Raw genomic sequence first — 231,739 nt, 5'->3', positions numbered from 1 at the left:
CACTCATTGATTACACCTTACTTGAATAGTATTATCCATAATGCTTTGTTTGTGTCTTTAGGTGTATGTGAATTTGTATAGTCTTGTTCTAACCTGTGCTTTTGTGCCCGCGAAGTACATAGGCCTGCAGGCTGCAGTAGCATACTGTAATAGCCTAGCCTATATGTGTGTTCAGATTGTTTTTTTTATATCAATAGAATAACAGCAAGCGTGGTATCCTGGGGTTTTCCTCTAAACTCCATCTCACTTTGAACTTTATTTTGATCTTCAGGCAATCAAGTTGAAACATCTAAGGATCCTATTGACAGAACTCTGTAATGACGAATTGAAGTTGAGTAAGATAGTCATTTCTCACCTTAACTGTAGGTATATGTTATAAGTAGGTTACTAGGGCCATGCTATTTGGAGCAGAAATTGTGCTTTTATCGTTATTTCTAGAATTATCCACTAGTGTTTCTGTCACGCCTGCTCCCGCTCCCCCTCCCTAGCGCTCGAGGGCGCCAGGATGCCCATCATTACGTGCAACTGTCACCTTCGTTACGCGCATCAGCACTTCATTGTCCTTACCTGTACTCCTTCACATTTTGATTGCCTTCCCTATATCGGTCTGTTCCTCTGTTTCATCCCTGTGTTAGCATTAATGTCATTATGTTTTTCATGTCCAGACGCTGTCCTGTCTTGTTACATGACAGTTTATTCATTAAAATGTTCACTCCCTGTACTCGCTTTTCGTCTCCAAGCATCTGTCCTCACAGTTTCTAAAGGTAGAAATCCTTAAAAATGTTCTATAATTGACACAAGCTGTATCCAACCAAACAATCAAATAATATTTTATTTGTCACACGCTTCGTAAAAATAACAGGTGTAGACCCACAGTGAAATGCTTACTTGCGGCCCCTTCCCAACAATGCAAGAAAAAAATATTGAACAAATTATAAACACAACAAATAAGTAAAAAGTACATTATTTTCTTTAGGAATATAGTGAAGTAAAAGTTAGTTGTTAAAAATATAAATTCTAAAGTACAGATAACCCCAAAATGACTTGAGTAAAAACACTTTAAAGCACTACTTAAGTACTTTACACCACTGCATACACAGGGTAGCAGTATCAAGTCGATGTGCAGCGGTACAAGGTAATTGAGGTAGATACTGTATGTACAATACATACAATTTAGGTAGGGTTAGGCAACAAGATAGATAATAAACAGTAGCAGCAGCATATGTGATGAGTCAAAAGAGTTAGTGCAAAGAGGGTCAACGCAGATAGTCCAGGTAGCTATTTGGTTAACTATTTAGTAGTGTTATGGCTTGGGGGTAGAAGCCGTTCAGGGTCCTGTCAGTTCCAAACTTAGTGCATCGTTACCGCTTGTCGTGTGGTAGCAGAGAAACAGTTAGTGACCTGGGTGGCTGGAGTCTTTGACAATATTTAGGGCCTTCCTCTGATACTGCCTGGTATAAGGTCCTGGATGGCAGGGAGTTTGGCCCCAGTGACGTACTGGGTCATATGCACTACCCTCTGAGTGTCTTGCAGTTGGATTCCAAGCAGTTGCCATACCAGGCCGTGATGCAGCCAGTCAAGATGCTCTCAATGGCGCAGCTGTAGAACTTTTTGTGGATTTGAGGGCCCACACCAAATCTTTTAAGCCTCCTGAGGGGGAAGAGACGTTGTCATGCTTTCTTCACAAATGTGTTGGTGTGTGTGGTCCATGTTAATTCCTTACTGAAGTGGACACAGAGGAACTTGAAGCTCTCAACCCGCTCCACTACATCCCTGTCGATGTGGAGGGCGTGCTCGGCCCTCCATTTCCTGTAGTCTGTGATCAGCTCCTTTGTCTTGCTGGTTGTGTGTGTGTGTTTGACAGAGGTATTGCCTGAGCCAGGGGAAGCGTAGCTCTGCGAATCTTAAATAGCACGAAACCTATCATTTGTCAAGAAATACTATTTGTAGATCAGTGATTCTACACCTCACTTTGCTCAAACTAGCAGTTAAAGGAAAAGGTCAATGAAACCAACCATGGAAGTATATTGTAGAACATTTGTGGGGAGCCCCAACCGGGACTCGAACTCAGGACGGTGATGGTCAAGCCAACACCTAATATAATATACAGTGCATTCGGATAGTATTCAGACCCCTTGACTTTTTCCACAATTTGTTATGTTAGACATATTCTAAAATGTATTAAATATAAACATTTCCTCATCAATCTACACATAATACCCCATAATGACAATGTATAACATTTTAAAACAGAAATACTTTATTTACGTAAGTATTCAGACTCTTTGCTATGAGACTCGAAATTGAGCTGAGGTGCATCCTGTTTCCATTGATCATCCTTGCGATGATTCTACAACTTGATTGGAGTCCCCTGTGGTAAATTCAATTGATTGGACATGATTTGGAAAGGCCAACACAGTTGACAGTGCATGTCAGAGCAAAAACCAAGTCATGAGGTTGATCGAATTGTCCGTAGAGCGCCAAGACCGAAGTATGTCAAGGCACAGATCTGGGGAAGGGAACCAAAACATTTCTGCAGCATTGAAGGTCCCCAAGAACACAGTGGCCTCCATCATTCTTAAATGGAAGAAGTTTGGAACCACCAAGACTCTTAATAGAGATGACCGGCCGGCCAAACTGAGCAATCAGGGGAGAAGGGCCTTGGTCAGGGAGGTGACAAAGAGCCCGATGGTCACTCTGACAGAGCTCCAGAGTTCCTCTGTGGAGATGGGAGAAACATCCAGAAGGACAACCATCTCTGCAGAACTCCATCAACCAGGCCTTTATGGTAGAGTGGCCAGATGGAAGCCACTCCTCAGTTAAAAGGCATGACAGCCCACTTGGCAGGTTGCCAAAAGGCCCCTAAAGGACTCAGACCATGAGAAACAAAATTAAGCTCTTTAGCCTGAATGCCGAGGGTCACGTCTGGAGGAAACCTGGCACCATCCCTACGGTGAAGCATTGTGGTGGCAGCATCATGCTGTGGGGATGTTTTTCAGCGGTAGGGACTGGAAGACTAGTCAGAATCGAGGGAAAGATGAACGGAGTAAAGTACAGAGCGATCTTTGATGAAAACCTGCTCCAGAGCGCTCTGGACCTCGGACTGGGGCAAAGGTTCACCTTCCAACAGGGCAACGACCCAAACACACAGCCAAGACAACGCAGGAGTGGCTTCGGGACAAGTCTCTGAATGTCTTTGAGTGGCCCAGCCAGAGCCCCTACTTGAACCCGATCGAACATCCATGGAGAGACCTGAAAATAGCTCTGCAGCGACTCTCCCCATCCAAACTGACAGAGCTTGAGAGGATCTGCAGAGAATAATGGGAGAAACCTCCCAAATACAGGACTGCCAAGCTTGTAGCGTTTGCAAACATTTCTAAAAACCTGTTTTTGCTTTGTCATTATGGGGTATTGTGTATAGATTGGTGAGGGAGAAAAAAACAATCTAATTGATTTTAGAATAAGGCTGTAACATAACAACAGGTGCAAAAAGTCAAGGGGTCGGAATAGTTTAATGCACTGTATGCCATTTAGCAGACATTTCTATCCAAAGAGACTTACATTTTAAGTACGGGTGTTCCTAGGAATCAAAACCACTATACTGGCATTGCAAGAGCCATGCACTACCAACTGAGCTACAGATTACCACCTTAACCATTACGCCTAGAGGTCCGACCATCGCTAGGGTATGTCATCCCGGTAACCTACCCCAACTTTGAGAGTGGGCGTGTCATGGAACTCCACTGCATCTGGAGCTGAGAGACAGGGAGACAAAGAAACACACAACAACAAAAAGATAGAAACAAGAACAGGCCAACCTCATTCTATCACCCACACCACTCCAACACACTCCTCACCCAATTGTCCACCACAACATCCTGACCCAGAGTGGAGAGCAGAACAGCTAGTTACTCTTGAACATTCTCCTGCTTAGCTTTGTTCCTCTTCTTCAAGCATTAGTAGATGACAATTATCAGGACCAGGACCCAAACTAGGACCCCTCCAATGGTAGCTATGGTTGCGGTAGACAAGTTCATCATGAAGAGGGAATAGGTAGAGTGATAGAATGAGGAGAAGAAGAGAGGGATAAGAAAATAAGTTTGATGGCAAGACTGAGTCTTGTTAATAAATGGGACTTGGTGCCTGAGTTGCAGATGCCTTGATTCAGTCATCACGATACCAATCCTAACCTAAAACTGCATCCAACCCCCCTCTCCCATTACACCTCCAAACAAATAGCAACTGCAATACTCACAGAAGCAATTTAACTTCCTTTTTATCCGTTCTGCTTTGGATGCTTATGGAGTCCCTTGGGTGCAAGAATGGTCTATCCTTCCTATCCACAAATGATTTATGCATAGTAGTACACAGGGACTGGTCTCTAAATTACATTCTCTGCTACGTAAAATTACTCATAATCCAATCCCTTCCCACTCATCATGGAAGAAAGACATTTCCGTATGTAGTACTGTAACTAATTGAACCAGAGTTTGGTCCAACATATCAATTTCATCAAGAAACCCCAACCACCAAATGATACATTTCAATTTGGCCCATAGAACTTACTGCACAACATACAAACTATTTCAAATGAAAGCTAGACAATCCCCAAATTGCTCACTGTGCCCTCAGGGGCCTCCTGGGGCATTTTTTTCATATGGTTTGAGGGGTTTTACGTTTCTGGAGTTGTGTTTCATCCTGTCTTTCTGTCATAATGGGTAGAAATGTACCATGTTCACGTTTACTTGTTAAATGATTACACTATTTTATATCTGTCAAACAGCAAGGTATTTGGCTTGCTGGATTAACAGCAGCCCAAAAAATGATAGCCTCATATTGGCAGGCTCCTCGTTCTTTAAGCAGACAGCAGTGGCTGCTATCATTCAAGGACATTATAAACATGGACATATCTGTAAGACACACACATGTGGCGAGTGAAAGAGACATATTTGCTCTTTCATCAACAAATTGCTGATGACACAACAGTGGTAGGCCTGATCACCGACAACGATGAGACAGCCTATAGGGAGGAGGTCAGAGACCTGACCGTGTGGTGCAAGGACAACAATCTCTTCCTCAACGTGATCAAGACGAAGATGATTGTAGACTACAGGAAAAGGAGGGCCGAGCACGCCCCCATTCTCATCGACAGGACTGTAGTGGAGCAGAGCTTCAAGTTGCTTGGCGTCCACATCACCAACAAACTAACATGGTCCAAGCACACCAAGACAGTCATGAAGTGGGCACCACCAAACCTATTCCCCCTCAGGAGACTGAAAAGATTTGACATGGTTCCTCAGATCCTCAAAAGGTTTTACTGTTGCACCATCGAGAACATCCTGACGGGTTGCATCACTGCCTGGTTGCATCACTAATCATTTGTTTTTCTTATCTCATACTTTTGGGGGGGGGGGGTGTTTTCTTATAACTGCATTGTTGGTTAAGGGCTTGTAAGTAGGCATTTCACTGTAAGGCGTATGTGACAAATAACATTTGATTTGATTTGAATGACTGTAAAAAGACTGCTATTGTGAACCACTAATCTACATTTGGGTTGGGGAAGTCCTGTAGGTGGGGCATGGGACAGGAACTGTTTGTCTTCTCTCGGTCTTATCACTTCTTTCTGTCCATGTGTACCTGTTTTGTGTACCTTATTAAAAATAATACAAACATTTGATTTTAAAAAATATTTTAAAAAAGAGTGTACTGAATACTCATGGGGCATGACAGTAAAGTTTGAGCTGGCAGAGTGGATCTGATTGGTTGCCATGCAGATGTAGAAACCAGAAGTCGTCATAGAGATATTGAAAAGAGAACTGCATGGAAACCTCTGAAAGAACAACAAGGAAATTAGGAAGTAAAAATTCAGAGAGGATAGCTGCACGTCAGTGGAGACTGCTGAGGGGAGGACAACTCATAATGGCTGGAATGGAGTAAATGGAATGGTGTCAAACATGTTTGATTTCATTCACTCCATTCCAGCCATTACACTCAATTCCAGCCATTACACTCCATTCCAGCCATTACACTCCATTCCAGCCATTATTATGAGCCATTCTCCCCTCAGCAGCCTCCACTGCTGCAAGTACACACTGATAAACAAATGGATGTTTTACATACAAAACTCTGCCATTATTCTATTGCTTGTTAAAAGTAAATCTGAACACACACAGTACATACTCTCAGTGGTCCTAGGTGGGATTGCTCTGGTGGTGTTGTTGGTCCAGTACTCTGCTTCACCATACACTGTCCTACATTTACAGAGGGAGCCACTGGGAAGGGAAGGAAACGTCACATCATATAATTTAATTTGATAAGTAGTCCAGTAGAGGGCAGTGGAGTCCTATTGAATATCCTATTAGAACCATTTTGCTTAAGTAAACTTTGAGAACAGCTAAACCAGCGTTTCCCAAATTCGGTCCTGGGGACCCCAAGGAGTGCACATTTAGGTTTTTACGCAAGCACTACACAGCTGATTCAAGTAATCAAAGCTTGATGATTGTTTCATAATTTGAATCAGCTGTGTAGTCCATGGCAAAAATCCAAATGTGCACCGCTTGTGGTCCCCAGGACCGAGTTTGGGAAACTCTGACCTAACCAGTGGCAGGTATTTTACTCCTCCCTTTACATGACAAGACCGAATTGAAGTATCTATTCCATCTTTAAACAGATTTAACCTTTTCACCCAAAATTCATATATCATACTATTTCCCTACATGGCTACTGTTCTCACCCAGGACCACCAGTTGGATATGGCGGACAGCTTCCCCTTGTGGTCTCCAGGGATCTGGACCCTGCACTGCCACAGCTGGTTCTCATGTATGGTCACCTGCACATGCTCTGCCCTCCAGGGACGTCATGGTTCAACTCTGCTCTGCCCTCCAGGGACGTCATGGTTCAACTCTGCTCAGCCCTCATAGGAGGGCTTGATGTCCAGTTGACCGTTGTTAAAGTACAACGAGGCAATCATGATCTGAAGGAACCAGGGAGACAAAATAATACACATTCTGCCTATACACACACTACAGTGCACACACTCAGTGGTGAAATAAGTACACTGCATCTAGTGCTCTTAGTAATTAAGCCTTAGCATTTCTCCAACTGGGAGAAAAAAAATCAATCTACGTAATTAAGAGAAATTATCTTCACTTGATCCAACTGTACTCCTTCTATTGATCTTAATTTCCATTTTGACATTAAGCAAATGGTGCAATCCCTTCTCTCGTCTTCTGACTGACCTTTGGATCAACATCAGAGTAATCAGCCTCCATGGACCATGAGGTGATGACCAATTGAGTTGTCTGGCAGGTATGAAACTACATGTCAGGGTGACATCATTGCCAGTGGTGTATAGTACTTAAGTAAAACTACTTTGAAGTACTACTTAAGTAGTCTTTTGGGGTATCTGTACTTTACAATTTATATTTCTGACAACTTTTACTCCACTACATTCCTCAAGAAAGTATGTACTTTTTACTCCATTACATTTTCCCATGATTCCCGAGTGTTGGAGTGTGCCCGTCTGTCCGTATATATTTTTTTAATAAGAAAATTGTGCCTTCTGGTTTGCTTAATGCAAGGAATTTGATGTACAACATATACAGTGCCTTGCGAAAGTATTCGGCCCACTTGAACTTTGCGACCTTTTGCCACATTTCAGGCTTCAAACATAAAGATAGAAAACTGTATTTTTTTGTGAAGAATCAACAACAAGTGGGACACAATCATGAAGTCGAACGACATTTATTGGATATTTCAAACTTTTTTAACAAATCAAAAACTGAAAAATTGGGCGTGCAAAATTATTCAGCCCCTTTACTTTCAGTGCAGCAAACTCTCTCCAGAAGTTCAGTGAGGATCTCTGAATGATCCAATGTTGACCTAAATGACTAATGATGATAAATACAATCCACCTGTGTGTAATCAAGTCTCTGTATAAATGCACCTGCACTGTGATAGTCTCAGAGGTCCGTTAAAAGCGCAGAGAGCATCATGAAGAACAAGGAACACACCAGGCAGGTCCGAGATACTGTTGTGAAGAAGTTTAAAGCCGGATTTGGATACAAAAAGATTTCCCAAGCTTTAAACATCCCAAGGAGCACTGTGCAAGCGATAATATTGAAATGGAAGGAGTATCAGACCACTGCAAATCTACCAAGACCTGGCCGTCCCTCTAAACTTTCAGCTCATACAAGGAGAAGACTGATCAGAGATGCAGCCAAGAGGCCCATGATCACTCTGGATGAACTGCAGAGATCTACAGCTGAGGTGGGAGACTCTGTCCATAGGACAACAATCAGTCGTATATTGCACAAATCTGGCCTTTATGGAAGAGTGGCAAGAAGAAAGCCATTTCTTAAAGATATCCATAAAAAGTGTCGGTTAAAGTTTGCCACAAGCCACCTGGGAGACACACCAAACATGTGCAAGAAGGTGCTCTGGTCAGATGAAACCAAAATTGAACTTTTTGGCAACAATGCAAAACGTTATGTTTGGCGTAAAAGCAACACACCATCCCCACTGTCAAACATGGTGGTGGCAGCATCATGGTTTGGGCCTGCTTTTCTTCAGCAGGGACAGGGAAGATGGTTAAAATTGATGGGAAGATGGATGGAGCCAAATACAGGACCATTCTGGAAGAAAACCTGATGGAGTCTGCAAAAGACCTGAGACTGGGACGGAGATTTGTCTTCCAACAAGACAATGATCCAAAACATAAAGCAAAATCTACAATGGAATGGTTCAAAAATAAACATATCCAGGTGTTAGAATGGCCAAGTCAAAGTCCAGACCTGAATCCAATCGAGAATCTGTGGAAAGAACTGAAAACTGCTGTTCACAAATGCTTTCCATCCAACCTCACTGAGCTCGAGCTGTTTTGCAAGGAGGAATGGGGAAAAAATTCAGTCTCTCGATGTGCAAAACTGATAGAGACATACCCCAAGCGACTTACAGCTGTAATCGCAGCAAAAGGTGGCGCTACAAAGTATTAACTTAAGGGGGCTGAATAATTTTGCACGCCCAATTTTTCAGTTTTTGATTTGTTAAAAAAGTTTGAAATATCCAATAAATGTCGTTCCACTTCATGATTGTGTCCCACTTGTTGTTGATTCTTTACAAAAAAATACAGTTTTCTATCTTTATGTTTGAAGCCTGAAATGTGGCAAAAGGTCGCAAAGTTCAAGGGGGCCGAATACTTTCGCAAGGCATTGTACTTTTACTCAATTATGACAATTGATTATTTTTTCTACCACTGCACTTAAGTTCCTTTTAAACCAGATACTTTTAGACTTTTACTCAGTTTTACTTGAGTCATTTTCAATTAAGGTATCTTTACTTTTACTCAATTTTGACAATTAAGTACTTTCTCCACCACTGATCATCGCCTCACACAGCTTCGTATTTACACCCAACAAAAATAGAAACACAACATGTAAAGTGTTGGTCCCATGTTTCATGAGCTGAAATAAAAGATCCCAGACATTTTTCATACACACAAAAAGCTTATTTCTCTATTTCTGTTTACATCCCTGTCCCATGGTGGCGGTGTGGTTATGGCATGGGCAGGCATAAGCTGCGCACAACGAACACAATTGCATTTTATCAATGGCAATTTGATTGCACAGAGATACCGTGACGAGATCCTGAGGCCCATTTTTGTGCCATTCATCTGCCGCCATCACCTCATGTTTCATGATAATGCACAGCCCCATGTCGCAAGGATCTGTACACAATTCCTGGAAGCTGAAAATGTCCCAGTTCTTCCATGGCCTGCATACTCACCAGCCATGTCACCCATTGATCATGTTTGGAATGCTCTGGATTGACGTGTATGACAGTGTGTTCTAGTTCCTGCCAATATCCAGCCACTTCGCACAGCCATGGAAGAGTAGTGGGACAACGTTCCACAGGCGAAAATCAACAGCCGGATCAACTTTATGCGAAGGATAGAGGATGAGAATGTGTCGCGCTGCATGAGGCAAATGGTGGTCACACCAGGTACTGACAGGTTTTCTAAATCACGCCCCTACATTTTTTTTTAGGTATCTGTGACCAACAGATGCATGTCTGTATTCCCAGTCATGTGAAATCCAATGATTAGGGCCTTGTGAATTTCTCTCAGTTGACTGATATCCTCATATGAACTGTAACCTCTTTGAAATTGTCGCGTTTATATTTTTGTTCAGGTTGTGGAATTGTCACCTGTAGGTCCCAAGCAGATGATAATGCTGAAATGGAAATGAGTCATTCTCTTCATCACAAATCACTTTCAAATGTGTTGCCTGGTTCTGTGTGGTTTGGTTGGTAGAGCATGGTGCTTGCAACGCCAGAGCTGTGGGATCGATTCCCATGGAGGACCAGTACAAAAATCTATGCACCGGAACCCTGGCCCCTTGGTGGTTTCAAACAGTTTATCATGTCATATTTCGTGAGTTCAGTATATCCTTGTTTAATTCATTATTTATGCCAAAATGTCATATTTAAAAAACAAATAGGCCTATACAACGATATACATTTTGCAGACGCTCTCTTATCCAGGGCAACTTGATTGATTGTTTTTATAAGATAAGTTTAATGCTAGCTAGCAACTTACCTTGGCTCCTTGCAGCCACAAGGTTATTTTGACACTGCACTTGCGTAACAGGTGGTCAACTTGCCACAGTTTCCTCGTGGATTGCAATGTAATCGGCCATAATCGGTGTCCAAAAAGGCTGATTACCGATTGCTATGAAAACTTGAAATCGGCCCTAATTAAATCGGCCATCAGATGGGAGCCCTTACCACTGAGAGGTCAGAGGTTGCCACGATAATTTCCTTGCTGACCGGAGAGGCATTGGAGTGGGTCACGGCCATCTGGGAGAGAAGAGATGAGGAGCTGGGTTCCTATGAGAGGTTGAGGGCTCTGTTCAGGGCGGTCTTTGATCAGCTACCGGAGGGCAGAGAGGGAGGTGAGCACCTACTCTGACTCTTGCAGGGTGCCCAGACTGCTGCTAAATGTGCCCTCACCTTCCGGACCGTAGCAGCCTCCAGCAGATGGAATGAGCCGGCGCTCTGTGTAACAGTATAGCTTCCGTCCCTCTCCTCGCCCCTACCTGGGCTCGAACCAGGGACCCTCTGCACACATCTACAACTGCCTCCCACGAAGCATCGTTACCCATCGCTCCACAAAAGTCGTGGGGAACAACCACTTCAAGGTCTCAGAGTGAGTGACATCACATCACATCACGCTATTAGCGCTCACCCTACTAACCACTTCACATCGGTTACATCCGCACCCTATTCAGAAGAGGACTGTACGAAGAGGTCCAGACGAAGCTGGCGTTCTGAGACAACAATCTCTCCTTGGACACACTCATTGCGATGGCCATCCGTCTGGGTAACCTTCTTCAGGAGCATCGGCACCTCCATCGCCTCTCGCCCTCCTCCTTTGGCCATCCTGAGACAGAGCCTGAACCAACTGAGATAGGGTCCACACACCTCACCGCGGCGGAGCGACGCCATCGGCGACAGCTGAGGCTCTATCCCGATTGTGGTCAGGAGGGGCACCAGATTCAACAGTGTCTGGTGCGTCCTAACCAGGGATCCACGAGGGCAGAAATGAGAGGATTTGGCGGAAAGAGATGATGAAATACTCACGCCAACCCCGGGAGACGGATGAGAACAGGAGTATTTCATCATCTCTTTCCGCCAAATCCTCTCATTTCAATTTCACTGACTTGCTGTCCCTCGTGTTGTCTCTCCAGCTCGTGGACTTCGGTGCCGTGGGGAATTTCATTGACAAGGCCCTTGCCTCCTCCCTGAACATTCCCTCATACATTCTCTCCTATACTTTTCCGGTCCAAGCCCTGGATAAGCAACCATTGGGATCCAGCACAATCAAGCACATTACAGCACCCTTCACCCTCACCGTGGAACCCATACACCAGGAAAGCCTTCCCTTCCTCATACACAAAGTAATCCTGAAAATCATTGCCTGGGTACCAGGATGCCGGAGGACCTGCTTTTATTGTCCCCTGCACAAGGTGTGCCTATGTAATGATGCTGTTTAATCAGCTTCTTAATATGCCACAACTGTCAGATGGATAGATTATTTTGGCAAAGGAGAAATGCTCACTAACAGGGATGTAAACAAATGTGTGCACAACATTTGATCGAAATAAGCTTTTTGTGAGTGACACATTTCTGGGATCTTTTATTTCAGCTCACGATACCAACACTTTTACATGTTGTGTTTATATTTTTGTTCAGTATAGTTAATGTGAGCTAACCAAAATGCATTGCTTCTGACCTGCCATGATCCTGTTTTACATCTGACAAATCTTTTCGCTACCTAGATAATGGTTTAGTTCATTATCTAGCTAGCTAGCTTTAAGTGGAAAAACTGAGTCTTGCTGTAAAATGCAGCTAGCTAGCAAACTCGACTTTATCAATTTTAGCCACGCTAACTAGCTTGATACTCAGTAACGTTAGCTTACCATACTGTCTGGACAACTTGGCATTCCTCTCGCCCCTCTCGTTCGACTCCTTGCCTACTCTCGTCTCTTGGTATTCTAGGTTCAAAACTATGGCTGCAGTCTGATGCCTTATTGCCAAAGCAACTGACTCATAACACAGCCACCTGGTGCAGTCAACGGCTCAGTGTTCCATAACTATTCACCGGTTTCTACGTCAAGCAAGGAACATTTTATTTGTGTGTGTTATTATGGTGCACGTTATGTGTTATGAGCATATAATATATTTTATTTCCAATTTCCCCCAAAAAGTGACTGTTTTATGGACGAAAATGTGAAACATGGCCTTTAAACTTCTGGTCTTAACGCAGACCAGACAAATACAATCGATCATCGCGCCGTGGCATTGATCAACCAATGGTGAGTTAGATACCACCCACATACGTTTTTTTGACACCCCCTCATTATCATATTGGAGGAAGAAATACAGAAATAAAATGAAAAGGTGGGATTCATTATTTATGCGTGCAATAATTAATCCATGTATTTATCTATTTGTTTGCATTCACATAATTCTAAATCTGGCAGCTTTGGTTCTCCATACATGTTGACTCCAATGCTTCCTTCCCACAAATTGGATGTCCTTTGGGTGGTGGACCATTCTTGATAAACACAGGAAACTTTTGAGCATGAAAAACCCAGCAGTGTTACAGTTCTTGACACACTCAAACCAGTGTGTGTGCCTGTCACCTACTATCATACCCCTTCAAAGGCACTTCAATCTTTTGTCTTGCCCATTCACCCTCCGAATGGCACACATACACAATCCATGTCTCAAGGCTTACAAATCCTTCTTTAACGTGTCTCCTCCCCTAAATCTACACTGATTTAAGTGGATTTAACAGGTGGCATCAATAAGGGATCATACTGTAGCTTTCACCTGGATAGTCTATGTCATGGAAAGAGTAGGTGCTCCTAATGTTTTGTACACTCAGTGTATATATGTGTCTTTCTATAAACTAGGGTACCAGTGAGGATTTCCTATGCTGGACAACTTGTCACAGCTGTTGATAAATCATTGATACTAATCTGCATAAAATGTTTATGGCATTACATTAAGATATAAGGGGGGAACACACAGTTGAGGTCGGAAGTTTACATACACCTTAGCCAAATACATTTAAACTCAGTTTTCCACAATTCCTGACATTTAATCCTAGTAAACATTCCCTGTCTTAGGTCAGTTAGGATCAATACTTTATTTGAAGAATGTGAAATGTCAGAATAATAGTAGAGAATGATTTATTTCAGCTTTTCTTTCTTTCATCCCGTTCCAGTGGGTCAGAAGTTTACATAAACTCAATTAGTATTTGGTAGCATTGCCTTTAAAATGGTTTAACTTGGGTCAAATGTTTGGTGTAGCCTTTCACAAGCTTCCCACAATAAGTTGGGTGAATTTTGGCCCATTCCTCCTGACAGAGCTGGTGTAACTGAGTCAGGTACGTAGGCCTCCTTGCTCGCACATGCTTTTTCAGTTCTGCACACAAATCTTCTATGAGATTGAGGTTAGGGCTTTGTGATGGCCACTCCAATACCTTGACTTTGTTGTCCTTAAGCCATTTTGCCACTACTTTGGAAGTATGCTTGGGGTCATTGTCCATTTGCAAGACCCTTTTTGCGACCAAGCTTTAACTTCCTGACTGATGTCTTGAGATGTTGCTTCAATATATCCACATAATATATTCCATCTATTTTGTGAAGTGCACCAGTCCCTCCTGCAGCAAAGCACCCCCACAACATGATGCTGCCACCCCCATGCTTCACGGTTGGGATAGTGTTCTTTGGCTTGCAAGCTTCCCCCCTTTTTCCTCCAAACATAATGATGGTCATTATGGCCAAACAGTTCTATTTTTATTTCATCAGACCAGAGGACATTTCTCCAAAAATTACGATCGTTGTCCCCATGTGCAGTTGCAAACCGTAGTTCGGCTTTTTTTATGGCAGTTTTGGAGCAGTGGCTTCTTCCTTGCTGAGCAGCCCTTCAGGTTATGTCGATATAGGTCTCGTTTTACTGTGGATATAGATACTTTTGTATCCGTTTTCTCCAGCATCTTCACAAGGTCCTTTGCTGTTGTTCTGGGAATGATTTGCACTTTTCGCATCAAAGTACGTAGCAGTATGACGGCTGCGTGGTCCCATGGTGTTTATATTTGCGTACTATTGTTTGTACAGATAAACGTGGTACCTTCAGGCATTTCGAAATTGCTCCCAAGGACGAACCAGAGTTGTGGAGGTCTACAAAACTAGTTTTAATGACTCCAACCTAAGTGTATGTAAACTTCCGACTCCAATTGTACCCTAGTGGTTAGAGTGTTGGGCCAGTAACTGAAAGGTTGCCAGATCGAATCCCTGAGCTGACCAGCTACATATCTGTCGTTCTGCCCCCGAACAAGGCAGTTAACCCACTGTTTCAAATAAGAATTTGTTCTTAACTGACTTGCTTGGTTAAATAAAAAAAAGAAAATCAGCAGTTGAAGCAATAAAGCTGCTCTTTTTCACTTAAAAGCTGAGGGATGGGGCTGGAGAAATGTAACCACTCAAATTCATAGACAGGGCTATGGATGCAAGGACTGGCTGTCCATGATATCAAAATCATAGTTGGTGCGGCTGGCTTCCGGGTTGGTTGCGCACTGTGTTAAGAAGCAGTGCGGCTTGGTTGGGTTGTGTTTCGGAGGACACATAACTTTCGACCTTCGTCTCTCCCGAGCCCGTACGGGAGTTGTAGCGATGAGACAAAAACTACTAACAATTGGATACTACGAAATTGTGGAGAAAAGGGAGTAAAATATATGTATATTTTTTAAACTGACTATCCTACCGATCCTCGACTTCGGCGATGTCATTTACAAAATAGCCTCCAACACTCTACTCAACAAATTGGATGCAGTCTATCACAGTGCCATCCGTTTTGTCACCAAAGCCCCATATACTACCCACCACTGCAACCTATATTCTCTCGTTGGCTGGCCCTTGCTTCATACTCGTCGCCAAATCCACTGGCTCCAGGTCATCTACAAGTCTTTGCTAGGTAAAGCCACATCTTCTCAGCACCCACCCGTAGCACGTGCTCCAGCAGGTGTATCTCACTGGTCACCCCGGAAGCCAATTCTTCCTTTGGCCGCCTCTCCTTCCAGTTCTCTGGAACAAACTGCAAAAATCTCTGAAGCTGGAGACTCTTACCTCCCTCACTAGCTTTAAGCACCAGCTCTCAGAGCAGCTCACAGATCACTGCACCTGTACATAGCCCACCTATAATTTAGCCCAAACAACTACCTCTTTCCCTACTGTATTTATTTTATTTATTTATTTATTTATTTTGCTCCTTTGCACCCCATTATTTTTATTTCTACTTTGCACATTCTTCCACTGCAAATCCACCATTCCAATGTTTTACTTGCTATATTGTATTTACTGTACATAGCTCATCTGTAAATAGCCCATCCAATCTACCTCATCTCCATACTGTATTTATTGATCTTGCTCCTTTGCACCCCAGTATCGCAACTTGCACATTCAACCATTCCAGTGTTTAATTGCTATATTGTAAATAATTTGCCACCATAGCCTATTTATTGCCTTACCTCTCTTATCCTACCTCATTTGCACATGCTGTATATAGATTTTGCTACAAACTGCTTTGCTTTATCTTGGCCAGGTGGCAGTTGCAAATGAGAACTTGTTCTCAACTAGCTTACCTGGTTAAATAAAGGTGAAATGAGGCATTTATACTTTATATTCTTTAAGAATCAAATATCAGGATCACACCGGAGTTAGTATGACCTGATTTAATATAAAAATAAAATATTTTCAATTGTCGTTTTTGGAGACCAGTTTAGATGTAATGTTTTTAATCACAAATCTATTTAAAAACACGTGCTTGTACGATTATTCTTGGTGAAAGGGTGGTAAAACATTTTAAAACATTTATTTGTTGGAGTGCAGTTGGAACTCACCCGCTGGTGAAGTGGTACACTCCCCCTGGTCTCGGATTGACACTTCGGCTCTCCCGGTTTATTCTTGTGCGCACTCAACGGACCAAAGAATGAGGCGAACAATGGGCAGGACGAACATTTGGATTAATTATATCTGAATGCGAAACTTTTTTTTTCGAAAAATGAGCTGGCTGTTAGGTCGATGGATTATTTTTTGCATAACAGGTAAATGTTTTTTTCTTTACTCACTCAGCATGTTGTTTTGTCATCTGATTGCGAAAGCCGTGGATGCAGCCAGCAACAGTTTGACCCCTTCACTTTATTCCAGCAACGGGTCTACTTTTACAGTAGGCTACGACCTCAAAAGTCAACATGACTTTTGGATTCCCTTCATTTTTATAAACATACTTTTGTTTGCCCGCTTGTTGTGTTGGGGGATTAGTCTGATTTGCTTTATTTTTGAACCTGTGCAGTGATAGGCCTTAGGTAGTCTACTCTTGTTTTTCCTCTATTGTTTTTTGTCCTACATTACAGGAGGAATGTGTGGAATGAGGACGCTAGTGAAAACAAGTTTATTCTTAATATATTTTGTAATTGTGGGTTGGTTTGTATGCGGGGCTTATCTGTAAACAATACTCTAGTCTCAGTATGAGTTCCCCGTCAAAATAAAGGTGAAATAGAAAATAGAAGGTCCCGTTATGCCTGCACCCCAATGACTCACATACACATTTAATAGGCAGAGATATGCTGGTCCTCTATTATAAGACACATAGAACTCTCATTCTGAGAGCCCAATTTCCCACCTTTTGATTTTGTAAATTAATATAAATGTAACCATTATTTAATTCTGTATTTTGAAGAGGTTTTTCTGTAGACCTATACAAGAACAAAAAAAGTCCTCTAGGGAGTCAAATCAGTGTGTTGGAATGCCTGGCAAGAAAACGTGTCAGTTGTTTGCAAGGAAAGGGCCTGATGTGGTCAGGAAGCATGGTGGGACTCAGAACTTTGACCAAGAAGAGCCTAGTAGACTGGTTAAACTATAACCAGTTTGTGGTGTCTACTCTTCAAGAAAAGATAACATTATTTGATTGTGTAAAAAAATAACACTATTTGATGGTGAATGGTACAGTGGCTTACGAAAGTATTCACCCCCTTGGCATTTTTCCTATTTTGTTGGGGGGGGGTTTGTATCATTTGATTTACACAACATGCCTACCACTGAAGATACAAACAAATATTTTGTGAAACAAACAAGAAATAAGACCAAAAAACAGAACTTGAGCGTGCATAACTATTCCATCCCTCTTCAATGGCTGTGTGAAGTTGCTGGATATTGGCGGAAACTGAAACACGCTGTCGTACACGTCGATCCAGAGCATCCCAAACATGCTCAATGGGTGACATGTCTGATGAGTATGCAGGTCATGGATGAACTGGGATTGTTTCAGCTTCCAGGAATTGTGAACAGATCTTTGCGAAATGGAGCTGTGCATTATCATGCTGAAACATGGCGTGATGGCGGCGGATGAATGGCACAACAATGGGCCTCACTATCTTGTCAAGGTATTGCTGCATTCAAAATGCCATTGATAAAATGCAATTGTGTTTGTTGTCCGTAGCTTATGCCTGCCCAAACTATAACCCCACCGTCACCATGGGTCACTCTGTTCTCAACATTGACATCAGCAAAGCGTTTGCCCACGTGACGCCATACACACTGTCTGCCATCTGCCCGGTACAGTTGAAACCGGGATTCATCCGTTTAGATCACACTTCTCCAGCGTGCCAGTGGCCATCGAAGGTGAGAATTTGCCCACTGAAGTTGGTTACGACGGCAAACTGCAGTCAGGTCAAGACCCTGGTGAGGATGACGAGCACGCAGATGAGCTTCCATGAGACAATTTATGCATAAACTGTCAGAAACAATCTGGTTGTGCAAACCCACAGTTTCAACAGCTGTCCGGGTGGCTGGTCACAGACAGTCACACAGGTGAAGAAGCCAGATGTGGAGGTCCTGGGCTGGTGTGGTCTGCGTATTGTGAGGCCGGTTGGACAAACTGGCCAAGTTGTCGAAAACAACATTGGAGGTAGCTTATGGTAGGGAAATTAACATTAAATTCTCTGGCAATAGCTCTGGTGGACAATCCCTCAAGTCAGCATGGCAAATGCACAAGCTCTCAACTTGAGACATCTGTGTCATTGTGTTGTGTGACAAAACTGCACATTTTAGAGTTGACTTTTATTGTCCCAAGCACAAGGTCCACCTGTGCAATGATCATGCTGTTTAATCAGCTTTCTGATATGCCACACCTGTCAGGTGAATGGATTATCTTGGCAAAGGTGAAAAGATCACTAACGGGGATATAAACAAATTTGTGCACAACAGTTTAGATAAATACGTTTTTTGTGCTTATGGAACATTTTATTTCTGCTCATGAAACATGGGACCAACACTTTGCATGTTGCATTTATATTTTTGTTCAGTATAGTTAAGTGTTTCTGGTAATTTGTTGTGAATATGGATTAGGAAATGTATGTTTTGAGTTGAATCAGGATCATACAGTACATTCAGTAAGTATTCAGACCCTTGACTTTCTCCACATTGTTAAGTTACAGCCTTGTTCTAAAATTGATTCAAATGTTGTTTTTTTCGGTAATCAATCTACACAATACCTCATAATGAAAAAGCAAAAACAGGTCGGTATTTTTTTGCAAATTATTAAAAAAAAAAAAAAAAAAAAAAAATGACCATACAATGTGATTTTCTCTCACAGTTGAAGTGTACCTATGTTAGAAAATACAGACCTCTACATGCTTTGTAAGTAGGAAACACTGCCGATTTTGCAGGTTATCAAATACTTGTTCTCCCCACTGTATATATAAAAAAAATACCTTTGGCAGCAATTACAGCCTCGAGATTCTTCACCGTAGGGATGGTGCCAGGTTTTCTCCAGACAGCTTGGCATTCAGGCCAAAGAGCTCAAACTTGGTTTCATCAGACCAGATCATCTTGTTTCTCATGGTCTGAGAGTCCTTTAGGTGCCTTTTGTCAAACTCAAAGTGGGCTGTCATGTGCCTTTTACTGAAGAAAGGCTTCTGTCTGGCCACTCTACCATAAAGGCCTGTAACAACATGCTGGTTAAGTGTGCCTTGAATTGTAAATAAATTACAGACAGTGTCACCAGCAAAGCACCCCCACACCATCACACCTCCATGCTTCACGATGGGAACCACACATTTGGAGATCATGCGTTCACCTACTCTGCATCTCACAAAGACACGGCGGTTGGAACCAAAAATCTCAAATTTGGACTCATCAGACCAAAGGACAGATTTCCACCGGTCTAATGTCCATTGCTCGTGTTTCTTGGCCCAAGCAAGTCTCTTCTTCTTATTAGTGTCCTTTAGTAGTGGTTTCTTTGCAGCAATTCGACCATGAAGGCCTGATTCACACAGTCTCCTCTGAATAGTTGATGTTGAGATGTGTCTGTTACTTGAACTCTGTGAAGCATGTATTTGGGCTGTAATTTCTGAGGCTGGTAACTCTAATGAACTTATCCTCTGCAGCAGAGGTAACTCTGGGTCTTCCAGTCATATGGCGGTCATCATGAGAGCCAGTTTCATCATAGCGCTTGAGGGTTTTTGCGACTGCACTTGAAGAAACTTTCAAAGTTCTTGAAATGTTCCACATTGACTGACCTTCATGTCTTAAAGTAATGATGGACTGTCATTTCCCTTTGCTTATTTTAGCTGTTCTTGCCATAATATAGACTTGGTCTTTTATCAAATAGTGCTATCTTCTGTATACCACCCCTACCTTGACACAACGCAACTTATTGGCTCAAATGCATTAAGAAGGAAAGAAATTCCACAAATTAAGTTTTAACAAGGCCCACCTGTTAATTGAAATGCTTTCTACATTATTCCATATGTGTTATTTCATAGTTTTGATAGTTATTGTACAATGTAGAAAATAGTAAAAAACTAAGAAAAAGCCTTGAATGAGTAGGTTTGTCCAATCTTTTGACTGGTACTGTAAGTATTCACACCCCTTTGCTTTGACTCTCCAAATTGAGCTCAGGTGCATCCAATTTCTACAACTTGATTGGAGTCCTTTTGCCAATTAAAACATTTTGGGACATGATTTAGAAAGAAACACCCGTCTATACAGTATAAGATCCCACAGTTGACAATTCAGAATGTCAGAGCAGAAACTATACCATAAAGTCCAAGGAACCGTCCGTAGATTTCCAAGATAGAATTGTGATGAGGCATATATCTGTGGAAGGGTATAAAACTACTTCTAGTGTGGTGAAAGTTTCCAAGAGCACAGTTTCTATCATTGGGAAATGGAACAAATATGAAACTACCCAGACTCTGCCTAGAGCTGAACGTTCGACCAAACTGAGCAACCGGGCAAGAAGAACCTTGGTCAGGGAGGGGACCAGAACCCAATGACCACTCTGACAGAACTACAGAGTTCCTTGGCTGAGATAGGAGAACATGTCAGAAGGACAACAGTCTCTACAGCACTTCACCAATCTGGGCTTTATGGGAGAGTAGCCAGACGGAAGCCCTTCCTGAGAAAAAGGCACATGATAGCACTCCTGGAGTTTGCAAAAAGGCACATGAAAGACAGATTATTAGGCAAAAGAATCTGTGGTCTGATGAGACAAAAATGTAACTCTTTGGCCTGAATGCAAAGCGCTATGTCTGGAGAAACCAGACACAGCTCCTCATCCGTCTAACAACATCCCTACTGTGAAGCATGGTGATGTCAGCTTCATGCTATGGGGTGCTTTTCAGCAGCAGGGACGGGGAAACTGGTAAGGATAGAAGGAAACAATAAATGGAGCCAAATACAGGCAAATCCTTGATGAGAACCTGTTCAGAGTACAAATTAGCTTTGAGGGGGGCGAAGATGTACATTCCAACAGGACAATGACCCCAAGCATACAGCTAAAACTGTATGGCTTCAGAAAAAGAGTGTGAAAGTCCTTGAGTGGCACAGCCAAAGCCTAGACTTGAATCCCATTGAAAATCTGTGGAAAGACTTGAAGATTGCTGTTCACCGTCGCTCCCAATCTAACTTAACAAGGAAGAATGGGAGAGAATCCCCAAATCCAGATGTGCAAAGCTGATACAGTAATACCTACGATGACTCAAAGCTGTAATCACAGCCAAAGGTGCTTCTACAATGTATTGACTCATTTGTGAATACTTATGTAAATGCATTTTTTCTGTCTTTCATTTTCAATACATTTGCAAAAAATTCTAGTAACATCCTTTCACTTTGTTATTATAGGGTATTGTGTGTAGATTAGACAGGTGAGAAAAAAAATATTGAATTCATTTTGAATTCCGGCTGTAACACAACAACATTTGGAATAAGTCAAGGGGTATGAATACTCACTGAAGGCACTGTAGGATTATACTAATTCCAAACAATGCGCTGGACCATGAACAAAAAGACTAAGGGAGGGACACATTTACCCCACGGGAGGAATTTAGAAGCACGGCCCCTTTCTCCTCCATCTTTCTTTTTCTCCAACCCTCTCATATTTAAAATTAAAATATATATATATAAAGAACAGAACTGCCACTTTTCTCTCTCTCTCATTTGTTTTGCACTGACCAGAGGTAACTGACATCTACCTCTGACTCTGTAGGAGGAGTTGGTGAACCGTTGGTGCAGGGTCAGATATTTATTAAGCTTGAGCCTAGATCTGTTGTTAGCCGCAACTTCTAATTGGAGCTCTGTAGGAAATTTGAATGCCATAATCATGAATCGCCCTGGCTCCTCTTTAGTACAAAGTGTGAATCTCAATCTGTGTAAAACTGCATCCCCTCCTTGTCTCATTCCCTTCATCTGCACTAAACTGAAAACTTGGGAAAGTGCTGCTAAGGAGAGGGCCACTGTGTAGAACCGTTTGCTGTGATTTCCTCTTTTCTTGGAAATGTTTGGAGTGAGTTCCTGCTGCATGCCCCACCTAGACCTAACAAGACTGGCTGCAGAGTATACTGCTCTGGCCACAACCCCCTCACTGTTCCCATTTATCATGACAACCCCCTACCTTCCTACTACAGTCCTGCCCCTGCCCCCCACACACGGCGGAATGTAACCTCTGTAACCTCCCGTGTACTGGAGAGAGGAGCCCCCCATCTAGATACTGTGCAAGTCACCACTTGGCAATCTCCCAGTTGGGGATTGAGTTTTTTTTTTTTTTTTTTTTAACTAGGGAAGTCAGTTAAGAACAAATTCTTATTTACAATGACGGCCTACCCCGGCAAACCCAGACGACGCTGGGCCAATTGTGCGCCGCCCTATGGAATTCCCAATCACAGCCAGATGTGATTCAACCTGGATTTGAACCAGGGACTGTAGTGTCACCCCTTGCTTTGAGATGCAGTGCCTTAGACACCTGCGCCACTCAAGAGCCCAGTTGGAGTCATCATTACGCATACACACACACCCACAAACGGTTCTCAGTGGAGTCAGACGAGATGTTTTTAGGCGTTGGTGAAATCAGGTCATCACTTCCACAACAGATACAGACCCGCTCCTGAGTTTTGTGGTTTAGTTAACTGAGAGGATCCTTCTGGAATCCCCCTTAACCTGTTGGATGTGCATGAAAGGGAGAGTTGGACTGCTGTGGGCTCTACTATGGGTAGAGGCTAAGTGGTGTTGGACTGGGTGCTTCTCAAAGCTGGTGTTGGAGAGCGTTCAACTGTAAAGTCTAATCTCCTTACCATTTGCATGTTTCTCTGGCTATTCAAAAGATACAATACATGGCCAAAACTATGTGGACACCTCTTCAAATGAGCGGATTAAGCAACTTCAGCCACACCCATTGCTGACAGGTGTATAAACTCGAGCACACAGCCATGCAATCTCCATAGACAAACATTGGCAGTAGAATGGCCTTACTGAAAAGCTCAGTGACATTCAGTGTGGCACACTCATAGGATGCCACCTTTCCAACAAGTCAGTTTGTCAAATTTCTGCCCTGCTAGAGCTGCCCCGGTCAACTGTAAGTACTGTTATTGTGAAGTTGAAACATCTCAGAGCAACAACGGCTCAGCCGCGAAGTGGTAGGCCACAGAAGCTCACAGAACTGTGCTGAAGCGTGTAAAAATTGTACTCGGTTGCAACACTAACTACTGAGTTCCAAACTGCCTCTGGAAGCAAAGTCAGCACGAGAACTGTTCGTCGGTAGCTCCATGAAATGGGTTTCCATGGTCGAGCAGCCGCACACAATAAAATCACCATGCGCAATGCCAAGCGTCGGTTGGAGTAGTGTAAAGCTCACCGCCATTGAACTCTGGAGCAGTGAAAACGTGTTCTCTGGAGTGATGATTCACGCTTCACCATCTGGCAGTCCGACGGACGAATCTGGGTTTGGCGGATGGCAGGAGAACACTACCTGCACCAATGCATAGTGCCAACTGTAAAGTTTGATGGAGGAACAATGGTCTGGGGTTGTTTGTCATGGTTCTTGCAAGGCCCCTTAGTTCCAGTGAAGAACTGGAACGCTACAGCATACAATGACATTCTAGACGATTCTGGGCTTCCAACTTTGTGGCAACCGTTTGGGGAAGGCCCTTTCCTGTTTCAGCATGACAATGTCCCCAGGCACAAAGAGAGTCAATACAGAAGAAATGGTTTGTCGGGATCGGTGTGGAAGAACTTGACTGGCCTGCACAGAGCCCTGACCTCAACCCCATCGAACACCTTTGGGGTGAATTGGAATGCCGACTGCGAGCCAGGCCTAATCACCCAACATCAGTGCCCGACCTCACTAATGCTCTTGTGGCTAAATGGAAGCAAGCATCGAAGAAATGTTCCAACATCTAGTGGCAAGCCTTCCCAGAAGAGTGGAGGCTGCTACAGCAGCAAAGTGGGGACCAACTCCATATTAATGGCCATGATTTTGGGATAAGATGTTTGATGAGGTGTCCATATACTTTTGGTAATGTAGTGTATGTTAAAGGCCTTATATGCAGACTGCCGTTAGATATTTAAAATGTGACACCTACTTCTCTATTCATAGGACTGTGTTAACTTTATATCGTCATAATATAACATTAAATATTGTTTTGATTATTGTATTATTAAATAACCGCTTCCTCTCTATTTTCTCCCTCATTTTCTCATACCTTGTCTGTGTGTATCAGTCTGTGTGTGTGCGGGGGTGCAGGTGACGGTTCGGGAGAAGAGGCGTTTCGCCATGCTCTTCCAGTCGGTGGTGCTCGAGTGCCAGTACCATACGCCTTCCTCCCAGACCCCTGTGGTGCAATGGTGGTACAAATCCTACTGCCACGACCGCACACGAGACTCCTTCACTTTTCCCGAAAGCTTTGGGGTCCAGGGGCCCGAGTTGGGTGCCGCAGGCCACCTGGAGTGCTCCGACAGCAGCCGCACCGTCCGCATCGTAGCGTCCGGCCAGGGAACCTCCATGACGCTGGCTGAGCACTACAAGGGCCGAGACATCGCCATCGTCAACAGTACTGTGGAGATTGGTTAATGAGTAGATTTGTGTTGTGATTGGAAGTTGTGTGTGGAGGTGTTTTGTAGTTTTATGAGCTTCAATGACTAGAAAGGTTGTGCTTGTGGAAATGTTGTCAGGGAAGACATACGACATGTGCAGACACGTTTAAATGCTGTTTACTGTATGTCAGCGCTTCTGTGTTATAGGCGGTGGTCTTGTCCGTCATAGCCTGTCTATTATCCCAGTCTACTGTTTATGATCCATCTCCCAACAGGAAACATGGCTGCTTGTGCTCTGCTTTTCCTGCTCCTGAAATAGTCGTTCACTGTCTCTGCTTAACAATAGGCCAGGCTACACACACACACACACACACACATTGTTAACGACACTGACCCCTGTTCACAATGGATTGGTCTTCTTCACACACTGCACTCTCTTATCCTAGTCACAATAAACCACCCCCATTGAGTTTCTTATCCAAATTAAATACCCACTTTTTTCTGCCTTTCAATAGAGAGCACCCACCTACCTTTGTGTCTCTTTTTTAACAAAACACCCTCCTGTTGTCATAATTCTTATATAGAAAGCTGTTGGATGTATGAATGAGTCAAATGTCAATGGAATGTATTTTTGAGGTTTGTTCAGAGTATTGTTTGACCAATGCCGGGTGTACACTACACGACTTTCAAAATCTTAACATCACTGAGCCTCTCACATTAAACAACCAACTTTCCTGTAGATTTGTAGGTTTGGCACAGACGGGGTGTCACACACAACAAGATTCTTCACTTGGTCTTGAGGATTCTCAATACCACCAATTTGTCTCTCGAAAACAATGACGCAATGATGTGATTAGATTGTTAACGTAGCTACTGTAGAACGAGCTGTGGTTCAAAACAACCTCAAACGTTTTCAGTCAGACATTCACGCTTGCCATACAGAGTTGAAATATCTAGCCAACATTTTGAATTTAGTAACATTGCCTGTGAGCTTTAGAGGTGTAACGATTTGACACTTTGGCTGTGGTTAAAGGCAAGTACCAACACACATTCTGTGTGATGCGAAACAACGTCATCATTTCACTGGCTTCTTTTCTGCCGAGCTCTCATTGGCTATTGCTGATCACTTAGAAGTTGTCGTTGCACATCGCACACTACAAGAGCATTGCAGATTTTGTGCTGATGAAATCAAACATGTTTGAAAATATCTGGACGTCTGGGACTGCTCAAAGATGGGATCGGTAGCCCTGAGATTGTGTCTCTGACCCACTCACATTAAACGAGTGCCAGTGACTGCCGCACGCCCTGAGTAGGCAACGACATGGGGATTTTGTCTCCGACTTCAAAAACTAAATCGGGGCCAAAAATCATGAAGTGTACACCTGGCTTAGCAGTATATCATTTTGTTACAGTATGCAGTTGTTGATTATTTGTTAAGTGTGTTTCATATGTATCATTTTTTTAGAGGTTTTATAGGTTCCTAGTTTTTTCATAGGATATACTGACCATGCTCTCATATCATTTGACCTCTCACCTATGACCCTTGTCCTGACCTCTGACCCTGTGTCCTGTCCCTGTCCAGAGGCGGACCTGCGGATCGGGAAGCTGCAGTGGGGCGACAGCGGAGTGTACTTCTGTAAGATCGTCATCGCCGACGACCTGGAGGGGAAGAACGAGGGCCAGGTGGAGGTACTGGTGCTGGGTGAGTGAGTGACCACAGGAAGGGAACCCTCCACACAGGAAGTAAACATTAAACACAGGATTTCAACAACCTCAACATCAAAGAGGAAGGGATAGAGCAGAAATTAACAGGAATCTGAACATTCTGTTGGGGCTTTCTTATTTCGAGGTCCTCTCTGGTTTAAAAGGATTTGGGAGTTAAGGAAGTAGGAAACAAGTATACTCTTATGTATTGTTTTGTGTCTCACCTTCTGAACCTTACCACAGCAGTAAAACCAATGCACACCCTAAAACCAATGGATTTGTGCCGTTGCACCAGTCTCATATGCTGACTGTGGTGTGTGCGTTCACTTTTGTGTGTGTGTCAGTGTGTAGGGTAAGTGTATTTGTTTGTTTGGTATGGTTCATAATGGAGTGCTTAATATAAACATCCTTGCTCTAGAGGGCGTCTGCATTCCAAAGTGTACTTACAAGTGCTGCCATGACGACGGGCAGAATGGCGTGCGCTGCCCTACACACGGTTCTGATCCTCTCTGAGAGGATCCATTGTTTGGCTGAGCTTACCCTTGTAGACCAGCTGACATAACCCTGACATAGCCATACATAAACCCTTATAACCGCAGATGTGGCCAGGTAGACTTTTGTGCCACAGCATTGAACATAGACTACATAATAGAGAGTTTACAACATATATTACAGAGAGTAGTTCTAGGTTATTATTGTGAGCTATGTAATCCAATTCTTAAGCTGTTGCCATGGCAACATTCCTTTATTTGGGGAGGATGAGACTAAAGCGTGTTAAGGGTCAGTGATGTAGATGTAAAAGGAGAGAGAGAAAGAGAGCGTTATGTTGTGACACAGGAGAGGAGCTGTAATTCCTTCAGAGTTAGTCGTCTCCCTGTGTTTTCATAATTTTCCATAGGTTCGCAAGTGGCTTAATCTCATCAAAAGGAAACGATGCCCCTCCGTCTCAGTACACAGTTGAAGTTGGAAGTTTACATACACCTTAGCCAAATACATTTAAACTCAGTTTTTCACAATTCCTGACATTTAATCCCAGTAAAAAAAATCGCTGTTTTAGGTCAGTTAGGATCACTACTTTATTTTAAGAATGTGAAATGTCAGAATAATAGTAGAGAGAATGATTTCAGCTTTTATTTCTTTCATCTCATTCCCAGTGGGTCAGAAGTTTACATACACTCAATTAGTATTTGGTAGCATTGCCTTTAAATTGTTTAACTTGGGTCAAACGTTTCGGGTAGCCTTCCACAAGCTTCCCACAATACATTGGGTGAATTTTGGCACATTCCTCCTGACAGAGCTGGTGTAACTTATTCAGGTTTGTAGGCCTCCTTGCTTGCACATGCTTTTTCAGTTCTGCCCACAAATTTTCATTGAGGTCAGGGCTTTGTGATGGCCACTTCAATACCTTGACTTTGTTGTCCTTAAGCCATTTTTCCACAACTTTGGAAGTATGCTTGGGGTCGTTGTCCATTTAGAAGACCCATTTGCGACCAAGCTTTAACTTTCTGACTGATATCTTGAGATGTTGCTCCAATATATCGACATAATTTTCCAGCCTCATGAAGCCATCTATTTTGTGAAGTGCACCAATCCCTCCTGCAGTAAAGCACCCCCACAACATGATGCTGCCACCCCCATGCTTCACGGTTGAGATGGTGTTCTTCGGCTTGCAAGACTCCCCCTTTTTCCTCCAAACATAATGATTGTCATTATGGCCATACAGTTCTATTTTTATTTCATCAGACCAGAGGACATTTCTCAAAAAAGTTAGATCTTTGTCCCCATGTGCAGTTGCAAACCGTAGTCTGGCATTTTTATGATGGTTTTGGAGCAGTGGCTTCTTCCTTGCTGAGCGGCCTTTCAGATTATGTCGATATAGGACTCGTTTTACTGTGGATATAGATACTTTTGTACCTGTTTTCTTCTCTAGGAGACAGAACGCCTCTCCGTCCTGAGCGTTATGACGGCTGCGTGGTCCCATGGTGTTTATACTTGCATACTATTGTTTGTACAGATGAACGTGGTACCTTCAGGCATTTGGAAATTGCTCCCAAGGATGAACCAGACTTGTGGAGGTCTACAATTTTTTTTCTGATGTCTTGGCTGATTTCTTTTGATTTTCCCATGATGTCAAGCAAAGAGGCACTGAGTTTGAAGGTAGGCCTTGAACTACATCCACAGGTACACCTCCAATTGATTCAAATGATGTCAATTACCCTATTAGAAGCTTCTAAAGCCATGACATCATTTTGTGGAATTTTCCAAGCTGTTTAAAGGCACAGTCAACTTCGTGTATGTAAACTTCTGACCCACTGGAATTGTGATACAGTGAATTATAAGTGAAATAATCTGTCTGTAAACAATAGTTGGAAAAATTACTTGTGTCATGTACAAAGTAGATGTCCTAACCGACTTGCCAAGACTATAGTTTGTTAACAAGAAATTTGTGGAGTGGTTGAAAAACTAGTTTTAATGACTCCAACCTAAGTGTATGTAAACTTCCGACTTCAACTGTATGTAGCCCATATATCTGATGCTGTCTGGAACAAATGTTGCCGCCGTATCATTTGATTGATTGATGCCAGCAAGCATTTGGTTTCCCTTGATAAAAAAATTAAATAATTATTAGCCAATCAGCGTTGAGCTGAGCTCAACTGTGGGTTGTCCTGGCGCAGCAAAACGCCTCCCAAGGGAGGCCAGTTTGGATTTGCCTTCCCACCAATCAAATCTCATCTTCGGCAAAACGTCATCATTGTTGGTAAACACTTGTCTGTTCCTGGTTTGCTTGTGTTGATGTCCTGCAGTAGCGAGCTTGCTAAACCGGCCCTTTCCTCAGCCATGGATGGAGAGGAGGATCTGGACTTGTGGTTTTAACTTAATCCTATGTACAGGCTAAATGATTATGATGGCGATTCTGATGTAAACAGAAATTAATATATTGTGCCACTGGCCTTTGAGGCTGCTGCCTACATACAGACGTGAAATCATTGGCCACTTTAATAAATGGATCACCTGTCACTTTAATAATGCCACTTTAATAACATTTACATATCTTGCATTACTCATCTCATATGTATATACTGTATTTTATACCATCTATTGCATCTTGCCTATGTCGCTCGGTCATTGCTCATCCATATATTTATATGTACATATTCTTATTCCATTCCTTTACTTAGATTTGTGTGTATTAGGTAGTTGTTGTGGAATTGTTAGATTATATGTTAGATATGAATTGATAGATATTGCTACTCTGTCGGAACGAGAAGCACAAGCATTTCGCTACACTCGCAATAACATCTGCTAACCATGTGTATGTGACCAATAAAATCATACGATTTGATTTGATTGAAGTTCAATGTGTAGGCTAGTATAGGCTCACATTAACTAGCTTGCTAACTTAGCTGGTTCATTGTTGCCCATGTGAGGAAGTTAGGTTAGCATGCATTTTAGCTAGGTAGCCTATGAAAACAAAAACTAAAAGTGTACTGTATGACAGAGCCATGGACCATTTTGCCAACATGAACGAGAGGAGGATGGCATTGGTGTTCAACTAGTCTACAAGTAGGATGAGTCAACTTAAAAAAATTATTGCACACACACACACACACACACACACACACACAAATAAGTACCATGGACAGCCACATGATATTTAGCAACATTAAGTTTGTTTTCAGTGTATTAAACTAAGCATGTTTATAGCCTTGTTGATTTGATTATGTTTAAATGTTTAAGTTATATGGTGCTGGAATAGCGGAGGCAGTGCTCCTGTTGTCTCTGTGCTGACTTGCGGTAACTCTGTGGTTCTAAATCAGTAGTTGTTTAGTAAACTGTCAAACGTGAACTTGTTTGACCACACTGCAGGCCATATACTGTAGCTGTTTGTAACATGCAATATTTGCTTTGTGGGATTGGCCGGACAGATGTTGCTCTCTGGTTTTGTGATGAAACAAACGTATGTGTAGTTGAATTAATTCCGCCACTGTGTGATTGTTTTCTTTTTGTTGTCACAGCCTTATTGTGTGTCACAGTGGCATTTAAAGGAATGTGTTATAGAGAAAACAAGGCAAATATCACAACAGGTTGTAATATGGCTCTTTTACTGGCTTGGCTTCCTCAGTGATTTAACCTACACACCACTACTGCTCTCACTGCTGTTTATTTTCCTCCCCTGGAGGGCCTCATCTTCCTCTGCCCCTTATTACCCCTGTCTTCTTATCATTGTTCCCTCCCCTCTGAGGCACATCGTTTCTCCCCTCTTTCAGGTTACTGAGCTCAGCTGGGTTTATACGACTCAGTGCCAGAGCAGGTTGGTAGGATCTGTGTGTGTGTTCGTGTTTTTTTTATCAGAGGAGAGGAGTGTGCTTATCTCCATGACTACTGCCAACTGGAGCCTGTCTGGCTGTGGGAGTTCAGTCTACCCTGACAGCTAGCAGGCCTGTTGAATCAAATAACCCTTAGACACTATTTTAGGGATTGATATGTAGAGACACACGCACATGCACGCACACTTAATGAGTGTAAACCAGGTATTTTAGCAACCCTGTTGAACCGATCTAGAGGGTTAAACACAGAGATTAGAATTAGCTTATTTTGACGTTTGGGTGAGGCCACGGACTGGTCCCACTATTATTTTTCTCTGTATCTCCATTGCCCTTTATCCTTCTCTCACTCTGTCTCTATCTCCATGAACTTTTCCCTCCCTTCCTCTGTCTCTCTCACGTTTAGCAAAGACAAAGCCACCATTGTTACCATGGCGATAGTGTTCGTCTGACCCTCTTTCCCTGAGGAGCTCTAATAGTTAATTGGTGACCCAGAATGCTTCAGAAGTGTCTGTCCCCTAACACTCCCTCCCCCACACACACCCCTCCTACCCCCTCCACTCTGGCCTTACCTCAATATCCCGTAGAGCATTTTATTGGGTACAGGACCTGTTGACAGGGCTGAATATACCTTTGAGTTCAGTTATGGGTCAGGTTGTAAATCTCTCACACTGATTACAGATCTTTTAGCTTGCCTTGTAGTATCATGTGACGTGTGGAGCATGTTGGATGTGTATTTGTGTGTGTTGCGGGTTTGTACAGTAACATCACAGAAATATCGCACCCTGCTAAAATTAGGTTCAGTGTGAGATGAGAGTTTGATCCTTGATCTCAGAACTCGTGGTCTTTAAGACTGGGTTAGTGTGTGTGGAGATCAATAACCCTAAAGAAGACGCTGCGTGCCGAAATGTTGGTTAGGTGCACCCATTGAATTGTTTGGAGCATATTTAGAGTGTGTGACTTTCTTTCTTTTTATACAGTTTACCCTCTGTTAGCCAGCACCTCAACAAAAAATGTTGGGTTTGCGTCAGCTCATGGTTTTTTACTACATAATGATCATTAAGCGACACACTTTGAACTTTGTTTTCAGCCCCATTAACATGTTCTCTCAAATCCATTTTTAATAGTGGGAAATTATTTATGATGATTATCACTTTGGCTTCAGCATCAGGTGTTAACAAATTGTACTGTTTTCCCCTAGTGTCTGTCGATTAATCTCTGCCAGTCTCAATGCATGATCCTCAGTCAATAACTCCATCTGATTGGCTGATTTGCCTCACCTTTGACGTCTGCCCTCTGCTACTTCCTGTCTGCTGCGCCTCACCTCTGGTCTCCCTCTCTCTGCAGGTAGGACAGGTGTGCTGGACGATCTCCTGCCAGAGTTTGATGTGGAGATTATACCAGGTACGGCTGCTTACCTCCTCATTTGCTGGCCACGGTCTGTCACTGTCTGTCTGTCTGTGTGTGTTTATGCCAAAAATGGCTGCCTTTTCACCTCACCTGTCCCTTCCTTACCTGTTCCCCTCGGTGACATCCCCTGCTCTGTCTCTGTCATCGCAACCCCCCCATGCTGCTCTCTCACTGTCCAATCATCTTCTGGGAATCTTGATTGCTTTAACAACTGCAGAGGAAAGAACCAATGTGGCCTCATCTTATATTCTGCCTCTGCGCAGTCATGCATTAACTCACTCTCACTAGCTAGGTTTCTGTCCAATTTGCGAACATATTTTCATGCGAATCTTCAAAAATCTGCATAAAATATTTATTTATTTATAAAGCCCTTTTTACATCAGCAGATGTCACAAAGTGCTTATACAGAAACCCAGCCGAAAACCCCAAACAGCAAGCAATGCAGATGTAAAAGCACAGTGGCTAGGAAAAACGCCCTAGAAAGGCTTGAGCCTAAGAAGAAACCTAGAGAGGAACCAGGCTCTGAGGGGTGGCCAGTCCCCTTCTGGCTGTGCCGGGTGGAGATTATAAGAGTACATGGCCATTAAGGCCAGATCGTTCTTCAAGACGTTCAAACATTCATAGATGACCAGCAGAACCAAATAATAATCACAGTGGTTGTAGAGGGTGCAACAGGTCAATGCAATACCTATGGAGTAAATGTCAGTTGGCTTTTCATAGTCGAGCATTCAGAGGTCGAGAGGTCGATCGAGAGACAGCAGGCAGGTCCAAACAGCAGGCAGGTTTGAGACAAGGTGGCACGTCAGGGTTCCATAGCCGCAGGCAGAACAGTTGAAACTGGAGCAGCAGCACGACCAGGTGGACTGAGGCATGGTCCTAGGGCTTAGGTCCTCCGGGAGGGAGAGAGAGAGAGATGTGTTTCCATCAAACGTACTTAAATTCCCATGTCACAAAACCTGTTGCATCTGGTCATGGCACGTGCGCTATAGCCAACATCCCGCAGTCATAGTAGCTACCTACATTATGTGATTATTATTGATAAGAACAACATGATTTTATTTGTCAAACTACAGCCAAGCATCGATCATGTCACCAGAATAAGACCCTCGATATTTATTGGAAAGGAGCATCAAGCTCATCACGTGCACTATCAACAGCCTGTGAAGTTAATCGTAACTTATTTCATCTGTAGCCTAATAAACTGCATGGTTTCCCGAGTTGTAGTGGAGGACCACACAACATATCTTGTGACTCCATGTTACTTCAATACAGTTGAAGTCGGAAGTTTACATACATTTTACATACAGTTTACATTTTTCAACCACTCCACAAATTTCTTGTTAACAAACTATAGTTTTGGCAAGTCGGTTAGGACATCTACTTTGCGCATGACACAAGTAATTTTTCCAACACTTGTTTACAGACAGATTATTTTACTTATAATTCACTGTATCACAATTCCAGTGGGTCAGAAGTTTACATACACTAAGTTGTGCCTTTAAACAGCTTGGAAAATTCCAGAAAATTATGTCATGGCTTTAGAAGCTTCTGATAGGCTAATTGACATCATTTGAGTCAATTGGAGGTGTACCTGTGGATGTATTTCAAGGCCTACCTTCAAACTCAGTGCCTCTTTGCTTGACATTATGGGAAATCAAAAGAAATCAGCCAAGACTACAGAAATAAAATTGTAGACCACCAGTCTGGTTCATCCTTGGGAGCAATTTCCAAACGCCTGAAGGTACCACGTTCATCTGTACAAACAATAGTATGCAAGTATAAACACCATGGGACCACGCAGCCACCATACCACTGAGGAAGGAGATGCGTTCTGTCTCCTAGAGATGAACGTACTTTGGTGCGAAAGTGCAAATCAATCCCAGAACAACAGCAAAGGACCTTGTGAAGATGCTGGACATAACCTGAAAGGTCGCTCAGCAAGGAAGAAGCCACTGCTCCAAAACCACAATTAAAAAGCCAGACTATGGTTTGCAACTGCATATGTGGACAAAGCTCGTGCATATGGGGACAAAGATAGAACTGTTTGGCCATAATGACCATCATTACGTTTGGAGGAAAAAGGGGGAGGCATGCAAGCCGAAGAACACCATCTCAACCGTGAAGCATGGGGGTGGCAGCATCATGTTGTGGGGGTGCTTTGCTGCAGGAGGAACTGGTGCACTTCACAAAATAGATGGCATCACGAGGAAGGAAATTTATGTGGATATATTAAAGCAACATCTCAAGACATCAGTTAAAGATTGGTCGCAAATGGGTCTTCCAAATGGACAATGACCCCAAGCATACTTTCAAAGTTATGGCAAAATGGCTTAAGGACAACAAAGTCAAGGTATTAGAGTGGCCATTACAAAGCCCTGACCTCAATCCTAAAGAACATTTGTGGGCAGAACTGAAAACGTGTGGCGAGCAAGGAGGCCTACAAACCTGACTCAGTTACACCAGCTCTGTAAGGAGGAATGGCCCAAAATGTAGTGGGAAGCTTGTGGAAGGCTACACCTGTAAGGGTTTTCCTGTGGTGAAGGAGAGGCGGACCAAAATGCAGCGTGGTGGTTATTCATGTTCTTTAATAAAGGAACTATACATGAAATAACTACCGGAACTATACATGAAATAACTACCAAACCAATAAATGTGCGAAAACCTAAACAGTCCCATCTGGTGCAAACACAGAGACAGGAACAATCACCCACAAAACCCAACACAAAACAGGCTACCTAAATATGGTTCCCAATCAGAGACAATGACTAACACCTGCCTCTGATTGAGAACCATATCAGGCCAAACATAGAAATAGACAAACCAGACACACAACATAGAATGCCCACCCAGCTCACGTCCTGACCAACACTAAAACAAGGAAAACACACACGAGCGATGGTCAGAACGTGACAACACCAAACATTTGACCCAAGTTAAACAATTTAAAGGCAATGCTACCAAATACTAATTGAGTGTATGTAAACTTCTGACCCACTGGGAATGTGATGAAAGAAATAAAAGCTGAAATAAATCATTCTCTCTACTATTATTCTGACATTTCACATTCTTAAAATAAAGTGGTGATCCTAACTGGCCTAAGACAGGAAATGTTTACTAGGATTAAATGTCAGGAAGTGTGAAAAACTGACTTCAAATGTACATGATTATTATATCAATATTTGCACATAAAGGAGTTTCCACTGCCATTGCTCGCAATAATTAATTTTACCGGCACAAAAAGATCCCACCATGTCGAGCAAACAAATTATCTGTCGGCATTTATAAAATGGAAGCCTTACTGTCCCAATCATATTCTTACTACAGTACTAAATGCATGGTGTGTATTTAACACCTCTCCTCAATGGAGCAGAATTATTCACAAGAAACCCTACCCCCCCCCCCCCCCATCTCTTTTGAAAATGAGATGTCTCTCTGAAGAGGTCTACTTGGGATGTGTTTTTTCACAAGGGGCTCACTGAAGTATTGACATTTTCATTTCTGTTTACGCCCTGACGAATTCATCATTAGTGTTGAGAGCCTTGTCGTGCAGCCAGCAACCCTTGCCTCTCTACACCCAGAGTGTTGGGGGGTTAATATGACCTTTTATGTCAATGGTTATTATAGACAGAAATGCAGAAGATGTAACTTGAGTGAGTCACATGTAGTTACTAACTCAAGTAACAAGATGTGTATCTCTACTGTTTGTGGGATCTGTAGTCTTATTCATCTCTGTGTTTGTGTTCCAGAGTGGACGTTTGTGGGATCTGTAGTCCTGGGCAGTATCTTGTTCCTTTTGTTGATGGGGATCTGCTGGTGTCAGTGCTGCCCTCACTCCTGCTGCTGCTACCTCCGCTGCTGCTGCTGCCCCGACACCTGCTGCTGCCCACGTCACCGTGAGTAACACAAACACGCCCACAAACACATAACTACAAACACACACAGTCTTACATTCACTTGCTTACCTTTTAAAAAGTTTAGGATTTTAATATTATTTGTCATTGTTTTCCAGTCTATGAGGCAGGGAAGATGGCAAAGAGTGGCCAGCCCCCCCAGATTGCTGTGTACCCCCCCTACTATATCCCTGGGGTCCCCACCATGGTCCCCTTTGCCCCTCTGTCCCTCGCAGACCCTAAGATGCTCTCCTTCCCCTCAGTGGAGAAGAACCTAGCTGGGGGTGAGTGATCCGACCCACACCTGCGCTCGTCCTTTCAGTCTGCAGGACCTGGATAAGCCATTCTGCATTGTGGGAAATAGTAGTTTTGCATGATATATCACAGTAACATTAACTACCATTTGTAGAGGGTCACATGAGTTAACTAACCCTCTTCTTATGTCACTCTTCATTTTCTGTCTCTAAACTGGGTGGAGTTGTCTATGACCAGACGTGTGTGTGGGTGGGTGACTGGGTGTGTGTGCATGGGTGCATTCATACGCTCATGTGGGGGTGTGTGTTTTTATGTGTTTTTGTTTGTGTAATTGGGTTTTTACTGTGCCCATAGTGGCTTTTATCCTTGATATAAGTGTGTGTGGGTGTGTGCGTCTGTGTCTACAGTACGCAGTGGCTATCGCCTCCAGCCCAGTCACAGTCAGAACTCTATGAAGGTTCTGTACTACGTGGAGAAGGAGCTGGGACAGTTTCCCTCTGCCAAGATGGCTCCTCCACAATGTAAGCCTGAATGGAGTCAGTAGTTTCTATATAATCGCCACACGTACATGTCTGTGTATTTGTCTCGGTCTGTGTTTAATGTGTGTGTTTGTATGTAAGTGTCTTGGTTAGTGCTTGTGTAAAGGTTTGTGTCCTCTTCATCAGAAACCCTCCGTTACATTCTCCATTAACTATTGATTTCGCCATTAATAACAAACTAACCCTAAATACACTGAATGTCATTAATTCCATCTACTGAGAGAATCCATTTGTGTTGAATCAGTCAAATGTTGTTTGGTAACCATTTTAAGGACTACTTATAAACCATTATTAAATGATTTATCATCCATTTGTAAACTTATCAACATTAGTAAGTACAGCACATTTTTGGGACGATGTTATCTGTATTATCATAATGTTTATAAGAAGGTTTTTAAGTAGATAATCAAATAGTAATACCATCAGTATACACAGACCATTGGGGTGGGATGATGTCACTCAAACACATTTGACCATGGATGGCGATTTGACTCTAGATGAAAGACATCAGTGCTCTGTATTGATTGGACTGTTGCATTTTTGATCTGATACTATTAGATGGCATGGTTCTCTATTTCACATGAAAGTTCATTTCCATACCAGTAATGTAAGAAGGTTTAGTAATTGTTTGTAAACACACATTTATTTATGAATTGCCGTGGAAAGCATCTTGTCATTGGGATTTCCAATAAGGCGGAGGAACACAGCCCTTTTTGGCTGGTGTGTTCCATGGAACGCATACCCATTCTATGTATTCTGTTTCTATGGGTGGCATGTTGTAATTTCATAATTGGCTCAGATTCCTTCTATAATGTCTCTCCCAAGATGTAAACTAAGAGCAACATACCATGAGAGCCATCAGCAAAAGCAGTTGCTTTGAAAATTGGCAGTCTGTATTTACACTATGTCTATCAGATGTTATTTGCATTAGTTTTGGTGAAATTTGATGATGTGTCTGTGACTCGATTAGGAGTCTTGATGCATAGTGATGATGGTGGTGTACTGTCGATGCCGTAGATTAGTTCAGATTCAAAATACTATTGTAAAAACTTTTCTTGAAATCAGTAAAAGTCTCTATAGTGATGTGTTGTCCCAGCAGCCAGTAGCCTATCAGAGCTCAGCTCTCTGCATGAGGGAGGGGACACGGATTTCCGGCAAACCTATCGGACAGTCCAGATGAAAGCTCTCCCGCCCATCGCCGACCTAGATGACCAATCAGAACTCATGGCAGCTCCCGTGCAAAACAGTCGTCGACCCAGGCATTACCGTGGCAAAGACACGGATGACGAACAAAACAGCAGGTACCACTGAGTGTAACTCTATGACTGTGTGAGGACTGTCTCTACAGTACTCAAGATACGTTGTGTGTGTGTGTGAGAGAAAGAGAAGAGGATGTTGTATATGTATTGTATATTGTATTCCTGATTATCTTGTATTTAGTGTAGGACTAAAATTTGAGTTAGCACTGTGCATCTGTTATGTACTCTGATCCCCTGTCTTCCCTGTGTTTCAGGTGGAACCCTCGCTCTGTGCACCTGGAGAGGAAGACATTGGGCACCAGGGGGCGTACCGGCTCTCTGGATGAGTTGGAGGAGTTTTCTATGTCCTACGGCCCCCGTGTCTGGAGGGGCGAGCCCCGAGACCAGGACACGGACTACGACCTGGCGCTACGTGTGCGAGAGCACTACCCTCCCTACTGGGACCACAGACCCCCTCGCCGTTTTAATGGAGACCGGGACAACAACAGGCACCCCCGCCGCAGCCCCCCTTCCTCGCCGCAGAAGAAGAGGAGGGACACGTGGGATGGCGATCGCGATCGCCCCCACCAGCACACCCATGGGGAGAGGGGTTACGATGACACTTTTCTCAATGACCTATTGGAGCATAAAGCGAGGGGGAGGGCAGGGGAGAGGGGCGAGAGAGGAAAGGGGCGGGCTGACGAGGATAGTGACACTCCTTCCAAGGCCAGTTCGAAGGGCAAGGGCAGTAATGGTTTCTACAGACAGTTGTCTAGCAACCGGCCCGAGGATGAGGACTCTTTACCTCCGTACTCAGAGCAGAAGGTGGAAAGTTATCAGACGATCAACCCAACCGCTGAACGTAACCGCACGGTCGAACCGCCCTCAGAACGGTACCAGTCCACTGACCCGTCCATGCAACCGTTCTCCTACACCCGTCCCCCTAAAGGACTAGCACACACCGTACAGGGGTACCGAGAGGATAGGGACAAGAACCGAAATATGGTGAGTTACCTGTAGGAGGATCAAGTTGAAGAACCCCCCCCTCTCAGGTTGTCACAGATAGAAGAGCTCAGACGTAGTAAGCCTAGCAACTCTAACAGTCTGTATACTCATCCCAGTGTCTTAGTATTACACCAACTGGCCATGGTTAGCGTCTTTATTTTATATCAGTGGGTGTTGTACATAATTTTCTTAAAAGTATTTCATGTTGATTGATTGTTATGTGAAAAAAAGAGTCAAAGCACTATTTTGATGTCATTTTGATCTATTTTGTAAATAGTGTAATGTTTAATGCTTTATTTTAGAGAAAAAAGGTCAAATCTTAATGCCAACAAGAATGTATGTTACTTTGTGTGATTGTATCGTTCTTGTGGAACTCAGACATTACTAACAAACCATGACCTGCATGATTGGTGTGGATCCCCTCACTGACCAGGCCTGACTAATCGAGCATGAGCAACATGATTGCAGGGTATCTAACGTGTGGCTCTTGGTGTATTTCTTTAACAGACCCCTGCTCTGAGCAGAGACTCTCTCGTAGTTTGATACACCAGAGAGAACCCAAGCCCGTGCCTGCAGAGCACTGCACTGCCAATATTGAGAATCACACGTCACTCACTTAAAACATCATGCATCACTTAAAATATCATGCATCACTTAAAACATCATGCATCACTTAAAATATCATGCATCACTTAAAACATCATGCATCACTTAAAATATCATGCATCATCTTGGTTAGAGACTAACTGCACATCAGGCATCAACCACATGGAGAGAGGCGTACCCAATAGAAGGCTTCTTTCCACAGAAGGAGTGGAAGGCACCTTGCAGGGATCATGAAAAGACAATGGAATGTGCATTGTTTATGCATGAATTGAGGAACATTTGGAAAATATGATTGTATGTGTGTTTAGCGTGCACGCATATTTACCATTTAAATGGGTATGTATGGATGCAGCGTGTGTGTATGTGCACCGTTTGCCCATATTCAGGTTAATCTGTCATCCCAAACCAAGCATTCTACAGAGCAGTCCCCCTCTCTCACCTACACAACATGGTTACAGTTCCCATAAAGTTACCCTGACAACAATGATGCAATTAGGGGTATTTGTATGTTTCGATGGGTATTATTAGGTGTGGGGGAGAGTTGGGACAAGGGGTTAGAAAAAAGGTAGGTAAAGAAGTAATCAAAGAAACTTAATAGGATCATTATGTGTGTAAAGGTGCTGGATTGTTTCAGAAATGATCTATATTCACCAATTGGTCATTATAATTATACCTCCAATACCCCATGCCAACAATGTTATCACGCTATAGGAAACACAAAATAGATGTCAATTGGGCCTATAAAATGGCAACTCAGGTTCACCTGTCTTCATTGTGTGTGTGTGTGTCATATACTGTACCTACTGAGCTTGAATTTGTATTACAGATTTGCAACTGAACTGTAATGCTATTCTGTATTAGCCCACAGTATTGAACTGTGGTTTGAAACTGCCATTCAGCCAGAGCAGACGTTTGTATTTCACTTGTTTGATATTGATGATTTTGATAAACACCTGTTGCCTATCTTAGATTGTGCCATTGTGTGAGATTATTACATCATGTTATGTGTGTGCACATTGGATATGGAGTGTGTGTATCTTATCGCTTATCTATGTTAACTGCTCAATACACACACAGCGCTTGCTAACAACTTTCTTCACACACACACAAGCACAACATATTCACAACTCTTAACACCCTTCTCTGACAATGACCATTCATTTTCACACATACACAGGTGAAACAACGAACAATTTATACCATATCTCTTATTCCCCAAGACACATACTGTATCTGTGGCTGAAAGACAGTGAGCTCCAAAAGTATTGGGACAGTGACATTTTTCTTTGTTTTTTGCTCTGTACTTCAGCAATTTGGATTTGAAAAGATACTGTGACTGAGGTTAAAATGCAGACTGGCAGTTTTAATTTGAGGGCATTTTGATTCATATGGTGTGAACTGTTTAGAAATTATAGCACTTTTTGTACATGTTCCCCCCCCCCATTTTAGGGGACAAGAAGTATTGGGACAAATTCACTTGTGTGTATTAAAGTAGTTAAGTTTAGTATTTGGTCCCATATTCAAAGCACACAATGACTACATCAAGCTTGTGACTCTACACATTTGTTGGATGCATTTGCTTGTTTATTTGGGTTTTTTCTCAAATTATTTTGTGCCCAATAGAAATGAATGGTAAATGTTGGAGTCACTTTCATTGGAAATAAGAATAGAATATGTTCCTAAACACTTCTACATTAATGTGGACACTACCATTATTTATTGTCCTGAATGAATTGTGAATAATGATGAAAGTTAGATGCACAAATACCACCAAGACATGCTAACTCCCCACCATTACAATAACAGGTGAGATTAACATTTTTGGGCGGCTATGATATCTGTGGGTCTGTACTTTTCTCACTCATCATTATTCACAATATATTCAGGATAATAATAATAATAATAATTTGATTATAATAGATAGGAATATGGGACCAAATACTAAACTTTTGACTACTTTAATTAATAGACATAAGTAAATTTGTTCCTTTACTTTTGGTGGGGATCATGTATAAAAAGCTCAGTAATTTCTAAACAGTTTACCTGCAAATACACTCAAATTAAAGCTGCCAGTCTGCACTTTAACCTAATAGTCATTGTATCATTTCAAATCCAAAATGCTGGAGTACAGAGCCAAATCAACAACCAAAAATGTAACTGTCTCAATACTTTGGAGCTCACTGTATCTGTCCCTTCTGAATGTGGGACAACACTGAACATTGATCAATATGCTGACCATGACAAGGGGAAATAGAGTGTAGCAGGAAATATGACAGGATTCTAGATTCCACAAGTCAGACCAAGATGCATCCTTTCCAGGATGACATCACAATACCAGGAAGGAAGCTTTTGCTTCACTATCTGGTCTTCACAGATGCAGAATCCCTCTTCAATGTAAAATTGAGTGCTCTGCATTTATAAAACATTTTTTCACAGGGTCTCAAAGTGCTTTACTTTGAGTCCAGAAGAGCTCTTGAGAGTGGAACTAAAGTTGGCATGTTGTTGTGTTGAGTGAATTGCTTACATGTTGGAAAACTATTAACACAAAAGCACTCCCACCCTTGTTTAACGTTACCATCCTTCAATGCTGGGGCTTGGCCAAACTTCATAGAGTGACTGTCTACCGGTATGAATAGAGCCTTACAAATAATACCACCCACCAACAACCTTCCTTCCTTCCTTTCAGAGCAACATAACCGTGACCTCTCCACAGTGCTGTGGCCTGGGCCCTTTTCTCCCTGCCTTTTTTGTGTGTCGAAGGACTGTTGACATGGAATTCCCACCCTGCCGAGAGTACAAACAAGCTTGGCATTAAGACACAAACCCAGGGCAGGACAGACACTGAAGAGGAGATAGCTGGGGCCCCTTTATAGTACATCATATTGCTGAGTTGAATAGGCTAGCTGACAGTCCACGACTACTGCACACTATGCTGATACATCCATCTAATGTAAATTAAGTTATGGTCACGTCAGGGGTTGCATTGTACTGGAGCCTACCCAACATATCTTTCTATATAAATTGATATATAGAAAGATCTCCACTTTTACTATAGGCCTATAGAAAAATATATCTGATTTTCTCAAGGCACTATGTAAAAGGAATTTCCAGAGGGGTTATCTTGTTAAGATAATACATTTTAAAGTCCTAGATCTATTTCCCCAAACTGTTTGATACATTTAGTCCTCCATGTATTTCAAAACTATTGTCCATGTGCACGAGTCTTCCATACGCACCTGCATTGTGTTGCACCTGTTACGGCTCGAGGCGGGTTCAACGATGTCACCTGACGCTGGGGTTGGGATTGGGCACGCGCCGACTGATTTTGCCTGGTAAAGTTGCCTTGGCACCTGGTGTGTATTCATTACGTCTTGCAACATAAATCGTTTACCGTTTAAGAACCAAACAGAGCCAACGGAACGAAACGGAGAGGGACCGAGTAGAATTTGTCCAATACAAACTCTGGTTTTCGTTTCAAAAACGTGTTCCATTTCGTGTAAATGGTTTGATTCATTTAGCAACAGAATCGGCGTAATGAATACACCCCCTGTGTTTTGGGTAATCGTTTCACCACAAAATAAATTTATTTGAAGGACTATTTACATAAAATGAAGTGCGCTTATGAAGCCTTGCGTCGACTAATGTCATGGTTTTATCAAATTGTTAGTTTATTTCTGTATCGATTGACTAAAAGTTAGTCGTCTTTTATAGGGTTCGGTTCTGGAATTATAGAAGAGCTCAGACGTAGTAAGCAAGCCTTATAATGGGGCTGTGGAGATTGATGTCATATTGTAATAGAGCAGTGAAGATTATTAAGTAATAATGAAACTGTAGCTTGTGATGTAATAAGGGGCTGTGGCAATTGTAATATCATGATATGGAAATTGTGCTGTCATAATGGGAATATGACAATTGTGACCATAATGGAACAGCAGAGGTGGAATGTGATGTCATAATTGTATATGGATGCCATAATAAGGCTTTGAGGATTGTATGATGTCATAGTGGTTCTGTGGAGATTGTGATGTCATAGTGTTGCTGTGGCGGTTGTGATGTCATAATGGTGCTGTGGCGATTGTGATGTCATTGAGGTGCTGTGGAGATTGGGACAACAATATTATAAGGGAGCTATGTGTGTCTAGTGATAATAATGCTCCCATTATCCTCCTGCTGTGGCCTATCAGGCTGCTCTGCAGCTGGGCCAGGACCCAGCCAATGACTGTCCAGACCGCCAGCGCACTGTTCGCACTGTCATCCAGAAGAGGGTACCTGTACCCCCTCTATATAGCCTCGTTATTGTTATGTTATTGTGTTAATTTTTATTATATTATATTTTACTTTAGTTTATTTGGTAAATATTTTCTTAACTCTTCTTGAACTGCACTGTTGGTTAAGGGCTTGTAAGTAAGCATTTCACTGTAAGGTCTGCACTTGTATTTGGCGCATGTGAAAAAGTTTGATTTGATTTTGTATGTCTCAAACTGTCTGTCTGTCTTTGGAAGAGAAGTGAAGATACAGGATTCGTAAACCAAAATTATTAAAAGGATATGCTGTAATTAGGTGACTCATCTAATTGACTGTGTGATATTAGATTGCTTCTTGTGTAAATATTTTCTGTCTGGATTTGAATGATTTGTATGTATACCTGTACAGACTTAAAATTATGGTAGCATCCAACTTAATGTGGAAGTTCATATTTGTTCTTTACTACACCGGACGACGCTGGGCCAATTGTGCACCGCCCTATGGGACTCCCGATCACGGCCTGGTTGTGATACAGCCTGGATTCCAACCAGGGTGTCTGTAGTGACGCCTCTAGCACTGAGATACACTGCCTTAGACCGCTGCTCCACTCGGGAGCCCCCAAGGGCAAGGTAGAGGGCAAGGTAGAGAAGACAGAGGGAGGGTGGCTAGAGGAAGTTAGGGAAAGGGGGGTACCTAGTCAACTGAATGTATTCAACTGAAATGTGTCACGCATTTAACCTAAATCCGCTTTGATTCATGATTTAGAATACCGAAACTGGAAGGCACATATTTTACCTGTTGAAATCATGTACATTTCTTTTTATAAAAAAACAAAACAATTTACCCACATTTACCTGTAGGACAATGAAGAACTTATAGCACGTTTATCATCAGTTGAAGGAATATATATTTTTTTATTGTACATTTTGTCAAGTGTGTTTCTCTCTTTTCTTACTTTATAGTTTTGTATAGAGTATTTTGTTTCTTGTTCAGGTTTGCCCAAGTAGGCCTATCTCTCTCTGTCTGTTGTTTATACAGTTGTCTGTTGTATGGTGAAAGTGAAGTGAAATCATCATTGGCCATGCTTTGTGTGGCATGTTCCAGTGTACAGTGACAATTGTTATACGTCCATTACATTTTTACATGTCAAACCTGTCTGAAGTTTTTATCAAATATATTAGATGGAGATGCTTTAGTTAAACAAAGTGCTGTGTGTACGTGTGTGTCTGTTTACTTCTGCCTGTGTACAGTATATGTAGGTTTTGCAATCAATTAAGTTAGAAAAATATTTTGTATTGGGAATATACTATAAATGTAACACTTTTTAAATAAATAGGTAAAGAGAACTGATGTGTGCCTTTTAATTCTTAATACCAACGTTTTCATCTACACTGGTTCTCATATGTTATTAACTAACAATAGCTTGAGACATGCATTAGATTAAAATGCTGGTAGTGTTGTTATATTCGTCCAGCAGAGGGAGACATTGACTTAAAGCTGCAGTACAGTACAGAACAGAATGTAGTACAGTAGTACAGAGTCCCATAGGGCAGCGCACGATTGGCCCAGCGTCGTCCAGGTTAGGGGAGGGTTTGGCCACGGTAGGCCGTCATTGTAAAATAAGAATGTGTTCTTAACTGACTTGCCTAGTTAAATAAAGGTTCAAATAAATACTTATCTGCATGGTGACGCACACGTCTGAACATCTGCACTTTTTCTCAATGTCTCTGTGGGTATACAGTGCATCTGAATCTGGAGGTTGACTCAGCACTGCAGACCGGACAGAGCATCTGTTTAATTCAGTTACGTGTATATGATCAAAGACTCCAACACGAGTACCACAAATAGTTAAATCTATGGCGTTTACAGTGGGCGCAAATTAAGCATAGCGTGTTGAACAAGCAAGGAGGTGGGCAAAGCCAAGCACAAGCTAGCGAGATCCTATTGTATCATATATTTATTTTAGGGAACGCCTCTCTGGAGTGCACAAACAACGCATTTTTTTTTCTACTTAGGCAAAGCGTCAAGTCTATAAAACTTACTGCACTGTGTTCGTAACAGATTTGACTTTTGCGAACAGAAAATGTATTGAGATCAGATGTTTCATCAATAAGAAAATTAGCAGACCCGGACCAGTTTCTCCTCGTTCCATTTCCCACTACCCGCGACTAGACTTCCTCTCACTACCATATTTGGTGGTGAGAAACCGTTGTAAAACGGATGCTTCAGCTTTATAGCCCCTGTGATGTGTCTGGGTTATCCCTACTGCCTGTGCGAGTACTCTCTTTGATATCAAACAGGAAGAGCTATAAATTATAACAATGGAAAATACAGTACACAGAAACAGAAAGGAGGAGCGTAGGGACATGAACCACATTTCGCTTTATCTGATTGGACGGTCTTGACGAAAAGGGCGGTTCTTCTGCAGATTCATTGGGAAGTGAAAGCCTCAATGTCAAAGAAGCTTGTATCAGCTGTTTCAGACTATTCATCTCAACATCAGCGACGGAGAAAAACAGTCGTCTGCCACCAAACCCTATGAAGATTGAAGGCTTTTACGGATAGGAACTCAAGGGCAGCGCCAAACGGTTTTCAGGTAGCGAGCTAAAGGTACTTAGTTTGTTTTGTAAATAACCCAATGTGTGTGCTGCTGCCTATATTTGGAGACAATATATAGCTCACAGTTGCACAACAAGATGCAAAATTAACTTGTCGATTAGGATGGATACTGAAAACACCGTATTTACAATGCCATCATCATCGTGGCACCTGTTGTTTACCTACTGCGAGTGTTGAATTAACTTCCTTATTGAATTAAATGCTTAGCCATACGTGAGATTCAGGGCCTAGCGTTGTTTAGGCTACTGTATGTGTATGTGGAGGCCAACTGTATGCTGACATTGGATGGTATGCAGGTTGCGTGCATGAAATTCTAGGTCTTCTGTATTTTTTATTAAAAATAAAATAGTATGTAACTGCAGGCCGCAATTCGGGGCATTCCTGCAGTAACCCCATTGGTTACTGCATGAACGCCACCGCCCCCCCTGTCGTGTACAGGAGTCCCTCCTGGACTAGCTAGCTAAACTAGCACACAGTGTCATCGTTCCCGCTTACCAAACAAACCCCATCCGTCATTGTATGAACTGCAGGATAACAGTGCCCATATGGATAGCTATATAGCTATGCTTTCTCTCTTGTTGTGATGTGCGTTTTGTCCTATATTTATATTGTATTTATAAAAATAAAAAAATCCCAAGCCCCGTCACCGCAGGAGGTATTTTGCCTTTTGGTAGTGTTAGTGTTTAAATACTGGAGAGTTGAGACCCAATCACGGACGCTGGACAGAGTGGATTTCAGTTGTAACAAAAGACAGTTTTAATGAGTCAAAGATATCTTGTCCCGCAGTTTTACGTGCACGGACCTAGTTCACATAACTCCGCAAGGAGTCAGGTGAAAAAGAGGCCTTATACAACTGTTACATTCATTTTTATACATAGAATAAAGTAGGTGGAGTCTTGTCGTTTCGGTCTTCTTGACTGGTCGGAGGGTTGGAGGCGGGCCTTGCTCTAGCCAGAGCAGAAGCCCCATTGGTGCACAGCAGAGCCTTATCCTGAGCATCCGACCAATAGAGGGGGTCAGTCTTGTGGCTGGGTGTATGTGTTCTTACGACGGAATGTCTTTGTTTATATGAGCTATGTGTATGAATACTTATAACAAATCCCCCTCTTCACATCTATTAGACGTGAAAACTATAGCAGAAAGGTGGCGGTTGCAATCGTGGGTATACATAAGGTGGTGCTCCTAACCTTGTCTGGTTTGCATGGTGGGTCTGTAGGTGTAGTGCTACGTTTGGGACGGGAGTGATTGGAGGGAGTGATATCAGGAAAGGAGTTAGGGACATGTGTAGGGGTTGGTGTACGTGATGTGGCAGGGTGAAATAGTTGTTCAATTAACCATGTGAAAGTCCTAGGGTTACTCCAAATATCAGTAGGAATATCACAAATAAGGGACCAGATATCCCCCAGCCTCACCCAGAGAGGGAGAAATTTCCCTCTAACTGGGCGAGGTTCCCTTCTCAGGGGAGGCAGAGTTTGATGCCGCATCACCTGAGGAAGGAGTGTCTTCATTTGGAATCGAATTTAGGCCGCTCAAATCAGCTCTGACTTCAGTCAGTGTTCTAGAAGGAATTGGGGCTGGGGTGAAATGTGTAAGGCGGTGCCAAGGTGCGCCTGATTTACCTTTGACCTGGACTGAGTGTGAAGTAACCTCCTTCACTTCGTACGGTCCAGTCCACCTGGGTTCCAGCCACTTTCTCTTGTGGACTTTAACCCTCACCCAGTCACCAACCTTTACCTTCAGTAGTGGCGTGTCCCCCGGCAGCTCCCCCTCCTGGACCTTGTGAACCTGGGTAGAGAGTGCTGCAGAGAGAACCGTCAGTTTTTTCACATAATTAGACATTACAATTTGTTGTACATCAAGGGCGGGCATATGACCTCCCTCCCTTGGTGGACCATGCATGACTCTACCAGTCATTATCCCATGAGGCACATACTTTAGCTATCTTAGCTTTTGCTTTTGGTTTGACGTTCCACCAGATTTTGGGATTGGGGCCTGTACACAGATCCAAATCTGTGGGTTATGCCAAATCTTTCTTCCACCTGTCTCAGGTGTTTGTTAAATGTGAGCCATTTGTCAAATTTGATTTGTCTTGGGATGCCATACCTGGGTATTAGTTTGGTTTGTAGCCACTCAAAGACTGACCTAGCATCCTCCCCTTTTGTTAGTATTGCCTCTACCCATTTGGATAACCTATCTACTATAACTAGGAGATAGCGTTTGCCTTTAGATAAATTGTCGGGGCCCGTGTCGGTGTAGTCTATACTAATGTCCTGAAAACATGCATTAGGTACTAAGTATGAGCCCATTGGTGTTCGATGTGGTTTCTTTGGGTTGTGTCTGTCACAAACATTGCATTTGTCACAAAATAAATCATCGTCATAAAATAAGTCAGTCATATTTTTTATGTGAGGGTGCCACCAGATGTGCGAGGCCTTTTTGGAGGGTCTTTTGTTTGCCTTCGTGTGTGGGGCCATGTGTTTCTCATAAAAGTTCTGGGTCCATCAGTGTGGACTGCTTCATGGGCATGGGCTGAGTCTGTATAGATATTCAGTCTTTCCTTTTCCTCTGATGAGGACCTGCGTCAATCCGATGATTTCAGCTAATTGGGCCGATGCTGGTTAAGGGATGATGGCTGATTCAAGGGTGACATGTGAACCGTCTGGGAGTTGCTGTTTCCTTCTTCTGCCGTGGGTGGTGGGCATTTTCATGGCCAGGGCAAGGTGTTCCCTGCCATTCCCAGGAACTGCGGTTGGTTGTATCCTCCCTGCTGCTGTTGCATGTGAGTAGGTCCGGGGTGGTTGTATGCAGGTGCTGACTGCTGCTGGGAACTGGGTCCTGGTTGATGGTGTTGCAGAGGTGGGTTTCCCCCACTTCCTCTTGCTCTCCATTGCTGTTGCTGCGGGGAGAGTGGTTTCATGCAATCTCTGGCAAAATGACCGGGAATTCCGCAGTTAAAACACTGGTAGTTTCCCCCTCTGTGTTGTCCAGTGTAGGGACCCCGTCGAGCCCATACTGGGTGTTGTTGTTGCAGGATATACTGCTGTGGGGGAGGGTATTGGGGTGGTTGGGCCCCCCTAGTGGCAGTGAGTGAGGCTGCCTGCTGTTGGATCATCTGAGAGACAGTCTGGGCCACTATTTGGGAGATGTCTGTTTTGGTGCCTGACTCCTTCGTTTCTTCCTCCACCATCTGTTTCTTAGGTTTTTCTCCTTGTTGTGCTTCCTTCAATTGGAGTTTCAGGAGTTGTACCTGGAGGGACTGCACCTGGCTCTCAGCACCCCCTCTTTCCTTGTTGTGCTGGGTCACATGGTGGTGCACATGCGTATTGAATTGGGTCAGAGGAAGTGCAATCAACCCTACCGTTCCTCTGAGTTTGGTTTTAACATCTCCAGGACACCCGTTGACCACCATTTCCTTCCACATGCTGAGTGTGGTATCAGTGTGATCGAATGGTTCTTCGTGGACCGATCTCCATGTGGTCTTAGCCCTGTCCAGGTATGCTGCAGGTTGCTCACCTGGGTTGATTGTAAAGGAGGATAAGGTGGCATGGTTTCTTTCTGTAGGGTATGCTCTCCGTAGAACTTCCCATAATCTGGTACGGAAGTGGTCTATGGGCAGTGTTGGGGCCCGCAATCCAAGGTCAGCTGCTGTCATGAGGGCCTCCATGGTTCCGTGGTCGGTGGCTCTTGCTAGAAGTGCTTTCATGTCTCCTAGGCAGAGTTGCAGGCCTGACGTAAGTGTCTGCAGTTGAAGTAGCCACGCTGAAGCTCCTCCATGTAGGCTAGGCATCTGTCCCATCAGTGTTGTTAAATCAGTCATTTTCCAGGGCTGGTACTCCACAGTGTGTGCATCACCTGGTGTCGGTCGCAGGGGGTACTGTCCTGCCATCTCCTGCTCTCGCTCTCTTCTATCAGCAATTCTGGAGGACCGACGGAGTGTTTCGGACCCCATTGATTCGGTAACTTCGGTTACTGTTCCTCTCATTATGCCTTGCACACGGTAGGCTCCCTCTCTGTTGTTATCTTGGTTAGCTATTAGCTCCCTGAGTTCCTTAGCTCGAGCTATTGATGATTTCAGCAGCTCCTGCATCTTAGTCACGTTTGGAGCTCCCATCGGAGCTGGGGTGAGCACCATGTCAATTTCTTCTTTGTTTTCGATATCCATGTTCTGATGACAGTCCTCCCTATCCGTCTGATAGAAGTGGTTTGAATCTAATCTTGTTTGTAGGTGTCCTCTGGTTTCAGAGGTGAGAGAGTTCACAGAGGAGCATTGCGGCCTCCGTTCCTGGGGGAGGTCTCCTGCTCCTGGAATCCCAGTTTCGAACTGTTCACATACCATATGGCCAGCCGTTATCCCCAGTGTAATTTCCCCTTTTAACTCCCCTTGGTCTATTCTCAGAACTGGAGCCTGTATTGTGGGAGGTGCCCTGGGCAGGAATGGGTTGTGTGACGGGCTCCGGTGATTTTGTCCCTTTGAGTATGGCGGGGGCTGAACTGCCTCCATTGTCAATTGTGGATATAGTGAGGGAGAAACGGCCACAGGGGGAGCCGTGGGCAAGTTCTCAGGCGGAGCTTTAACATCCCCCGACGCCACAATAGCCACGCACATCATGTCTGGTGTGTTTTTGGGTAGCACCCTCCTACTCTCCTGTATGGCCCATGTCCCTATCTTGAGCTCCACCTCCGCTCTCTCTTTCTCTCTTGTACCTACTTTTTTGAACCTGTGTATCTTGTTTCTCTCCGCCTCACTCGCTTTTGCATGCTCTACTGCGTCCTCTAATTCTGTCTGCATATCTTGGAGTTTCCCCCCTATAGGGGGTCCTCCGCTAAAATAACCTGCTTGTGTCCATTTTATCCGTAATCCTTTCCACACTTTCTCCACTTTCCCATACTGTTCTTTACCTCCCGCTCTATCAATCATACTCTGATCTAAATGTTCATTGAATTTTAGTTTGGGCGTGGTGGCTGCAGACATTTTATCTAGTTCGTCTGATAATGTGTATAATGCGTTATTTAGGTATATTCAACCCTTACTATGTGGTGTTTATTTCTATCGTTGTATGCTTAGCCCGTCCCTGGTCGAGACCAGGGATGTACTGCTGTACTGGCTATGGCTTATCTCTTCCACCCCCACCCTCGCATACAAAGAGGGTTATCAGTATGTGACGCCCGCCACGTGTGTGTTTCTCCGGTATTTTATTTGAATTTGTTCAGCGATTCGTTTAGGTATTTTCTAGAAATGATTCGGCGATTTCCTTTTGGAACAATATATCCGTGAATATATGCGGTTCTATAACAATTTTCAGAGTAATTCTAGCTCTGTAGGAAATATAGATAGAATTTCTAGACAACTAAGAGTTGTTCAGTGAATTATTTAAATACTTTCTCTAAACAATTCAGTAACTTCCTTTATGAACTTATATCAGTAAATGTGAGTGATTCTATAGCAATTGTCAGAATAATTTTAAACTTTAGGCAATATCAACAGGAATGAAAAAAAGCGAAAATCAGTATTCCAGCCCGGCTGCTGTCAATCAAAGTTGCACGGCCATTCGATACTAAGGTAGCTTGGTCTATCAGCACGTGTGCCTAATAGCCCAGTTACGTATCCCAACCTAGCGGTTTACTCCGCGACAAACGTTTCTTTCAATTTAATTTCCCCGGTCTCAGAATCATGGAACGTCAACTTTGGTTCATATGTTTTGTTTGATGTGCAATAGCCACCTCATTCCCGATCTCTGTCTAGTGGAACGCCAAACTTACATATCCTGTATCTACTCGACTACACCTCTTACATAACCTATTAAATAATACACAGCTTTTTTAATAGGGCATTTTTCATGCAGATTCATTCAATCCAACCACACCTCCACAAGACCTATTCGATATTATATGTATCAACAGGAGATTTTACTTGCAGATTCGGTTCATCTATCATTCAACTATAACCACACCTCCACAAGACCTTATTCGATAGTACAGAACGTATCAAAATAGGACATTTTTACTTGCAGATTCGGTTCATCTATCATTTATTCATTCGTATGAAATTCTCATTGAATTTCCAACATCCATAATTGTGTCCTTTACGTGTTAAAACACAGCCACTATTTAACGTCACCTCTATACACAACCCAATACATATATAATTAGGACAGTTTTCTATGCAGATTTCAGAACAAAAGGGTCCCTGGAGGAATTTAACACATTGGTCAATCACAATTCACACATTCCTATTAAAATAACTGAGTATAGGCCAATTAATAAGAATATATATTTATTATTTTTTTTTTCTTCCACAAAACAAGATATCTTTAATCAATGTCTTAGGTTCTTATGTAAACAATTTTGGGCACCGATTCATACTCACACCGAGTACTTTCTGATCAAAATTTGGTTTAGGCTATAATACAATATGCAGATTTCGATATAACCTTATATAGAGCGCTCCGATCAGATTTCCTGAGGCAAGATGAATGGCTGGGGAAGTCACTCTTCCGTCTGATTTTTTAGCCGTGATCAGTCTCGTCCTCTCACACTAACTTATCATAGATCGAATTCAAGAATAACCATCCTACGCTACCAAGTTCTGTTAGTGTTTAAATACTGGAGAGTTGAGACCCAATCACGGACGCTGGACAGAGTGGATTTCAGTTGTAACAAAAGACAGTTTTAATGAGTCAAAGATATCTTGTCCCGCAGTTTTACGTGCACGGACCTAGTTCACATAACTCGGCAAGGAGTCAGGTGAAAAAGAGGCCTTATACAACGGTTACATTCATTTTTATACATAGAATAAAGTAGGTGGAGTCTTGTCGTTTCGGTCTTCTTGACTGGTCGGAGGGTTGAAGGCGGGCCTTGCTCTAGCCAGAGCAGAAGCCCCATTGGTGCACAGCAGAGCCTTATCCTGAGCATCCGACCAATAGAGGGGGTCAGTCTTGTGGCTGGGTGTATGTGTTCTTACGACGGAATGTCTTTGTTTATATGAGCTATGTGTATGAATACTTATATAACAGTAGGCCATCATTGTAAATCATATTTTGTTCTTAACTGACTTGCCTAGTTTAAATAAATAAAAGCTAGCAACTATTGTTGCCCCCGCGTTTTCTTCTGTGGGGTTTATAAGCAGTTGGCATCCAACTTTATGGTGCATTACCGCCACCTACTGTACTGAAATGCCCCTGCCTCCCGCCTATATACCAGAGTCATAGCTTAAAAATGGACCAATAGAAGTATTTAGAGGGTGTCCACATGCAGGAACGCCCCGAATTTCAGGCTGCAGTTGCACCCTTCTCTTTTTAAACTGAGGTGATTTAGGAAAAGTCAACACCTCTCCCGCCCTCTCTCTTCACAGGAAATATGAACTCCCTACCAGGCAGGAGTGTGTCGCTGTGCAGACGCATGACAGCGGGCTCTATGAGGGTCCTCGCTGGCACAACGGGCCATCCTGATACCGTGGCCCGTGCGACCTGCCTCGAGGCTGTCAGAGTGTGCCACTCGGGTTCGAGCCGCAAGGGCAGCGTCGGCACCAAGAAGCGTGGCTATGACATCACCAGAAACCCCCACCTGAACAAGGTAAATCCCTAGACCACCACAGACAGTGCAGTGCCATCAGATGAAAAGCCACTGCACTCATTTAGACAATTGAGATTATATGTTGCGACGTTAAACAGTGTGTGTGGCTAGATACTTTAGGATTTTGTAAATTAGGCCCTTTCTGTACTCCCCCAGTGTCAGATGAACTCGTGGATACAATTTTTATGTCTCTGTCTCCAGTATGAAGGAAGTTGGAGGTATTCTTGCGAACCAATGCTAACAAGCGTTCGTGCAATGACTGGATGTCTATGGGTACAGTCATTGCGCAAACGCTAGTTAGCATTGGCTCGCAAAACTACCTGTAAGTATCAGGTCAGTCAAAGTTCCCGTTGATAAGAGAGCTTTAGGTAAAGGGGGTGTGACTGTCTGGTTTGGAACATTATAGTAACATAGATATAAAGGGTGAAGAGTGAAATGCAAGTATGGTTCTGTTTCTGATACTGATATTGTTTGCCCCTGCAGATGTAGGTTCAATTGGGCCTTGGGATCTCTATAGCCTCTCTATAGCCCGATTCAAAACGAGCCATGTTACACCCCTCTTCAGGTTATTCTAGGTCATCGTGTTGATGCCAATGAGACTGGACAGGAATTGTCCATTGTTATAACTGCTGTTCTGCACTTTCTATGTGAGGAAACATGATTCAAAAACACTGATGGCCTTTTTTGTACACCAGACATTTTCATATTATAGGGTATATGTGTTTTTAGTCTGCTCTTTGCATTACCCAACTCTCTCTATCTATGAAAGTGTAATTGCCGTGGCTAAGTCAGCTGTGCTTCCTTGATGGTGTTACTTTCGGGCTTCTAACTGCTGCTCTATCTCACAGGTGTGTGTGTCAGATTATCTATGTGTGCGAATAATGTATTTCCATCTTGTGGTTGAATTACTTATGTATTTGTTGCACTTAATTTAAATGTTTGTGAATGTTTTTAAATTTTATTTAACCTTTATTTAACAAGTTCTCATTTACAACTGCGACCTGGCCAAGATAAAGCAAAGCAGTGTGACAAACAACAACACAGAGTTACACATGGAATAAACAAACATAGTCAATAATACAATAGAAAAAGTCTATATACAGTGTGCAAATGAGGTACGGCAATAAATAGACCATAGTGGCGAAATAATTACAATATAGCAATTAAACACTGGAGTGATAGATGTGCAGAAGATGAGTGTGCAAGTAGAGATACTGGGGTGCAAAGGAGCAAAATAAATAACAGTATGGGGATGAGGTAGTTGGATGGGCTATTTACAGATGGGCTATGTGCAGTGATCTGTGAGCTGCTCTGACAGCTGGTGCTTGAAGTTAGTGAGGGAGATATGAGTCTCCAGCTTCAGTGATTTTTTTCAGTTCATTCCAGTCATTGGCAGCAGAGAACTGGAAGGAAAGGCGGCCAAAGGAGCAATTGGCTTTGGGGGTGACCAGTGAAATATACCTGCTGGAGAGCGTGCTACGGGTGGGTGCTGCTATGGTGACCAGTGAGCTGAGATAAGGCGGGGGCTTTACTTAGCAAAGACTTGTAAGTTGTAGAAACGGACCAATACATGACCTTTCATCCTCCAGACTACTGTTCCAAAGTCTGCTCTCAATTATGACCATTAATCTCTAACACCGTCCCATTCACCGCTCAGCATATTGAAGGACATTTTATATCACCAGTTATTAAAGCGTTTTAACAATCACACCATCAAACGGTTCTTAGGTTCTCACGAGTTCATCTGACTCGGGAAAAATCCCCATTAACATCACATAGCATGAGAAAGCAGTGATTTTTCTGCCATTAAAATCCTTGGCCTGGCACCCTAAGCAATTTTTGGGGACGCCTAAATCCAAACAGTGTAAAAAAAACACATATGATGAATGTATAAAAGATAATGGACCTACAGTGCCTTCAGAAAGTATTCACACCCCTTGACTTTTTTCACATTTTGCTGTGATACAGTCTGAATTTAAAATGGAGTAAATTTATATTTTATGTAATTGGCCTACACACAATACCCCATAATATCAAAGTGGAATTATGTTTTTCAAGCCTAAATAAGTTCAGGAGAAAAAATATGCTTATGAAGTTGCATGGAGTCACTCTGTGCAATAAGTGTTTAACATGATTTTTGAATGACTACCTCATCTCTGTACCCCACACATACAATTATCTGTAAATTCCCTCAGTCGAGCAGTAAATTTCAAACACAGATTCAACCACAAAGACCAGAGAGGTTTTCCAATGCCTTGCAAAGAAGGACACCTATTAGTAAAAAAAAATCAGACATAGAATATCCCTTTGAGCAAGGTGAAGTTATTCATTATACTTTGGTTAGTGTATCAATACACCCATTCACTACAAAGATACAGGTGTCCTTCCTAACTCAGTTGCTGGTAAATTAGGAGACCTCAGGGATTTCAGCATGAGGCCAATGGTGACTTTAAAACATAATCAATCAATCAAATGTATTTATAAAGCCCTTCGTACATCAGCTGATATCTCAAAGTGCTGTACAGAAACCCAGCCTAAAACCCCAAACGGCAATCAATGCAGGTGTAGAAGCACGTTGGCTAGGAAAAACTCCCTAGAAAGGCCAGAACATAGGAAGAAACCTAGAGAGGAACCAGGCTATGAGGGGTGGCCAGTCCTCTTCTGGCTGTGCCGGGTGGAGATTAAAACAGAACATGGCCAAGATGTTAAAATGTTCATAGATGACCATAATAATCTCAGTGGTTGTAGAGAGTGCAACAGATCAGCACCTCAGGAGTAAATGTCAGTTGGCTTTTAATAGCCGATCATTCAGAGTATCTCTTCCGCTCCTGCTGTCTCTAGAGAGTTGAAAACAGCAGGTCTGGGACAGGTAGCACGTCCGGTGAACAGGTCAGGGTTCCATAGCCGCAGGCAGAACAGTTGAAACTGGAGCAGCAGCACGACCAGGTGGACTGGGGACAGCAAGGAGTCATCAGGCCAGGTAGTCCTGAGGCATGGTCCTAGGGATCAGGTCCTCTGAGAGACAGAAAGAAGGAGAGAGAGAGAATTAGAGAGCATACTTTAATTCACACAGGACACCAGATAAGACAGGAGAAATACTCCAGATATAAGGCTGATCCTAGCCCCCCCAACACAAACTATTGCAGCATAAATACTGGAGGCTGAGACAGGAGGGGTCGGGAGACACTGTGGCCCCGTCCGACGATAACCCCGGACAGGGCCAAACAGGCAGGATATAACTCCACCAACTTGGACATAGCACAGGTCCCACACCACTAGACGGATATCTTCAACCACCAACTTACCATCCTGAGACAAGGCCGAGTATAATACGCCCACAAAGATCTCCCCCACGGCACAAACCCAAGGGGGGGCGCCAGCTTGGACAGGAAGATCACGTCAGTCACTCAACCCACTCAAGTGACACACCCCTCCTAGGGACAGCATGGAAGTGCACCAGTAAGGCAGTGACTCAGCCCCTGTAATAGGGTTTGAGGCAGAGAATCCAAGTGGAGAGAGGGGAACCAGCCAGGCAGAGACAGCAAGGGCTCCAGTGCCTTTCCGTTCACCTTCACACTCCTGGGCCAGACTACACTCAATCCTAGGACCTACTGAAGAGATGAGTCTTCAATAAAACACTTAAAGGTCGAGACCTAGTCTGCGTCTCTCACATGGATAGGCAGACCATTCCATTAAAATGGAGCTCTATAGGAGAAAGCCCTGCCTCCAGCTGTTTGCTTAGAAGTAAAACCTTGAAATCAGCCCTAGCCTTAACATGAAGCCCGTGTAGCGAGGCTAGCATTGGAGTAATATGCTAATTTTTTGGGGTTCTAGTCAAGATTGTAGCAGCCGTGTTTTAGCACTAACTGAAGTTTATTTAGTGCTTTATCCGGGTAGCTGGAAAGTAGGGCGTTGCAGTAGTCTAACCTAGAAGTGACAAAAGCATGGACACATTTTTTTGCATCCTTTTTGGACAAAGTTTCTGATTTTTGCAATGTTACGTAGATGGAAAAAAGCTGTCATTGAAACAGTCTTGATAAAAGAGAGATCAGGGTCCAGAGTAATGCAGAGGTCCTTCACAGTTTTATTTGAGACAACTGTACAACCATCAAGATTAATTGTCAGATTCAACATAAGATCTTTTTTTCTTGGGACCTAGAGCTGGCATTCTGTTTTGTCTGAGTTTAAAAATAGAACATTTGCCGCCATCCACTACCTTACGTCTGAAACACAGGCTTCCAGGGAGGGCAATTTTGGGGCTTCACCACGTTTCATCGAAATGTACAGCTGTGTGTTGTCCGCATAGCAGTGAAAGTTAACATTATGTTTCTGAATGACATCACCAAGAGGTAAATTAAAACAATAGTGGTCCTAAAACAAAGCCTTGAGGAACACCGACATTTACAGTTGATTTGCCAGAGGACAAACCAGCCACAGAGACAAACATATTTTCGATAATGGCTGTGATAGGATAAAACTGAGGATTGTTCAACAACATTGTACTGTAGTTACTCCACAATACTAACCTAACTGGCAGAGTGAAAAGATGGAAGCTTGAACAGAATACAAATATTCAAAACCATGCATCCTGTTTCCTAAAAGGCACTAAAGTAATACTGCAAAACATGTGGCAAAGCACAGGTAGCCTAGTGAGTGATGGTACAGAACGGCATAGGCAAGATGCAGTAGATGGTGTCGAGTACAGTATATACATATGAGATAAGTAATGTAGGGAATGTAAACAAAGTGGCATAGTTAAAGTGGCTAGTGATACATGTATTACATAAATATGCAGTAGATGATATAGAGTACAGGATATACATATGAGATGAGTAATATAGGGTATGTAAACATTTATATTAAGTGGCATTGTTTAAAGTGGCTAGTGATTTTTTTTTTACATTAATTCCCATCAATTTCCATTATTAAAGTGGCTGGAGTTGAGTCAGTATGTTGGAAGCAGCCACTCAATGTTAGTGGTGGCTGTTTTACAGTCTGATGGCCTTGAGATAGAAGCTGTTTTTCAGTCTTTCGGTCCCTGCTTTGATGCACCTGTACTGACCTCACCTTCTGGATGATAGCGGGGTGAACAGGCAGTGGCTCGGGTGGTTGTTGTCCTTGATGATCTTTATGGCCTTCCTGTGACATCGGGGGGGTGTAGGTGTCCTGGAGGGCAGGTAGTTTTCCCCCGGTGATGCGTTGTGCAGACCTCACTACCCTCTGGAGAGCCTTACGGTTGTGGGCGGAGGAGTTGCCGTACCAGGTGGTGATACAGCCCGACAGGATGCTCTCGATTGTGCATCTGTAGAAGTTTGCTTTTTGCTTTTGGTGACAAGCCAAATTTCTTCAGCCTCCTGAGGTTGAAGAGGCGCTGCTGCGCCTTCTTCACAACGCTGTCTCTGTGGGTGGACCAATTCAATTTGTCCGTGATGTGTACGCCGAGGAACTTAACTTACTACCCTCTCCACTACTGTCCCGTCGATGTGGATAGGGGGGTGCTCCCTCTGCTGTTTCCTGAAGTCCACAATCATCTCCTTTGTTTTTTTGACGTTGAGTGTGAGGTTATTTTCCTGACACCACACTCCGAGGGCACTCACCTCCTCCCTGTAGGCAGTCTCATCGTTGTTGGTAATCAAGCCTACCACTGTAGTGTCGTCTGCAAACTTGATGTCAGGTGAACAGAAGGACTTGAGTTCCTGTATGTTTTTATGATCACACCACGTCTCGTTAATCATAAGGCATACCCCCCTGCCCCTCTTCTTACCAGAAAGATGCTTGTTTCTGTCGGCGTGATGCATGAAGAAACCAGCTGACTGCACCGACTCCGATAGTCTCTCGAGTGAGCCATGTTTCCGTGAAGCAAAGAACGTTACAGTCTCTGATGTCTCTCTGGAATGCTACCCTTGCTCGGATTTCATCAACCTTGTTGTCAAGAGACTGGACATTGGCGAGTAGTATGCTAGGGAGTGGTGCGCGATGTGCCCATCTCCGGAGCCTGACCAGAAGACCGCTTCGTTTGCCCCTTTTACGGCGTCGTTGCTTTGTGTCGCCGGCTGGGATCCGATCCATTGTCCTGGGTGGAAGGCAGAACACAGGATCCGCTTCGGGAAAGTCATATTCCTGGTCGTAATGATGGTGAGTTGACTTTGCTCTTATATTCAGTAGTTCCTCCCGACTGTATGTAATAAAACCTAAGATTACCTGGGGTACCAATGTAAGAAATAACACGTAAAAAAACTAAATACTGCATAGTTTCCTAGGAACGCGAAGCGAGGCGGCCATCTTTGTCGGCGCCGGGGTTGTGCTTTCACCAGACACTGGGAGATGAATTCACCTTTCAGCAGGACATTAACCAAAAACACATGGCCAAATCTACACTGGAGTTGCTTACCAATAAGACAGTGAATGTTCCTGAGTGGTAGACTTAAATCTATTTGAAAATCTATAGTAAGACCTGACAATGGTTGTCTTGCAATGATCGACAACCAATTTGACAGAGCTTGAAGAATTTTGACAAGAATAATGTGCCAATGTTACACAATCCAGGTGTGGAAAGCAGTTAGAGACTTACCCAGAAAGACTCAGCTGTAATCGCTTCCGGGGGGGTTTCTACAAAGTATTGACTTGGGGGTGTGAATACTTATGCAAATGAAATATTTCACAATTTTCAATAAATTAACAAAAAACATCTTTTCACTTTGTCATTATGGGGTATTGTGTGTAGATGGGTGAGAAAATATATTTAATAAATTTTGAATTAATGCTGTAACATAACAAAATGACGAATAAGTCAAGGGGTATGAATACTTTCTTAAGGCACAGTATATCTTTTTTCATAATATAATCTTTGAGTACTAACAATCACCAAAATAAAAGCTAGACAGTCAGGGTGATTTGAAAATTCCAAAAAGAACACGGCATTAGCCATGGCAAAATGCATGGAATTGCAGGAAATTAACCTTAGAACTACAACATTTTATCTCCGCTCCATGGCAGAATATGTAGACTAGCAGGACATTTGTTTTAAAATTGCAACATTTTCTTTCAGCTCCATGTCAAAATGTACAGAATTGCAGCAAATCTGCTTTAAAACTGCAAAAAATTATCTGAACTTTATGGATAAATTAGTACAATGCACAAAATTGGCTTAAAAAGTCAAAGATTTCTCTACACCGCCAAGATGGGGGGGCCTCTAAAATGTTCTCTTAAATTCAGCTGCACCGATGGGCTGACGACGCAGATTGCAACGCCCCCTGCCACGCCCACCAACTAAGCCCCTTTTTGATCCAGAAACCCGTGTGTCACTGTGATTGACATATTAACAGCTGTTTATTATTAATGGACCAAACCCCAGGTGCGAGTGTTACATTAGGCTATCATAACTTTACATATTGACACTACAATAGTAGCACATTTACAGTAGCAAGTTCCTGAACATTTGATTTATTTCCATGACGAGCCTCTTGCTTTCTGAAGAATTCTTTCCATTTGAAGAAAGAAAGAAGAGCTAGAGCGAACGAGTGTGTGAGAAAGAGGGAACGCCAGAATACTGACATGACAGAGTAGTGGCACTAAGCACAACCAGACCACAAAGTTGGGGGCCGGTCAGCCCTCTGAGCAACTATATGAATTTCCCTACATGCAATAGGCCTAAAAAAAAAAGGAATGCTCAAGACATGATCAGAACCACAACACAGCTAAAGCTCTAAAGCTTCTCTATTGAAGACAATAATTGTAAAGGCCTGATAACTGGGTGTTTATGTGAACAATATCTAGCTAGATCAATGCTAGCTATACCAATGCTACAACATTGGATGGTGTCTGTTACACAGCGCTATCGTTGACCCTTTATGTTGGATGTGTGCGTCTCCACCCCCCTGCAGGGCATGGCCTTCACCCTACAGGAGCGCCTGCAGCTGGGCATCCACGGCCTGCTGCCCCCCGTCTACCTTTCCCAGGACGTCCAGGTGCTCCGTATCATGAAGAGCTATGAGGGCCGCAACCCCCTCGACAAGTGAGCGCGTACACACACTCACTCAGATGCAAATAAAACACACACAACACACATACTGTATGATGGCTAAAAATACACAAATACAGTAGCTTTAATCTCCCTCATCACTTACTGGTCTTTGTTTCACCTTGTTCTGCTTTCTTTCTCTCCCCCCATTTTTTTCTCTCTCCCCACTTCTCTCTCTGTCTCTATTTCTCCCCCCATTTTCTTTCTCCATTTCTCTCTCTTTCTGTCTCTTTCTCTCTCTTTCTCTCTGTTCCTTTGTCTCTCTCTGTCTGTCTCTCTTTCTGTCTCTGTCCCTCTCTCTCTTTCTTTCTCTCTTTTTCTTTCTCTCTCTTTCTTTCTCTCCCTCTCTCTCTCTCTGAATCTTTCTCTGTCTCTGTCTTTCTCTCTCTGTCTCTCTCTCTCCCCCCATTTTCTCTCCATTTCTCTCTCTTAGGTACATCTTGCTGATGACTCTGCAGGACAGGAATGAGAAGTTGTTTTACCGCCTGCTGACGTCTGATGTAGAGGAGTTCATGCCCATTGTCTATACCCCCACTGTAGGGCTGGCCTGCCAACAGTACGGACTGGCCTTCAGGAGACCACGGTAGACATGAAACACACACACACATACATGCACACACACCCACGCACGCACGCACACACACCCAGTGAATTGTTGTGTGATGATCGATGATAGTGGTGCTGAAGTGTTAGCATGTATCCCACAGAGGTCTCTTCATCACCATCCATGATAAAGGCCACATCGCCACCATGCTCAACTCCTGGCCTGAGGAGAACATCAAGGTAAGGAGTGCCTAACACACACACTTTACTCCATGGTACAGGATATGGACATAAGGGTGTAAACAATTTTCACCATGTGAACCAAACCGTGTGTGTGTGTATCCCCAGGCCATTGTGGTGACAGACGGAGAGCGTATCCTGGGTCTGGGCGACCTGGGCAGTTACGGCATGGGCATCCCAGTGGGTAAACTGGCCCTGTACACGGCCTGCGGAGGAGTGCCACCCCAGCAGTGTCTACCAGTCCTGCTGGACGTAGGCACCGACAACCAGGTACTTCTACCGGGAGTTTTTCAGGACCCTGTCTTTCAAAGATAATTTGTAAAAATCCAAATTACTTCACAGATCTTCATTGTAAAGGGTTTAAACACGGTTTCCCATGCTTGTTCAATGAACCATAAACAATTAATGAATATGCACCTGTGGAACGGTCGTTAAGACACTAATAGCTTACAGACGGTAGGCAATTAAGGTTACAGCTATGAAAACCCAGGACACTAAAGAGGCCTTTCTACCGACTCTGAAAAACACCAAAATAAAAATGCCCAGGGTCCCTGCTCATCTGTGGGAACGTGCCTTAGGCATGCTGCAAGGAGGCATGAGGACTGCAGATGTGGCCAGGGCAATAAATTGCAATGTCCGTATTGTGAGATGCCTAAGACAGCGCTGCAGGGAGACAGGAAAGACAGCTGATCGTCCTCACAGTGGCAGACCACGTGTAACAACACCTGCACAGGATCGGTACATCCAAACATCACACCAGCGGTACAGGATGACAACAACTGTCCGAGTTACACCAGGAACGCACAATCACTCCATCAGTGCTCAGGCTGTCCTGAGGCCTGTTGTAAGGCAGGTCCTCACCAGACATCACTGGCAACAATGTCGCCTATGGGCACAAACCCACCATCACTGGACCAGACAGAACAGGCAAAAAGTGCTCTTCACTGACAAGTCGCAGTTTTGCCTCACCAGGGGTGATGGTCAGATCGAGGGAATTAACTTTACACTGAGGCCTGTACTCTGGAGCGGGATTGATTTGGAGGTGGGGAGGGTCCGTCATGGTCTGAGGCGGTGTGTCACAGCATCATCGGACTGAGCTTGTTGTCATTGCAAGCAATCTCAACGCTGTGCATTACAGGGAAGCCATCCTCCTCACTCATGTGGTACCCTTCCTGCAGGCTCATCCTGACATGACCCTCCAGCATGACAATGCCACCAGCCATACTGCTCGTTCTGTGCGTGAGTTCCTGCAAGACAGGAATGTCAGTGTTCTGCCATGGCCAGCAAAGAGCCCGGATCTCAATCCAATTGAGCATGTCTGGGACCTGTTGGATCAGAGGGTGAGGGCTAGGGCCATTCCCCCCCAGAAATGTCCAGGAACTTACAGGTGCCTTGGTGGAAGAGTGGGGTAACATCTCACAGCAAGAACGGGCAAATCTGGTGCAGTCCGTGAGGAGGAGATGCACTGCAGTACTTAATGCAGCTGGTGGCCACACCAGATACTGAAAGTAACTTTTCACTCCCCCCCCTTTGTTCAGGGACACATTATTCAATTTCTGTTAGTCACATGTCTGTGGAACTTGTTCAGTTTATGTCTCAGTTATTGAATCTTACGTTCTTACAAATATTAACACATGTTAAGTTTGCTGAGTTTATATCTTACCTAGTGAACTAAATATGCTGCTGGTAGTTGTATGGCAGTGAGATCTAAGTAGGGTTAAGGTAAGAATACAATAATTTTAGGACTCACCAAGATTGCATAACAGTGTTGTTCAATTCCAAATGGACCCCTAGCCCCTCCCCCCTCCTGTAGATCTGAAGGAGTTGGACAGGTGCTAGATGATGATTTTGGAATTCAGGGCTCCATTATCACTTAGTTACTTCCCTTATTTCCTGGAGGCTCTCGTCATAGAGCTTGAGGGTGAAATGTTATTTTTGATCAGGCACTCCTGGAAGACCCCCTGTACATCGGCCTGAAGCACAAGAGGATCAGAGGAAAGGAGTACGATGACCTCATCGATGAGTTCATGCAGGCAGTTACTGACAAGTAGGTAGTGTGTGTCAAATCAAATCAAATCAAATTTTATTTGTGTGTGTGTAATTTGACTGACTGTTCACTGCTCCACGGAATGCAGGTATGGAATGAACTGCCTGATCCAGTTTGAGGACTTTGCCAACTCCAACGCCTTCCGCCTCCTCAACAAATACCGCAACCGTTACTGCACCTTCAACGACGACATCCAAGGTAACTTGTTCTCTTTTTCCCTGTCAAATCTACTCGCACTCCATACGCCTTATTTGCTGTATGGATGACTGATGCCCTCCTGTTTGTATGGATGACTGAAGCCCTCCTGTGGTCTTAGTCAGAGACGCATAATATAGTTTTGTGTACTGTTGAAAGATGGATGTGCAAAACCATTCTGACTTCTGAGAACAACTGTATAACCCATCTCTTGTGTTTCTCACCCTCTCTCTTATTTCTCCTGTGCTTGTCTCTTTCTCTCCCTGTCTCACTCACTCTCTCCCAGGCACAGCCTCAGTAGCAGTAGCTGGGGTCTTGGCTGCTCTGAAGATCACCAAGAACAAACTGTCAGACCACACCTTTGTGTTCCAGGGGGCTGGGGAGGTAAGAGGACAAACGCGCTGATCTGTGTTCATTATAAACACGAAAATATGTTGATTTTTTTTTTTCCGGAAACCTCACTCTCTTGAATCAAGCCTTGAAAGATAACACAAGCATGCAGATGAAATGGCTTGAAAATCATCATGTTGCATGGCAGTGATTGGGTAGATTGCTTAGTAGCAGGATTCATCATGGAACTGTCTTTTTTACAATGATGTCATACTTGAGTAATAGTAAAGATACCTTAATAGAAAATGACTCGAAAGTAAATGTACAGTGCCTTGCGAAAGTATTCGGCCCACTTGAACTTTGCGACCTTTTGCCGCAGTTCAGGCTTCAAACATAAAGATATAAAACTGTATTTTTTTGTGAAGAATCAACAACAAGTGGGACACAATCATGAAGTGGAACGACATTTATTGGATATTTCAAACTTTTTTAACAAATCAAAAACTGAAAAATTGGGCGTGCAAAATTATTCAGCCCCTTTAAGTTAATACTTTGTAGCGCCACCTTTTGCTGCGATTACAGCTGTAAGTCGCTTGGGGTATGTCTCTATCAGTTTTGCACATCGAGAGACTGACATTTTTTCCCATTCCTCCTTGCAAAACAGCTCGAGCTCAGTGAGGTTGGATGGAGAGCATTTGTGAACAGCAGTTTTCAGTTCTTTCCACAGATTCTCGATTGGATTCAGGTCTGGACTTTGACTTGGCCATTCTAACACCTGGATATGTTTATTTTTGAACCATTCCATTGTAGATTTTGCTTTATGTTTTGGATCTTTGTCTTGTTGGAAGACAAATCTCCGTCCCAGTCTCAGGTCTTTTGCAGACTCCATCAGGTTTTCTTCCAGAATGGTCCTGTATTTGGCTCCATCCATCTTCCCATCAATTTTAACCATCTTCCCTGTCCCTGCTGAAGAAAAGCAGGCCCAAACCATGATGCTGCCACCACCATGTTTGACAGTGGGGATGGTGTGTTCAGCTGTGTTGCTTTTACGCCAAACATAACGTTTTGCATTGTTGCCAAAAAGTTCAATTTTGGTTTCATCTGACCAGAGCACCTTCTTCCACATGTTTGGTGTGTCTCCCAGGTGGCTTGTGGCAAACTTTAAACAACACTTTTTATGGATATCTTTAAGAAATGGCTTTCTTCTTGCCACTCTTCCATAAAGGCCAGATTTGTGCAATATACGACTGATTGTTGTCCTATGGACAGAGTCTCCCACCTCAGCTGTAGATCTCTACAGTTCATCCAGAGTGATCATGGGCCTCTTGGCTGCATCTCTGATCAGTCTTCTCCTTGTATGAGCTGAAAGTTTAGAGGGACGGCCAGGTCTTGGTAGATTTGCAGTGGTCTGATACTCCTTCCATTTCAATATTATCGCTTGCACAGTGCTCCTTGGGATGTTTAAAGCTTGGGAAATCTTTTTGTATCCAAATCCGGCTTTAAACTTCTTCACAACAGTATCTCGGACCCGCCTGGTGTGTTCCTTGTTCTTCATGATGCTCTCTGCGCTTTTAATGGACCTCTGAGACTATCACAGTGCAGGTGCATTTATACGGAGACTTGATTACACACAGGTGGATTGTATTTATCATCATTAGTCATTTAGGTCAACATTGGATCATTCAGAGATCCTCACTGAACTTCTGGAGAGAGTTTGCTGCACTGAAAGTAAAGGGGCTGAATAATTTTGCACAGCCAATTTTTCAGTTTTTGATTTGTTAAAAAAGTTTGAAATATCCAATAAATGTCGTTCCACTTCATGATTGTGTCCCACTTGTTGTTGATTCTTCACAAAAAAATACAGTTTTATATCTTTATGTTTGAAGCCTGAAATGTGGCAAAAGGTCGCAAAGTTCAAGGGGGCCGAATACTTTCGCAAGGCACTGTAATTGCAAAAATATTTTGGGAAGTATCAAAAGTATGTTATTTCAAATTCCTTATGTTAAGCAGACCAGATGGCATCGTTTTTACAAAAACATTATTTTTTACTGATAGCCAGGGGCACTAACACTCAGACATAATTTACAAACGAAGCATGTGAGTCCGCAAGATCAGAGGCTGACCAGGGATTTCTCTTGATAAGTCTCTGAATTTGACCGTTTTCATGTCCTGCTAAGTAATAAAAACGTAATAAGTACTTTTGGGTATCAGGGAAATGTGTGGAGTTAAAAGAACATTATTTTCTTTCGGAATGTAGTGAAGTAAGTCGTCAAAAATATAAATACCCCCCAAAACGACATAAGGAGAACTTTTAAGTATTTTCATTTAAGGACTTTTATTTACTGCTTTTTTTTATTACCCAGGCTGCACTGGGCATTGCCCACTTGCTAATCATGGCCATGGCGAAGGAGGGGGTGTCGGCCACGGAAGCTGCAAAGAAGATCTGGATGGTCGACTCCAGGGGCCTCATCGTCAAGGTAACAGAAATACCATATTATCATAGCTAACCTCCTAATACACTTGAATAGCTTCAAAACGTTGATCTAATCAGCCTTCTCCTGAGCTGTCCACCAAGACATTGGTCGTGTTCAGCAGGATGCAATGTTACAGAATTTTCAGATAGAAAGATCATGTAGATCAGTTATGCTGCACTGTCATGTAGAATAGGGAATAATGTCAGTCAGTTCTATGGGTAACGTTCAGAACGTTACAGCCTCCTGAACGGGATCCAGTTGTATGTCAGACTGACTGATATTACCATTGTGTACCACAGGGCAGAGGAAACCTGAACCATGAGAAGGAGGAGTTTGCCCATGACCACGCCCACATCAAGACCTTGGAGGAGGTGGTGCACACCATCAAGCCCACCGCCCTCATCGGTCAGTTGCCATGATCACATATTGTCTCACCAGTGTAACTAAGGCTCATCTGTCATGTACAGAATGTTTCTTTAGAAACAGACCAATAATGGACACTGGACAGAAACTCAACATTGCAGAGCATCTCAGGAAGATATGCATGTTTTGTTCTCACAGTCAGTACTCTTTTCTTCTCCTGTGTGCAGGAGTGGCGGCCATTGGAGGGGCGTTTACTGAGAAGATCATCAAGGACATGGCGTCCTTCAACGAGAGGCCCATCATCTTCGCCCTGAGTAACCCCACCAGCAAGGCAGAGTGCACCGCCGAGCAGTGCTACCAACTCACCGAGGTACTGAAACTCTGATCCTAACCTAGAGAATAGACATTCACTCACTGTTCCCTTGTTTGAGTGCCAATCAATGTACGCTTACTAAATATCCTTGCTGTCATAGAAATAGAATAATCTGAAATAGAATTAAGGCTCTCTTTTTTTACTCTCTCTCTCTCACTTTGTTGCTCGCTCTCTTTCTCATTTTCTTCCTCTGTCCCAGGGGCGGGGCATCTTTGCCAGTGGCAGCCCCTTTAATAAGGTGACCCTGGCTGACGGGCGCTCCTTCATCCCCGGTCAGGGGAACAACGCCTACGTGTTCCCTGGCGTGGCATTGGGGGTCATCGCCTGTGGGGTGCGCCAAATCTCGGACGACATCTTCCTCACCACAGCCGAGGTAACTGTTTGCCTTAATTTTACATTTTCATTTTCAAAGAAAGACATACAAACATTCCCAAACAGCAGAGGTAAAGAGTGTATGTAATGCTTATCAATCCAATGATCTAATACTATTGTTCAAGTTGAATAATATAATATTAGTTTCAATTTCAACATTTTTCTATCCACTCGTAAAATATAATTTTAACTGTTTCAATTTCTAATTTTTCTACCATGTATTTTAATATTATTTTTCCAATTTACCTTGTATTGTTTGAAAAATGAAAGCAGAAATATTGGTGTGGTTAGGAAAACTGGGCGATTTCTAAATATGTGGTTAAAGTGCACTATTACAGTGTGCAGGGAGACACATCCAAAATGCTAAGTGAATGAGAAATCTCTTACACACACCACTGCAGTGGGTAAAGGCGAGTGCTGTGAGTCACAAACTGTGGCCCTTTGGAGGCAAGGTTTGGCGCACATGTAACCAGTGTCACTGTGCGCACACACACACACACACACCAAGTTTCCCCCTGGCTACTTCAGACTTATAGGCATATACTTTATTAAAATGGTCATGATGCGTTATGAGCACAACCAAATTAAGAAACTTTTGTCACTGACTGCGAAGAGACCTAGGACTCCATGTCATTCTCCCCCGCCGAATTCACTGCAACGTTCTGCTGCGTAGCCTAGGCGAACACCTCGTAAAGCCTACAGTAGCTTAGAAAATCTAACAGTGAGGCCTAAATGATGAAAGAGACATTGGTCCCAAAAAATTGGTGCATAATTTCAACTAATGACCTTATCCATGGTGCTTAACTAACAGTAGTTCCCCCTTATGGCAACTATCCTTCTAACGACTGCATGCTAATTATCTTGGGATCCTGGAGACCAGAACCTATGAGTGTGTATGTGTCACATGTCGAGCTGCCCTCCACATTTGTACAACACCACTATTTTGCAGCCCATACTAAACTTTCAGCAGCCCACTAGATTGAGTAACCCATAACCTGTAGGTTATAGTGGGTTACAGTGGGCAAGTGAAAGTAAATTAGACCATAGCATATTGGCATTATATGCCTATCCAATGGCTGCGGGAGGAGTGAAGCAGGGATTTTATGGAAACGTGTCTGTGGGAGGAAAGGCAACTCAAGGACCACTCCTGCAGCATATAGAAGCTCTTTGAATATACAGTGCATTTGGAAAGTATTCAGACCCTTTCCCTTTTCCATATTTTGATACAGTACAGCCTTATTCATCAATCTAAATAATTGCATGACTCTCCTGACAGTGGATCAAAGGACCCATCAGCTATGCAAATGAACTGTTTTGAAATTACAGGACTTTTTGTACATAGTCCCCCCCATTTTAGAGGACCAATAGTATTGGGACAAATGCACTTCTTTACATCAAGCTTGTGACTCTACAAACTTGTTGAATGCATTTTCTGTTTGTTTTGGTTGCGTTTCAGATTATTTTGTGCCCAATAGAAATGACTGGTAAATACGGTATTGTCATTTTGGAGTCACTTTTATTGTAAATAAGAATGTAATATGTTTCTAAACACTTCTACATGAATGTGGATGCTACCATGATTACGAATAATTCGGAATGAATCGTGAATAATGATGAATGAGAAAGTTGGAGGTATAAATATCATACCCCCCCCAAAAAATGCTAACCTCCCTGTTATTGTAATGGAAAGAAGTTAGCATCTTGGGGGCATGATATGTGTGTCAAACTTTCTCACTCATGATTATTCAGGATTATCCATAATCATGGTAGCATCCACATTAATGTAGAAGTGTTTAGAAACAGTCTGCACTTTAACCTCAGTCATTGTATAATTTCAAGTCCAAAGTGGTAGAGCATAGAGCCCTCCATTTCTTTACTTCTCTTTTTCATTTCCTGTTTCTCTCTCTCTCAGGCGATAGCTAACATGGTAACGGAGGAGCACCTGGCCGAGGGAAGACTCTACCCTCCACTCAACGGCATCAGAGAAGTGTCCTTTAAGATCGCTGTCAAGGTTAGAGACTGACTCCACCCCACAAAACCATCAATACCAGCATTACATTCCCACATCAACACAGATTTGTTACTGCAGAGAAAGACACTTTCTCCATGTCAATACATTAGTGTTCTGTGTAACTAATTTATATTTTTCTCTACCCATCTCTCAGGTGGTTGACTATGCGTACAGACACAAAATTGCCTCCCTGTACCCGGAGCCCAAGGACAAGGAGGCGTTTGTGCTCTCCCATGTCTACAGCCCCGACTATGACTCCTTCGTCCAGGACACCTACGACTGGCCCCAGGACGCCATGAAAGTCCAGGACGTGTGAACTCCATCAGCCACATCTCTTTCTATCCCCAACGTTCGATCCCTCAGTACAGCACAAGGGAGCTGCACATAAGGGAGCTGCACATATCAGTACAGCACATATCAGACATGCTTTGCCGCCTCTCCAGATTTCGCATAATTTCACCAATCATCACTCAACAGTCGCGTTCCCCTGCTCAGACGTTGCATGCATCAACCAATGGTTGCATTCCACGGCATCGACAGTGCCTTCCGGCACCAGATTGCTATAACATATGTGGTTTACTCATACATAAAATACCTATCCAGGCGTTGTAAGATCTGGCATGTGTCCTCAACGCCTGGGCAGAGGAACGCGCCCAAAGCCTTCTGCAGCTAGGTCATCAAGACGAGACACTCCATTGCCTCTAGACACTCCCCAGTGCCCATAGAATGTAATACATAGGATGTACATCTGTAGGAGATTACAAATGGTTAACCAGCAGAAATATAATTTAAGGGGTATTTTTCTGAAGTTTCAGTCATTTCATTTGATGTCCCCCTTGACTTTTGTAATTGCTTTGTTTACCATATCTCTATATGTGTCCATATCATCAAATTGCCAGGTTAGTGCCACAACGTTTCATGTGTACCTTGAGGGAACCCTATCAGTTCTATACATTCTATATTCTATTTTGAGATTATTTATTTGTGATTGATACAGAATCTGGAGACAGACTGTTCTATGTCACCAAACCCCTAATAACACACTCCGTTGAGCATGTTTGGACTAGCTTTAATAATAACTAATAGGCAGAAATGGCATATTCCTGAAAAGGTCTCTGTCATCTATTGTAGGTTGCATCTCAATAGTTTTACCTTGCTTCCTTTGCTTGGAAAAGTGGATGGGTGAATCGCTTATCGCCTTTACCTGTCCATTGTTTTCAAATTAGTCTCGATAAAAGAGAGGAGACAAGCAGAGGAGGAGACCGCCAGTTTTAGACTGTTAAGATGGACCTCTTGTCCAGACAAACGCAAACCCTCATAGTGCCAGCCTCCGTTTGACCTCCTGACCTCCTATGTAATATCCTGCAGATTCTCGTCTTTAGTTGGAGGATTCTATCAGCTATTAGCAAAGAATATGTACACGCTGGTTCACGCTGCAGTATCATTGATTTTAAAGCACAACTCCAATATATTATTAACTGACAATTTCTTGCTCCCTGTTGTCACTTCATACTTTAGGCTACACTCCTGCCAAAGCCTGGGTTACAAGAGGACCAGTTAGATAACCTATAGAATTTAAAATAGGACACCCTGTTCATCTTGTATTTTTATTCTAGACTTCCCTGTTGATGCGTGTCAGAGTTTTAACGAGATGACTAGCTACATTTTTATCCCCGACATCATTACCATTAGGAACTGACTTTTACATTTGAGTAATTTAGCAGACACTCTTATCTCACTTACAGTAGTGAGTGCAATTTAATATTTTCTTCTTACTCGTCGGAATTGAACCCACGAACCTGGCGTTGCAAGCGCCGGGCTCTACCAACTGAGCCACAAGGGACTTCAGGTTTGTGCGGTGCCCGACGTTTGTGTAGATGATAGAGGAAGCTTTAATAAACACTAGTGTACCACTAGCCCATGCATAGACGCTAACTACCTTTAGCATCTATTCATGACGGTAACTTCTGGCCGGGGGAGTTTTGTTAAGAGCACCGACGCTTGTTCTGAACGTTAACACAAATCGCTTGCGGTATGATTTTGGAAACATATGGAAAGTAGCTTTCATATTGGCAAATTTTTTTTCTTCTAAAAACAAAAAGGTTAAATTACTACACACCTTTTATAGCGTTGGTGTTCCCACACGGCCATATCTTCATGTTGCAGCGCTTGTTTACAGAAGACCACCTGTGCTTATTAGCTATCTATCGTGCACGAGCACCTGTGTAAGCATAACTGGAGAGGAAGTGTAGTTCGTCAACGGTAAGCATACAATTGTATGGATGTCTGCAAACCTGCTTCAGTAAGTTCATCTTTTTTATTTGGTAAGATTCTTACTCGCTAATATGAAAGATGGGTTCCATATGTTTCCAAAACCGCATCGCAACGCTGATGATTGACGTTTCTAAACATTAAAACAGAGCGTCGAGTTATAGTTCACATGTTCCCACCAATAAGCAGTGCTTATAGCTGAGAATGCCTTGGGTTCTCGAGAGCAAGAGTAGCGCCTATAATAATTACATATGTGATTGCCTCTTTGGGTATGCTTTTTTAATAATGGAGGGGTTGTATCTTTTTGTGTGTGTAGTTTTGTATAAAGCGTTGCCTGTTTCGGTTTAGGTGTTTTTGCCAAAGGTAATGACAGACATGGTAAATGTTCTATTTTCTTTTCCCCCAGAGAATATTATGCTCTGCTTAGGCGTGATGCACCACAGAAGGAATTCTATTTGGGGTTCAAGGAAAAATGTATGTTTTGAAGGGAATAAAAAAAAGGCACTAAGTGAATATTGTTAGCAAAACTACTGAGTGTTTTGTTGATGATTAACACATTTTGTGTCATGCTGCTGATGTAGCATGTGTCCTTCCACACGTTGGTTTCTCCACTGTAGCTGGAGAGTCTCTTAAACTGCAGACATCGCTGCAGCCCTGAGCACTGGTCTATCAGCAGGCAACAGCCAGCCCTGAAACAAGAGGAACAACACTTTTTATAGGCCTTATTCATTGAAAGACAGGAAGAGTAACTAGAAGGGCAACTCTTTACATTTTATATAGGCCTTATTATTCCAGGATCACTTGAATAACCGTGACTAAGGGATGTTCTTAAGCGCAACACAGAGTGCCTGGATACAGCCCTCAGCGATGGAATATTGGCCATATAGCACAAAACCCAGAGTTGCTTTATTGCTATTATAAACTGGTTACCAACGTAATTAGAACAGTAAAAATAAATGTTTTGTCATACCTGTGGTATACCACTGCTGTCAGCAAATCAGCATTCAGGGCTTGAACCACCCAGTTTATAATACACATTATATCCGGTTCTCTGAGTCGGTTCTCTGAGTCTCTTCGCTTCAATGCTCCACCCCCACGTCTCCCCTTTGCCTATCGTGGCGAAGGATCCGGTGAGTTATCATCCTAGGGGAGGGAAACAATCATTGGTGCTGCTCTCCATCAATCATAACCATTCTTTAGTATATTGCTTTTATATATATATATATTGCGATGTCATTCATCTCCAAACCCAGAACCAGATCTTGCATGTGCTTGCCATCTACTCGATTTGGTTCTGGGTTCTGATATTTTCAAAACTGTTGAATGGAAGTAGCAGACGAGTACCACTCCCTCTCAAAGCCTCTACCAAAGTCTGTTCCCTTCCCTCCCTCTTTCTTTCACGTTCTGTTGATCATGTCCGTCTCTCTCCTGTGCTCGGTGGCCCGGTGGAGCTGTGCCCCCCTCATCCTCTTGTTGGTGCTGTGGAGCTGGTGCAGATACAGCTCCCTGGCCCTCTGCTCCGCTATCGCCTGGGGGGCACAGTTGTACAGGACAAACGGGGTACCCTCCGAGGCCGGCTGCCTGTCAGGCTGAGCTCCTCCAGCTGCAAAGCAAAAAGGATATATAGACCCTTGCTGAATTCTCTTTCTTTACACCTCTCTCTGAAATTGTGCACTTGCTCCCCCTCACCCACTGCACTTACACACACACACACACTCGGCTGCTAGCTGAACCTGTCGCAGGCGGTGTATGAGGTCCTGTGCTTGGTGGGCCTGTATCTGTCTGCTCCGTCTGCTGTCAGCCTGCTCCAGAAGCTCCTGCAGGCAGCCGCGGGGTCATCAGCGGGCGGCCCCGGAAGTTGAACGAGCCCTGGGGAGGAGGCCGTGAAGTTACTATAGATCTCAGTGGAGAAACAACATCAAATTAAATAGAAGTATTCACAGGGACTCACATAGAACCTGCTGGGTCTTGAGACAGAACTTTCCCTCGCGGCCTCAGCCACACCCAGGTTAAATGCTGCCACCCTCTGTTCTCCCGGATCAGCTGCTGCTCAGCCGTTCATCACTTGTTCCTGTCCCTCTGTGACTTCCTCAGCTTCCTCACTACTTGACTCAGTAGGTAAAAATAGGGTGAAAAACATCTGTCTATTTTGAACTCTGGAGGTGGTCCCTTCGGGTAATTATTCTACCAGTAATCATGGTTTTGTATTGTTGTATTTCTATAATTGCTGAGGATGTGTGTGTGTATGTGAGCTTGCCTGTTCCCTCTGCAGGTTTAGCTGATCTCTCTCCTGCTCGTTGTGCAGTAGGATGTTTTCCTCCTGCTCCTCTCGCAGTATCTCCACCCATGTACACCGGTACATTCTGCTGAGCATGGTGCTTGCACAGGAAACACGACTCCTACAGAACACACAACAGCAGTAATGTAACAAGCTTCCCCAAGGATTAGTAACATATTTCAAAGGTAACCTGCTGGGCCAGATGACTCTCTCACTCTTCTAGCTCATCTGTTGGACACTGATCCTCTCAGAGTTGATGTCCCTCTACCTGTTCCTCTCTCCTCCACAAAGTTATTGTGCAAAAAAATATATTGCCTCAGCAACTGTTTGAAGCCATTCAATGGTCCTGATGAATGCAGCCCGTCCCCCTGTTACCTCTCCCATCTCCTCTGCCACCCTCCCGTGCCCCCCCCCCCCCTCCCGTTTTCCGGTGGGGTTGCTAGGCAACAGAAGGGCCTGTTCTGCCTTGTCTCTCTGCTGGCTGGCAGACACTAGACATTTACTGATGTCCAGCCCCTGGAACCACAAACACACACATTGACACAGATCAGAACATAGACACACCCACCCCCACACATACAGACGCTGAAGGTGCACCAGATGTTTGCACACAGCGTTCATCTCATAGAATCTTTTACAAGATAAAAAACACAAATCTCCAATGTTCTCTCTTATGATATCCAAACCTCTCTAGGATCGTCTACTGATGTCGCATGACCAATTGTGTAGTAGTGTTACAACCAACCAGTTACAAAAGGGCTTTATAAGGAGTAAGTAAAGTTGCACACATTGGAGAGAGTCCAGAGCACCCTGGCAGTGACAAAGTTCCTTTAGAACTTCATCCTGACCCTGGTGATGAGACAAAGTAAAGACGTTACATTTTCAGATGATCTCTGGACCTCAAACAAATTAAATATCTCTCTTCACTTTCAAACTTAACCCATTGCTACAGTCTTGTTGACAGCTATACTGCGTCAGTAACTTAGTCTGTGCAGTGTAGTAGACACAAACACTACTACAACGAGATCCCAATGGGGATCAAAACGTGCCTTGTGCGTCTCACTAACTAATCACTGTTTTGGGAGCATATCAAAATTGTGGACATCTACTTTTTCCAAATGACTTTTGTTTTGTTATCCAGCACCTGAAACAATGATCCCAAATGTCTTTACTGTATAATTTCTAGACTATACCATTAGCCCACCTGGGGTGTTGGAAGGAGAGGATGGACCACTGGGTGGAGATGGCCCGGCGCAAGAGGAGCAGTGTCTCCCTCACATACCCCTCCACCTGGTAGCGGTCAAATGGGCTCTCCAACGATAGAGACGTGTAGTTCAGTTAGACCACCGGAACCTCACCTGTGCAAATAGGACACCGACTCTTACTTTTAGGTTTACACACACACACCTGTACACTGTATGTTCCGTAAAACACACCCACACAGGAGAGCAGGGAGTTAAAGAAATATGTGAGGTGGGGCCAAACAGCATACAGTAGGTGTGATCAAAAGACAGACCTGCTGGAAGGGCTTTGGCCTGCTTAAGGCTGTGAGAGTAGGCCAGTCTCTCTGACAGCTGGAAGATGGGTCTCTGGATCAGGATGTGTTTGACCATTTTCTGCTGGGAGAACGTGAAGGTGCCCAGCACAGACTCATGGGCCCACTAAATAACACACACACACACCTCTTATTTTCTGATGTGTGTGCAATACTTTGAAAACATCACTTAAAATAGTCTAGTTTTCACTCTTTATCATACATTTATATTATTGCAAAAAGTGTCAGAACCTATTGACAAATGTTGTAAACTTTTACTGAAACTATTGTAATTTGTTCATCTAGCCCTAATATCATGACACAATCATTAGATTATTACAGGATGTGACCTACTGGAATCAAACAAGGTTCAGAATGTCCACTGACTACCCTTCTATATTGCACACCCTTTGGTTTGTCCATTTTCATCTGTCGCTCCGTCACCCTCCTCTCGCCACCGTTGGAAGTTCGTTGTGCGGCCCATCTCGGGGGCTCTCGTGTGTGGTCTCGCAAGGGGTTGCGTGCGGGGGTTCATCAGGGTGGTGTCCGCCGGGAGGCCGAAGGCGGACCGGTGAGTGGTTGGGTCCGGCGGTTGGCGGCGACTCTGGACGTGGGCCGGGCCCTTCTCACGGATCTCCCCAGCTACGGCGCTTGCCGGCCACGTTTACGCGGGGTCTCCGGCGGGTCGCCTCGGCTGGCGCCTAGCAGCTGAGAGAACTGGTGTGGATCAGGACTAATCCCACAGATGATAGCCTCGCACCATTGGCTCCTCAGCCAAGCACATACACCAAATGTGCTTGGGTGATTTGAGTGCGACCGCAACAGGTGGGTATGCTCCTTTAAATTTAATCAAATTGACATTCGGTGATCCGTGCCCAGTGGGAACCTAGGCTTCTTCTGTCCGATTTATGGGTCTGAAGCAAATCAATGGGTGTCGATGGTACTACCCACATCAGATGTAGGCCTCCCTCCCCAGACAAGCTGGAGATACTAGAGGTCAGGAAGGCCCCAGGGAGAAGGCCCAAGTGAATAGGTGTGTGAGTTACTGTCCTTCAGGGGAACAGAGCAGGCAATGAATGTAAAATCGTGTGAGATGAAAAAGGACAAACTAAAGGGTGTGCCATGTATAAGGCTAGTCAGTGGATATTCTGAAAGTAGTTTGAGGGTTGTAGGTCACATGACCAGGGAACTATTGAAATGTAAAACGTTTAAAAATTCATGTAAAACCGCATGAGATGAAAATGGACAAACTAAAGGGTGTGCAATATAGAAGGGTAGTTAGTGGACGTTCGAGTCCAGTAGGTCACATGACCAAGGAGCTATTGAAATTAGAAAGTTGACCAAATTAATGTAAAATCGTGTGAGATGAAAATGGACAAACAAAAGGTTGTGCTACATATAAGTAAGGCTGTCCAATGTGTAGGCCCACTGAGTTTACATTATGAACCTTGTTTGAGGTGTGTGGGTCACATGACCAAGGCACTATTGAATTTCAAAAATTAAAATAAATCATTTTAAATAGTGTGTAGTGTAAACCGACAAAAAAAAGTGTGCAATGTGTGTCTATGCCATCGGATTAGCTAGAACCAGTTTTGAAAGTTTTAGGAGTAATGGTTAAACAGCTATTGAAATTTGATTTGTCACTATGTTGACGGTCCCTAACTACTGTTGGTGGACTTAAGGAAAACTAAAGGCAAATATCTGACCTCGGTCACGTGACCAAATGTTTTCAACATCTGAAGAGGACATCAATGACCTATTAATTGTATTCACTTATGTTACATCGCGCCTCTGTTTACAAACACAATCTTATTCCAACAGCATTTTATTTATAAGTTGGTCCTGACCATTTTTTTAGAGCAAGGACGGCGTTGGGAAAGCGTTCCTCTCTGCTTCAAACACCACTGAGGAGGACATCAGTTATGTTGATATTTAGCTAATTATTTCCCCAACAGATCAGTAGCACACATGCCCATATACCTTACTTTATTCCATGATGAATGAATGACAGGCGCACGCTTGAACTCACTATATGTACCTGTACATTATGTGTTGTTGTCGTGGACGACATGGCAATGATTGGTTTGAATTGTTAATTTCTAAGCAATAATTGGAACAGCTACACAAGCAGCAGCAAGAGGTGCACACCTGCTTGAACTTGGACTGCAGTTATCCAAAAACTAAAAGCAGAGTTAAAGGCCCAGTGCAGTCAAGTCATTTTTTTCTTTGTTTGGTGTCATATTGTACAATAGCTGATGAAACTAACACTAAAAGTGTGGAAAAAATGTAGAAATTACTTTTGATAGTTGCAGGTTTAAAATATAATCTATACAGGACCTTCTAATCAGCAGGTTTGCAAGGGCAGGAGTTGTGGGAAATTGGTTAATAGACCAAAAATAGAGTTGCAAACCTCTGCCAACAACAGCTGGTTTTCAGGTTCCCCCTCCCACTGGCCTGGGAGAGCATAGACCCACCCACTGGGGAGCCAGGCCCAGCCAATCAGAATGAGTTTTCCCCACAAAATGGTTTTATTATAGACGGAAATACTCCTCAGGTTCATCAGCTGTCCGGATGGCTGGTCTCAGACGATCTTGCAAGTGAAGAAACCGGATGTGTAGGTTCTGGGCTGGCGTGGTTAGTTGTGTGGCCGGTTGGACTTACTGCCAAATTCTCTAAAATTATGTTGAGACGGCAAATGGTAGAGAAATGAACATTCAATTCTCTGGCAACAGCTCTGGTAGACATTCCTCTAGTCGGCATGCCAATTGCACACTTCTTCAAAACTTAAGACATCTGTGGCAGCGCAAGGTGTAATGATCATGCTGTTTAATCAGCTTCTAGATAATCCATCCACCTGACAGGTGTGGCATATTTTGGCAAAGGACAAATGCTCAATAACTCGGATGTAAACAAATTTGTGCACAAAATTTGAGAGAAATACACTTTTTGTGGGAATGGAACATTTCTTTTCATGTTGCGTTTATATTTTTGTTCAGTATACATTGAGATCATTATGGACGCATGCAATATTATTTGTATTTGTTAAATGGCAGCCAAGCATCGATCATCATGTCACCAGAATAAGACTCAATATTTATTGGAAAGGAGCATCAGGCTCATCACCTCGGACATTCACCACCCTGTGAAGTTCATAATTTATTTAATTTGTAGCCTAATAAACTGCAAGCTTTCCCGAGTTGTAGTGGGAGGACCACAAAACATATCACGTGACTCCAAGTTTCGTGATGTCATTTCTCGCATAATTCATTTTACAGACACAAAATGTCAAGGAAACAAGTTGTCTGTAGGCATTTATACCATTTTAAGAGCAATTCATGTTTCCATCAGCCCAGTCATGACTTTCTTTCATGCGTCAGGTCATCAATGCACAATTTTTTTTTTTTAAGTGCACTTAAATTACTAAAAGTTAACTGATAAAACACTGACAGCCCTATAAATTATGTATAGCGTTACTGACTGCTGGGTTATATTGCCACTGTGGGTTATCGGTGAGAATGCATAATGAACGCCAGAAAGCGAGGGTCCCGTTTTGATATTTATTCATACAGAAAAGGCAGCGAGGATGGTTTGATGGAGTTTGGGTTATGAAGGTTTAGGGTTTGGTGGTTAAGGGGTTTGGAATGGGCTTTAGGAGGGTTGTGGTCTGTGAAACAGAGAACAAGAGGGAAAAGGACATAACAAATACCATTATGTGATGGATAAATAAATAGGGATAAATACAGATTACACCCTGTGCTAACGTTATATTAAGTACTTAAGTAAAAAAAAAAAAATACTTGAAAGTACTACTTAGTTTTTTTGGTTATCTATACTTTACTATTTATATTTTTTACAACTTTACTTCACTACACTACATTCCCGAAAGAAAGTTATGTACGTTTTACTCCATACATTTTCCTTGACACCCAAAAGTACTTGTTATATTTTGAATACTTAGCAGGACAGGAAAATGGTCTAATTCTCACACTTCTCAAGAGAACATCCCTGGTCGTCCCTACTGCCTCTGATCTGGCAGACTTCCAAAACACATGCTTCGTTTGTAAAGGATATCTAAGTGTTGGAGCATGCCCCTGGCTATCCGTAAAGAGAAAATAAAATTGTGATCTGGATTTCTTAATATAAGGAATTTGAAATTATTTATACTTGTACTTTTGATACTTAAGTATATTTAAAGCCAAATACTTCTAGACTTTTACTCGGCGACTTTCACTCCAGTCATTTTCTATAAAAAAACTTTACTTTTACTCAAGTATGACAACTGGGTACTTTTTCAACCACTGCATGACAGACAGGGAAGTTACAGATGACCAAAGTTGGAGGGTAGATGGACTTAATACTTACACTTAAAGGAAGTGTAGATTCAACCAGCAGAACAAAGACTTAGGCACAGGGGTCGAAATTAATTAAGGTTTGCTGGGACTACCGTTCCCACGTCGCCCGAATGTAAATCAAGCATTAGCCTAATTGTCCTTGGACTGACAAATCATGGCAACCAACAAAGCATTATTGAATGCAGGAACAGTCAGGTCTCCAGGCTAGCAGCAGTCCAAAAGATTTAAAGTCAAAATGAGAAAAGTCATCCAGGCTATATGAATGTATACACATTCGTGAGTCCATATGCCACTCGCTATATGGATGTTAGTCAGTAAGGTCTATGAGGCGCTGTTAGAGCCATCAATAACATTCATCAGCACAGATGGACTGAGTTTATGGGCAGTCTCTTAGCCAATCCCAGAAGACTAGGAGCAGGACAGGCACTTCAAATTGGACTTTCCAGTGTGTGTGTTGCTGCTCTGTGTCTGTCTCCTGTGTTCTGAGTGGGGGAGTCAGGCTGTGCTGTTTCGGCAGATGAGGGCGGCTGTGGTGTGCCTGTTCTGTCGCTGGCACCCCCCTCCTCTGCCTCCTCTTCTCTCTGTTGCACGGAGGACAGGTACTGCTCCAGCAGACTGCAGTCCTGACTGTTCCCCCCACCACAAGGAGCCAGGAACCCCCCCACGACCAGCGGCCGCACAGTCTCCAGAGAGTCGCCCGTCCCACAGCTCAGGAAAGTGTCTTCCTGCCCCACCTGCAGTTCATCTGTTGACTGGAACCCCGAGTCTGGGAAGGAGAGGACTGTACAGGCCGGGTTTGCAGTGCTGGAGGCCAGAGGTAGGGGGAGTCGAAGAGCTGGGAGGTCACAGAGCCCGGAGGTCAGGGCTGGAGCAAGAGATGACCCGGCCTGAGTCACGCTGGCCAGCTGCCCCTCTACAGAACACTGCCACTGCTGCATGGACTGAAGCTGCAGAGAGATGGGGAGAAGGAGTGAGAAAGGGTGTGTGTATGTGCATTTACATTTGATGCATGAGCTTGTTTATCACTGACCTGCCGCCATAGAAACATTACAGCCTCCTCCTGTACCAGTCTCTGCAACCTCTCCTCTTCATGCTGCTGCCTCACTCTGAACACAAACAGAGTATTCTTTGGAAGAATTTGACATATTTGTCTGATATGTGATCTTCAACAGAAAGAGCTAGATACCTTCATCCTTCAGACTTATCTGGGTGTGCCATCAGAAGTGTTGAAAGAGCTAGCTAGTTACAGTTGAAGTCAAAAGTTTACATACACTTAGGTTGGAGTCATTAAAACTTGTTTTTCAACCACTCCACAAATTTCTTGTTAACAAACTATAGTTTTGGCAAGTCGGTTAGGACATCTACTTTGTGCATGACAAGTCATTTTTCCAACAATTGTTTACAGACAGCTTATTTCACTTATAATTCACTGTATCACAATTCCAGTGGGTCAGAAGTTTACATACACTAAGTTGTGCCTTTAAACAGTTTGGAAAATTCCCAAAAAGGATGTCATAGCTTTAGAAGTTTCTGATAGGCTAATTGAGATCATTTGAGTCAATTGGAGGTGTACCTATGGATGTATTGCATCCAAAATCAGTGCCTCTTTGCTTGACATCATGGGAAAATCAAAATAAATCAGACAAGACCTCAGAAAAACAATTGTAGACCTCCACAAGTCTGGTTCATCCTTGGGAGCAATTTCCAAACGCCTGAAGGTACCACGTTCATCTGTACAAACAATAGTACACAAGTATAACAATTGTGGTCTGGTTCATCCTTGGGATCAATTTCCAAACGCCTGAAGGTATTGTACAAACAATAGTACGCAAGAATAAACACCATGGGACCACGCAGCTGTCATACCGCTCAGGAAGGAGACGCGTTCTGTCTCCTAGAGATGAACGTACTTTGGTGCGAAAAGTGCAAATCAATCCCAGATCAACAGCAAAGGACCTTGTGAAGATGCTGGAGGAAATAGGTACAAAATATCCAGTATCTATATCCACAGTAAAACGAGTCCTATATCGACATAACCTGAAAGGCCGCTCAGCAAGGAAGAAGCCACTGCTCCAAAACCGCCATAAAAAAATCCAGACTACGGTTTGCAACTGCACATGGGGAGAAAGATTGTACTTTTTGGAGAAATGTCCTCTGGTCTGATGAAATAGAACTGTTTGGCCATAATCACCATTGTTATGTTTGGAGGAAAAAGGGGGGAAGCTTGCAAGCCGAAGAACACCATCCCAGCCGTAAAGCACGGGGGTTTCAGCATCATGTTGTGGGGGTGCTTTGCTGCAGGAGGGACTGGTGCACTTCACAAAATAGATGGCATCATGAGAATGGAAAATGATGTGGATTTATTGAAGAAACATCTCTAGACATCAGTCAGGAAGTTCAAGCTTGGTTGCAAAAAGGGTCTTCCAAATGGACGATGACACCAAGCATACCTCCAAAGTTGTGTCAAAATGGCTTAAGGACAACAAAGTCAAGGTATTGGAGTGGCCATCACAAAGCCCTGACCTCAACCCTATAGAAAATTTGTGGGCAGAACTGAAAAAGCGTGTGCGAGCAAGGAGGCCTACGTACCTGACTCCGTTACATCAGCTCTGTCAGGAAAAATGGGACAAAATACACCCAACTTATTGTGGGAAGCTTGTGGAAGGCTACCTGCAACGTTTGACCCAAGCTAAACAATTTAAAGGCAATGCTACCAAATACTAATTGAATGTATGTAAACTTCTGACCCACTGGGAATGTGATTAAAGAAATAAAAGCTGATAAATCATTCTCTCTACTATTATTCTGACATTTCACATTCTTAAAATAAAGTGGTGATCTTACTGACCTAACAGGGATTTTTTACTAGAATTAATTGCCAGGAATTGTGGAAAAACTGAGTTTAAATGTATTTGGCAAAGGTGTATGTAAACTTCCGACCTCAACTGTATATACATACAGTGGGGCAAAAAAGTATTTAGTCAGCACCAATTGTGGAAGTTCTCCCACTTAAAGATGAGAGAGGCCTGTAATTTTCATCATAGGTACACTTCAACTATGACAGACAAAATGAGGGAAAAAAAATCCAGAAAATCACATTGTAGGATTTTTAATGAATTTATTTGCAAATGGTGGAAAAATAGGCATTTGGTCAATAACAAAAGTTTCTCAATACTTTGTTATATACCCTTTGTTGGCAATGACAGAGGTCAAACGTTTTCTGTAAGTCTTCACAAGATTTTCACACACTGTTGCTGGTATTTTGGCCCATTCCTCCATGCAGATCTCCTCTAGAGCAATGATGTTTTGGGGCTGTTGCTGGGCAACACAGACTTTCAACTCCCTCCAAAGATTTTCTATGGGGTTGAGATCTGGAGACTGGCAGGGCCACTCCAGGACCTTGAAATGCTTCGCACTCCTTCGTTGCCCGGGCGGTGTGTTTGGGATCATTGTCATGCTGAATGACCCAGCCACGTTTCATCTTCAATGCCCTTGCTGATGGAAGGAGGTTTTCACTCAAAATCTCACGATACATGGTCCCATTCATTCTTTCCTTTACACGGATCAGTCGTCCTGGTCCCTTTGCAGAAAAACAGCCCCAAAGCCTGATGTTTCCACCCCCATGCTTCACAGTAGGTATGGTGTTCTTTGGATGCAACTCAGCATTCTTTGTCCTGCAAACACGACGAGTTGAGTTTATACCAAAAAGTTATATTTTGGTTTCATCTAACCATATGACATTCTCCCAACCTTCTTCTGGATCATCCAAATGCTCTCTAGCAAACTTCAGACGGGCCTGGACATGTACTGGCTTAATCAGGGGGACACGTCTGGCACGGCATGATTTGAGTCCCTGGCGGCGTAGTGTGTTACTGATGGTAGGCTTTGTTACTTTGGTCCCAGCTCTCTGCAGGTCATTCACTAGGTCCCCCCGTGTGGTTCTGGGATTTTTGCTCACCGTTCTTGTGATCATTTTGACCCCACGGGGTGAGATCTTGCGTGGAGCCCCAGATCGAGGGAGATTTTCAGTGGTCTTGTATGTCTTCCATTTCCTAATAATTGCTCCCACAGTTGATTTCTTCAAACCAAGCTGCTTACCTATTGCAGATTCAGTCTTCCCAGCCTGGTGCAGGTCTACAATTTTGTTTCTGGTGTCCTTTGACAGCTCTTTGGTCTTGGCCATAGTGGAGTTTGGAGTGTGACTGTTTGAGGTTGTGGACAGGTGTCTTTTATACTGATAACAAGTTCAAACAGGTGCCATTAATACAGGTAACGAGTGGAGGACAGAGGAGCCTCTTAAAGAAGAAGTTACAGATCTGTGAGAGCCAGAAATCTTGCTTGTTTGTAGGTGACCAAATACTTATTTTCCACCATAATTTGCAAATAAATTCATTAAAAATCCTACAATGTGATTTTCTGGATTTTTTTTCTCTCATTTTGTCTGTCATAGTTGAAGTGTACCTATGATGAAAATTACAGGCCTCATATTTTTAAGTGGGAGAACTTGCACAATTGGTGGCTGACTAAATACTTTTTTGCCCCACTGTATATACAGTTGAAGTTGGAAGTTTAATTTAAACTTACATAAAATACATTTCTATGTAAACTTCTGACTTCAACTGTACATAAAAATGGCACTCTGTTGCAGAACAAGGCTTCCAACATTCCAATGGCTATAGCTATATTCTGGAGCATGGCCAAAGACAACGCTTTGTGCACTCCTTACAAAAGGCTAAATGTCTGCTATTTTTAATGGTAATTGAAGTTTTGTATGGAGATATTCTTGCCAGTTTCTTATCTAGCTCACCAGCAAGTCTATAAACAAATGCCTTTTAGACAACACCATCCAGACATAGTAATGAACCATGCCTTTTAGGCAACACCATCCAGACATAGTTATGAACCATGCCTTTTAGGCAACACCATCCAGACATAGTAATGAACCATGCCTTTTAGGCAACACCATCCAGACATAGTAATGAACCATGCACATATGACATTGGTAATACCTCATGCACAATCACAACTTGTCTGGTTGTGTTCAAGCCCAGTGCCAACAGACATGATCCAACTAATTGAGGGCTTTATAACTAGTAGCAGTTTATATTTTATTCTACGAGCTTTAAGATTTGTTTTGTAATTAAAATCAATTTACAAATGTAATACATTATTACTAGTGGACTGATTGAAACTGGTGAAGTCTGCACACTTTGTGGACCAGGACTGGAGAACAGTGTCTAAACTCCAATTCTCTACCCTTCTCCTTGAGTGTGCACTCGTACACTGCCCCTCATGAATTTGAAAGGAATGGACTGGTGAGAGGAATATGGTGGAAACTCCCATCAGGCATGTACGCAGCAATCCAATGCTTTTTAACGCATGAGGGGGAGTGAATGAGAGCACCCTTCTGGAAAAGAGTAGAGAATAGGAACGCAGCCCTTGGATTTCTTGGGGTCTGTTCCATACCTCTCAAACTCTCCAGAAAGGAAGACTATGTGCTCCTGCATCCTGCGCAGGCGGATCTCACACCGCACCTCTTTGGCCAGCGGGTGGCAGCGCCGAGTCCACATTCCCCTCCACCATGCCTGGATCCTGACGGCTGCCCTGTCCGCCTCACAGCGACCCAGCCTATCACATCTCACCAATGCTTTATCTTCCTGCTTAGACCCTGCCCTCACCTCTACAGCATTGCAGTTTGAGTATGCTCCCTGGAGCGGAGTGCTGTCATTGGTCTGTGATTGGTCATCTCCCATCATAGGTAGACCGGCAGCTGAGGTTAAGGTACAGGTGAGGTGGCTGTCACCTGACACCCTTTCTCTCTCCATCTCTCTCTCCTTCTGGCTCTCACTCCCTTTCCCCAAGGGTGCCTGAAGGGTCTTTTTAGCAAGGGTCTTTTTGGGATGAATGGGGTGTTTGGGTACCAGCGAGTCGTGCTCAAACGTCTCCGTCTCATCCTCGCTGTCAGAGCGGGGGGGTTCAGAGGTGACTAGGAGGAAGGTGGACTCGGAGGAGAGCAGGCTGCCGTTGAGTTTGTCCTCATCTGTCTGGCTCTGGACGTCCTCCAGGTAGAGGCGCTCCTCCACACCCCTGAGGCTACGGAGAGGAGGTGAGGCCACCTGGGAGGGGTCACAGCCTAGCCAGGTGTTCACCTGCACCGTCGCTAGCTCTGAACATATGCACACACACACAAAGAAGAGATTAGATTTACACACCAGACACACATGGGGATTGATTGACGAGTTACAGAATTGAGAGAAACACAAACACAGGTAGAGTTCATGTCCTCCACCTGTCTGTCTGGCTGATGGAGCAGTCACAGGCGTTGTGGTTCTGTCGTCCTCTATTAGAGGCACATGGCGGGGGCTTTGAGTCTCCACATCCAGTTGGGTGGGGCGGGGAGGGCTGGGAAAGCCCCCCTGGGTCTGCTGCAGGAGCTGCCTCTGGTGGAACCTGTATATATATATACACACACAGGTCCCCTGGTTAACTAATGTGATACAAAGGAGAGAGTAATTAAACAGTCATTTCAATGATTGTGCAAGCTGTCTCATTTACTTCATATTTCTCATCTGGTTAAAAGATAACTTCAAGGTACCGCAAGGTAAATGACAAAAACTAAGCAGAAAAGCCACAGATAGATCCAGTTTAATGTCAAATGGATTCTAACAATGGGTAGGATTTATATTTGGCACTTTTTCCATGTGATCACAGGGAGGAGAACACATCCACTACCTGTGTGATGGACTGTGATGCCAACAAACTTTTTGTGAATGCATTCTCCTACCTCTGCTTGCTGAGGATCTTCTCCAGCTTGGCATCCTCTGCGGTCTCCAGGGCTGTCGTGGAGGTCAAAGGGCATACGGTGGCTAAGTACTGGACCAGCTGCATGTGCTGACCTGGCCGGTATGATCGACCTTTGCCCTGGCTGTACAGCCACTCTGCCTTCAACCTGAGATCAGACGTTAGAGACATTAATCACCAGCAATAAGAGTGATCATCACTCAACACTTGGATGGTATAACTGGATAATACGACCCGGCAACTTTGCAGTCACAAGTCCATTTCCCTACCAAGGGATTGACATTATGGTCTGAAAGGCTCTCGCCCCTTTGGGCAAGTCAGGAGTATTTTTTGATTGCACAAAGATTATGATCACTTGCACAACAAGGTTAAGTAGCTATTTTCACCTACAAACAGGAGGAACCAGAAAGACCAGACTACTGGAATTCTTTGCATTTTGGTTATTATCTTAGAGCAGGCTTAACTTGTGCAACTGCTCAAGTCACTTCCTCGGGCAATAGGGAAACCCTTAATCTCAATCCCTGCCTACCCCCCCTTCCCATGCCTAGCTGGCATTTGTGAGTTCTGGAACTAGTCTCACCCTTCTTTCTGAGACACCACATATCCATCCAGGATCTTGAGATTCAGACACCAGCTCATGATGTACGGCCGGTAGTCGTATCCAGGCAACGAGGGTGTTACCATGACGCAGGGGTTAGTCATAATGGAGAGATGTTCCAGGTCATGGAGGGGTTCCAGGTAGGAGACCTGTGGGAGGCAGAGAGAAAGAGACAAGCAGGTGAGAGAGAACTAGGAGAGAGATTGTTGTAAAAGCTGAGCAGGTGAGAGTGCAAAGGAACAAAAAGGAAGGGTCTTTACCTCATTGAGGTCTCTAATTTCATTCTCTGCCAGGGAGAGGATGGACAGATGGATGGGCAAATGAGTGGGAACGGTCTGCAGCGTCGTAATGCTATTTCCATGGAGGAGAAGGGTCTGCAAGAGAAATGGCAGCCAGTCAATCAACACCACAACCAATCACTTAACTTGTTTGGGATAGGGGGCAGCATTTTCACTTTTGGATGAATAGCGTGAACTGCCTCCTACTCAGCCCCAGATGCTAATATATGCATATTATTATTATAGTATTGTATTGGATAGAAAACACTCTGAAGTTTCTAAAACTGTTGGAATGATGTCTGAGTATAAATAGAACTCATATGGCAGGCAAAAACCTGAGAAAAAAATCCTGTTTGGATTTGGAAGTGGGAAATCTGAGGTTTGTAGTTTTTAAACTCACCCCTATCGAATACACAGTGGGATATGGGTTATTTTTCACTTCCTAAGGCTTCCACTAGATGTCAGCCATCTTTAGAACGTGGTTTTAGGCTGCTCATGTGAAGGGGGGCCGGATGGGAGATGTTTTACTAAGGGTTCTGCCTACAGCCTCGTTCTCAGTCACACGCTTTCACTTGAGGTGTTGCTCTCGTTCTAGTGCAATTCTACAGACAATAGAATTGATAAAATGGAATTGATAAAAACATCCTAAAGATTGATTCTATACTTAGTTTGACAAGTTTCTTCGACCTGTAATATAACTTTTTGAACGTTTCGTCCGAATGGACCAGATCGCGCTTTTGGATTGTTTACCATTCGCCCTAACAAAAGAGGCTATTGGACATAATCGAACAAAACAAGCATTTATTGTGGAACTGCGATTCCTGGGAGTGCATTCTGATGAAGATCATCAAAGATAAGGGATTATTTATAATGCTTTTTGTAAATAATGTTGACTACCCAACATGGCGGATATTTCTCTGGCTGGTTTGGGCTCCGAGTGCCGTTCTCAGATTATGCTTTTTCCGTAAAGTTTTTTTGAAATCTGACACAGTGGTTGCATTAAGGAGAAGTGCAGCTAAAGATTCATGTATAATAGCTGTATTTTCATCAACATTTATTATTAGTATTTCTGTGAATTCATATGGCTCTCTGCAATATCATTGCATGTTTTGGAACTACTGAATCTAAATATGGATATAAATATGAACTTTACCGAACAAAACATACATGTATTGTGTAACATGAAGTCCTATGAGTGTCATCTGATGAAGATCATCAAAGGTTAGTGATTCATTTTATCTCTATTTGTGCTTTTTGTGACTCCTCTCTTTGGCTGGAAAAATGGCTGGGTTTTTCTGTGAGTTGGTGGTGACCTAACATAATCGTTTGTGGAGCTTTCGCTGTAAAGCATTTTTGAAATCAGACACTGTGGCTGGATTAATGAGAATTTTATCTTTAAAATGGTGCCTAATACTTGTAATTTGATTTATGAGATTTCTGTTGATTTGTATTTGGCTCCCTGCAATTTTATTGGCTGTTGGCGAGGGGTTCCCCAGTCCTAGACAGGTTTAAACTCTCCTACTTACTGCTCCAGAATTCTATCTGAATCCCCATAATTCTGAAAAGCCATGACGCAAGACCTGTTCTCACCTTCAAGGCTAACAGCTTGGTAACATCACCAATGTTGGAGATGTTGTTATCAGACAGGTCCAAGTGTTGGAGAGCCACACAGTTGTTGAGCTGCTCAATGACCTGAGAGAAAAGTGGACATCCAGATTGCATGATCAGGAGACAAAATGGACACAAATATAGAGGGAGTACCTTGTCCACTTTTTTCACCACACCTTGATGTTGTTGCCTGCCAAGTTGAGCCACTCCAGGTGTGGCAGGTCTCTCAGCCCTTCAATATAGCCAATACTGTTATTGGGCAGGTTCAGAACTCTCAGCTCGGTCAGACGACACACACCCATCATTCGCACCAGGCGGTTTCCAACAACAGATAACTGCACAGCAAAGAAAACAGGAAAGAGAGGCAGGATGAGACAACAAAACAATATAGATGGAACTAATCCAACCCAATGTGGTACATTGCAAGTTTGCAACAACATATAGAAGTAGTAAATGCCCATTTTACAAATTAGATAAGGAATTCAACCCTCAACTGGAATCCTACCTGTCTGTCATCTGTGCCCTTACCAGCATACGGGAGCGAACACATAATGTAAAACCTAATCTAAAGAATACAGTCCACCAATACCTCACTTACAAAGAGCCTACCTGTTGGAGGCCTTGGCTCCTCTCCAAATGGTCTAGTTTCATGATGTGGTTCCGGTCCAGGATGAGCGTGTGCGTTTCATCAGAGCAGGTGAAACTGGGCTCCAGCTTCTGCAGACCCTGGGCTGACAAGTCCACCACAGGACCTGAAGGGGAAACCAGGAGAACCATAAACATGGGAGTGGATGGATGAATGTATAATCTATTATGCACATGTTGATAGTATCACCATGAACATGAACGATGCATAGAAACAATATCAGCCTCTCAACGGCAACTAGGGAGGCAAGCTTATAAATCTACTATGCACATGGACACACCTTTAAGCATGATACAGACAGGGAGCCACTGAAACATGCAAGCAGTCTTGGAGAACTTCTGTTGATCACCATTATGCAGTTTATTCATACTGGGTCTACTATAGTCTGAGGGATGATGATTCATTCATATTCACTCTGTTGATTGAGTAGCTGATAAAAGCAGTGGGATTGGAGACATGATGGTTGTGAAAATCGAGCATGATATTGGGACTCTTGTTCAGACAATGAAAATATTTTTTCACATATCCAATGCAGCATAGCCCAACTGAAACCAATAATCAATTTTTCCATTGTGATCCGTTGGCTCTACATTAGTCCTTCAGTCCTGTAAGCAAGACTATGGACTATGAGATGAGACCACATTAGCTGGAATGAGGACAGGAAAGGTAGTTAGACAGTAAGTAGCTCCAGCTAGTTAGCTAGCTAACGTAGGATAAAGCCAATCATTTGAAAGAAACGTTATAGCTATGTTTGCTAAATCGTTGACCTACAAAGTCGAACATCAGAAAGGGAGCGGTCATGCACTCACCAGTTGTGTCAAATGTTACATCTGATATTCCCATTCTGCGAAGAATATACGATAATGCACCAAATTCGCTAGCCTGGTTCCCAGCGCACAACTGTCTTGTCAGTAAGTACAACAGAAAAAACGATTAAGAATTTACCGGAATATGTAGTAAAAAAAAATCCGTTCGCCATAAAGGACCACTATGCTTGGTTTCAAAAAGACTACAAATATGCTTTACCGCAGCGCGCCACTGTTGTCGATTCCCCGGGGGAAATAGACTTCAATAGATTTACAGCTGATAGCAATTCCAATATGAAAGGACTGGAATCAAGATGCTATTTTCAAAGTGTATAGTGATCAAGTATATATCTTACTTTTGTTCATTTTTTGATTGGTTCCTTTCGTTAGCCTTTCTATCAAGGCCATACCTCAAGGGCTCGAGAAACTAACAAATGGCTTTCCATTATTAAATATTTTTTTAAGTTGGACTTAAATAATTACTGTGACACATTAAATGGGATGCTCTGTAAGAATAAGAAGTTACTGAAATCAATTGAAACTCTTAATTAAGCTTTCTCATTTCTTTGAACGTAAAACCCTGTAACGTTTTGTGTTTATCTGTTTGTGACGTTTTATGTAAAACATTTTTAAGAAGGATGTATAGATTTTTGTAACACATTTGAATTTGTATCCCTCAAAATGTATGGAATTTCAATAAAACAAACAAAAAATAATAATGCAAATAAAAAAATCAAGGCCATACTTCCCGCTTGTGTCAACGCCAATCAACCGATCGAGTTGCTTATTGCATGAACAACATTTATATTTGAAAATCCAAATAATGCTTCTGACTGAAATGTAAGCATGTAATACATGCTGTGTATAAAAAAAATAAGTGGGAAAAAATTATAATAGATAATAATGAAGAAATCCTACCTGTAACTTCGTTTCCGTTTCCGACATCTTTCTTTCCGGTTTTGTGTCCCCTATCAACCATCATGAAGTGAGTTTACGGAATAATATCTATTGCCATCAAAGCTTTAAAATAACCGTTTTAGTGCTAAAAATGCGCTAGTATACAGAATGACACGTTTATCTTCTAATGATTTATATTATTCCGCTACAGGGTCGAGCTGTGCAGTTTCAGTGGGTACAAAATATACCCCGGCCATGGTGTCCGATACGCCAGAATAGATGGGAAGGTACTGCACCCTAGGTCTACTCTTTTCCTTCCTCTAATGCCACTTAGTTAAGTTTGTTTTATCATGGTTGTCAGCCATGGCTTATTGCAACCATTCTTCTGAAATGGTTACAGTAGAACTGTTCATTGAGTGTGTACTTGGTTCTTGGCCTGTCACTTGGACAGACGCTGCTATGCAATATATTCATTGTTGTGACGAGTAAAACTACGACCGGAAGTGACTTTTCGTAGTAGGTTGAGTGCATTTTAGGTAACCGTTTTCCCAACGTTAACTTAATTCTCATAACCTTCTACAGTAATTATCCTAACTTACTACGAAAAAGTCACTTCTGGTCGTAGCTGTATACCACCTAGTCAAAACCTTTCTCCACTGCAGTTATAACAATATTACAACTAGACAAGGGCATGTCAACATGCCAAATAACTGTCAAATATCTCACTCATGTATAGTTTACGCCCCCACCCAGGTTTTCCAGTTCCTGAATGCTAAGTGTGAGTCTGCCTTCCTGGCCAAGAGGAACCCCAGACAGATCAACTGGACTGTGCTGTACAGGCGCAAGCACAAGAAGGGCCAGTCTGTAAGTACCTTGTGTGCATAATTTCCCCTCAAATGCTGACAAGCGGTGGCTACTGTGAGTGTTTACCTTGTGATTCAGTTATACAACCTAAGTTTTGACAAGGTGTGTTTTGGTGTGCCTTTGTTTTTGGCTGCGGGTGGGAAGGTGTGCGTGGTTGCCATCTGCGTTATGTGCTGTTGCCAGGCTGTGTCCTATAGCTTGGACGGCAGTGCTCACTCCACATACCCGCGGCCATAGAGCCACTGGAGATCATAGTACTGGCTCTGTGACGTCTCTTGACTCCTTACCACTGGCCAGCCTCCATACTCTCCTACAAACCTTATATGTGAGAAAGATGTTAGGGGTTTGCAGTACACCTGCGTGGTTGTTACTGTTCCTTTGGCACAAAACTATAGTGTTAATGAGCATTCTTATTGGACTAGTTCAGCTACATGAGTGCTACTTAAAATGCAATGTTTTCTCCTGTGTTGTACCTGCTAATAACCTAACACTACCAAACTGCCCATACTTGATCCTGAATGTGGCCGTGCTGTTCCCTGTCCCAACAGGAAGAGGTGACAAAGAAGCGCACACGCCGTGCCGTGAAGTTCCAGAGGGCCATCACCGGCGCCTCCCTGGCTGAGATCATGGCCAAGAGGAACCAGAAGCCTGAGGTCCGCAAGGCCCAGCGTGAGCAGGCCATCAGGTGAGGACCTCACCAAAACCATGCTTTACCAGAAACTTGGCTTTAGATGTAAAATGTCAATAGCTGCCATTTTGGTGCCAAAGAAAGTGAATTGTTTACTGCTATAGTGAACTGTTGTATAGTGTTTAACAATTTAGTGTTGTCAGAGTTGGCTCTGTGAAGAACATATAGCTAGCTGGTCACTCTGTGACACTGACTTTCCTGTGGTACTGCAGTTATTGTATTTTTAAATTCAACAGTGAATTGTCAGTCTTGGTTTTTTAGCCTTGTTAACGCATATGCAATAATGGCGTTTTATTACTCTAGTCAGTCAATGTGTTATTTCTGCAGTCTGTGGACTCCTGTCTTGTTGTTTTTTGGATGTGTGGCATTTGGCTAATTTCTATCATTCTTTTGTCACTAGAGCTGCCAAGGAGGCCAAGAAGGCAAAGCAGACAACCAAGAAACCCTCTGCTGCCAGTGCTAAGGTAAGATTAATATAGCCATGTGTGAATCTGATTGGTCAGAAAGTAAAACCTTTATGACCTGCGTTTATAAAACACAGCAAGGTTTTAATTTTCACACTGATAAAGGTAGACTCAAAGTAAAAATTGTCAGTTTTGGGCCCACTTCAGCAAGCGAGCATGTAGCAGCATGCTCCGCAGTATCCTCAGCAGTTGTCATTCAGCTATCATTTTGCAGGAGAGTGAAGGGACCACTCACAATTGCATCCTCTTGGATCGCTCTGCAATATCTTTAGTTTACATTGCTGCTTTTAGTCACCTCAGCCTCTGGCAGAAATGTCTCACATGGTTTATTTATGCTTGGAATTTTAATGGCACCAAGTGGTTTATCAAGAGCTGTAAAGAAAAAAACTAGCACTGTGGTAAGGAACTACATTAAATTCCTATTGGAGAGTCTAAAGGTGTGTTAGATACCGTTCATATAGACCGAAATCTTGCTATTTTTTTACCATACCTGCATTTTTATATCTGCTTTTTTGTCTAAAAGCAATAGGGAGTAGAGAGATATCGGTCGGGTTGATTTATCTTTGGCCGATATTAGCCTTTCCTAGTGTATCGGCCCATGTGTCGGCCTTTCCCCTTAATAGCAAGTGTACTTGCCTCGTGTGAAACTCCTGCATGCTGGCGCTACTCATTATTAGTTAGCCTGTTCTCGAGGAACCTCTGAGCTGCTTGCTGCATATAAATGTAGCACATTAATAATGCCACACGGAATATAGAAATGTATTTACTGTTACTGCAAAACAATGTCCGTACAGGCTGCAGGGCTTTATAAGGCAACGTACTGGTAGCTTGCTAGCTAAACACCATTCATAGAGCTAGCTGTGAAAATAACGTCAGGTCACTCACTACCCTAGAACTTTATTTGTGATAGCTAATATGCAATCAATAATGCAAAATATGCTAATTTCAAAGATGATTGTCACCAAATGTTGGTGAAATCACTTGTCTTTCCATTACCAGAATGCCTGGTTACTTGACACAAGTGGCGTCGTCTCTCTTTTTTATAAAAGAAAATGGGCTATTTCTATAAAAATGTTGATCAGTAGGTCTCTTGGTCCCAAATGAAAGGGAAACATATTTTGTCATCTGTAGTCCCATAAACTAATGAAATCAGCCAAAAATTTGCTCAGTGCATTCACAAAGTCCTATTGAATATGAATTCACCTGTATTGCAAGTTGGTCTATGCCAAAATTATTACTGTTTATTAAAAGTTAAATTGATTGTATGGTTGTATAATTGATTTAATGCATGTTCAAATGTAATTATATTTATTATCAGCATACAATAGCCTCCTTGACACCCAACATCGACATTAGCACTTAAAAACCCATGTCGTTCTCTAGTAGGGAGTAAAAAACAAGGTACATTAAAAGCCACCTAAAGACCTAATGATTCCTGCATTTTCTGTAACCAAAATAGTTTAGTTTATTTGGATCCTCATTAGCTATTGCATAAGCCGCATCTATACATTAAAGCAAAACATAAGACTACAAAAGAAAGTAAATAGAATAAACAATGACATAATATTAAAATTCAAAACCAACTATATAATACCTGTAACCAAAATACAGATATCAGGTCTGAATGTTTCTGATTTTTCAGATAAATTCATTAACACTTCCATTGTTTAATAAATTTGAAGTGCAAATAGCCCCATGGTTTAACACCACCCCTCCCAATTTGCCAGTAACCCACTATATATAAAAGGGTGTACCTGCAAGAAGTGACAAGGGGGCTGTTTGAAAGGGGGTCATCAGCATTACCTTATAATTTTTACAGGTAATAGATATACCACATCTGTTTAAAAGGGGTTATTAGTACTTTGTCTAATCTGTACTTTGTCTCCCTATGTAGGCACCTGCCAAGGCTGCACCCAAACCCAAGGTGGCAAAGCAAATGAAGGTCAATGCGCCTCGCGTTGGTGGCAAACGCTAAAGCTTTTGGCTTTGTTGATTGTGAATAAACATTCTTGGTAATCAAAGATGTTTGGTGTTTGTCAGTGCTTTTGTTTTCTGGATTTGTGTAATTGACAATTGTCTGACCTGATTTGGTCATGCACCCTGAACTGTCCTTCCTTACTAGTGGTCAACAGTCTGGTTAGTTGGTCATAGGACTCCAATCTTTCACCTGGTACAACCAGAAGATGTGCCTCTCCTTGGATTCTGGTTTCTTCCTCCTAGCGATTTTTCCCTTGCCACTGCTTCTACTTACTCTTTAAGGGTCTAAGATGGGTTACTGTAAAGCACTCAGTGACTTGAATAAAAAATGTGTGCATACGAAGGTGGATGGGTACTACATAAAGATCATGTCAAACCAGTAATTTATTCAGAGGCATGGCCATTTTGTTCCACCCTTGTGCCAAGTTGCACTATCCAAACCTCAATAGTCAATGCCAAGATGGGTCAAAAGCATGTTTTGAAATCTGAGCCTGCATACTCCCCCTCCAAGCAATCACCTATTATCTGTGCAAGAATAACACTGCTGCAGAATATGCCAAGATTGAATTCAAATAGTTTTTTTTACCTTTATTTAACTAGGCAAGTCAGTTAAGAACAAATTCTTATTTTCAACGACGGCCTGTTCAGGGGCAGAACGACAGCTCGGGGGTTTGAACCTGCAACCTTCCGGTTACTAGTCCAACGCTTAAACCACTAGGTTACCCTGCCACCCCAAATAGTTAATACAAGAGCATACCCTTACAAATGCACTAAGTTCATGTTCAGTTATTACAGGTTGTGTGCCAGTTATTGCATCGTCTATCAGAGGATAACTATTTCCAATGTGTAGGATTGATAGCATGTGTTCTCGTCTACACTAGTTACATTTAACACATTATGCATCTCCCAATTACTGAGAACTAACCAATAGGAGACAAGGACCTTGACTACAGGACCAATACAAACAGTGCCTATAGAAAGTCAACACCCCATTTTGTTACAAAGTGGGCTTGAAATGGCCTTAATTGTAATTTTGTACTCATGTCAAGGTGAAAAGCAAATTCTACACTTTTTATTAAATAAAACAAATGTAGTTGTTGCACAAGTATTCACCCCCTCTCCCTTGACTTTTAAAGCACAAATTCAACTAAAGACCAGGGAGCTTTTTGAAACCCTCAAAGGGCAGTGATTGGTAGCTGGGTAACAAATCATTGAATATATCTTTAATATATCTTTAAGCATGTTTGCAGTAAGTTAATAATTGGGCTGTGGATGATGTCCCCCTGAACTGAGCTGTAGGACAGGAAGGAAACTGCTTAGGGAAGCCATTGGTGATTTTAAAAAGGCTGGAGTTCAATGGCTGTGATGGGAGAACTGAGGATTGATCAACATTGTAGTGACTCCACAATTACCCTAACATAGCAAAAATACAAATATTCTTAAACATGCATATGTATGCAACAAGGCATTCAAGTAATACTGAAGAAAAAAAACTGCAAAGGAATACACTTTAGCCTAAATGCAAGCCTTACGTTTGGGGCAAATCCAACATCACTGAGTAACTGCCTCATTATGAACCATGGTGGTGGCTGCATCATGGTATGGGTATGTTTGACAGCAAAGACAAGTTTTTCAGGATGAAAACAAACATGAGCTAAGCACAGGCAAAATCGGTTTGCTTTACACCAGACCCTGGGAGAGAAATCCATCTTTCAGCAGGACAATAACCTACCTGTACACAGCCAATCTGTAGATAGCCCACCCAACTACCTCATCCCCATATTGTTATTTATCTTTTTGTTCTTTTGCACCCCAGTATCTCTACTGGCACATCATCATCTGCACATATTTCACTCCAGTGTTAATGCTAAATTGTAATTATTTAGCCTCTATGGCCTATTTATTTCCTTACCTCCCTAATCTTCTACATTTACACACACTAAATAGATTTTTCTATTGTGTTATTGACTGTATGTTTGTTTATGTGTAACTCTGTGTTGTTTTTGTCGCACTGCTTTGCTTTATCTTGGCCAGGTCGCAGTTGTAAATGGGAACTTGTTCTCAACTGGCCTACCTGGTCAAATAAAGGAGAAATAAAAAAAATGAAATAGTCTAATACATTTCCCATCATAATTCCAAGGAAATAAAGCTAAATATTAAAAAAGTATGAAACTAAAACACAGAACTTTAGTTACAACAGTTTGAGCCTACAGATTGATTCCTAAAGAATAACTTACTGGGGCTGTTTATGGCGATGCCCAATCCATAGGTCTTCATTCCTTGTGCTCTAAGATAGGTTCACTTAATAGAAGATCCTGTAGAGCTGGGATATTCCAGCACTACCCACAAATAAGTTGACAAAGAAGTTCCAGTTCTTTGGAATGATGACCAAAGAGTATCTGGACCAGGTCAGACCTGAGAAAGTGGGAAATGGGATTAGTCAAGGAGTGAAGTTGTTAATTTGACTGAAGAATACAGGATTAATTTAAACTGTACCTGTTACTCACTGAAGAATATAGGAACTCTACTATACATGTGGCTGTCAGTACACCAGACAGGGAAAAGCTGAGTTTCTCTGCTGGTTGACTCATTTCTGTCAGACCAGCCCCGACCAGACCCTATAGAGATGAAGATGCATCTGACCTGGAATTAGTTTCATTAGACAATACCTTCCTACATGTTTATGTTTAGATAAATGCAATAGCTCAAGCTTAGCAAATGCAGCCCTTACCGATTTGAACACTGGGGCCCAGAAGAAAAACAATCCTTGGACCTGGAATGAGAGAAAAAACAATCCATGACATTTTTTTTTACAAAACAGCCAAAATCAGACAATTCTTTGCAAAAAAGTTACTTTGTTGTGACAACACCTTATAACATACTATAATTTTCCATGAAGCGCTCTTTTACCACTACCATAGACTTGTTTAAAGGGGCAATTCCGCCACTTTCCAACCTCAGCTCCATACCAAATTGTATTAGTCACATACATATTTAGCAGATGTTATTGCAGGTGTAGCGAAATGCTTGGGACACCAGTGTCTACATTTGTGAAGACTGCATGTTTCTATGATCTGTGGTTAAAAAGAAGAATGGTCCTAAAACATTATTCTCTGTGACATCACAGGGTAGGATTAAAAGTAAGAAAAACAGTGATTTTCTAAATTTGCTATGAGTTTCTAGCCAGAGGAAGGGTATTTTCTTGCTCCCCAAGTCACCGCCAATCTCAGTGTTTGAAAATCACTGTTTTAAAAATGTTTAACATTTTGATGTGGTCGCCAGGTATAATTTTTTAAACTTTATATTTGTTTATACAAAACGTACAACTGTGCCATTTTCACAAATTAAGACACTGGTATTGTGGCGGAGATCATTAAAATGAGGTTGAAAAGTGGTGGAATTGCTCTGACATAACACCAGTACTTACATCCCGATCAAGAGGTCAGTAAGTGCTCTGTCAGAGGCACACTAAATGAAACATTATTCCTCTGACTTAGTTCAGGGCAGGGAAATCTTAGACACCTAATACTTCATATAATTGATGGTTGTGGATTGGTAGGCTGAACTATTTTCATTGTTCTGCTATAACCAAAGTAGGCTGATTGACCTCTCCTAAGAAACATCAAGCCATGGTCATGCCAGGCTGCCACAACAAGGTCCTGATAATGAGGAACTCATTGAAAATGTATCTATGCAAGGCTTCCCCCTCCTATATTCGAAAAGTAACGTTGCCAGAATGCAACTAATGCAACTAGTGATAACCACAACAGAGCAGCATGCTGTTCAGCAAAAGATACACAGCAGAGAGCATCTTATGTAGGACTTTGCAACAGGTTAGACCAGTGTTACATCTTTGTCCCTTCACAATATTTGTCTGCCGAAGGCACATACAGGTAACTGCCAAAACACCAACATAAAGTGTCTTAATAGCATGCTGGGCCACCACGAGCCGCCAGAACAGCTTCAATACGCCTGGCATAGATTCTAGTGTCTGGAACTCTATTGGAGGGATGCGACACCATTCTTCCAAGAGAAATTCTATAATTTGGTGTTTTGTTGATGGTGGTGGAAACCGCCATCTCAGCCAGAATCTCCCATAAGTGTTCGATTGGGTTGAGATCTGGTGACAGATCACCACGGCATATGGTTTACATCGTTTTCATGCTCATAAAACCATTCAGTGACCACTCGTGTCCTGTGGATGGGTACATTGTCATTCACTCCCATCAGGATATGAATGATTTAAATAAACTGAAGGTGATCACTCAGAATGGCTTTGTATTTATTGGCATTTACCTTGCCCTTGAACATATAATAACACATCTTATCACCTGTGCACAATGGTGAGTCTGTCCTCTCCCAAGATATGCACAGGTTATAGAAAGGATATCAGATTTTGTAAGGGCAAAGGTTAGAAAACAGCTGTAGCTAAATATACTGGTGTAGGTGAGTGTTCAAAGACCGCAAGGAGTTTGCGCTCAACTTTCTTTGTCCTTGAAGGTAGTCACATTGATTTCCTCAAAACATGCAATCACTCATTCTGTGAGGAACCATGCCAATTCTGAAAATGAAATTGCTACTCTTGGCAACCAATCTCTTTGGTATTGGGCAATTCCATACAGCTCTATGCACAAGGACTATAGATTCTAGAAAAACATATACTTGAAAAACACCTGCAGATGCAAAGTAAGGTAACAGAATGAAAGCACAAACCATTTCCAAATTCAGTGGAAATTGTTAAAGTAGTCTTTGCATATAGTTGTATGGTTTGTTTAACTTTGTAATCATTGTTTTTTGTTTGACATACATTTTAAAGTGCAACATCTGAGTCTCAGCATCACTCTGTCATAGTGGAGTTGCCCTATTGGATTCCAAAAATCCATCTCACACACAAAGCTCCACATGACCTTCAACCAATGTCCATGTCTACACTGCAACCCCACTCATGCAGCCAGCTACTGTGTACCATAATCTGTACACACTGGGATAACAAATCTGAAAAACAGTTGGCTGGTTCTACCTAGCTCTATTCAGATTTAGAGGCGTCAAATCTGTATTTTGCCATTTGTTTGGGTTTAAAACATTAAGATAAGCAAGAGTGGCGAGATTAGATAGTAGCTATTGGTTGCATACATCAAAAGATTTAGCAAGGGTTTTTGACTAAGGCCACTTCAGCAACAACCACGGTCATCAGTGTATACTAGTCTCTCTAGACATCCGTGTTGCCTCCCACAATTTTCAAATGCTCTGGCCTAGGGTCTGTTTTTTTTTCAGGCTCGTTGCTTCTCATCCCCTTCCATAAACCCTATTCAATGGGATAATATTTACTGGGGGAGCTCAGGTAATATAATCATGTGCACGAGTACAAATCGCCACATCCATAATTTGAGTCCTGTCAGATTCTGCCATGTCAGTCATTTTTACTTGGCAGGAAGGTTATTATCCCGGCCCTAAAAACCTACTGTTTTTCAGCAAACTCCCATGTCCCCTGATAATACTTGTCCCGTGTGAATCGCCATCCCTGTGTTTTGAGGGATATTACAGAGTTTAAAACAGGTGCTGCACCAAGTTTGGGTAAGAACATGGGAACAAATTGATGCTTAAAATAAAGTGCTATGCACATGTAACAGTATAATTTTAAACCGTCCGCGAACTAGGGACCTTCTGCACACATCAACAGTCACCCTCGAAGCATCGTTACCCATCGCGCCACAAAAGCCGCGGCCCTTGCAGAGCAAGGGGAACTACTACTTCAAGGTCTCAGAGCAGGTGACGTCACTGATTGAAACGCTATTTAGCGCCCACGCTAACTAAGCTAGCCGTTTCACATCTGTTACACACATAGCCTACAGATGAATGAACTGTTTTGTCAAACTTTCCTAATGCGGTTCTTCTCTTTTAAATAGTGTAAGTGGACAATATTGTGCCAATGAATTGACAGATTGCCAAATACATCAGCTAATTAAATGTCTGCATAGGTTACCGTTCATGGTTCTTATTGATATGCATTATTTAGACTCTTTGAACTGAAGGCCATTAGGCCAATATTAGGCTAGACATTTGAAAAGTCTTCACACATTGAAGAGCCTACAGGCTTCCGTCATAACAGTACATTTTGAAAGAGGATTTATTTTTTACAGGGGCAGTTTGTTAAAACTAAATTGTCTGAATCGTCCACTGTAAATACTGGGGTAATAATTACATAACCGACATTCTAGTAATACTAGTCCCGTGTGAATAGAGCTATAGTCCTACATGGTAATTATGACGACTTCCGGAGGACGTCCTCCATCCAATCAAAGCTTTTGCAGTAGGAACTGACATGTTGTCCATCCAATCAAAGTGGGCATGTGTGATTTAGAAGCTTGGTGAGTTCGTAAGATGGTTGGATAGATAAAGATTGAGATACTTTTGCATTTTTTAGGATATTATTAAATTCAAATGACTTTCGTCAAACTACAGGAGACGGAGGTAGATGATATTGTTTTCTTGGCTTTAGAACTATTTCTGTCGAGTTAGTGCAATTTATTTCAATCCTCCCGATATGATTGGTTTAAACCTTTAATATAACAGTGTACAGAACATTAGGAGCATCTTCCTAATATTGAGTTTCACCCCAGAACAGCCTTCAACTCTACAAGGTGTTGAAAGCGGTTCACAGAGATGCTGGCCCATGTTGACTCCAATGCTTCCCACAGTTGTGTCAATTTGGCTAGATGTCCTTTGGGTGGTGGACCGTTCTTGATACACACGGGAAACTTGTGTGAAAATCAAATCAAAGTTTATTTGTCACGTGCGCTGAATACAACACATGTAGACCTTACAGTGAAATGCTTACTTACAGGCTCTAACCAATAGTGCAAAAAAAAAAGGTGTTAGATGAACCCCAGCAGCGTAGCAGTTCTTGACACAAACCTGTGAGCCTGGCACCTACTACCATATCCCACTCAAATTCACCCTCTGAATGGCACACAAACACAATCCATGGCAAGGCTTCAAAATCCTTATGTAACCAGTCTCCTCCCCTTCATATACACTGATTGAAGTGGATTTAACATGTGACATCAGTAAGGGATCATAGCTTTCACCAGTATGTCATGGAAAGAACATGAGTTCCTAATGTTTTGTACAGTGTATAGCTCATTGGTTAAAGTGTACTGGAGTCCGGGGGTTTATTTATTACACCAATTTTGTTTCAAAACAAAACGGGGAGGGACCCACCTGAAATGTCCAACTTCCATTTAGCAACTGTTTGGATTAATGAATACACTAGGGTCACGTTAAGTATGAAAACATTATCGAACTTGGCAGATTGTGTAATAATGTGAGGCAGGAAGCAGGTGCAATGTTTAATAAAACAAAAATGAGACAAATCCATGTGGCTACAAGCTGGTACACAAGAACAATACCAAATGGTGAGTGAACATAAGCGAGTGACATAAAAAGGGTAGGAAATGAGGGTTATGAAGTCCAGGTGTGAATCATAATGATGAACAGGTGTGCGTAATGATGAATCCCAGGACCGGTGGTTACTATTCTGGTGATGTCGCATGCCGGAGGGGAGGAGCAGGAAAATATGTGACGGCACCCAGTCATGATAGTGACTCCTCAGGAACCTTCCCAGCTCCTGGTTCATCCTCTCCACCTGCCCATTGGACTGAAGTCGATACCCGGAATTGAGGCTGACTGTGACCAAGCTTCTCCAAGAAGGCCCTCCAAACTCGTGATGTGAATTGGGGGCCACGGTCAGAGACAATGTCCTCCGAAAGGACATAATGCCGGAAGAGTGGCTCAGCAACCTGGAGAGCAGTGGGGAGACCAGGAACTAAATCGACAGGACTTGGGAAATCTATCCACTACCACCAGAATGGGGGTGAAACCATCAGAGGGAGGAAGATTGACTAACCAATGGAGAGATGTGACCAAAGTCCCTGAGGCACAGGAGGTAGCAGGAGCTTCCCTGCTGGAGCATTCTGGGGGAATTTGGTTTGAGCACATACGGAACAGGAGTTGACATACCGTGTGACATCCTGCACCAAGGTGGGCCATCAGTACTTCTCAGCGATGGAGTGAATGGTGCGAGAAATACCTGGATGTCCTGCGACGACAGCTGTGTGTGCCCAGGTCAGCAGCCAATCCATTATCTCTGTGGGCACGTAGATGCGCTCAAGAAGCCAATTCCGGGGTGTGAGCTCCCTCTAGAGCCTGGCAGATGTCCACATCTACATCCCAAACCACTGGACCCACGACTCGGGAGGATGGGATTATGGGTGCCCTCTGGACAGAACCTCTCCCGAATCGTAGATACGGGACCGAGCATGGGCCTTTATGTTCTTAGAACCTGGGCGATAGGTCAGCGTGAAGTCGAACCTGGTGAAAAAAAGTGCCCACCTGGCTTTGCGCGGATTCAGTCTCCTCGTTGTCCGTATGTACTCTAGGTTCCGATGGTCGAAGAGGATGACAAATGGTTCCTTGGTGCCCTCCAGCCAGTGTCTACACTCCTTCTTCACCACCAGGAGCTACCGATCCACAACGTCATAATTCCTCTCTGCGCAGGACAGTTTCTTGGAGAGAAAAAAAGCACAAGGATATAATTTAATTGGGTTACCCTGTCATTGTGACAAAACTGCCCCCACGCCCACCTCAGATGCGTCTACCTCAACCACAAAAGGTAGCGTGGGATATGGGTGTTTTAGCAAGGAGGAGGAGGAGGTGAAATGCTCCTAGAGCAAAGCCTCGTCGGCTGCTGGAGACCACGCCAGCCTGCGAGGCGCACACTTGAGGGAGGTGAGATGGGTGGCGACAGCACTGAAGTTCCTGATGAAGCGGCGGTAGAAGTTGTCAAACCCCAAAAAACATTGTAACCCGTTGGTGGTAGGGACTGGCCATGACTTTACCGCATCCACCTTCCTATCCTCCATCCTCAGCTCCCTGTGGACTGATTTGGTAACCCAAGGATACCGCCCTCTGGTGGAATTGGCACTTCTCCGCCTAGACGAACAGGTGATTGTCCAAAAGGCGTTGCAGGACTGCTCGTGGGTGAAGTGATCTTTCAGGTTGGTCGAGAAGATCAGGATGTCGTCGATGTATACAATCACCTGCCATCTGAATAGGTCCCTGAACACCTTGTTGATGAATGCCTGGAACACTGATGGTGCATTGGCTAAGCCAAAGGGCATAACCAAATACTCGTAGTGACCAGACATCGTACTGAAAGCCATCTTCCACTCATCCCCTTCCCAGAAGCAGAGGAGATTCTAGGTACTCCGCAGGTCCAGTTTGATGAAGAACTGGGCCCCGCGGAGCTGCTCGATGGCACCAACGGGAGAGGGTACCGATACTTCTTAGTGATGTCAAGTCCATGGTAATCAAAACATGGGCGTAATCCTCTCTACTTTTTGGCCATGAAGAAGAAACCAGCCAACGCAGGGGACATGGGTGAAACCCAGTTGGAGCGCTTATTGAATGAACACTACCGTTCAAACTTTTGGGGTCACTTAGAAATGTCCTTGTTTGGAAGAAGAGCACATTTTTTGACCATTAACATAAACAAATTATCAGAAATACAGTGTAGACATTGTTAATGATGTTGTAAGTGACTATTGTAGTTGGAAACTGCAGATTTTTTATGGAATATCTACATGGGCGTACAGAGGCCCCATTATCAGCAACCATCACTCCTGTGTTCCAATGTCACGTTGTGTTAGCTAATCCAAGTTTATCATTTTAAAAGGCTAATTGATCATTAGAAATCGCTTTTGCAATTATGTTAGCGCAGCTGAAAATGGTTATGTTGATTAAAGAAGCAATAAAACTGGCCTTCTTTAGACTAGTTGAGTATCTGGAGCGTCAGCATTTGTAGGTTTGATTACTGGCTCAAAATGGTTAGAAACAATGAACTTTCTTCTGAAACACAGCAGTCTACAAGGTGCACCTGTGTAATGATCACACTGTTTAATCAGCTTCTTGATATGCCACATCTGTCAGGTGGATGGATTATATTGGCAAATGAGAAATGCTCACTAATAGGGATGTAACAAGTTTGTGCTGAAAATTTGAGAGAAATAAGATTTTTGTGTGAATGGAAAATTTCTGGGATTTTTTTATTTCAGCTCATGAAACCAACACTTTACATGTTGCGTTTTATATTTTTGTTCAGTATACATATATAAAATGGTGTGTATAGACAGTAGGTGTAGTTAGCAGTAGGTAGGATGAGCCTTGACTAAAATATAGTATATTAACATAATTAAAGTGAACAGTGTTCAATGACTATATAGGGCAGCAGTCTCTAAGTTGTAGCGTAGAGTACTGGGTGGGAGCCAGCTAGTAACAGTGACTAAGTTCGGAGCAGGGTACTGGGCGGAGGCTGGAGATAGAAGCTGTTTTTCAGTCTTTCGGTCCCAGCTTTGATGTACCTGTACTGTCTCCTCCTACAGTGAACTCCAAAAGTATTGGGACAGTGACACATTTTTTGTTGTTTTGGCTCTGTACTCTAGCACTTTGGATTTGAAAATTATACATAAATATCATACCTCCCAAAAGTGCTGACCTCCCCTGTTATGCTGACCTCCCCTGTAATAGTGAGAAGTTAGCATGTCTTGGGGGTATGATATTTGTGCATCTGTAACTTTCTCACTCATCATTAGTCAGGATTAATTTAGGATTATCCATAATCATGGTAGCATCCACATTAATGTAGAAGTGTTTTAGAAACATATTCTATTCTTATTTACAATGAAAGTGACTCCAAAATGACACAATATTTCTATTGGCCACAAAATAATCTGAAACACAACTAAAACAAACAGCAAATGCACCCAACAAGTTTGTAGAGTAACAAGTGAATTTGTCCCAATACTTTTTGTCCCATAAAATGGGGGGATTATGAACAAAAAGTACTGTAATTCCTATTTTTTTTAAACCGGATATTACCTGACACCCTCAAATTAAAGCTGACAGTCTGCACTTACCTCATAGTCATTGTATAATTTCAAAAACAACAAAAATGTGTCACTGTCCCAATACTTTTGGAGCTCCCTGTAGATGGTAGCTAAGTGAACAGGCGGCTGGCTACCAGGTATTGTAGATGTCCTGGAGGGCAGGCAGAGTGCAGGCACATGATGCTCTCAATGGTGCATCTGTAGAAGTTTGTGAGGGCCAAGACGAATTTCGAGGCACTGTTGCGCCTTCACCACGCTGTTTATGGAAGGACAGTTTCAGGTTGTCAACGATGTGTGCGCACCAAGGAACTTGACGCGTTTCATCTGAATGCTCCAAAACGTTGCGTCCTGCTGAACGGTCCCCAGAGTCTACCATTTGTTAATCTACCTACACATCCAGTATTAATATGATAACACTTTACTACATAATCGCGCAATTATAACTATATTATATATAATGGCCTCAACTGGGTTTTCAACTAATATTGTTAGAGACTAGGTTCTTCTCCTTGAGTGCTTCGTCATACCGCTGCAATGTTGACGGACTCGATTAATGGTCTCGAACATAGAAATACAACGCATAGAACGGTTCACATACCACTGAGAACCTGCTTTATTGCGTTGTTTCAACCAGGGAGTTCATTGGTTTCATAGGCAGGGTTTGACACAACAAGACAGGGAAGTAGAGAGACATCCAAATAACAAGCATCAGAAGAATATAGCGACCGAAGAGAGGCTGCAAAGTGAAGAGGGGCGATAAAGATAAAAGCTTGATATAGCTAGAGTTAGCTTAGCGCCCATGCTGACGTTACTAGCTAGCTACTGTACGTCGCAACGGCCCCAACGACCCCGCAGAGAACAAGCAAAACAACATCCAAAGGCGATAGTCAGAAGGCAGGGTTTACAACTGTATTCCAATGCTATTTTTAAGTAAAAGGAGGTTCGAGCATGATGTCCTGCTCTGGTAACCTGGTTTGGGATGTTAACAAGCGCTCTATTGGATATAATGAACCGAATGCTGTCAGGATCAACTACTTAGGTAAGAGCTCCTGACTGGGTCCAAAATAATTTGCTACAGCTAGTGAACGTCGATCAGTTAACTAGCTAGCTAACTATATTTTCGATTAGCTTGCTGACACGTGAAATACAAACTTGCAACAACATTGTCGCTAATTTGTTTACCAGTTTAGACATTAGTGTTGATACTTCGTTTCATTGCAACGATTGCTTGCCTTTCCGCTTGGGCAGCTGGCTATTTGTAACAATACCCCTTTGCTTGCCACATCTAGCTATGCCTTTTTAGGTAGCGACACCTAAGATACACCATTACTTATAGTTCTGTCAATTCCTGTGTTGATATTGATGTTTGATTAACCAATTATTTCCACACAGATGTTACACTAGTTGTAGATGGTACCCAGGGGTACATTTCTATATCCATCTGCAGTCTACCTTTTGTCCTTACAAAATAAATAGTAACAATAATAATAATGCTGGTCATTTGAATATAGAATTGGGCTTAGTCATTGGAAATATTGATTATTGCAATTTGCCCAGTTGCTAATCAAATTAGTAACTATCATTATATTATACAGTACCAGTCAGAAGTTTGCACACACCTACTCATTCAAGGGGTTTTCTTTCTTTCTTTTTTTACTATTTTCTACATTTTAGAATAATGGTGAATAAATCAAAACTATGAAATAACACATGGAATCATGTAGTAACCAAAAAAGTGTTAAACAAATCAAAATATAATTTATATTTGAGATTCTTCAAAGTAGCCACCCTTTTCCTTGATGACAGCTTTGCACACTTGGCATTCTCTCAACCAGCTTCACCTGGAATGTTTTCCCAACAGTCTTGAAAGAGTTCCCACATATGCTGAGCACTTGTTGGCTGCTTTTCCTTCACTCTGCGGTCCAACTCATCTCAAACCATCTCAATTGGGTTGAGGTTGGGTGATTGTGGAGGCCATGTCATCTGATGCAGCACTCCCATCACTCTTTGTCAAATAGCCCTTACACAGCCTGGAGATGTGTTGACTCATTGTCCTGTTGAAAAACAAATGATAGTCCCACTAAGCACAAACCAGATGGGATGGCGTATCGCTGCAGAATGCTGTGTTAGCCATCCTGGTTAAGTGTGCCTTGAATTGTAAATAAATCACTGACAGTGTCACCAGCAAAGCACCCGCACACCATCACACCTCCTCCATGCTTCACGGTGGGAACTACACATACAGAGATCATCTGTTCACCTACTCTGCGTCTCACAAAGACAGGCGGTTGGAACCAAATATCTCACATTTGGACTCATCAGACCAAAGGACAGATTTCCGCCGGTCTAATATCCATTGCTCATGTTTCTTGGCCCAGGCAAGTCTCTTCTTCTTATTGGTGTCTTTTAGTTGTTGTTTCTTTGCTGCAATTCGACCATGAAGTCCTGATTCACACAGTCTCCTCTGAACAGTTGATGTTGAGATGTGTCTGTTACTTGAACTCTGTGAAGCATTTATTTGGGCTGCAATCTGAGGTACAGTTAACTCTAATGAACGTATCCTCTGCAGCATAGGTAACTCTGGGTCTTCCTTTCCTGTGGCGGTCCTCATGAGATGAGATCCAGTTTCATCATAGCACTTCATGGTTTTTGCAACAGCACTTTAAAGAAACTTTCAAAGTTCTTGACATTTTCCTTATTGACTGACCTTCATGTCCTAAAGCAATGATGGACTGTCATTTCTCTTTGCCTATTTGAGCTGTTCTTGCCATAATATGGACTTGGTCTTTTACCAAATAAGGCTATCTTCTGTATACCACCCCTACCTTATCACAACACAACTGATTGGCTCAAACGTATTAAGAAGGAAATAAATTCCACAAATTAACTTTTAACACAGCACACCTGTTAATTAAGATGCATTCCAGGTGACTACCTCATGAAGCTGGTTGAGCGAATGCCAAGAGTGTGCAAGGCTGTCATCAAGGCAAAGGGTGGCTACTTTTGAAGAATCTCAAAAATAAAGTATATTTGGATTTGTTAAACACTGTTTTGGTTATTCAATTATTCCATAAGTGTTTTTTCATAGTTTTGATGTCTTCACTATTATTATAATGTAGAAAATAGTACAAATAAAGACAAACCCAGGAATAAGTAGGTGTGTCCAAACTTTTGACTGGTACTGTACATTTTGAGACTGGACTATGAATTGTATCCCGATAGCCAGAAGGGGGCCATGGGAAGCATTGATCTACAGAAATTCAGCAGTGGCATTACATTCATTTTGACAATATATATTCTGCTGGTTAAAGCAACTGGGATATTATTCCATCTACCAAGGCCAGATTTAACTGATTTTGAGCATTTTGTTAATTTGTGGCTATGGTTTTATCTAAGGAAATATATATACTCCCATATATAAAAAGATAACTATCGGGGTTCCATAAGTAGAGATGGAGTCCTCCATCGGGGTCTTGAGAGGCAGTCTTGAGAGGCATTTTGGTTAGATAAATTCAGCTTAATCTCAAGCAATAAAATGTATCTACGGTCTTCAGTGCGTTTGGGAGCGATTGAGATACATTGTCTAAATATAGTAAAATATTGTCTGCGCATAATGAGATGAAGTGATCAGTAGATTTTAGAGAAGTGTTATTTTCTTCAATTGACGAATCGCTTAGGCCAGGGGTTCCATGGATAATAAGAATAGAAAAGGTGAAATTGGATCAACTTGTCTACTGCTTTATTGATTCTGAACAGAGCTGAGCATATATGGCCTGTTATAACTATGGCTGAGGGATTGGCATATAGTATTTTAATCATATTAATGAAATTGGAGCCAATTCCCATATCTTCCAAGGCAGATTAGAGATTTGACCATTCTAGTCTATCAAAAGCTTTTTCTCCGTTGAGAGATGATACAGCCCAAGAAGCTTGTTTCTGATGAAGCATCTAAGATATGTTTATCTTGGCAAGTCATTTAAGAACAAATTCTTATTTTACAATAACGGCCTACCCCAGCCAAACCCTCCCCTAACCCGTACGATGCTAGGCCAATTGTGCGCCACCATATGGGACTCCTAGTCACGGCTGGTTGTGATACAGCCCAGGATCAAATCAGGGTCTGTAGTGAATCCTCTAGCACTGAGATGCCGTGCCTTAGACTGCTGCGCCACTCGGGAGCCCCACACAAAAATAAGCTGAACATGTAATAGTCGACAGAGGTTATCCAAGGATAACACTTTTTAACAAACCCGCTTTGGTCCGTGTGGACCAACTAGGGTAAATAAGTCTCAATGATTAAACATTCTGTTAAATATCTACTCCAAATTAAGATTCAAAGATGTCTGCAGAAAGAATGGGGTGTCATGATATACAGTGCCTTCAGAAAGTATTCACACCCCTTTACTTTTTCAACATTTTGTGTTATTTTATTTATTTTCATTTTACCTTTATTTAACTAGTTAAGTCAGTTAAGAACAAATTCTTATTTACAATGACGGCCTACCAAAAGGCCTTCTGCGGGGACGGGGGCCTGGAATAAAAATAAATATAATATAAATATAGGACAAAACATACATCACAACGAGAAACACAACACTACATAAAGAGAGACATAAGACAACAACATAGCAAGGCAGCAACACATGACAACACAGCATGGTAGCAACACAACATGGTAGCAGCACAAAACATGGTACAAACATTATTGGTTACAGACAACAGCACAAAGGGCAAGAAGGTAGAGACAACAATACATCACACAAAGCAGCCACCACTATCAGTAAGAGTGTCCATGATTGAGTCTTTGAATGAAGAGATTGAGATAAAACTGTTCAGTTTGAGTGTTTGTTGCAGCTCGTTCCAGTCGCTAGCTGCAGCGAACTGAAAAGAGGAGCGACCCATGGAAGTGTGCTTTTGGGACCTTTAACAGAATGTGACTGGCAGAACGAGTGTTGTATGTGGAGGATGAGGGCTGCAGTAGGTATCTCAGATAGGGGGGACTGAGGTCTAAGAGGGTTTTATGAATAAGCATCAACCAGTGGGTCTTGCGATGGGTTTACAGAGATGGCCAGTTTACAGAGGAGTATAGAGTGCAGTGATGTGTCCTATAAGAAGCATTGGTGGCAAATCTGATGGCCGAATGGTAAAGAACATCTAGCAGCTCGAGAACACCCTTACTTGCCGATCTATAAATTATGTCTCTGTAATCTAGCATGGGTAGGATGGTCATCTGAATCAGGGTTAGTTTGGCAGCTGGGGTGAAAGAGGAACGATTACGATAGAGGAAACCAAGCTAGATTTAACTTTAGCCTGCAGCTTTGATATGTGCTGAGAGAAGGACAGTGCACCGTCTAGCCATACTTACAGCCTGAATTTTAAATTTCTATTTTGTGCCACTGATCTACACACACTACCCTTAATGTCAAAGTGAAATTTTGTTTTGAAGACATTTTTCCAAATTAATAAAAAATGAAGAACTGAATTGTCTTGAGTCAAGTATTCAAACCCTTTGTTATGGCAAGCCAAAATAATTTAACAAATCAAATTACATATGTTGCATGGACTCATGCTGTGTTCAATAATAGGGGTTAACATGATTTTTGAATGACCCCATCTTTGTACACCACACATCTGTAAGGTCCCTCAATCGAGTAGTGAATTTCAAGCACAGATTAAACCACAAAGACCAGGAAGGTTTTTCAATGTCTCTCAAAAAGGGCCCCGATTGGTAGATGTGTTTAAAAAAAAATAAAAAGCATAAGCTGAATATCCCTTTGAGTATGGTGGTTATTCATTCGTTTTTACACCCAGTATCAATACAAAGATACAGGTGTTCTTTCTAACTCCATTGCCGTAGAGGAAGGAAACTGCTCAAGAATTTCACCATGAGGCCAATGGTGATTTTAAAACAGTTACCGAGTTTAATGGTTGTGATATGAGAACTAAGGCTGAATCAACAACATTGTAGTTACTTCACAATATTAACCTAAATTACAGAGTGAAAAGAAGGAAGCCTGCACATGCATCCTGTTTGCAACAAGGCACTGAAGTAATACTGTAAAAAATGTGACGAAGAAATTACCATTATGTCCTGAATACAAAACGTTATGTTTTGGACAAATCCCAAAACATCACTGAGTTCCACTCTTCAGATTTTCAAGCATGATGGTGGTTGCATCATGTTATGGGTATGCTTGTCATTGGCAAGGATTAGGGTGTTTTTTAGGATAAAGAGATACCGAATATAGCTAAGCACAGGCAAAATCCTATAGGAAAACCTGGTTCAGTCTGCTTTCCACCAGACACTGGGGAAAAAATACACCTTTCAGCAGGACATTAACCTTAAACACAAGGCCAAATCTACACTTGAGTTGCTTACTAAGAAGACCGTGAATGTTCCTGAGTGGTCGAGTTACAGTTTTGACCTAAATCGGCTTAAATCTATGGCAAGACTTGAAAATGGCTTTCTAGCAATGATCAACAACCAACTTGACAGAGCTTAAATAATTTAAAAAAGAATAATGGGCAAATATTGTACAATCCAGGTGTGCAAAGCTCTTACAGACTTACCTAAAAAAGACTCAGCTATAATCGCTGCCAAAGGTGTTTCTAACATCAATCAATCAATCAATCAATCAAATGTATTTATAAAGCCCTTTTTACATTAGCCAATGTCACAAAGTGCTTTACAGAAACCCAGCCTAAAACCCCAAACAGCAAGCAATGCAGATGTAGAAGCACGGTGGCTAGGAAAAACTCCATAGAAAGGCCATGACCTAGGAAGAAACCTAGATAGGAACCAGGCTCTGTGGGGTGGCCAGTCCTCTTCTGGCTGTGCCGAGTGGAGATTATAACAGTACATGGCCAAGATGTTCAAACTTTCATAGATTACCAGCAGGGTCAAATAATAATAATCACAGTGGTTATAGAGGCTGCAACAGGTCAGCACCTCAGGAGTAAAGGTAAGTTGGCTTTTCATAGCCGATCATTGAGACAGCAGGTGCTGTAGAGAGAGAGAGAGAGAGAGAGAGAGTCGAAAACAGCAGGTCCGGGACAAGGTAGCACGTCCAGTGAACAGGTCAGGGTTCCATAGCCGCAGGCAGAACAGTTGAAACTGAAGCAGCAGCAGGTGGACTGGGGACAGCAAGGAGTCATCAGGCCAGGTAGTCATGAGGCATGGTCCTAGGGCTCAGGTCCTCCGAAATCATACAGGGCACTGGATAAGACAGGAGAAGTACTCCAGATACAGTGCCTTGCGAAAGTATTCGGCCCCCTTGAACTTTGCGACCTTTTGCCACATTTCAGGCTTCAAACATAAAGATATAAAACTGTATTTCTTTGTGAAGAATCAACAACAAGTGGGACACAATCATGAAGTGGAACGACATTTATTGGATATTTCAAACTTTTTTAACGAATCAAAAACTGAAAAATTGGGCGTGCAAAATTATTCAGCCCCTTTACTTTCAGTGCAGCAAACTCTCTCCAGAAGTTCAGTGAGGATCTCTGAATGATCCAATGTTGACCTAAATGACTAATGATGATAAATACAATCCACCTGTGTGTAATCAAGTCTCCGTATAAATGCACATGCACTGTGATAGTCTCAGATGTCCGTTAAAAGCGCAGAGAGCATCATGAAGAACAAGGAACACACCAGGCAGGTCCGAGATACTGTTGTGAAGAAGTTTAAAGCCGGATTTGGATACAAAAAGATTTCCCAAGATTTAAACATCCAAAGGAGCACTGTGCAAGTGATAATATTGAAATGGAAGGAGTATCAGACCACTGCAAATCTACCAAGACCTGGCCGTCCCTCTAAACTTTCAGCTCATACAAGGAGAAGACTGATCAGAGATGCAGCCAAGAGGCCCATGATCACTCTGGATGAACTGCAGAGATCTACAGCTGAGGTGGGAGACTCTGTCCATAGGACAACAATCAGTTGTATATTGCACAAATCTGGCCTTTATGGAAGAGTGGCAAGAAGAAAGCCATTTCTTAAAGATATCCATAAAAAGTGTTGTTTAAAGTTTGCCACAAGCCACCTGGGAGACACACCAAACATGTGGAAGAAGGTGCTCTGGTCAGATGAAACCAAAATTGAACTTTTTGGCAACAATGCAAAACGTTATGTTTGGCGTAAAAGCAACACAGCTCATCACCCTGAACACACCATCCCCACTGTCAAACATGGTGGTGGCAGCATCATGGTTTGGGCCTGCTTTTCTTCAGCAGGGACAGGGAAGATGGTTAAAATTGGATGGGAAGATGGATGGAGCCAAATACAGGACCATACTGGAAGAACCTGATGGAGTCTGCAAAAGACCTGAGACTGGGATGGAGATTTGTCTTCCAACAAGACAATGATCCAAAACATAAAGCAAAATCTACAATGGAATGGTTCAAAAATAAACATATCCAGGTGTTAGAATGGCCAAGTCAAAGTCCAGACCTGAATCCAATCGAGAATCTGTGGAAAGAACTGAAAACTGTTGTTCACAAATGCTCTCCATCCAACCTCACTGAGCTTGAGCTGTTTTGCAAGGAGGAATGGGGAAAAAATTCAGTCTCTCGATGTGCAAAACTGATAGAGACTTACCCCAAGCGACTTACAGCTGTAATCGCAGCAAAAGGTGGCGCTACAAAGTATTAACTTAAGGGGGCTGAATAATTTTGCACGCCCAATTTTTCAGTTTTTGATTTGTTAAAAAAGTTTGAAATATCCAATAAATGTCGTTCCACTTCATGATTGTGTACCACTTGTTGTTGATTCTTCACAAAAAAATACAGTTTTATATCTTTATGTTTGAAGCCTGAAATGTGGCAATAGGTCGCAAAGTTCAAGGGGGCCGAATACTTTCGCAAGGCACTGTATAAGACTGATCCTAGCCCCCCAACACATAAACAATTGCAGCATAAATACTGGAGGCTGAGACAGGAGGGGTCGGGAGACACTGTGGCCCCGTCCGACGATACCCCCAGACAGGGCCAATCAATCAAATGTATTTATAAAGCCCTTCTTACATCCGCTGATGTTACAAAGTGCTGTACAGAAACCCAGCCTAAAACCCCAAACAGCAAGCAATGCAGGTGTAGAAGCACGGCCAACCAGGCAGGATATAACCCCATCCACTTTAGCAAAGCACAGTCCCCACACCATTAGAGGGATATCTTCAAATCACCAACTTACTACACTGAGACAAGGCAGAGTATAGCCCATGAAGATCTTCCCCCCGGCACGAACCCGAGAGGGGGCGCCAACCCAGACAGGAAGATCACATCAGTGACTCAACGCACTCAACTGACGCACCCTTCCTAGCGACAGCATGGAAGAGCCCCAGTAAGCCAGTGACTCAGCCCCTGTAATAGGGTTAGAGGCAGAAAATCCCAGTGGAGAGAGGGGAACCGGCCAGGCAGAGACAGCAAGGGCGGTTCGTCGCTCCAGTGCCTTTTCGTTCACCTTCACACCCCTGGACGAGACTACACTCAATCATAGGACCTACTGAAGAGATTAGTCTTCAATAAAGACTTAAAGGTCGAGACCGAGTCTGCATCTCTCACATGGATATGCACACCATTTCATAAAAATTGAGCTCTATAGGAGTAAGCCCTGCCTCCAGCTGTTTGCTTAGAAATTCTAGGGACAATTAGGAGGCCTGCGTCTTGTGACCATAGCGTATGTATAGGTATGTACTGCAGGACCAAATTGGAAAGATAGGTAGGAGCAAGCCCATGTAATGCTTTGTAGGTTAGCAGTAAAACCTTGAAATCAGCCCTAGCCTTAACAGGAAGCTAGTGTAGAGAGGCTAGCACTGGAGTAATATGATCACATTTTTTGGTTCTAGTCAAGATTCCAGCAGCGGTGTTTAGCACTAACTGAAGTTTATTTAGTGCTTTATCCAGTTAGCCAAGAAGGTAGGGCATTGCAGTAGATTAATCTAGAAGTGACAAAAGCATGGATACATTTTTGCACAGGAGGTTTCTGATTTTTGCAATGTTACGTAGATGGAAATAAACTGTCCTTGAAACAGTTTTGATATGTTCGTCAAAAGAGAGATCAGGGTCCATAGTAACGTCAGTTTATTTGAGACTACAACCATCAAGATTAACAAGACTAATGTACAACCATCAAGATTAATTGTCAGATCCAACAGAAGATCTCTTTGTTTCTTGGGACCTAGAACTAGCGCGTCTGTTTTGTCTGAGTTTAAAAGTAACACATTTTCCGCCATCCACTTCCTTATGTCTGAAACATATGCTTCCAGGGAGGGCAATTTTCGGGCTTCACCATGTTTCATAGAAATGTCCAGCTGTGTATCGTCTGCAAAGAAGTGAAAGTTAACATTATGTTTCCGAAATGACATCACCAAGAGGTAAAATATATAGTGAAAACAATAGTGGTCCTAAAACGGAACCTTGAAGAACACAGAAATTTACAGTTGGTTTGTCAAGAGGACAAACCATCCACAGAGACAAACTGATATCTTTCCGACAGATAAGATCTAAACCGGGCCAGAACTTGTCCGTGTAGACCAATTTGGGTTTCCAATCTCTCCAAAAGAATGTGGTGATCGATGGTATCAAAAGCAGCACTAAGGTCTAGGAGTACGAGGACAGATGAAGAGCCTTGGTATGACGCCATTAAAAGGTCATTTACCACCTTTCCTAATGCAGTCTCGGTGCTATGAAGGGGTCTAAAACCAGTCTGAAGTATTTTGTATAGATTGTTTGTCTTCAGGAAGGCAGTGAGTTGCATGTATTGTCTCAGGGGGGTGAATACTTATCTAAACAAAATATATTGGTCTTATTTTTCATAAGTGTTAGAATTTTTCTTCCACTTTGTCATTAGAGTAAATTGTGTAGATCGTTGACCAAAAATGTAAATTCCTTCCATTTTAATCCCACTTTGTAACAGAATAAAATATAGAAAAGGTGAAGTGTTAACACCTTCAGTTTGCAAAAATCTATTTTGGTTATGGAACTACAGTAACATGCTGACCAGACCGGACATGTCGCGTGCGCGAGCGTCGCAAAATAAATGTAGAAATCCATGTTATTCAATTATTGCACCCACACTGCTCTCGTGCGCCAACGAGTGTCTGCGATGCCAAAGGCTAAAATAGAACTCCTTTCTATTTCTGACGCAGATCGCGCTGCAAGTCCTGCCTCTCCCATCTCCTCATTGGTTTATAGAAGCAGGTACCCACGTGCCATCTCCTCATTGGTTATACCCACGTGGGTGATTGAAAGACGAACTGTTTTGCCGGTTGTTGTGGTAATACTATGAAAGTGTAGATTCCATCACCATATAAGTTCAAAGATGAAAAGGCCTGGAAGGAGGAGAGATGACTAGAAACGATTCGGTTGGCCATTTTATGTGTGGATTAATTGTCGGAGTAGAGGACCTTGTGCATTTCAGGTAAAATAAAACTCAATATTTATATCCCAGGACAAATTAGCTAGCAACAGCAAGCTAGCTAAATAGGAAAAATTAGCTAGCAAGTGCAAGCTAACTAGCTAAATTGCCATACATGTTTAATGCTTTTCAACCTGTCCCCAAATTAATGTAATTGGTTCAGAGTTTGTTTTGATATTGTAACCTGCGTGTCGTGATCGCGTTTGGTGTAGGGGGACAAAACCATTTATGCACGATGGCGCACGCGCGCAGCTGGTTTGGGTTCCGTGTAAGCTGAGCGATTAGTGCTTTCTGAGGTCGGTTCAGTTTCCGTTCGATTATTTTTTTTTAAAAGTATCTTTATTTTTATTTTTTCATTTTAAATGCATTATGTGGGTTGAACGCTGTAACAACACAGGATGAAACAATTAATACAAGTTCCATGATGGTAGTGACTGCCCATTTACTGCTTATTCTCATTACTTTAATAAAATATTTAAGTTGTGTTTATTACATTTGTTTTATTTTATGACTTTATTTCATTTGAAGTCATCTCATCTCTAAAGAGCTGCTGCCTATGCTGTTTGAAAAAAAATCACTATTTTAGTACTTCTTCAAATAAATAAGGCATACTTTTATGACTGCTGAATACCAAATATCAATCACTTAGATAATGTATTTTCACGTAGTTACCTTGCGAAGCAACTGTTCTCCTCTCATCATTAATTCTTGTCTCTCTTACGTAGCAGGCATAAAATAAGCACACGTCGGACAAGTGTGCAGATCACTGTCACAATCTCAATTTAATCTATTTTACAGTGTATTCGGAAAGTATTCAGACCCCTTGACTTTTTCAACATTTTGTTACATTACAGCCTTATTCTAAAATTGATTAAATGGTTTTGTTTCACTCATCACAATACCCCATAATGACAAAGCAAAAACAGTTTTTTTAGAAATGTTTGCTAAATTATTAAAAAGAAAAAGCTGAAATATCACACATTTACATGAGTATTCAGACCCTTTACTCAGTACTTTGTTGAAGCACCTTTGGCAGAGATGATAGCATTGCATCTTCTTGGGTATTAAGCTTCAAGCTTGGCACACCTGTATTTGGAGAGTTTCTCCCATTCTTCTCTGCAGATCCTCTCAAGCTTTGTCAGGTTGGATGGGGAGTGTCACTGCACAGCTATTTTCAGGTCTCTCCAGAGATGTTCGATGGGGTTCAAGTCCGGGCTCTGGCTGGGCCGCTCAGGACATTCAGAGACTTGTCCCAAAGCCACTCCTGCGTTGTCTTGGCTGTGTTCTTAGGGTCAATGTCCTGTTGGAAGGTGAACCTTCCAGGTTCACAGCGCTCTGGAGGTCTGCAGTGCTCTGGAGCAGGTTTTCATCAAGGAACTCTCTGTACTTTGCTCCGTTACTCTTTGCCTCGATCCTGACTAGTCTCCCAGTCCCTGCCGCTGCCGCTGAATAACATCACCACAGCATTATGCTGCCAGAAATCTGAGTCTCGGGTAATTTTGTTACCGTTACCGTTGCCCATACACATAACTTTACCTCCTACACATCAGTTCTCTGCATGTAGAGCAGTGTTACTCATTGCCGCGAGCTGTTAATTTGCGGCTCGCCTTGATTTTCCTATTTCCCATTCATAATACATAACAATGATACAATTTCAATTCAATGTGTTTAATGCAGGCCTGAATCACTTCATTGAATATATCTATTGTTCCCTGGACAGCAGTATAGCGCCGCTGTTGAACAGACAGGCCGAAATAGAATGTTAGCCGAAATAGAACGCAACTGCTCAGCTACAGACACCGACACATTTCAGTTTGATACTAGCTAATTTTGCAGTCTGGTAAACATGGATCGATTTATTGTAAAAAAGACATGTAAATCTATTGACAATGAATATGAGGGGTAAGAGCTGGAAACAACTTGAAAGCTATGAACAAACAATCAGGAAGATGGCGGCGGAGAAATGCAGCTAGCTAACGTGGCTACGGTGGCTAAGAGAAGGATAGGGTTGATTCAAGAAGAGATAATGGGATTAGCTCACTTTGTCTTGTTTGCCAGAAGGCAGTCAATTGTTTTAAGCAAGCAAATTTAGAGTGAAATCCAGTCACACCATGCCCATGTTGACAAAACATATCCGCCACAAAGCAACCTCAACAACAAAATATCGCAACTCAAAGGACAGCTCAAAGGATCTAGCACTGTTGCAGGGAAAATGACAGAGGCAACATTTGAGATTGCTTGGATACTCGCGAGAAACAAGAAGGCCTTCAAAGATGCGGAGATTGTCAAGTAATGTTTTTTGGCCTCAGCTGAAATATTGTATGCTGATGTAACATACAAGGAAGCTATTTTAAAGCAAATTAATGGACTGCAACACTCAGACTCGACAATAACAAGACTCATAGAAGACATCTATGTTTGTTTATTCACTGCTTAAGCACACTCCGCCAACCCTGATGTCCTAGCCGTGTCTGAATCCTGGCTTAGGAAGACCACCATAAATTCTGAAATTTCCATCCCCAACTACAACATTTTCCGCCAAGATAGAACTGCCAAAGGGGGCGGGGTCACAATCTACTGCAGAGATAGCATGACAGAACTCTGCAGGCTATCCAGGTCTGTACCCAAACAGTTCGAGCTTCTACTTCTAAAAATCCACCTTTCCAGAAAGTCTCTCACTGTTGCCGCTTGCTATAGACTCCCCTCAGCCCCCAGTTGTGCCCTGGACTCCATATGCGAATTGATTGCCCTCACTTATCTTCAGAGTTCATACTGTTAGGTGACCTAAACTGGGATATGCTAAACACCCCGGCCGTCCTACAATTTTAGCAAGAGGCCCTCAATCTCACACAAATGATCAAGGAACCTACCAGGTACAACCCCAAATCCGTAAACATGGGCACCGTCATAGATATCACCCTGACCAACCTTCCCTCTAAATACACTTTTCCTGTCTTCAACCAGGATCTCAACGATCACTACTCATCACTGTCAAACGCTCCCTAAAACTCTTCAGCGAGCAGGCCTTTCTAATCGACCTGACCCAGGTATCCTGGAAGGATTTTGACCTCATCACGTCAGTAGACGATGCCTGGTTATTCTTTAAAAGTGCTTTCCTCACCATCATAAATGAGCATGCCCCATTCAAAAAAATGTAGAACTAAGAACAGATATAGCCCCTAGTTCACTCCAGACTTGACTGCCCTTAACCAGCACAAAACATCCTGTGGTGGATTGCATTAGCATTGAATAGCCCCCGCGATATGCAACTTTTCAGGAAGTTAGGAACCAATATACACAGTCAGTTAGGAAAGAAAAGGCTAGCTTTTTCAAACAGAAATTTGCATCCTGTAACACAAATTCCCCAAAGTTTTGGGACACTGTAAAGAACATGGAGAATAAGAGCACTTCCACCCAGCTGCCCACTGCACTGAGGCTCGGAAACACTGTCACCACCGATAAATCCACGATAATCGAGAATTTCAAAAAGCATTTTTCTACGGCTGGCTTTGCTTACCACCTGGCTACCCCTGATGTCCTAAAATTCTCCACCGCAATTGTTGCAACCCCTATTACTAACCTGTTCAACCTCTCTTTCCTATCGTCTGAGATCCCTAAAGATTGTAAAGCTGCAGCAGTCATCCCCCTCTGCAGCAGTCATCCCCCTCTTCAGTTTTTCACAATTCCTGACATTTAATCCTCGTAAAAATTCCCTGTCTTAGGTCAGTTAGGATCACCACTTTATTTTAAGAATGTGAAATGTCAGAATAATAGTAGAGAGTGATTTATTTAATATTTTATTTCTTTCATCACATTCCGAGTGGGTCAAAAGTTTACATACACTCAATTAGTATTTGGTAGCATTGCCTTTAACTTGTTTAACTTGGGTCGAACGTTTCGGGTAGCCTTCCACAACCTTCAATACCTTGACTTTGTTGTCCTTAAGCCATTTTGCCACAACTTTGGAAGTATGCTTGGGGTCATTATCCATTTGGAAGACCCATTTGCGACCAAGATTTAACTTCCTGACTGATGTCTTGAGATGTTGCTTCAATATATGAACATCATTTTCCATCCTCATAATGCCATCTATTTTGTGAAGTGCACCAGTCCCTCCCTTAGCAAAGCACCCCCACACCATGATGCTGCCACCCCTATGTTTCACGGTTGGGATGGTGTTCTTCGGCTTGCAAGCCTCCCCCTTTTTCCTCTAAACATAACGATGGTCATTATGGCCAAACAATTCTAATTTTGTTTTTACATTTGTTTTTACATTGTTTTTACATTTCTCCAAAAAGTACGATTTTTTTCCCCATGCGCAGTTGCAAATGGTTTTGGAGAGGTGGCTTCTTCCTTGCTGAGCTGCCTTTCAGGTTATGTCAATATTGGATTTGTTTTACTGTGGATATAGATACTTTTGTACCTGTTTCCTCCAGCATCTTCACAAGGTCCTTTGCTGTTGTTCTGGGATTGATTTGGACTTTTCGCACCAAAGTACGTTCATCTCTAGGAGACATAACTCGTATACTTCCTGAGCGGTATGACGGCTATGTGGTCCCATGGTGTTTATACTTGCATACTATTGTTTGTACAGATGAATGTGGTACCTTCAGGCGTTTGAAAATTGTTCCCAAGGATGAACCAGACTTGTGGAGGTCTACAATTTATTTTCTGAGGTCTTGGCTGATTTCTTTTGATTTTCCCATGATGACAAACAAAGAGGCACTGAGTTTGAAGGTAGGCCTTGAAATACATCCACATGTACACCTCCAATTGACGTCAATTAGCCTATCAGAAGCTTCTAAAGCCATGAAATCATTTTCAGGAATTTTCCAAGCTGTTTAAAGGCACATTCACCTTGGTGTATGTAAACTTCTGACCCACTGGAATTGTGATACAGTCAATTATAAGTGAAATAATCTGTCTGTAAACAATTGTTGGAAAAATTACTTGTGTCATGCACAAAGTAGATCTCCTAACCAACTTGCCAAAACCATAGTTTCTTAGCAAGAGATTTGTGGAGTGGTTGAGAAACAAGTTTTAATGACTCCAACCTAAGTGTATGTAAACTTCCGACTTCAACTGTACCTAGGTGTCTGGTTAGACTGTAAACTCTCCTTCCAGACTCACATTAAGCATCTCCAATCCAAAATTAAATCTAGAATTGGCTTCCTATTTCGCAACAAAGCCTTCTTCACTCATACTGCTAAACATACCCTCGTGAAACTGACTATCCTACCGATCCTTGACTTTGGCGATGTCATTTACAAAATTGCCTCCAACATTCTACTCAGCAAATTATATGTAGTCTATCACAGTGCCATCCGTTTTGTCACCAAAGCCCTGTATACTACCCACCACTGCGACCTGTATGTTCTTGTTGGCTAGCCCTCGCTTCATATTTGTCGCCAAAACCACTGGCTCCAGGTCATCTATAAGTCTTTGCTAGGTAAAGCCCCGCCATATCTCAGCTCACTGGTCACCATAGCAACACACACCAGTAGCACGCGCTCCAGCAGGTATATTGCACTGGTCATCCCCAAAGCCAACTCCTCATTGGCTGCCTTTCCTTCCAGTTCTCTGCTGCCAATGATTGGAGCGAATTGCAAAAATCACTGAAGCTGGAGTCTTATGTCTCCCTCTCTAACTTTAAGCATAAACTGTCAGAGCAGCTTACCGATCACTGAACCTGCACACAGCCCATCTGTAAATTGCCCACCCAACTACCTCATTCCTCAAATTGTTATTTATTTTTGCTCTTTTTGCACCCTAGTATCTCTACTTGCACATCATCATCTGCACATCTATCACTCCAGTGTTATTGCTACATTGTAATTATTTTGCCACTATGGCCTATTTATTGCCTTACCTCCCTAATCTTACTACATTTGCACACACTGTACATAGATATTTTTTTTTCTATTGTGTTATTGACTGTATGTTTGTTTATGTGTAACTCTGTGTTGTTGTTTTTGTCGCACTGCTTTTCTTTATCTTGGCCAGGTCGCAGTTGTAAATGAGAACTTGTTCTCAACTGGCCTACCTGGTTAAATAAAGGTGAGAGAGAAAAAACATTGGCGAGGACATCGGTAAGCAACTGATTACTGACTCATCCGTGGCGCCGTGTTTTAGTATTGCACTTGACGAAAGCACTGATGTTAGTGACATTGCCCAATTATGTGTTTGGGTCCGCTTCCCTCAAAACGAGTCATTCAGAAAGGAACTTTTATGTTTACTGCCCCTTCAGGATCAAACACGAGGAGAGGATATTCTGAAAGCCCTTGTTCCATTTTTTGCTGATAGTAATATTGACTGGTCAAATCTGGCATCTTTGTGCACTGACGGCGCCCCAAACATGTGAGGGAAGGAGAAGAGACTCAATAATGAACATTGTGAAACAAAAACAGAGAAACAGACTGACCAATGGACACCTGGATTGCCTCACAAGCATTGCAACAACAGACTATACATTTAGAATGAATTCAGTCAAGGAGCAGAATGGACATTTTTGCTTATCCATCTACTGAGGTAACCCTTAATATGGGTCTTACACACATCAAATAGGCTACATCACATGTATATATTTGTGATGTGCTGTACATCAAATCATTTGTATGTGCTCTCTGAATTTGCTCTCAATTGATAATTGATAATATTGGAAGAAAAAGTACAACAAATGTAAAGATCTGTGTGGCCCTCTGAATGATTGTCTCAACCTAAAGTGGCCCCCTTACAAAGAATTGTGAGTAATACTGATGTCTGTGTGTGTGTGTGTGCGTGCGTGCGTGCGTGCGTGCATGCGTGGGAGATGGGGCCAGGAGTTGAATAATTGATCATAATCCTTGACACCCTGCTGGGCTTCACAGAACGACAGCCCAAACATCATCATCGCTTCCTTCCGCCCAAACACAGCTCTCCATTAATTTCAGTTACTTTTCATGGGGGACAATTTTAATTGGGACACGTCATGAGCACAGATTGGAGGAATCATAAAAAAAAGCTCACAAACAAAGCTTTAAAATCAGAGTACAGTAAGTGTTCAAAAACACTGGCATTAGTGTTTGTTTTCCTCGACACAAGGAAAGAATCAGTCGATTTGGGACAAATGGGCTAGCCATAATATAACTCCGACAGACATTGAAATGAATCTGCTTGAGTGAGAAATGCACTGGAATTGAAAGCCTCTCTCTGACCTGGGTCTTAATCTAAAGTCTCTGCTCTAGAGAAGAAAGACCACTTTTTCAACCGTTGCAGTGTCTAAGGAACAGAGTTCTATGAGTGTGCTACACCAGACTACATGATCTTAGATGAAACAGTAGGCGTATGACAGAGGAGGCTACAGTTATGGAATCATCAACGTCAAAATGATCATAACAATCTACTGTTTCTATAATGAGGACATGTATTGGTTTACTTAATCCCTCTTCCTTGCTCATCTTTATTTCCTGTCTGCAGCTCTGTAGTGATTGTTTACTAACCTTCAGCTGTCCCTCCTACAAGCCACTCTTCCTGGGTTTGGCTCTCTAATACACTGACTGGCATCCCAAGTGGGTGGACCAGGACAACACTGGTGTTTTTCTCTGGTAGTGTAGGTACTGGATATGTGCACTCATGTCAGGACCCTGACCTGAAACTGAACCGGGCTTTTCCTTGAGCACCATTCACAAAAATCGATGACGCTCTGATGAAAACACTTATGTTTTTACATGCCTAGGCTATTTTCTCAATAGAAAATCATATTCAATGTTTTTGATTTGCTGTGCTTATATTTGATTCCTATCTGTTGTGTTGCCCTCTGCTAACATGGATTTCAACAATGTTCTACCACTCCATCCGTGCCTTTTTAGTTTCATTGTGTGGATGTTTCACTTGCTGGTGAAAAATAATGATCAAGCTCCATAGAATCATACTGTTATGTGTTATTCACTTATCAAGAGGATTATGAAACACAGTGTTCATTTGATCCTTTGTGTTTGATTGCTATAAAACCAGGTACCACGTCATTTCTCAGGTTGGGTCATGTTGGCCAAACCTTTGCGGTTGACTGACATGTTGATGAATCAGGGAGTTGTCCCTGTAAGGAATGCACTGCCTCCCTTCAATTACTAATGCTCACAGATTTGTTGATATTGCCTATTGAGACAAAGCTTAAGCTGATTTAGTATGTTACGATAAAAATGCAACTTTAGGCCAATAATAAAGCATTCCATGCATCATCGCATTTGCATACTTATGTAGGCTACTATTCCTAATGTGATGAGTGGATAGGATAGTAATAATTTAGGCTAATAATATAACTCAATCATTGTATGCAAACAAAGACTGTTCAATTCATGGCTGGCTATATCAAATTAGTTTCTCATTTTTTTGCAGGGGAAAAAATGTTGTCTTTTTATAAATACATTTCATGAAATTCTGCACTTTATGACTGTAGACATTAGGTGAAACATTTGTATTTATTTTTTGACACAAATTACAGGATAAACTACTCTGCTGACACTGACAAACAGGTCAATAAAAACAACATTGTCTGATCCACATGTAACCTTTATTTCTCTAGGCAAGTAAGAACACATTCTTATTTACAATGACGGCCAACCCCGGACGACGCTGGGCCAATTGTGCGCCGCCCTATGGGACTCCCAATCACGGCCGGATGTGATACAGCCTGGATTCGAACCAGGGACTGTAGTGACACATCTTGTATTGAGATGCAGTGTCTTAGGCCACGTGGGAGCAATATAAAAGGCCTAAGAGAAGGGAAGACTCATACAATATGATGTCCTTGTAACCTGGAGGAGGAAATGATTGGCCAAAAACACATTTTCAAGTGGCACTGACCCAACAATGATAAAGAGTGAATATGAGCACTCATCAGGGATATGGCCGATGCTCTCCGCTGGTGCCAAATAGGCAGGCCTAGGGAATACTGTTCGCTCAGTTCAGTCGAGAATTGTGATAACTCAAAGACATATTCGAATCTTGTCTTCTCTTTACAGCAATAACTATTTGCTTTCCAAACTGTTTTCCCGCTATTGTATTTTAAAATATTGCAGTATGCCTGGCTGGGCCTCTACTTTTCACTGACAGTCTCAACTCAACAATCATCTGCTTAGCATTTGTTGCTCGCGCTGCCCAAACTGCGGGCCCTTCCAACTGTAGATGATGCGATTTAAAGCAATCCACAGCTTCGGTTTTTAAAATAAGCTAATGATCCTCTGTAGCCAAATCATGCTTTTTTGGTGTAGTAGCCTATTTTTATGTTATTTATTGGAGTAGGCTAATTAGGCTATATCATTAGGCTATATCATTTTGGCAATTTACTTTAGGGCAAGCTTTATGTGTGTGTGTGTGTGTGTGTGTGTGGTGTGTGTGTGTGTGTGTGTGTGTGTAATGTATGTATGACTTCAGTGAATCAGTGGTGAGGAAGTGGCTTTGAGAGATGTGATCTTCTGCATGTCTCGCATTCTCTGTTTCCCAAAGATGAATAACAATTACAACATGCTTGCAAATCTACAGTATCAACCACCATGCACAGTGTTTAGCAACATAGCTATGATCATGGTATCCTATGTGATATTGAGTCAAAAACACCTCTGCTCTCAAACCTTATGGACTTGCCAGACACTGTGTTAACCAGGCCATTCAGGATATCAACCATCTTCAATCAGAAGCCCAGACAGTTTCAGTCACGGATGGATTGCAAATGTTGACACACATCTCCATCCATATCAGTGGTTTTAGTGTTATCTACCTCAAGAATGAGAAACGCTGAAATTAAAGGGGTGTCTTTTTTTTCTATGGCTCCTTCAAGCAGAATCAGACATCTTGGGACATGGTCAATTCACTCCTCTAGGGTTTGGTGACACTGGTGTCACGTTGGCTTGTATAGCATGATGCTATATGTGGCTATGCTGTCTGGAGCTACCTGTATGCTAAATGTGTATTTTCTATCTGGGACCAAGCTAACCTGTGATTGTACTGAGTGGCGTTTGAGTGAGGATTAGCAGGCCCAGGGGTGGGGCAGGTGGGGTATGGATTTGCCTAGCGCTGCATTTAGCTTGACTAGGTTGGCTGTGTTGCTAGAGCTGTCATTGTCAATGGACAGGTAATCATACCAGTTGGAGGCAAAATTTGGCACTGTAAAAGGGCGGCCGCCAAGGGGGGCTAGCATAGCATTTGTGGGGTCTAAATCCCAACAAAAAGCTAGAAAGATACTTCAAGGGATAGTTAGGCCTAGGCTAATCATAGCACATTTTAAGGCTATATTTTGCACGGTCTTCCTCACCCATGAGATTTAGCAAGATCAAAGTAGCCTCCATGGTTTCAGCTAAATCTATCATCACGTTACTTTCCCATGACATCAATGCCCATCAGCAAATGGAAAAGGGGTTAGGACATGTTTCTCTGGGTCTCATTGTCTTTTTGGGCATTTGACTTTAAATATCTGAAGGTTGAAAGACAAAGGAGGGGTAATGGAGACAATGAAGACAACACTATTGTTACTGATTTGAACAGCAATGCAGCAGCAATGAACTAGAACCAAGCTCTAGGACAAAATCTGCCCCACTTATTTATCACATGACCTATTTATTTACCTTTGCCTCTCTGTTAATGAATGGGACCTTCAAATTTCATCTGGCTAGGCGACACAATATACGAAGTGTCAGTGTTAGTTCGTTTTATATGAGCTTTTCAGGACTGGCACGAGGCACGCAAGATCACAAAGGCAGGCCATAGTGTTACTGACTGTCTGCTGTAATTCTACTTGATTGCCTTTGACATTGGCCGTGTACTGTCAGTGCACAGAGTCTGTCATAGTGGATTATGGAACTAAGGCCATCCTTTCCATGCCTACTACGATTGCAGTATACAAGGAATGGTTTTTAGATTCTAGTCTGTCATCGCTTTACCTGATGGCATGAATTCTCGCCCAATGTTTTTTTTTCTTCTCACTATTCTAAGGCAAGTTGAATAATTTGAGGTGATTTTTATTTTAAACCTGGATCTTTTAGCCTAATACAGTGTAAGTTTAGAAGCAAGTTCATTCATAAAATACTGCCAAACCTGAACCTTTCTTCATGACATAAGTCTATTTCACGACAGGATAGGCAGCCTGCTCATTTGGTTCTTCCTCGCTCCCTGTGATGGTGACAGCAGATGCGAGGGAGGCTTCCTCAAGATGAATAATACATTATAAGCCACAGAAAGACAGAATCATTGCAATCAATGTGACACGTTATTCATCTTCCTGCTCCCTCTGTAAATACTGAGAGCTGAGGCATGAAAACAAACCATGGCAAAAGAAAACGGAGCCTTACAAATGGGTTCCAACACTTCTGATATAGGGTATGGCCATTGCTTTGTCATCGACCCTAGTCGATGATGGCCATCTACCCTAGTCGATGACTTGAATTCATCAGTTATTTTTTATGCTGACTGAATTAGTGCAAAAATAAATGAAAGTAACAAGTCATGGCTAAACAATTGTGACTTGATAAGAATGTCTTTCTTCTGTTTTTGCACAGGCAGAAGAGAATTTGTCCAGCGGCTGAAACTCGAAGCGACACTCAATGTCCACGATGGCTGTGTAAGTACACATTACCCACCCTTGTGTGTGTTTGTGTCTGTGGTGTACACTGTGCACATCTGTCCCTCCTTTCATCTTTAGAGCACTTCACCATTCACCCTCCCCCGCTGTTCTTCTGTCTGTCTGTCTGTCAGTGTGTGAAACCTTGAGTCTGACCGACTGAGTGATGGACAGACACAGACGGGGACTGACTGACGGACGGACAGACAGACAGACGGGGACTGACTGACGGGGACTGACTGACGGACAGACAGACGGGGACTGACTGACAGACAGACAGATGGGGACTGACGGACAGACAGACGGGGACTGACAGACAGACAGACGGGGACTGACAGACAGACAGACGGGGACTGACAGACAGACAGACAGACGGGGACGGACAGACAGACGGGGACGGACAGACAGACAGACAGACAGACGGGGACTGATTGACGGACAGACAGACGGGGACAGACGGACAGACAGACAGACAGACGGGGACTGATTGACGGACAGACAGACGGGGACAGACGGACAGACAGACAGACAGACGGGGACAGACGGACAGACAGACAGACGGGGACTGATGGACAGACAGACAGATGGGGACTGATGAACGGACAGACAGACAGACCTGGACTGACGGACAGACACGTGGACTGACGGACAGACAGACGTGGACTGACGGACAGACAGACGTGGACTGACGGACGGACAGACAGACGTGGACTGACGGACAAACAGACAGACGGACATGGACTGACGAACAGACAGACAGATGGACAGGGACTGACGAACAGACAGACAGACGGGCGGAGACTGATGGACGGGGACTGACGGACACTGACTGACGGGCGGACGGGGACTGACGGACGGACGGGGACTGACGGACAGACAGACCGATGGGGACTGACGGACAGACAGACAGACAGACAGACGTGGACTGACGGACAGACAGACGTGGACTGACGGACAGACAGACAGACGTGGACTGACGGACGGACAGAGAGACAGACAGACGTGGACTGACGGACGGACAGAGAGACAGACGTGGACTGACGGACAGACAGGCGGACGGGGACTGACGGACAGACAGACGGACGGGAACTGATGGACGGACGGATAGACTGGGACAAACGGGGATGGACGGGGACTGACGGACGTGGACGGACGGACGGGGACTGACGGACGGGGACTGACTGACGGATATACGGGGACTGACGGACCGATGGGGACTGACGGACGGTCGGAGGGGGACCGACGGACAAACGGACAGACAGGCGGGGACTGACAGACAGACGGACATACAGGGACTGATGGAGGACATACATACAGGGAGTGACGGACAGACCTACTATACAATCCAGGTGTTCAAAGCTCTTAGAGACTTACCCAGAAAGACTCACAGCTGTAATCACTGTCAAAGGTGATTGTAATATGTATTGACTCAGGGGTGTGAATATTTACAGAAATTCAATATTTCTGTATTTAATTTTCAGTAAATGTGCAAAAACAATTGTCGTTATGGGGTATGTGTGTGTAGATGGGTGTGAAAAAAATTATTGAATACATTTTGAATTCAGGCTGTACCACAACAGATAAGTCAAGGGGTATGAATACTTTCTTAAGCTACTTTACATTAGGAATATATATATACAGTTGAAGTTGGAAGTTTACAAACACTTCATTATTCATTATTATTCATTCATTATTCATTATTTCAACCATTCCACACATTTATTGTTAACGAACTATAGTTTTGGCAAGTCGGTTAGGACATCTACTTTGCATGACACAAGTCATTTTTACAACAATTGTTTACAGACAAATTATTTCACTTATAATTCACTATCACAATTCCAGTGGGTCAGAAGTTTACATACACTAAGTTAACTGTGCCTGCCTTTAAACAGCTTGAAAAATTCCAGAAAATGATGTCATGGCTTTAAAAGCTTCTGATAGGCTAATTGACATAATTTGAGTCAACTGGAGGTGTACCTGTGGATGTATTTCAAGGCCTACCTTCAAACTCAGTGCCTCTTTGCTTGACATCATGGGAAAATCAAAATAAATCAGTCAAGACCTCAGAAAAACAATTGTAGACCTCCACAAGTCTGGTTCATCCCTGGGAGCAATTTCCAAACGCCTGAAGGTACCACATTCATCTGTACAAACAATAGTACACAAGTATAAACACCGTGGGACCATGCAGCTGTCATACCGCTCAGGAAGGAGACGTGTTCTGTCTCCTAGAGATGAATGTACTTTGGTGCGAAAAGTGGAAATCAATCCCAGAACAACAGCAAAGGACCTTGTGAAGATGCTGGAGGAAACCGGTACAAAAGTGTCTGTATCCACAGTAAAGCGAGTCCTATATCGACATAACCTGAAAGGCCGCTCAGCAAGGAAGAAGCACTGCTCCAAAACCGCCATAAAAAAGCCAGACTACGGTTTGCAACTGCACATGTGGACAAAGATTGTACTTTTTGGAGAAAAGTCCTCTGGTCTGATGAAATAAAAATAGAACTGTTCTGTCAAAATGACCATCGTTATGTTTGGAGGGAAAAGGGGGAGGATTGCAAGCTGAAGAACACCATCCCAACCGTGAAGCTTTGCTTCAGGAGGGACTGGTGCACTTCACAAAATAGATGGCATCATGAGGATGGAAAATTATGTGGATATATTGAAGCAACATCTCAAGACATCAGTCAGGAAGTAAAAGCTTGGTCGCAAATGGGTCTTCCAAATGGACAATGACCCCAAGCATACTTCCAAAGTTGTGGCAAAATGTCTTAAGGACAACAAAGTCAAGGTATTGGAGTGGCCATCACAAAGCCCTGACCTCAGTCCTATAGAACAGTTGTGGGCAGAACTGAGAAAGCGTGTGCAAGCAAGGAGGCCTACAAACCAGACTCAGTTACACCAGCTCTGTCAGGAGGAATGGGCCAAAATTCACCCAACCTATTGTGGGAAGCTTGTGGAAGGCAACCTGAAACGTTTGACCCAAGTTAAACAATTTAAAGGCAATGCTACCAAACACTCAATTAGTATATGTAAACTTCTGACCCACTGGGAATGTGATGAAAGAAATAAAAGATGAAATAAATCATTCTCTCTACTAACATTCTGACATTTCACAAAAAAAAGTGGTGATCCTAACTGACCTAAGACAGGGAATTTTTACTGGATGAAATGTCAGGAATTGTGAAAAACTGAGTTTAAATGAATTTGGCTGTGGTGTATGTAAACTTCCGACTTCAACTGTATGTATTTTTTAAAATAACCAGTTCTCAAGATTTGAAAATAAGTTTTCAGTGTATAGCCTATTTATTGCACAATCTCAACCTACATTTGTACACAAATTTTCTGTAACATCAAATGTTGTGCTTTTCTAGGTTGATACCAGTTAACAGCAGTGTAGTATTTAATAGCGTGGCTGTGAGTGTTGAGCTCTGACCAGTCTGCTGATATCTTTTTGAAACCCAAGGCAGCCTTATGGCCAGTCACACACACTGTCACACTGTGAGCCTGCCAGTCACTCCCTCTACCACTCCCTCTAAACAGCCTGATGCTGGCTTGGGCCAAGGATTCTGTCATTCTAATCCTGTCCATTCAGTTGGTTGGAGTCTTCTGTTTGAAAAATAGAGAAATAATTGATGAAACTGCTGCTTAGTACAAACAAAAAGAGTTGGCCGCCTCGCTTCGCATTCTTAGGAAACTATGCAGTATTTTTTTATATTTTTATGTATTATTTCTTACATTGTTACCCCAGGAAGTCTTAAGTTTTATCACATACAGCTGGGAGGAACTATTGGATATAAGAGCAACGTCAACTTACCAACATTACGACCAGGAATACGGCTTTCCCGAAACGGATCCTCTGTTTGGACCACCACCCAGGACAATGGATCGGATCCCAGCCGGCGACCCAAAACAACGACGCCGCAGGAGGGGCAGAAGAAGCGGTCTTCTGGTCAGGCGCCGTAGACGGGCACATCACGCACCACTCCAGAGTTTACTACTCACCAACGTCCAGTCTCTTGACAACAAGGTAGACGAAATCCCAGCAAGGGTTGCCTTCCAGAGAGACATCAGAGACTGTAACGTCCTCTGTTTCAGGGAAACATGGCTCACTTAAGACACGCTATCGGAGTCGGTTCAGCCACCTTGTTTCTTCACGCATCGTGCCGACAGAAACAAACATCTCTCTGGTAAGAGGAAGAGCGGGGGGTATGCCTTATATTTAACGAGATGTGGTGTGATCATAACAACATACAGGAACTCAAGTCCTTTGGCTCACCTGACCTAGAATTCCTTACAATCAAATGTTGACCGCATTATCTACCAAGAGAATTCTCTTCGATTATAATCACAGCCATATATATCCCCCCAAGCAGACAGATAGATGGCCCTAAAGGAACTTCATTGGACTCTATGTAAACTGGAAACCACATATCCTGAGGCTGCATTCATTGTAGCTGGCAATTTTAACAAGGCTAATCTGAAAACAAGACTCCCTAAATTTTATCAGCATATCGAATGCGCTACCTGGGCGGAAAAAATCCTGGACCATTGTTACTCTAACTTCCACGACGCATACAAAGCCCTGCCCCGCCCTCCTTTCGGAAAATCTGGCCACAACTCCATTTTGTTGCTCCCAGCCTATAGACAGAAACTAAAACAGGAAACGCCCATGCTCAGGTCTGTTCAACGCTGGTCCGAACAATCTTATTTCACGCTTCAAGATTGCTCCGATCACGTGGACTGGGATATGTTCTGCATAGTGTGTCGGACAACGACTTAGATGAATACGCTGATTCGGTGTGCGAGTTTATTAGCAAGTGCATCGGTGATGTTGTACCCACAGCAACTATTAAAACCTTCCCCAACCAGAAACCGTGGATTGATGGCAGCATTCGTGCAAAACTGAAAGCGCAAACCACAGATTTTAATCAGGGCAAGGCAAACAATAACATGACCGAATACATGTAGCTATTCCCTCCGCAAGGCAATCAAACAAGCTAAGCGTCAGTATAGAGACAGAGTAGAGTCTCAATTCAACGGCTCAGACATGAGAGGTATGTGGCAGGGTCTACAGTCAATCACGGACTACAAAAAGAAAACCAGCCCTGTCGCGGACCACGATCTCCTACTCCCAGACAAACTAAACAACTTCTTTGCTTGCTTTGAGGTCAATACAGTGCCAACGACATGGCCCGCTACCAAAACCTGCGGGCTCTCCTTCACCGCAGCCAACGTGAGTAAAGCATTTAAACGTGTTAACCCTCGACAAGACTGCCGGCCCAGACGGCATCCCTAGCCGCGTCCTCAGAGCATGTGCAGACCAGCTGGCTGGTGTGTTTACGGACATATTCAATCAATCCTCATCCCAGTCTGCTGTTCCCACATGCTTCAAGAGGGCCACCATTGTTCCTGTTCCCAAGAAAGCTAAGGTAACTGAGCTAAATGACTATCGCCCCGTAGCACTCACCTCCGTCACCATGAAGTGCTTTGAGAGACTAGTCAAGGATCATATCACCTCCACCCTACCTGACACCCTAGACCAACTCCAATTTGCTTACCGCCCCAATAGGTCCACAGACGACGCAATCGCAATCAAACTGCACACTGCCCTAACCACCTGGACAAGAGGAATATCTATGTAAGAATGCTGTTTATCGACTACAGCTCAGCATTTAACACCAAAGTACCTTCCAAACTCGTCATTAAGCTCGAGACCCTGGGTCTCGACCCCGCCCTGTGAAACTGAGTCCTGGACTTCCTGACGGGCCACCCCCAGGTGGTGAGGGTAGGAAACAACATCTCCACCACACTGATCCTCAACACTGGGGCCCCAAAAGAGTGCGTTCTCAGCCCTCTCCTGTACTCCCTGTTCACCCATGACTGCGTGGCCATGCATGCCTCCAACTCAATCATCAAGTTTGCAGACGACACTACAGTGGTAGGCTTGATTACCAACAATGACGAGACGGCCTACAGGGAGGAGGTGAGGGTCCTCGGAGTGTGGTGTCAGGAAAATAACCTCACACTCAACATCAACAAAACAAAGGAGATGATCGTGGACTTCAGGAAACAGCAGAGTGTGCACCCCCCTATCCACATTGACGGGACAGTAGTGGAGAAGGTGGAAAGTTTTAAGTTCCTCGGCGTACACATCACGGACAAACTGAAATGGTCCACCCACACAGACAGCGTGGTGAAGAAGGCGCAACAGCTTGTCACAGAAAACACTCACAAACTTTTACAGATGCACAATTGATAGCATCCTGTCGGGCTGTATCACCGCCTGGTATGGCAACTGTTCCGCCTACAACCGTAAGGCTCTCCAGAGAGTAGTGAGGTCTGCACAACGCATCACTGGGGGCAAACTACCTTCTCTCCAGGACACCTACACCACCCGATGTCACAGGAAGGCCAAAAAGATAATCAAGGACAACAACCACTCGATCCACTGCCCGTTCACCCCACTATTATCCAGAAGGCGAGGTCAGTACAGGTGCATCAATGCTGGACTGAGAGACTGAAAAACAGCTTCTATGTCAAGGCCATCATACTGTTAAACAGCCATCACTAACATTGAGTGGCTGCTGCCAACATACTGACTCAACCTCTGGCCACTTTAATAATTAAAAATGGGATGTAATAAATGTATCACTAGTCACTTTAAACTGTGCCACTTTATATAATGTTTATATACCCTACACTACTCATTTCAAATGTATATACTGTACACTATACCATCTACTGCATCTTGCCTATGCCGTTCGGCCATCGCTCATCCATATATATTTTTATGTACATATTCTTATTCATTCATTTTACACTTGTGTGTGTATGAGGTAGTTGTTGGGAAATTGTTAGATTACTTGTTAGATATTACTGCACGGTCGGAACCAGCAGCACAAGCATTTCGCTACAGTCGCATTAACATCTGCTAACCATGTGTATGTGACAAATTAGATTTGATTTGATACAATTTACTGCAATATTCCCAGATTGTAGGCTACGTACATGCACATAATTGCCCTAGCGACGGCTGTCTAATTTCGTTAGCTCTATTCTCTCAAACCAGTAGCTTGGAGTATATGGCATATCACACCCACCTACTCAGTCTTTCTCATTTGAAAGATGCACAGCGACAAGAAGGCGAAAGGAAGCCATTTTTAAATGTTGCTCCGCTTCCTGTATCACCAGCCCCTGTCTCTCTCCCTGAGGTCCTGTCTGTCACTAATGTCCTCTCTCTCATTTTGGAGACCTGAAGTCGTGGAAGTAATTGAGGAGGAAGTGCCCTCCAACATGTCACTTGTGTCATTCTAACTCACAACCCCTATTGTGCCCGTACGAGTGACAAGATGTTGTGTTTGGTGCTGGGGGCCATCACTTTTCAGTTTCTCAAATCCCAACACAACCCCTATTGTGCCCGTACGAGTGACAAGATGTTGTGTTTGGTGCTGGGGGCCATCACTTTTCAGTTTCTCAAATCCCAACACAACCTGTATTGCCAGATGTTGAAAAAGTATGATGGAAGAGATACATTTAGATCTACTCTGTAGATAACATACTGTACACAAGTATTGGATATCAGAAATAGACTAATACATACTGTATTGTCATGTGGGCTATTATTACACTTATTTGACTAAAATACCAATTTCTTAAACAGCCCCTTGCCCTTGTTCCTACTCCTTGTTCCTACTCCTCACAACTTTCTTCTTCCTATAGATCTACAACATAGAAGGTACTGGGGCTTGGAGAAGAAACCACTGTAGGGTTTGGTTTCAGACTGATTCAGAATTAGACTAGTCTGACTGAAGGACCAGAGGGGTATACTATAAAGCAGGATCAATGCGTTAGCCATTTAACTTGGATAAATAACCAAAAATTTTGGTTTTCTGGTTCATTTAAGAAAGCTAAACTTTGTGTTTTTGGTTGTTGAGTCAGTTAGACCATGGCTATTTCAAGTTTATCTTTCAAAAAAATAAAAAGTAATTTCAGAATATTTAGGCAAGTTATTTGGCTAATTCATTGATCCTACTTTGAAGTATAACCCTCTGTTTGAGTCGGGTTGAGGCTGGGGAGTGGAGGGAGGTAGGGACCTGGGCAGCCAGGGGCATCTGGACAGCAGAAGGTGGCACACTGAGTGGTCAGGGCTGACAGACACACAGAATTCCTACAGAGTTCGATCAAGTAGTATCCGTATACAACACAACATGCAGAAGTTTAATGCAAGTGATAGGATAGGCCATTATTAAGGTCAAGCTACAGTCTGCTTGAACAAAAAAGATGGCTGTTGTGGCAGGGGTTGTAACCAGAATTATTTTTCCATTGTGAGCAGAACTCTATTCATTTTTTGCTCCGTTCTGACAAGAAAATGAAGTTCTGAGCTGGTTCTAACCAAAGAAAAGTTACAGTTCATATAGTTATTGTTTTGTTCCTTTTTTAACCAGTGAAATCAACGTCGTTTTTATATTTAGCTCATTCATTTACTCCCCCAATTAGCGCCGATAGAGCAGCTTGCTGTGGAACTGGTAAGATCGTTCTTTACATGTTTGATTGGTCAGATAAGTGCAGGGCCGAGATGGCACTGAAATTTCACGGGTGTGGGGAGAGCAAGAGAGAGGGGTGGACATGACGAGTGCTTGGCTTGAAGCACTGAACATCATTACATGACGTGAATTGGAATGTGTTTAGGCTATTCCTAGCATTAGAACTTTACAGAATTACAGTGCCTTCAGAAATAATGCACGCCCATTGACTTTTTCCACATTTTGTTGTGTTATTTAAAATGGATTAAATTGAGATTTTGTGTCACTGGCCTACACACAATATCCCATAATGTCTAAGTGGAATGATATTTTTGGAAATGTTTACAAATTTAATAAAAAATGAAAAGCTGAAATGTCTTCAGTCAGTAAGTATTCAACTCCTTTGTTATGGAAAGCCTAAAAATGTTCAGGTGTAAAAACGTGCTTAACAAGTCACATAATAAGATGCATGGACTCACTCTGTGTGCAATAATAGTGTTTAACATTATTTTTTTATGACTACCTCATCTCTGTACCCTACACATAAAATGATCTGTAAGGTCCCTCAGTCGACCAGTGAATTTCAAGCAGGTTCAAGTACAAAGACCAGGGTCATTTTCCAATGCTTTTCAAAAAGAAGGGCACCTGTTGGTAGATGGATTTTTTTTTAAAGCAGACATTGATTATCCCTTTGTGCATGGTGCAGTTATTAATAACACTGTGTATGTTATATCAGTACACCCAGTCACTACAAAGATACAGGTGTCCTTCCTAACACAGTTGCCGGAGAGGAAGGAAACCGCTGGGATTTCACCATGAGGCCAATGGTGACTTTAAATCAGTTACAGAGTTTAATGTCTGTGGTAGGAGAAACTGAGGATGGATCAACAACATTGCACTAAAGTAAAACTGCAAAAAACGTGAAGAAGAAATTAACTTTATGTCCTGAATACAAATCCAAGACAACACATCACTGAGTACCAGTCTTCATATTCATATATATCAAGCAAGGTTGGTGGCTGCATCATGTAATGGGTATGCTTGTCATCGGTAAGGACTAGGGAGTTTTTTTAGTATAACAATAAATGCAATAGAGCTAAGCACAGGAAAAATCCTAGAGTAAAACCAGCTTCAGTTTGCTTTCCAAAGGACACTGGGAGATTAATTCACTTTTTAGCAGGAAAGTAACCTAAAACACAAGGCCAAATCTACACTGGAGTTGCTTACCAAGACGATATGGAATGTTCCTGAGTGGCCTAGTTAGTTTTGACTTAAACCGGCTTAAATCTATTGCAAGGAATGGCTGTCTAGCAATGATGAACAACCAACTTGACAGAGCTTTTTAAATAATATTGTTTAAATATTGTTCAGTCCAGGTGTGCAAAGCTCTTAAGAGACTTACACAGAAAGACTCACAGCTGTAATCACTGTCAAAGGGGATTCTAACATGTATGACTCAGGGGTGTGAATATTTATAAAATTCAATATTTCTGCATTTAATTTTAAATAAATGTGCAAAAACATGTCGTTATGGGGTACTTGTGTGTGTGTGTAGCTGGGTGTGAAAAAAATATATTGAATCTATTTTGAATTCAGGCTGTACCACAGCAGAGGTACGAATACTTTCTGAAGCTACTTTACATTAGGAATATATATATATATACACTGCTCAAAAAATAAAGGGAAAACTTAAACAACACAATGTAACTCCAAGTCAGTCACACTTCTGTGAAATCAAACTGTCCACTTAGGAAGCAACACTGATTGACAATACATTTCACATGCTGTTGTGCAAATGGAATAGACAACAGGTGGAAATTATAGGCAATTAGCAAGACACCCCCAATAAAGGAGTGGTTCTGCAGGTGATAACCACAGACCACTTCTCAATTCCTATGCTTCCTGGCTGATGTTTTGGTCACTTTTGAATGCTGGCGGTGCTTTCACTCTAGTGGTAGCATGAGACGGAGTCTACAACCCACACAAGTGGCTCAGGTAGTGCAGCCCAATCCGGATGGCACATCAATGCGAGCTGTGGCAAGAAGGTTTGCTGTGTCTGTCAGCGTAGTGTCCAGAGCATGGAGGTGCTACCAGGAGACAGGCCAGTACATAAGGAGACGTGGAGGCCGTAGGAGGGCAACAACCCAGCAGCAGGACCGCTACCTCCGCCTTTGTGCAAGGAGGAGCACTACCAGAGCACTGCAAAATGACCTCCAGCAGGCCACAAATGTGCATGTGTCTGCTCAAACGGTCAGAAACAGACTCCATGAGGGTGGTATGAGGGCCCGACGTCCACAGGTGGGGGTTGTGCTTACAACCCAACACCGTGCAGGACGTTTGGCATTTGCCAGAGAGCACCAAGATTGGCAAATTCGCCACTGGCGCCCTGTGCTCTTCACAGATGAAAGCAGGTTCACACTGAGCACATGTGACAGACGTGACAGTATGGAGATGCCGTGGAGAACGTTCTGCTGCCTGCAACATCCTCCAGCATGACCGGTTTGGCGTTGGGTCAGTCATGGTGTGGGGTGGCATTTCTTTGGAGGGCAGCACAGCCCTCCATGTCATCGCCAGAGGTAGCCTGACTGCCATTAGGTGCCGACAATGCTAGAACTCATGTGACTGGAGTGTGTCAGCAGTTCCTGCAAGAGGAAGGCATTGATGCTATGGACTGGCCCTCCCGTTCCCCAGACCTGAATCCAATTGAGTACATCTGGGATATCATGTCTCGCTCCATCCACCAACGCCACGTTGCACCACAGACTGTCCAGGAGTTGGTGGATGCTTTAGTCCAGGTCTGGGAGGAGATCCCTCAGGAGACCATCCGCCACCTCATCAGGAGCATGCCCAGGCGTTGTAGGGAGGCCACACACACTACTGAGCCTCATTCTGACATGTTTTAAGGACATTACATCAAAGTTGGATCAGCCTGTAGTGTGGTTTTCCACTTTAATTTTGAGTGTGACTCCAAATCCAGACCTCCATGGGTTGATACATTTGATTTCCATTGATAATTTGTGTGATTTTGTTGTCAGCACATTCAACTATGTAAAGAAAAAAGTATTTAATAAGAATATTTAATTCATTCAGATCTAGGATGTGTTATTTTAGTGTTCCCTTTATTATTTTGAGCAGTGTATATATATATATATATATTTTAATTAACCAGTTCTCGATTTGAAAACAGTTTTCAATGAATAGCCTATTTATTACACAATCTAGGCCTACATTTGTACAATACTTTTCTGTAACATAAAATGTTGTACTTTTCTAGGTTGATACCATTTCACAGCAGTGTAGTATTTAATAGCGTGGCTGTATTGTGTCTTGGCCACCACTGACATACGGTGTTAGCAGAGTGGTGACAACAGGAAAACATTCTTACCCCCTTTGGAGAGACATTGGAGTTCTTTATCAGTGAAAGATAATCTGTCTGTTTCCAATGCATGCATGACATCGTCTCCCACATTTAGAATGAGCTCCCTTTTGTGTCTGTATGTCTGTATAGTGTTGTGTGTGTCTCTTTCTAATCTAAACCATCAACCATATATCTAGTTACAGCAGACGTGTGTTATTTTAGCACGTAACACACCACTCTTATTAAGATAATGTGTTTTATCAGACAGTGATGTGAGCAGTTTCTCCAAAATTACAGCCGTTCTGTGAAAATGCAATACCATTTAAAGTGTTTTAAATCTGCTCGACAAGGAAGGGAAAATAAAACACGACAGGGGATTAAGTCACCCAGAAAGACTATTTGGGGGGTGGATGGGGAGGAGGTGTGAAATAATGATCTAAGCAAAGACACTCCTAGAGAAGGCCTTAACCGCCTTTAGTTCCATTCTAGTTCCATGTTTCTAATTTGGTGAACGTTCGCCTGGTTACCTATTTGATTTGAGGGACAGTGACACATTCAGATGTTACACCTTAGATTGGTTTAGGAACATCCACAGTTGTAGACGTTGTAACAATATTTGTTACGTGTGCAGGGAGTGAACTCACACACTGTATTTTGTCCCAATCAGGTCAATACCATATCCTGGAACGATACAGGGGAGTACATCCTGTCAGGGTCAGACGATACCAACCTGGTCATCACAAACCCATACAACAGAAAGGTAAGGAGAGCTAGAGTCTGATGTACTGTATACCAGACCTGGGTTCAAAAAGTGTATTTTGAAATAGTATTTGAACCCAGTTCTGTTGTATACAGATGAAGCTGATGACCTTACAATCACCAACATCATGTAGCTAACTGTGTTATAACAACAGGATCGTCCTGGGTTAAATGATAATGGATTTGTAGAGAGAGTGCTTTATTGGTGCTCATTATATTGTCGTGACAGGTAGCCTAGTGGTTAGAGCGTTGGACCGAAAGGTTGTAAGATCGAATCCCCGAGCTGACGAGGTAAAAATCTGTCGTTCTGCCCCTGTTCCTGGGCTGTCATTGAAAATGAGAATTGTTGTTAACTAACTTGCCTAGTTAAATAAAGATAAAATAAATATATATCTTTTTTTAAATATACCTGCTGAAAGATCTGTCTTGCCGATAAATACGGACAAAGAAAAAAGCAGACAGTGGTTAGATGTCAAAAACCTCCTATCACCCTAATCAACAGTCAAATAAATTGGCTGTGGAGGGATTCTTAAACATCAAAATCAGCAATGTCTGTCTCTTGTGTTGATATGAAACTTGAGGACCTGGGTCAATTAAGTGCTGGCTTGATTTTTTTCAGTGCCTGGCCGTGCATTAAGTAAACCTTTTCAGCCTTCTTATATTTTACAATTATTTTACAATCACTTAAAGGTGCAATATGCAGATATCTCTTCGCCATTTTGTCAGTTTATGCGACAAAGCAAGCAAATATAGTGTGGAGCATGGGTATACAGCTCTTACCCTATGAGGTCCGGAGCTTGCTGGGTTTCTGTTCTACCTGATAATTAATTGTAGAGAATCATTGTACCATCTGCACTGCTGTGAAATACCTTTTCAATAACCCAAAATATAGTATTTTCAGCTGTTTGAAGCTGGTGTACAAAACCAAAAGTAAAAGATGCAAAAACTTAAGAACCAGAAGCATAGAAATAGCGCGCATAGAACAGATCTACCGCTTCTTAGACTTGCTTTCAAGTAGAATGACACATTTTGATGTGAACTTGGTCGCCCCTCACAAAAAGTTACATCTTAAAGCTTTACATTTAAGCATCTTAGTCGAGCACAATTCAACTGACCAGAATGTTTTTTGCGTGATTGAGTTGACTTCAGTTGATGAAGTATGGGAGAGATATCATCAAGGTTTGCCTTTGAGTCAGAAGACATAGGGAGCAACTCATCCCAGTGGTCTTCAATGGAGATGAAGATGACACCAGGAGAGGGAGCCACTTTTGAGACGCTCATACACAGTAAAATTGCAAGAGTTAATTAAACTCCCATGGAGTCAAATGTAACACTATTTTGGGTGTTATATGGTCCCACCCCCACTACTCTGGTCATTGTGTGGATATTTCTGGAGTTAAAAATGACACTAAATGGAGTAAATATCCAATTCTCAGAATTGCTTAAATTTTACTCCCAATTGACATTTTACTCTTTTCAGTGTTGTTTTTAATCAACTCCCTTACCATTTTGCACATTTCTGTGTTGTTTTGAATTAACAATAATCTACAGCAGAGTGCATTTCTCCAGCTTATTTCCTTTGAGTTATAAGAGTGTAAAGCCTTATTTGAATATTTCTTAATGTGTCACATTATGGTGGTTTGCGATGTGATATCACATTTCTGTGGAAGTCAACTTGCAGGAAGATATCATTCACAACTTGCATTCAGAATGCTTGTAGTAGGGAAGAAAATACAATGCACTATATGTACAAAAGTATGTGGACACCAGAGGTCGACCGATTATGATTTTTCAACGCCAATACTGATTATTGGAGGACCAAAAAAAGCCGATACTGATTAATCGGCCGATTTAAAAAAAAATATATATATATTTGTAATAATGACAATTACAACAATAATGAATGAACAATGAACACTTTTTATTTTAACTTAATATAATACATCAATAAAATCAATTTAGTCTCAAATAAATAATGAAACATGTTCAATTTGGTTTAAATGATGCAAAAACAAAGTGTTGGAGAAGAAAGTAAAAGTGCAATATGTGCCATGTAAAAAAGCTAACGTTTCAGTTCATTGCTCAGAACATGAGAACATATGAAAGCTGGTGGTTCCTTTTAACATGAGTCTTCAATATTCCCAGGTAAGAAGTTTTAGGTTGTAGTTATTATAGGACTATTTCTCTCTATACCATTTGTATTTCATATACCTTTGACTATTGGATGTTCTAATAGGTACTTTAGTATTGCCAGCCTAATATTGGGAGTTGATAGGTTTGAAGTCATAAACAGCACAGCGAAGAGCTGCTGGCAAACGCAGTAAAGTGCGGTTTGAATGAATGCTTACGAGCCTGCTGCTGCCTACCACCGCTCAGTCAGACCGCTCTATCAAATCATAGACTTAAATATAATATAATAACACACAGAAATACGAGCCTTAGGTCATTAATATGGTCAAATCCGGAAACTGTCATTTCGAAAACAAAACGTTTATTCTTTCAGTGAAATATGGAACCGTTACGTATTTTATCTAACGGGTGGCATCCCTAAGTCTAAATATTGCTGTTACATTGTACAACCTTCAATGTTATGTCATAATTACGTAAACGTCTGGCAAATTAGTTCGCAACGAGCCAGGCGGCCCAAACTGTTGCATATACCCTGACTCTGCGTGCAATGAACGCAAGAGAAGTGACACAACAACAAACAGTGCTTTTTTCGTGAAAGCGCTTGTTAAATCACCCATTTGGCGAAGTAAGCTGTGATTCAATGATAAATTAACAGGCACCGCATCGTTTATATGCAACGCAGGACAAGCTAGATAAACTAGCAATATCACCAACCATGTGTAGTTAACTAGTGATTATGTTAAGATTGATTGTTTTTTATAAGACATGTTTAATGCTAGCTAGCACCTTACCTTGGCTCCTTGCTGCACTCGCAAAACAGGTTGTCAGCCTGCCACGCAGTCTCCTTGTGGAGTGCAATGTAATCGGCCATAATCGGTGTCCAAAAATGCTGATTACCGATTGTTATGAAAAATTGAAATCGGCCCTAATTAATCGTCCATTCCAATTAATTGGTCGACCTCTAGTAGACACCCTTTCAAACTTAGTAGATTTGGCTACTTCAGCCACACCCGTTGCTGACAGGTGTATAGACAAACATTGGCAGTAGAATGGCCTTATTGAAGAGCTTAGTGACTTTCAACGTGGCACCATCATAGGATGCCACCTTTACAACAAGTCAGTTCTTCAGATTTCTGACCTTCTAGAGCTGCCCTGGTCAATTGTAAGTGCTGTTATTGTGAAGTGGAAACGTCTAGGAGCAACAACGGCTCAGCCGCAAAGTGGTAGGCCACACAAGCTCACAGAACTGGATCTCCGAGTGCTGAAGCGGTTTCAACACTCACTACCAAGTTCCAAACTGCTTCTGGAAGCAACGTCAGCACAAGAACTGTTCTTCGGGAGCTTCATGAAATGGGTTTCCATGGCCGAGCAGCCGCACACAAGCCTAAGATCACCATGCGCAATGCCAAGCATCGGCTGGAGTGGTGTAAAGCTCGCCGCCATTGGACTCTGGAGCAGTGGAAACGCGTTCTCTGGAGTGATGAATCACGCTTCGAATCACATTTTGACGGATACCAGGAGAGTGCTACCTGCCCCAATGCATAGTGCCAAGTTTGTAAAGTTTGGTGGAGGAGGAATAATGGTCTGGGGCTGTTTTTCATGGTTCGGGCTAGGCCCCTTAGTTCCAGTGAAGGGAAATATTAACGCTACAGCATACAATGACATTCTAGACGATTCTGTGCTTCCAACTTTGGCAACAGTTTGGGGAAGGCCCTTTTCTGTTTTAGCATTACAAAGCAAGGCCCATACAGAAATGGTTTGTCGAGATCCGTGTGGAAGAACTTGTCTGGCCTGCATAGAGCCCTGACCTTAACCCCACCCCAGCATCCTAATTGGGATGAATTAGGATGCCGACTGCAAGCCAGGCCTAATCTCCCAATATCAGTGCCCGACTTCACTAATGCTCTTGTGGCTGAATGGAAGCAAGTCCCTATAGCAATGTTCCACATCTATTGGAAAGCCTTTCCAGAAGAGTGGAGGCTGTTATAGCAGCAAAGGGGACCAACTCCATATTAATGCCCATGATTTTGTAATGAGATGTTTGACGAGTAGTTGTTCACATACTTTTGGTCAGGAAGTGTACATCAAGACTACGTATACTCACTATCTCACTAACGGTTGCTATAAATCCAACCAATTACAGATTGGATTAGTTTTGAAAAAGGTATTTGTCTTATCTTTGTGTAGCATCAGATTTTTTAAAAATCTATGTACATGCGAAAACACTGATTTTGAAACAAACAATTAATAAAAATCTACCTGCAACAGAGCATGCTGGGAAATATGACAAAGGCCTCTCCCACATCTGTGAATAACTCCATAGATTTAACTCCGTCTCTGGTTACTCTTAATGGAGTTAAAAGTTCTCCGTCCCAATGAACTCCAGTTATCAACTCCAGGCAGTGTATTAACTCTCTTGAGTGTTAAGATAACTCCCAGTAGAGTCAATTTAACTTAAAGATGTGTAACACCGATTTCATATATCCTTCATTTCCTATGTATACAACAGAGCCAACCACACACACCACTGCAACTTGCTACACACTCTCCTCTCTGAAACTCTCCTCAGGTTAAAGCAACCATACGGTCGGGTCACCGGGCAAACATCTTCAGTGCTAAGTTCATGCCCCAGACCAGTGACCAGCAGATCATCTCGTGCTCTGGGGATGGTATCATCTACTACACCCACACAGAGAAGAGCCCCGACATCAACAGGCAGTGCCAGTTCACCTGCCACTACGGCACAGCATATGAGGTACTGTACACAAGGATTTTTTTGTGTGTGTGGCTAATTTAAAATAGGTTGAGGGAGCTATGCAAACATTGTTTATTTTTTCACATGTCCTCCCACCTTTCTCTCTCTCTCTTTCCCTCCACCTCTTGCTGCGCTCTCTCCTCCCGTTCTGCTGTTAGATTATGACGGTACCCAACGACCCCTACACGTTCCTGTCGTGTGGGGAGGACGGCACCGTGCGCTGGTTCGACTTGCGCATGAAGACCAGCTGCACTAAAGAGGACTGCAAAGACGTAAGGAAGGGATTTTTATATATTTTTGAATGTGAAAAAACAAACCAAGAACACCAACGATCAGCACTTATCTCTCATTCCTTTTTGTTTGTCTTTATTGGTCTATTATTTGGCCTCTTGTATTTGTCAGCATATCCTTCTTATTTTATCTTCTTATTTGTATATTATATATCACACCTTGCCGGCTTGGCTGATTTTAGCCAACTAGTCTGTTGTTGTTTACGTTCTCTTCCTCTCACCAGGACATCTTGATAAACTGTCGGCGGGCGGCAACGTCTATCTCCATCTGTCCGCTAGTGCCCTATTACCTGGCGGTGGGCTGCTCCGATAGTTCAGTACGCATCTACGACAGACGCATGCTGGGCACCAGGGCTACGGGTAACAAACAACTCTGTCCTCTCATTTAGTTCTATCCAAATGTATCTCTCTCCTAACCCTGTCATATTGTATTATTCTATCGGTGTATCTATGGATATATCTATACTCCTGTCCACTCTGCTGTTGCGACAGTGCAATCACCCATACTACTGGACCATAGAGACACCATCCCTCCACCTGCTACTGCTTTTCACTTATTCCAGAGTGCAGCAGTACACTGTGGCAGCCAGGTCTTTGGGTTGACAGATAAGGGCAATGCACTAGAGGCTGTCTTGTCTGTCTGTGCCTGTCTCAGTGCTGCCATCGCCCTGTGGCCTAGAGAAAGATGAATGTCTGTTCCATTGAGTGCACTCTAGTCTAGATGGCTGGGCTGTGTCGGTCTGGCATCCTTTGGGATGCGTCTCTGAATGCTCTGTCATTGTGGAAGACAGACAGAATCTAGGATCTAACCTTAACCATTGGAGCCAACGTCATCGAACGAGTGAAATGCATGTTGTTTTCAAACTCTCGGTTCTCCAACCGAAGGTGTTCTTGCATATAAATACTTAGGCATTAGGATTGACATGGATTTAACGTTTAAAAAACATAGCTGGTTAAGCTGGTTAAGAAGTTAAGATTTAATGTTGGCTTCTTCTACAGAAACAGATTGTGCCTTTCTCTTAGCAGTACGATGCAGATTATTCAGTCAACTTTTTGGTCTGTTCTTGATTATGGTGATATTATTTATCAAAGTGCAGCTGCTACTACTCTTAAACTTTTGGATGCCTTCTACCATAGTGCCCTTCGTTTTGTTACAAGTGCCAGTTTTGATACTCATCACTGCATCCTGTATCAAAAGATAGGCTGGACTTCACTAAAGACCTGTAGATCTCTACATTACTCCCTAATTGTTTACATGCCCTTACTTCATAAACGTCCGTCTCTCCGTCTTATCTAACTTTGCTGTTGAAGTATAGATACCTAATCCGTTCACAGGATTGGTTAACTCTTGAGGTTCCTACGGTCTCCACCGAGCTAGGTGAATCTGCTTTTAGTTTTAATGCACCGTATTGCTGGAACAAAATTCAAAATACATTTCATCTTGATGTTCGGGCAAATTAAATTATTGATTGGGGACTGTTTTCTGGATGATTTGTGATATTTAATTTGTAGTTCCCATGACTGTGATTTTGTATTTTAATGTGTATAGATAGATAGATAGGGTTTAATGTGTATAGATAGATAGATAGATAGGGTTTAATGTGTATAGATAGATAGATAGATAGATAGATAGATAGATAGATAGATAGATAGATAGAGTCTAATGTGTATATACAGGGCACATTTGTAAAAGAGATCTCAATATGTCTTTCCTGTTAAAATAGAGGTTAAATAATATAAACATTTGGAGTTATGCTACTACTGACTTTGTTTAGTTTAACTCTGCCCCATGTCGTTCCCCCCTACTTGCCTCTGACTGTCTCACTAAATTCTCTGCCCCCCTCCCTCAGGTAACTACATGGGCCGTGGAACGACGGGCATGTGTGTGCGCTTCGTCCCCGCCCACCTGTCCAACAAGTTATGTCGCGTGACGTCGCTCTGCTACAGCGGAGACGGACAGGAGGTGCTGGTCAGCTACTCTTCAGATTATATCTACCTGTTTGACCCCAAAAATGACCAGGCCCGAGAGCTGAAGGGCCCATCCGAGGAGAGGAGGGAGGAGGTGAGGAGAGGAGGGAAGAGACGCCACCATTTTAGTTTGTTAAATATGAAAGGTGTATACTTCTCTATGCACAGCCAGGCTAGGATACACACACACTGTGTTTGCCCCTCTGTGAAAGTGGGTATATGTACTTCAGTATTTTTACACTCTCCTTCTGTGTGTTAAAAACATTCAAGAGCAATTACATGAGTCAGTGGGGGATTTTATCATGGTACCATGTTGTTTATTGTCCATATGGGACTTTGCTGGGAGCATAAACACACACATGGCCAGACAAGACATAGGCTTCTAATGTAAGCAGGGTTGGGGAGTAATGGATTACATGTAAGGGATTACAAAAACATTGTTAAATGTAATCCGTTACGTTACCAGCAAAAATATTGTAATGAGATTACAGATACCTTTGAAAAACTAGATGATTACCTCGAGGATTACTTTAAATTCAGAAAGAACGTTTGCGGGGGGAAAACTTTGGCACAACATTGAAATCAGCATTAAAAAAGGCGCAAGTTTAAGTTTGTTCCACCTGAGCGAGTCTGACCACAAGTCAGAGACCACTATGATGACACACCAAATGTGTTGGATTGATTGTGGGAAAAGAGCAGGAATAGGCTTTGTAGGCTCCAGTCCAACCTATGCCTTCCAATGGTGTGACTGATGTCAGCATTCAAAGATTATCCAACTTGAATAAACGCTTGGGGGTAAGGATGACATCAGTGTTGTAGTCTACGGCGATATGGATATCACTTATTATTGATATCTAGATAGGGCATTGATGTGAATCACCATGCTGCTCTCTCATTTAGCTATTTGCACCTTACGGATTGTGGTTGTTGTGGATGGATGTTCACAGATCTAAATGTGTATTTTAACCCCATAATGGTTGAATTGAAGACGTTTAAGCTGCCTATCAATCATTGTTTTTGTGACCAGTGGACAGCCAGTGAAAAATGCACTCTTGCAACAGCTGCAAAGTGCGGATCCCAACCTATGGAATACAAGTGAGGCTTTTATTGCTCAATCTAAAACGCTATACACATGCTCAACCTTGCACACTTTTGATAGACTTAAAGTGGAAATCTGCAGTTGCTATATCCATTTTTGGATTCATATATATATCCATTGATTCTTAAAGAATATAACTTATGAGCTTAGTTCAACTGTCACACTCCATGAGAACCCAAGATATAAGCTTGTATTTCCCAAATGTTTGTAAACATCGGAAATGTAAACAAACACTGTATCACCTCATAATATGGTTCAAACAATCGTTTCTATATCATGGAGGGTCAGTCCTTGCATCCATAGCTCTGTCTATTAATCTGAGTTGGTTACATTTCTCCAGGCCCATCCCTCAGCTTTTTACCAAAACAGGTGACCGTTTTGTTATTGGTTCCTCTGTGGATCACACGTAAATAGCACTTTTCAGTAGTGCTCAAAGCATGCCATTCCATGAGCGCAGCATTTATTTTTCCACTCGATTCAATGAGCCCAATCAGTCCTCCATGACAACAAAATAAACAACAGAGTAGGGCTGGCTAATAAATCATTAGTTTTGGGATTATGCTCAGGTAAAACAAATTGGCTAATCTATTCTTCTATATTTCCAAGTCCTATTCTTGAAGATCAAGGGGTATAACATTTATTGGAATGATTAGAATTCTTATAGACCTTGGTTTTTAATGTAAAGATATAATTGAATCATATTATTCTACGTAGTAGAACGTGATGGGTTAGAAGAAGCTACATAACCAACCCATAAAGTAAACATTACCATCCATATATGGCCAGCTATGTAAACTTTAACATTGATTTATCCTGCAATAGATGTTGTTCAGTTGGTAGCATACATTTGTGTCTTCTAATGCCTGTTAAGGGGGAAAGTAATCTAAAAGTAATGGAAAATAATCAGATTATGTTACTGGATTTTGGTAATCCAAAAGTTAAGTTACTAATAAACATTTTCAACAGGTAACTAACTAGTAACTGTAATGGATTACATTTAGAAAGTAACCTACCCAACCCTGAATGTTAGCTCCCCCTCCACTCTCAAACCAAGGGGATGTTGATTGTAAACAGACATAGCTGGCTTTGTGTTGAGTGACTGAAGTGCTCTCAGGGCATCTCCTGTTAATGTGTTGTGCGGTGGCAGCTGGTGCAGTGAGAGGAACAAACAACCCTGACAGGCCTAAGGAAGGACATAAAGAGCGAGGAAGAGGGGAAGGAAGGAAGAAAGAGACGGAACAGGAGGATTAAGAGGGAGAATACAATTAAAAGTAGATGAGTGAAGGATCACACACTAGATTCCAGGGGAAGGAAGACAAGAAAATATTTTGCTCATAAACTCAGTGGTACACACACACACACACGCACACACTCCCGCAAACAAACACAGCCTCTGTAAGGACGTGGGCCAAGTTAAGAGTAAGGGCTTGGGGGGAACCAGTTTTTCTGGATGTGCTAGATCACGGTGCCAGTCTCCTCAGCTGTCTCAACTGTCACCCGGCTCTGCTCCCACATGCCTTTCTAAATACAGCTACCGACGCAGGCAATGTTCCACCACTCACCCCACCGAAATAGACCAGAACGGGGACTGTAGGGCCTGCCAAGGAATCTTTTTACCTCTCTCTAATGCTCTCTTCCTCCACCCATAATCTTACTCCTGCAACCCTACTTGTGCAACTCTTTGTCACACCTTCAGCCCTCTCACTATCTCGCCTGTCTTTTTCTCCTCTCTCCTCAGCTCCCCTCAGCTCTTTACCTTCTCTCACCCCCTCCCTCTCGCTCTATTTATTTATCTCCACACAGTTGTGATTCTGTCTCTCCCACGTTCTCGCTCTCTCTTCATCTCTCTCTCCTGAAGTTGGCTGTCCCTCTCTCTAGCTGTCCCCATGGGAGGAGTTAAGGCACCAGTGTTGGGTGACCAGGTCCCTGGCTCTAGGCCTGTTTTCCTGTGTGGGAGAGTGACTGGGACTGTGCCATGGCTATTTTTAACTATGCTTAATGTTTTGTGTGTCTGTCCACAGCTGCGGCAACCCCCAGTGAAGCGTCTTCGTCTACGAGGTGACTGGTCTGACACTGGACCCCGTGCTCGCCCTGAGAGCGAAAGAGAGCGGGACGGTAAGAGTGCACAATCTCTCTCACAACAAACACACAGTCTCCCTCTCTCTCTTCTCTATTGCCTCCTCAGTCTCTCCATTATTCTTCATTTGGTATGACTGAACACAATTGGTATGACTGAACACAGACACACATTCTACTCTCTCTCTCTCTCTCTCTCTCTCTCTCTCTCTCTCTCTCTCTCTCGCTCTCTCGGTCTCCCTGACACACACACACACACACACACACACACACACACACAGCCTGATTACTCTCTACGTCTCTTCCATCTCCTCTGAGACCCTGAGCTCTAATCTCTCACCCAGAGCCTCTACCTCTCATTGCTAATGAGGCTAACAGGGCCTATCTCTGTCTATGGGGATCTTGTTAGCTTTAGCTTTCACTGACTCACAACTTATTACGAGCCCAGCTGGGACTGTGATAAAGCTGCCTCTCGCTATCACAGACTTTTATAGATCTTAGGGTATTGTAGATGAAGGAGAAGCAAACTTTTTTTCCCAATTAGTCAATGTCTGGATGATGTAGTGGATTGGTACTCCGCTGTTGGCTATTGAGGGACTTATGCATTATAGTACAAGCTATATACCCTGATACGAGGATTCTCTGGACCGATGGTAAAGGGGGCAACAACAACAATAACTTTGTAGGTTTTCAAGGAAATGTTGTGCTGAGAAATGCCGACTAGTCATGTTCCATGCCAACTCGATCTCTGACCTTTGAACCCCCCCCAGGAGAACAGAGCCAGAACGTATCGCTGATGCAGAGGATGTCAGACATGTTGTCTCGCTGGTTCGAGGAGGCCAGCGAGGCCCAGAGCAGCCGGGGGACCACGCGCTCTCAAACACGCCCAAGAGGTGAGACACTGGGACGGTAGTGGTTGGCGGCCAGCTTAAATGGTACTTAGTGTTGGCCCGTTGCCACAGATCTTAGTTGTTCGTTTGGAACAAACGTTAAAAGGGACAAACGTTAAAAGTTGGAAATAATTGAATACAAAATAATGAAATAGAATACAATATAATAGAACTGTCTGAAGATAGAAATTCTCCTTGAAGTAACACTGAAAAGACATGCTTCAGAAAAAAACCCTGTTCCAAAACATCTGTTCCATTTGTCTCCTCCAGGCACTCTTCCCCGTATAGAGGGGGCTCTTACAACACCCACCATCCCAACGCTCCCTACAATACCCCCTTCACAACAAGCCAGATCCCTAGAGGGCTCCATGGAAACACAGGCCCCAGCCGTTGCCTCTGTACCTGTACCCCTCCCCAAGTCCACCTCAGAGTCATCGTCAACAGTTACAGCACCTCCTGCGTCAACCTGCTCGTCCATGGAGGGCTCAGTGCTCCCCTCCTCCCTCACCTACTCCCTAGACTCAGAACAGAGGAGTCAGGCAGACATGCCATTGACCCCCACGCCAACACCCACACCCACCACAGAGATTGCACTGTCTGGTAAGAATTGCGTGGAGAGAACACACACACACTGAGTACTCCCATAAGAGGGGCGAGTCATCATATTTGATTTGAGGGGAGCTAACCGGTGACTCATAGTAGACTCCCACAAGCAGACCAAAACACGTGTGTGTGTGTGTGTGTGTACCGTCTATTGGTGTGTGGGAGCCGTGCCACTCAAGCAGCAGCCTTACCCTCTCCTTTTTCAACCATATTATTTCCTTTTATTTCCCTTTGTCTCCCTTTGTTTACCTCTCCTCCTTCTCTTGTCTTCTGCCTCCATTCACTCTATCCCTCTCGTCTCTCTATCTCTCTGTCAGAGTACGGCCCTAACCGGCTGCCGGTAAGTCTAGTGTGTAGGCGTTTGCAGCGGTTGCTCCTGTTGGCCGACCCCCCAGGACAGAGCCAAACCCCTTCCTCCACCGCAGCCACTGAGATCCAATCAAGGGGGGCTGCTGCTGTTGGCGCTTCCACCGAGACGCCCCCCCCTGCAGGTTACTTGCCACCCCAACCCCTCTACTTCCTGCTTTCCACTTAATATTCCCATACTTTCGGTCAAACGTTGCCCGTACAGATCCAGGATCATCTTACCCTAGTGAATCTGACCTTATATCTGTCTAGGGGTCGTCTTCATCCTACTCCAATCCTCACAACCATACACCCTTTTCTCTCTTCTCCCTAACTCACCACCCCCTCTACCCAAATTCCCTTTCCTAATTCTCATATACACCTCACCCACACCCCTTCCCACCAAACATGCACAACCCCCCCTTTGCTGCTTGGGTAGTCCCGCCTGTAGCTCCCCTGTACGGTGTGGCATTTGGCACCCTCTGGCTGTGGAACACTGCTTCTTCACCCCCTTGGCATCAAAAGCAATATGAAGTGGTTGGCACGCAGTTCCCTCTGGACTGCCATGCAGAATAAATATCAGCTCGCGCAGAGAAGCACGAGATTGAACTTCACTCAACTTTCTAGTTTTTCTCTTTAACAAATCATATTTTATTGGTCACGTACACGTGTTCAGCAGATGTTATTGCAGGTGTATATTGCCGGTGCGGTACAACCAATCAGAGCTGCAGTATCCCTATATGCAAATAGACCATTGCCATATATGGATCTGTGCAGTTCACTTTGAACCGGACTGTGTTTACAGCATGAGTGGTCGATAGTAGTTGCGCTTGTTTTGAGATCAAAGCTAGAGCTGCATGTAGCCACGTGTGGACATTTGTTCATATTCTTTGCTAGTGGGTTATTAGCCCAGTTATAGCTAATTTCTAGTCAGCAATGGGGGAGTGGTTGCTTCCTACAAAATGTGTGCATTTCTTGACATCTTTGAAAAGCAAGTCCGGTAAAGAGCATTTGTTTCCGTCTTAAGGGGGGGACAGTGTTATATTTTGAGACAGGCTTGAGTAAGCTAGTTTTTTAAGCTAATTTTATTTTGTAAAGTGGTTTCTTGCAATTTCATTCACCTCCTTGTCTGAAGGACAAGTGAGTAAACAGGTTAATGTCAAGCCCTGCATATTTTTTCCAAAAGTCTAATGGAATGTAGGCCTATATTGAACACCACCCATTGGCTGCTACTGTAGACTGAATGATAGAACAGCTATTTCAATGTAAAAATGTTATGGGATGCGTTTTCTCCATTGTGTTTGATGGTAGGCCACTCTGATTGGCCTACATTATGATCAGATAGCCACAGTGGCCTTCTTGGACGCTGTTATAACTGGAACTTAAAGCGGGTACAGCGGGTACAGCCTGTGTTCACAGTAAACGTGCCAGAAGTTGCACAGAATTTTCACAACGTTCAAGTTTGTGCTCAGCAGACCTGACATCAGTGCCGAAAAATGGCGAGGGAACATTGACTACGACTATGGATGGTTAAGATTAAGATCTGATCTCTCTACAGCCTTTGTATCAGATCTTCTCGGAGCTGATGTAACGATTGACGCATACACCCCCATGGTCTATTAATGTCATGTTGTACTAAGCTTCTTCACTCCGTCTGGTACACATCACTTTCCAACTCACTTAACCCCATTGTAGAATTCTTACAGTGTTGAAATATGAGAATACATACAGTATATAATGTAAGTGGCAACAATGATTTAGTTTTCTTTGTACTTAAACTAAATATGTCCATATTTGGACCTGGACATTTGAGCTTCAGTAATGGCGAAAGGCCTCGTCGGTGCTGTGAAATATCTGGGTTTACTGTAGACACTGAGGAAGCTACTTTGTGCACACCAATTGGTATTTTCATATTAAGGTGAAATAACAATGTTCATTCTCAATCCTCTACGATTTGCCTAACGCAACGCTGTAATGTGTACGTACGGTGGAATGCACTGGCATCAGACCATGTGACATTGGGGTGGGAATCAATCAATATGTACCGGTAACACCTTTTTTGGTGAAGTCTATGAATCTAAATTGAGGTGGAGTAAAAGGTTGGCCAATGATGAATCTCTGCATGATGCCCTTTTTGAGATGACTGACTACTGCTCACGTAAGGTGACAGGTGTTTGGGCATGACATGGGTTTTGGTCAGTGTGGTTTGCCGCTGGTATCCGCTTAACAGGCATGGAGTGAGTGGATGTTGGTATTACTGTGAGGTCCATCAGACCATGACTTAGGTCTCACTCGGCCCTGTGAGAGTAACTTGAGACGCGTGAATAAGTTAAACTACTGTGTAAATCTTCCATTGACATCAAACCTTGAATCGCGCGTGTGATATATTTTTCAGCTCTGCACGTGTGGCACTCTACAGTCTGTGTTCAATCTCCCACAAGCTGTGTCTAGGGCAATTGCTGCTGTTCTATACCCATATCAATATCAACTTGTCCTTCCTAGCGCTTCCCAGCGTTGCAACAAAGAACACTGTCTGTTCATGTAACTCTTCTTCCTGCTTGGCCTTGGTCCAATTTAAGCAGCGTTTGAACTTTGACCCGAGCGTGACCATATGACTGGTGTGACCTCCGACCTCTATGCCCGTTGTTTAGTGAGTCTTATTTGTGTTCCAGATTCTCCCTCATCTGTGGTTAACAAACAGCTGGGATCCATGACTCTGGATGAGCAGCAGGGTGCGTCTCCTCTCCTCTCTTTTCCTCCATTCTATCTTTCTCTCGCTGTCGCTCTCTCTCTCCCTCCCTCCTAAACTCTCCTTCTTTCCCTGTATCCCTGTAGTTTCTTCCTCTCTTTCTCTCCTTCTTTTGTATCTCTGTTTTCCTCTGTGCTTTCTGTCTCGTCTGTGTGGCATTTAAAAAAATATATTCGCATGAGACTTCCGGTGTGCACCCTCCACCATCTTTACCTGAGAGCATTTTCACTAGGCATGCATTCTAGTCACATTTGGCTAACCCAGTCCCCAGGGCGAAGGCTGGTGTTGGATATCTTATCCAAAGCTCTCTTGTTGAACCTATAGCTTGAGATAATGTTTGGTCATTCGCCAGCCCTTGGGCTCCCGGTCTAAGGCACTGCATCTCAGTGCTAGAGGCGTCACTACAGACCCTGGTTCGATCCCGGGCTGTATCACAACCAACTGTGATTGGGAGTCCCATAGGGCGGCGCACAATTGGCTCAGCATCGTCTGGGTTAGGGTTTGGCCGGGGTAGGCCGTCACTGTAACTTTCCTAGTTAAATAAAATGAAAATAAAGTATTGTTTTTATGTTGGACTCATAACACAATCTTGCTCCTCTTCTTCTGCCTTTTCACTCAGTCACAGCCGGGCTGTAAATCATCTCACGCTCAGACCATTAACAATCGTCCCTGTATTGGCTTATTTCACAGAACATTAACACAATATACCCTAGGATACAATGACATTCCAAGCCCCATTTTGTGATGAACTATTGTGTGTGGTGGTAGTTTGAGAGGCTTGCGTTTGACCCCTGTATATTTGTGTTGTTTCCTACTCACCTGTGTGATGTTTTGGTTCAGATCTGGGTCAAACACTGGCAAATGCTTGAGGTCCACTTGATTTAGCTTCACCGGCGTGCAGGGTGGTCGCTGTCCTATTGGTTCTATTGGTACCGTTGTGATGGGCAAGTTAAATCAAGTGCACCTCACGTTTTTGAAAGTATATGATACATTGTATGTATTGCTCATGTGGTTTGGGACGATTGAAACCATTTCACTCTTCCTCTATGTAAGGAATGCCTTGCACACTGTCAGTGTGAACTGTGTGTAGTAGACCTACACGAAAATGTTATTGTGTAACAAGACAGTCACTAGGAGGTGAGCGTACAATGCAGCACAGAGGACTGAGTATGCACAGCATATTTGAGATCAGAATTTTAACACAGTGTTAAATTCAGCACTTTCTTAGTGTGTATACAATGAAATGTTATTGGTCACATACAAATGGTTAGTTGATGTTAATGCGAGTGTAGCGAAATGCTTGTGCTTCTAGTTCCAACAGTGCAGTAATATCTAACATGTAATCTAACAATTCTCCAACAGCTACCTAATACACACACATCTAAAGGGCTGAATGAGAATATGTACATGTAAATATATGGATGAGCGATGACCGAGCGGCATTGTCAAGGTGCAATAGATGGTATAGAATACAGTATATACATGTGATGAGTAATGTAAGATATGTCAACATTATTAAAGTGGCATTGTATAAAGTGACTAGTGATTCATTTATTGAAATGGCCAGTGATTGGTTCTCCATGTAGGCAGCAGTGATTGCTGTTTAGCAGTCTGATGGCCTTGAGATAGAAGCTGTCTATCAGTCTCTTTGCTGCACCTGTACTGACCTCGCCTTCTGGATGGTAGCGGTGTGAACAGGCAGTGGCTCGGGTGGTTGTTGTCCTTGATGATCTTTTTGGCCTTCCTGTGACATCGCGGGGTGTAGGTGTCATGGAGGGCAGGTAGTTTTCCCCCAGTGATGCGTTGTGCAGACCTCACTACCCTCCGGAGAGCCTTGCGGCTGACGGGGGTGCAGTTGCCATACCAGGCTGTGATACAGCCCGACTGGATGCTCTCGATTGTGCATCTGTAAATGCATTCCTATACCCCTTCACTTGACCCCTTGAATTTTTCCAAATTTTGTTACATTTTACAGCCTTATTCTAAAATGTATGAATTAAACATTTTCCTCATCCATCTACACACAATAACCCATAATGACAAAGCGGACGGGGATTTTATGGAAACGTGTCTGTGGGAGGAAAGGCAACTCAAGGACCACTCCTGCAGCATATACAGTGCCTTGCGAAAGTATTCGGCCCCCTTGAACTTTGCGACCTTTTGCCACATTTCAGGCTTCAAACATAAAGATATAAAACTGTATTTTTTTGTGAAGAATCAACAACAAGTGGGACACAATCATGAAGTGGAACGACATTTATTGGATATTTCAAACTTTTTTAACAAATCAAAAACTGAAAAATTGGGCGTGCAAAATTATTCAGCCCCCTTACTTTCAGTGCAGCAAACTCTCTCCAGAAGTTCAGTGAGGATCTCTGAATGATCCAATGTTGACCTAAATGACTAATGAGGATAAATACAATCCACCTGTGTGTAATCAAGTCTCTGTATAAATGCACCTGCACTGTGATAGTCTCAGAGGTCCGTTAAAAGCGCAGAGAGCATCATGAAGAACAAGGAACACACCAGGCAGGTCCGAGATACTGTTGTGAAGAAGTTTAAAGCCGGATTTGGATACAAAAAGATTTTCCAAGCTTTAAACATCCCAAGGAGCACTGTGCAAGCGATAATATTGAAATGGAAGGAGTATCAGACCACTGCAAATCTACCAAGACCTGCTCATACAAGGAGAAGACTGATCAGAGATGCAGCCAACAGGCCCATGATCACTCTGGATGAACTGCAGAGATCTACAGCTGAGGTGGGAGACTCTGTCCATAGGACAACAATCAGTCGTATATTGCACAAATCTGGCCTTTATGGAAGAGTGGCAAGAAGGAAGCCATTTCTTAAAGATATCCATAAAAAGTGTAGTTTAAAGTTTGCCACAAGCCACCTGGGAGACACACCAAACATGTGGAAGAAGGTGCTCTGGTCAGATGAAACCAAAATTGAACTTTTTGGCAACAATGCAAAACGTTATGTTTGGCGTAAAAGCAACACAGCTGAACACACCATCCCCACTGTCAAACATGGTGGTGGCAGCATCATGGTTTGGGCCTGCTTTTCTTCAGCAGGGACAGGGAAGATGGTTAAAATTGATGGGAAGATGGATGGAGCCAAATACAGGACCATTCTGGAAGAAAACCTGATGGAGTCTGCAAAAGACCTGAGACTGGGATGGAGATTTGTCTTCCAACAAGACAATGATCCAAAACATAAAGCAAAATCTACAATGGAATGGTTCAAAAATAAACATATCCAGGTGTTAGAATGGCCAAGTCAAAGTCCAGACCTGAATCCAATCGAGAATCTGTGGAAAGAACTGAAAACTGCTGTTCACAAATGCTCTCCATCCAATGCTCTCCATTGCAAGGAGGAATGGGAAAAAATTTCAGTCTCTCGATGTGCAAAACTGATAGAGACATACCCCAAGCGACTTACAGCTGTAATCGCAGCAAAAGGTGGCGCTACAAAGTATTAACTTAAGGGGGCTGAATAATTTTGCACGCCCAATTTTTCAGTTTTTGATTTGTTAAAAAAGTTTGAAATATCCAATAAATGTCGTTCCACTTCATGATTGTGTCCCACTTGTTGTTGATTCTTCACAAAAAAATACAGTTTTATATCTTTATGTTTGAAGCCTGAAATGTGGCAAAAGGTCGCAAAGTTCAAGGGGGCCGAATACTTTCGCAAGGCACTGTAGAAGCTCTTTGAATATACAGTGCATTTGGAAAGTATTCAGACCCTTTCCTTTTCCATATTTTGATACAGTACAGCCTTATTTATCAATCTACACACAATACCCCACAATGACAAAGCACAACTGCTTTTTATAATTGTTTTATTTATTAAAAATATAAAACAGAAATACCTTATTTATATTCGTATTCAGACCCTTTGCTATGAGACTTGAAATTGAGCTCAGGTGCATCCTGTTTCCATTGATCATCCTTGAGATGTTTCTACAACTTGATTGGAGTTCACCTGTGGTAAATTCAATGATTGGACATGATTTGGAAAGGAACACACCTATCTATATAAGGTCCCACAGTTGACAGTGCATGTCAGAGCAAAAACCAAGCCATGAGGTCAAAGGAATTGTCCGTAGAGCTCCAACACAGGATTGAGTTGAGACATAGACCTGGGGAAGGGTACCAAAACATTTCTGCAGCATTGAAGGTCCCTAAGATCAGAGTGGCTTCCATCATTCTTAAATGGAAGTAGTTTGGAACCACTAAGACTCTTCCTAGAGCTGGCCACCCGGCCAAACTGAGCAATCGGGGGAGAAGTGCCTTCCAAAAACTTCCAGAAGGATTACCATCTGTGCAGCACTCCACCAATGAGGCCTTTATGGTAAAGTGGCCAGACAGGAGCCACTCCTCAGTAAAATGCACATGACAGCCGGCTTGGAGTTTGACAAAAGGCACCTAAAGGATTCTCTGGTCAGGTGAACCCAATATTGAACTCTCTGGCCTGAATGCCAAGCGTTACGTCTGGAGGAAACCTGGCACCATCCCTATGTTGAAGCATGGGGGTGGCAGCATCATGCTGTGGGGATGTTTTTCAGGGACTGGGAGACTAGTCAGGATCAAGGGAAAGATAAATGGAGCTAAGTACAGAGCAATCCTTTTTATTGTACTTTTTTTGTGCGTTGCCCTTTTTCTCCCCAGTTTCGTGGTATCAAATTGGTAGTTACTCTTGTCTCATCGCTGCAACTTCCGTACGGACTCGGGAGAGGCGAAGGTCGAGAGCCGTGTGTCCTCCGAAACACAACCCAACAAAGCCGCACTGCTTCTTGACACACTGCCCACTAAACCCGGAAGCCAGCCGCATCAATGTGTCGGAGGAAACACTGTACACCTGGTGACCGTGTCACCATGCACCGCGCCTGGCCCGCCACAGGAGTCGCTAGTGTGCGATGGGACAAGGATATCCTTGCCGGCCAATCCCTCCCCTAACCCGGACGACGCTGGTTCAATCGTGCACCGCCCCATGGGTCTCCCGGTTGCGGCCGGCTGTGACAGAGCCTGGATTCGTACCTAGAATCTCTAGTGGCACAGCTAGCACTGTGATGCAGTGCCTTAGACCGCATGGCCACTCGGGAGGCCCGAGGGATCCTTGATGAAAACCTGCTCAGGACCTCAGACTGAAGCAAAGGTTCACCTTCCAACCGGACAATGACCCTAAGCACACAGCCAAGACAACGCAGCAGTGACTTCGGGACAAGTCTCTGAATGTCCTTGAGTGGCCCGGCCAGAGCCCGGACTTGAACCCGATCGAACATCTCTGGAAAGACGGAAATAGCTGTGCCGCGATGCTCCCCATCCATAATCAATTTTAGAATAAGGCTGTAGCGTAAGAAAATGTGGAAAAGGTCTAGGGGTCTGAATATGTTCCGAATGCACTGTATATGACCCGCCGAAATAGTGTTAAACTAACACTTTTCAAAGTGTTGATAAACTAACACCCCAAGAGTGTTGGGTCTCCTAACATTATGGGTGTTATGAATTTGGACTTAATTGAACACTTTATTAGGGCAGATGCTGTTAAACTTCCTCAGTGTTAGGGCATTAACACCTGTGGTGTTACCGTAACTATTTTTTTTTGTGATATGAGACTGTGGGGTGTAAAGCCTTATTCACATATTTATTTCACAGGGTGCCTTTTGAGGAAATGTTTAAGTTACCAGTACCACCCATGTCTGTGTTTGCTATTGACAGAGACATGATTGTTGCATTCAATGGCATTGTCTTGTAGCCTTCAGCAAGTGAATGCCTAAGTGAATATTATATCATAAAAATACAATTCTTTATGACAGTACATTACTTTTATCATAAGGCAATACTTTGACAGCCTTGTTTTACCCTAACACAGTGGTCTGAAACTTTTGGTTTAAAGGCAACATTGGCAAGTCACATTATGCTGGCTTGTGTTGTATAATTCCTATTGGAATCCACTCAGATCTAGGATATTAAACAGATGGAACTTTTAATCACCCGCAATCTGCAGTTAGAATGTCTGTCAAGGTGGGGAAGATGGATAAATTAGACTACTTAAACCATCTAAACTGGAACAACCATCTCAATAATGGGTGAAATTAGTCCAACCACTTACGGATTGGATTAATGAAGTAAAATGTGTTATTTATCTTTGTGTATTATAAGATCAATGAATCAATGTGCATGCAGAAACATAGATATTAAACAAACTATTCTAAAAAGCAACCTTCAACAAAGCATCCTGGGAGATATGATCATAGGGGCCCTCCCACGTCTTTTTCATTCAGAGTTGACGCGGTAGAGTAACGATTCCACTGGGATTCAAATAACACTTCATTTATTCACCGCATGTGGCGTCAATTTCAATCCCATAGGTTAACCCCACTTGAACAACACTCCGATATAACACTTGCAACACTTTCTTTTTTTTTTACCTCACCACCAAGATTTTAACACCAGCAAATTTGCCATTGATCTACCTCAAATAACAATGCTGCATGTCATCATCATATTACATTGGCCTATATAGTAAAAAACATCAAATATAATCTAGTTTACATGTTTTTAACCAACACAACTACAGACTACATTTTGCAAAGAGCTAACACTGAAATGGAATCTATTTGCTAAAATATTTTTAGTCTACACACTAGTTCATTGTTTTATCACAAAGTCTCAACTGTACCCAATGCCTTACGATGAATAACTGTGTTGAAAATGTATGGAGGCTAGTAGGGATTTTTACTTTGGTAAGCAGGAGCCACTCAAAGACTAAACTATTGTCATATATAAAGCTAATATATTCCACTTTATTAAATAATCTATATTTTTCTACTTCCCTTTCTTGCTCTCTCTGTCTCTGTCTCTCAGGAGCATCAGAAGCTGTGAGTGTGGAGCGAAGTGCTGGAGCGAGTTCAATCAAGGTGAAAACCCAGTCTGTATCTGCCAGTGTAGCTGGAACCTCGCCCGGGGCACCCAGTAGCAGTACTGGACCAGGAGGTAGTCGAGCCAGCACAGCAGAACCAGTCCTGAGTTTACACTACAGCACTGAGGGAACCACTACCAGCACCATCAAACTGGACTTCACTGACGAGTGGTGAGCAAGCGACTTTCTGACTCCACAGCTTAAAAAGCCAGAAGCACAACTTTACCCTATTCAAACTTTATGAGCTGATTTCACAGACCCAGGTTAAGCCTACTACTGGAATGAAAAGCACACTCCATGGAGATTTTTTGTCGTTGTGACTTTGTTTTATTATTATAATTTTTATAAGACCTTAAAAACAAACACAAAAACAAACAAACAAAATGGCCACTATACCAAACATTCTTTAAAGTGAACAACATACACTACATGGCCAAATGTATGTGGACACCTGCTCATCAAACAAGTCATTCCAAAATCATGGGCGTTAATATGGAGTTGGTCCCCCCTTTGCTGCTATAACAGCCTCCACTCTTCTGGGAAGGCTTTCCACTAGATGTTGGAACATTGCTGTGGGGACTTGCTTCCATTCAGCTACAAGAGCATTAGTGAGGTCGGGCACTGATGTTGGACGATTAGGTCTGGCTCACAGTCGGTGTACAATTCATCCCAAAGGTGTTTGATGGGGTTGAGGTCAGGGCTCTGTGCAGGCCGGTCAAGTTCTAACACACCGATCTAGCAGATGTTATTGCGAGTGTAGCGAAATGCTTGTGCTTCTAATTCCGACAGTACAGCAATATCAATCCATTAATATCTTAACAGGAATGGAATAAGAATATATACATATACTGTAAATATATGGATGAGCGATGACCGAGCGGCATAGACAAGAATAAATAGATGATATGAAATAGAGTATGTACATATGAGATGAGTAATGCAAGATATGTAAACATTATTAAAGTGTCATTATTAAAGTAACTAGTGATCCAGTACAGTTGAAGTCGGAAGTTTACATACATTTAGGTTGGAGTCATTAAAACTCGTTTTTCAACCACCACAAGTTTCTTGTTAACAAACTAGAGTTTTGGAAACTCGGTTAGGACATCTACTTTGTGCCTGACACAAGTAATTATTTCACTCATAATTCACTGTATCACTGTATTCCAGTGGGTCAGAAGTTTACATACACTAAGTTGTGCCTTTAAACAGCTTGGAAAATTCCAGAAAATTATGTCATGGCTTTAGAAGCTTCTGGTAGGCTAATTTACATAATTAGAGTCAATTGGAGGTGTACCTGTGGATGTATTTCAAGGATTACCAACAAACTCAGTGCCTCTTTGCTTGACATCATGGGAACATCAAAATAAATCAGCCAAGACCTCAGTAAAACAATTGTAGACCTCCACAAGTCTGGTTCATCCTTAAAAGCAATTTCCAAACACCTGAAGGTACCACGTTCATCTGTACAAACAATAGTACGCAAGTATAAACACAATGGGACCACGCAGCCGTCATACCGCTCAGGAAGGAGATGGGTTCTGTCTCCTAGAGATTGCGAAAAGGGCAATCAATCCCAGAACAACAGCAAGGGACCTTGTGAGGATGCTGGAGGAAACAGGCACAAAAGTATCTATATCCACAGTAAAACAAGTCCTATATCTACATAACCTGAAAGGCCGCTCAGCAAGGAAGAAGCCATTGCTCCAAAACCGCCATAAAAAACCCAGACTACGGTTTGCAACTGCACATGGGGACAAAGATCGTACTTTTTGGAGAAATGTCCTCTGCTCTGATAAATCAAAAATAGAAAGGTTTGGCCATAATGACCATCGTTATGTTTGGAGGAAAAAGGGGGAGGCTTGCAAGCCCGAAGAACACCATCCCAACCGTGAGGCACGGGGGTGGCAGCATCATGTTGTGTTGGTGCTTTGCTGCAGGAGGGACTGGTGCACTTCACAAAATAGATGGCATCATGAGGTAGGAAAATGATGTGGATATATTGAAGCAGCATCTCAAGACATCAGTTAAGTTAAATCTTGGTCGCAAATGGGTCTTCCAAATGGACAATGACCCCAAGCATACTTCCGAAGTTGTGTCAAAATGGCTAAAGGACAACAAAGTCAAGGTATTGGAGTGGCCATCACAAAGCCCTGACCTCAATCCTATAGGAAATTTGTGGGCAGAACTGAAAAAGCGTGTGCGAGCAAGGAGGCCTACAAACCTGACTCAGTTACTCCAGCTCTGTCAGGAGTTCAATGTATTTCAATGTAGTTCAATGTATTTTATAAACAAATTTATGCAACACCAATGCCCAAGTGAAAAAGTAATTGCCCCCTTACACTCAATAACATGTTGTGCCACCTTTATCTGCAATGACTCCAACCAAACGCTTCCTGTAGTTGTTGATAAGTCTCTCATATTGCTGTGGAAGAAATTTGGCCCACTCTAGGTCTGCACTAGTCAAAGTCCAGCCCTAATCCCAATTGAGATGTTGTGACAGGACTTGAAACAAGCAGTTCATACTTGAAAACCCACAAATTTTGATGACTTCGATGACAGTTGTGCATGGAAGAGAGGGCCAAAATTCCTCCACAGCGACATGAGACTGATCAACAATGACAAATATAGTTGGAGAGCAGGCCATTTTATTTTATTTAAAAAGTTGGATGGAATAGAAACTGTCAGGGCCTGGAATAAATATGTCAGCTTGGTAAAATATTCCTTTTGATTATGTTGACCCTAACCCGAGTGGCGCAGCGGTCTAAAGCACTGCATCTCAGTGCAAGAGGCGTCACTACGTTCCCTGGTTCGAATCCAGGCTGTTTCACATCCGGCTGTGATTGGGAGTCCAATAGGGAGAAGCACAATTGGCTCACCGTCGTCCAGGTTTGGCCGGGGTAGGCCGTCATTGTAAATAAGAATTTATTATTAACTGACTTGCCTCGTTAAATAAATGTACAATAAAAAAAAAAAATAATAATAATATATAGGGAGAGATCTGAACATGGAATCCAATCTGTTAAAACAATTTATTTTGTATGCCTCCTCCAGATTGCTTGGTATCAGTACACACAGGTATTTCATGTTTCTTTGTCCATTTCCCCTTAAATGTACTTTCTAAGCTTGAGAAGTCATGATTAGAAATAGGCATTATTTTAGTTTTCCCCCAATTCCCTTTGAATCTGTATACAGAACCATATGTGTCCAATGGTAGTGAAAGAAATGACAGAGAATGTTCAGAGGAATAAAGTTAAATGTCATCTGCGTACAATGATATCACATGTTGATCTCCACCAATCTGCAGTGGGGCAAAAAAGTATTTAGTCAGCCACCAATTGTGCAAGTTCTCCCACTTAAAAAGATGAGAGAGGCCTGTAATTTTCATCATAGGTACACTTCAACTATGACAGACAAAATGAGAAAAAAAATCCAGAAAATCACATTGTAGGATTTTTTATGAATTTATTTGCAAACTATGGTGGAAAATAAGTATTTGGTCACCTACAAACAAGCAAGATTGAAAGGTTGAAAATGACTCCAACCTAAGTGTATGTAAACTTCCGACTTCAACTGTACAGTCATGGCCAAAAGTTTTGAGAATGACACAAATATTAATTTCCACAAAGTTTGCTGCTTCAGTGTCTTTAGATATTTTTGTCAGGAATACTGAAGTGTAATTACAAGCATTTCCTAATTGGCAAAGGCTTTTATTGATGATTACATGAAGTTAATGCAAAGAGTCAATATTTGCAGTGTTGACCCTTCTTTGTCAAGACCTCTGCAATCCGCCCTGGCATGCTGTCAATTAACTTCTGGGCCACATCCTGACTGATGGCAGCCCATTCTTGCAAAATCAATGCTTGGAGTTTGTCAGAATTTGTGGGTTTTTGTTTGTCCACCTGCCTCTTGAGGATTGACCACAAGTTCTCAATAAGATTAAGATCTGGGGAGTTTCCTGGCCATCGACCCAAAATATCGATGTTTTGTTCCCCGAGACACTTAGTTATCACTTTTGCCTTATGGCAAGGTGCTCCATCATGCTGGAAAAGGCATTGGTTGTCACCAAACTGTTTCTGGATGGTTGGGAGAAGTTGCTCTCAGAGGATGTGTTGGTACCATTCTTTATTCATGGCTGTGTTCTTAGGCAAAATTGTGAGTGAGCCCACTCCCTTGGCTGAGAAGCAACCCCACACATGAATGGTCTCAGGATGCTTTACTGTTGGCATGACACAGGACTGATGGTAGCGCTCACCTTGTCTTCTCTGGACAAGCTTTTTTCCGGATGCCCCAAACAATCGGAAAGGGGATTCATTAGAGAAAATGACTTTATCCCAGTCCTCAGCAGGCCAATCCCTGTACCTTTTGCAGAATATCAGTCTGTCCCTGATGTTTTTTCTGGCTTCTTTGCTGCCCTTCTTGACAACAGGCCATCCTCCAAAAGTCTTCGCCTCCCTGTGCGTGCAGATGCACTCACACCTGCCTGCTTCCATTCCTGAGCAAGCTCTGTACTGGTGGTGCCCCGATCCCGCAGCTGAATCAACTTTAGGAGACGGTCCTGGCGCTTGCTGGACTTTCTTGGGCGCCCTGAAGCCTTCTTCACAACAATTGAACCACTCTTCTTGAAGTTCTTGATGATCTGATAAATGGTTGATTTAGGTGCAATCTTACTGGCAGCTATATCCTTGCCTGTGAAGCCCTTTTTGTGCAAAGCGATGATGACGGCACGTTTCCTTGCAGATAACCATGGTTGACAGAGGAAGAACAATTATCCCAAGCACCACCCTCCTTTTGAAGCTTCCAGTCTGTTATTCGAACTCAATCAGCATGACAGAGTGATCTCCAGCCTTGTCCTCGTCAATACTTACACCTGTGTTAACGAGAGAATCACTGACATGTCAGCTGGCAGGGCTGAAATACAGTGGAAATGTTTTTTGGGGGATTCAGTTCATTTGCATGGCAAAGAGGGACTTTGCAATTAATTGCAATTCATCTGATCACTCTTCATAACATTCTGGAGTATATGCAAATTGGCATCATACAAACTGAGGCAGCAGACTTTGAAAATTAATATTTGTGTCATTCTCAAAAATTTGGGCCACGACTCTGTGTATGTGTGTGTGTATATATATATATATATATATATATATATATATACAGTGCCTTGCAAAAGTATTCGGCCCCCTTGAACTTTGCGACCTTTTGCCACATTTCAGGCTTCAAACATGAAGATATAAAACTGTATTTTTTTGTGAAGAATCAACAACAAGTGGGACACAATCATGAAGTGGAACGACATTTATTGGATATTTCAAACTTTTTTAACAAATCAAAAACTGAAAAATTGGGCGTGCAAAATTATTCAGCCCCTTTACTTTCAGTGCAGCAAACTCTCTCCAGAAGTTCAGTGAGGATCTCTGAATGATCCAATGTTGACCTAAATGACTAATGATGATAAATACAATCCACCTGTGTGTAATCAAGTCTCCGTATAAATGCACCTGCACTGTGATAGTCTCAGAGGTCCGTTAAAAGCGCAGAGAGCATCATGAAGAACAAGGAACACACCAGGCAGGTCCGAGATACTTTTGTGAAGAAGTTTAAAGCCGGATTTGGATACAAAAAGATTTCCCAAGCTTTAAACATCCCAAGGAGCACTGTGCAAGCGCTAATATTAAAATGGAAGGAGTATCAGACCACTACAAATCTACCAAGACCTGGCCGTCCCTCTAAACTTTCAGCTCATACAAGGAGAAGACTGATCAGAGATGCAGCCAAGAGGCCCATGATCACTCTGGATGAACTGCAGAGATCTACAGCTGAGGTGGGAGACTCTGTCCATAGGACAACAATCAGTCGTATATTGCACAAATCTGGCCTTTATGGAAGAGTGGCAAGAAGAAAGCCATTTCTTAAAGATATCCATAAAAAGTGTCGTTTAAAGTTTGCCACAAGCCACCTGGGAGACACACCAAACATGTGGAAGAAGGTGCTCTGGTCAGATGAAACCAAAATTGAACTTTTTGGCAACAATGCAAAACGTTATGTTTGGCGTAAAAGCAACACAGCTCATCACCCTGAACACACACCATCCCCACTGTCAAACATGGTGGTGGCAGCATCATGGTTTGGGCCTGCTTTTCTTCAGCAGGGACAGGGAAGATGGTTAAAATTGATGGGAAGATGGATGGAGCCAAATACAGGACCATTCTGGAAGAAAACCTGATGGAGTCTGCAAAAGACCTGAGACTGGGACGGAGATTTGTCTTCCAACAAGACAATGATCCAAAACATAAAGCAAAATCTACAATGGAATGGTTCAAAAATAAACATATCCAGGTGTTAGAATGGCCAAGTCAAAGTCCAGACCTGAATCCAATCGAGAATCTGTGGAAAGAACTGAAAACTGCTGTTCACAAATGCTCTCCATCCAACCTCACTGAGCTCAAGCTGTTTTGCAAGGAGGAATGGGAAAAAATGTCAGTCTCTCGATGTGCAAAACTGATAGAGACATATCCCAAGCGACTTACAGCTGTAATCGCAGTAAAAGGTGGCGCTACAAAGTATTAACTTAAGGGGGCTGAATAATTTTGCACGCCCAATTTTTCAGTTTTTGATTTGTTAAAAAAGTTTGAAATGTCCAATAAATGTCGGTCCACTTCATGATTGTGTCCCACTTGTTGTTGATTCTTCACAAAAAAATACAGTTTTATATCTTTATGTTTGAAGCCTGAAATGTGGCAAAAGGTCGCAAAGTTCAAGGGGGCCGAATACTTTCGCAAGGCACTGTATGATATATATAATTTGTATTTATTTTTTATTTAAAAAATTCCTCTCTCTCCTACATAACAATATGTAATAAATATACACTGAACAAAAATATGCAACAATTAAAAATATTTGACTGAGTTAAAATTCATATAAGGAAATGAGTCATTTGAAGTAAATTAATTAGGCCCTAATCTATTGATTTCACTTGACTGGGAATTTGAGCATTTTCCCACTGCAGTCAGGTCAAGCACCTGGTGTAGACGACGAACACGCAGATGAGCTTCCTTGAGACGGTTTCTGACAGTTTTTGCAGAAATTCTTTGTGCAAACCCACAGTTTCATCAGCTGGCCAAGTGTCTGGTCTCAGATGATCCCGCAGGTGAAGAAGCCGGATGTGGAGGTCCTGGGCTGGTGTGGTTGCACATGGTCTGCCGTTGTGAAGCCGGTTGGAAGTACTTCCAAATTCTCTAAAACGACGGATGCAGCTTATGGTAGAGAAATTAAAATTAACAATTAACAATGGTGACAGCTCTGGTAACAGCTCTGTTGGACAGTCCTGCAGTCAGCATGCCAATTGCTCGCTCCCTCAAAACATGAGACATCTGTGAAATTGTGTTGTGTGACAAAATTGCACATTTTAGTTGCCTTTTGTTGTCCCCAGCACAAGGTGCACCTGTGTAATGGTCATACTGTTTAATCAGCTTCTTGATATGCCACACCTGTCAGGTGGATGGATTATCCTGGCAAGCGATAAATGCTCATTAACAGGAATGTAAACAAATTTGTGCACAAAAAGAGAAATAAGCTTTTTGTGTGTATGGAAATTTTCGGGGATCTTTTATTTCAGCTGATGAAACATGGGACCAACACTTTACATGTTGCGTTTTATATTTTTGTTCTGTGTGTGTGTGTGTGTGTGTGTGTGTGTATTTATATAATATGACTTATGATTACATTGGTAAGTCCCATTGCCCAACTAGGACTAAATTACACTTTATTTATTTTATTAATTACAATTATTATTTTAAATTTTTTATATAAAAAATTCTTAATGAAATACGGAACATACTAAATATCGAGGGAAACTGAACCTTGATGTTCTCATTTTTTCTCATCAAATAAATCCACAATCTCATTTTGGTGACCATGTTTCTCAGGTGTTCTTTAAGAAAGACTCACCCCCCCCCCCCCCCCCCCCCCCCCCACACACACACACACTTTAGGAGCAGCAGAGCCTCCAGTTCCAGGGGGCCCAAACAGTCAGAGGCAGCAGGGGCCGTCCAGACCAGAGAGGGACCCTCGGCAGAGAGCTCTGCCTCAGCGCAGGGTGAGGACTAGAGTGGCCTAGTGGCCATGATTGTTACTGCACTCTATGGGATACCATGTGTAGCACTGATCTGGTGGGCATGACTTCAAACATTGGATGGTTTTATTCAGTGGGTCACACGAAAACACCATTAGGTCCACTTAGTTTCTGACATTGCCCTGACGTAGACAACTGTTCAGTTATTGAGCCTCATAATGACCACATCTCTCTCGCTTTCTCTCTCCACCTTCAATACCAGCAGCTGCGGCTGGTTTAGAGCCCTCAAGCCAGAGCAAGGTTGCTGCTCCCCACACCGACCCAGTGTGTGAGGCTGGGGGTGCCTCCGCCGCCTCTTCCAGCACCCAGGGATACATGCCCACCCAGGCCCCAGCACAAGTCTCCTCTGTGGGGGAGAGTTTGACTGCCTCGCCCCTGGAGAGGACCCAGGGTGTGGGTGCGGAGGACACCTCTGGGGGCTGCAGGAGAGAGCAGCCTGCTGGGGAGGGGGGGTATGGGGGTCCAACAGGACCAGGGGGGCAGGGGGTTCCAATGGGACCGGGTGGGCAGAGCCAACCCTCCCGTAGCAACCAGGATTCAGACGACAGTGATGACGACCCAATTCTTATCCCCTCAGCGAGGTACAGAGGAGGACAGGGACAGAGGTACGACTACAACACGACAGTTCATATACACACACACTATTTTGATGTATATTTTCTCCATGTTGTGAGGACTCCTTTTCTCTTCTTCTGTGTGGTTTATTACGATGATGATTCTGCTATACACATAGATCAAATTTCAGAGGATCAGCGGTAGGCGATAGGATGATCAGGTAACATCTGTGTGTTGACAACTTAAACATCTAACCTGCAAGGAGTGCAGTGCTCATAGAAAACGTGTAACTTCCAAAACTACTGCTACCATGACTCCAAGCAACCCCCTGAGACTACTGTACGTCTATACCTAGAAGGCGTGGTGGAGCTTGTAGTTTTCACCAGCATTATTAAGCCTTGTGTGTGGGCACTGTTGCGAAACACTAATCGTGTGAGCATGCATATGCATGTGAGTATCACCACCACAATTTGCTAAGAGGAGAGCTATTAGCTTCATCATCCCTGGCAGGTTACCTAGCGATATCACCAGGGTAACAGGCAACACCAGTGATGCAACAGCCAATGAATGAATGAATGAAGCCCTACAATCCCTGAGAAAATGTAGATAATGCCTATGGTAATATAGCCAGCTTAGACTAAGTGTAGTACTTAGCTTACTCATTGTTTGCACACAACAAGATTGATAGGATAAAGATGTGTACATACTGTATATACAGTGCATTCGGAAACTATTCAGACCCCTTGACTTTTTCCACACTTATTACGTTACAACCTTATTCTAAATTGTTGAACTATTTTTTCCCCCCTCAATCTACACACAATACCTCATAATGACGAAGCAAAATTTTTTGCAAATGTAGAAAAATAAAACGGAAATATCACATTTACATAAGTATTCAGACCCTTTACTCAGTACTTTGAAGCACCTTTGGCAGCGATTACAGCCTCTAGTCTTCTTGGGTAGGACGCTACAAGCTTGGCACACCTGTATTTGGAGAGTTTCTCCCATTGTTCTCTGCAGATCCTCTTAAGCTCTGTCAGGTTGGATGGGGAGCGTCACTGCTCAGCTATTTTCAGGTCTCTCCAGAGATGTTTGATCAGGTTCAAGTCCGGGTTCTGGCTGGGCCACTCAAGGACATTCAGATACTTGTCCTGAAGCCAGTCCTGTATTGTCTTGGCTGTGTGCTTAGGGTCGTTGTCCTGTTTAGAAGGTGAACTTTCGCCCCAGTCTGAGGTCCTGAGCGCTCTGGAGCAGGTTTTTATCAAGGATTTCTCTCTACTTTTCTCTGTTCATCTTTCCTTCGATCCTGACTAGTCTCCCAGTCACTGCCTCTGAAAAAACATCCCCACAGCATGTTACTGCCACCACCATGCTTCACCATAGGGATGGTGCCATGTTTCCTCCAGACGTTACACTTTCTTTGACCTCATGGCTTGGTTTTTGCTCTGATATGCACTGTTAACTGTGGGACCTTATGTAGACAGGTGTGTGTCTTTCCAAATCATGTCCAATCAATTGAATTTACCACAAGTGGACTCCAATCAAGTTGTAGAAAAATCTCAAGGATGACCAATGGAAACAGGATGCACGAGCTCAATTTCAAATCTGTATTTAGTTTTACATTTTTTATTAATTTGCAAATATTTCTAAAAACCTGTTTTTGCTTTGTCAATATGGGGTATTGTGTGTAGATGAGGGGGAAAAAAGATGTAATACATTTTAAAATAAGGCTGTAACATAACAAAATGTGGAAAAAGTCAAGGTGTCTGAATACTTTCTGAATGCACTGTACAAAACAACAAGAACACCTGTTCCTTCCATTACATAAACTGACCAGCTGAATGATACAATTCCTTATTGATGCCACTTGTTAAATCCACTTCAATGTAGGTGAAGGGTAGGAGACCAGTTAAATAATTATTTTTTAGCCTTGAGACATGGATTGTGTATGTGTGCCATTCAGAGGGTGAATGGGCAAGACAAAAGATTTAAGTGCCCTTGAACGGAGTATGGTAGTAGGTGCTAGGCGCACCAGTTTGTGTCAAGAACTGCAATGCAGCAGTGTTTTTCACCCTCAACAGTTTTCTGTGTGTATCAAGAATGGTCCACCGCCCAAAGGACATCCAGCCAACTTGACACAACTGTGGAACCCTTTCAACACTTTGTGAGTCCATGCCCCGACGAATTGAGGCTGTTCTGGGGGCAAAAAGGGTGGTGGGAGTGCAACTCAATACTAGGAAGGTGTTCTTAATGTTTTGTACAGTGGATAGATAGATAGATAGCTAGATAGATGCTTAGTATTCACTTCCCTCTCTGCAGATATAGAGTGAAAGATATTAACTGTCAATACTGTATATAACTTGTGTGTCTCTCTTTGTGTCGATGCGTCTGTTGCCGTGTGTCAGACGCTCTGCTGCGGCCCGTATCCAGGAGTTGTTTCGTCGGAGGAAGGAGAGGAGAGAGATGGAGGAGAGCGAGACCCAGAATATCAGGAGACCTTCAGTCAAAATGGTCTACAAGGGACACCGCAACTCCAGGACTATGGTACGCTAATCTTCACTTCCGACTTCGGTTACTTCTGGTCCCTCTTTTACAGCTGATTCTAGATCAGCTCACTTCTACCTGAGCCCCTACTGAAAACATCATGCGAAGAGCAACAAACTCATCATGGGCCAGATATAGAGAAATATTCTATTAGGACTCTCTGAAGAACTGTGACAATTGTTGCTAAGTGAACTCTCGTCCTGGTTTAATAGAGTAAGAAAGATATACACTACAGTTCAAAAGTTTGGGGTCACTTAGAAATGTCCTTGTTTTTGAAAGAAAAGCTCATTTTTTATGTCCATTAAAATAACATCAAATTGATCAGAAATACAGTGTAGACGTTGTAAATGACTATTGTAGTCGGAAACGGCAGATTTTTTATGGAATATCTACATAGGTGTACAGAGGCTCATTATCAGCAACCATCACACCTGTGTTCCAATGGCACGTTGTGTTAGCTAAATCCAAGTTTATAATTTTAAAAGGCTAATTGATCATTAGAAAACCCTTTTGCAATTATGTTAGACAGCTGAAAACTGTTGTTCTGATTAAAGAAGCAATAAAACTGGCCTTCTTTAGACTAGTTGAGTATCAGGCACACCTGTTAATTGAAATGCATTCCAGGTGACTACCTCATAATGCCGATTGAGAGAATGCCAAGAGTGTGCAAAGCTGTCCTCGAGGCATAGGGTGGCTACTTTGAAAAATCTCAAATATATTTTGATTTGTTTAACACTTTTTTTGGTTACTACATTATTCCATATGTGTTATTTCATAGTTTTGATGTGTTCAGTATTATTCAACAATGTAGAAAATTGTAAAAATAAGGAAACCCTTGAATGACTGGTACTGTGTATATATATATATATATACAGTGCCTTGCGAAAGTATTCGGCCCCCTTGAACTTTGCGACCTTTTGCCACATTTCAGGCTTCAAACATAAAGATATAAAACTGTATTTTTTTGTGAAGAATCAACAACAAGTGGGACACAATCATGAAGTGGAACGACATTTATTGGATATTTCAAACTTTTTTAACAAATCAAAAACTGAAAAATTGGACGTGCAAAATTATTCAGCCCCTTTACTTTCAGTGCAGCAAACTCTCTCCAGAAGTTCAGTGAGGATCTCTAAATGATCCAATGTTGACCTAAATGACTAATGATGATAAATACAATCCACCTGTGTGTAATCAAGTCTCCGTATAAATGCACCTGCACTGTGATAGTCTCAGAGGTCCGTTAAAAGCGCAGAGAGCATCATGAAGAACAAGGAACACACCAGGCAGGTCCGAGATACTGTTGTGAAGAAGTTTAAAGCCGGATTTGGATACAAAAATATTTCCCAAGCTTTAAACATCCCAAGGAGCACTGTGCAAGCGATAATATTGAAATGGAAGGAGTATCAGACCACTGCAAATCTACCAAGACCTGGCCGTCCCTCTAAACTTTCAGCTCATACAAGGAGAAGACTGATCAGAGATGCACCCAAGAGGCCCATGATCACTCTGGATGAACTGCAGAGATCTACAGCTGAGGTGGGAGACTCTGTCCATGGGACAACAATCAGTCGTATATTGCACAAATCTGGCCTTTATGGAAGAGTGGCAAGAAGAAAGCCATTTCTTAAAGATATCCATAAAAAGTGTTGTTTAAAGTTTGCCACAAGCCACCTGGGAGACACACCAAACATGTGGAAGAAGGTGCTCTGGTCAGATGAAACCAAAATTGAACTTTTTGGCAACAATGCAAAACGTTATGTTTGGCGTAAAAGCAACACAGCTCATCACCCTGAACACACACCATCCCACTGTCAAACATGGTGGTGGCAGCATCATGGTTTGGGCCTGCTTTTCTTCAGCAGGGACAGGGAAGATGGTTAAAATTGATGGGAAGATGGATGGAGCCAAATACAGGACCATTCTGGAAGAAAACCTGATGGAGTCTGCAAAAGACCTGAGACTGGGACGGAGATTTGTCTTCCAACAAGACAATGATCCAAAACATAAAGCAAAATCTACAATGGAATGGTTCAAAAATAAACATATCCAGGTGTTAGAATGGCCAAGTCAAAGTCCAGACCTGAATCCAATCGAGAATCTGTGGAAAGAACTGAAAACTGCTGTTCACAAATGCTCTCCATCCAACCTCACTGAGCTCGAGCTGTTTTGCAAGGAGGAATGGGGAAAAAATGCAGTCTCTCGATGTGCAAAACTGATAGAGACATATCCTAAGCGACTTACAGCTGTAATCGCAGCAAAAGGTGGCGCTACAAAGTATTAACTTAAGGGGGCTGAATAATTTTGCACGCCCAATTTTTCAGTTTTTGATTTGTTAAAAAAGTTTGAAATATCCAATAAATGTCGTTCCACTTCATGATTGTGTCCCACTTGTTGTTGATTCTTCACAAAAAAATACAGTTTTATATCTTTATGTTTGAAGCCTGAAATGTGGCAAAAGGTCGCAAAGTTCAAGGGGGCCGAATACTTTCGCAAGGCACTGTATATAGAGCATTCAGAAAGTATTCAGACCCCTTGACTTCTTCCACATTTTGTTACGTTACAGCCTTATTCTGAAATGAATTAAATAAATATTGTCCATCGTCAATATACACACAATACCCTACAATGACAAAGTGAAAACAGTCAGACCCTTTGCTATGAGACTCAAAATTAAGCTCAGGTGCCTCCTGTTTTCATTGATCATCCTTGAGATGTTTCTACAACTTGATTGGAGTCCACCTGTGGTAAAAATCTATTGATTGGACATGATTTGCAAAGGCACACATCTGTCTATATAAAGTCCCACAGTTGACAGGGCATGTCAGAGAAAAGACCAAGACATGAGGTTGAAGGAATTGTCCATAGAGCTCCAATACAGGATTGTGTCGAGGCACAGATACCCAAACATTTCTGCAGCATTGAAGGTCCCCAAGAACACAGTGGCCTCCATCATTCTTGAATGGAAGAAGTTTGGAACCACCAAGACTCTTCCTAGAGCTGGCCGCACGGTCAAACTGAGCAATCGGGAGAGAAGGGCCTCGATCAGGGAGGTGACTAAGAACCTAATGGTCATTCTGACAGAGCTCCAGAGTTCCTCTGTGGAGATGGGAGAAACTCCCAGAAGGACAACCACCTCTGCAGCCACTCTTCAGTAAAATGCACATGACAGCCTGCTTGGAGTTTGCCAAGTCTCTGATTGTCCTTGAGTGGCCCAGCCAGAGCCTGGACTTGAACCCTTTCGAACATCTCTGGAGAAACCTGAAAATAGCTGTGCAGCGACACTCCCCATCCAACCTGATAGAAAAAAAATGTATTTAATCAATTTTAGAATAAGGCTGTAACTTAACAAAATGTGGAAAAAGGGGAAGGGGTCTGAATACTTTCTGAATGCATTTAACGTTAATTTATCTACGCCAATGATTTGTGTGTTTTCTGTAGATTAAGGAGTCGTGTTTCTGGGGAAACAACTTTGTGATGAGTGGTTCAGACTGCGGACACATCTTCATCTGGGACAGACACACGGGGGAGCACCTGATGCTGCTGGAGGCTGACAATCACGTCGTAAACTGCCTCCAGCCACACCCCTACGACCCCAGTGAGTTGTATTTATTTTGTATTCCAGGTCCGTTGACTGAGAATACTTTCTTATGTACAGAAATGGCACAGGGAAAGTAACAAAACATAGTAGGAATAATAGTTAACATACACATTTTTTTTATTTTTATAAAAACATAAAATCAAGCATAGAATCATAAGAAACAAACACATTCTCAGTGATTTCCACAACCAGTAGGAGTAGCCAGCCAATTAGTAAAAGTTGCCAACCATGCTTCCAGGGCCCGTGTTAAGAAATGTATGCCGAACAAACTCTATTTTGGTGGCCTCTGGTACATTCCAATGCTAGATTGTATTTTCAAACTGCTACTACCAGAAAATGACACTGATTAAATTGTTAACACTTTTACAGTGTTAGTTTTATCAGCTGTTGTACAATATGATATAAAACACAGGATAAATGTAATTTTGACTGCACTCGGCACTTAAATAATCCTTTAAGAGTCTGCTGATTTCCACAGGCTTCCTTAAAGAGGTATTTTGTCAGCTATCTGCAATACAGGTATGATTGAAGAATGAAGCAGGTGTTAAACATGGACTTTGCTACACAGAAAGTAGCCATTGACTACTCCGTTGTCAACACTTTGATTAAAATCAGTATCAATATCTTTTAAAATAATTCAATCTGTTTTCTTTTATCATATTTTGGACCAGAGTGAGGCGCACTCTCCACTGCAGTGAGGAGAATTTCACCGTCTTCATCGAATGTTTTCATAAATTATCTGCAGATAATCTCCCCAAAAGACTACCAGTATGCAAATTAGGAAGCCAAATGAACGGCTCTCTTACCGATGCTATTTCGGTAGGCTGCTGACAAGTCATTTACTTTAATGTCACTGTCTGGCAAGTTCTGATGGACTACATTTCGAAAATACTATATGGTTACTTGTCCCGATGCGATACCATGGACATATAATTATGTTGTATGATTTATGAATGGCAAAGATATGAGATCGACTTTATTCAGTCTGTTCAACACCTTTCATATACTACATGCATACACACACACACACGATAACATACGCACAATACATACACATGAATTTAGTACTGTAGATGTGTGGTAGTGGTGGAGTAGGGGCCTAAAGGCACACAGTGTGTTGTGAATGTATTGTCATTTTTTAAAATTGTATAAACTGCCTTAATTTTGCTGGACCCCAAGAAGAGTAGCTGCTGCCTTGGCAGCAAATCCATAATAAATACAAATATTAAAGCTTGCTGTTTGTCAATCAAAGCACAATAAATAGCCTATGCGCCGCCACTCCGTGGCTGCATATTAAACACGCCAGGGTCCAACGTTTACTTTTTTTTGTCAGTTGGCCAAAAATCCACTGACCGAACAGCATTTCTACTTTCCCAGACATGGTGTAATTCTTAAATGCATTGGGGTCATGTAGGGCCTATAGATTGGTGGCTGGTCTCAGACAATCCTGCAGGTGAAGAAGCTGGATGTGGAGGTCCTGGACTGGCATGGTTACACGTGGTCTGCAGTTGTGAGGCCGGTTGGACGTAATGCCAAATTCTTAAACGACGTTGGAGGCGGCTTATGGTAGAGAAATTAACATTCAATTCTCTAGCAACAACTCTGGTGGACATTCCTGCAGTCAGCATGCCCATTGCACGCTCCTTCAAAACTTGAGACATCTGTGGCGTTGTGTGACAAACCTGCACATTTTAGAGTGACCTTTTATTGTTCCCATCACAAAGTGCACCTGTGTAATGATCATGCTGTTTAATCAGCTTCTTGATATGCCACACCTGTCAGGTGGATGGATTATCTTGGCAAAGGAAAAATGCTCACTAACAGGAAATAAGCCCTTTGTGCGTATGGAAAATGTATAGGATCTTTTATTTCCAGTCATAAAACATGGGGCCTACATTTTGCGTTTATATTTTTGTTAAATTTAGCTGGGTCGCCCCGTCCTGCCCTAGGGGTCCACCGCCCTGCAGCGCCCCAACCCAACACACCCCACTCAGCTTTAGGACCTTACTGAAACATTCATTATTGGTTTCACGTGTGTTAGGCCAAGGCCAGAGTGACTACCCACAGGAGGGCAGACCCCCAGGGCCAAGACTGAGCAACCCAGCAGCTAGGGGTTGCCTAAATAGGTATCTCCCCTGACGTGGGCATGCTTTCAATACAGACTCCTTTTGTCGTACTGTATTCCGTATAAGGCATCCAGACTTTATGCAGATTTCCCAGCATACGACTAACCTTGTAATTAATCCAATCTAATGATACATAACTTGACATTTCTGTTATCCGTTGTGACATTGTGGGAGGATAACCAACCTTCCCATGAATGGCAATGCATTGCTTAGTTGCTATAAATTATATCTTACAGAGTTTCTTCTAATGTCTCCAGTATCAACAGGGCTGCAGGAGGTATCTCAGATTTGAAGGATTCTTTCCCGCTGATGAAAGACAAGGGCCATAGGTTTCGAAAGGATTATTGACATTTCTAAATGTTAAAACACAGCGATGGGATTGTAGTTCACATTTTGCTCCCAGCCTATAGACAGAAACTAAAACAGGAAACGCCCGTGCTCAGGTCTGTTCAACGCTGGTCCGACAAATCGGATTCCACGCTTCAAGATTGCTTCGATCACGTGGCCTGGATATGTTCCGGATAGCCTCAGACAACAACATTGATGTATACGCTGATTCGGTGAGCGAGTTTATTAGCAAGTGCATCGGTGATGTTGTACCCACGGTGACTATTAAAACCTTCCCTAACCAGAAACCATGGATTGATGGCAGCATTTGCGCAAAACTGAAAGCGAGAACCACTGCTTTTAGTCATGGCAAGGCGACCGGAAAAACAAACAAGTGTAGCTATTCCCTCCACAAGCCAATCAAACAAGCTAAGCATCAGTATAGAGACAAAGTAGAGTCGCAATTCAACGGCTCAAACACGGATTACAAAAATAAAACCAGCCCCGTCACGGACACCGACGTCTTGCTCCCAGACAAATTAAACATCTTCCTTGCTCACTTTGAGGACAATACAGGGCCACTGACACGACCCGCTACCAAAACCTGCAGGCTCTCCTTAACTGCAGCCAGCGTGAGTAAAACATTTAAACGTGTTAACCCTCGCAAGGCTGCAGGCCCAAACGGCATCCCTAGCCACGTCCTCAAAGCATGCGCAGGACCAGCTGGCTGGTGTGTTTACGGACATGTTAAATCAATCCTTATCCCAGTCTGCTGTTCCCACATGCTTCAAAAGGGCCACCTTTGTTCCTGTTCCCAAGAAAGCTAAGGTAACTGAGCTAAACAACTATCGCGCCGTAGCACTCACTTCCGTCATCATGAAGTGCTTTGAGAGACTAGTCAAGGATCATATCACCTCCACCCTACCTGACACCCTGGACCCACTCCAATTTGCTTACCGCCCAATAGGTCCACAGACGACACAATCGCAATCACACTGCATACTGCCCTAACCCATCTGGCCAAGAGAAATACCTATGTAAGAATGCTGTTCATCGATTACAGCTCAGCATTTAACATCATAGTACCCTCCAAACCCGTCATTAAGCTCGAGACCCTGGGTCTCGACTCCGCCCTGTGCAACTGGGTCCTGGACTTTCTGATGGGCTGCCCCCAGGTGGTGAGGGTAGGAAACAGCAACTCCACCCCGCTGATCCTCAACAGTGGTGCGTTCTCAGCCCTCTCCTGTACTCCCTGTTCACCCATGACTGCGTGCACGCCTCCAACTCAATCATCAAGTTTGCAGACGACACTACAGTGGTAGGCTTGATTACCAACAACGATGAGGCGGCCTACAGGGAGGAGGTGAGGGCCCTCGGAGTGTGGTGTCAGGAAAATAACCTCACACTCAACGTCAACAAAACAAAGGAGATAATTGTGTACTTCAGGAAACAGCAGAGGGAGCACCCCCTATCCTCGGCGTACACATCATGGACAATCTGAAATGGTCCACCCACACAGACAGCGTGATGAAGAAGACGCAACAGTGCCACTTCAACCTCAGGAGGCTGAAAAAATGTGGCTTGTCACCGAAAACACTCACAAACTTTTACAGATGCACAATCGAGAGCATCCTGGCGGGCTGTATCACCGCCTGGTACAGCAACTGCTCCACCCACAACCATAAGGCTCTCCAGAGGGTAGTGAGGTCTGCACAACGCATCACCAGGGGCAAACTACCTGCCCTCCAGGACACCTGCACCACCCGATGTCACAGGAAGGCCAAAAAGATCATCAAGGACAACAACCACCCGAGCCACTGCCTGTTCACCCCGCTATCATCCAGAAGGCGAGTTCAGTACAGGTGCATCAAAGTTGGGACCGAGAGACTGAAAAACAGCTTCTATGTCAAGGCCATCAGACTGTTAAACAGCCATCACTAACATTGAGTGGCTGCTGCCTACATACTGGCTCAATCTCTAGCCACTTTAATAATAAAACATTGGATGTAATAAATGTATCACTAGTCAATTTAAACAATGCCACTTTATATAATGTTCACATACCCTACGTTACTCATCTCATATATATATATACTGTACTCTATACCATTTACGGCATCTTGCCTATGCCGCACGGCCATCGCTCATCCATATATTTATATGTACATATTCGTATTCATTCCTTTATACTTGTGTGTGTATAAGGTAGTTGTTGTGAAATTGTTAGATTACTTGTTAAATATTACTGCACGGTCGGAACTAGAAGCACAAGCATTTTGCTACACTCGCATTGACATCTGCTAACCATGTGTATGTGACCAATAAAATTTGATTTGAAGTAGTCGTGGGCGACGCAAATTGCTTAAAACTGTAGGGAGAAGGCAGAATGCCACCTAGAGTTTGAGAGCTAGCTAGAGGCTAGAGCTGAACTGCCTGTGGTAGCTACTAGCTAGCTAATTCATTCACTTCAGTCGAGAAGGAGTGAAACATTAGCTAACGTTACATTTCTGTTACACTACTAGCTCAGCACTGGGAATAAACACTAGTTGTTTTTTTTCCTCTTCTGTTAATAAGTCAGTTACTTTGCCAGTTACAGTAGTTACTTTGCCAGTTACAGTAGTTACTTTGCCAGTTACATCAGTCAACTAAAGAGTAGCCAGTTTCTGCTCTGCTTGTTTTTACAACTTGGAGAAAGCGTGCAACACACTTACAGCAGCTGCCTCTGTTCAACTCTACCCCTTGCCAGTCTTAAGGCAGCCTTTCCTTCACACAGCCTGTCCGCAAGCTCTGGTGGTGTCCACCCTGTCCTAACTCTCAGCCTATCCAACCACTCTTAGGCATACGCATTGCAATAACGGTGTGAGTAACACACACCTACCCTAGTCTTATCCCTACATCTAGTCTTACAGATACACCTCAACCACACCCCTGCGACCCCAGTAACACACACACCTACCCTTGTCTCACCACTATACCCACACCCCTACGATCCCAGTGAGTTTTTTTAGCTACATATTCAGCCTTGTGTAGAGAGCCAATAACACCCTACCTGATTCAGAGGGGTTGGGGTAAATGCGGAAGACACATTTCAGTTGTACAACTGACTAGGTATCCCCCTTTAACTGTATCATACCCTATTGCCAATCATTTGCGTCTCCTGTCTGTTCCAGTTCTTGCCTCGTCAGGGATCGACTACGACATCAAGGTCTGGTCACCTCTGGAGGTGTCTCCATCGTTTAACAGAGTCCTAGCTGATGAGGTATGTTTGGTAAATTATTTATTCAATCTTAATGGCAGACGAGCAAGTAGACTGGGGTGCACTTCTGTCATCCAGTAGAGGGAGTGGATTCCCCACTGTGTGGGACTTCCCCTCTTCTCCATGAGCTGTCACAACAGCTGACTGGGGACGCCTTGCCCCAGGAGGCTTACCTATCCTTCTCTGTTCTCTTCTCTCTATCCTCCCTCCTCCTCCCCCCCATGCCCTCTTCTTTCTCCTTCGTCACCCCCTCTCCCTCTCACCTGTCCCACTCCCAACTCGTCAGTGATAGAAACCACATTCTCTTTGATGACAACCGAGATGATGAATTCAGAGATCAACTACAAGGTTCACTGGTATATTTCACTTTCTTTCACCCTCTCTCTTTCTCTCACACTTATTCTCTCTGTAGGTGATCACGCGTAACGAGTTGATGCTAGAGGAAACCAGGAACACCATCACAGTCCCAGCATCCTTCATGCTGCGAATGCTGGCCTCCCTTAATCACATAAGAACGGGTACACATGCTCATTCACTCAGTTATATTTTGCGGCTTTTGCGAATTGGTTAAAATGGTGCTTTGAAAAGCAGTTGGCCAATGAACCAATAGAAAGTGCATGTGGAAGTATTTATGTTCTTATCGATGTACTTTGGGACCCTTGAGCCTGGGCTGAGTAAACCGCTTACCACCAGGAGATTAACTGGTTCATTCACTCAATTACCAGCACCCAGTTATGACGCTTCCACTACAGACCCCACAAGCTAGGTACAGTAGGAAATGGAATTTAGGCTGCGTTCATTAGACACAAAATGGAAGAAAACCGTCTGAAGTAGGGTAGAATTACCTGGACATTTTTGTTTTCCGTGTCCCTTAATGAACATAACCCAGGGGTTTATTACACACTTTGTTTTTCATTCCTTTCCTCAGATCGCTTGGAGGGCGACCGCTCAGAAGGTTCTGGACAGGAGAACGAGGATGAGCAGTAGCTGCTCAGATGCCATTTTATTTGAAAAATAAATCAAAAACACTTTTCTTTTGCTCTAAAAAGCACTTGAAGATCTTGAGATTTGTACAAGTATTATGTAGAATATTTCCTTTTCTGAGCATTAGTTACGTTTGTAGCCCTCTTCTTTTTTTAAGATGACTTTCTTACTGGTGTGTCTGTATGAGAACTGCATCGAGAAAAATAACTGTGTGAATGCAAGCGCAAAGCCAGGCAATATATATATAAAGAGGGGAATATTATTTAGATGACTGGTGCGTGAGGATGTTTAAAGTGCAATATTATTTTTGTCAGGAGCAAATGAGCTTTGATCAGTGTTACGATGTGACATTTCTTATTTGTAGTGCAAGGCTGAGAACTCATGTTTATATACCGTATTTGCAGTTGTGCATGTAAACATAAGAATTATGCTTTAAATAAACCATGTTGTTGTTGCAAAATGTCTACGTATGCCTGTCTCAAAGGTATATGTATGTCTTGTGATTCTGTCCTGTAACAGTTATTACACAGGACAACTGCACTCTCCTCTCGGCGTTGTTGAAGGATCCACACAACAGTTTAGGGATCCTGAATGTCGCCCAGGTTACAGGACAGATGGCTTGTAGCTGTTAGCTGAAGCACGAACACAGTATGGCCCGTTTACTCCATAATGTATAATTAGTTTTAAAAGAGAGGACTCTATATACTGGAATAGAGAAAGTGACTGGTAGCAGGATTAATAATCGTGCAAACAAGGCTGAAAAGTGACTGGTAGCAGGAATATAGAAATACTTATGGTAATATACAGTGTACAAAACATTAGGAACACCTTCCTAATATTGAGTTGCACCCCGCTTTCCCTCAGGACAGCTTTAATTCGTTGGCATGGACTACAAGGTGTCAAAAGTGTTCCATAGGGATGCTGGCCCATGTTGACTCCAATGCTTCCCACAGTTGTGTCAATTTGGCTGGATGTCCTTTGGGTGGTGGATCATTATTGATACACGGGAAACTGTTAAGCGTGGAAAAACCCAGCAGTGTTGCAGTTATTGACACTCAAACCGGTGCGCCTGGCACCTACTACCATATCCCATTCAAAGGCACTTAAATATTTTATTTTGCCAATTCCCCCTCTGAATGGCACAGATACACAATCCATGACTTAATACTTAATTAACCTGTCTCCTCCCCTTCATCTACACTGATTTGAAGTGGATTTAACAGGTAACATCAATAAGGGATCATAGCTTTCACCTGGTCAGTCTGTCATGGAAAGAGGTGTTCTTAATGTTTTGTACACTATATTCATGAAAATAGAAGTGGCCGGTAGCAGGATAACAGATGGATATTAATATATACAGGTGAACAGGAGTAATAGGAATCAGAAGCAGGATAGCATGAATAGGATAGCACTAATGGCAATCAATGAAAAGCAGTGTAGTGGTAGTAATACATCTAATCAATAATCAGTGTAGGTGTGAGGGGGATGGCCAGGGGATGGAAGCTGTTGAGTCTGTTGGTCTAAGCCTTGATGCACTGGTACCGTCTGAGAGCATGGAGAACAGTCCATGTCTCAGGTGGCTGGAGACTTTGGACATTTTCCTTGCCTCTCTAAGACTACCTACATGGAGAACAGTCCATGTCTCAGGTGGCTGGAGACTTTGGACATTTTCCGGGACTCTCTAAGACTACCTGGCATGTACGTCCTGGATGGTTGCGCGCTCACCCTCAGTTATACGCTGGGCCGTCCGCACGGCCCTCTGTAGGGCCTTCTGGTCGAGGGGTGTTGCAGGATGCTCTCAATAGAGCAGCTGTGAAAGTTCCTAAGGATCTGTGCTAAATCGTTTCAGCCTCCTGAGGGAGAAGAGGCACTGCTGTGCCTTCTTCATGACTGTGCTGGAGTGAGAGGACCAGTCATCAGTGATGTGGACACCAAGGAATTTGAAGCTCTTGACACTCCACTGCAGCCCCGATGTTGATGGGGGTGTGCACCCGCTCCTGTTTCCTGAAGTCCGCAATCAACTCATTGGTCTTGCTGACGTTGAGGGAGAGGTTGTCCTGGCACCATACCTACCTCTGTAGGCTGACTCATCGCCATTGGTGATCAAGCCGACCATCGTCGTGACATCAGAAAACTTTGAGTTGGAGTCGTGCATGGCCACACAGTTGTGGGTGAACAGGGAGTACAGGAGGGGGCTAAGCGCACACCCCTGGGGGACCTCCTTGTTGAGGGTCAGTGTGGCAGAGGCGTTGTCTACTATTACCACCTGGGGTTGGCCAGTCAAGATGTTCAGGATCCTATGGTGTTTAATGCTGAGCTGTAGTCGATTAGCATCCTCACAGTCTAGGTGGGAGAGGGCAGAGTTAAGAATTAAGATTGCGTTGTCTGTAGATCTGTTGGGGTGGTATGCAAATTGGAGTGGGTCCAGGGTGTCTGGGATGATGGAGTTGTGTGCCATGACCAGCCTTTCAAAGCACTTCATTAGTACAGATGTGAGTGCTACAGGGTGGCAGTCATTGTGGCAGGATGCCTTAAGAGTTTTTGGGGACAGGAATGATGGTAATCAGCTCAAAATGTGGGGATTACAGACTGGGACAAGGGGAGGTTGAAAATGTCTGCCAGCCTGCCAGCTGGTCTACGCATGCCCTGAAGACTCCCTGGAATAGCGTCTGGGCCTGCGGCCTTACGAGTGTTGACCTGTTTAAAAACCTTACGTCAGCATCAGAGAGAGATCACCTAGTCCTCCAGATTTGACCCTCATGTAGGGCTCTGTTTTTGTCTAAGCGTGCATAAAAAGGACTTTGTGATTAAATGTGTTCGGTTACAGAGTATTGCAAGACATTGGCAAGATTAAACAATCTGGGAGTCATGGCAGTGAGCAAAATGATAGATATATTGTTACCCAGCCAACTAAAACACAGAAAGCTTCTGCTATGTATAAAAAAAACTTTAATACAACAGTACAAAATATCTTAGGGCTGGATTCAGTCCAAATCATGGAAGATGTAAAGGTAATTTCCCATTGAGCCAACATATGCATCGTTTACCGTGTATGCAATCTCTGCGAATGCGGGAACACTGCCTTTAAATTTAAATCACACTATAAATGCAAATCTAATGCGATACAGAATGAATCCAGCCCTTAGTGGAAATCAAAAGTGTATAATACCTTACGTTCTGGAGTATTGCTCTAACAATGCAGTACCATACTGGGACAGTGACACACAGGTAAATACAGATATACACGAGGGCCAGTTTATTAGGTACAACACCCTTTTCATAAATGGTTTTCTTCTACTGACAGTGAGTCACGTGTCCGTGGCTTGCTATATAAAGCAGACAGACAGGCATTGAGAAATGCAGTTACTGTTTGATTGAACGTTCAAATGGGCAAAACAAGTGACCTAAGCGACTGAGCGTGGAATGATCGTCGGTGACATGGGCGCCGGTTCCAGAATCTCAGAAATGGCCGGCCTTCTGGGTTTTTCACGCACGACAGTGTCTAGGGTCTACCTAGAATGGTGCGACCCAACAACAACCAAATTCAGTCAGCAGCAGTCCTGTGGGAGAAAACAGCTCTATGATGAGGTCGAATGGCAAGAATCATGCAAGCTAACAGGAGGGCCACAAACAGGCAAATGACGGCGCAGTACAACAGCGGTGTGCAGAACGGCATCTTGGAACGCACAACTCGTTGGTTCTTGTCACGGATATTGAAGAATATGACCACACCGGGTTCCACTCCATTCAGCTAAAAACAAAAAGAGGCAGCTCCTGTGGGAACGCGATCAACACTGGTCAATTGAATGGAAAAAACGTTGCCTGGTCCGACGAATCCCGGTTCCTGTTGAGTCATGCCGATGGCAGAGTCAGGATTTGGTGTCAGCAGCATGAGTGCATGGTTCCATCCTGCCCGGTGTCAACGGTACAGGCTGTTGGTGGTGGTGTAATGGTGTGGGGATTTCTTTCCTGGCCAACGTTAGATCCCTTGATACCAATTGAGCAATGTTTCTATACCCCAAAGAATTCAGGCTGTTCTGGAAGCAAAAGGTGGATCCCGACCCAGTACTAGACGAGTACACCTAATAAACTGGCCGCTGAGTGGAACACTCAGTTCTGAGGTAAACACCCCAAATTGCAAATAGGATCGACAGTGATTCTCTCAGGGTGAGAAATGGTGCTCTAGTGAAGTGATTCAGAATGTATAACGTGTTAGATATGTGATAACTATAGTGTTTGAACAAGGGATGGTAACCTTAGCCTGGCTTCAGATCAGTATGTGCTTGAAAGCACAGTCAGAGGTGTTTACTGAAGCAGCACTTACAGATCTGGGATCAGGCTAGGTGTCCCTCGCTACAAGGACATAGAGAGCCCACATGACCAGAAATCCTAACCAACAGAGTAAAAATTTTGAAAAATACAGTAATACTGTAAGTGGCTTTATGGTGTCCTATTATGTGCTTGACTTTGTCAGTCTGATAAAATACCACAGTCCTGCAAAGCCTGCAGCTCACCCACACTAGGACCATTGTAGAGTAATACTGACAGGAGAGATACACCACAGATCAAAAGTATGTGGTCACCTGCTCGTCAAAAATCTCATTCCAAAATCATTGGAAAATTGCTGCTGGGACTTGCTTCCAATCAGCCACAAGAGCATTAGTGAGGTCGGGCACTGATGTTGGGCGATTAGGCCTGGCTCGCAGACAGCATTCCAATACATCCCAAAGGTGTTTGATGGGGTTGAGGTCAGGGCTCTTCCACACCGATCTTGACAAACCATTTCTGTGTGGACCTCGCTTTGTGCACGGGGGCATTGTCATGCTGAAACAGGCAAGGGCCTTCCCCAAACTGTTGCCACAAAGTTGGAAGCACAGAATCGTCTAGAATGTCATTGTATGCTGTAGCGTTAAGATTTCCCTTCACTGGAACTAAGGGGCCTAACCCGAACCATGAAAAACAGCCCAAGACCATTATTCCTCCTCCGCCAAACTTTACAGTTGGCACTACACATTGGGGCAGGTAGCGTTCTCCTGGCATCCTATGACTGAGCCACGTTGAAAGTCACTGAGCTCTTCAGTAAGGCCATTCAACTGCCAATGTTTGTCTATGGAGATTGCACAGTTGTATGCTTGATTTTATACACCTGTCAGCAACGGGTTTGGCTGAAATAGACTAATTCACTAATTTGAAGGGGTGTCCACATACTTTTGTATATATATAGTGTACTTGATAAGTCACGGCTTTCCAAAACAACATACAAATCAGAAGGGGACGGATTCATACTCTGGGTACTTACTGCATTATTGAAGTGCATTCAAATGTACATTATCTTATAGGGCATGTTTTCACATGCCGTACTGTGAAATGTTGAAGTATACAGCAAGTTGGTCCTATGCTCCAAAAGCATTACAGCTACTGAGAACGAGGAAGTTCTCCTCCCGGGAATACCTGGCCACGTTCAGTTGGCAAATGTTGTGAAAGGTTGCAGATAGAAATGTCATGAATAGAACTGACATGATCCCTTACTTGACATGTCATTGAGGCATGTATTATATCCGTTATAAGTAAGTTGACTAAGAACACGTTCTCATTTACAGCAACGACCTGGGGAATAGTTACAGGGTAAAGGAGGGGGATGAATGAGCCAATTGTAAAATGGGGATTATTAGGTGACCGTGATCGTTTGAGGGCCAGAATTGAGCCAGGACACCGGGGTTAACACCCCTACTCTTACGATAAGTGCCATGGGATCTTTAATGACCTCAGAGAGTCAGGACACCCGTTTAACGTCCCATCCGAAAGATGGCACCCCACACAGGGCAGTGTCCCCAATCACTGCCCGGGGGCATTGGGATATTTTTTAGACCAGAGGAAAGAGTGCCTCTTACTGGCCCTCCAACACCACTTCCAGCAGCATCTGGTCTCCCATCCAGGGACTGACCAGGACCAACCCTGCTTAGCTTCAGAAGCAAGCCAGCAGTGGTATGCAGGGTGGTATGCTGCTGCATGTTCGTTCTACATAAAACATTTCTATATGAACGTTCCACAACGTTGTTCCCGGCTGAACGCACCCCCCCCCCCTCCCCCCATCTAAAACTCCACAACAGACTTATCTGTTCACAACAGCAAGAGGCAGTCTTTAAGCATGGAAAGAAAATAAGGAATAAGTGGCTTAAGACATTACCATAGGCATAAACAAAATATTTCCAATGAAAATACAAACATTGAACCGTCAAGATACAGTAGTTAAGGCTTCCTATTTAACAGAGGTGTATATATAGTACAACTAGCAAGGCACTCAATATATGGCACGCATTTGGTCCAAAAATGTCCTTAGTTTGTATTGCTATTTTAGATTTCAATGTATGAAAATTGGTCATTGGGCCCACTTGTAAATGTGAAGTATCTATTCACATGAGAATAGAAACAGAGGCATGTACTGTAACTGGCAGAAGCCTTGCATTGTTATAAATGTCTATTTTAAATATATACACTGTGCGTACTGAGTTCAAAGATTATAAAGTATGCAATGCCCAATGTACCATAAACTCTTAGGTACCTTAAAGAAGAAAAGGGATATTTGTTCTATGCATTCTCCCTCTCTTGGTCTTCTCTGTCGTCTTTGACGATACCTTCATCGATGCTCTCCAGCCTCAGTCTCTGACCGTCAAGGTAACGGGGCCTCTGTGCCCCCCTCGCCGCAGCCGCAAACAACACCCCAGATAGGGGTGTGTCCTCGCCAAAGAGGGTGAGCTTAGCGTCGCTTTCGATGGCCCTGGCCAGGCAGGAGGCGAAGGTGTCCAGAGATTTGTGTATCTCTACTTGGACCTGGACCGTAGAAGGGATGGTGGTGCTCTCTGCAGCTGAGAGGAAAGGGAACAGAAATTGAGTTATCGGGTCATCCTTGCAGCACTATTACAATGAATGGTGATGAAGACCTGATGCGAAATTGCTCAAATAAATATTGAACACATTTACACAGAAGTCTGATTGCTCAAATGCCTAAATGTACTAGTGACGGGAAGTTGTCTTTTTACTGGCTCAAATCTTTTCAACTCATTCAGTCAAAAGAACAAATCTTTCGACTCATTTCATTAATTAATTTTCATAATTTTTAATTTAATTAATTCTGTAACCGTAAAAGTCTTGGTTTCATGCATGTTAACATCAGAAGCCTCCTCCCTAAGTTAGTTTTATTCACTGCTTTAGCACACTCCAGCAACCCTGATGTCCTAGCCGAGTCTGAATCCTGGCTTAGGAAGGTCACCAAAAATTCTGAAAATTCTATCCCCAACTACAACATTTTCCTCCAAGATAGAACTGCCAAAGGGGGCCAAAGTTGCAATCTACTGCAGAGATAGCCTGCAGAGTTTTGTCATGCTATCCAGTTCTGTGCCCAAACAGTTCGAGCTTCTACTTTTAAAAATCCACCTTTCCAGAAATAAGTCTCACTGGTGCTGCTTGCTGTAGACCACCCTCAGCCCCCAGCTGCGCCCTGGACACCATATGTGAACTAATTGCCCCCCATTTATCTTCAGAGTACTGTTAGGTAACCTAAACTGGGATATGTTTAATACCCGGCCATCCTACAATCTAAGATAGATGCCCTCAATCTCACACAAATTATCATGGAACCTACCAGGTAAAACCCTAAATTCGTAAACACAGGCACCCTCATAGATATCATCGTGACCAACCTGCCCTCTAAATACACCTCTGCTGTCTTCAACCAGGATCTCAGCAATCACTGCTTCACTGCCTGCGTCCGTAATGGGTCCGCGGTCAAACAACCACCCCTCATCACTGTCAAACGCTCCCTAAAACACTTCAGCGAGCAGGCCTTTCTAACCGACCTGGCCCGGGTATCCTGGAAGGATACTGACCTCATTCCGTCAGTTGAGGATGCCTAGTTGTTCTTTAAAAGTGCTTTCCTCGCCATCTTAAATAAGCATGCCCCATTCAAAAAAAATTGAACTAAGAACAGATATAGCCCTTAGTTCACTCCAGACCAGCACAAAAACATCCTGTGGCGTACTACATTAGCATCGAATAGCCCCCGCGATATGCAACTTTTCAGGGAAATTAGGAACCAAAATACACAGGCAGTTTGAAAAAGCTAGTCTTTGCTTTCCTAACAGAAATTTGTATCCTGCAGCACAAACTCCAAAAAGTTCTGGGACACAGTAAAGTCCATGGAGAATAAGAGCACCTCCTCCCAGCTGCCCACTGCACTGAGGCTAGGAAACACTGTCACCACCGATAAATCTACGATAATCGAGAATTTCAATAAGCATTTTTCTACGGCTGGCCATGCTTTACACCTGGCTACCCTAATCCCAGTCAACAGCTCTGCACCCCCCACAGCAACTTGCCCAAGCCTCCCCCATTTCTCCTTCACCCAAATCCAGACAGCTGATGTCCTAAAAGAGCTGCAAAATATGGACCCCTACAAATCAGCTGGGCTAAACAATCTGGACCCTCTCTTTCTAAAATTATCCGCTGCAATTGTTCCAACCTCTATTACTAGCCTGTTCAACCTCTCTTTTGTATCATCTGAGATCCCTAAAGATTGGAAGGTTGCTGCGGTCATCCCTTCAAAGGGGGAAACACTCTAGACCCAAATCTATCCTACCCTGCCTTTCTAAGGTCTTTGAAAGCCAAATTAACAAACAGATCACCGACCATTTCGAATCCTACCGTACCTTTTCCGCTATGCAATCTGGTTTCCGAGCTGGTCGTGGGTGCACCTCAGCCACGCTCAAGATCCTAAACAATATCATAACCGCCATCGATAAAAGACAATACTGTGCAGCCGTATTCATCGACCTGGCCAAGGCTGTCAATCACCGCATTCTTATCGGCAGACTCAACAGCCTTGGTTTCTCAAATGACTGCCTCGCCTGGTTCACCAACTACTTCTCAGATAGAGTTCAGTGTGTCAAATCGGAGGGCCTGTTGTCTAGACTTCGAACAGTCTCTATGGAGGTGCCACAGGGTTCAATTCTCGGGCCGACTCTTCTCTGTACATCAATGATGTCGCTCTTGCTGCTGGTGATTCTCTGATCTACCTCTATGCAGACGACACCATTCTGTATACTTCTGGCCCTTCTTTGGACACTGTGTTAACTAACCTCCAGACAAGCTTCAATGCCATACAACACTCCTTCCGTAGCCTCCAACTGCTCTTAAATGCAAGCAAACTAAATGCATGCTCTTCAACCGATCGCTGCCCGCACCCGCCCGTCTAGCAGCACTACTCTGGACGGTTCTGAGTTAGAATATGTGGACAACTACAAATACTTAGGTGTCTGGTTAGACTGTAAACTCTCCTTCCAGACACACATTAAGCATCTCCAATCCAAAATTAAATCTAGAATCGGCTTCCTATTTTGCAACAAAGCATCCTTCACTCATGCTGCCAAACATACCCTCGTAAAACTGACTATCCTACCGATCCTTGACTTCGGCGATGTCATTTACAAAATAGCCTTCAACACTCTACTCAGCAAATTGGATATAGTCTATCACAGTGCCATCCGTTTTGTCACCATAGCCCCATATACTACCCACCACTGCGACCTGTATGCTCTCGTTGGCTGGCCCTCGCTTCATATTCATCGCCAAACCCACTGGCTCCAGGTTATCTATAAGTCTCTGCTAGGTAAAGCCCCGCCTTATCTTAGCTCACTGGTCACCATAACAGCACCCACCCGTAGCACACGCTCCTGCGGGTATATTTCACTGGTCATCCCCAAAGCCAACTCCCCCTTTGGCCGCCTTTCCTTACAGTTCTCTGCTGCCAATGACTGGAATGAATTGCAAAAATCACTGAAGCTGGAGACTAATGTCTCCCTCACTAACTTTAAGCATCAGCTGTCAGAGCAGCTGACAGATAATTGCACCTGTACATAGCCCATCTGTAAATAGCCCACCCAACTACCTCATCCCCATATTGTTATTTATTTTTTGCTCCTTTGCACCCCAGTATCTCTACTTGCACATTCATCTTCTGCATATCTATCACTCCAGTGTTTAATTGCTAAATTGTAATTATTTCCTTACCTCCCTAATCTTACTACATTTGTACACACTGTATATAGATTTTTCTATTGTGTTATTGACTGTACATTTGTTTATCCCATGTGTAACCCATGTGTAATTCTGTGTTTGTGTCGCACTGCTTTGCTCTGTCTTGGCCAGGTCACAATTGTAAATGAGAACTTGTTCTCAACTGGCCTACCTGGTTAAATAAAGATGAAATAAAAAAATAAAAATATTGATTCAGTAATGCCCATAGCACACAGGACCCCCTACCGGCGACCTAAAAACTTGAAAGAATCATGATTCTACAAGCCTCTCGTTCACCATAGGGGCCTTATTGGAGCTGAGGTACGCTTAATTTTTTGTGCAGTGTGAACACTCCAAAGGAACTCAGACCCCTCAAAAGAGCCCCCAAAGCGAATCGAACTGACAACATCTAGAGAGGTGGTCTCAGGCGGTCCCTTTTTTAGGACAATGCGAACGCAAAGCTCAAGGTTCCCTTGTCATTATTCCCGCACCACACTAGACTACTGCAACACCGTTTCCCCTGCCATAACCCCTCACATTGAGTTTTTAGTTTAGATAATTTGTTTGCAATATGTGATCTATAGGCTAATAGAGCTTCATAAATTGTTTATTGATTGTGGGTTTTGAATAGGGTGAGAAGACAACATATTTGCTGAGAATCATAAAAAGGGTACAAAATCTCTAGTTCTTAAAGGGGCAGTAGCCTACCTTGGGTGTACAATTTTCAATTACAGCAGTATTTATTCAAAAGTCATTCTATTGCTATTTGTTCTGTTACCAATCACATTTTCATGTTAATAGTATCTTCTAATTACAATTATTATGGCTCATACTTTGACTAAATGCAATCTATTAGCTTCCAAAATGTAAGTAGGTATATCTAGCTGTTCAATAACACATTCTGATTGAATGGCTTGCATCTTGGAAAAACATAGCAATGTGAATGTAAAGAGGACTCGGCCCACAAAACAGTTGAAGTGCACTGGAAAAAAAGTTGAGTCCTCATTCAAAGGCAGAGAACTAAGTTCTTTTATATTTTTTTTACCCCAGAGGTCACTTTAAAGAACACAGATCGGTTTGTTTAAAAGAGGACTATATGTGAAAACACCCTTAGAGACTTAGTAAAAAGTGTGCTTCAAACAATGTACAGTTGTGATTGCTTGGCATAGAAATAAAATGATTTATTGATAGCTTTGAATCGAGGTCTAGATGCGACCGCCACCGGACTACTTTGACTCTTGACGGAATACAATTGCTTGACTGCCGCGAGGGAAATAAGCATAACATTGTTCGAACTGCAGCAGCCCCCCAAACGTTTCATTCTCGAGTGAGAACGGACAGGTACCTTTGGAATTCTGCTGTTGCTCGTCTTCAAAGGTGACCGAGCTCCGCCTCTTTACGGCCACGCTTCCAATGTGGGAGGAGCCATCTGTGGAGAAGTTGTCAAGCAGCATCACGTCTGTACCTGTATGGGGAAAGGGGGGGGATTCATGACCTTCAGTATTTTGTAGTGTATTTGTAGTGCAGTATTTCAGTAGAGATTAAGGAACCAAAAGATGCATAGCAGACAGACACTAAAGAAAATAAATCCTATTGTACTTACAATGTGGGTCTTCTCTAAACGAATCCGAAAGACTCAAAATAGTATTAAATCAGGTAACTCAGTTGATAGAGCATGGCGCTTGAAATGCCAGGGTTGTGGGTTCGATTCCCACGGGGGACCAGTATGACAAAAAAAAGTATGAAAATAATAAGAGCGTCTGCTAAATGACAAAAAAAGTAAATGTGAAAAAAAAAGTGTGTGAATGCCTGTGATGACGCCTGTTGATGCTGCACCAATGAGGAGCATCACACACATATGACAGATGATTACACATGATAATACAGTACACACACTACCATCTACCCTCTGCCAAGACATGAGCCACAAACCAGGAATCTGGGCTGATCAGAACACAGCTGAGGGATGATGATGATACAACAGAGAACTAGGCTAAACAATATTTGTCAGCAATAAAGCCCTAAGGGAGCAGTTTTAAAAGGTACTGGAAGACCAGGGGCGTATTCATTATGTTGCAAAACATTTATTCAACGGAAGCAAATAAAAAAGGGAGGGACCCTGTTTTGTTCTTAAACGGTAAACAGTTTCCACAATGAATATGCCCCAGCTATATCTGTACTGTTCAGTACATTCAGACACTGCATTTCGACTAGGACTTAAAGGTCTTGTTTGAATCGTCTTATGGAAACAGTGTTGTGTCTTTGCCAGCTTATTGTGTGCGCCACTCACATGAGTCCTGAGTGAAACTGAAGCCGGTGTCTCCAGTGCTGCTGCCGGGGGCCAGGAGCTGCCCTCCTCCCACCAACATGGCCGTCAGGTGAGGGGACATGCCCAGGTCTGCAGGAAGAAACACAACAGCCGGGTCAAATATACAACGCCATACAATTAGGGCTGGCACAATTATGTATAATCGTATAACCAACGGTTATGGATGAAGACAGTGATGAAAATAAAATAACCGTCATAGGTGTTTGTTCCACAATTGGTTGACTGAAGTCGGGACAGCCGCCCATTCATGCGTTACTGTCTCTTTCTGCGGTAACATGGACTCTTACCAACGTGATTCAACTTTTTTTTCTCCTTACTGAAATAAGCAAGGAGTTTTATGTTGCCTAGGCAATGTCCCTTCCCTGCAGCAGCACACATAGAAATATAATGAATAGAACGGCTTGGAAACTCTAGCCCTGGCCATTGGACTGGGAGTTTACCCTCGCAATGGCTGCCTGGTATGGTGACGCAATAATTTCCATGGTAATGTAGAATGTGAATTCAAATGATGTCCAGTTGAATCAACAAATCACAGCACATATTGATGGGTATACTTCCTGCTTTACTCTTATCGGTACACTCGCAATAGCAGCCAGTCCACCCATTATGCAATCATTGACTTGAATGGGAATTCCCATACGTAATGACTGTCACAGCCCTACATACAACACACCACAACACAATGTAACACAGTCAACTTAACTATTAACACAATAGCAGGGTCAGCCATACAGCACAACAAAGAACACAACAGAACAAGATTTTATGTTGCACCAGTAAGGTTGTGCTGGTTTTCTGCACACAAAGCCAGTTCAAATCTCATCCATCCACAGCCTCAACCTAACACTACCAGCACCCTCCCCCTGCTCACCTGTGATGCGGTTGGAGATGCTGAAGAGGCGTGACGTGCGGTGGCGTGTGGCGAACGACTCCACGCGGTAGTAGCGATCCCCGAAGCACATGCCCAGCAGTTCCTTGCGCACAGTCTTGTTCCACAGGCCGTAGATGAGCGGGTGGCAGACGGCGCTGCAGAAGGACAGCCAAGCCACCAGGGTCTCCAGGCCCTGGGACACGCTGCCCTGACCCCACAGGGCCTCTGTACACACCACCCCCACGTAGGGGCCCCAGGTCACCAGGAAGGTCCCGATCACCACCATAATGGTGACGAAAGCCTTGCACTGGCTCCCAGCATACACTAAACTCCACCGGCTTCCATTGGACGACGTGGACGTAGATGAGTTTTTACGCTGGTCGTTCCTCTGAGCACCCGATGACGTTTCTTCTGAAGACGCGACCACCGTCGTCCCACAATGCACCTTGCGGGCCTTGAGGCGTGCCACGCGGAAGATTACGCCGTAGCAGGCCAACATGGCGAGCAGTGGCGGCAGGCTGCACCAAGTGACCCAGAAGGCGGTGTAGGCAGGGGTGCGGTGCCAGGCCGCCACGCATGTCCACTTGAAGCGGTCGAACTCGAAGGAGGACCAGCCGAAGAGGGGTGGCAGGCAGCCCACCAGGGAGTGAAACCACACATAGGCGATTGCCACCACCGCCCGGTTGCCTGTGATCTTCATGGGGTAGATCATGGGGTACAGTACAGCATAGTACCTGTGGGCACAATGATAATGTCATTATCAAATCCATACATTCTATCAGTGTAAAAAAATGTCAAAAAATTATTGCGCACAATATGATAGATCATGAAGCAATGGAGAGAAAAAAACATCGCAGTTCGGGAATCCTACATACATTTTAACGTGCAAGGAAATTCCACCAAGAAAGTATGTTCCGGGGATGAGCAGCATAACAACCAACCAGCCAGGAAGTGACAGGGATTTTTAGGCTACGGTCACAGAGCCTCCGTGTCTGGCAAAAGTTAGGAGATGCTTAATGGAAGATGGAATTAAAATAGAATTAAACGTTAAAGGGGAAAGATGGACTACAACAACCAAGAGCCAACAGGTAGGCCTCTACATAATTTTCTGAATGGAGTCGTTGTTACGATGAGAAAGCGCATGACTGCAGCCTCAACTAGCCTTGCAAGCTAATATTAACTAGCTCCTCCTGGTTTGATGCAGTCAAGACCGGTACTACATATTGGATGTTAAATAACCTATACTGAACAAAAATATAAAAGCAACATGCAACAATTTCATGACTAGGAATTCAGATACGAATCTGTTGGTCACAGATAACTTACAAAAAAAGGTAGGGGCATGGATAAGAATCTGGTGTGATCACCATTTGCCTCATGCAGCACGACATCTCTCGCAGAGAGTCGGGGGGCTAGGGTCAGTTTGTTATATCTGGAGTACTTCTCCTGCCCTATTCGGTGTCCTGTGTGAATTTAAGTGTGCTCTCTCTAATTCTCTCTTTCTTTCTCTCTCTCGGAGGACCTGAGCCCTAGGACCATGCCTCAGGACTACCTGACATGATGACTCCTTGCTGTCCCCAGTCCACCTGGCCGTGCTGCTGCTCCAGTTTCAACTGTTCTGCCTGTGATTATTATTGGACCATGCTGGTCATCTATGAACATTTGAACATCTTGGCCATGTTCTGTTATAATCTCCACCCGGCACAGCCAGAAGAGGACTGGCCACCCCACATAGCCTGGTTCCTCTCTAGGTTTCTTCCTAGGTTTCGGCCTTTCTAGGGAGTTTTTCCAAGCCACCGTGCTTCAACACCTGCATTTCTTGCTGTTTGGGGTTTTAGGCTGGGTTTCTGTACAGCACTTTGAGATATCAGCTGATGTACGAAGGGCTATATAAATACATTTGATTTGATCAGGCTGTTGATTGTGGCCTGTGGAATGTTGTCCCACTCCTCTTCAATGGCTGTGCGAAGTTACTGGATATTGGCGGGCACTGGAACACGCTGTCGTACACTTCGATCCAGAGAATCCCAAACTTGTCCAATGAGTGACATGTCTGTCGAGTATGCAGGCCATGGACATTTTCAGCTTCCGTGTATTGTGTACAGATCCTTCCGACATTGGGCCATGCATTATCAGATTGAAACATGAGGTGATGGCGCCAGATGAATGGCACGACGATGGGCCGCAGGATCTCATTACCGTATCTCTGTGCATTCTAATTGGAATCGGTAAAATGGAATTGTGTTCATTGTCCGTAGCTTATGCCTGCCCATACCATAACCCCCCCGCCACCATGGGGCACTGTTCACAACGTTGACATCAGCAAACTGCTCGCCCACACAACGCCATTCACGTGGTCTGCGGTTGTGAGGCCAGTTGGAAGTACTGCCAAATTCTCTAAAATGACATTGGAGGTGGTTTATGGTAGAGAAATGAACATTCAATTATCTGGCAACAGCTCTGGTGGACATTCCAGCAGTCAGCATGCCAATTGCACGCTCCATCAAAACTTGAGACATCTGTGTTAGAGTGGCCTTTTATTGTCCCCAGCACAATGTGTAATGATCATGGTGTTTAATCAGCTTCTTGATATGCCACACCTGTCAGGTGGATGGATTATTTTGGTAAAGGAGAAATGCTCTCCAACAGGAATCTAAATACATTTGTGCACAACATTTGAAAGAAATAAGCTTTTTGTGTATATGGAAAATTTCAGGGATCTTTTATTTTAGCTCAGGACCAACACTTTACATGTTGCGCTTATATTTTTGTTCAGTGTAGATTTGGCAACTATTAGTCTACTATAGTGCGAGTCAGCTTGTTGGATGGTTGCTGTCTCTCCCTCCTTCCTGTCTCACTCGCTGACAGTATGGCCCCTCCCCCACCTGCTAGAGCAGGACCTCTCCCTCCTCTCGTGCTTTATCTGCTGCTTCCCTCACTTGGCTTGGATCGGGCCAGGTCTGGATCTGATCAGGTATATACAGAACAGGTCTCTATATTTAAAAATATCGGATCCGGGTGGGAAAACCACAGGTCCATTTCGGAACGGATCCAACTTTTTGGACCAGTGAACACCTCCAGCACAACATCCCCAACAAACATATTGTACCTTGCAAGCAGCCATCCCAGTGTAGGGGTACTATCACTGACCTGTCAATGGCGATGGCCCCCAGGGTGAGCATACTGGCCGAGCTGATGAGCAGGTAGATCAGGGCGGTAAAGTTGCACCACACCACACCAAACACCCACTCCCGCCGTGCTGAGCTCACCGCCACAAAGGGCAACACCAGCACTGACAGCAGCAGGTTGGACAGAGTCAGGCTGAACACAAACTTGTTGCTGGGTGTGAGGAGGTAGGGCCTGCGGTACAGAGTGGCCACGATGAGGAAGTTGCCCAGGCAGGCCAGGAGAGCAATGGTGACGATGAACACTGACTCCAGCACCACCGGGCCCCCACCAGCGTCCCACGCAGCTGTGGCGTTTCCCGCAGTAGAGACATTCCCGCTAGCATTCATGGTGAGGTGCTGGGCTGCCGGAGGAGACAGGGCATACCAGGGGACTAGAAGGAGGGGAGAGGATAGGGTTAGAATGAACTGCACACAACCACAGGCTTGGAGTTGAGGTTAGTTGGGGTTGAAGCCTCAAGGGTTCAAATGTAGTTTTCCCAGACTGACCCAAGGTCAGTTTTGCATTTTATCCTCTAATGGTTAGGTTAGGACACAGACAAACACACTCTCCCCCTTGCTCTCATTGTTTAGCTAGTGCGTAAGCTATGCACATTGAATATGTATGGGGAAGAAGAGAAGCCAGATTAGTTCACTAAACTGAAAACAGAGAGACTGACAAATTACCTAACATGTATAAATGTCAATCTAATTACACGAATGTGCCCGATGCAGCAGCACAAAATACTGTAGTCTAGTTTAATTTATTCAGGTTTCAACGTTTTATTGTCACATGCACAGCTTACAGCAGGTGTAAAACAGTGAAATGCTTAGCCTGAAGACTCACACTAAATTCTTCAGCTGCTCTGTCGTTCGCTACATACTTCAGTCTGAGACTGCCATCCTTGAAGTCGTTTGTTGTTAAGACGAGGGGCATTGTACAATTGTAAGTCATCAGCGATTGGATTGTCTCTAACCAATCAGAGTATCAAAGCCAATAAAACATTTTCAAACCACCACTTTACCCACGCGTGTTCTGTCTCTGGCCCAACCCATCGGATTCTGGACCAATCAGACGGACCGGAATGTGTTTACATTCGGTGAATGGTCGTGCAGGTATTCAGATCCAGACTCATTGCAGAGAAGAAACTAATGTCTGTGGCGTAGCATTTGGCCAGAGAAAGGAGTCTGGGCAGCCAGGCAATAAAATGCTTACTTGCGAGCTCATCCCAACAGAGCAGTAATAATACATGAAAAAAAACATGAGATACAAAACAAATTGTGAGAATGAAGTTATATACAGGTCAGTGCCAGTACTATTATTAGAATGTGCAGGGGTAATGGAGTGATTGAGGTAGTTATGTACATGTAAACAGGGGTAATGGAGTGATTGAGGTAGTTATGTACATGTAAACAGGGGTAATGGAGTGATTGAGGTAGTTATGTACATGTAAACACGGGTAAAACGTGACTGGTAGCCAGATAAATATGAATGATAATAATCAATATAGCAGCAGCATAAGTGGATGTGTGCATGGTGATGAGTGTGTGTGTGTGTGTGTGTGTGTACACTGAGTTTACAAAACATTAAAGATACCTGCTCTTTCCATGACAGACTGACCAGGTGAAAGCTATGATCCCTTATTGATGTCACCTGTTACATCCACTTCAATCAGTGTAGATGAAGGGGAGAAGACAGGTTAAAGAAGGATTTTTAAGCCTTGAGACATGATTGTGTGATTCAGAGGGTGAATGGTCAAGACAAAAGGTCCTTTGAACTGGGTATGGTAGGTGCCAGACGCACCGGTTTGTGTCAAGAACTGCAACGCTGCTGGGTTATTCACGCTCAACAGTTTCCCATGTGAATCAAGAATGTTATACCACTCAAAGGACATGCAGCCAACTTGACAACTTTGAGAAGCATTGGAGTCAATATGGCCAGCATCCCTGTGGAACGCTTTCGACACCTTGTAGAGTTCTGGGGGGGAGACTCAATATTAGGAAGGTGTTCCTAATGTTTGGCATACTAAGTGTCAGTGTAGGTGTGTGTCTGCGTGGGTAAATACCTGTGGATGAACATTAAGTCAGTGCTGATGGTCTGTGGGTGAGGGAGGCAGTAGTAGTTGTTAGCAATTCAACAGTCTTTGGCAATTTTGGGATGGCTGGGAGCTCGCCCCCAGTGATGCTATCGGGCTGTGGTTTCTTACATTAATGGGATAATATGGCGTGGCAACACAGCCAGACAGCAAAGACAACAAGATAAGGATTTGATCCCTTGAGTCCAGACCACTGGTCCAGACCAGAGATCCAGACTTGCGCAGCTGGAATGCAGAATAAACGTCCACACCCTGTGGAATGGATGAAACTGTTTTCCTTCATTCCGTGACCTAAAAATAATACCTAGTTATCAAATCAAATTGTATGGCTATATACAGGGAGTGCCAACAGGAGTCGATGTAGTTAAATGTATAGCTAACTGTATTGCGCTTTTACTCTGTCTGAATTCTTAAGTTAAGTTACTTTTGTACGTGTTGCATTAGCTAGGCTTACAATTTACAGAGTAAGCTAGGCTTACAATTTACAGAGTAAGCTACAGCCTAATAATGGACTAAAGGAGACTAACGTTACTCCTTATAGTCCAAGGACCTTACATTTACATGTTCGTTCTGTTTAGAGGTGAATTGGCCATGGCAGCAAAATACTCAATCTAAACATGAATCAATTGTCAATTGCTGTACAGTTCTAGAAACATAAAGCCATCTACTTCGATACCACATCAAAATAATTCCACAAATGCAAATTATACAATTAGCCGGTTAACACTGTTGAAGTCGACTGTGTTTTCAGTGACAACACGTTTGTGGCATCCGTCTTCCATTTACACACAGGTGTTCGGAGACAGATGGGCAATGAACACAAGCAGTTGATTCTGTCTTCCGTAAATAAACGCTGAAACATGGCCATGTGGGAACCCTAACCCTATAAAATGTGTGTAGTTAATTTAACCTTTTATTTTGAAAATGATTCATCGCTGATATACGGTTCCTTATGTTTCCAAAACCGTACGGAGCGCGGAGGCTATTTACAAAACTCGCATGGCCCGAAGATACTATCACAGATCGAACAATGAGCCAGATGTTTCACCCAATGTATAAAGCTGAAGTATGGAGAAATCTGAAACATCCGGTTGGCGATTCCACTCACAACCATATATGGTGATGAGAGGAAGCCCAGTGGCTGGCAGTGGGAAGAAAATGGGGCGAGAGATTTCAGCCGACATTCTGCTCATCAATGAAACGTTTGAGAATCAATAAAGTTGTCTGGTCCCAAAAAATAGAATATGTTACGAACAGAGTCGCCTACCTTTTGTAGACTTTAGCCTTTGCCAAAAAAATGGTTTAATTATTTTAGGAATGCAAGGGCGAATCGAGTTACTGCAGATATGCACTTCAGAGTAGGCGTTCCCTAACGGAAATACATGCTAGAACGCACCAATAGTACCTCGCTTGTTCTGCCCACTGACTCATTTGCTCCCATTGGAAATGACAGGCTACGGTCCATCTTGGGTTAGTTATAAAAAATCTTTGATACTATTGGCAATAGGCAGTAAAGATAATTAGCGTCTATGAATTAGAAAGCTGCAGCCTAGTTATTTACTGTCAACAAAACTCTGACAAACAGCTCAGGTCACCCCTTCAAATATTAAACCCAACTTTCCAGATGTACTACTTTAACAACATTTGCTGTCAAGAAAGGGTCGTTCAGTTGTTTTTGGAGTTTGTAAAATAATTATTTATACAGACAGCACTGGGGGAGGGGTTAACGTAGACAAAAAAAAACACGAGTTTCGCATGATTGACACAGACACCGTTCACTCACCGTTACAAATGACAACATACATACATACGCTTCAATAACCTATAAAGGTCTATCTAGCTACTTACATAATTTCTGCTATTTAAAGATTTTGAATACCGTCGTCCCCCTTTGACCGTTTCTAGCTAGCTTCTATTAACTCGCTAGCTAAAACTTTCTCCATTGTCCTGGCAGACTCCCCACCTCCACTACTATTCTCTTACCTCTAGAACAGCGTTGAGGACCGTCATCTCCCACGAACTGGCAACAAAAGTTGTGTTCATTGGCACTACAACTTTAATTACGTAGAACGTAGAAATAGTTGTTGAATTTTCCCCATTTCATAGTTATTCTTTCGCTACAAATTTAAAGTCTGTCAGTTCTCGGTTTCAATGGCGTCCTCCACTAGCCCTCCACTGACTGAACTCAGTCTTCTCTGTCCTTGCTGGCGGGTCCCCCTTCTCAGTATGTGGGTGGTCTGTTATGGGTGTTACTTCAGTTAGTTCGTTCTTAGTTTTTATGCAAGACAGTTGCATTTGCTTTCACGTTCAACATGATACAAATAGCCTACGTCGACGAGTAAAACTATATGTTTGTTGCTGTAATAAAAAATAGGCTAACTAGCGGATAAGGCTATGTCTACACATTTGGTTAGTTTCGTTAACGTTTATATCTGTAGGAATGACATTTTTGTAGTAAGTACGCCTAATACATTATCACAGCATATTGGCTAAAGTGCATTCGGAAAGCATTCAGACCTCTTGACTTTTTACAAAATGTGTTACCTTATTCTAAAATTGATTAAATAGTTTTTTTCCCCTCATCAATCTACACACAATACCCAATACTGGCAAAGCAAAATCAGGTTTTTAGACATTTTTGCAAATGTATTAAAAATAAAACCCTGAAATATCACATTTGTATTTGTATTTACGATGGATCCTCATTAGCTGCTGCAAAGGCAGCAGCTACTCTTCCTGGGGTCTGGAAGAATTAAGGCAGTTATACAAATACATTACAATACATTCATTGCGGAATTCATAACACACTAAGTGTGTGCCCTCAGGCCCATACTCAACTACCACATATCTACAACACAAAATCCATGTGTGTGTATAGTGCGTATGTTATCGTGTGTGTATGCATGTGTCTGTGCCTATGTTTGTGTTACTTCACAGTCCCCACTGTTCCATAAGGTGTATTTTTACCTGCTTTTAAAATATGATTCTACAGCTTGCATCAGTTACCTGATGTGGAATAGAGTTCCATGTAGTCATGGCTCTGTGTCGTACTGTGCGCCTCCCATAGTCTGTTCTGGACTTGGGGACTGTAAAGAGACCTCTGGTGGCATGTACTGTGGGGTATGCATGGGTGTCTGAGTTGTGTGTTAGTATTTAAACAGACAGCTCTGGACCTTCAGCTTGTCAACACCTCTTACGAAAACAAGTAATGATGATGTCAATCTCTCTTCCACTTTGAGCCATGAGAGATTGACATTAATGTCGTTCATGTTAGCTCTACTGGGGACTTTTAAGGGCCAGCCGTGCTGCCCTGTTCTGAGGCAACTGCAATTTTCCCAAGTCCTTCTTTGTGGCACCTGACCACACCACTGAACATTAGTCCAGGTGTGACAAAACTAGGACCTGCCCTGTTGATAGTGTTGTTAAGAATGCAGAATAGCGCTTTATTATGGACAGACTTCTCCCCATCTTAACTACTGTTGTATCAATATGTTTTGACCATGACTGTTTACAATCCAGGGTAACTCCAAGCAGTTTAGTCACCTTAACTCGCTCAATTTCCACATTATTCATTACGAGATGTAGTTTAGGTTTAGGGTTTAGTGAATGTTTTGTCCCAAATACAATGCTTTTAGTAAGGACTAACTTATTCATTGATACCCATTCTGAAACTAACTGCAGCTCTTTGTTAAGTGTTGCAGTCATTTCAGTCGCTGTAGTAGCTGACGTGTATAGTGTTGAGTCATCTGCATACATAGACATACTGGCCTTACTCAAAGCTAGTGGCATGTCGTTAGTAAAGATTGAAAAAAGTAAGGGGCCTAAACAGCTACCCTGGGGAATTCCTGCTTTTACCTGAATTATGTTTGAGAGGCTTCCATTAAAGAACACCCTCTGTGTTCTGTTAGACAAGTAACTCTTTATCCACATTATAGCAGGGGGTGTAAAGCCATAACACAGTTTTTCCAGCAGCAGACTATGATCGATAATGTCAAAAGCTGCACTGAAGTCTAACAAGACAGCCCCCACAATCATTTTATCATCAATTTCTCTCAGTCAATCATCAGTCATTTGTGTAAGTGCTGTGCTTGTTGAGTGTCCTTTTCTATAAGCATGCTGAACATCTGTTGTCAATTTGTTTACTGTAAAATAACAATGTATCTGGTCAAACACAATTTTACTAAGGGTCGGTGACAGGCTGATTGGTCGGCTATTTGAGCCAGTAAAGGGGGCTTTACTATTCTTGGGTAGCGGAATTACTTAAGCTTCCCTCCAGGCCTGAGTGCACACACTTTCTAGTAGGCTTAAATTGAAGATGTGGCAAATAGGAGTGGCAATTTTGTCCGCTATTATCCCACATACAGTACCAGTCAAAAGTTTGGACACACCTACTCATTCAAGGGTTTTTCTTTATTTGACCTATTTTCTACATTGTAGAATAATAGTGGATACATCAAAACTATGAAATAACACGTATGGAATCATGTGGTAACCAAAAAAGTGTTAAACAAATCAAAAATCAATTTTAGATTCTTCAAAGTAGCCACCCTTTGCCTTGATAACAGCTTTGCACACTTGGTATTCTCTCAACCAGCTTGAATGCCTTTCCAACAGTCTAAAAGGAGTTTCCACATATGCTGAGCACTTGATGGCTGCTTTTTCTTCACTCTGCAGTCCAACTCATCCCAAACCATCTCAATTGGGTTGAGGTCGGGTGATTGTGGAGGCCAGGTCATCTGATGCAGCACTCTAATACTCTCTGTCTTGGTCAAATAGCCTTTACACAGCCTGGAGGTGTGTTTTGGGTCATTGTCCTGTTGAAAAACAAATGATAGTCCCACTAAACACAAACCAGATGGGATGGTATATCACTGCAGAATGCTGTGGTAGCCATGCTGGTTAAGTGTGCCTAGAATTCGAAGTAAATCACAGACCATGTCACCAGAAAAGCACCCCCACACCATCACACCTCCTCTTCTGTGCTTCATGGTTAGAACAACACATGCAGAGATCATCCGTTCACCTACTCTACGTCTCACAAAGACACAGAGGTTGGAACCAAAAATCTGACCAAAGGACAGATTTCAACCGGTCTAATGTCCATTGCTCGTGTTTCTTGGTTCAAGCAAGTCTCTTCTTCTTATTGGTATCCTTTAGTAGAATCTTGTTTCTCATGGTCTGAGAGTCCTTTAGGTGCCTTTTGGCAAACTCCAAGCGGGCTATAATGTGCCTTTTACTGAGGAGTAACTTCCGTCTGGCCACTGTACAATAAAGGCCTGATTGGTGTATTGCTGCAGAGATGGTTGTCCTTCTGGAAGGTTCTCCCATCACTACAGAGGAACTCTGGAGCTCTGTAAGAGTGACCATTGGGTTCTTGGTCACCTCCCTGACCAAGGCCCTTCTCTCCCGATTAATCAGTTTGGCCTGGCGGACAGCTCTAGGAAGAGTCTTGGTGGTTCCAAACTTCTTCCATTTAAGAATGATGGAGGCCACTGTGTACTTGCGGACCTTCAATGCTGAAGACATTTTTTGATACCCTTCCCCAGATCTGTGCCTCAACAAAATCCTGTCTCTGAGCTCTATGGACAATTCCTTCGACATCATGTCTTGGTTTTCGCTCTGACGTGTACTGTCAACTGTGGGACCTTATATAGGCAGGTGTGTGCCTTTCCAAATCATGTCCAATCAACTGAATTTACTACAGGTGGACTCCAATCAAGTTCTAGAAACATCTCAAGGATGATCAATGGAAACAGGATGCACCTGCATCCGTAAGGTTTTCAGACCCCTTGACTTTTCCACATTTTGTTACGTTACAGCTTTATTCTAAAATTGATTAAATAATTTTTCCCCGCATCAATCTACAGTACACACAATATCCCATAATGACAGGGTTTTAGAGATTTGTGCAAATGTATAAAAAATAAAAACCAGGAATAGCTTATTTACACTACCAGTCAAAGGTTTTAGAACACCTACTCATTCAAGTGTTTTTCTTTATTTCTACTATTTTCTACACTGTACAACAATAGTGAAGACATCAAAACTATGAAATAACACATATGGAATCATGTAGTAACCAAAAAGTGTTAAACAAATCAAAATATATTTTATATTTGAGTTTCTTCAAATAGCCATCCTTTGCCTTGATGACAGCTTTAAACACTTGGCATTCTCCCAACCAGCTTGGCATTCTCCCCAATTTGGTAAAAGACCAAGTCCCTATTATGGCAAGAACAGCTTAAATAAGCAAAGAAAAATGGCAGTCCATCATTACGTTAAGACATGAAGGTCAGTCAATACGGAACATTTCAAGAACTTTGAAAGTTTCTTCAATGCAGTGATGAAAGTGGCTCTCATGAGGACCGCTACAGGAAAGGAAGACTCAAAGTTACCTCTGCTGCAGAGGATAAGTTCATTTGAGTTACCAGCCTCAGAAATTGCAGCCCAAATAAATGCTTCACAGAGTTCAAGTAACAGACACATCTCAACATCAACTGTTCAGAGGAGACTGTGAATCAGGCCTTCATGGTCGAATTGCTGCAAAGAAACCACTACTAAAGGACACCAATAAGAAGAAGAGACTTGCTTGGGCCAAGAAACATGAGCAATGGGAAAGGGAATGGGGGATACCTAGTAAGTTATCCAACTAAATGTATTCAACTGAAATGTGTCTTCCGCATTTAACTCAACCCCTCTGAATCGGAGCGGTGCAGGGAGCTGCCTTAATCGACATCCACAATGGACATTAGACCGTTGGAAATTTGTCATTTGGTTTTGAGTCTAAATTTGAGATTTTTGGTTCCAACCAGCGTGTCTTTGTGAGACGCGGTGTGGGTAAACGGGTAATCTCTGCATGTGTATTTCCCACCGTAAAGCATGGAGGAGGAGGTTTGGGATGAGTCAGACCGCAGAGTGAAGGAAAAGCAGCCAAGTGCTCAGCATATGTGGGAACTTCTTCAAGATGGTTGGAAAAGCATTCCAGGTGAAGCTGGTTGAGAGAATGACAAGAGTGTGCAAAGCTGTCATCAAGGCAAAGAGTAGCTATTTGACAAATCTCCAATATAAATATTGATTGGCTCAAACGCATTAAGAAGGAAAGAAATTCCACAAGAGAGCCGAGACTTGCAGCGCGTGAAGCTTCACAAATAGAACCAAGATCTATTTTAGCGCTTGGCTACACAAATGTTGAAAAGTGAAGGGGTTATACAACCATGTGGACTGCAAATGGGTTCAAGTTAACATATTTAGCAAAGACAGGTCTACATTTCGTTATTTTGTTTCTGTAAGCATTGCGAAATGTAGATCTATCTTTGCTTAATATGATAACTTGAACCCATTTGCAGTCCACATTGTTGTATAACGGAATAACATTGGAATTGGAGTTGATTCCAAGGCAATACATAAAAGACCCTAAATACACAACATGAAGCAACCACGTTTCACCATTGGAGCACATTCTAATTGGCCAGTGTGGGGCCAAGCCAATGAGGGACGCACCCACAACTTTTATTCATCAAAACCCAGCCCTTTCGCACCAACGCCAGCAAGTGTGAAAATAATTTTGATAGTGAAAATAGCTAAAATTCATTCTCAATGCCTGAGGAGGGCAGATTGAAGATCATGACCAGGTCTCCTTCTCAATACAATATGGTAAAAGCAAAACTGATCCTTTATCTGTTTTTTGAAGATCATTAAAGAAGACTGTGTGGTCAATGATGAGAGCGTGTGTGCGTTTTCATAATTTTGTATGTGTGTTTTCATCATTTTTGGATGGATGTGAATTGCACTAGAAAATTAATATTATAATTGAGTCGTGTGGCAGACACTCTTATTCAGAGCGATTTAAGGGAGAGCAATTAAGAGTCACATCAACAGATTTGTTTTCACCTAATCAGGTTGGGGTTTTGAACAAGCAACCTTTCAAGCAACCTGGCCCAACGCTCTTAACTGCTAGGCTACTTGCAACCACACTTTACATGATATTATACCACTACAGTGGTAGTTTTATTGCTGTTTAAGGCTCCTATTGTGGATACACTGAGTTTGAACACCATCCTAATATTGATTTGCATCCCTATTGCCCACAGAACAGCCTCAATTCGTTGGGGCATTGACTACAAGGTGTCGAAAGCAGTCCACAGGGATGCTGGCCTATGTTGACGCCAATGCTTCCCACAGTTGTGTCATTTTGGCCAGATGTCCTTTGGGTGGTAGACCATTCTTGATACACATGGGAATGTTGAGTGTGAAAAACCCTGCAGCGTTGCAGTTCTTGATACACCCAAATAGGTTTGCCTTGCATTTACTACCATAACCCATTCAAAGGTACTTAAATATTTTGTCTTAAACAATCCATGGCTCAATTATCCCAAGGCTTAAAAATCCTTCTTTAACCTGTCTCCTCCCCTTCATCTACACTGATTGAAGTGGATGTAACAGGTGACATCAATAAGGGATCATAGCTTTCACCTGGTCAGTCTATGTCATGGAAAGAGCAGGTGGTCCTAATATTTTTTACACTCAGTGTATATTTTCTAGTGGCCAAGATAACATGTAGAATGTGCAACTCAATGCATTCAATCCTGATCTTTTGTTTTCAAGTGTATCTCCACAAACAATAGTGGGCAGACTAGGCCACACAAAGAGCAAGGGATAATCAGACACCAGTGGTTAATTGAAGTACTGAAAAAGGCCACTAGATATCATACTGCCAGAGTTTTTTTTAAGTAGATAGTACAAGTCATATTTAGGGGTGCACATTTTGGGGAATATTCAGAGGTGGGAACTTTCCCGGGAATACGGGAATATATGGGAATTAACGGGAATATATGGGAATTAACGGAAATATATACAAATTGATATTAATACCATTTAAATGTAGATGTTTTTTGCAATGGATACATTTTTCAAATCATATGGAGACAGAAACATAAACATTTTACCTTATCATAAGTAGACATAATTGCAAATGATTAAATCGTTCCAATATATATATATTTTTTAAATATTTAGTTACGAATTGAACTTTAATTAAATAAGTTGACTCTTGGGCCTCCTGGGTGGCGCAGTGGTCAAGGGTACTGCATCACAGCGCTAGTTGTGCCACCAGAGACTCTGGGTTCGCCCCCAGGCTCTGTCGCAGCCGGCCGCGACCTGGGAGGTCTGTGGGGCGACGTACAATTGGCCTAGCGTCATCCGGGTTAGGGAGGGTTTGGCCGGTAGGGATATCCTTGTCTCATCACACACTAGCGACTCCTGTGGCAGGCCGGGCGCAGTGTGCGCTAACCAGGTCGTCAGGTGCACGGTGTTTCCTCCGACACATTGGTGCGGCTGGCTTCCGGGTTGGATGCGCGCTGTGTTAGAAGCAGTGCGGTTTGGTTGGGTTGTGTTTCGGAGGACGCATGGCTTTCAACCTTCGTCTCTCCCGAGCCCGTACGGGAGTTGTAGCGATGAGACAAGATAGTAACTACTAACAATTGGATACCACGAAATTGGGGAGAAAAGGGGGTCAAATTCAATAAATAAATAAGTTTACTCTTCACATGGGATGATTTCACTGAACAACAAAAGAAAGGGAATATTGAATGATCCCCAATGATCCATCACATCTCCCAAAAATGTTTTCAACGTCATCTGTAAATGAAACTAAAGCTTTGGTTGTCTTCCTCTCAGGCTTCCTGGACTTTCTCAATAACCACCTCTTGAACATCAGACTCTGAGGCCTAATCTTCACTGTCACTTTCCAACCTTGTTGAGGATGGCTGTCGTTGTCAGCCTCAAAAAGCCTCAAGTTTGACTGAGACGGCCACCAATTTTTCAACCCTTGTATTGGTCAGCCTGTTGCGTGCTTTGGTGTGTGTGTTCCCAAACAAGGACCAGTTGCGCTCTGAGGTGGCTGATGTTGGTGGGATGTGGAGGATGATGGAGGCAACAGGGGAAAGAGCCTCAGATCCACAAAGTGCCTTCCACTAAGTGACTGATGAGATATGGTGGCACGACTGCCATATTGCATCTGAATCCCAAAGCCCTTGCTTGGAAGTGTACTTCGCTAGACTGCCAAGAACCTTGACCTCATCCAGGCCAAGGTGGCGAGACACGGTAGTGATGACACCATAGGCCTAGTTGATCTCTGCAACAGAAAGGATGCTCTTGCTAGGTCCAACATGTCTGCTGTGGCGTGTTCAGGCAGAAGTCTTCACGCTTTTTGATGTATTTCAGAACTGCACTTTCCTCTGCTTGGAGCAACAGTGAAGTGGGCAGAGCAGTACGGATTTCTTCTCGTACATCTGCAAGCAGAGTCTGAACATCAGACAGGATATCATTGTCTCCCTCAATACGTGCAATGGCTACTGCTATAGGTTTCAGGAGTTTCAGGCTGGATCCTCTTGATGGGGCTGTCCATATCGACAGATTGTGATATGGCCATTTCTTGGAGAGACTCCTTCCCTTCCAGGAGACTGTCAGACATGATGACAACACCACCCCAATGGGTGTTGCTGGGCCGCTTCAATGTGGTGCTCTTACTCTTCTCACTTTGCTTGGTGAGGTAGATTGCTGCTGTAACTCGATGAACCTTCACATACCTAACCATTTCCTTGGCTCTCTTGTAGAGTATATCCATTGTTTTCAGTGCCATGATGTCTTTGAGGAACAGATTCAATGCATGAGCAGCACAGCCTTCACGTTCACAGCATTGTCTGTCACCAGTGCAAATAACTTCTGTGGTCCAAGCTCATTGATGACTGCCTTCAGCTCATCTGCAATGTAGATGACTACTACCTTATAACTACTACCTTATACACACAAGTGTAAAGGGATAAAGAATATGTACATAAAGATATTTGAATGAGTGATGGTACAGAACGGCATAGGCAAGATGCAGTAGATGGTATCGAGTACAGTGTATACATATGAGATGAGTAATGTAGGGTATGTAAACATAAAAGTGGCATAGTTTAAAGTGGCTAGTGATACATGTATTACATAAAGATAGCAAGATGCAGTAGATGGTATAGAGTACAGTATATACATATGAGATGAGTAATGTAGGGTATGTAAACATTATATTAAGTGGCATTGTTTAAAGTGGCTAGTGATAAATTTTTTACATCAATTCCCATTATTAAAGTGGCTGAAGTAGAGTCAGTATGCTGGCAGCAGCCACTCAATGTTAGTGGTGGCTGTTTAACAGTCTGATGGCCTTGAGATAGAAGCTGTTTTTCAGTCTCTCGGTCCCTGCTTTGATGCACCTGTACTGACATCGCCTTCTGGATGATAGCGGGGTGAACAGGCAGTGGCTCAGGTGGTTGTTGTCCTTGATGATCTTTATGGCCTTCCTGTGACATCGGGGGGTGTAGGTGTCCTGGAGGGCAGGTAGTTTGCCCCCGGTGATGCGTTGTGCAGACCTCACTTCCCTCTGGAGAGCCTTACGGTTGTGGGCGGAGCAGTTGCCGTACTAGGCGGTGATACAGCCCGACAGGATGCTCTTGATTGTGCATCTGTAAAAGTTTGTGAGTGCTTTTGGTGACACGCCAAATTTCTTCAGCCCCCTGAGGTTGAAGAGGCGCTGCTGCGCCTTCTTCTCAATGCTGTCTGTGTGGGTGGACCAATTCAGTTTGTCCGTGATGTGTACGCCGAGGAACTTAAAATGTACTACCCTCTCCACTACTGTCCCATTGATGTGGATGGCGGGGTGTTCCCTTTGCTGTTTCCTGAAGTCCACGATCATCTCCTTTGTTTTGATGACGTTGAGTGTGAGGTTATTTTCCTGACACTACACTCCGAGGGCCCTCACCTCCTCCCTGTAGGCCATCTTGTCGTTGTTGGTAATCAAGCCTACCACTGTAGTGTGGTCCGCAAACTTGATGATTGAGTTGGAGGCGTGCATGGCCACGCAGACGTGGGTGAACAGGGAGTACAGGAGAGGGCTCAGAACGCACCCTTGTGGAGCCCCAGTGTTGAGGATCAGCGGGGTAGAGATGTTGTTACCTACTCTCACCACCTGGGGGCGGCCCGTCAGGAAGTCCAGTACCCAGTTGCACAGGGCGGGGTCGAGACCCAGGGTCTCGAGCTTGATGACGTGTTTAGAGGGTACTATTGTGTTAAACGCTGAGCTGTAGTCGATAAACAGCATTCTCACATAGGTATTCCAAATGTCCAGATGGGTTACGGCAGTGTGCAGTGTGGTTGCGATTGTGTCGTCTGTGTACCTATTGGGGCGGTAAGCAAATTGGAGTGGGTCTAGGGTGTCAGGTAGGGTGGAAGTGATATGGTCCTTGGCTCGTCTCTCAAAGCACTTCATGATGACAGAAGTGAGTGCTACGGGGCGGTAGTTGTTTAGCTCAGTTACCTTAGCTTTCTTGGGAACAGGAACAATGGTGGCCCTCTTGAAGCATGTGGGGACAGTAGACTGGGATAAGTATTGATTGAATATGTCCGTAAACACACCAGCCAGCTGGTCTGCGCATGCTCTGAGGACGCGGCTGGGGATGCCGTCTGGGCCTGCAGCCTTGCGAGGGTTAACACGTTTAAATGTTTTACTCATGTTGGCTGCAGTAAAGGAGAGTCCGCAGGATTTGGTAGTGGGCCATGTCAGTGGCACTGTATTGTTCTCAAAGCGAGCAAAGAAGTATTTTAGCCTGTCTGGGAGCAAGACATCCTGGTCCGCGACGGGCTGGTTTTCTTTTTGTAATCCGTGATTGACTGTAGACCCTGCCACATACCTCTCGTGTCTGAGCCGTTGAATTGCAACTCTACTTTGTCTCTATACTGACACTTAGCTTGTTTGATTGCCTGGCGGAGGGAATAGCTACACTGTTTGTATTCGGTCATGTTTCCGGTCACCTTGCTGTCACGCCCTGGTCTGAGTATTTTGTGTTTTCTTTATTATTTTGGTCAGGCCAGGGTGTGACATGGGTTTATTTATGTGGTGTGTTTTGTCTTGGGGTTTTTCGTAGGTATTGGGATTGTGGCTTAGTGGGGTTTTCTAGCATAGTCTATGGCTGTCTGGAGTGGTTCTCAATCAGAGGCAGGTGTTTATCGTTGTCTCTGATTGGGAACCATATTTAGGCAGCCATATTTTTTGAGTGTTTCGTGGGTGATTGTTCCTGTCTCTGTGTTAGTTTGCACCAGATAGGCTGTTTAGAGTTTTACGTTTGTTGTTTTTGTACTGTTCGTGTTTCTTCTTTATTAAACATGTATCAGAATGACCACGCTGCATTTTGGTCCGACTCTCCTTCACCAAGAAAACCATTACACTTGCTCTGGTTAAAAGCGGTGGTTCGCGCTTTCAGTTTCGCGCGAATGCTGCCATCAATCCACGGTTTCTGGTTTGGGAATGTTTGGGAATGTTTGTGTCGCCAATGCTCTTTCTAATGATCTCGCTCACCGAATCAGCGTATTCGTCAATGTTGTTGTTGGGCGCAATGCGAAACATATCCCAATCCATGTGATCGAAGCAGTCTTGAAGCGTGGAATCCGATTGGTCGGACCAGCATTGAACAGACCTGAGCGCGGGAGCTTCCTGTTTTAGTTTCTGTCTGTAGGCTGGATGGAACAAAATGGAGTCGTGCTGTGGGGGGTGTGGAACTGTTGGCTGGGGTTGGGGTAGCCAGGAGAAAAGCATGGCCAGCCGTAGAAATGCTTATTGAAATTCTCGACTATTGTGGATTTATCGGTGGTGACAGTGTTTCCTAGCCTCAGTGCAGTGGGCAGCTGGGAGGAGGTGCTCTTATTTTCCATGGACTTTACAGTGTCCCAAAACTTTTTGGAGTTAGAGCTACAGGATGCAAATTTCTGCTTGAAAAAGCTAGCCTTTGCTTTCCTAACTGACTGTGTGCATTGGTTCCTGACTTCTCTGAAAAGTTGCAAATCGCGGAGACTATTCGATGCTAGTGCAGTATGCCACAGGGTGTTTTTGTGCGTTTGGAGGGCAGTCAGGTCTGGAGTGAACCAAGGGCTATATCTGTTCTTAGTTCTACATTTTTTTAAAGGGGAACGCTTATTTAAGATGGTGAGGAAGTTATTTTTAAAGAACAACCAGGCATCCTCTACTGACTGAATGAGGTCAATATCCTTCCAGGATACCCGGGCCAGGTCGATTTAGAAAGGCCTGCTCTCAGAAGTGTTTTAGGGAGCGTTTGACAGTGATGAGGGGTGGTCGTTTGACTGCGGAACCATAACGGATGCAGGCAATGAGGCAGTGATCGCTGAGATCCTGATTGAAAACAGCAGAGGTGTATTTGGAGGGCAAGTTGGTCAGGATAATATCTATGAGGGTGCCCATGTTTACGGATTTAGGGTTGTACCTGTCGGGTTCCTTGATAATTTGTGTGAGATTGAGGGCATCTAGTTTAGATTGAATGACGGCCAGGGTGTTAAGCATATCCCAGTATAGGTCATCTAACAGAACGAACTATGAAGATAGATGGGTGGCAATCAATTCACATATGGTGTCCAGGGCACAGCTGGGAGCTGAGGGGGGTCTATGACAGGTGGCAACAGTGAGAGACTTTGGAGACTGGAGACATTCATTTTTAAAATTAGAAGCTCGAACTGTTTGGGCATAGACCTGGAAAGTATGACAGAATTTTACAGTCTAACTCCTCCCCCTTTGGCAGTTCTATTTTGATGGAAAATGTTGTAGTTGGGGATGGAAATCTCAACTTTTGGTGGCCTTTCTAAGCCAGGATCCAGACACGGCAAGGACATCAGGGTTGGCGGAGTGTGCTAAAGCAGTGAATAAAGCAAACTTAGGAAGGAGGCTTCTGATGTTAACATGCATGAAACCAAGAATTTTACAGTTACAGAAGTCAACAAATGAGAGCGCCTGGGGACACACAGGGCCTGGGTTAACCTCTAAATCACCCAAGGAACAGAGGAGGAGTAGGATGAGGGTACGGCTAAAGGCTATCAAAACTGGTTGTCCAGTTCATTGGGGACAGAGAATAAAAGGAGCAGATTTCTGGGCATGGTAGGATAGATTCAGGGCATAATGTACAGACAGGGGTATGGTAGGGTGCGGTTACAGTGTAGGTAAACCTAGGCATTGAGTGACGATAAGAGAGGTTGCATCTCTGGAGGCACTAGTTATGCTGGGTGAGGTCACCGCATGTGTGGGAGGTGGGAAAAAAGAGCTATCTGAGGCATGTTGAGTGGGACTAGGGGCTTCGCAGTAAAATAAAACAATGAAAACTGCCATAAACAACTGTATACAAGTCATATTGACATTAGAGAGAGACATAAAGCGAGGCATAAAGCAATCACAGGTGTTGATTGGAAGAGCTAGCTAAGATAACAACAGGTAAGACAACAACAGCTAATCAGCTTAAGACAACAACAACAGGTAAAATGGCGACAAATGGGCAGAGAGGGTCAGTTAACTACACACAAGGCATGGGTTCGAGGCTGGGGCCGACAGATAAACAGAATAAACAAAATGGAGTAGCGTGATTAATGAACAGTCCAGCAGGCATCAGCTATGTAGCCAAGTGGTCATAGGGTCCAGCGAACAGCAATAGATGAAACAGGGAAGCCGTTAGGTAGTCGTGACTACGATAGCAAGCGGGAGACACGTTGTTCATAAAGTTAGCAGGCCGGGGCTAGCAGAAACGTCTTCACCGACGACTGGCAAAGGCCGGGTGAGGGAACATCGAACGATATTTCGTCCACAAACCAATCGTGATGGATCTGCGGGGCTCCGTGTCGACAAAGGGTCCAAGCCAATTGTAGCTGGAGTAATTTTGTTTGCTAGCCCGGAGATGCGCCTGGCTCGAGGCTGACTGGTGCTAGCTTTGGGACAAGTGCATTAGCCACTATAGCCACTTGGTAGCCACTAGCTAGCTGCGATTATCCGATGCAAATGTCCAGAGCTTACGGCAGGAATCCGGTGATGTAGTGGTATTTTTTTGTGAAGAATCAACAACAAGTGGGACACAATCATGAAGTGGAACGACATTTCTTGGATATTTCAAACTTTTTTAACAAATCAAAAACTGAAAAATTGGGCGTGCAAAATTATTCAGCACCCTTAAGTTAATACTTTGTAGCGCCACCTTTTGCTGCGATTACAGCTGTAAGTCGCTTGGGGTATGTCTCTATCAGTTTTGCACATCGAGAGACTGAAATTTTTTCCCATTCCTCCTTGCAAAACAGCTCGATATATATATATATATATATATATACATTATGCTGAAAGCAAAGCGCAACTCTGGATTTTCTCTCATATTATTATTAGGTGTGGTTGCTGAAGGCAAAGCACAACTCTAGATATCTTACATATTCTAACTACCTTGTTTTGATTTCAAACATTTGTGTGGAGTAAATAAAGACATACTGATTCAACTGAATAGGCTACACAACTCTAATAAAATGTCTAAACTACAGTTGAGTGTGTTTGTAAATTAACGTTTAATGGCGGCTGCTGTAGAGAGTTGAGAAAATGGTCGCGGAATACCATGAGGAAAATGCGATGTTTTGTGAAAGCAGAATTGCCTTTTGATGGTCAACACATGTTCATGATAAAAAAACAATCTGTTATTTGCATTTGGAATAATGAAAGATGTATTGACTGTGTGTCCCCTTGGGGGCATAGGTGCTCTGAGGGAAGGGCTGCCTTTCTCTTGCCAGTGGGTCCCTCTTCCACTTATCCTCTCCAGCCCAGAGAGGACTTCATGAACATGTTTTATTTATGTATAACTTCACCAATGCCTCCATGTCTTCTGTACTCTATTATTACAGTTGACGTATTCTGTGGTGGTAGTCTGAGTGTAGTAATTTGTGCTGAAATATGTGATTTAACTGCCCCACAAAATAACTACGTTATGGCATTCACTAATCATAAACTGTTCACCTAATACCTTTTTTTGCACTGCTGGTTAGAGCCTGTAAGTAAGCTTTTCACTGTAAGGTCGACACCTGTTGTATTCGGTGCACGTGACAAATAAACTTTGATTTGATTTACATATAATAGAAATATGAGTAAATTTGCGGACAAAATTCTAACTTACTCAACCTTTAACTTGGACTATATTTTGCTACTTCGCTCAAGTAATGTATTTCTACTTCAACTACCATAACATTTGTTCAACACAACAAACGTTTAAACTTCTTCCACTGGATGCACCATCATACTGTATTTCATATTTCTCTCCCCAAATGATAGCCTAAAACTTTTCTAATTCCTTATGAGTGAAGTCTTAGTGTAGTTATTTGTTATTAAATATGTGATCTAACTGCCCCACAGTGCAAAGTAATAAGGTTGATATAGTCTATCCAAGTAATCAGACCATATATTTTAATATATTGAACTTTGACTACATTTCACCGCTTTACTTAAAACGTTTTAAACTTCTTCCACGAAAATACTTTCAAAAAGCTGAAGCTTTTGTGAACCCCATGGTTTTTCCACATTACTGTTTCATTCACCACAAAAACCAAGGTATGAATACTGTCATGTGGATATTTTGTTAATCATCTGTATAATGACAATTTTTGGGATTCACAGACTTCACCCTCCCTACACCTCTGATGAATAAAACAGGAAACCTGTTCGATCACCATCACTGCAAAATCATTCTGGCTATGGATACAGAGAACATCAACACATTAACATCAACACGCCAGAGGATATACCCATTGAACTTGGGGCTCTGCTGGGAGTTTACCTCATATTTAGATTTTTGAATTCTGCTTTTCCACTAAAATACTAATAAACGCTGAGAACTAAAATATTGTTTTATTGTTGTTATTGTTATGCATATTATTGTCATGAATAAAAATAATAACGGGGGGCAGTTCAAAAATGAACCCCAAATGGTTCTTCAAAAGGTTCTTTGAGGATCCATTAAAAGGGGTTCTTTGATGAAGAAAAGGGTTCTTCTAAGAACTTATAGGGGTTCCTATAGGGGTTCCTTTTGGGGTTCTTCAATTTGAAAAACCCCTAAAGGATACTCCAGGAACCTTTTATTTTTAGAGTGTATGAAACGTTGAGCTCCTCAGTGGCGCAGCAGTCTAAGGCACTGCATCTCAGTGCTAGAGGCGTCACTACAGACCCTGGTTTGATTCCAGGCTGTATCACAACCGCCCATGATTGGGGGTCCCATAGGCACACAATTGTCCCAGTGTCGTCGTCCGGGTTAGGAATTGGCCGGGGTAGGACGTCATTGTAAATAAGAATTTGTTCTTAACTGACATGCCTAGTTAAATAAAGGTTAATTCGTTAAAAAAATAATGAGATATAGCCATGATCAAACTAGATCTGGGTGTGTCTTCAATACCACCATGTGGTTTAATCAAATGTGTCCTGCTCTCAGGGGGCGGCTTTAAAAAAAATGTCCCTATATAATATTGTATGCAAAATGATTGATGCATTTGTCTCACGTGTTTTTATATTTATTGCACACCTATATTACTTGTATTCATGGTTTTTCCATATGTCTATATGTCTGTAATATTTAATGTGACTTTAATGTATCGTATGTATTCAATTGACTGGATGAATTCAATTGACCCAATGTAAATGCCTCGAGATGTTATTTAAGTGGGTGTGTTTCACAGTGGTGTTTGACCTGTAAAGAGCCAACTTGGATCGAATCCTTGTCTTTTTTGTGTGTCTTATTAAATCACATTGGGAGCATACCAGTTGCGGGCTTTCCTTTTTTCTTTGATACGTTCTTCTGTCCTGCTCCTGATAAGTTGGATGTGCATATTTTTTATATTTTTTCATATCTCTCATATATTTGTGCGTCAATGTACAATTCCACCAATAGAGGGCATAGTAAGCTCTCAAAGAGTGGCGTTGGAATGTTAGGAAGAAAATATGAAGGAAGAAGAGGGGTGGGTATCTTATATATAGTGGCAAGAAAGTATGTGAACCCTTTGGAAATACCTGGATTTCTGCATGAATTGGTCATAAAATTTGATCTGATCTTCATCTAGGTCAAAACACAGTTGGCTTAAACTAATAACACAAATAATTATACGTGTTTGTGTCTTTATTGAACACACCGTGTAAACATTCACAGTGCAGGGTAGAAAAAGTATGTGAACCCTTGGATTTAAAAACGAAACGTTTTCTGTAGTTGCGGATCAGACCTGCATAACGATCAGGAGGAATTTTTGACCATTCCTCTTTACAAAACTGTTTCAGTTCAGCAATATTCTTGGGATGTCTGGTGTGAACTGCTTTCAAGGTCATGCCACAGCATCTCAATCGGGTTGAGGTCAGGACTCTGACTGGGTCACTCTAGAAGGCGTATTTTCTTCTGTTGAAGCCATTCTGTTGTTGATTTACTTCTGTGTTTTGGGTCGTTGTCCTGTTGTATCACCCAACTTCTGTTGAGCTTCAATTGGCGGACAGATAGCCTAACATTCTCCTGCAAAATGTCTTGATAAACTTGGGAATGAATTTTTTCCATCGTTAATAGCAAGCTGTCCAGGCCCTGACGCAGCAAAGCAGTCCCAAACCATGATGCTCCCTCCACCATACTTTACAGTTGGGATGAGGTTTTGAAGTTGAGGTGCTGTGCCTTGTCTTCTCCACAGATAGTGTTGTGTGTTCCTTCCAAACAATGCAACTGTAGTTTCATCTGTCCACAGAATATTTTGCCAGTAGTGCTGTGGAACATCCAGGTGCACTTTTGCAAACTTCAGACGTGCAGCAATGTTTTTTTGGGACAGCAGTGGCTTCTTCCGTGGTGTTCTCCCATGAACACCATTCTTGTTTAGTGTTTTACGTATCGTAGACTCGTCAACAGAGATGTTAGCATCTTCCAGAGATTTCTGTAAGTATTTAGCTGACACTCTAGGATTCTTCTTAACCTCATTGAGCATTCTGCACTGTGCTCTTGCAGTTATCTTTGCAGGACGGCCACTCCTAGCAACAGTGCTGAACTTTCTCCATTTATAGACAATTTGTCTTACCGTGGACTGATGAACATCAAGGCTTTTAGAAATACTTTTGTAACCCATTCCAGCTTTATGCAAGTCAACAATTCTTAATCTTAGGTCTTCTGAGATCTCTTTTGTTCAAGGCATGGTTCACATCAGGCAATGCTTCTTGTGAATAGCAAACTCAAATTATGTGAGTGTTTTTTATAGGGCAAGGCATCTCTAACCAACATCTCAAATCTCCAAGTGTTGTGGGTGTTTCAGGGGAAAGGGGTACATTTGACCTTCATCATCTGGTTAATAAAATCTCCCCATTTCTGCCCATTGTTTTGCACAGTTTTGCAGGCCTTCTCATACATCTGCAACTATATGCATTCGTAAATCAAGACCTTTCTTGAGTTGGGCTCTGGAATAGTGCAACTGTTGAGAATGTGAGCCTATGGTTGTGTGGGGGAAAGGGGTTGAGTGTGTGTGAGTGTGTGGGTGTATGTGTGTATCCCACAACTGTTGCGAGAGAGTAAAAGATGTTGGCCAATATAGGATGATTCACAATAATTGTTTTCTAATATAATAATTGCTTGCAATAATGTAGTTTTGGTAATGGCGAGACTGGTGAGAGGTAAAATCCTTTGCATAAATTGCCTACATTATTACATATATTAATAGCTAATTATGGAAAATAAGAAACAGGATTTAAAAAATATATATATATATATATATTGATGGATATATATAATACAAATCAAGGTGAGGGCGATGGAAATGCATTTGGCAGTTGGCCTACTTCTGTTCTGTAAATGGCACTGTGTGCTCTTTTCGAAGGATGGATCCCAGTCTTTTCAGGACTATGGGATACGAGAGGTCAGGGGTGGTCTGCCGGGCATTGGGATGACAACCCAACTCGGGATGAGGAGGGCTTTTAGCGGGTGGAATAGTGGGGACCAATTGGAGGTTTACTTAGTAGCAATGTGAATGTCATGGTACAGTTAGTTGTATGAAAAAGTTTGGGCACCCCTGACAATTTCCATGATTTCCATTTATAAATAATTGGGTGTTTGGATCAGCAATTTAATTTTGATCTATCAAATTACTGATGGACACAGTAATATTTCAGTAGTAAAATTAGGTTTATTGGATTAACAGAAAATGTGCAATATGCATAAAAACAAAATTAGACAAGTGCATAAATTTGGGCACCCCAATAGAAAAATCACATCAATATTTAGTAGAGCCTCCTTTTGCTAAAATAACAGCCTCTAGAGTCTAGACGCTTCCCATAGCCTCTAATGAGTGTCTGGATTCTGGATGAAGGTATTTTGGACCATTCCTCCTTACAAAACATCTCCAGTTCAGTTGGGTGTGGACAGCCCGCTTCAGCCCGCTTCAGCCCGCTTCAATTCATCCCACAGATTCTTAATGATATTCAGGTCTGGGGACTGGGATGGCCATTCCAGAACATTGTACTTGTTCCTCTGCATAAATGCCCGGGGTAGATTTTGAGCTGTGTTTTGGGTCGTTGTCTTGTTGAAATATCCAGCCCCGGTGTAACTTCAACTTTGTGACTGATTCTTCAACATTATTCCCAAGAATCTGCTGATATTGAGTGGAATCAATGCAAACCTCAACTTTAACAAGATTCCCAGTACTGGCACTGACCACACAGCCCCACAGCATGATGGAACCGATACCAAATTTTACTGTGGGTAGCAAGTGTTTTTCTTGGAACGCTGTGTTCTTTTGCCGCCGTGCATAACGTCCCTTATTATGACCAAATAACTCAAACTTTGTTTCATCAGTCCACATCACCTTATTCCAAAATGAAGCTGGCTTGTCCAAATGTGCGGTTGCATACCTCAAGCGACTCTGTTTGTGGCGTGTGTGCAGAAAAGGCTTCTTCCGCATCACTCTCCCATACAGCTTCTCCTTGTGCAAAGTGCGCTGAATTGTTGAACGATGCACAGTGACACCATCTGCAGCAAGAGGATGTTGTAGATCTTTGGTGGTGGTCTGTGGGCTGTTTTTGACCGTTCTCACCATCCTTCGCCTTTGCCTCTCCGATATTTTACTTGGCCTGCCACTTCTGGCCTTAACAAGAACTGTGGCTGTGGTCTTCCATTTCCTCACTATGTTCCTCACAGTGGACATTTACAGCTTAAATCTCAGCGATAGCTTTTTGTAGCCTTCCTCTAAACCATAATGTTGAACAATATTTGTTTTCAGGTCATTTGAGAGTTGTTTTGAGGCCCCCATGTTGCCACTCTTCAGAGGAGAGTCAAAGAGAACAACAACTTGCAATTGGCCAACTTAAATACCTTTTCTCATGATTGGATGCACTTGTCTATGAAGTTCAAGGCTTAATGAGCTCACCAAACCAATTGTGTGTTCCAATGAATCAGTGCTAAGTAGTTACAGGTATTCAAATCAACAGAATGACAAGGGTGCCCACATTTTTGCATAGCCTATTTTTCACATCTGATTTAATTTCAAAAAACGTAATATTGCTACACTAAAAATCTTTGTCTGGCCAATACCCCGGTACTCAGCTTTTATTAGAAAATGAATGGCATGCCACTGTGATAATTTTCTGTGACGACAGAGTAAATTATTATGCAGCCTCAGAGGGGTGCCCAAACTTTTTCATACGACTTTATATAGACACTCAATCATCTTGTTACTTTTTAATGGTACATTTACAAACGTATATTTTGATAAATAGAATTGAAAGTTGTGTCTCATTATGGTAAGTGGTGAAATAAGTATAATTGTAATGGCTTAGCAGATAATAAGAAAAGACGATCAGTATTTACCTGGATAAAAGAGATATCTGTTGTTTACAGGAAACCCATTCAACAATTTTAGATGAAGTTTTGTGGAAAAATAACTGGGGGGGGCGAAATATATTTCTCCCATGGGCAAAGAAATTCAAAAGGGGTGATGGTTTTAATTAACAGTAATTTTGATCCAAATGTGCAAATTGTCCAAAAAATATATAAAATAATTTATATATGAAAATATATATAAGAATTTATCACTAGACTCTATTATTATGGTGGGAGATTTTAATATGGTCTTAAATACCTCTATGGACCGGAAAGGAAATCACACTACAAACTATCACCCTCATGAATGTCATGGATATATTGGAATTAGTGGATATATGGAGACTTAAATACCCTGACCTAGTGAGATATACATGGCGGAGGCTTAATCAAGCTAGTAGTCTTGACTACTTTCTTTTTTTTTTTTTTTTTAACTCTGTTTATTAAGTTTTGAACATACACACATACAGACAAGACAAAGCAATATAAATAATATACTCAACTAGAAAAAAAATACAAATAAAAATACAAATAAAAAAATAGCTTTAAAGATACCATACTTTAGACAAGTTAAACACACCGGGCAGAAGGCTACAGAGGTTAAAGGGCAATCTATAGTACAGGGACAGGGCAAACATCTCACCATTGTTCCTGTAAACAGTCAAGGGATAAGGGTGGAGAAATGCAACCACTCACAGAGAGTCATGGCCACAGACCGACCATCCACTGGACAAAAAAAAAGTTTACAATGCTTTAAAATAAAAAAAAATAAAATGATTATTCATGTAGGCGTGAACAAAATGTATAAATAACTGGGAAAAACAAGCTCACACTTCAGTCTCTGCCTGGGCAAGATGAACAAGGCATCTGCGGACCACAATCAATAAGCACATGGATCTTAATCCCCCCCCTAGCAAAAACACAGAGAGAAACTCCCCCAACCCTTAAGTCACAGACTTATTTTAGTATTAATTGGAATGCCATCAGAGGATGGACTGTTTAAAGTAAGACCGGAATGGAGACCAAGCCTCATCAAACAGTTTGGGGTTCCCACGTGAATTGAATTTAATTTTTTCTAGTTTCAGAGAGCACAACACATCCCTCACCCAATATTTATAAGATGGGGGAGCTGCCATCTTCCAGTTCTGTAGTATTAGCCGTCTAGCTAAAAGAGTTGTATAAGCAACAGTGTCCGACTGGATTCTTGATAGGGGGGTACCCATGGGCAGTACTCCAAAAAGGGCTGTAAGGGGAGATGGATCTATAACAGTGTCATATATATCAGAGAAACATTTAAATATTAATTCCCAGAAACCTGACCGTTTATGACAGCCCCAAAACATATGCAACAGTGTGGCTGGTTCCACCTTACATCTGACACAGGTAGGATCAAAATCAGAGAATATTCTTCCAAGTTTGGCCCCCGACCAGTGGATACGGTGAACCACCTTGAATTGAATGAGGCTGTGTCTAGTGCTAAAAGAGGACGAGTGCACCCTGTGCAGCACAGATTCCCAGGCGTCTTCCCCAAGTTCCTCCCCCAAATCATTTTCCCATCGAGTCTTTAAAGGCACCAAAGAAGGGTTCTGTAAGTCATGAATGATTGCATACACATCTGAAATTGCGCCCCTAGGAAGCTTGTTCAGCTCCAAGATGCTCTCTATAGCTGTATTCGCAGGCCTATTGGGAAATCCAGGTGTATTAGCCCTGACAAAGTTTCTAGTCTGGAGATAGCGGAAAAAGTGGGATTGGGGGAGATTGAACTTTTCCTGCAGCTGAGAAAAAGAGGCAAATGTACCATCAAAGAATAATTGGGCTAGCGAAGAAAGGCCTAGTGAGTGCCAAATGCCAAAAGCCCCATCATTCAAAGATGGAGGAAATAAAATGTTCTGATTGATTGGGCCCGATAGAGAAAAGCCTCGGAGGCTAAAGGCTAAACGGAACTCATTCCAAATTTTAAGAGACTGCTTTACAATTGGGTTGGCACACCTTTTGCCTAGGGACACTGGGAGAGACGAGCACAGCACAGAGGAAAGTGCTGCAGGTTTACACGATTCAGACTCCATCAGATCAGCAGATCAGTCTGCAGCCAGTACAGAACGGCTCTAAAATTTGCAGCCCAGTAGTATGTCTGAAAATTTGGTAGAGCTAAACCCCCCAATGACCTAGGCTTCTGTAAATGTTTTCTACCAATCCGTGGTACCTTGCCATCCCAAATAAAATGCATGAATGTTTGATCCAGTGAAATAAAAAAAAGATTTTGGAATAAAAATGGGTAAACATTGAAATAAATATAGAAATTTGGGCAACACATTCATTTTAATGACATTAATCCTTCCGATAAGAGAAAGGGGTAGCGAATTCCAAAAAGTAAAAGATTGTTTCAATCTGTCTGCTAGAGCAACAAAGTTTTCCTGAAACAAATTTGAATATTTCCTTGTCACTTTTACTCCCAAGTAAGTGAATTGATCCCGGACAATCCTAAACTGAGAACTTGTGAAAGAGCACTTTAAAGCAGCCTTGTTTACCGGAAAAAGCTCACTCTTGCCTAGATTCAGCTTGTACCCTGAGATTGATCCAAACTTTTTAAGAACAGATAGGGCACGTGGCAATGAGGTATCGGGATTGGAGATGAACAAAAGGAGGTCGTCAGCATATAGCGAGACTTTCTGCTCCCAGCCCGCCCTGATTATGCCTTGAATGGCATCATTAGAGCGTAGTGCAATGGCGAGAGGCTCGATTGCCAAAGCAAACAACAAGGGGGAGAGTGGGCAACCCTGTCTGGATCCGCGGTGCAAGGGAAAATAGTCAGAGGACAAGTTATTAGTCCGTACCGAAGCCATGGGGGAAAAATAAAGAATCTTTATCCACGCAATGAATTTGGGGCCAAAGCCAAATCTATAAAGGGCAGCTGTTAGGTAATCCCACTCAACGCGGTCAACCGCTTTTTCGGCATCAAGTGAGACAACCACCTTCGGGTCCTCCGACGCTGGGGAGTACAGTATATTCATAAGGCGCCTAATATTGAAAAATAAATGCCTATTTCTCACAAAGCCAGTCTGGTCAGAGTGTATTACTTGGTGCAGCAAGCCTTCCATACGGATGGCTAAAAGCTTAGCTAGGATTTTGTAATCACAGTTTAAAAGCGAGATTGGGCGATAGGATCCACA

General features: G+C 42.9%; 6 protein-coding genes and 1 non-coding gene across 25 annotated transcripts; 5 read left to right on the top strand and 2 right to left on the bottom strand.

The window, feature by feature from the left end:
• The first annotated feature begins 16,526 nt into the window (after positions 1-16,526).
• Positions 16,527-39,945, top strand: LOC139380575 (immunoglobulin-like domain-containing receptor 2). Of its 4 annotated transcripts, none has more exons than XM_071123370.1 (10): positions 16,527-16,669; positions 24,620-24,949; positions 26,515-26,634; positions 32,309-32,365; positions 36,118-36,264; positions 36,381-36,545; positions 36,924-37,037; positions 38,155-38,356; positions 38,569-39,298; positions 39,806-39,945. In XM_071123370.1, exons 1-10 carry the CDS (start codon positions 16,603-16,605, stop codon positions 39,839-39,841), a joined length of 1,968 nt encoding a protein of 655 aa, XP_070979471.1. In that variant the 5' UTR covers positions 16,527-16,602; the 3' UTR covers positions 39,842-39,945. The 4 variants fall into 4 exon arrangements, with proteins under 4 accessions (XP_070979471.1, XP_070979470.1, XP_070979473.1 ...); XM_071123369.1 differs by having other exon boundaries at positions 24,620-24,964; XM_071123372.1 differs by lacking the exon at positions 36,924-37,037.
• Positions 39,946-45,658: 5,713 nt separating this feature from the next.
• LOC139380573 (NADP-dependent malic enzyme-like) lies at positions 45,659-74,106 on the top strand. Of its 2 annotated transcripts, none has more exons than XM_071123366.1 (15): positions 45,659-46,759; positions 54,120-54,340; positions 62,224-62,354; positions 62,794-62,943; positions 63,068-63,143; positions 63,252-63,413; positions 65,087-65,190; positions 65,279-65,388; positions 65,672-65,769; positions 68,079-68,192; positions 68,489-68,594; positions 68,780-68,922; positions 69,125-69,298; positions 71,210-71,308; positions 71,463-74,106. In XM_071123366.1, the coding sequence occupies exons 2-15, from the start codon at positions 54,125-54,127 to the stop codon at positions 71,622-71,624; spliced, it is 1,845 nt and encodes a 614-aa protein (XP_070979467.1). In that variant the 5' UTR covers positions 45,659-46,759; positions 54,120-54,124; the 3' UTR covers positions 71,625-74,106. The 2 variants fall into 2 exon arrangements, with proteins under 2 accessions (XP_070979467.1, XP_070979468.1); XM_071123367.1 differs by having other exon boundaries at positions 46,553-46,745.
• Positions 74,107-80,472: 6,366 nt separating this feature from the next.
• Positions 80,473-92,691, bottom strand: LOC139380621 (centrosomal protein of 97 kDa-like). The gene is made up of 11 exons (XM_071123504.1): positions 92,484-92,691; positions 91,638-91,780; positions 91,205-91,363; positions 91,011-91,112; positions 89,403-89,516; positions 89,125-89,291; positions 88,528-88,692; positions 88,033-88,193; positions 87,210-87,909; positions 82,774-82,849; positions 80,473-82,690 (listed from the first exon to the last, which is right to left on the bottom strand). Exons 1-11 carry the CDS (start codon positions 92,515-92,517, stop codon positions 82,172-82,174), a joined length of 2,340 nt encoding a protein of 779 aa, XP_070979605.1. The 5' UTR covers positions 92,518-92,691; the 3' UTR covers positions 80,473-82,171.
• A 734-nt stretch (positions 92,692-93,425) lies between these two features.
• LOC139380572 (large ribosomal subunit protein eL24) lies at positions 93,426-97,414 on the top strand. The gene is made up of 6 exons (XM_071123364.1): positions 93,426-93,465; positions 93,589-93,664; positions 94,131-94,241; positions 94,790-94,926; positions 95,330-95,393; positions 97,288-97,414. The coding sequence occupies exons 1-6, from the start codon at positions 93,461-93,463 to the stop codon at positions 97,366-97,368; spliced, it is 474 nt and encodes a 157-aa protein (XP_070979465.1). The 5' UTR covers positions 93,426-93,460; the 3' UTR covers positions 97,369-97,414.
• LOC139381034 (small nucleolar RNA SNORA23) lies at positions 94,378-94,559 on the top strand. Its single transcript, XR_011628503.1, has one exon. It is a non-coding gene; the product is annotated as a small nucleolar RNA SNORA23 (small nucleolar RNA).
• Positions 97,415-108,891: 11,477 nt separating the features above from the next.
• On the top strand, positions 108,892-187,799 carry LOC139380570 (DDB1- and CUL4-associated factor 6-like). Of its 15 annotated transcripts, none has more exons than XM_071123349.1 (21): positions 108,892-109,352; positions 131,261-131,322; positions 143,876-143,968; positions 148,667-148,852; positions 149,011-149,124; positions 149,367-149,502; positions 150,993-151,204; positions 154,231-154,324; positions 155,056-155,178; positions 155,446-155,775; positions 156,096-156,269; positions 158,796-158,855; positions 165,745-165,970; positions 173,794-173,897; positions 174,139-174,538; positions 174,667-174,708; positions 176,897-177,035; positions 180,477-180,633; positions 186,260-186,348; positions 186,758-186,863; positions 187,274-187,799. In XM_071123349.1, the coding sequence occupies exons 1-21, from the start codon at positions 109,262-109,264 to the stop codon at positions 187,330-187,332; spliced, it is 2,997 nt and encodes a 998-aa protein (XP_070979450.1). In that variant the 5' UTR covers positions 108,892-109,261; the 3' UTR covers positions 187,333-187,799. The 15 variants fall into 15 exon arrangements, with proteins under 15 accessions (XP_070979450.1, XP_070979449.1, XP_070979453.1 ...); XM_071123348.1 differs by having other exon boundaries at positions 174,136-174,538; XM_071123352.1 differs by having other exon boundaries at positions 174,679-174,708; positions 187,274-187,789.
• Positions 187,800-190,261: 2,462 nt separating this feature from the next.
• On the bottom strand, positions 190,262-208,073 carry LOC139380568 (G protein-coupled receptor 161b). The gene is made up of 6 exons (XM_071123346.1): positions 207,844-208,073; positions 203,751-204,159; positions 200,601-201,334; positions 199,691-199,798; positions 198,746-198,865; positions 190,262-194,195 (listed from the first exon to the last, which is right to left on the bottom strand). Exons 2-6 carry the CDS (start codon positions 204,113-204,115, stop codon positions 193,918-193,920), a joined length of 1,605 nt encoding a protein of 534 aa, XP_070979447.1. The 5' UTR covers positions 204,116-204,159; positions 207,844-208,073; the 3' UTR covers positions 190,262-193,917.
• Positions 208,074-231,739: the final 23,666 nt, after the last annotated feature.

The sequence above is a fragment of the Oncorhynchus clarkii genome, chromosome 22 (assembly GCF_045791955.1).
Source record: "Oncorhynchus clarkii lewisi isolate Uvic-CL-2024 chromosome 22, UVic_Ocla_1.0, whole genome shotgun sequence".
In the NCBI taxonomy this organism is placed as follows: Eukaryota; Metazoa; Chordata; class Actinopteri; order Salmoniformes; family Salmonidae; genus Oncorhynchus; species Oncorhynchus clarkii.
Note: the sequence above shows the minus strand (reverse complement) of the source record. Positions and strands in the feature narration are given on the sequence as shown.

What these genes read in the sequence shown, in the direction of transcription:
- LOC139380575 (XM_071123369.1), top strand. Translation starts at nt 16,603, where the DNA reads ATGCGAAACTTTTTTTTTCGAAAAATGAGCTGGCTGTTAGGTCGATGG. An exon ending in GATTATTTTTTGCATAACAG is followed by an intron (nt 16,670 to 24,619) that starts GTAAATGTTTTT and finishes TGTGTGTATCAG; the next exon opens with TCTGTGTGTGTGCGGGGGTG. An exon ending in TGATGTGGAGATTATACCAG is followed by an intron (nt 32,366 to 36,117) that starts GTACGGCTGCTT and finishes TTTGTGTTCCAG; the next exon opens with AGTGGACGTTTGTGGGATCT.
- LOC139380573 (XM_071123366.1), top strand. Translation starts at nt 54,125, where the DNA reads ATGAACTCCCTACCAGGCAGGAGTGTGTCGCTGTGCAGACGCATGACA. An exon ending in ATGCAGGCAGTTACTGACAA is followed by an intron (nt 65,191 to 65,278) that starts GTAGGTAGTGTG and finishes CACGGAATGCAG; the next exon opens with GTATGGAATGAACTGCCTGA. An exon ending in CAAGCCCACCGCCCTCATCG is followed by an intron (nt 68,595 to 68,779) that starts GTCAGTTGCCAT and finishes TCCTGTGTGCAG; the next exon opens with GAGTGGCGGCCATTGGAGGG.
- LOC139380621 (XM_071123504.1), bottom strand. Translation starts at nt 92,517, where the DNA reads ATGGGAATATCAGATGTAACATTTGACACAACTG. An exon ending in GTGGTGTCTCAGAAAGAAGG is followed by an intron (nt 88,693 to 89,124) that starts GTGAGACTAGTT and finishes GTCTGATCTCAG; the next exon opens with GTTGAAGGCAGAGTGGCTGT. An exon ending in TCCATCAGCCAGACAGACAG is followed by an intron (nt 87,910 to 88,032) that starts GTGGAGGACATG and finishes GCATATGTTCAG; the next exon opens with AGCTAGCGACGGTGCAGGTG.
- LOC139380572 (XM_071123364.1), top strand. An exon ending in ACGCCAGAATAGATGGGAAG is followed by an intron (nt 93,665 to 94,130) that starts GTACTGCACCCT and finishes GCCCCCACCCAG; the next exon opens with GTTTTCCAGTTCCTGAATGC. An exon ending in CCTCTGCTGCCAGTGCTAAG is followed by an intron (nt 95,394 to 97,287) that starts GTAAGATTAATA and finishes CTCCCTATGTAG; the next exon opens with GCACCTGCCAAGGCTGCACC.
- LOC139380570 (XM_071123348.1), top strand. Translation starts at nt 109,262, where the DNA reads ATGATGTCCTGCTCTGGTAACCTGGTTTGGGATGTTAACAAGCGCTCT. An exon ending in CCGAGGAGAGGAGGGAGGAG is followed by an intron (nt 151,205 to 154,230) that starts GTGAGGAGAGGA and finishes GTCTGTCCACAG; the next exon opens with CTGCGGCAACCCCCAGTGAA. An exon ending in CTGGACTTCACTGACGAGTG is followed by an intron (nt 165,971 to 173,793) that starts GTGAGCAAGCGA and finishes CACACACTTTAG; the next exon opens with GAGCAGCAGAGCCTCCAGTT.
- LOC139380568 (XM_071123346.1), bottom strand. Translation starts at nt 204,115, where the DNA reads ATGAATGCTAGCGGGAATGTCTCTACTGCGGGAAACGCCACAGCTGCG. An exon ending in GGGGCCATCGCCATTGACAG is followed by an intron (nt 201,335 to 203,750) that starts GTCAGTGATAGT and finishes TTGTGCCCACAG; the next exon opens with GTACTATGCTGTACTGTACC. An exon ending in CAGTTTCACTCAGGACTCAT is followed by an intron (nt 198,866 to 199,690) that starts GTGAGTGGCGCA and finishes TTCCCCATACAG; the next exon opens with GTACAGACGTGATGCTGCTT.